Source organism: Pleurodeles waltl, chromosome 12, assembly GCF_031143425.1.
Source record: "Pleurodeles waltl isolate 20211129_DDA chromosome 12, aPleWal1.hap1.20221129, whole genome shotgun sequence".
In the NCBI taxonomy this organism is placed as follows: domain Eukaryota; kingdom Metazoa; phylum Chordata; class Amphibia; order Caudata; family Salamandridae; genus Pleurodeles; species Pleurodeles waltl.
The window spans coordinates 104,534,595-104,822,952 of record NC_090451.1 but is presented as its reverse complement, the minus strand read 5'-3'; the positions used below and the strand labels follow the sequence as shown (position 1 = coordinate 104,822,952).

The window sequence follows — 288,358 nt, the reverse complement described above, 5'->3', positions numbered from 1 at the left end:
GAATCAGCCCCTTTCCCCCATTCTCGATCTCCAGAAGGTGCAAGGGCATCAGTGTGCCAAATGGTCTTGTTCCCGATATTCAGAGCATGGTCCTCATATGCTCTGTCTTCTTGGGTCCGTTGGCGATGCTGCAGCAAATTGAGGCATTTAATGAGGCTTTGCTACATATTTTTGTCATGCTTCCTGCTCCCTTTGGCACACCTTTGGGACCCAAGGATCAACAAGGGGCTTCAGTCGGGTGCCGCTGGAGGGTTTGCCCTTGGCACCATGTGTGCCCTTTCAGCCTGCTTCAGGTTTGGCACCACCTTTGGTACTGACTTTGGTTCTGGGGCCACTATCTGCACTGGTCCTTTTGACTTTGCCAATTCCAAAGGAGGATCCACTACCTATAGTGCTTTCTGATTCCAAACTCATCTCAACCTCGGCTGAGGTTGCACCCTAATTCAGCTCTGAGACTGCCAATTGCAAACTTTCTGACTCAAACATACAGCTTTTACCGCTTAGTCATGAACAGATACTTCATTAGATTTTCAGTTCAGATTGTTCTAGCTACCAGTCAATAGCTAGGGGACATAGACCAGCTCCAGGCAACTATGACTTACTTCTGTAGCATCCAGCTCCGGAGAACTTGGTGGTGCAGGCATCCGCCAGAAAAGTCAACCTTAATACTTTTTCTACAATCTCTCTTGACCCCAAATCCAAGAGTATGGAGGGGTTCGGCAAATACACGTTTTTACTTTGTGGATCTTGCCCTCCACTCACAAAATGTCAGTTGCCTCCTTGGCCACTATAGCCATACACGATGGGACATTGTTAGGACATGGTCAATCAGGTCTTAGTAGTCCTAAGGGACTTACGGGTTTCTTTACCCTAAACCTTTCAGGACGGCTGGGATGCCGCTAAATTAGTTATCTGGTCTGGCCTGGATATGACTGGTTGCATGGGTCGGGGAGTTGGCATGAGCGTGGTGATCCATCCAGTTATTCTTGATGGATGTGCCATATAGAGATGCTCCACAGTTGGTTCTTTGGGTCTCTCAGCATCTGCCAGGCAGCTTCCCCAACAATTTTGTCCCACTTATGGTTATGCCATGGGTTTGGCCTATTGACAGATTCAGACCTCACAGCCAGTACAACAAGCCCCTCGGTGTTTTCAGGGCCAAGCAGCAGCTCCTAGACACAATGTCAGGAACATCAGGGATAATGCTGATCTCTACCCCCGTCCCCTCCCCTCCAGCAACCACAACTAAAAACCCACTTCAGTGTGTCCTTTCCATCACACAGCCACCCGGTAGTAGGCAGGATCAGCCGTTTCCTCCAGAGTTAGCAAGATATTATTTCTGACAAATGGATCCTCTAAATTGTACAACAGGTGTAAGGAAATGCCTCCTTGGCATGGTTACCCCCTGACTTTTTGCCTTTGCTGATGCTATGTTTTGAATTGAAAGTGTGCTGAGGCCTGCTAACCAGGCCCCAGCACCAGTGTTCTTTCCCTAACCTGTACTTTTGATTCCACAATTGGCACACCCTGGCATCCAGATAAGTCCCTTGTAAGTGGTACCCCTGGTACCAAGGGCCCTGATGCCAAGGAAGGTCTCTAAGGGCTGCAGCATGTCTTATGCCACCCTGGAGACCCCTCACTCAGCACAGACACACTGCTTGCCAGCTTGTGTGTGCTGGTGAGAACAAAATGAGTAAGTCGACATGGCACTCCCCTCAGGGTGCCATGCCAGCCTCTCACTGCCTATCAGGTATAGATAAGTCACCCCTCTAGTAGGCCTTACAGCCCTAAGGCAGGGTGCATTATACCCTAGGTGAGGGCACCAGTGCATGAGCACGGTGCCCCTACAGTGTCTAAGCAATACCTTAGACATTGTAAGTGCAGGGTAGCCATAAGAGTATATGGTCTGGGAGTCTGTTTTACACGAACTCCACAGCACCATAATGGCTACACTGAAAACTGGGAAGTTTGGTATCAAACTTCTCAGCACAATAAATGCACACTGATGCCAGTGTACATTTTATTGTAAAATACACCCCAGAGGGCACCTTAGAGGTGCCCCCTGAAACCTTAACCGACTATCTGTGTAGGCTGACTAGTTCCAGCAGCCTGCCACAACCGAGACATGTTGCTGGACCCATGGGGAGAGTGCCTTTGTCACTCTGAGGCCAGTAACAAAGCCTGCACTGGGTGGAGATGCTAACACCTCCCCCAGGCAGGAGCTGTCACCCCTTTGTGCCAGCACCGCACGACACTCCAGCTAGTGGAGTTGCCCGCCCCCTCCGGCCACGGCCCCCACTTTTGGCGGCAAGGCCGGAGAAAATAATGAGAAAAACAAGGAGGAGTCACTGGCCAGTCAGGACAGCCCCTAAGGTGTCCTGAGCTGAAGTGACTCTAACTTTTAGAAATCCTCCATCTTGCAGATGGAGGATTCCCCAATAGGATTAGGGATGTGACCCCCTTCCCTTGGGGGGAGGCACAAAGAGGGTGTACCCACCCTCAGGGCTAGTAGCCATTGGCTACTAACCCCCCAGACCTAAACACGCCCTTAAATTTAGTATTTAAGGGCTCCCCTGAACCTAAGAATTTAGATTCCTGCAACTTACCGAAGAAGAAGACTGCTGAGCTGAAAACCCCTGCAGAAGAAGAAAGAAGACACCAACTGCTTTGGCCCCAGTCCTACCGGCCTGTCTCCTGCCTTCTAAAGAACCCTGCTCCAGCAACGCTTTCTCCAGGACCAGCGACCTCTGAATCCCCAGAGGACTGCCCTACTTCCAAGAGACCAAGAAACTCCCGAGGACAGCGGCACTTCTCCAAAAGAACTGCAACTTTGTTTCAAGGAGCAGCTCTAAAGACCCCTGCAACTCCCCGCAAGAAGCGTGAGACTTGCAACACTGCACCCGGCGACCCCGACTCGACTGGTGGAGAAACAACGCTTCAGGGAGGACCCTCCGGCGACTCTACGACTGTGAGTAACCAAAGTTGTCCCCCCTGAGCCCCCACAGCGACGCCTGCAGAGGGAATCCCGAGGCTCCCCCTGACCGCGACTGCCTGAACTCCCTTTCCCGACGGCTGGAAAAGACTCTGCACCCGCAGCCCCCAGCACCTAAAGAAACGGAACTCCTGTGCAGGAGTGACCCCCAGGAGGCCCTCTCCCTTGCCCAGGTGGTGGCTAACCCGAAGAGCCCCCCCCTTGCCTGCCTCCAACGCTGAAGAGATCCCTTGATCTCTCATTGAAAACCATTACAAACCCGACGCGTGTTTGCACACTGCACCCGGCCGCCCCTGCGCTGCTGAGGGTGTACTTTTTGTGCTGACCTGTGTCCCCCCCGGTGCCCTACAAAACCCCCCTGGTCTGCCCTCCGAAGACGCGGGTACTTACCTGCTGGCAGACTGGAACCGGGGCACCCCCTTCTCTCCATTGAAGCCTATGTGTTTTGGGCACCTCTTTGACCTCTGCACCTGACCGGTGAGCTGCTGGTGTGGTGACTTTGGGGTTGCTCTGAACCCCCAACGGTGGGCTACCTTGGACCAAAAACTGAAACCTGTAAGTGACTTACTTACCTGTAAAAACTAACATTACTTTACCTCCCCCAGGAACTGTGAAAATTGCACTGTGTCCACTTTTAAAACAGCTTATTGTGTTTTATGTGAAAAGTTTACATGCTAATGAAATGATTCAAAGTTCCTAAAATACTTACCTGCAATACCTTTCAAATGAGATATTACATGTAAAATTTGAACCTGTGGTTCTTAAAATAAACTAAGAAAAGATATTTTTCTATAACAAAACCTATTGGCTGGATTTTTCTCTGAGTGTGTGTTCTTCATTTATTGCCTGTGTGTATGTACAACAAATGCTTAACACTACTCCTTTGATAAGCCTACTGCTCGACCACACTACCACAAAATAGAGCATTAGTATTATCTCTTTTTGCCACTATCTTACCTCTAAGGGGAACCCTTGGACTCTGTGCATACTATTCCTTACTTTGAAATAGTGCATACAGAGCCAACTTCCTACATTGGTGGATCAGCGGTGGGGTACAAGACTTTGCATTTGCTGGACTACTCAGCCAATACCTGATCACACGACAAATTCCAAAACTTGTCATTAGAAATTGTTTTTGCAATTTGAACTATTTTTTCTAAATTCTTAAAAGACCTGCTAGGGCCTTGTGTTAGATCCTGTTTAGCATTTCTTTTAGAGTTTAAAAGTTTGGTAAAAGTTTGAATTAGAACCTAGAACTAGTTTTAGTTTCTTAAAAAGTATTCCAACTTTTAGAAGCATAATGTCTAGTGCAGAGATGAATGTGGTGGAACTCGACACCACACCTTACCTCCATCTTAAGATGAGAGAGCTAAGGTCACTCTGTAAAATAAAGAAAATAGTAATGGGCCCCAGACCTTCCAAACTACAGCTCCAGGAGCTGTTGGCAGAGTTTGAAAAGGCCAACCCCTCTGAGGATGGCAACTCAGAGGATGATGATAGTGACTTGGAGGGTGATTCCCCCCTACCAGTCCTATCTAGGGAAGACAGGGCCTCTCAAGCCCTGACTCCACAAATCATAGTCAGAGATGCTGGCTCCCTCACAGGAGGGACCAACCTCTCTGAAATCACTGAGGATAACTCCAGTGAAGAGGACATCCAGTTAGCCAGGATGGCCAAAAGATTGGCTTTGGAAAGACAGATCCTAGCCATAGAAAGGGAAAGACAAGAGATGGGCCTAGGACCCATCAATGGTGGCAGCAACATAAATAGGGTCAGAGATTCTCCTGACATGTTGAAAATCCCTAAAGGGATTGTAACTAAATATGAAGATGGTGATGACATCACCAAGTGGTTCACAGCTTTTGAGAGGGCTTGTGTAATCAGAAAAGTGAACAAATCTCACTGGGGTGCTCTCCTTTGGGAAATGTTCACAGGAAAGTGTAGGGATAGACTCCTCACACTCTCTGGAAAAGATGCAGAATCTTATGACCTCATGAAGGGTACCCTGATTGAGGGCTTTGGATTCTCCACTGAGGAGTATAGGATTAGATTCAGGGGGGCTCAAAAATCCTTGAGCCAGACCTGGGTTGACTTTGTAGACTACTCAGTAAAAACACTAGATGGTTGGATTCAAGGCAGTGGTGTAAGTAATTATGATGGGCTGTACAATTTATTTGTGAAAGAACACCTGTTAAGTAATTGTTTCAATGATAAACTGCATCAGCATCTGGTAGACCTAGGACCAATTTCTCCCCAAGAATTGGGAAAGAAGGCGGACCATTGGGTCAAGACTAGGGTGTCCAATACTTCCACAGGGGGTGACCAAAAGAAAGGGGTCACAAAACCTCCCCAGGGGAAGGGTGGTGAGACAGCCAAAAACAAAGATAGTAAAGAGTCTTCTACTGGCCCCCAAAAACCTGCACAGGAGGGTGGGCCCAGAGCCTCTTCACAAAACAATTCTGGGTACAAGGGTAAAAACTTTGATCCCAAAAAGGCCTGGTGTCGTAACTGTAGTCAGTCTGGACACCAAACTGGAGACAAGGCCTGTCCCAAGAAAGATACCGCTTCTAACTCCACTCCAGCTAAAACTGGAATGGCCAGTCTCCAAGTGGGATCAATAGTGTGCCCAGAGCAAATCAGGTGTCACACTGAAGCTACATTAGTCTCTGAGGGTGGGGTGGATTTAGCCACACTGGCTGCCTGGCCCCCTAACATGCAAAAATACAGGCAGCAGCTCTTAATTAATGGGACAAGTGTAGAGGGCCTGAGGGATACAGGTGCCAGTGTCACTATGGTGACAGAGAAACTGGTTTCCCCTGGCCAATACCTGGCTGGACAAACTTATCCAGTCACCAACGCTGACAATCAGACTAAAGTACATCCCATGGCTATGGTAACTTTAGAGTGGGGAGGGGTCAATGGCCTGAAACAGGTGGTGGTCTCCTCAAATATCCCAGTAGACTGTTTGCTTGGGAATGACCTGGAGTCCTCAGCATGGGCTGAGGTAGAACTGAAAACCCATGCAGCCATGCTGGGTATCCCTGAACTGGTGTGTGTCAAGACAAGGGCACAGTGCAAGGCTCAGGGTGAAAAAGTAGAGCTGGAGTCTGGAAGAAAGGCCCAGCCTACCAAGAGGAAAGGAAAGTCAGCTGGGAAACCAGCTGCAACACAGCAAGAAAAAGAGAACCTCTCTTCTCAGGAAGAAGTTCTGCCCTCTGAGGGAACTGAGCCTATGGAGCTGGAACCTTATCAGGTTGAGCTCTTAGGCCCAGGGGGACCCTCAAGGGAAGAGCTGTGTAAGGGATAAGAAACCTGTCCCTCTCTTGAAGGCCTTAGGCAGCAAGCTGCTGAAGAGTCCAATGGCAAGAAAAATGGAACACATAGCGTCTACTGGGAAGATGGACTCCTGTACACTGAGGCAAGAGATCCCAAACCTGGTGCCACTAGGAGAGTGGTAGTGCCTCAGGGTTTCAGAGAGTTTATTCTGACCTTAGCCCATGATATTCCCCTTGCTGGGCATTTGGGACAAACCAAGACGTGGGAGAGATTAGTCAACCACTTCTACTGGCCCAACATGTCCCAGAAGGTTAAGGAGTTTTGCCTCTCCTGCCCCACCTGTCAAGCCAGTGGTAAGACAGGTGGGCATCCAAAGACCCCCCTCATTCCACTTCCAGTGGTGGGGTTCCCCTTTGAAAGAGTGGGTGTGGACATAGTTGGTCCACTAGAACCTCCCACAGCCTCAGGAAATATGTACATCCTAGTAGTAGTGGATCATGCTACTAGGTATCCTGAAGCTATTCCCCTTAGGTCGACTACTGCCCCTGCAGTAGCCAAGGCCCTCATTGGTATCTTTACCAGAGTGGGTTTCCCTAAGGAGGTGGTGTCCGACAGAGGTACCAACTTCATGTCAGCATACCTAAAACACATGTGGAATGAGTGTGGGGTGACTTATAAATTCACTACACCATATCATCCACAAACTAATGGCCTTGTTGAGAGATTCAACAAGACATTAAAGGGCATGATCATGGGGCTCCCAGAAAAACTCAAAAGGAGATGGGATGTCCTCCTGCCATGTCTGCTTTTCGCTTACAGAGAGGTGCCTCAGAAGGGAGTAGGATTCTCACCCTTTGAACTTCTGTTTGGCCACCCTGTAAGGGGACCACTTGCTCTTGTTAAAGAAGGCTGGAAGAGACCTCTTCATGAGCCTAAACAAGACATAGTGGACTATGTACTTGGCCTTCGCTCAAGGAAGGCAGAGTACATGGAAAAGGCAAGTAAAAACCTTGAGGCCAGCCAACAACTCCAGAAGATGTGGTATGACCAAAAGGCTGCACTGGTTGAATTCCAACCAGGGCAGAAAGTCTGGGTTCTGGAGCCTGTGGCTCCCAGGGCACTCCAGGACAAATGGAGTGGCCCTTACCCAGTACTAGAAAGGAAGAGTCAGGTCACCTACCTGGTGGACCTGGGCACAGGCAGGAGCCCCAAGAGGGTGATCCATGTGAACCGCCTTAAGCTCTTCCATGACAGGGCTGATGTAAATCTGTTGATGGTAACAGATGAGGACCAGGAAGCTGAGAGTGAACCTCTCCCTGATCTCCTCTCATCAGACCCTAAAGATGGCTCAGTGGATGGAGTGATCTACTCAGACACCCTCTCTAGCCAACAGCAGTCTGACTGTAGGAAGGTCCTGCAGCAGTGTGCTGAACTCTTTTCCCTAACCCCTGGTCAGACACACCTGTGTACCCATGATGTGGACACAGGAGACAGCATGCCTGTCAAAAACAAAATATTTAGACAGTCTGACCAAGTTAAGGAAAGCATCAAGGTGGAAGTCCACAAGATGCTGGAATTGGGAGTAATTGAGTACTCTGACAGCCCCTGGGCTAGCCCAGTGGTCTTAGTCCCCAAACCTCACACCAAAGAAGGAAAGAGAGAGATGAGGTTTTGTGTGGACTACAGAGGTCTCAACTCTGTCACCAAGACAGATGCTCATCCCATTCCTAGAGCTGATGAGCTAATAGACAAATTAGGGGCTGCCAAATTCTTAAGTACCTTTGACTTAACAGCAGGGTACTGGCAAATCAGAATGGCCCCTGGAGCAAAAGAAAAGACAGCATTCTCCACACCTGATGGGCATTATCAGTTCACTGTTATGCCCTTTGGTTTAAAGAATGCCCCTGCCACCTTCCAAAGGTTGGTGAATCAAGTCCTTGCTGGGTTGGAATCCTTTAGTGCAGCTTATCTTGACGATATTGCTGTCTTCAGCTCCACCTGGCAGGATCACCTGGTCCACCTGAAGAAGGTTTTGAAGGCCCTGCAATCTGCAGGCCTCTCTATCAAGGCATCCAAATGCCAGATAGGGCAGGGAACTGTGGTTTACTTGGGACACCTTGTAGGTGGAGGCCAAGTTCAGCCACTCCAGCCTAAGATCCAGACTATTCTGGACTGGGCAGCTCCAAAAACCCAGACTCAAGTCAGGGCATTCCTTGGCTTGACTGGGTACTATAGGAGGTTTGTGAAGGGATATGGATCCATTGTGACAGCCCTCACAGAACTCACCTCCAAGAAAATGCCCAAGAAAGTAAACTGGACTGTAGAATGCCAACAGGCCTTTGACACCCTGAAGCAAGCTATGTGCACAGCACCAGTTCTAAAAGCTCCAGATTACTCCAAGCAATTCATTGTGCAAACAGATTCCTCTGAACATGGGATAGGGGCAGTTGTGTCCCAAACAAATGATGATGGCCTTGACCAGCCTGTTGCTTTCATTAGCAGGAGGTTACTCCCCAGGGAGCAGCGTTGGAGTGCCATTGAGAGGGAGGCCTTTGCTGTGGTTTGGTCCCTGAAGAAGTTGAGACCATACCTCTTTGGTACTCACTTCCTAGTTCAAACTGACCACAGACCTCTCAGATGGCTGATGCAAATGAAAGGTGAAAATCCAAAACTGTTGAGGTGGTCCATCTCCCTACAGGGAATGGACTTTATAGTGGAACACAGACCTGGGACTGCCCATGCCAATGCAGATGGCCTTTCCAGGTTCTTCCACTTAGAAAATGAAGACTCTCTTGGGAAAGGTTAGTCTCATCCTCTTTCGTTTGGGGGGGGGGGTTGTGTAAGGAAATGCCTCCTTGGCATGGTTACCCCCTGACTTTTTGCCTTTGCTGATGCTATGTTTTGAATTGAAAGTGTGCTGAGGCCTGCTAACCAGGCCCCAGCACCAGTGTTCTTTCCCTAACCTGTACTTTTGATTCCACAATTGGCACACCCTGGCATCCAGATAAGTCCCTTGTAAGTGGTACCCCTGGTACCAAGGGCCCTGATGCCAAGGAAGGTCTCTAAGGGCTGCAGCATGTCTTATGCCACCCTGGAGACCCCTCACTCAGCACAGACACACTGCTTGCCAGCTTGTGTGTGCTGGTGAGAACAAAACGAGTAAGTCGACATGGCACTCCCCTCAGGGTGCCATGCCAGCCTCTCACTGCCTATGCAGGTATAGATAAGTCACCCCTCTAGTAGGCCTTACAGCCCTAAGGCAGGGTGCACTATACCCTAGGTGAGGGCACCAGTGCATGAGCACGGTGCCCCTACAGTGTCTAAGCAATACCTTAGACATTGTAAGTGCAGGGTAGCCATAAGAGTATATGGTCTGGGAGTCTGTTTTACACGAACTCCACAGCACCATAATGGCTACACTGAAAACTGGGAAGTTTGGTATCAAACTTCTCAGCACAATAAATGCACACTGATGCCAGTGTACATTTTATTGTAAAATACACCCCAGAGGGCACCTTAGAGGTGCCCCCTGAAACCTTAACCGACTATCTGTGTAGGCTGACTAGTTCCAGCAGCCTGCCACAACCGAGACATGTTGCTGGCCCCATGGGGAGAGTGCCTTTGTCACTCTGAGGCCAGTAACAAAGCCTGCACTGGGTGGAGATGCTAACACCTCCCCCAGGCAGGAGCTGTCACACCTGGCGGTGAGCCTCAAAGGCTCACCCCTTTGTGCCAGCACCGCAGGACACTCCAGCTAGTGGAGTTACCCGCCCCCTCCGGCCACGGCCCCCACTTTTGGCGGCAAGGCCGGAGAAAATAATGAGAAAAACAAGGAGGAGTCACTGGCCAGTCAGGACAGCCCCTAAGGTGTCCTGAGCTGAAGTGACTCTAACTTTTAGAAATCAGATTCCCCAATAGGATTAGGGATGTGACCCCCTCCCCTTGGGGGGAGGCACAAAGAGGGTGTACCCACCCTCAGGGCTAGTAGCCATTGGCTACTAACCCCCCAGACCTAAACACGCCCTTAAATTTAGTATTTAAGGGCTCCCCTGAACCTAAGAATTTAGATTCCTGCAACTTACCGAAGAAGAAGACTGCTGAGCTGAAAACCCCTGCAGAAGAAGAAAGAAGACACCAACTGCTTTGGCCCCAGTCCTACCGGCCTGTCTCCTGCCTTCTAAAGAACCCTGCTCCAGCAACGCTTTCTCCAGGACCAGCGACCTCTGAATCCCCAGAGGACTGCCCTACTTCCAAGAGACCAAGAAACTCCAGAGGACAGCGGCACTGCTCCAAAAGAACTGCAACTTTGTTTCAAGGAGCAGCTCTAAAGACCCCTGCAACTCCCCGCAAGAAGCGTGAGACTTGCAACACTGCACCCGGCGACCCCGACTTGACTGGTGGAGAAACAACGCTTCAGGGAGGACCCTCCGGCGACTCTACGACTGTGAGTAACCAAAGTTGTCCCCCCTGAGCCCCCACAGCGACGTCTGCAGAGGGAATCCCGAGGCTCCCCCTGACCGCGACTGCTTTAACTCCCTTTCCCGACGGCTGGAAAAGACTCTGCACCCGCAGCCCCCAGCACCTAAAGAAACGGAACTCCTGTGCAGGAGTGACCCCCAGGAGGCCCTCTCCCTTGCCCAGGTGGTGGCTACCCCGAGGAGCCCCCCCCTTGCCTGCCTGCAACGCTGAAGAGATCCCTTGATCTCTCATTGAAAACCATTACAAACCCGACGCGTGTTTGCACACTGCACCCGGCCGCCCCCGCGCTGCTGAGGGTGTACTTTTTGTGCTGACCTGTGTCCCCCCCGGTGCCCTACAAAACCCCCCTGGTCTGCCCTCCGAAGACGCGGGTACTTACCTGCTGGCAGACTGGAACCGGGGCACCCCCTTCTCTCCATTGAAGCCTATGTGTTTTGGGCACCTCTTTGACCTCTGCACCTGACCGGCCCTGAGCTGCTGGTGTGGTGACTTTGGGGTTGCTCTGAACCCCCAACGGTGGGCTACCTTGGACCAAAAACTGAAACCTGTAAGTGACTTACTTACCTGTGAAAACTAACATTACTTTACCTCCCCCAGGAACTGTGAAAATTGCACTGTGTCCACTTTTAAAAAGCTTATTGTGTTTTATGTGAAAAGTATACATGCTAATGAAATGATTCAAACTTTCTAAAATACTTACCTGCAATAACTTTCAAATGAGATATTACATGTAAAATTTGAACCTGTGGTTCTTAAAATAAACTAAGAAAATATATTTTTCTATAACAAAACCTATTGGCTGGATTTGTCTCTGAGTGTGTGTTCCTCATTTATTGCCTGTGTGTATGTACAACAAATGCTTAACACTACTCCTTTGATAAGCCTACTGCTCGACCACACTACCACAAAATAGAGCATTAGTATTATCTCTTTTTGCCACTATCTTACCTCTAAGGGGAACCCTTGGACTCTGTGCATACTATTCCTTACTTTGAAATAGTGCATACAGAGACAACTTCCTACAACAGGGCTATGCCTTCCCATTTCTGTATAACCCACCACACCTTCCACCTCCATCAGGGCAGCTGACTGAGTACCACATGTCCACTTTGCAGCAGGAAGTGCACGCCTTTGTGACTAAGAGGGCCATAGAGAGAGTTCTCGCCTAAGAAGCAGGAGAAGGGTATTACTTCCACTACTTCCTTGTGCTGAAGAATCTTCATCCTATTTTAGATCTTTGCCCTCTCAACTCCTTCCTGCAAAAGGATAGATTCAAGATGCTCACAGTAGCCCGGGTTCTGTCTGTCCTAGAACCTTGAGACTGGATGGTAGCATTGTACCTGTGGAATGCTTATTTCCATATGGTCGTCCTGTGGGCTCACAGGTGACTTACAGTAAGCTAGGAGAATGTTTAGGTTGCAGTTCTCTTTTTTGTCCTCAGCAGTGTCCTTCAGGCGTTCACAAAGATGATAGCAGAGATCGCAGCACACCTTTGCAGGTTGATGCTCCATTCTTCCTCTGTGCCAAAATTGCACCCCACTCCTTCGTAGAAGTTCCAGTTGATTGGAACTATCCTGGATACAGTTATGCCCTTTTTCTAGAGCTATGTTCCCAATATTTCAGCCTCTGTCCTGGATTTCAGTGAGGATGACTTTGAGACTACTGGGACTGTTGACCTCCTGACAGTCATGCCAGATGGTACATGCGGCTCTGCAGTGGGATCTGAAGTCCCAGTGGTTGCATCACCAGAATAATCTATGGGAATCCATCCACGTTTCAAAGAAGTTTGTAAAAGATATGCAGTGATGGCTGCTTGACCACGACTGGGCCAGCACCAGTCCTCTCACTTTACCCCATCTAGAGCTGACAATGGTGACGGATGTATCACTGCTGGGTTGGGAGGCCATCTGGGAGAGGTGGTGCTCAAAGGACTCTGGTCTCTAGCGGAAGCCTGACTCCACATTAATATATTGGAGCTGAGGGCAATTCCCTTGGGGTTGAATGCCTTTCTTTCAACCATCAAAGGAAGGCTGGTGCAGGTGCTCACAGACAACACCACTGCCATGTGGTACCGAAATAAGAATGCAAGGTGATTGTAAGCCATGTGGTTGGATTTTTAAATGCCAGGGCCAGGGCAGACAAACCCAGCTGCTGATGGTTAGCAGATCACACATGGCAGTTACAGTTGGAGGTGGTTCAAGGTTCCTTCCAACAGTGGAGAGAACCTTGGCTTAATCTCTTTACCACCGAAGCAAACACACAATGTCAACACTTTGTCTGTTAGAGTTCCCAAGGAGGCTGGCTCTCGGGGACACATTCCACCAATGGTAGAGCTCTGGGATCCTGTATGCCTTCCTCCCCTGCCTCTCCTGGTTCAAGTTCTGGAGACGATCAGAATTGACAAGGCCCAAGTCATTTTAGTGGCTCCAGATTGGGCCAGGAGAGTGTGGTATCCTGAGCTCTTGAGCATAAGCATCTGTCCTCTGATCAAGCTCCACTCCGGAAGGATCTTCTTTTGCTGCAGCAGCAGGACAGAGTTTTGCACCTGAGCTTGCTCAAAATGTACCTCAACGTAGGGGTTGAATGGCAGCAGTCGATTCCATTCGATCTTTCTCCTGAAGTAACCTGGCAGCTAGACACCCTTCCTCAAAGTCAGTGTATACCGTGCTTTGGGGTGAGTTTGTGGATTGGTACAGTGGCTATTAAATGGAGCCATTACAGGCCAAGATGTGAGATATTTTATTATTTGTTTTATATTAGACCCAGAGAAGAATTACACTGGGCACTGTTAAAGGCTACTTGTCAATACTTTTGGCTTTTTGTGGCTGCCAGATCAGTCTTCTTTATTCAAATCACCTGCTGTGGTGAGATTTCTTAAAAGGCCAAAGCCCTTTGTGATGCCACAGTGCAATTTGAATTTGTTTTTCACTTTTCTAACATGCACCACTTTTGAGCCAATGCACAGTTGTCCACTATGCCTTTCGACCCTGAAAATGGTCTTTCTAGTTGTGATTGCATAATCTCGTCACATGAGTGAGCTGTAGACACTCTGTCCAGCTGCCTTACACACCATGTTTTACAGACAAACTAGTACTGAGACCTCAACCTTCATTTCTGCCAAAAGTAGTAACACCTTTCCATGTTGACAGGCTGTCACACTTTGGTATTCTTTGCCCAACTCACTCCTCAAAAGAGGAGGAGAGACTGCATTGAATACATCTCAAAAGAGCCCTCAGTTTTTACAGTGATTGTACCAGAGCCCAGCAGATCGACAATCAGCTCTTTGTAGATTTCTCAGGCTGCCAGTACTGCATTAGCAGGCAGAGTGCTGGTCCTGGATATCTGTCAGGCTGCTATGTTAGCATCAGCACACATGTTCACAAAGCACTACTGTCTGGACAGTCAGATCTGTAAGTATGGGCATTTTGCTTATTTGGTTCTGCAGGACTTTTTGGTCTGAGCTATTCCATAGACACACCCTTGGGAGTTACTGCTTTGGTATACATTCACAACATAAGGAATCTACAGTTAGAAGCATCCATCAGAAGACTGAACTTACTTTTTGTAATGCTCTTTTTGGAGGTTATTCCATCTAATCACACATTCCTTACATTCCTCCCCCCTCCTCGTTCTGTGGAAAGGACTCTTTTCTGTTTAAAAGGTCCCAACCTAGGATTCTACACACTAGTCGTAGTAATTTGCTGATGAGATCTGCAGCTGAGGGCACAAACAATCCTGTGAAAGAAACCAACATCAGTATGCATGGGTGCTGCTTACATGCAGTTCAGTTAGTCATTTCTGGAACGGAACAAAGTCAGTACTGAGCCACGTGCCACCATGTACTGGCGGATAGGCTTGTCTGCCCCTATATTCTGTCCAGGAGTATAAACCTAAGCAAACTTTGCTGAGAAATGGTCCTCAACAGCCGAATTTTCAACAGCATGTCTTGGCATGGGTGGTTGTGTGGCAGTACTGCAAAGTTAGTAATATACTGAACCATAATTTGCAGAATCAAAAAGAGAGGAGATCAGACACAAAAGCATCCCCAATTTCACCAATAAGTCCTTCATTGATAGGTATTAGTTGCTTTGCCAGCTCACGAGAAAGCAAAGTATAGTGTTAACATCCCATAATTTTGAGTATCTGGGTTCCCAGGGAGGCTAGTCAGCCTGATCCCTTTCACCAATTTGTAGACCTAGGGATGTTCTTCCACTGGGACTTCCTTCAGAGGATGGTGGCCTGCCAGAATAGCTGATAGGAACAAATTCACTGTTTGATAAAATAGGCATCAATAGAATCCACATGTCTCTCCATACACCAACGATTACATCTGTTCCATGCTGAACAATACCTTTTAATAGTTCCTGAGGCTCACGCTTGCCAGATGAAAATTGCAGCGTCCTCTGAAAGTCGGTTGTTTTGCCAATGTCACCTGAAACCCTCCATGCATGAGTCTGAGTTAGCCCTGCAAGGGATAAGGGCAACCCATGTGTCCCTGCAGCATAGAAAGGTAGGATGGTAGTGCTATAGGTTGGTCACACACTAGTTCCATCAGCGTCGGAAACCAGGCCTGTGATCTCCAAATCGGGGTCACCAACACTAATGATGCCTTCTTATGTCTGACTTGCACTGCCACTCTGGGAATCATTAGAAAGGGGGGAAAGGTGTACATTTGCCCCAGACAACAGTCTTGCAGAAACCCATCCATAGCGGTCGCCCCCGGGTCCAGTACCCAACTGACATACTTGGGAAGTTGATGGTTCGGTCTGAATGCGAATAGATCCATCTGACAGGGGCCCCATCTGTCCATGAGTGCTACAAAATTCTTGTAGTCCGATTTCCAAATGCTGCTGTCTGCTCTACACCTGGAGTACCAATCCACCACTTTGCTCTGGGCTCCTGGAAAGGTATTCTGCTGTACGGACATCTTCTGCTCCAGGGAGTAATACCTGTTCACCAGATCTGACAGAGCTTTTATCTTGTGCCTCCCAGGCAATTAATCAACTGAACTGCTGACACGTTGTTCATTCTCAAGAGAAAGCAGTAGGAGACTCTGGCCCTCATTCTGACCCTGGCGGATACAATCCGCCAGGGCCAAGGGGCGTGGGAGCACCGCCGACAGGCCGGCGGTGCCCCTAAGGGCATTCTGACCGCGGCGCTAACGCCGCGGTCAGACAGGGAAAACTGGCGGTCTCCCGCCAGTTTCCCGCTGCCCTGGGGAATCCTCCATGGCGGCGCAGCATGCTGCGCCGCCATGGGGATTCCGACCCCCTTCCCGCCGGCCTGGCTCTGGCGGTTCTTACCGCCAGAACCTGGCCGGCGGGAACGGGCGTCTTGGGGCCCCTGGGGGCCCCTGCAGTGCCCATGCCCATGGCATGGGCACTGCAGGGGCCCCCTAACAGGGCCCAACTAGGCTTTTCAGTGTCTGCGATGCAGACACTGAAAAGCGCGACGGGTGCTGCTGCACCCGTCGCACGCCTTCCACACCGCCGGCTCGATTCCGAGCCGGCTTCCTTGTGGAAGGCGCTTTCCCGCTGGGCCGGCGGGCGATCTGATTCAGATCGCCCGCCGGCCCAGCGGGAAAGTCAGAATACCCCTCGCGGTCTATTGACCGCGGGGCGGTATTCAGGCGGCTTCCGACGGGCGGGCGGCAACCGCCGCCCGCCTAGGTCGGAATGACCACCTCTGTCTTTAGTCAAGGACTTTATGGCAAAGGACCCCACCAGAAGTTCCAAACAATTAATATGCAGTGGCTAGTTCCTCTTCTGTCCATCTACCCCCCACTCCATTGACATGTCTCCGCATCTGGCTTCCCAACCCCAACTTTTGGCATCTAATTCTATAAATAGGTCTGGGGTTGATCCAAACATCACACAACCATTCCAGGACTCCATGTGATCTATCCACCACTGTAGCTCCATCTTGGCCTCTAGGATGAGGGAAACCAGCTCCAAGTATGTTAGGCTTTTCCTGAGGTGAGCTGTTTCGAGTCATTGCAGAACTCTGCAGTGCAACGGGCCTGGGAAGATTGCCTGATTTGAAGAAGACAGAAGTCCCACAATCCTGGCCAGCTGTCGCAGCCAAACCCTGTCTCTCACTAAGACCTTCTGCAGTTCTTTCTTTATTTTGGAAACTTTTGCCTCCGGAAGACTGTGGGTGGCGAGGTTCAAATCTATCATGAGTCCTAGGAACAACATAGTTTGAGACTGGGATAGATCCAAATTCTTGTTATTGATTGCAAACTCCAGATCCTGGAGGAGCATAATAGTCATGTTCACATTGCAGACCAATTGTGACTGAGACTGATCCATCACTAGTATATCGTTCAAATAGATGATCATTCTCACTCCTCCCCTCCCCAGGGTTTCCATCACAAGGCAGAGAAGCTTTGTAAAGCACCACAGTGCTGAGAAGAGGCCAAAGGCAAAGGCTTGAAATTCATATACTTGTCCCTTCCAATAGAACGGAAGGAATCTCCTATGAGGCAGGAATATCGGAACTATAAGATATGCATCCTTTAAGTCTAACCTTACCTTCCAGTCCCCTTGCAAGAGGCTATCTCTCAGAAGTTGAATGCCTTCCGTTTGAAGTGGCTGTTGACTAACCACTTGTTGAACTCCCTCAGGTTTATGACAGGTCAGAATCCTTTTTCCTTTTTCTCTACTAGGAAAGTTTTTCTTAGGAACCCTTTCAGATGTAATACTGACTTACAAATAGCGCCCTTGGCCAGAAGGTTGTTGACCTCGCTATCTGTAATACTCACCTGCTGCTCTGAAGAAACCAAAGGCCTTGGCCAAACTCCCTTTAGAGGGGAGACCAAAAATTATATGTGAAAACCTTGTACCATTTTCAGAACCCATGGGTCTGAGGTTATTTCCCTCCATTTGGGTACAAACCACCGGAGCCTCCCTCTTAGGTTTTGAGGCTAATCCTTACTGTTGAAACCACTTGGGCATTTGCTGAACCTCTACTCACACTGCCACCTCTGCCGAAGCCTCTATTGGGGAAGAAGTTCCCTGACTGTCTCTCATCATGCTATCCATTGTTACATTTAGTGTGCCCTCTGAAGGAGAGTTGCTGAAGGGAACGGCCGGAGGAGTGGCCCCTGCTTCATCCGTGCCTGGCAAAAACCTTTCCTGGGAATACTTTCTTGATGGAAGATTGCACCTTGTCCAGTGCAGAAAAAGTCGCTATGAACTTCCCTAGCTCCTTACCAAATGGTTCTCCGAATAGGTTCTCTTGTGCAACAGCACATGCCTCTGAGTTTGGCATCAATCTTGATTAAAAGAGATCTGTGCTGTTCTGCTGACTGGGTGCAATTATTATTCCCCTAAAGGCACATGGCCCTCTGAATCCAGATGGGCACTATCACTGTAGGCATTGCAGACCCTGAGGTCGTGAACTTCTCCACCAACTCGATAATCTTGGTGAGAGGGCCCATACAACCAGCAGTTTATCCTGGCAGGCGCACCATGAACGATCTATGCCCTTCCTAGGATCTTTCATGTACTTCCAAAAGAATGTACACAGTTTGCTATTGATCTCTGGAGTCAGGGCCACTTATCTACTGAGTGTAAATCTGGGACACTCTGCCCGAAGACTGGGCTGAATCTCTTTCTCCTAAGGTTGCCTAATCTTATTAGCAACGTAGACTGCCACCTTTTGTTCAGGGAACCATTCTGAGGGTCGGGGTGGTAGATGCCTTCGGGCTCAAACATATCTGATTGTGCAGGGTCCCTGTCCTGAGAGTCTGATGCATTAGAAGCGGGCTGCCAAGGCCTACTGCAGCTAGGCTCTTCCTCCGACGAGATATTATCCTCTGTATCACCCTCCCCTTTTTCAGGGAACCCATGTTCAGGGTCATAATTGGGAGCAAAGGAGACGCTGTTATCTGTGGGTCAGTGTCATAACAAAACTGGAAGGGACCTCCCTGCACAGAACATGGAGGGGCCCCCCTTCTGGAGTCACTCAGGCCAGGTGCTATGCTGAAGAGGCCCCCTGGAGCTTGGTGGCATCCCTGCACAGCGGGGGCCTTTGTTACGCCCCTGCCCTGGGTAGTACATCCTTCTGGTAGGGTGTGTTTCTAAGCGTGCATGCAAACATATGGAAGACTTTGCAAAACCAATGGCCTGTATCACAGATCCTCTCTATTAACTAGGAAAAGACTACAAAAGATTCAGAACTCTGCTGCCACACTATGCCTACATGGAAAGCCCCAAGCCCACTTCTCCCCTGCGTTAAGAGCCCTACATTGGTTACCGGTTGTAAGAAGATCCACCTTCAAGCTGCTTTGTATCACCCACAAAACAATACATGGAACAGGACAGCTTTTCATCAGGAATAAAATCACCAAATACATTAAGAAAAGTAACCTCTGCTGAAGATTGGCACCTAACCTCGAGACCCCACTATACAAGAAAAAGACCAAAGGTGGTACATCTTTCCCTGTTCAAGCAGCCGAAATATGGAATTTACTACCCTCAAATATAAGATTCACGGATAACATCTTATCTTCAGAAAACTTTTCAAGTTTCATGTATCTATATATTTATTACTTCACTCCTACTGTAGAAAAAAGAGAAGAGAAAAAAAATAACTTTTACTCTCTCCAATGCACTTCTTTGTCTCATTATATACCTCTCTCAATATATCCTCTACCTCCACTCTCTGACTCATCCCAAACCTCATTCTACCACTATGATCGCCAAAATAACCCTTTCTACACGCTTCACTTATGGCTTAACCCCAAACCTCAGTTTTCTACTATAATTTCCCAAACGGCCCTCTCTAAATTCTTCACTCATGTATCCCTCCTTTGACTCATCCCAAACCACAATGTACTACTATGATCTCCCTAATACCTTTCTACAGACTCTTCCTCCATCTATTTTTTTTACTCATCCCAAACCTTATTTTACTACTATGATCTCCCAATTAATACATTCTAAACTCTTACCACTTCTGTCCCTCCATGATCTTATTCAATTCAACTAAGACTCACATGTCTACCGCTCAAATTACCTCATATTTCCCTAGACTAATTCACCACTAATCCTTTTGGGTTCTGGAGTAATGTGCTACTCGCCGAAAAGCACTTCAATGCCTCACCAGGGGTCAAAAGAGCTATATAAATACAATTACAAATACAAAACCACAAAATTAGCACATCAACCAGGGGTGGTTTCTCCCTTAGGGCTAAGGGGCTGTGCCGCTCTGAACTTCCTACACATTTATAGCAAAAAATAATAAATAGATCGATTTGTTCAGAGATGCGACTGTAACTCTAAACAGATCAATGCATTTAAGTTTGGGCTGCCTGTACATGGCTGTCTGGCCCACCTTGCCTTGAAGCAGGAGATGGAAGCCAGGCAGTAAATCAACTTTCTACACTGTTACGCATGACGCAGGGCTGATTGGTCTAAAGCCCTTCATTTCCATTGTGGTCTATGGCAGTATCCACTGTAGGCCAGTGACACTTTAGCATCATAGTTGTGGACATCAGAGTCGAAGTCTTCATCCCTGCATGAGGGCAGCCGTTTTCATTCACAGGCATAGGTCCTACCCTTTCCTCATTTATCACGCAGTAGGAGTGGATGCAAGCACGTGTGACTTAGTGCTTGGCTTTGGTAATTGTTATAATGCTAATCTTGAGTTATTTTTATTGTACTGAGACCCCTTGTCACGCTAACTTCCCCCACTACGACACCCCGGGCCCTGGCTGCAGATCGCTGGCTCCTTTAGAAGTGGAGCTGCTGTATTTGTTCCCTCACAAAATTGATCCAAAAGACAAGAGGGGTTCTTGTTCCCTCGCAAATTTATCCCAATATCAGACTCAAGCACAAAGGGAGAAATACGTGCTTACAGTAAAGGCAGTTATCTGCTGTATTGCTTTAAAACTGGCCTGATCATCATACCCTTAGCATTAATGCCAAAACATGGATTGATATGCAAATAATGAATGTCAAAAAGTGATTTAGTTCCTCTCTTATTTCACATGTTTTACTTAATGTTGCTTTTGCCAAGAGAGTTAGCTGTTTCATCATGCTGTGATTCTGTGCATTGTTTTGCTCTTGCACAGTGTATACTTTGACTCGTGCCTGGTGTTTATGAGGGGCTTTGATTGAAAGTGCTGAGGCTGAAGCCAAACCAAAGCGCCTGTCAGTGTGTTGGCTTCTCTGCAGAGCACACAGAACAATGGTCATGTATTCCAGTTACAACTAAAATTCAGTGAAAGTGTGTGAATGGGAGCACAGAGGTCAAAATATTTAGAGGACAAAAGGAAATAAAGTGCTTAAATGTGAATGAGTGCAGTGTATGTTTGTGGTGGTAAAATGAGGGGCATGCGAGGAAGTGCATTCGGGCGTGAGTGAAGAGAGGGTGCTGAAGAGGAGAAAAGAGGTTTAAAATGTGCAGATGAATGAGATGTGAAGAGAAAAAAGGCAAACATATCTAACATAAAACACACATAAATGAAGGCCCTACTCCTTTCATAGGTCTCAATAATATTTCATTCACAGTCTCACAGTTTCAGAATTGAAACATTTCCAATGTTAAATATTTATAACTAATCATTGTTGTTACTCATTTATCTTAAACAGCTAACAGCCATTGACAAAGCCAACAGTACTAACAGGTTTTTAGGTGTATGTCAGTTGTGTTATATTTCTGGATTCAATAACGTCTCAGAGAGAAACCAAAATACAGGTCGGGTGGCACACTATGGGAATCACAGAAATTTATTTTGCATGTTCCCTTTTAAAGAGCCCCCACTTTTTTCATCCAACTTAAAGACCTGTCTGCACATATTTCTGTATCATTGATTGCAGCGAGCAGCTGTGGGTGCTTCCTGATGCCTGGTTAGAGCATAGAGCATTTTTTTCCAAAGTTGATGCATTGCAAAACACTGGGTAAGCACACACTTTAAAGGGCCTGAAGTTTTTGCAGTGTACAATTCACACATTAAAGTCAAGAGTGAACATATTAATGCAGTAAGGTATGGGACAGATTTTAATGTATTTAATATTTCAAGACTATTGCTTTCTCACTAAATGTATTTCCTTTCAAATGCACCATTTGTCAATCTTTTTTCATTTTTGTCTTGGGAGGAGGACACACGCTAGACCCTACGTTTGCCCATTGAGCTTGCTGACATCACTCACTAGATAAAAGTCATATCCAGACTTTTACGCCCCACCACTTTCAAATGCCACCAGCTGTCACTGACAACAAGAACAACCAAGGTACATAAATGAGGTAAAATGTGACAGAGAGAAAAGTGAGTGACTTAAGTGACGTAGCAGAGAAGAATGAGTAGTCGGTAGGGATGTCATGGATATATATGGGCATGCATATGTGATATGATTGGTGGTCTATTTTTATGGATATTTTCTCCCCATTGCTTGATAGGAGCTATATTTCTGGGCAAATGTTATTTTTTTATTAAAGTGTTCTGTCAAAGTGACTGCTATAACGATTAAAGTGAAGAAAGAAATGCATAATCCTCACCTGCAGTCCTGACATAGAATTTAAAAATTAGTCCTGTGCAAGGACTATCTATTGCCCACCATGGCTATTTCATGCTGGGTTGGTGTGACCTGCGGAGGTGGGGTGTCAATGGCCAATCAGGTGATTGTCATGCACTGACGATTATGTAACAGCGTGAAGTCCAGTGCACATGTCGGGTTGGAAAGGTATTTCTCTGTGGCCTACCCGACATGTGCATATCAGGCTCTTGGAACCAACACTGTGTTAGAAATCAGAAGAAACACAGAGCAGTCTCGCCTGGTCTCCTTGGGAGCCCTGGGTTTACTGGTGTGAACCAATCCAAGCTTTGTTGTCATGCACCTTTAAGTTTCAAGGCAGCGCAGGGGTGGGGTGATTAAAGAAGTAGCCTCTCACTCTGTGGCTTTATTTAAAGCCATAGAGTGATAGGTTACTTCTCTAATGGTGACACAAAGGTGCTGCATTTCACATTATGCTCAATGCTAGTGACTGCATTGTGCACGAGGGAAGCAGTGGAGCTAGCAGTTGCCTTCTCACACCTTATGCCCACACACACAGACTCTCAGAGGACTTGCAGCTAAACAGCAGTGGCTCCTCTGTTAGGGTGGAGGAGCGTCGCCCGCCCCCGGCAGCAGCAGAAGCTGTAAACCTTTTACAACGAAAGGATAATAAACTGTGTCTGCCTGCAGTGATGATGGAAAGAGGAGCGGCGCGGCGCGGCGGCGGGACAAATACGTTTTTATTTTTTATTTTAATTAAATGTGCTCCCCCTCCCGCCCCACACCTACGCTGCCCCCTCCCCGCCCCTTGTGAGCGCAGCAAGCCGCGACTGCAGCTAAAGCCTGCTGCACTTTAGATGCCATCGCCAGTTCATGGTAATCAATGCCCATCCAGACTAGCGGCATTCAACCAGGTAAAGTGTTGATAAATAAATGCAAAATGCACGTCCTTTAACAAATGCATTTCACAAGCTAAGGCTACTAGAACACTTGATTTTGAGAAAGTTAGAACTCGTCAGCTCACTTGTGCATTTCTATGTTTTTTCCCTAATTGACATTGCAGAGACTAGAATAACAACTTAGACTAGGGGTCAAGCAAGGCCTCTAAGATCAGGACGGGATCAGTGAGGGTAAGAAATGTGTGTCAAGTGTCCCAAAGTTCTCATTAATCCCTAGCAATAAATATTCTGCAGCTCATCTTTGCAGTTTTGCCTGGAAACATTAGCAGTCTGTTAATAACCCTGTGGCTCCTCTGTGAATGTGTCTTCATTTCTTCCACACTTGTGTTGCTTGTCCTCATTTCCAGAGGTTTCAAAGCCCCTCATAGGGTGGTGGGTCGCGGTTTGCCACAGCGTAGGCTCTATGCACTGGTTCATTTGTGGATTCTCAACCAAATAAGTGCACACCTAAGATGTAAAGACACAGTTTGTAAAACAACAGAAAATAAGGTTTGTCTCTCGACACTTCGCTGTGGATGTGCTGCGCATATACGTACCTGTGCATTACAGAAGCGCCGAGCCGGTGGGTGTGCGCTACTCATCAGTACACATTTACAGACGACCTGGGCCAGCAGGTGTGCTGCACACATACGTACAGATAACAATACAGAAGCGCCGAGCTGGTGGGTGTGCGCTACTCATCAGTACACATTTATAGACCAGCTGTGCCAGCAGGTGTGCTGCGCACATGCGTACAGATAACATTATAGAAGCACCGAGCTGGTGGGGGTGCGCTACTCATCAGTACACATTTACAGACGACCTGGGCCAGCAGGTGTGCTGCGCAGATACGTACAGGTGCATTACAGAAGCGCCGAGCCGGTGGGTGTGCGCTGCTCATCAGTACACATTTATAGACCAGCCGGACCAGCATGTGTGCTGCGCAGATACATACAGGTGCATTACAGAAGCGCCGAGCCGGTGGGTGTGCGCTGCTCATCAGTACACATTTATAGACCAGCTGGGGCAGCATGTGTGCTGCACACATGCGTACAGATAACATTATAGAAGCACCGAGCTGGTGGGGGTGCGCTACTCATCAGTACACATTTACAGACCAACTGGGGCAGCAGGTGTGCTGCGCAGATACGTACAGGTGCATTACAGAAGCGCCGAGCCGGTGGGTGTGCGCTGCTCATCAGTACACATTTACAGACCAGCCGGACCAGCATGTGTGCTGCGCACATACGTACAGGTGCATTACAGAAGCGCCGAGCCGGTGGGTGTGCGCTGCTCATCAGTACACATTTACAGACCAGCCGGACCAGCATGTGTGCTGCGCACATACGTACAGGTGCATTACAGAAGCGCCGAGACGGTGGGTGTGCGCTACTCATCAGTACACATTTATAGACCAGCTGGGGCAGCATGTGTGCTGCACACATGCGTACAGATAACATTATAGAAGCGCCGAGCTGGTGGGTGTGCACTACTCATCAGTACACATTTATAGACCAGCTGGGGCAGCAGGTGTGCTGCGCAGATACGTACAGGTGCATTACAGAAGCGCCGAGCCGGTGGGTGTGCGCTGCTCATCAGTACACATTTACAGGCCAGCTGGGCCAGCAGGTGTGCTGCGCAGATACATACAGGTGCATTACAGAAGCGCCGAGCCGGTGGGTGTGCGCTGCTCATCAGTACACATTTATAGACCAGCTGGGGCAGCATGTGTGCTGCACACATGCGTACAGATAACATTATAGAAGCACCGAGCTGGTGGGGGTGCGCTACTCATCAGTACACATTTACAGACCAACTGGGGCAGCAGGTGTGCTGCGCAGATACGTACAGGTGCATTACAGAAGCGCTGAGCCGGTGGGTGTGCGCTGCTCATCAGTACACATTTACAGACCAGCCGGACCAGCATGTGTGCTGCGCACATACGTACAGGTGCATTACAGAAGCGCCGAGACGGTGGGTGTGCGCTACTCATCAGTACACATTTATAGACCAGCTGGGGCAGCATGTGTGCTGCACACATGCGTACAGATAACATTATAGAAGCGCCGAGCTGGTGGGTGTGCACTACTCATCAGTACACATTTATAGACCAGCTGGGGCAGCAGGTGTGCTGCGCAGATACGTACAGGTGCATTACAGAAGCGCCGAGCCGGTGGGTGTGCGCTACTAATCAGTACACATTTACAGGCCAGCTGGGCCAGCAGGTGTGCTGCGCAGATACATACAGGTGCATTACAGAAGCGCCGAGCCGGTGGGTGTGCGCTACACATCAGTACACATTTACAGGCTAGCTGGGCCAGCAGGTGTGCCGCGCAAAGACGTACAGGTGCATTACAGAAGCGCCGAGCCAATGGGTGTGCGCCGCTCATCGGTACACATTTACAGACCTGCTAGACCAGCAGGTGTGCTGCGCACATATGTACAGGTGCATTACAGAAGCGCCGAACCGGTGGGTGTGCGCTGCTCATCAGTACACATTTACAGACCAGCCGGACCAGCATGTGTGCTGCGCACATACGTACTGGTGCATTACAGAAGCGCCGAGACGGTGGGTGTGCGCTACACATCAGTACAGATTTACAGACCAGCTGGGCTAGCAGATGTGCTGCGCACATACGTACAGATAACATTATAGAAGCGCTGAGCAGGTGGGTGTGTGCTATTCATCAGTATACATTTACAGACCTGCTGGGCCAGCTGATGTGCTGCGCAGATACGTACAGGTGCATTACAGAAGCCAGTGGGTGTGCGCTACTCATCTGGTCCAGCAGGTGTGCTGCGCACATACGTACAGTGCATTTCAGAAGCACCGAGCCGGTGGGTGTGCGCTACTCATCAGTACACATTTACAGACCAGCTGGGGCAGCAGGTGTGCTGCGCACATACGTACAGGTGCATTACAGAAGTGCCGAGCCGGTGGGTGTGCGCTGCTCATCAGTACACATTTACAGACCAGCCGGACCAGCATGTGTGCTGCGCACATACGTACAGGTGCATTACAGAAGCGCCGAGCCGGTGGGTGTGCGCTGCTCATCAGTACACATTTACAGACCAGCCGGACCAGCATGTGTGCTGCGCACATACGTACAGGTGCATTACAGAAGCGCCGAGACGGTGGGTGTGCGCTACTCATCAGTACACATTTATAGACCAGCTGGGGCAGCATGTGTGCTGCACACATGCGTACAGATAACATTATAGAAGCGCCGAGCTGGTGGGTGTGCACTACTCATCAGTACACATTTATAGACCAGCTGGGGCAGCAGGTGTGCTGCGCAGATACGTACAGGTGCATTACAGAAGCGCCGAGCCGGTGGGTGTGCGCTGCTCATCAGTACACATTTACAGGCCAGCTGGGCCAGCAGGTGTGCTGCGCAGATACATACAGGTGCATTACAGAAGCGCCGAGCCGGTGGGTGAGCGCTGCTCATCAGTACACATTTATAGACCAGCTGGGGCAGCATGTGTGCTGCACACATGCGTACAGATAACATTATAGAAGCACCGAGCTGGTGGGGGTGCGCTACTCATCAGTACACATTTACAGACCAACTGGGGCAGCAGGTGTGCTGCGCAGATACGTACAGGTGCATTACAGAAGCGCCGAGCCGGTGGGTGTGCGCTGCTCATCAGTACACATTTACAGACCAGCCGGACCAGCATGTGTGCTGCGCACATACGTACAGGTGCATTACAGAAGCGCCGAGACGGTGGGTGTGCGCTACTCATCAGTACACATTTATAGACCAGCTGGGGCAGCATGTGTGCTGCACACATGCGTACAGATAACATTATAGAAGCGCCGAGCTGGTGGGTGTGCACTACTCATCAGTACACATTTATAGACCAGCTGGGGCAGCAGGTGTGCTGCGCAGATACGTACAGGTGCATTACAGAAGCGCCGAGCCGGTGGGTGTGCGCTACTAATCAGTACACATTTACAGGCCAGCTGGGCCAGCAGGTGTGCTGCGCAGATACATACAGGTGCATTACAGAAGCGCCGAGCCGGTGGGTGTGCGCTACACATCAGTACACATTTACAGGCTAGCTGGGCCAGCAGGTGTGCCGCGCAAAGACGTACAGGTGCATTACAGAAGCGCCGAGCCAATGGGTGTGCGCCGCTCATCGGTACACATTTACAGACCTGCTAGACCAGCAGGTGTGCTGCGCACATATGTACAGGTGCATTACAGAAGCGCCGAACCGGTGGGTGTGCGCTGCTCATCAGTACACATTTACAGACCAGCCGGACCAGCATGTGTGCTGCGCACATACGTACTGGTGCATTACAGAAGCGCCGAGACGGTGGGTGTGCGCTACACATCAGTACAGATTTACAGACCAGCTGGGCTAGCAGATGTGCTGCGCACATACGTACAGATAACATTATAGAAGCGCTGAGCAGGTGGGTGTGTGCTATTCATCAGTATACATTTACAGACCTGCTGGGCCAGCTGATGTGCTGCGCAGATACGTACAGGTGCATTACAGAAGCCAGTGGGTGTGCGCTACTCATCTGGTCCAGCAGGTGTGCTGCGCACATACGTACAGTGCATTTCAGAAGCACCGAGCCGGTGGGTGTGCGCTACTCATCAGTACACATTTACAGACCAGCTGGGGCAGCAGGTGTGCTGCGCACATACGTACAGGTGCATTACAGAAGTGCCGAGCCGGTGGGTGTGCGCTGCTCATCAGTACACATTTACAGACCAGCCGGACCAGCATGTGTGCTGCGCACATACGTACTGGTGCATTACAGAAGCGCCGAGACGGTGGGTGTGCGCTACACATCAGTACAGATTTACAGACCAGCTGGGCTAGCAGGTGTGCTGCGCACATACGTACAGATAACATTATAGAAGCGCTGAGCAGGTGGGTGTGTGCTATTCATCAGTATACATTTACAGACCTGCTGGGCCAGCTGATGTGCTGCGCAGATACGTACAGGTGCATTACAGAAGCCAGTGGGTGTGCGCTACTCATCTGGTCCAGCAGGTGTGCTGCGCACATACTTACAGTGCATTTCAGAAGCACCGAGCCGGTGGGTGTGCGCTACTCATCAGTACACATTTACAGACCAGCTGGGGCAGCAGGTGTGCTGCGCACATACGTACAGGTGCATTACAGAAGTGCCGAGCCGGTGGGTGTGCGCTGCTCATCAGTACACATTTACAGACCAGCCGGACCAGCATGTGTGCTGCGCACATACGTACAGGTGCATTACAGAAGCGCCGAGCCGGTGGGTGTGCGCTACACATCAGTACAGATTTACAGGCTAGCTGGGCCAGCAGGTGTGCTGCGCAGATACGTACAGGTGCATTACAGAAAGCCGGTGGGTGTGCGCTGCTCATCAGTACACATTTACAGGCCGGCCGGGCCAGCAGGTGTGCCGCGCACAGATGTACAGGTGCATTATAGAAGCGCCGAGCCGGTGGGTGTGCGCTGCTCATCAGTACACATTTACAGCCTAGCTGGGCCAGCAGGTGTGCTGCGCACATACGTACAGTTGCATTACAGAAGCGCCGAACCTGCGTGCGTGCTGCTGACATCATGGGGTTAGCACTGGAAGCTCGCAGTGCCAGACCACTTCACTAGGAAAGGCACAGGCAGGGCCCAATAGGCGCTCCCTCAGGGTAGCTGGGAGACGCCGTGGGTGGATTTGATAATCCATGACAGGTCGCTGCTGAGTATCGACTCCTGCTCCTGTATGTTGGATCGTGAACTTGGGTTGAGAGTGCGTGCGTCTCAGTGAGTTTGTTTGTGTGTCAGAGAGTGCCGGTATTTGTCACGTTGTGTGTAAGTGTGTGTGTGTTTTATGTACGTGAGGGAGCATGTCCCTGTCTTTGCACAGCTATGAACATGCGGGAATGTGTGTTGTTGTATGTAAACATCTATTTGCCTGCTGTGGTTCCTATGTATGTGTGCCCTTGAATGGCTGAGGGTGGCTCTATGCATGCACCCTTGTGTATGTCCCTGTATGTGTGTGTGCATGTTGTGGTTCTGTACGCAGGCCTGTGTGTCTATCGGTAAGACTGTAAGATGGATACTATATGCTCAACCCGTACACCTGTCTAGTCTAGGGTTTTTATATTTTTTTGAGTGATGGTGATGGGTAGAGAGGTGCAGTTTTACTGGCTCAGCTTAGCTGAACTCCTGTGGGTGTCAGTTCCTTGTCAAGGAATTGCAGACTCCAAAGTGCGCACCTTGAGTGTGCCAGTCAGTGTTACAGTAAAGCCTAGTAAAATCTGCCTCGAACAGAATTGAAGGGCCCAGAGGGCCAGTTTCTCCTCCAACATTGCATCAATCTAAATCATTTTTGTTTCCTCGGAACTTTAGTTCAAGTCCAACCTCTGTGCTGGCCCAGCTTCGGCTTTGGTAGACTTCACAGCGGGGGATTTAGATGCTGCTGTGATTTATGGATGGGAGGAGAAGCTTTACTTGGTGGTAGTGTGATGTCTGTCCTGGAGGTATGGACTATTCATTTAGTAACTACTGGAAAAGAAAAAGGATTCAGAGTAATGAGATTTTTAGCAAGTGAATGGATCGTGTTTGGATGCTTGATTTGTTTAGCATTAGAGAGGATGTTCTCAGTGGGTGCAGATGTAGGAGGGCTGGAGATCAGAGTGAAGGCGCATCCCACAGTGTAGGAGAGAGGAGGAGCGCTGCGCGCAACACAAGGTTTGAGCTGGCGAGCCACTCTTGAGGGTTGAAAGAGAGGGTGAAGGACTGAGGATGCACTAGGGGTGAAGCAGAGCTTTGAGTAGGATGAACAAAGTTGGGGTATCTAAGAGGTGCATTGCCTATGTAATTAAGGGCATGGCTTAAACTGATGAACTACATTTCTGGGATTCCCGTAGTTTGCCACCCGACATGTATTTTTGTCCCTCGTGAGCTTGTCGTATTCAGTAATATAACAACTTCTGACAAACGCCTAAAACACACCAATGCTGGTGTCTTTGTCACTGTTTGTTAGGTGTTTAAGATAAACAAGTTGCAACATTGATTGTGTTGTAAATAATTAACACTGAAAATACTGAATTGTGAAGCTGTGAATTAAATATTAATTTGGCATGTGGAACAGGCAGCGGTTTTCAGAATGTTCCAATCATTACCTTTATTTTAACATTTTTCATGTATTTAAAGATAGCCTCATGAACCTTACTTTTTCATTAAACTCCTTATTCAAATTTGCTTTAAAATGCAAAATTTTCATCATTTTTTTCAAACGTTTCTCAGGAGTAGATGTCCTTGAACACCCCCATTTCTTAGAGGGGATCGCTCGCTGCGCTCACTCATTACATAAAACTCACCACCAACTTTTACGCCCCACCACTTTGAATTGTCACCAGCCGCCACTGCAAACGTATTTACTATTATCACGTTTATAGTTAAATAGTTCTCTCTGTTAGAGACCTCTAGAAGATTATTTAGTAAATATTGTAGAGCAGTGGAATGTATCAGCTCTAAATCATTGATACACTTTCTCCCAACTTTGAAAGAAAGCAACTTGTTGCCTGTAAATAGCTTATCTAGTCAGAAGTGTAAAGGTTAAATAAACCTGGTGACGGATACACCCCTGTCTAAGCCCATTATCCAGTCAAGATCTTTTGCAAAATAATTCGGATTTAATAGAGCTGTATCTGTCCCAAGTATTATGGAACACGTCCAATAGCAAAGGCAGCCTAGAGTCTGTACCACACCACATTCAGGCAACTTTTTCCACATTGTATTGTGATTGATTCTATCAAATGCCTAGTTGTGGTCTATAAAATAGCTAATGAATGAGAACCATAAATGCATTTGGTTTTGATACTGCTCTTGTAGCTAACACGGGTAGCACAGCTACGTTGTCCATTGTGCCAGGCCTTGTGCTGAATCCAGTTTGTGTCCAATGCAGAATATTGTTCTCTGTGATTAATTATGTGTGCCCAGTCGATCTTTTGCACACTGTTTTCCTTCAGTGTCAAGGAGGGCGATTAACCTGTAGCTTTTACAGCGTCTTTATGTGTTGACAATAAAGTACTCATAGACCATGAGTTTGGAATCCTGCCTATATGCATTATTACATTGAAAATGGGTTATTATGCCTTCATCCAAAATTATGGATCACTTTTTAAAACACGGATGGAAACTTCACTTAGTGCATGTATTCTGGTAGGCTTTTCTCTTTTGATACGTTTCAAATTATCAAATAACTGACTAACTGACTCTTCTATTCTTCTTTGTCACTTGAGCAAATTCATTCTCATTATCATAAACAAATAATTATTGATATGTAACATCCAGTTCAGTAACGACTGACCAGCCAAAAGCCCTGAACTAGGCCACCAAACATATGTGATATTGGGTTAGTGGACTGTTTGAGGAACATAGCCCAGGAGGCGTATACTGGAGCTTAACCGTGGGATGGAGTGGAACAACACGATGTGGGTGAAGGCATTAGAAACAGCCAGATCCATCTTTGGGGTCTTGATATTAGTTATGTTCATAGGATTGAGCTTTGACATGTTCTTGTTAGGCCCTAGGATGGGGACAGTATTGTGAGTCTATTAAATGGGTCTGGGTTTTGTTCCCTTGTCTGCTCACAGGTTGATTGTACTGTGCTACACACCAGATTTACTCTAGATGTGTAACTAGGACCACCCCCAACACCCACGCATGCAATCTCGGCATCATATTGGACTCATCTCTCTCCATGACTCAGCAAATCAACGCTATATCATCCTCCTGCTTCAACACCCTCCACATGCTACGCCCTCATAAGCAGCAGACTGGACTACAGCAACACCCTCTATGGAGGGACCACAGCCAAGCTTCAGAGAAAACTCCAGCGCATCCAGAACACATCCGCACGTCTCATCCTCAACCTCCCTCGCCACAAACACATCTCTGCCCACCTCAGATCCCTACACTGGCTGCCCATCATAAAAAAATCCTTGTCCACGCACACAAAGCCCTCCACGACACTGGACCGGCCTACCTCAACGAACAAATCAACTTCCACAACCCAACTCGACAGCTCCGCTCCGCCGACCTCGCCCTTGCAACAGTCCCCTGCATCCAACGCACCCCTCCGGCGGCAGATCCTTCTCCCACCTTGCCACCAAAACCTGGAACTCTCTCCCCACCAACCTACGCAGGACCTCCTAACTTTCAGAAAGCACCTCAAATCATGGCTTTTTGAGCAGTAATCCCCCCAACCCCCAGCGCCTTGAGACTCTACCGGGTGAGTAGTGCGCTTAAGAAATGTGGTTGATTGATTGATGTGTGGGATGGTCGAATTTCTTTATCTTATACACTTGGGTTCCTTCTCTTCTGGATTAGCTGGTTGATGTGGTTATAATATTAACTGTCATAGTTCTGGCGTGGGTCACATGGACTATGAGAGGATCTGGTTATAGGAGAAAGAGATACATGATGAACTTGGTGGCCAGGAAGCAGTGTGCTGCATAAAGCCTCGATGGCCCACCTCCCACAGTGTTGACCAGCTCAGGGATAGCTTGCCTGTAATCCTGTGCATTTTTCATGTTAGTGGTGATCTACATTAATGCCTGACCTGGCCAAAGGTCTGGGGCAGCTTCTCAGCTAGAACCATAGCCTGAAGAACAAAGCGAGAGAGCCAGAAGGTGACCTCAGAGTCCTGCGGTGGATAGGAGTGAGCTCTCAGCGTGCTGATAGCCTGATAACCAGTGCTGCGAGACACTGCAGAAAGATGTGGGTTTGCACGATGGTGTGCAGTCGCCTCACCCTGCTTAAGGAGGAGATGAGACGCTGCGACCAGGTGGCTGGCTGTAGGCTGTGGAGATTGCAGAAAGAGGACAAGGGACGCTTCAGTCAAAGCCAAAGCTGAGACTGAGCACCAGTCACAGCATGAAGAACCTGTAACAGAACTCCATTTGTGCTAATTAAACCCCCTTTAAGCGTGTTTGTGCCGACAGTGCGTCTCGCTCAAGCCCATGCAGATCTTCCCAGCAGGAGAGGACCAGTAGACCAGATCACACTAAGCAAGGTTTTTCACCCGATTACCTTTGGGTTAAAGATACTTTGTTTCAAAGGTATTTGCTCAGCTGGTGCTGCAGCGGTCCGAGGATTGACTACTTTGTAACACAACACAGTTCAGGTTCAGGCTTAAATGGAAACAACCTAAGAACAAATTGTGAAAATGGCTGTGCTGACTGTTTTGTTCCACCTCGACTGGTAACTGTTTCAGAAAGAGATAAGAGAAGTTAGAGGAGCTCAAGGGCATCCCAGGCTGATGAAGAATTCACTGGAAGGACTTGAAAAAGGGAGAGAGTAGCTAGCGGATGAGCTGGAAAGATGCAGTACCGCCGGAGAGTGTGCCATATCCATACACTTTTGAGGTGCTCAGATACGATGGCTGATTCTAAAAACGAGATAGCTGGCGAGGGACTGCTTCAAAGGATTAACAGGCTGAGCTTATCTTTGAAAGGAACAAAGGTGGAAGGAGTAAGAGGTAGAGGCCAACTGAAGGCTCCAGTATTCTGCCAGAGAGCATCGCTAAAAGCACTTTAGTAGTTAACTGGGATAATCTAGAGTTAAAACTCCTGAACTATGGGGAACTCTCTAGAACTCAGGAAGAAGTTTCAGTAAGAGTATTCAGATAGCAAAGGCTTCTCCCTGGAATAACATACCATATATTGTTTATGACATGTCCACTTCTAGAACACACCCTTACTGAGATGCAGTATTATACATGGATCCACTACCTACAGGATTACTAGTAAGTTATGACTCTGTACTGATTATGATTGGGTTCAAGAAGGAAACTAGAAATATATTTGTTTTTCTAGACATACTGATTACCCAGCAATGGAGAAGCACCACCTACCCAGGCATCACTTTGTGGCTTCAGTAGGTAAGATATATTTATAACTTCGAAAAACAAATGAATTTGGATAGACTGTGAAAACGATATAAATTGCTATGCGGTTATGTGTACATAAACTGTATGGGATTGAGTTCAATCCGCAAGTCATTAGTGTCATCTTTTCTGTGTTGTTTTTTTGTTGTACAATAGGTTTTGGACTCTGTAGCACACTGTTCTTTGTATGTTACTAATACTCTGGTTGAAAAGGGATACCATCTGAATACTTTCTTTAGAAGAAAGAAAGTTTGCGTTGTGATGTCACAGGAAACACACTTGATTAGTATAAAGTGTGCAGAACTGGAGCGGGGTGGCAGGGAGTTCAGGTGCACTACAAGTCTTATTCAGTTTACTGTAGGGTTGTATTAATATGAATTAAGCATAGTGTCCCTTTTAAGGTACTGAAGAACATTTATATGTAGAGGGATATTTGTACCAATTGAGAGCTTGATGGATGGAGACTAAAAATACTGGGTCTGCATGTACTTAATACACATCATGCTTGATTCTTTTAATTTCTTCTTCAACTGCTGTCAACCTCAGCACATGTTCTGATGCAGATGTGGGGTGAATTTAATTGTGTGATGGATGTGCATTTAGATTGATCACGTTTGCCTTTAATGGAGACATCAGCCCCCAAACTGGTTGGAACATTGAGGAATCTGGTCGCAGGCTGGATGCATGAGCAGTGACACGTAACAAGAGTCCACGTTCTTCTCTCCCATGCAAAATCTCCATACGAGAGGCATTTACTTCTATTCCTCACATATATGAGATCTCACACTGTACACAGAACATCTGACTAAAACAATGGCAGGTCATAATCCCGTAATGCAGTCTGTTAGGGGGCAAACCACACTCTGGCATTCCTAGCTGGTGACTACAACCTGATGCTCTCACGGATGTGGTCTTTCGGAGCATGGTCAAGAATGCTATCCAAGATTATTTTCAGATTAATGAGGGATCAACTGGAGACCTGCTATCAGAATGTGAGGCATGTGCATTAAAACATTATTGGGGACTCATTAAATGACTCGCCTGAAATTGGATATGCTTGCAGGAGATTTGCCTCTTCTCAAGAAGACATGTGTTCATTCATTTAGTGAAGGAATGGATGATGCTATAAAAAGATCACTCTTCATCTCTGTTAAACAGATTGCACTTGCTTGATTATAGGGCTTTCGTTGCCAGACAGTGCTCAGAAAGTAGGTTGTTTACTAGCTCTGCCCACCCATTCTAACATACCCCACAGGTTTATAATCACACCATGAAATATTGGTGGCGCGTTGGTCTATAGACCGGCAGAAATTCTACTCTGCTTTTCAGGATCACTTGGTGAACTGGTTTCACAATAGGTGCTTGGCGGCTGGCGAGACAGGAAGTCATAATTTGAGTACCAGATGTTAACTCGGGAGTCAGGTCAATGTTCATACACTTAAGCCCTTCTGGCAATGGGTCAGGATCTTAATGAACAATTACTTTTGTATAGTCCCCCTCCAAAATGGGAGCTTCCTACTATGTGTTACCTGGGCATACATAAAGGGTAGCATCAGCAGAACCATTGTGGCAGTCTAAACCTCAGAAAATGTCTGGAAATGCCTCCTCTATCTGGTATTGGCAGAACAGCTTGGTCCAATGTGGTGTCGTTGCTGTGGCTGCTGTGCCTCTTTTTTTAATGTTGCATTGTTTTTAGACAACAGTATTTACGGTACTTAGGAGACTGTTGATGGAACTGTGCTGAGGTTCTGGCAGGCATCAGGTTTCTTCTACAAAATAGTTTTGTACCTATGGGTAGCTGAAGGGTCTTGGTGCACCAAATTCTCAATCTTATCCTTTAGCAGTGCGTAACCAATGAACAATAGGTAGGCCGCTTCTTATGGCACCCCCTGAACTTGACTATACAAGATTTGCAATGGGAAGCAGAAATTTTATTTGCGAGTGCCAACATTTAATTTTCTTGTACACTTACAGATTGTTGTCTATTGCTGGAAGAAATATCTTTTTAAAGCTCAGCTCATGATGAAATATGCACTTGATCTGCCATAGTGGTCTTGCTTAGATTGTGCATGTTGGTGGGATCAGTGACCATAAAACCCTGGACTTTCTCAGGTCGTGAATTTTTATATTTTGTAACTCAGGGCATCTGCAAACCTCCTCAGCATTAGGACAGACAGTGATATTCCTGTAGGGCAATGTGTGTCTCATGATTCACTGGTTACAGCCTCTGAACTGAAGTGGGAGAGCCAGGTTTCTGAAACATGGTCCATGTAGTGCTCAATGCTTTGCTCATTCTTGGGCGAACAGGGGGATTGGTTACAGTACCATACTGTACTATCGGTTGGTCCATTCTGACAGACATGTAAGTTGACAACTAAATGGGAGAATACCCTGGGGCACTCAAAGATCAGAAATGTAAAGTAGTACTTGGATGTTGCCCAGTCGTCTCAAGTGATAAGTGATTCAAAGTTCTACAGCCATTTCTACACATCTGATCTATTTGACCCAAATGATTACATACCATACTCCTAGGGGTCCCAACCCCTGCATGTATTGTGCATTACTTGAAGCCGATTGCTTTTATATGTTTGATTTTACTAATGGTTGCATTTGTTTTGGCCGGAGGTGGCCTCTCTTTCATCACTTCCCAAATATGAATAGGGACTTTTTAATCCTGGGATTGATGTCACCTCTTGGGCTAGGAGATCTGTTTTCAGGGTGTGTGGACTTAAGGTTTTTCATAGCTAAGAGGCTTTTAAGGCTGTCCCTTGGTGCCAGTTTGGAGAACAGAGATGATGAAACAGGCAGCAGCCGAGACTGTTGCATGCACATGAAACCTGGGGAAGAACAAGGGCGGGATGTATGGTCATGACTCATTACTCCCGGATCTAGCCCAAAATAAGATGAGAGGCCACCATGATTGATGACGACTGATGCCACATGGGTTATTTGTGAACATGCTTAGTGGCCGGTCAAGTACAGTGCCATTGAATGGATCCAGGTTGTTCCTAACTGCTACCTCTATGTTTCTGTGGTACAATGTAGGTGATGCTCTTGATGTGTTTTCTGAACATTTGTTCTTATGGCTCATGAGGTGTAATGTTTCAGTTAGATTTTGTTATTTCATATGAAAGGCTTTTCATTCCAACAAATTCCTTCAATGATATGATTGATATGTATGCTCTTGCAGTTATTCTGTTGTACCATATTGGATAAAAACAACAAAAAAAGACAATTATACAAAAAAATGTTATCAAGGTGCCCTACTTGATGTTCATTTATAAGGAAAAGAGGTATTTGTGCATTCAATTTAATTATGAATGGAATAATTAATATGCTGTTGAAAACAGCAACATTCATTTTGATAATATGAATAATCACATAGAAAGCTCGAATAGATAGGCCTGCAGAGACCAGTGTATTTGTGCTCTTAGAAAAGCACTCAGTGCTTGGCGATTACACAGTGGCGGAGAGTTACAGACGTGCCAGGTGTGTAAGGAACACAAGGCAGTGGGACAATGGTGCTTGAAGTGAGAATCACATTTGTTGGGTCGTAGAAATTCTGACTCCATATCAGTTCATTAGTATTCAGCTCCTATTGTGGAAGACATTGATACAGTTTCGAACCATGGTGATTTCAGAGGCGTCAACAGTACAAAGCAAATTCACACAAAGCGAAAGTCGATTTCTGTAAATGAAAAAGGATTTTCTGATTTGAACTTAAAAGACCATATAATTGGGTAACACTGAGACTTACGTCTATTGGTATTAATTAAAAGAAGGCGGCAAGTTCAAGTCTCTAAAGAGAAAATGAGAAAAACATATAGTCGAAATGGAGACAATTAAACTCTAACTATTCAGGTGAGTGAAGTGTGTGCCAAAAACGGTTAATCCCATCACCAAATACAATTAAAAAAAATAATCTACATATTCAGGAAAAAGTGTCAAGTTGATTGCCTGTTAGAACAATGCCCATATAATTCACACATGAAACAAAAGGCCGAATTGTTCATGTGTCAAAAAGAACAGGATACCCACATGGCTTGTGAATTCAATAAGCCATAGAAAACTCTGTGTCCCAAACAATGAACAATCAGCAAGATGGCTTCCGTGTCAAGAGGTAGGATGCATGGGAATGTGGTGTACTAGATATCCAAAATGGCTGTCCGTGTGCGGTACCATTGAATTTTGAGAAAGTTTGAAAGGAATGATGGTCAGCGTCTACAAATCGAGCCAAAAAGCTTTGTCAAAAGTTGACTAAAATAATTGCTGATAATGAAAAAAAAAGTTTTAAAAATTGTTGGAAAAAAGTTGAAAAGAATTGCACGTAAGACTCAATCTGGGACAAATAACATGATGACTAACCAGGCGGTTACTGGCAAAACGGGTTCCTGATTCAATGTCATAAGAGGCTAGAAGCTCTAAGTTATTGGGTGTATGCTTTAATGTTATTGCATGTAATGTTCCGTAACGCATTTGTAAGTGCAATGAAAACCTACATATACTAACATTAGTACCAGTCTATAGCCATATTCAGAGATAATATTGTCTCTTTTTAGAACAGAGATGATTTCTGCTACTCACTTCACCAAACAATCACAAATATCACAGATATTCACAGTTTGTTGCACATTATTTTATAAACAATTATGTTTGCTGAAAAAACATGTTTATTTGATGGTGTCAGTAAACAATGTCATAACATTTGACATTGTTTGCAAGTGTCCCATTGGTACTATATAGATTAATTTATATAAAGTGCCTATCAAATCAATACAGTTTACAGAGCAATAAATTCAAATATAGTAAGGTCTGTTCGAATTGAATGTGAAGAAAAACACAGAAAGGGAGGGAGTAAGGGGCACAGTAATGATGTAATGGTATTTGTTGCAAATGGTTCTGTCCATTTAGTGTGTCTAAATATTTTTCTTTTGATCACATGGATTTTGGACCTGTACTGTGGGTGAGTCTCACTACCTGAGTCTCACTCATGGTAATTTCATGGTAATCGGGCTGCCTGCGTTTTTATAAGTCTACTGCGATGCAGCTAATGTAAGGGACACTGGGTTGGTTACATGTGAACAGATGCGCAATAGTCATTCAAAAGCCAATTTAACTGTGAAATTGAAATTTGTCTACCTTTTGAGCAAAAGGCACTTTAAAAATGTTAATATTTTTCTTTAAGCATTCAGCTGTCACACTATAGCTGGATGACTTCCCTGTGGAAAGATCTGGATTGCTCCCAGAAAGTGGACAAAAGACTTGGGTGAGAGAAGGTGCTTTTCTGCTTTGATCAGGATGGCCTAAGGGATATGCCCAGCCCGTTCCTGAGCCTCAAAGGAGGCCACTGGTACTGGCTCTTGCATATGTAGCTCACACCTAAGCCCAAGGCTGCCTTGCTTTTATCTTCCTAACTAATTTGGGACCAAAACCAGTGGGAAGGGGAGCTGCCCCAGAACTGGTTTGGAGTGACTAAAAGTGTTAGTTTACTTCCGTGAACGAGGCCCTATATTTGTAAAGGAAAGTATTTAGTACTGTGTGTAATAAATGTACTTTTCATATTTCAAAGAAAAAGCACCTACCGGGCAATCATCTATTGAGTGTTGTTAGTGTGTGCTAGCAAAAGGACATTAATAGCCCACACCATCTCCCCTGAGTAGGCCTTGGGCTGATTTGCTTCACTACTCTGAGAGAGTCGAGTGCTTGGCTCCCAGTAAGGAGACGGTTGTGGACCTAACAACTCGACAGGACGCGCATCCTGCACAACTGGCAACCCAATATCAGATAGTATTGCATTCTTCAATGGTGTTAAGTTTGTCAATAATGTAGTTGCATTTAAACATTCAACGGCATTAAGTCTTATTGAGTCATGTTTGAAGGTCTGCCTCTAGAGAGTGGTTTGTTAACAAGTTCCAGTGATCTTTCTCAAGGACTGAGCCACAAGGGGAGCGGACATGACCGTGCAGCGCATCCTGCTACGGCTTTGAGAAACACCTCCACTTGTGGCTTACAAGCTAAAAGTCTGTGAACCTCCAACCTGAGTGTGAGGGAGCAACACAGCAGATCAACCAAACCGGAGCTAGAGGCAGGGTGAGGACAGCTGGTGGGCGCAGCCCGCAGATGTTGGCGCCAAGCAGTGCCAGACTACCAGTGGTGCCAGATTTCCATCTGAGCATCTGCTCATAGTATCTGGTCAGTGCAGCTTTCTTTGTGTACCAACTTTCGCAATGTTTTGGTGTCTATTCATTTTACATTTATTTTTATCATTTTGCCATTTTACGAGTGTGCCTTCTTGTGAAGTCATCAGTGTCAAGGTGTGTGTGAAATTAATTCAGGTGATGCCATCTATATGCAAATTAGGTCCCTAAGAACCTGTAAGATTTGAGAACTCTATGAGTGTGATGACGAAGAGGATGGCTCCAGTGTAATGAAGGTTATTGGTAAGTGATCCAGCCATAAACAAAGGCACACACAGCATTGTCCTCTCTGCTCTCAGAAGTCAACTTAAAAAACAGTGCAAACTGTAATGGGGCAACAATCAGTCGAAATCCCAATTTTTTTTACTGATTCTAGAGAGATTTCTGCAGATCTATGTAAAAAATGTTGCATTGATTTTCCTTAAATTCTGAAACAATAACCAAATAGTTTAGGAACCCTGCTAAAAGAACAAATGCATGAAAGCAGAGGAGGTATCACCCAGCATAATGTTGTTATACTGGCGATGTGTGTTGCAATTAAGACAAAATGCACTTTGCAAACTTGATGTTGCAAGACTTGCAGTGTGTTCAACGCACGTGACGAGCAAAGTCCACACCAGGCTCTAGGTCATAGGTTTCTTGTTATGCTGACATGAGTATAAAGCTGGGACCTTACAGCCTAAACCTTTGCTTCTTTCACTGAACACAGTTCCTTTAGCAGAAGGAACTGATTTCTTACCACCTGCAGACAATGCACACCTAGGCCTACAAGGACATGTGCAGGTACTTCCCAGCGCATCCTTTCTCAGTGGATTATTGATATGCTCTGTTTTAGGCATCACCTTTATTTTAACCAGGGTGCGGTCATCATTTCAAATTATATTTTATATATTTATTGTGTGAAAACCGATTTGCTCCTTTCAATAGGAGGACCTACTGCCACCACAAACACAGAACAGCACTTAGAACTGGACATATCTTTAGCAAACTGTCCACTATTAAACTTCTTACAGGCAAAATGTACAGGTAAATCACAGAGCCACACAGAAAAAGCTCAAAAACAGTATTGTTTATGTCCTCTTTATTAAGTCAAATGGACCACAACCAGTGTTGTAAAATATGAACTTTGCCACTGACTTAAATTAAAATATCCTCAGTCGTGACACATTTTAAGGTAGGATCATTTGTAAGGCACAATCTCTTGTGTAAGAGAAACAGGTGAAGGGTTTGCTCACACTCGTCACTGTTCACATATTCACAATAATCAAAAATAGCAACACATTGTTTAAAATGTTCATTATTTCCACACTGAAAAAGTACTGGGCAAGGACACCCAAAAAAGATAACTCCATACTAACTTGTTATAAAAGCCAGCCTGTGACTCTGTTGAAAACACAGTATTTATAACCTGTGCTTAAAAAGTGTAAAATTTTTATTGTTATATACCCGGCATGAACAACTGAATTAGACACATGAGGAACACACTTAGAATAGAAGGTTCAAGAAAAAGGACACATTGACCAGTCTGCTGATCTGAGAGTGTCCTCTAGGCTTGCTTCGACCCAAAAAGCCTTGGAAGTTAAAAGCTCCATAGCAAATGTGCTTTGAAGGAACTGGTGTCAATGCCGGTGTATTTCATAACGCATCTGACGCCGTGAGGGAAAAGGACTGCATCATGGGCTCTGCTAGTGGAAATTAAGAACTGAGCAGGAGAGGGTGCTTTCTGGTTTTAAGATCTTTCAAAATACACTTTCAGGCAATTATTTATGCATAGCTTGAGTTGCAGGGGAAAATAAAGTTAGTGGATGGTCATTAAAATAGTCTTAGTTCTCCTGCAAATATAAAAATAGGTGCCTTAAGGTGTACATTCAGTCGAGGAACTATCCAAGGCTATAACGTCTGAAGGACGCTTCAGAGAAATCAAACACAAAAGCACTGTAAGTTTACCAGACGAGGACTTCAGACATAATGAGGTGTTGTCAGTCCAGGAAATGCACAGATTTAAAACTAAATGAACACCCTCATGTTTGTTTAGGGGCTGGAGGGTGTACTGCCATTTGTTAAATTTTGTTTTGACCAATGACTTTGTGTTTCACCACTGCGCATATTAGTTGCTCAATGTTCACCAGTAGCACATGGTCAGTTTAGCCGCCTATGGGCTTTGACATTGCATTAGTCATTACATTCTGTATTCTGCCTATTGGCTTTGACATGGCATTAGCCATTACTTTCTGTATTCAGTTGAGCCGCCTATGGGCTTTGACATTGCATTAGTCATTACATTCTGTATTCTGCCTATTGGCTTTGACATGCTGTATCCAGTCTAGCCGCCTATTGGCTTTGACATTGCATTCCTATTGGCTTTGACATGATGTATTCAATTTAGCTGCCTATTGACTTTGACATGCTATTAGATATTCTGCCTATGGGCTTTGACATGATATTATATATTGCATTTTGTATTCAGCTTAACTGCCTATTGGCTTTGACATGATATTATACATTACATTTTGTATTCAGCTCCGCTGCCTATTGGCTTTGACATGATATTATACATTGCATTTTATATTCAGCTCAGCTGCCTATGGGCTTTGACATGATATTATACATTGCATTTTGTATTCAGCTCAGCTGCCTATTGGCTTTGACATGACACTAGACATTGCATTGGATATTTAGGTTAGCTGCCTATTGCCTTTAACATGACATTGCATTTGATATCTAGGTTAGCTGCCCATTGCCTTTAACGTGGAGTTAGACATTGCAGTTGAGAATCCAAGCTGTATTTTTCCAAGCTGTGTTTTTGCACCAGAGAACCAAGATGTTTTTCTCACAGTAGACTAGAGATGATAAGAGAGAGTACATGGGTGTTGTTTTCTTCGCTTGAGCTTGGGAACAGGAGTAGTCTTGGAGACCTGGCCAGTCTCCAAAAGGCTTGCTCAGTTTCCCGGGTCTGAGAGGAGGGGGCACACCTTTGTAACAAATGTAACAGGCTGCAGAGAGTCAGATTCGAATCTGCCGGACCTTGTGCTGGAGCTTGGCGCCAGCTGCCAGCAATCCCGTGTGGGTAGATGAATCTCTTTCTCGCGGCTGACAGGGGTCATCAGCTTGCAGACCTTAGAAAGATGAAGCTGTAGATAGTTTCCCACACGGTGAAGTATTTGTTTTGCTTTGCATTCAATATCTTATAAATATAACCTGCTGTGTATATTGCAAACTGATATATTTTGTTTGATTAACGCGGACTTGAAAGCTACTAATTCGTCATACATAAAAATGGAGTTGGGGAAGAATTAACAACAATAAAAGTCTTCTTTGACCTCACAAGTGCATTTCTAGTGTGTTATGTTAGTGCTTAGAAACTAGATAAGAGGAAAGCACTACAATTGGTACCAGAAGTGGGGTCGGTCATTAAGAGGTGATTAAGAAGGGGTTTGACGAGTTAGTAGATTTCTAAGTGCACACTTTAAAAGTGTAATTGTTTTTTTTGTTGTTTGGAGAATTACAGAAATTGTTTTTTTTGGAGAATCACAGTAGCACGGCAGACCATGTCTGGGAATGCATGTGTTGATAAACTGCCTGATGGTGCTAAGAAAAACTGTGAGTTGTTTTTTGTTTGGAGAATCACAGTAGCACGGCAGACCATGTCTGAGAATGCATGTGTTGATAAACTGCCTGATGGTGCTAAGAAAAACTGTGAATTGTTTTCTGTTTGGGGAATTACAGAAGAAAATGCATGTGTAGCTAAAATGCCTGATAATGCTTTGAGAAATAATTTCTGTTGTACATATGTAGAAAAAGTGTCTTTTGGAAGTAATGATGACAGAAAGGTCTGGATACCTTTATCTGCTTACAGAGAAATGCAGGAGAAATGTAGGAAGTTGGAACATGAAAATAGGAATTTACGTGAGCAAATTAGCCAGGATACAATAATTCAAAATAATGCTGAAAGTTATAAAAGTGTTGGTTTAGAAGAATCTTTCTTTTCCCATTCCAGTAATGAGGGGGTTAAGACAGCTCCGAGCTGCACTGAGTTTCCGTGTGAGCCAGGGTTTTTGGCAGCCAAAATGCATTCCTTAACTGATAACACGGACGAGAGAGACCAGAATGTGATTTACGAGTTACCGTTGCAAAATGCACAAGTAAAACGAAAGATTTTAGAGAAAGAGACACCGAGTTTCATTAGCTTGATTGATTTTTGGAAAAAGAATATCCCTCATTTGAGAGAAATCCTAACACTTTTGTATATGGTCACTGTGAAAAATTATATGCAGTTGCGCGCTTGTGAGTTGGCAAATGAAATAATGCAGACTTTTGGTTTTTGCGCAGTGCAAGAGGAAAATACTTATGTACATGTAAATCAAGAACAAGGAAAGAAAATAGTGCCCCTAGCTAGAATCATACAATGGATCTGGTACTTGCAAGACAGGGCTAGAGTACCACAGGTAAAAGAGTTACCAATGAAATTGAGTGCACCATTTGAATTCGTGTCCACTGAAGATAAAAAGCATGTTTGTTTTACTAATGATTCATTGACTGAAATGTTGTTTTCTGACACAGTAGAAGGAACAGAGTTGTATAATGTGTGTCAGATTTTAAAGCAAGAGCTACGTTAGATGTGTCATTTTTACGCTGATTTTTGGTTCATTGCTAATGTTTTAGCACCTAACTGGTTCAATTACCTTGCAGATGTTAATGAGAAAAATTCAGAGAGAGAAGTGTACACCCAGAATTCTGCCTTAGTGGGGATGGCTAAGTGGGTGCCCCAGAAATGTGAACAGCTGAGAGAAAAAGCCACTTACAGGTGGGCAGAGATGAGAGAGATGCACATTCCCCTAGATTTGATAAAAACTGTGCAGCACGCACAAAAGCAATTTGTCATGCAAGCAGTCACAGAGCAGTTGGGGAGAGGAAAGTTACCAGGACAGAAATGGCAAATTGATCAGGTTTTAGGGAGAGTGATTGCTGCAAATTACCAAGGAAAAATCGAAATTATGCTGATACCTAGAAAAGAATCTGATTCATTCATAGAAATTGGAGACAGAATGGCCCAAATTGGCAAAAATGCAGTGAATGGAGGTTTGGTAAAGAAGGAGTCTGCCCCAGCCCTTCTGACAGTGCAAGAAAAGGGAAGCTGTGGCGCAGCAGATAAAAACCTCAGTGCTGATGTGTGGGCTGAAGCCCTAAGTGATCCTCCAGAACCTGCAGAAAATATAACAAAGGGCCTCAAAAACGTCCTGCTGATTATAAAACAGGGAAAGAAAGAGGAAGGGTGCAGTTTAAATGAAAAATGTTATTTGCAAGAAAAGTCATACTTGTTTCTTTTGCAGATCCTACCACGTTTCGCCACTGTCCCTGAGTGTGCTGTGTGGTCCCCCTTCCGGTGTGTGCGTGTGGGGTCGGGGAAGGGACCGAATCCCCAACCTGAACCTGGCTGAGTAAAGTGCCAGCACCATGGATCCATTTTGCGCAAACTGCGCCTTCAGTTCAAGTTCAACTTGTTTGATTGCATTCTTCCACTGGAACTAAGCTGTGTTTATTTTTTTACCCCTCTCGTATGGAACTCTGACTTTTGCTTACCTTCCAGCAAACCTTTCAGGTGGACCGTGCACCTTTACATGAGTAGAACTCATGCCACATCAAATTGCTAACACTGTTGAATTAGAGACTCATTCAGAGTATAAAAATTGCCCAGTCTTTTCTATATAGATGTATCTGATGTGAAAGGTTATGAAATCAATGTGTTAATTCACTTCTATTGCTTTACAGGGATTGTTTTGATCATTCAAATGTGACTTGCTGATAATGTTTTTTTTTCTGTGCTGATGTTTTTTGTTTTTGTTTGAAACAGGAGATATGTGAAACAAAAATTCATTGGTCAAAGGGCGGAATGTACTGCCATTTGTTAAATTTTGTTTTGACCAATGACTTTGTGTTTCACCACTGCGCATATTAGTTGCTCAATGTTCACCAGTAGCACATGGTCAGTTTAGCCGCCTATGGGCTTTGACATTGCATTAGTCATTACATTCTGTATTCTGCCTATTGGCTTTGACATGGCATTAGCCATTACTTTCTGTATTCAGTTGAGCCGCCTATGGGCTTTGACATTGCATTAGTCATTACATTCTGTATTCTGCCTATTGGCTTTGACATGCTGTATCCAGTCTAGCCGCCTATTGGCTTTGACATTGCATTCCTATTGGCTTTGACATGATGTATTCAATTTAGCTGCCTATTGACTTTGACATGCTATTAGATATTCTGCCTATGGGCTTTGACATGATATTATATATTGCATTTTGTATTCAGCTTAACTGCCTATTGGCTTTGACATGATATTATACATTACATTTTGTATTCAGCTCCGCTGCCTATTGGCTTTGACATGATATTATACATTGCATTTTATATTCAGCTCAGCTGCCTATGGGCTTTGACATGATATTATACATTGCATTTTGTATTCAGCTCAGCTGCCTATTGGCTTTGACATGACACTAGACATTGCATTTGATATTTAGGTTAGCTGCCTATTGCCTTTAACATGACATTGCATTTGATATCTAGGTTAGCTGCCCATTGCCTTTAACGTGGAGTTAGACATTGCAGTTGAGAATCCAAGCTGTATTTTTCCAAGCTGTGTTTTTGCACCAGAGAACCAAGATGTTTTTCTCACAGTAGACTAGACATGATAAGAGAGAGTACATGGGTGTTGTTTTCTTCGCTTGAGCTTGGGAACAGGAGTAGTCTTGGAGACCTGGCCAGTCTCCAAAAGGCTTGCTCAGTTTCCCGGGTCTGAGAGGAGGGGGCACACCTTTGTAACGAATGTAACAGGCTGCAGAGAGTCAGATTCGAATCTGCCGGACCTCGTGCTGGAGCTTGGCGCCAGCTGCCAGCAATCCCGTGTGGGTAGATGAATCTCTTTCTCGCGGCTGACAGGGGTCATCAGCTTGCAGACCTTAGAAAGATGAAGCTGTAGATAGTTTCCCACACGGTGAAGTATTTGTTTTGCTTTGCATTCAATATCTTATAAATATAACCTGCTGTGTATATTGCAAACTGATATATTTTGTTTGATTAACGCGGACTTGAAAGCTACTAATTCGTCATACATAAAAATTGGGGTTGGGGAAGAATTAACAACAATAAAAGTCTTCTTTGACCTCACAAGTGCATTTCTAGTGTGTTATGTTAGTGCTTAGAAACTAGATAAGAGGAAAGCACTACAGAGGGTTAGCAAAATGCAATCCCTTTAAAAGTTGAAAGACAAGGAGATGTTCTTCAATAGGTCTTCTGTGCACTGTGTTCTGATAAGATGACTGATTTGCAGGTGTTGATTGTTCTATAAGCCTTCCCCTGAGAAGCCATGTAAGCTATAAATTGACATCTAGCCTATAGAAGCCAAAAAAGAGGGATTTGCACCGTTTCCAAAACACCAGTTATTCCAAACGGAACAAAGACTAAGCCTTGGTGGTGCCTGGAACCACAGGTTGGTGAATGAATTGAGCAGCTTTGGCCAAAATGCCTGAATTTCTCCAGGTTGACCCACAGTTTTCCAAGCAATGAGAAACAGGGATTGGTCGATGACCAGATCATAGAATTGACCCTGGGAATTGATCAGAAGATTGAGTAATTGGACATTCTGAAGACACTACCAACATCTTGGGCTTGCCAGAAAGGAGTCACTAAGAATAGAGTTGCTTTTTGGCAATTCACGTGGGGTAGGAATCTGGAGAGCATAATAAAAGTAGAAAAAAAGTACAGTCCTATAAAAAGACATGCATAGAAAGAGTCTGGAGATTAGTATTCAAATGGCTTGCTAAGAGATCTCCTAAAAAAGGCCCTCAATTGCAAAAAAGCTGTTTTTGAGTATACAAGGGTGCAGTCACCCTTGTCTCTGTAATCTTGGAGATGTCTTGAGCACCAATCAATGGCTGTGTTTCGATTCCCCAGAAAAAGTTCTGGTTGGACGGAGTTTACCTTGATGGCAAAACTCCCAGAAATATTAGGCCAGTTTCATCAAGGGGTTTGGATTTTGACTCCTTAAACATTAGTATATTTGATTGCTTTCAATAGGAATGGACCAGCTACCTGTTTTTGGCAAAGCTTCAGATTGCATGAGTCTGAAAGCATCCTTAAACAGCTTATATGCACAGATGACTCCTGTTTTTACCATGAGCTGCTAGTTGAGAAATACAGTAATCCATACATCGCGTAAACAAGGTAACCCTCAAAATCTGGGCGTACGTTATATATTTTGTATGATGATTCTGTGGGGGAATAATTCAATACAATTAATTATTACTGGAAAATGGGCTAAAAATTGCCCTCTTAGTGCCTAATTAATGAGAAAAATAAAAGAAAAACAGACAATTTTTGAGTGGGAAACAATCTATTTTCATAAACAGAACATATTATATGAGGGTGGAGTTAAGGATGAGTTGGGGCGTTGCAGTGCTCGTGAAAGTGACATGGTATGACAGAGACAAAGATTACATAGCAGGAAAACCACAAAAGCTTGTTGATAAATAATGCATACCAAATACCCATAGACAAACAATTAACTCAATGTTGTGCCCATTTGTAATTGCAATAAATCAAGCGTTTGATCATGTAGGCGTCATTGTTTTGACCCGGTTGGATAGGATTTTGTGTCGGGTCTTCATCTAGACAAACCAAGAGGATACAGCCTCACAGGTATAGAGGTAAGTATCGGTGACCTGTGCGTGTTATGTCAGCAGGTAAAGAGGATCAGGTAAGTACCCTCTATTTGGTCAGGGTCCAGCGGAATGAGGTCCAACTGCTACAACCCGTAGTCTGTCGTGAACTGTGAATTACAAAGGGAAAATAATAAGACAAACAGGAAATAACACTATACTCTCCCCCCCATTTCCACCCCTTGTCTAACACCTCCTAAATATAATGCATTTCTCTTGTTTCCTTAACCCTTGGAACAGGGAACAATATGTAATAGTTGAACATACTGAGGACATGTTAGCTAATTTAATCTGATTGATAGGAGTCCTGTAAATGGTACCAATATCTCTTGGAAGATGTCTGCTGTATATTCCAAGGTGAGTGTTAGTTTCTCCAGTCATAGTAAGTGAAAGATCCGATGCAGACAAACAGCGTTATCTAGGATTCGATTTGTACTCCATAGGAGAGAATTGCCCGGTGAGCTGCACATAAAGCCAGAGCAATCTGCCAACCCCACATTGAATTCAGTGGCTATGTCAGCCTGTTGGGCAATCCTAGTATTATATAGGCTGGAAAGCAGGGAATTTGTTTTCCAAGATAGCTTGGGACAATTTCACAAAAGGTGAAGAAGTGTCCCTGTTTCGCCACAGCCCCCCACCAGCATTCCCTGTTGCACTTTGAGCCCCACTTCTGGGCCTGAGTTGGGGTGTAGTGCCAATATGTTGCTATCTTTGTCATAATTTCTCTGTTAGAAACGTTTCTTGCTGTGTGTTGGGTATGATAAAAAATATCTTCCCATTCTTTATGTGTAAGATTATGCCCCAGTCCAGCTTCCCATCACTTTTGACATGGGGACTTCTATGTTTGTGGCAGCTGAGCTATTATGCAGTATATTTCAAGGACTAAGGCCCTGATTTATGCCAAAGTGGCACTGCGCGGTGCTGCGCCAAAAATAGCAGTGCCGAACTGCACAACCTTTGAAACTTAGGGATGCGCTGTATTTACAGGAATACAGCACACCCCTGCGTTTCTGCCAATGGCGATTTGGCACTTTCATGGGTGCTTTGGAATGATTGTTTATGTACAGGAAGGGACCCCTTTCTGCACATAAACAATCATCCATGGCATTTTGCTTCTAGGTATGCTGCAGAATGCAGCACTCATAGAAAAAGCAAAAAACGAGGAGGAATAAAAGCATTCCTCCTTGTTTTGCCTTGTTACTTTTCGTACCACCCTGGTGGCACTAACCACTGCTCCATATTTACAAGGAGGTGTAACGCCACTTTTTGTGGTGTTACGCCTCCTTGTAAATATGGGTCCCTCTGATACAGTTTTCTGTGTCAGAGGGGCGTACAATTGGTGATACAGTGGACGTTCCACCGCAACACCTATTGCTTTTGCCGCTGGACCAGATTTAGTAGAAATCATAAATCTGTGGCAGCGCCAAAAACTAATGCCACCCAAGGGGTGGCATTAGCATGGCAAAACAAGGAGGAATGCTTTTATTCCTCCTCGTTTTTTGCTTTTTCTATGAGTACTGCATTCTGCAGCATACCTAGAAATCGCTATTTCAAAGCTTTGTACATGTAAGCCTAGATCTAGACAGAGTAGAATATGCTTTGCTCGGCCTTCAACAAAAACTTTATGTAGGTGATGGCAAATGTGGGAAGCTCCTAGCGCATAAATTACACTTTGTCTAGATCTAGGCTTACATGTACAAAGCTTTGAAATAGCGATTTCCTACGAATCGCAATTAGGAAATTACTATTTCAAATGTATGATACTCTCTTTTGTTTCATTTGTGATTCCTAGTGGGTTGCAAATAGACCTACTGCTTGAATATTAATGAGGTAGGTGGCAGTTTGCAACCCAACCCATTAGAAATGTCATGCCATCAAACAGATTGTGGCCTGCTGGGGTCAGCAGACCACCATGCCTGTGATTGCTTTTAAATAAATAAATATTTTTTTAAAAATGCAGCCCATTTTACTTACAGGAAAACGGGCTGCGTTTAAAGAGAAAAAAATGAAACTGTGAAGCTTCACTTTTTATGAGTAGGCAGTGGTCTGAGTGAAAAATATTTTTTTCCCATTCTCAAAGGGGAAAGGGCCCCTTGAGAACTCCTTCCCATTTGCAAATAGCTTACCACCTCCTTCAAGAAGTCCATAAATTATGAACAATTTGCAACAATAATTCAGTAGCAAAACATTCAAACATCCCTTTCAGATTTGGTACTTGGAAGGGGTGCCCTGAATACGCCCCTTCCAAAGACCAAATCCCGAACACAAATTGTGATTCGGTAACTTGTCAATGAATCACAATTTGTACTTTGTACACATTTAGAAGCATTTTTGTGGTCAAAAATGACTGCTAAATTGCTTTGCATATACGGTCCCTAGTCTTTTAAGTTGTATGCCGGTTGCATTTAACTTACGTCATACTCTTGTTGCCCCTGTTCTTTTGTTCTTTTATGAATAGCTTCCATTTCCTTCACCAGCATTATCAGGTCTTCCCTTTTCTCCATACTAATTTTATTTTCCCTAGATGATATAGCTATCAGCTATCAGCTCTCCTCTAACCACTGACTTAAATTCATTCCAATAGGTGCCCAAAGCGACCTACCTCATGTCATTTTCTAGCATACAGTGTTCATTGGTCATGTTTACTACTTTTATAATTGCCTCCTATTGTATGAGGCTCTCCCTGAGCCTCCAGGGACCTTGTCTCCCCTTATTTCTCCTCAACTGGAGAACAACAAGACCTTGGGGCATGATCAGATAGATAGCTTCACTTTCTGTATATTGGCTTGGCGTGTTGGTGTACCCAAAAAGTAATCTGTGCACGCGTATGGTTAATGGGATTCCTAGGAGTATGTGTAATGGCTCTGATTGGAGTGGGTTTGTCTCCAGAGATCTCCTAGACCACATTCTTGTAACCAGTTTAACCCCTGCTTAGTGAGGCCTCTGGTTTGACGAAATCGCTGACCTGACCTGTCTACCTCATTATTCATCACCAGATTTAGGATCCCTTCAGGAACCGCTCTTGGTGCTTGTTTGGAGCATAGACATTCGCTAAGGTAAAATGTAGAGCCCCCACTTTTTGATAGTAGGTCAACATCCTTTCTCTCATTTCACCTCTCTTAACTACCACCTCCACCTGAAAACTTTGGTTGAAACGTATGGTGACACCTTCTTTCCTTGCCTGTTCTAAAGACAAGTATTCTTGGTGGAAGCAGTGAGATTTCAGTCATTGCCAGTCTCTGGAGAAGAGGTGTGTCTCCTGCAGCAAATAAAAATTCCAGCCTTCTCACCAAGGAATAGATAATATTCAAAGGCATTTAGTTGGGCTGATTCAGCCGAGGACACTGAGGTTAATTATTTTAATTTTGAAGGTGCCAGTAGCCTATCAGCTATGATAATGCCTTGTCATCTGAACGGGGGACTTGTGACATATCTTGAGCATGGGCAATATATCGATGGGCTAATATTGCTGTAATTTTTGCCAGGCAGGGGCGTATGGTTGACCTCTATCCGTATCCCTGAGCAATTTTCACCAAAAGAACCCAAACATGAACAGGATAATAGTCTAGATGGGAACCCATTACTCAATTTCAATGGGCAGAGCCCGGGCCAGGATTAAGGGGCCAATCATCTAGGAACAACAGTTATTGGCAGATCACCCCCCCCCACATCACATAAACCTCATTTGTCAGGCCAGAAGCCTACAGCTACGCAAGACAGACATTCACATCAAGGCACTTCAACTGTTACCAGAGCTATCATGAATCTAGGCGGCCAGTCTGCTCTGACAGCCAGTCGAGCACTGTTCTACTTGCGTCATCATAACCAGGTCAGGGCACAACATCCTCTTGGATCTGGTCAATCGTAGCCATGCATTTGGACGTCTTTCTGAAGACTCCTCAGTTCCTGAAGCCGTACTCTGTGTCCCTTCCTCAGAGGTCCAGATTCGCAGTGCCTCAGTAAGTGAGCAGACCTAATGCAACTTGCCCTACCATCAGAATATTAGGTGAAATGGGTTGCCCCAGTTGTATGCAAAGTCTTTGCTTCCAAGGTAGTCAGTGATCGGTTTAAAGTCTCTGCCTTCTGAAGAGAAATTGTAGAGAGGTCCTGGAACAGTGCCAGTTTATGTCCTTGAAATGTCAGAGGGTTTGCCTCTCTCGCTTTTTGGAGGATCTCTTCCTTGAGTTTAAAATTGTGGGCACAAGCCAGGCTATCTGGTGATCTGGTGATCGATGTTATTCCCTCCTAAGCGGCCAACCCTTTGTGCCCTATTTATTTGGTTGAGTGTCTCACCATCGCTGGCCAGTAGCTGTTGAAACAGAGCAAGAACGTAAACTTGAATCTCCAACCCTTCAGCAGCGGGAGATGCCCTCCTGATTTATTCCTGCATGAGCAGTTTTCTAAGTCTTCTGTATCTGCTTAAAGGGCTAGTTGTTGTTCCAGCAAACATAGCACTTCTTGTGCAGGGTTTCAGTTTCTTCACAGTGGGCTGTCTCGGTATCCTCCAACATGGACACTCTTTCCCCTACAGCTCCAAGATGCTTTTCCTCCTCATGCAGCTCCTGTGATAAATCCTGCTTCACCATGTGGAGGTCAACCATCAAGGATTCAAACAGGGACTCCATGAATGCTTTTGTGAGGTGCGCGGTCTCCTCTGATGTAGCATCAAGGGCCAAGCCTGAGTAAGACTGTGAAGATGAGCTCTCTCTGGGTAGATTATTGGCTGGGAGGTGTGTCCTATGTCTACCCTTCACTTTGCCATTTATTTGGAGCTGTATTCATGTCATATAATGACTAATCAGGGAATGATTCCAGTTACACTAAATGGAATTATCAAATCATTGCAAAGACGGATGATGTCGCTATATATTCAGATGATGCAATACATGCACATTGAGAATGAGGCAACTAGGTTTGTCAAGATATTAGGGTACACGCTTAATGTGCACAAAACACAGATTATTCTTAATTATGTTTCTGTGAAAAAGAACAGGTACGTTACTGAAAATGCTTTGTGCGTTGGTATTAAGATTACTAGCCAGGTTAATGATGGTGTACGCCTTAATTACAGTGAATTACTGGGACAATATAGCTAAAATGCACGTTTGGCACCGACTCCCTATCAGCATCATTGGACAATGCAATATTGTCAAACTGAATATTCATTCTAAGTTTCTGTACTTATTTAGAGCTATCCCATTGTGAGGACCAAACCCCTTTTTTTAAATGCTTAGATTCTGCGTTTGGCAGCTTCATATGGGGCTGTCAGCAGGCAGGCCGATCTCTTAGAAATATTAAGCTTTCTCCACATAAGGGTGTTTTTAAAACATACTTTTGGGCAGTAAGTTTGTTAGATAGCTGGGACATGAAAAAGAAAAACAACTTACATATAAGATAGCTATTTGCAATGATGTGAACCATTTTCTCTGTGGTCATATAGATCCTAACTACCACAAATGTGTACACTTCAAGGTTATTACTGATATCAGGAAAATATTGGACGAATTCTGTAAATTATACTATATTCCTCCTCTTCATTCATGTACACCTTTGAAGAGGAATACCTCCCTACCATCTGTTTTTCATGATGCTGTTGTTGATACATGGCATCATCAGGGACTGAGATGGTTTTTTCAACTATGTGATGGAGGGACTATTTGAACGTACACAGATTTACAATGGTAATTTAATCTACCATACACAAAATGTTTTGATTATTTGCATATACAAGAATATGGAAGTCAGTATTTAACCAACAATGTCAATTTTGAGGATCCAGCCATATTAAAAGTGTTATACTCTGGTAAGAATATGATATCAATTACAGAATTATGTATGGTTATGAATAGGTACGTGAAAGATGATCTGGTGATTTTAGCTGATCAATGGTCTACTAAAATTGGAATACCGCTGCGACCAGATATTATAGAAAGTGTCCTTAGCAAAAATGATTCCTCAGTCATAACCGTTACACTAAATCTTAAACAATTTAAAACAATATGTAGGCTGTATTATACATCTGAAAAAAATTGTGAACTTCTCATAATGGTGCTAATGCACAGTGTTCAAGATGAGAAATATGGGAAGTTAATAATGTGCATATGTTTGCCAGCTGTCCAAAATTGAGAAAAGTTTGGACATGTATTATTCTATACATAACAGAGTATCCTCATACTAAAATAGAGCTATCCATAACTAATAATAATAATATATTGGCCCCTGAACTATCCTCCTTTAAACATTTGGCCCGATTATCACGATTCCTATCATTGCCATTCAATTATGCATCATACAATGGATTAATAAATTAGAGACTTTTATTAGCAAGTAGTGGTCTCAGATTTTTAAAAAGGAATATGCTATTTTAAAAAGCAGGGGAAGGAGTGGGATTCTGTGAATAAATGAAACTTGTTGGTTACTATATTGAAAATAATATTTGCATATCTCAATTAGGGAATATTTTTATTTTCTGATGATATGTGGTATTTGATATTTCCAGCATAATTCTCTATTGCTTCTGCTACTATGTTAATGGAATGTATGTAACTATCTCAATTGCTCGGATCTTCCAAAAAAAGAGGTTTTGCAAGGTTTTCTCAACCCATGACAGAGTTTACTGTGACTGCTTTATTGCTTTGTGGTTTGCTTGGTTGTAGTGGTGAGTGTGAAAAATTGTTTTTGGGTAACTAGTGTTTGATAACTATTCAAATGATATACAAATATTGTTAGTTTTGTTTAGACTTATTTTTATCTACCTGTAGTTTGCTCCTGCTTTCCTTTGTTTTCATGTGTATGAAAGGATGGTGTGTGGTGTCCTCTGTGTCGCCTTCCTTTTCAGAGTGTTCCAGTGCATGGAATGTTGCAGGCTGAGACCAGCTTTGCTGATTGGCAGATTAGCGACTGAAAACTGCTTTTCTTCGTTGCTGAAGGATGAGCTGTGGAAAGCTGTCCTGCTCTCATCATCCACGGCTTTTCATTTATCTCAGTCCAGTGGCCAAAACAGTGCTAGGGCAGAGAACTTGCACTATGCTGTGATCAGTTAAGGTGTGATGAGCTATTACCATGACACTCATTTCTAAAGTGATGCACACCAAAGGGTCTTACTTGGAAGACAGCTTGTGCATACTACCTTACATAGCTGGAAATATAGTGAGGCAAAGGAGGTATGGAGTGAGAGGGATTCATTTGCTAATATCAAGTAAGAACGCGGATGAGGCAACTTCAGTCACCTGCATACCTCAAGCTGGCAGCAGGGAAACAAAGGACAGGAGACAATAGGATAAATAAAAACGCCCATGTTAGCGCTTTAGAAGCAGCTCTCACGTTTTCCAAACTAGGTCCCCCAGAAACCAACCATGTTTAGATTAATCAACCAAATTCATCTTGGGGGGAGGGCGGGGGTGTCTTGTCATACAATGTCCAAGCTATACAAAGCTCTGAACACATGTAAGAGTAATTCCACCCCACCCCCCCATTCAGAGTACATGATCTAAATATTTCAAAGAAATAGGTAGTAAACCTTCTCCTGAAGAGGCCTGTCCCAAAACCTGCTTTCATTTGCTTAAGAACAAATCTGTCCCTTTGTTGGCCCAAACCAAATTCTTTGCATCCCATTTTCTTTACTGGACTCAAGCAAAACTATTCTATTTAGATTAAAACTGATAGACTCTGATATCTGCTGGTCATGTAAGGAGGCCCGAAGTGGCACAGAACAGATCATTTTCACCTGTAAATGGCTGACCCTGTACTGGGACAAAATCACTATTCACCCTCATGAAATATTCAACACAAAGATTGTCTTAGATTTTACTTCAATAACGCTAGGACCATATGCAGCCCAAATCCACTCGAGCTTTTAGATACAGATGTGGCTCTTCTGGATCTTTTAATAACTTTTGCACTCAAAATCATACTGCTGGTATGTTATCTCGGCCAATAATAAATTATTCCATATGTGGTGGCATGGGTTACATTTCTTAAAAGCACATACAGCAATCTATCGAATATGCCTATACTCACTGTTAGAAATTGGGTCTCCGGTTGGCAGAGGTATGCACCCTGTCCAAGTAGGGACCACAATCCTAGTCAGGCTGAGTCAGATACACACTTAAATTAACTTGTGCTCACCCTTGGCACAGAGCAGTCAGGCTTAACATAAGAGGCAATGGGTAAAGTATTTGTGGAATAGACACACACAGTGATATAATGAACACACCATAAAAAGACTCCATACAAGTTTATGAAAACAGGACAATATATTATAAACAGAATATAACCAAAATTACAAAGTTCCAATAAGTACTTGTCAAGTTATGTCTTTGCAAGTAAAACAGTATTCAGAATGTTACTTGTATTCCAATGTTTATAGGCAGTCATGTTAGACTGAGGAGAAGATACAAAATTCCACCTGGGGTCCTCTATGAAGAGTGCTGCCCTGTGTTAAGAACAAATACTGCCCCCAACTCACTAGTGAGTCAGACAGGGGCCTGGGGGCCACTCAAGCCTCAATTCCTGTGCAGTAGAGTTGCCAGCCAGGGAGCACAGGTGGGCCACAGACACCCTCTAGACACCACAGGAACGCAATACCTTGCGGGGAAGTGTTGCTTATGCTGGAAAACCCACAGCATTAGTGTCAATGCAAGAGCCAGGCTGCGGGGGTGTTGGCGGTCCTCATAAGAGGGGCCCACATCGTCTGGCTTGTTTCTTCCTGAAAGCAGCTGCTGACGAGTACGCCGTGCTGCTCCTGTGGGTGTAGATGGCTGGCGAGCCTTGCATCTCGGGAACGCCCTTGGTCACTCAGGCAACACGACGTAGGAAGGTGCTGCTGCTGCGTTGGGAAAGGCGGTGATCGGAAAACACTGTCTCAGAGGGGTGCAGTGTAAGTTAAAGGTGAAGTGCTGAGCCTGAGCACAACAATGCACTCACTTTCTCCCAGCAAGTTGCAGCTCGAGGTTGAAAGTGAAGCACTGATCCTTGGCACAACAAACCGATCGATCTGGATCAGGATGAGGTGCTCTTTCTTTCCACAAAATGAGCTGGCAATCAGGCACGCTCTGATCCTTGTCAGTAGCCAGCTGCAGGCCTCACGGGTTGCAGAGTCCCACGGCAGTGGCAACAAGGCAAACTCTTTGATGGCTCTGAGACTTCATGAACATGGGGCACACCAGCAAGCCCTTGGATTTACGTAAGCTTCCTCTAGAGGCTGTAGAGATGAGGTTCAGTTCTTCCCACTGCCCAGGCAAGAGGCAGTAAGCAGCAGGCCAACACAGCAAAGCAAGTAGCAAAGTGGCAGTTTCTCCTACTGCACAGCGATCAGCAGGCAGCAGGTCGACACAGCAAAGTAGTTAGATGAGTGCAGCAGCTCCTCTTCCTGACAGAGTCTCCTCAGGTCCCAAAAGTGAACTGATTTGAGGGTGTCAGGAGTCCAGTACTTATACCCAAGTGTGCCTTTGAAGTGGGGGTCCATCAAAGAGGCCTTTGAAGATCACAAAGTCCCTGCCTTTCCTGCTTTTACTTCAGACACTACAGTGGAGTGGGCAGATCTTTGTGTGGGGACAGGCACAGCCCTTTTCAGGTGCAAGTGTCAGCTCCTCCCTCCCAATCTATCTCAGGAAGGCCCATCAGCTTTGTGATGGGCCATCTGTATGCAAATTTACACCCCAGCTCCCTTTGTGTGACTGTCTAAAGGGAATACACAAAGCCCAGGTGTCACCCAACTCAGAAGTACATTCAAAGACAGGCAGAGGCAAAGAATGGTAAAAGTAAGAAAATTCCAGCTTTCTAAAAGTGGAATTTTCAGACTTACAATTTAAAATTCAACTTCACCATAAGTTGTGATTTTAAATTGTGAGTCTAGAGACACCAAACTCCATATTTGTACCTGCTCCCAATTGGGCATTACTATTAAAAGGTGTTTAAGGCAAACCCAATTTTAATCTATGGGAGAGAAAGGCCTTGCAGTAGTGAAAAACAAATTTAAGAGTATTATACTACCAGGACATGTAAAACTTAAAAGTATGTCCTACTTTTTTAATACACTACACCCTGCCCATGGGCCTGCATACGGGCCTACCTTAGGGGTGCCATATATGTAATAAAAAGGAAGGTTTGGGCCTGGCAAGTAGGTTAACTTGTCAGGTCGAAACTGCAGTTTTAAAACTGCACAAACAGGGTCTGCATTGGCAGGCCTGAGCCATCTTTAAAGGGCTCCTAAGTGGGTGGCACAATCAGTGCTGCAGACCCACTAGTAGCGTTTAGTTTACTGGCCCTTGGCACATATAGTGCACTTTACTAGGGCCTTCTAAGTAAATTAAATATGCCAACTGTGGATAAGCCATCATTACCCTGTTTAGAGTACAGAGTACCTGCACTTTAGCACTGGTCAGCAGTGGTAAAGTACCCAGAATTCTAAAGCCAACAAAAGCGAACTCAGCAAAAAATTGAGGTAAAAGGCAAAAAGTCTCGGGAAGATCCTGCTGAAAGGGCCAGGTTCAACACTCGCAAAACATAGGGAGAACCCTGGATAGTTTCACTATATGGAAAGAAACAATACATTATAAGATTGTTTATTTCCATATGTCCCCCAACTCTAGTGTTGTTCGAATGCTGAGCTACCCTGCTTATAGAGCACATGGCTCTTCCCTCCCCTGCATGTGAAAGCCCATTAGCCTCTGTGTTGTCTACCTCTGGCATATGCATCAGACTCAACACTAGCTGATATTTTGCAGACCTGTAATTGATTACCTGTACTACAGCCATATTGTACGACCATAGGGTTAATTTAATGTTGCTCAGGTGGCAGAACCAAATGTGCCTTGCCACCACAACAGGGAACAGTTCTAGAAATGTGATGTTCCTATTACCCATCACTTTGCACACTAGGTGTCCTCAAGTATTTCTCCAACTACCTGCTGCATCTGTAAAACGTTAAATTTGCCTTGATGTTACACAGTTTTCCCTCAAAATCTGCGTTACATTAAAATGTGCGAGCAGAGGGTGCCACATCATTAAATCATGCCGCACCCCATCTGCCATTGTCATGTGGTCATGTTTTATCTGTACCTTATGTGAGCTGTGATAATTTCCTTAAGAAAACTCCAAATGCTGTTATCACCCTTGTTGAAAGGTTTACATTGCCTATTAGAGCTTGGACTTCCTCTGTAGCTACCTTCTCTCCACCCACCATTTTGTTTATGTTGATGAGACGACTTAGGAGCACAGTAAGTACAATATTTAAGTCCAAATGATGATAACAAAACAAGTACATACATTTGGTGCAATTGTCCCTTTTTACTCATTTACAATGCAAACCAGTTGGAACTAACTGCTAGTATATATCATATAGATGTCATCCCATAGCGATGGTCATTAATATGGCTCAACATGAGTAGGACAGTTCGATGTTTGAACAGTTGGAGAAGGATGAGCACAGCTGACACGTGTTTTGTCAAAGTGTCTTTTTCAAGGCTATGACATATGGATAATAAGGTAAAACGGGATAAAAGAAACAGAGTGTGGTACCCTGGACCATGTGAGCAATACAATATATAATAGCAGTTGGTTCTAACTAGCATGCACTATAAATTTATTTATTGTGTATATTGTTTCAACAATTCTTGAATACTGGGTTTATTTTTAAGTCTAATCTTGAATTAAAAGTGACAATTACACCATACATATGTACATGTTCTGTTATTATCATTTGGACTTTAATGTTGTACTTGGTGTGCTCCTGGCTTTCTCATCATTAAGGGCCTGATTTAGATATTGACGGACAAATTGCTCCATCACAGCGGTGAAGGATATCCTGTCCACCGAAATCTAAATCCCATAGGAAATAATGGGATTTAGGTTTTGGTGGATGGGATATCCATCACAGTTGTGACTGAGTAACCCGTCCACCAATATCGAAATCAGGCCCTAAGTTGAGTATGAAATCTGTTCACACTCAGGTTGCACCCCATTGGTAGCAAGGGTGTGGTACGATGTAGCACCCCTATAGATACAATTCTCCTATAACTATACTATTGTTTTTTCTTTCTGTACTGTTGTATACGTGATTGGATGTGTTTTGTCAGAATCCACCACTACCTTGTCTTGTGGAATCATGGACATGCTGCTGACCAAGTCCAGGTCTATGCCTAGGAATCCCAATCTAGATGTCGCACCCATTGTCTTATCTTGTGCCAACAGGATCCCCAGTGAAGCTGTGAACTTGTTAAATGTGTTCCATAGGCTGGAGCATTTTCCAGATGCAGAGTCCCCCCATGAACACAAAATTATCCAGGTAGTGCAGATTACCTTGGCACTGTTTGTGGAAGGCCCCTTCCAGGAATGTGCTAAAGCGCTTGAAGTATGAGCATGATATTGCACAGCCCATCTGCATGTATTTGCCAGAGTAGTATCGGTCCTTGAATTGGTAGCCTAACAAATGGAAGCTGTTGTGTGAATGGGCAGTAATCTGCTTTCTTTTAGCCTGACTAGCAATATGGCATAGTTAATGGACCCTTATGAAACTGTGCATAGTTCCTGATTGAGTCTGTTGTTTACAGAGGCCCTTAGGAAAGACTAGTTGATGTATCAATATGTATTGGTCTGGGCCTTTCTTGGGTACTTCTTCTGGATCTCTTGACGCACAATTTTTGAGCTCTCTGATGCTGATCTTAGGTTCTTGGTGGTTCTTGTGCTCATTTCTCACTCAAATGAGATTCTAAAGCATTCCTCAAATCCTTCCCTTAGCTGCAGAACATCCAGCTTGTTGTGACAAGTGTTGAGAAATTCCCTGAATCTTACTTTGTTTATTGATGTGTCAACTGTGTGAAATTCATGCACAACTGCTGTCTGCTTAGTGTGGCCATCTGTACTTCTATCTCTACTTGTGTGTCTCCTTTCTTCTTCCTGCTTGCCGCAGCAGGGTATCCTCCCCCAGACGTGGTACATATGTATCTAAATTTGCATGTTGGCCGCCAGGAGCATTTGTTCTGCTCAAACTTCCAACATATGGCTGGAGTGGCCCTTCCTGCCATCTACCTGTTCCACCCAGTGTATGGCCATGCCCTGTTGTAGAATTTAGGGCCTGATTTTTTTATTTTTTATTTTTATTTATTTATTTATTTAGTCATTTATGTTAACAACATACAACAAACAAACAAGGGTGCCCCTTCAACCCACACAGCATTTGAACAACGCATTTACAACTTAATTCAACCACGAAGTCTCGCCAGGCACTAACAGTACCATACGTCTCTAGGAGTCCATTGAGTTCTAGCAGACAGAGTCCAGCAGTGATATCAAATGTCCATGTGTATACAGCCTGCAGCCAGACCATCCTCAGCAAACCGCCGAGCCCAAGGGGCGAACCCAAAAAAACAGTCAACAGAAAAAGAACAAAAGAGGAGGCCGGGAGGAAGCAGTCAGCACCATCAGCAATCATCTCAATCAACAGCAATGCACAGGAGCGAGGACACAAACAATGTATAGGAATGCCCAGTCAGCAGAGAAGCTCCTTAATCAGACACAGACGCAAGACAGGATCGGAGGGGCGCCCAAATATCACTTGGTCTAGAGCCCTCCGGCGCCAGATCCTAATAAATTGTTAATTGTTCCTGGCAAAACGCAGCATCCTGCAGCCAATCTGAAATTCGAGGAGGTCGACCCCAACCCCAGCAAATTGCCACCCTGCGCTTAGCCAACAGTAGCAGCATACCGACTAATCACCTCACCGTCAACGGCACCCCGTTTACCTTTCCCAACAACGCCATTACAGGAGACGGAGTCAGCTCCAGTCCGGTCATCCCGGCAAGCACACGAAAAACCTCCCTCCAGAAGTCATATACTTCCCCACAGTGCCACGCCAAATGGAGGAAATCAGCATCCGTAGCACGGCACCTTGCACAAGTGTCCTCCGCTCGCAGAGCCATAGCGCACAGGCTTCGAGGAGTATAATACAAACAGTGCAGAAACTTAAAGTGAATAAGGCGCAGCCTATAGTTGGGTGATAGCTCCTTCATATGCGCACAGCACGCCCTCCAGGCGTCATCCGAAATGTCCTCCCCCACATCAGCTGCCCACTTCGCCCTAGTAGCCAGCCCCATCCCTCCCCCTGCTCCTGTACACAGCCATACAATTTAGTAATAAGCTTCTTCGTCGACTGCACACTCCACAACACCTCCAACGCGCGGCAGGTCGGCGGAATCTCAGGAAGACTAGGATACCACGCACGCAGCATAGCGCATATCCGCAACACAAACAAGTGATATAGCGCATTAGCAGGCCCATCCCCCAGTATCTCCCCCGGGGACATCAACCTCCCATCGACAAACCAGTCCTCCAAGGATACCAAGTCGGAAGTACAGAGAAAATTCTGCAGCTGAGAATCATGGAACATCGCCTCATCCGCCACAGCCGCCACGGACATAGATGGAGCAAAAGGCACACGTACACCAGATCACTTCAGCAGGACCGTCCAGGCCCTAATGGTACAAGCCACCGTTTCCACGCCCCGGGAGCGAGCCCTCGATAGGCTTCCCAGCACTCGTTCAAGCCCGTCCGGCCACACCGCATCACTCTCCGGGGCAAGATGCAGCAAATAACGAACCAGCCGAATCCAGTAATACGCAAAGTGAGCCTGCGCACAATAATAATAGAGCTCCAGATCGGGCCGCAAGTCGATCCAACTCAAACGGTAGCACCAATTTTTCCCATGCAATGCGAGACTGACCCCCAGCCCACACCAGGCAAATCATCGCAGAGCGAAGCCGCTGCAAAAAAACAGCCGTAAGCACCAGAGGAAGATTAATGAACAAGTACAAAAACGTTGCCAATACCAGCATCTTTGCCACCGCAATCCGTCCGGTTAAAGACAAGGGCAAAGAGCGCCACGTCACAATTCTGTCCTCCATCCAAGACATGGCTTTACCATAATTGGCTAGCCAGAGCGTCTCAGCATCGCAACTCAACCAAAGTCCCAAATACCTAACCGGGCTATCGGCCCAGATAAAAGGATAGCGGGACCGACAAACCACCGTTCCGGACGAAAGAGGCAACACCACAGACTTAGACCAGTTTACTGCTATTCCAGAGATTCCCCCGAACCGGACAATCTCATCTAACAACGCGTCTAAGTAGCGAGCGGGCTCCCGCACATACAGCGCAACGTCATCCGCATACATAGATATCAGGATTGATCTCTGACGAAACGGCAATCCTCTAACACCATGGTGCTGTCGCAAGAAGGCAGCCAGAGGCTCCATCGCTATCGCAAAAAGCAACGGAGACAGAGGACACCCATGTCTGGTTCCACGCGCCACCACGAAGGGCTCTGACACACATCCATTAATCCGCAGACGAGCCACCAGCTGCAAGTATAGCAAACATATCCAATTCACAAAGCACACACTCATCCCCACTTTCTCAAGGAGCGCGAACAGATATTGCCATACCAATTAATCAAATGCCTTTGTTGCATCTAGAAACACCACCACAGCCTCGTCATCAACGGCGACTGAGCAAGCAACAGCAAAGAATGTGCACAAATTGTGTGCTGTGGACCGTCCCGGAACAAATCCCGACTGATCCGGCAACACCAGCTTCGTCATCAGCGGCTGCAACCGTGCCGCTATCATTTTTGCCAATATTTTGTTATCTATGTTAATCATAGAGAGCAGGCGATATGAATCGCAGCTGTATGCATCCTTCCCAGGCTTAAGAATCGTAATGGTAAGCGCCTCGTGCAGAGAAGCCGGAAGGACTCCATTTTGCAGGGCCTCGGCATACATCTCCAACAAATGGGGCGCCAGGATATCAGCATATTCTTTGTATAACGCTGGGGTAAACCCATCTAAACCAGGGGCCTTATCGCCAGGTAAACTGCGAATCGCAGTTTAACCTCTTCCTCAGTAAAAGGAGCATCAAAATATTCCCTGTAGGCTCTATCAAATCAAAGTTCCAGATCCTGAAAAAATGTGGTAAATACCGTTAGGACTTCATCCGTACCCACCACCCGCTCCCCTCCTGAGTTATTCATTTCAGTCACATAGCTGCTGGCCTGCGGAACAAATTCGCCAGTGTGTGCCCAGCTCTGTCAACCTCTCCGTAGCGCCGTGCCAGCGCAAACTTCCCTAAAAAATGTATCTCCCTCAGAGACGCCTCTTCGTACGAGGATACCGCACCCCGCAGAGCCACCAGTGTATCACCAGATGATACTCCAGTTCTGCTATCCGAGCCTGTAGCTCAGCCAACTCACGTCGCAGCGCACGCAACACACCGTGCTGCTTCGAGATACATAACCCGCGAACGACCACCTTGAAAGCCTCCCACAACGTGCCTGCCGACCACACCATACCCACATTATGTTCAAAATATAAAACAATATTGCAGCGTATCTCCTCACGAAACAGCTCATCCCGGAGCGCCCCCTGAGGCAACCGCCACATAAAAGCCCGCGCAGGCCCGCCAGATACCTCAAGCTCCAATCGAACCGGTGAATGATCTGACAGCGTGCGAGCCAAATGATCGATCGACCGACCGGGTCCACAGAGCCACATCCCGCGAACCCAGCCATTGATCAAGACGCGACCAGCTACTATGCACATATTTAACGATGGTGCCCTCTCTCTCGACAGCGTGCTTCATCCTCCACAAGTCCACCAACGTCACATCTTCCATAATCGCAGATAAAACACGGGTGGCCGACGGATGCTGCACCCGAGCCACGCTCTCCCTATCAAGAATGGGGTCAAGAGTCACATTAAAATCCCTCCCCCAAAACACATCCCCTCCCCCCAACGACTCTGTCATTCGCCAGACCTCACTAAAAAACTCCGGATCATCTGAATTAGGTCCATACACTGACACGAGATGCCACGGCCTGTCCAGCAGCGTTCCGCTGAGTAAAACATAACACCCCTGAGGGTCAACAATGATCCTATGAGTGTGCCACTACAACCCCTTATGTATCAGAATCGCTACCCCTCTAGCATAGCGCGAATAGACAGAGCCATGGCATTCCCCAATCCACCCGCCTTTAAATAATGCAGAGTAGCCGCCACTAGGTGCATCTCTTGTAACATGCATATATCTATATTCTGCCGCTTAACATATGCCGACATAAGTCGCACCTTTCGTCTGTCATTCAGGCCTCGCACATTCCAAGTGAGGCAGCGGATCAAAGTCGCACCCACCTGTGCCATCCTCGCATCCCACCAAACACATCTCAGCCTGGTCAGCCTCGCTCAACCACAAAAAACAGTAAAGAGAAATCAGAGAAACATAGGACAACAGATCTAAGAGCCCCCCCAACCATCACCCACGCAGACCCCCCCAACCGGGTCAAGTCAGAAGCCCTCCCCCCATGAAGCACATATACCCAACCAAGCATAAAAACAAGACTCATCCAAAGGGCGGGAAGCTAGTCACCCAACCCGTCCTCCTAACCAGGACAGGGAAGGGCGGGCATGGGGCCCAAATATAAGGAGCATCATCAGGACGGAAAAAACAAAAAAATTCCACAACCGGATACAAGCGCACCCTCAGATGTCCCGACAGACAGGTGATGTCCATGCCAGTCAATCGTTATCACTTAAGGACTCACGCTCCACAGCACGGTCATCCGGGGGCACCGCCGCAGATTTCCGAGGAAGAGTCTTGGCCAGCTTCGGATCCGTAAAAATTGAAGGGTCCCACTATGTTGCACTTTCAATTTTGCCGGGTAAATGAGGGAGAACCTAGCATCCGTTTGGGCCAGAGAGCGCTTCACCGACAAGAACGCCCTGCGCGCAGCCTGCACGCCAGGGGTATAGTCCAGAAAGAAACTCAATTCAGTGTTCTTATAGATTACCAACCGGCGCTCCCTAGCCAGTCGCAGAATCGCATCCAGATCACGGTAATTCAGAAGCCGAATAATGATGGGGCGCGGAGGAGTCCCAGGAGGAGGGGCCTGGGCCCCATCGACCAATGCGCTCTCTCCACCACCAACAGGCGAGACAGGTGGCCGGGGAAAAGGTCAGAAAGCATTCCCTCCACAAAATCCTCCATTCTGCCCATATCTGTGGACTCCGGAAGACCAACCAGTCGGAGATTATTACGGCGCATTTGAGTCTCCAAATCTTCGTTTTTAGCCCGGATGACCTCCAACACCCTCTCCATGCGCAGCAAATGGTCACGCTCATCCTGCCGTGTATCCTCCAGCCCAGAAGCACGCGTCTCCAACTGGTCAATGAGGGAATCGTGATCATCCACCCGGGCTCTGATACGATCAAGCAGCTCCGTTAAGTGGTCAAGCTTCCCATCTATTCCAGCCAGGCTAGTCTTCAGGTCCAAAAACATAGCCTTGACGACACATCCGAAGACTCCTCTCCCATCACCAGCTCCTCAGACTGAGCAGTAGATGCTCCCCATCTCCTCCGGCCCCCCTCAAAGGAGAGCTTCGCCTGTTTCTGCTCTGCCTTCCCCATCATACAATCGGCAGTCCGTCACCAGCCTCTCACCACCAATATCAGTAAGCAACTTGACAACATAGGCCAGCCACACCGTCCGCGTCCACAGGCTCCACCAGGCGCCCGCACCAACCAGCCTCCTCCGACAACAACAACGCCGTCCAACCTCCAATATGGACCCAGCTCCGGACCAAGCCACCTCACCAAGGGCAGGAAGCCAGAGCCCCACAACACCACCCGCTTGTCACAGCTTCATGGCGTATGCAGCCAGTCCACCTCTCCCGCAGCAGGCAGCCTGTCCCACTTCAGCTTCGGCGGTACAGGCGCTCGTCGCAATCCACCACCTCCTGTCGCTCACCAGGCCGTCAGCTGCCACGTCCAGACCACACAATGGGCCTCACTATGCGAGAAGCCCGGTGGCAGCCACAGCAGGGGGTCGCCGCACCTCCAGTGGCGCCAAGCCTCCAGGCCCAGGAGTCCCCAGGGGCCTAGCTCCACCGATCTGCAGCCCCTCTCCTTTCACCGCGTCCGGCACTCCCTGCCACCGGCCAACAGCACGGCAACCACCTGGCCGCCCAGCCAGGGAAGCCGGGGGCTGCGGTACGACTCGACCGCCGATCGCCCCCCAAGCACGTCTGACAGGTGTCCACAACAGCCGCGACCGCAGACACAGCCAGCCCCCAGCCTCAAAAAGGCCCACAGGGCAGCGGCACACAGGGCGGCCCACGCGGCCACTCCTCCAGCCAGGCCGTGCGGCGCCCAGCCCCCACAGAGAGCCCCGGCGAAGGCCGCGGGAGTAACAGGGAAACTGCGGGGGACTGCCGTCCGAAATGACCGCTGATCGGGCCCCCCGCTTAACCCCCCAGGCAAATGGCAGCACCGCAGGCGACGACGCCCCCTCCAGAGCGGCACAAGCTGAATGCCAGCGGCGCTCGCCTGCGACTATCCGACCCGCTGGGCCACGAGGCCAACCGCCTCCACCGCCTTTCTCCAAAGTGCCGCTGCTGCAACCGATTCACCTCAACCACAGTCGGGCGGCACCAGTGCAAGGCGCCCACCGCTGCACCGTCACCAAAGCAGCTCCGTCCTGACCGGAGAAATGGTCTAAAAGGGCCCCAGCCTCAGCAGAGCCTCACAGTGTGCCGGCCATCTTGCTGGCTGGCTAGCTCCGCCCCCCCATTTAGGGCCTGATTTAGAGTTTGGCGGATGAGGTTACTCTGTCACAAACTTAACAGATATCCCATCCGTTATATTACGATTTCATGATATCCTAGGGACATTGTAATACTGTGGATGGGATATTCAATACGTTTGTGACGGAGTAACCCGTCTGTCAAACTCTAAATGAGGCCCTTAGTCTTGTCCTGCCCTGGCTTGGAGACTAACTGTTGAAAGGCATATTCTGGTTTACATCTGTTGGCTCTGGATACTATCATTTTGTGAATGTAACCTGACACGTCCTTGTTGTCCTAGTCCATGTTTGGCTATGTCTGCATCTTCAACCTAAAATCATCATCATAATGAAACCAAGGCTCGCCGAGGAATAATTTCTGTGCCTCGTGTTTCCTAGCCCTGTAGAGCCATAAGTCCGCTGTGCATTGCAGAACCTTCTCTACAATAACAGATGCCGTAATCCTAAATGCATTCAACTAGTCGTTGATGTTCCCCTCCCTCTTCACTCTCTTCTTCTCCCTTCGTTATTCTTCCTTCCTATCACAGGTCACGAGGTCTAAACTCTCTACTTGTATTCCTAACAGTGAAAATAAAAGATAACTCTACATTAGAGGTTGGAAACTCCATCCCTGAGTGGAGGGAAGCTGGTAAGAGAAGAGTATAGCCACTGCAAATGATTGTATTAATAACACAGTGATTGCAACAACAAAAAACAGTAAAGCCAGATGATACTTCAACTTGTCACATCTCATCTGATTAAAAATGGTTAAAGTTAGTGTGTTCCTTAGGAAACACCAGATATAGAGGGGGCAGGTACACATTATGGGCTGTTGTTATACAATAATATAAGGCCTCCATACATCATCAATTGAGATTTGATCAGTCAATTTGTAGATCACACATTCATGCTGCATCATTTGTGTCATGGCTTTTGACCATTTTTAAAAGGTTGGGGTAGCTGTGGATTTATAATCTCTGAGAATGCATAATTTGGCTACCATCAAGGCAGAGTCCCAAATACACTCTTATATTGTTAAAGGGGTGAATCTAGCTTAGCTTCTCGATTTTGCTACTATTTGATGCTATCTTGGGGAAGCCCTCAGAGAGCTAGCCTATGGGCTACATAGTGACGGATTGTCCTCATCCCGCTTTGGTTTAAGATGACTGCCCACATTCCTAATAGATCACTTGCATTACTCTGCATCATTGTGCTGTGGGCAACTGTGCATGGATACCCATAAGTGCGGAGCACTGTCTTTGTACACTCTCTCTCCCTGTGCTTAGTAAATGGGACTTTCCCCATCCAGGAGTCCCAATTTGGGTGAATGCTTGACCTATCATGGGCTTTCAGGTTGGTCTTTGTAGTGTTGGGTTTTGTGCCTGTGCTGCAACCACAGCTAACACCTCGCTGTGTAGCTGTACAATGCCCCCTTGCCCTGCAAACATAGATGTAATCAATTTGAGGCATTCTTGCACACACGCTTATTTGCTCATCATTTGTAGTCTTGCCTCTGCCCTTTCAGGTGGATCCCTCCGTCACCATGCTGGGAACAGACGTTGGATCCTTTACTTCCTGGCACTTCTTATCCCCATTTCACTGGGCTCCTTTGTTGCTGGCTTTCCTCTTTTCTGGTGCTCATTGCCTTCCGTCAGCTGCATACCCTCTGTTGTTTTTTTCTCTGTGTCCTCAATGTCTCCACTTGTCACTGCCGTGGGCCCTGCTCTGACCTGAGGGCTTAGGGTCTTCCTCCATGCCTTTAAGCAGGTGACTTAGCACCCGTTCTCTTCTGTGCTTTGTTATCCTTGCGGCATGCATGAAGTTGGTGAAGTCACTTAGTCTCTGGCTACTCCACTGCCACAACTGCTCTGGCAAGAGTGTGCACGTACCTTTTACGTGTGCCTTCCTGTTTGACTGCAGTGGCACATTTCAACTTGGACACATTTAGATTGCTTGCCTCCCCCTGTGCATTAATGCTATCAGATTTACGCTGCTCTCTTCTAATGCCTCATTCTATGCAAAGTCTTGCTCATTTGAGTCACAGCTATCAAAGTTAGCTCATAAGTTTTTTTGGGGGAGGGGGCAAAGTCTCAACTCACTCACTTCTAGGATTGTTGACTGTTCTGTAGTAGGTGTAAATGCTCCAAAGTGGATTCAAGGTGTACCAGCGGCCTACCTCCAGGAAGCGACGAGGTCACTAGTTCCAACCCCTTATGTAGGTGGCTCCTATGTAGGTGGCTCCCTTGTGCCTAGCGCTGAAGAACTAGTCGGGGCTTGTAGGAAATGCCTCCTTGGCATGGTTACCCCCTAACCTTTTGTCTTTTGTTGATGCTAGTTATGATTGAAAGTGTGCTGGGACCCTGCTAACCAGGCCCCAGCACCAGTGTTTTTCCCTAAACTGCACCTTTGTTTCCACAATTGGCACAGCCCTGGCACACAGTTAAGTCCCTTGTAAGTGGTACCCCTGGTAACAAGGGCCCAGTGGCCAGGGAAGGTCTCTAAGGGCTGCAGCATGCATTATGCCACCCTAGGGTTCCCTCACTCAGCATATGCACACTGCTTCACAGCTTGTGTGTGCTGGTTGGGAGAAAATGACTGAGTCGACATGGCATTCCCCTCAGAGTGCCATACCCACAACCCACTGCCTGTGGCATAGGTAAGTCACCCCTCTACCAGGCCTTACAGCTCTAAGGCAGGGTGCACTATACCAGGTGAGGGCATAGTTGCATGAGCACTATGCCCCTACAGTGTCTAAGCCAAATCTTAGACATTGTAAGTGTCAAGCTCCCATGGGAACCTACCCTGTGGACAGTGAGCAGAGTCAGGGGGACCATGGTCACTGTTCGGCGAGGAGATAAATCCCTAACTATGAATGTTTCATTCTTTAAACTGTACCGACTCATGGGGTCAGTTCCTGACAGTGTGGTAAGTGAATGCCCGGACCTGCCTTTGATCACTAGAGAGGCCTGGACCTCCTGTCCCTCTGTGGGAAGCAACGATGATCATCAGTGATACCAGGCTTGCAGGGGTTTCAGGCCCTGTGATCGACGACCCACCACAGTCCATGGTTTAGGAAGGAGAAGACACCTCTCTAATGGACCAGCTGACATCTGCAGAGGATGTCCCAACCCAGAGGCAAGGTACCGGGAGATACCATCTGCAGCCCAGCCCAAAATCTCCACCAAGCTGAGAGATTTTTTTCTGACTTAAGGGGCCTGTTTCACAGTCCTCAAGACTCCTTAACAGCTGTTGGTGACGCTACGGGGGTCTGCGGTTCCAAACAGTTTTGTGTTCTTATGGAATTTGCAATGTTGGGGTACACCACACAGGGGTTTCTGTTTTTCTTTTCCTTTTATGCGTATAGGAGGAATGTTATGCTTGGGCTATACCACCATGCGGGGTCCAACCCTCGTGGATGGCCCGCTGTTCCCCAGATCCTGGCTGAGGAATGGTTTGCTACTGACGAAAGGGACTGAGTTAATAAAGAGGTCAGCGGCTTCGCGCCACGGGCAGCTCACCCAAAGTATGTGTGTGTGTGTAGTCATTTATTGAGCGGTGGCAAACAACTATAGCACTGTCCTAGCGTCACAATACATGTTACTCACTGTTGCACATATTGTGTGCTTCTATAACAGCACTCCATGTTTCTATTGACCCAGTTCTCTATGATCCTGCCCCCTTACCCGCACACTCTTTTTTGCTTCTAGCCCACTCTTCTCAGTTGCTTCCTCCAACTCACTTTTTAAAAAAATAAGCACTTTGTCACTTTCTTGGTTTTGTATTTACCAGTCCAACTTGTATCTGTAACTGAAAAGAAAGAAAGCCCCTTGCACTTTCATGCGTGATGCACGTGCCTACAAAATTACTCGACCGCTGCAGTTGCGTCACAGTCCCCTTTTTTCGTTTTTTCGACTTAGACCAGCTGCACAGCAACACAAAAACCCATTGGAAAAGCCTATTTCGCAAAGGATACCTATTGGCTTTGCCAATGCTTGTTAGGTACGTTTCTGCACCTACCCCACTAACTCCATCCGACTCCACGGCGGATCACGGTTTTATGCACTTCAGCTGCCGACGAAAATGACGGCATATTGTTTATGCAGGGGTTATGGAAGCGTGAATGAGAAGCGCCAATATTTGCACAGTAAAGCATGCCAGCAAGTTCCACAAAGCCAGCAAACGTGCACAATTGTATGACAAGACCCCTGTGTAATTCACAATTTCCGGATATCTGGGGTTAAGTATTTGGGCTTCTGTATATCACTGTTTGCAGCTTCTATACGCCACCGAAATATATCTCAAAACATTGGAAACATGTTCAAAAACACCGAGAAGACTCACGTTGAAACGCTGGTAGAAAATAATCATTCGGAGACCAAACAACAAACTGTGTCAACAAATGATTCGACTGTCTTGGACGCATCAGCATCACGGTGATAACCTGTTCATATTTTTTTCTGAAATCTCTATTTGGACTGTCCACGCTGCGTGACAAACAGGGCACTTTTAACCTGACTTTTAACCTGATCTTCGAGATGGCCACTTTGTATCTGTTTACTAACTCAAGATGGCCACGTGCTCTGCGATGCAGAGAGCAGAATGTCAGCCCAGCTCTTCTGCGTTTGAGTTCTGATCCAGGCCACGCCCACGCGTCTACACTCAGCCCCTGGAGAGGGCAGAGTCCTGCCCTGCTGTCAGCTTATACAGTGAGCGTGGGTGTCCACAGCTGGACTGTGGGGATGGGGGAGCGGAGGAACGAATAGAGCGCACTTTCCCAGGCTTCCCGGCAACAGGTGAGTGTTTTGAAAATGTGCACGAAGTAGGTCCAAAACAATGGCAGAACTTGATATAAATAACTGGTTATTTAGAAAACCACGTTAAATCGTGTTTGTAAGCATACTGGACTTCTAGACGTCCTTCTTTCATTGCTACCAATATGTTTCCAACTGTTCGCCCTTCAGACGAAGAGCTCCTGAAAACTGTCCCATGTCTTGGCGTAATGTGATGCTCCATTCCTAAAAAAAAAAAAAGTGTGAGCGACTATTCAGGTTAGGCAGTATTCAAGTGACATCATGGCGAGTGACATCACAGGAAGTGGTTTCACAACCCATGATCTCACAGGAGTTAAATCACAAGAAGTGACTTCAGTTCTTAAGACCACACACATGTTTAGCACGTCAACTATGAGTACATTTGAGCACATTACAAGATGTTGCAAATGAGAATTTACGTCGTGGTTGTGCCAAAAAAGTGACACAACCCCTATTGCAAAATCTGAGCTTCAATTTATACGTTTATATTTTAAAACCCTGCCACAAAAAATTGGTAACAAAGCATGGCAGTAAATCTGTTCTGCTTAATTATATACAAAGTCTGTGTTTTAAAAATATAACATTTTAAAATATCTTATGGTGTTAATCCACCTGCTACAGAGATCTTTGTGTGCCTTTTAAGTTTCAGGGAATAATAATAATGGTAAGATGACTCCCTCCTTCATTGCCCCTCTCACTCTGCCTTCATCATCCCCGCTCCCCCACCCCCTTTCATTCACTGTACCCCTTCATCCCCTTTCCCTCCATCACCGCCTCTCCCTCCTTCATCCCCGCTCTCTGCTCCCTCCTTCATCCCTTCTCCCCTCCTTCATTCTCTCTTCCCTCCCTCATTCAGCCCCTCTCCCTTCTTCATTCCCTCTCCTCCTCTTCCTCCGTCACCGCCTCTCCCTCCTTCATTCCTACTCTCTTCTCTCTCCTGTGTCCCCTCACCCTCTTTCATCATGGCTCCTCTCTCCCTCTTTCATCCCAGCTGCCCTCTATCTCCTTTCATCCCAGCTTCCACCTTCTTCTTTCATCCCGGCTCCCATCTTCCTCCTTTGTCGATGCTCCTGTCTGTAGGAAACTGCCTCTTTATATGGTGCACCAAATGAGGTACACCTTGCAAAGAGGCCAGGGGTTCCTTCATGAGTGGATAGGGCCTTGCTCTAAATCCCAAGGTGCTCCTCTAGGGGGTAGTGTGGTCAAGCAGCCTTAGGCTTATCAGAGAGGAGTGTAAGATATTTGCAGGAGGCATACAGTCAATAAATGGCACACATGACTCAATAAGTGCAGCCACAACAGGTATCTTTATATATATTTAGGCACCATAATCAATCCGATCAAGTAAGTATGTTTTGCAAGAGAAATCTTTACAATTTTGAAAAGTCGCCACTTAGCGTAATTTTCTGAAGCTGCAGCGTTAACCTATGGAAGAAAAACATGTTCAGCAGACAGGTACTCAACAGCGACTTACAGGTCCAGTCTTCCAGACTTAAGGTGAGTACATTGCAGGGTCCTAGGCCACACCAACAGGTCACCTCGGCCGGCACTGGGGGCTGGATGCATTGATGTAGTTCAACGTTGGGTGCTCCGTTGAAGTCAATGGGGATCAGTCTGGTCAAAAAGAAGCTGCAGGTAGGGACTGGAAGGGGCAGTCCGGGTGAACCAACAAGGGGGTTCCGGTCTTACAATGCTCGGGGATGTAGGGACACCTTTGGTCCTCTTCTTCTCTGTCCTGGGGTGACTGGGTGCAGAGGTGTACTGGACCATCAGGTTTCAGTCACCGGAGGCGGTAGAGGGGGGCCTGCACAAGGAGACTGCAAGCTGGGACTTGGGGACCAGTCTGTCTGAACCAACAAGATGGTTCAGGTCTTGCAATGTTCAGGGATGTAGGGACAACTTTCATCCTTTTCTCCTCGTCCCGGGGCGGCCGGGTGCAGAGTTGTGCTGGACCGTTGGGTTTCCATCACCAGAGGTGGTCGCAATTTGAGTGGGTCTACACACAAATGCTGCAAGCGTCTGTGGGAAGTCCACAGTGGGCAAACACAAGGTGGGCTTCATCTCAGGAGGGCCTAGGGACCACAGTGACACAGTTCAGCTTGGGCTAGGAGGCACGTGTGCAGTGGTGCTATCCGGTCAGGTTTTGGCGGTCCCGAGTCCTCTCAGGTCTTTTTGGAGTGCTTGCAAGATACAGGGGAGTAGCTTCACTACTCCACGGATATTCCTGGTTCTTTGGTGAAGACTGGCTTTTGGAGGCACAAGCCACTGCAAGACGACACTTCTATTGCAATTGTATAAGTCAGCTGGCAGGGTTGGCGCTGAGTCAGTCACTGGTCTTCAGTTCTTGCCTTTTGCATCTCTGAAGTGTCCTTCATCTTTCAGGTCAGCAGGATCTGGTTTTCTGGTGACAGCGGCTCCCCTAAGTACTGAACTTAGGGGCATTGGGGAGTGTAGGTTAGTAGCTAATGGACTACTATTTGACCACTTCTTGTGGGAAGTGGGCATAACTCTGTCCCAGAGTTTGTAACTCGGCCGTCAGGCAGCTCACCTTAGGGGTTGACGTGACCTGAAGGTTGACACGCCTCTTTGACTACCAATTTTCCCACCTATGAAGGTACCAAATGAGCTGTGGGTCAGGGAGGGGTGGACATCCCCTCACATCTGAAGGAAGCCAGATCTGCATACCAAGGGCTGTGGGCTCTTTGAAGCCCCCATGCCCTGGAATGCAAATTCGCAGGTCATCCTGTTGGGAGGGGTGTGCAACACCTCTCCCAGAGCAGACTTTGTTCCTGACCACCAGAGAGCAGCGGCTTTCACCCTTGGGGGTCGGAAACATGTCTGTTGGTGGCAGGCTGGTTAAGACCAGTCGGCTAGCACACTAGTGTTGGTAGGATTTGCAGGGACACCTCTAAGTTATTAATAAATCCATCACTGGAATCCATCCCTGACCTGGCACAGCTGTGGTTTACAACTTCTACTTGATGACGTCTGAGCTTACAGCTATGCAGATTAAAATCACTGGACTCTAGGTTCCTTCAATCAGTGCAGGAATTCACTATTTAGAGTATGTGTTTGCTCTTGAGCTGTGCTGGTTGGGAGGAAGGGAAGGGAATGATGCAGTAATCTGGCAGCTGCCCACATTACGTCAGCACATACAGTGGCAAATGCACTTTCCCCCACCACTGAACTGAAGTGAATTTCTAGAGCCCCAGTATTTGTGGTGGAGTTATTGAGATTCTAGTTTTTTGTGGTCAGTGACAATTTTTCTCTTTGTCCGGCGCAACACTGCCTTCATTACACCAATATGAAGTGGCCATTTTTGGATTTAAGGGCACATTGATGGCTTTAATTGCCTCATCAGAACCTGAATTTCTGCTCACATTCATGCTTTTGGAAGCAATGTGGCTGATTCCCCCTGGCCTCGATTCCTTCGGTAAACAGTTCACAGCCATCCCTGCTGAAGAGTCTCTGCTGGGGTTTATGTGGCTATGTTTTGCATGTGTATCACCCTCTCTGGCATGGGAGAAGCGCAGATGACCCTGAGCAGGAAGTTGGGGTCAGGGGGTAGCTGCTACAGCGTCCCCCTCTGGTGCTTCTCAGAACAGCAGCACCTCCAGTCTCGGGGCAGAGAGGTATTGGACAAGGAGGCTTGGAGGAGCCAGTGTGCAGTCAGAAGAAGGTGGTTGAGTGACAGCTAGTCCTGGTGCAGGTCTTGACTGGCACAAGAATTTGGTGACATCACACAGTAAGCCTGGTGTGAGTCCCCGGTGAGTAACCCCCTTGGGGCAGAAGGGCTTGGAGAGCCGAGCAAGATGGATGCACCAGTGAGAGGGTCCTGATGGAATTCCAGGTCATTATGTTTACTTTCCCTGGTGGACGAGAGAGGTGTGGGCACTGCTGGTACTGACCACCGAGGACTGAGAATCATTATGGCCAGCGGTCGGGACAAGTGGCGAGCTTAGGACTTTGCAGCTCCACTTACAATACAATACAATACAAGGAATTTTTATAGAGCACAGCTGCCTCCGAGGAGATGTCCCAGTGCTAGTGGAAAGGTCACAAACAAGGAAAACCTGAAAACAGAGAGGCTAGATGATGTCTAGGCAGGAATCAAAAAGCAAGGTTTTGAGGCTGTATTTGAAAACAGTGTCAAAGGGACTGCTTCACAGTCAAAGACGAAGAGCATTCCACATCTTGGCGGCCAGGAAAACGAATAATCTGCCTCCTCTTCTGGTCTTATCAGTGCAGGGGAGTTGGAACAGTTTGAGGTTGTTAGATCTCAGTGATCTCGCCTGGCATTAGGGCTTAAATCAGCTCCTTAGCTAGAAAGAACCTTTGTGGGTATGGGCCCTAAAAGCCAATATGTGTGCCTTAAATTGGATCCTCTTACTGACCGGGATCCAATGCAGGTGTCATAGGTGACCGAAACGTAAGTCGGAATCTTGAGAATTAATCAAGCAACAGCATTCTGAATAGTTTGAAGACCCTGGGTTAGAAATGCAGGCAACCCCAGATACAAGCTGTTGGCATTATCCAGCCGTGAAGTAACCAAGGCATGGACTATCGTTCTGCAAAAGTCCTCTGTTATGAGATGAAGCATCCTTCTTAGAGACCTGAGAGTGGCAAAACAGGTGGCGGGTCTTGCCTTGATTTGGGGCTCTAATGTAAAGTTTGGATCAAATTTCACACCAACATTTCTTACCATAGGTGCAGGGAGTTGGGGGGCAGTTCAGATGGCTACCAGATACTGGATTCAGGAGAAAGCTTGGCACAGAAGAAAAGAATCTCAGTTTTATCTGAGTTAAGCTTTAAGCAGCTTGCATTCATTCAGCCAACTACGGCCGTAAGGCAAAGCTTAAAGGAACACAAGGTTATTGGCTTGTTTTCATGAAAAGCCAAAAGTAGTTGGGTGTCGTCTGCGTAGAATATCACCCGCACACCACATGATTCAACTAATTTTGCCAGTGGCTCCAGATGGGCATTAAAAGGACGGGGCTAAGCACAGAGTCCTGAAGCACCCCACTCTCCAGTGGTTTGGAAGAAGAGGTACAAGATGGAGGGAAGACAGTATGGGAGAGATCTATGATGAGATTTTAACCATAGCAGCACCTGGTCTCTGAGTCCAGTCCTTTCAAGTCTGTCAAGTGAAATGGTATGGTAGACTGTATTGAATTCTGAGGACAGATCAAGTAACATTACCTTAACAGGTGAACTCCGATCCAGATGTTCTTTTATAAATTCTGAAACTTGGAGCAGGGCCGACTCAGTACTGTATCCCGCACAAAATTCCAATTGGGATTCATGCAGCAGATGATTGCAATGAAGGAGGTGAGATATCTGCCTATTAACATTTTACTCAATTTAGCAATCATAGAAAGGAGTGAGATGGTCTTAAATTGCTTATAACCTTCGCATCAGCCCACAGTTTCTTCATCAGGGGAAGCAACAATGCTTGCTTCCAATTTGAAAGCGAGAAGAACAGATGATGGATGGAATGCTGAACAATGCAAACATTCACCCCAGTACAGATCTGGGTTTAATCCATCATTTTTCTGATCAGCACGCCACCCTAGTTTGGACCCAGTCATATGCAAATCAGTCTTGACTCTGCTCCATATGGGAACAGTCCAGCCCAAACAATGGATTTAGACCCAGATCTCTGTACTGGTGGTGAATGTTTGACATTGTTCAGCATTGCGTTCATCACTTGTTCTTTGTGCAATTGTTGAGGTAAGTGGGACAGATATGCCCAGACGTGGGTCCCATGCTCCCCATGCCACTAGAGTCAAGCTAGCCTGTCTGAAGAGGGTTGATGCCCGAAACCGGTCCCAGGATCTTTGTTTACGGTCTAAGGAAGGCCTAGCCTGGCAGTTCAGGGCAGACTGTTCTGATGGGGAGCGGGGTCAAGACTGATTTGCATATGGCTGGGTCCAAACTGGAATGGAATGGGAAGCAAAAAAGCAATGGATTTAGGCCCAGATCTCTGTTCTGGGGGTGAACGTTTGACATTGTTCAGCATTCCGTCCATCACTTGTTATTTTTGCAATTGCTTTAGACTTGAAGTCATTCAGCAGTCTATTTATAATGAGATTCACCACAGAAGATGTAAATCTTAAAATGTCAGGAAGGCAAGGGCCTGGGGGGAACCTGATTTGCATCTTGCAAGTTCTGCTCCAGACTCCTCTATGGTTATAGAGTCAAATCTAGTGTAATCTAGTGAGTAGCAGACCAGGGTGAGAGTTAGCTATCACCCCTAGATTGGTAGGTCTCTGTATCGGAATTAGTTCATATATAATTTGAACTTTCCAAAAAAAATATCAGAGAAGTCACACATAACTCCATGAAAGGGTAAAAAGTTTTTTTGTTTGTTTGTTTGTTTTCTTTTGCAAATTCACAATTTGTAAACAGCTCTCTGGGTTTATTAGTTGCCCCTGAGATAAAAGATGCAATAAAGGATTTTTTAACCATCTGAATATTAGTGTGATATCTTTTCAAAGCAGCCAGATAGATTGCTTTTGGTCTTTTATCATAATTAGACTTCCATTTCCACTCTAACGTTTTGCTTAGCGATTTCTGTAGCTTGAGAGCATCTGAAGACCAAGGAGTGGATGGGTTTGATCTTTTTGAGGTATGAGATTTTTAAGGAGCAGTGTTATCTAGGGCATGGACCAGCTCTTAATGCTGTACACATAATGCTCCAAGTTCCCTGTCTTCTGGAGAATCATTAGCAAGTGGGAGCTGCAGGGGCCAGAGACGTAGCTAGGGGCCAAGCATCCATAGGGGATTGAGAGGTTGCCCAGAGACCTTTCTACGGCAAGGAGGTTTTCGGTATGAGGTAGGGGCCTTGTTGCAGGCTAACTTCCCAGTAGTAGTGTTCTTGAAGAATAATATGGCATTCGAGCAGGGTCTGAGCCAGCTGGAAGAGGTAAATAGGCCTATAAGCGGTGCAAGCGGCTCTGGAGAACGGTGGGGGAACGGCAGTGGGATAGTCTTTACAAGTGGTGCAGTCAAGGCAAGAGCCATGTGCAGGAATGACGTGGACCAGATCGGCATTGGGAAGGTGACAAAAGGCCAAGGAGAGATAAGAAAGCTTGCGACCCTGCAGAGCAGAGAGGGACCAGAAAGTGAGTATAATGATGATTGGGCAGACACCTGGGAAGGGGGGGATATTGGCCAATAGAAGGAAGGGAATAGTGCTATCAAGGGTTCCTGGTGTCGTGGGGTCTCAAAAGGTTGCAGAAAGTATGGAGGGAATTGTGGGAGCGTTTGTTTGGTGGCGAATCGGAAAGCAGAAGCAGGAAACCAAGGTGCAGGTGCGGAGACCATCAGTGATGTGGTGCATGGGCAAGACTTAACAGCAGGGTTTAGTGTAGCACAGACTGTAGCGGTTGGTTTATCAGCAGGGGGGGAAGGCTTTGACGTGCCACAGGTGAACCAGAAGGGTAATAGCATGACGGAGGCTGTCCCAATGGGGGACTCCACTGTGGCGGCTACCAAAGCGAAGGGGAATGATGTGGTATTGTTGTATATGGGACCACTTGGAGGGGGGTCATTTGATGCAGACAACCAAGAATAGTATTTGGCCAAATAAGTATATTGATTTGTGTAAATTGCTCCATTGTGATATAATGAACAAAGAGGGCTTAAAAGCGGAGGAAAGGGAGCTAGCTAAGATGCCAAAGGTGTGCACTGACATTGATACCTGGACGGCGGCATTCCCTATTTTCACCAGTATCTTGTGTGAAAAGGACCTGGGGCATTGTGGCCTCATGGAAGTACATGTATGTTATTAGGACAGCTAGCATCAGTTTTGTGGGCTTAGTGTATTTCAGATATGATGTGCAGTTCAGGGCACGAAAGAGTGCCACGCTGACAAAATTTGGGGGGTTATTGGCTATGGTACAGGAGAATTATTAGTCCTGCGCAAGCGGCATAAAGTGCAAGTTGGCTGCCTATTCTTTATCAGACCATTCTGAGTCTTCTCCACCCAGAGCAAGGTGTGGGGGGGGAAGGGGGGGAGGTAAGCAGGCCCACCTGGGACCTGCTGGAATTTCGACAAGGGAGCCTGTCATAGTTATCCCTGCAAGTTGTGCTATGACTGCTCCAGGTGTGGCGGCCGGCACTCCATGGTGCCGTGCACATCAGGGGCAACCCACCCCCAGCAGGATGGGGCAGGGAGGATGGCAAAGGAGTGGTAGCAAAGGGTGGATACTACAGTTAACCTGGAAGCAATACTACTGTGGTTGAAAAGATATCCTGACAGCATAGCAGCAGCTTTTTTGTGAGTGTGTTTTCGTTTTTGTTTTTGCATGCCTTCCACAGGTTCCTGAGTGGGTCGACAAGCATTCAATCTGAAGTCTTTCAAAGTGATGGAGAAGCTGTGGATAGAAGTGGGTCTTGGTAGGATGGCAGGGCCATTTATGATTCCTCCATTGAAGAATTTGTTGGGATCCCTGCTAGCGGTGGTGCCAGAGAAAGCTCTGGGAGAGTACAGGCTGAAACACCATCTATCATGGCCTGGAGGGAGATCTGTGACTGATTTCATCTACCAGGCATAGTGGTCAGTGTCATATGCCAGTGTAGACACAGCCATTCAGTTGGTGCGGGGCCGGTGCAGAACTGGGCAAAGCGGATATTAAATCGGCTTTTTGCCTTCTGTGAGTGCATCAGAATGATCTCCAATTGTGTCAGTGTTTCAGGGTGATTACTTTGTTGACAAGTGCAAGCCTATGGAATGTTCAATAGCATGCACAGTGTTTGAAAAATTTAGCACTTACTTGGAAAGGGAGATTCTCACAGTATAAACATCTGATCAAATTCTTCATTACTTTGATGATTTCTTGCTAGCGGGAAGAGCAGGGGTACAGGGAGAATCTGTTAGACTGATGAAGACATTGGCAGTGGTTGTGGACCGTTTTGGTGTGCCACTGGCAGCTAAAAAGACAGAGGGACCAGCAGTTGTTCTGATATTTTAGGGGATTGAGTTAGACTCTGTGGCAATGGTGTTATTTGTTTTAATTTAAAATTTGGAGGTGTTGATTGATAGGGTACTGCAGAGGGAAGTGTGAGCTGCGACTGGCGCAAACGTTGTTGGTTTATTTGAATTTTGCATGTAGAATGATGGCGCAGGGTGTGCTTTTTGTTTAAGCATTGCCTTTGCAAGGCAGTGGATTGTAAAGCCACATCACAGGATTCGTTGACAAATGAAAAATGCCCTGTTAGTTTGGAAGTGTTTTTTGGTGGATTTTAATGGAGTGATGTATAAGGTGAACATTTTTTCAGATGCCTCGAGAACAAGGAGATTTGGGATGTTACAGGAGGGATGTTGGTGTACGGAAAGCTTGCCTCAATTAAGAGCCACATTATTGCTTTTCTGGATTTCTTTCCATTGCTGTTGGCAGTGCATCTGTGGGTGATGATGTGAGGAACAGGAGGGTGACATTTGTGTCTGACAGTGCAGCAGTGGTGCAGGTGGCGAACAGAATGACTGCTTCTGATGCTTGGGTGTTGAAGATTCTGAGAGAAATTATCTTGCTGTGCTTGGAGAAGACCATCTTGTTTGAGCTAAGCACATTGCTGGTCTGGATAACGGAGTGATTGACATGCTTTCTTGTTCACAGTGGAAGAGGTTCCATGGATTGACCCCTGTGTGCGGCAAAGGAAGGTCTTAGTGAAAGCATATATACTAGTGGAGTATTAATTGGCAGATTCCACAAGGAAGATGTATCAACAGGTTGGAGGGAGTTCTTAGCACTGGGTGCCTAACCGTGTTGCTGCGATGGGGTCGGGTTAAGGTTGAGATGCGAGGATATGCTGGAGTTCATTTTGGGTCCGATAGAGAAGGGTTTATCTGAGATGACCATAGCGGGCAAGCTGGCAGGTATTGCATTTTATGGGAAGATGATAATGGGGTATGACCCACGTGTAAAAGACCTGAGTAGGAGGGTGTTAGATGGCTTGTTAAGGTGTCCTATTTGGATTATTGTCCTAAGAGCTAGAACAGAGGAGTCACTGCGCTTCCCCCTGGGTTGTGCAGCTCTTAAGAGTGCTATTCAGTGCCTTTAGAGTTCCAGAGTTGGTAGGTGGGAAAGAAAGTTTGTGGTTTGTGTTGGCTGACATGGAGTGGCATACCATGGGTTTCAAAGCGCATTTGAAGAGGACTAATACTGACCAGATGGGTAAGGTGGCAGTGGTGTGCTTACGCCGTTTGGGTGAAGCAGGGGTTTGCCCTTGGTTGCAGTTGCAATCCTTTTTTGGGATTAAGTGGTTCGGGTGAGGTCCTCCTTTTCTTACACAAGAAGGCTTCTGTAATAAGCTCGAGGCGAGTGCTCGGAGTGTTGAAAAGATGCTTAGGGCTCCAGGCGTGCATACCCTGGACTTTGGCACATGCTCATTTCAGATAGGGGCAGCAACGAAGGCTTTCTGGCTAAGATGGGGGGAGACAGACTGAAGCGCAGGGCAGGTGGAGGAGCAGTTGCATGTGGGGGTGTATTTGGCAGGAATGGGTTGTTTGCTTTATTGGCAGGTGCTCCTTGTGTGGAATCTCACCCTTGGGATATATGGATCTGTGGGCACTCCTTCTTGAGGTAGGCTGGAGTGCAGGCAGAGCGGAAATTTGGAGGCAATCAGCTGGGTTTGGAAAAAGATGGTGCATTGGTTTGGCCTTGGTGGAATGCATTGCGGGCATCTGGTGCCGGCCTTGTGGGAGTACATGGCAAAGTGGGACAAGCCCAATGTTTTAGTCATTCATCTAGGTGAGAATGATATGGTGCAATCCACTGGGTTGGATTTGCTGAAGTCCATGAAGTGGGACTTTGAAAAGCTGAAGGTCAGCTGGTATTCCACAGATGTTTTCTGGACTAGGCTTTTGCCTAGGAGGGTGTGAGGTGGGGTGCAGAGGCCAACTGCGATAAATAGATCCAGGAAGGGGTTGAATAAGGAGAAGACTGGTTCTGCAATGTGAGGGGGGTGTGGGCAGTAGTGCATCAGAGCATTCTTGTTGAGTCCCAGCGTTTGTTCAGGCACAATGGGGTGCACTTGTCTAAGCAAGACACAAACCTATATTTAGATGGTCACTGTAAACCAGGGCACACCAGTGTAGTCCAGAAGTGATCATCCAAGTGGAGAAGAAAATTCAAAGTCCAAAAACTGTTAATGTAGTTGATCGAAGTTTATTCCTGTTAGGCAATGATACATCCATCTCCCTGCCCCAATTAACTACTGGGAGGTGTGAAAATGAGGCATGAGGGTCAGCCCTGGGCTTTCAGAACCAGCCTCCAAGGGCTCCAGTTCACAGTGGAAATGACCGGATGAATGAAAGGACTTTCCTGTCCTGCCCAGGAGTAACTTATTCCATTGTAGAACTATCGATCTTACATATAAACTAAGATTGAGAGAGTAAACTATCAATTTATCTTTTTGCCAATTTGTGGGGTGAAAGGCACCCTGAGTGGCTGCCGAATCTAGCACCAAGTCTGAGTGTTCATCTTTCCTCATTTGACATTAGGCACCTGCTTCCTGCTAGGCCATTTGAATACATTAAATGATTGATTCTCTTTGAATTAACGAGTTTAGAGCTAGCCACTATAGGAGGGAAAGAGAACTTTGCCTTTCCCAGACAAGCAACTTATCTGCATAGCACCCACTTCATGTGCTAAGGTGCAGTTGCTTGGGTCTGGCATCAACACTGCAGTGGGACACAGAAAGATTTATTTAAAGTGGCCTTGATCTGGGTTCAGCATAAAAATTGCTTGAACCAAAATCCAGATTGTTTTTCCATTAAGATGTACTTTTCAGTCAGAAATGGGAAAAGTTGAAGAAAAAACAGGGCCCGTTTCACATCAGTGTATGGGACTCCATGTTCATACCTCAGACAACATACCTGTTGTTGACCCGCTGAAAAGAAACATAGGATAAACCCTAAATTACAAGCACAGGGTGATCTCCTGGGGGGGGTTTAGAAAAGCATAATCTGAAAGGCGCCAAAAGTTATGTGCATTTGTATAGCGCACAACTCACTCAGGAGGCTATTCTGGTGCTGCACAGGGTTGGACTGGCTACTGAGCATTTCAGTGGGCTGACAGGTTGGGGGCCCATTTTGCTGCTTGTGGGGCCAGTTTTGTTGTGGTTGGCCTGCCGGCCACATTCCCACTTCCAGTGTTGCTAAATAAACAATGCAAAAACAAATGTTTTTTTTTAGACCTGTGAGCCTTAGGTTAGTTGTTAGAAACTGTGTTTCTGGTTGGCAGAGGTAGGCACCATGTCCAAACAGGAACCATAGTCCTAGTCAGGGTAAGTCACCAACGCACCCTAAAGTAACCTGTGCTCACCCTCTGATATCTCGGCACAGAGTAGTCGGGCTTAACAATGTAAACCTAAACAGAAGAATGTGAGAAGCCCGGATTTGTGATGATTGGATTTCCTGTCTGCATTGTGTTCAGACCTTCGATACGGATCTTTTGTCTATATTTACCCCATGGTTTGCTTGGAAGGATAAGGACATAACTTTGCCCTCCTTTTTTTCAGGTTTACTTATTTGAGCTTGGGTCGATGGGCAGTTAGACCTTTGGGAATGGGCATAAAGATCAATGATACTTGGGGTTATTGTCCTGTCCAATGTTTAAATACCACAACTGCCTGATGGTTTCAGAGGCAGTGTGTTAAGTATTTGTGCAACACTTCAAACAGGGAAAACACCACACAAAAAGATACCACACCTGGCTAGGGAAATAGAGCTTAATTTATTTAATAAATAAAACAAGACCAAAACAACACAAATCCAATCAGTAGCACTTGAGCTATGAAATAATAAAGAGTGAAATAGTGCCTGAAAGTATAAAGTGCGAACCGGGTGTTAGACCTGGCATCCTTGGCGTGGTTTTCCCTATCTTTTTGCTTCCTTTATTTTTGACTGTGTGCTGGACTTCGTTTTTGCTGGTTTTTGGTACTCTGGGCATTTTACCACCGCTGACCAGTGCTAAAGTGCAAGTGCTCCCTGTATAAATTGTGATCATGTTTGGTTATCTCTGATTGGCATATTGCCCAGGGCCTTTAAAACAAATGCTACTAGTGGGTCTACAGCACTGATTGTTCCACCCATATGAGTCAATCAATCAATCAAGGATTTGTAGAGCGGGGCTAATCACCCATAGGGTCGCAAAGTGGTGTATTTGGGCGTGTTGCTCAGTCGAAAAGCCAGGTCTTGATGCCGTCCTTCTGAGCTTGAGAAGTAGTGCGTTCCATGTCCAAGTTGCTAGGTAGGAGAAGGATCTTCCTCCTGCTGTGCTTTTCCAGATCTTGGGGACGGCTGCAAGAGTGGGCTGGGAGGACCCGAGACGTCTGTTGGGATCGTAGAAAGTGAGGCGGTGGTTGAGGTATGCTGGTCTTATGTTGTGCATTGCATTGTAAGTGTGGATCAGGAGTTTGTATGTGATGCACTTGTTGACTGGGAGCCAGTGTAGGTCTCTGAGGTGAGAGGAGATGCAGCTGTGTCGGGGATGTCCAGGATGTCCAGTCTGGCTGCTGCATTCTGGACTCTTTGTAGTCTTGATTGAAGTTTCTTGGTGATGCCAGCATAAAGTGTGTTGCCGTAGTCCAGTTTGCTAGTGATGAGTGCGTCGGTGACTGTCTTCCTCGTGTCGGGAGGAATCCATTTGAAAATCTTCTGTAGGAGTCGGAGGGTGTGGAAGCCTGACGAAGAGACGGCATTGACTTGGCCGGTACTCAGTAGAGGGAGTCCAGGATGATGCCCATGTTGAGTGCATGGTCAGGTGGGGTGGAGGCGTTACCCAGAGCGTTGGGCCACCAGGAGTCGTTCCAGGCAGAAGGAGTGGAGCCGATCACAAGGATTTCTGTCTTGTCCGGGTTGGGCTTGAATCAGCTCGCCTCCATCCAGGAAATTCCTCTTGGTTTGAGTAGAGTCCTTGTACAGGGAGAGGATCAGTTGGGTGTCATCGGTGTAGGAGACTGTTTAGCTCGTGTTGTTTGGTGATCTTGGCAAGCGGGGCCATGTAGATGTTGAAAAGCATCAGGCTGAGAGAAGATCCTTGGGGCACTCCACAACATGTGTCTTTAGGTTCTGACGTTAATGGCTGCAATCTGACCCTCTGTGTTCTTCCGGTGAGAAAGGACCTGATCCAATCCAGGCCTTTGTCTCAGATGCCGACGTTGTGAAGTGTGTCGCAGAGGGTTTGGTGGGAGATGGTGTCAAATGCGGCGGAGAGGTCTAGGAGGATGAGTGCGGCCGTGCCGCTGCGGTCCGATATGATGCGTATGTCGTCGGTGGCTGCTAAGAGTGAGGTTTTAGTGCTGTGGCTGCTTCTGAATCTGGTCTGGGATGGGTCTCAGATACAGTGTGTCTCGAAAAATTTGGTTAGTTGCTGGTTGACGGATTTCTCTGTTACCTTGGCTGGGAAAGGGAGCAGAGAAATGGGTCTGTAGTTATTCAGCTCCCTTGGGTCGGCAGTGGGTTTCTTGAGTAGCGGGCTGATTTTGGCGTGCTTCCAGTCTGAGGGTAATGTGGAAGTCTCGAAGGATCGGTTGATGGTTCGGCAGAGCTCTGATACAATGGTGGCGCTTGCCAGGTTGAAGATGTGGTGAGGGCATGGATCTGAGGGTGCTACTGAGTGGATGGAGTTCATCAGACTTTGGGTGTACTCTATGGTGATGGGGAGTCCAGGAGTTCAGTATCTAGTGAGGTGCTAGGTCCGTGGTGGTGAGCAGTACTGCCGGGATTTGGTTCCTGAAGCCTTTGTAGATGTCCTGGATCATACGGTGAAAGAAGGTGACGAGGTTGTTGCAGAGGTCTGGGAGGGAGGGATGGAAGAGGTGTCTAGTCCCAAGGTTTGTGAACTCTTTAATGATGATGAAGAGCTCTTTGCTGTTGTGAGCTGCTGGTGTTGAAGCATGCTTGAAACGCGGCTTGTTTTGGCAGCTCTGATGTTCTGGTGGTGCGTGGTGACTGCATTTTTTTAGGCTGTGCAGTCTAAGGTTGATTTGCGGATCCTCCATTTAAATTCCAGTCATCTGCAGGAGCGCTTGGATTCCTGCAGGTCTATTGTAAACCACTTGGGTGTTTTGCTCTGTCGATTCCCTGCTGTTTTGCTTAGGGGCGGGCTACGTTGTGGGTGCAATTTAAGAGCCAGCAGGGTAGGTTGTTTGCAGCTTAATTTGCATCTGGTGGGAGGGAGTAGTTGATAGTGTTGCTGAGTTGTGCTTCTTTGACTTTTCCCCAGCGTCTGCTGGAGGGATGGGGTTTAGTGGTGTGCGGTGTTCTTTATGTAGGTAAAGTGGATGCCCTTGTGGTCGGTCCAATGGTGTTCAGAGGTGTAGAAGATGGTGATGTAGTCCCCTGCTGAGAAAATGGTGTTGAGAATGCTTGCTGTTCTTCAGGTGAGGATGTTAACGAGTTGTTTGAGGTCGAGAGTTGTGAGGTTGTTCAGGAGGTTTGAGGGGTTGGGGTCATCGTGGGTGTCAAGGTGGAAGTTGAGGTCGCTGAGTAGGATGTAGTCGGAGGAGGCGCGCTCTTGGGTGGCGAGGAGGTCGGCACTGTCTTTGCAGAACTGGGGTCTGGGTGGCCTGTAGATGAGGGTACCACGTAGGGAGGTGCTTGAGTTGGTCTGGATCTGGAAGTGTAGTTGCTCGTGAGTTGATTGAGACTGCAGGTTGATGGTGATAGTCAGGCGGAGGTTCTTGTAGATTGTGGCAATGCCTCCTCCAGGCTGGTTGGGTCTGTCCTTGTGGATGATTTTGTAGTTGTCGGGGATGGTCATGGCAATGTCTGGGGCAGCGGTGGGGGTGATCCAAGTCTCCATGAGGAAGGCGACGTCTGGGGCTGTTGAGTTGAGGAGGTCCCAGACTTCTCAACACACACTCCCTCGTCAAGCACGCGGTAGGAGTATGCACTTGAGATGGCTGTCCATGCTTGGTGCGGGATCATGGGGTGTTCCTTGCAGGGTGCTGGAGCAGGCATGGCAAGAAAAAGGTCCATGGGTGTTCCTGGGGTCAACTTGGTGGCAGGCTGATCTTCCCGGGTTGAGGGCGCATAGAGTGCTGGCGTCAAACTGGCGGATGGGGCGAAAACCCGGGCTAATGACGTTGGGCGCGGTACAAGCGCAGATGGGTGCAGACAGGCTTGCCTTTGGCACACCAGCGGCATGGCTGCGGCCACAATTAAGAAGGGAGGCAGGGGGTCCGGTCAGCTGGGAGGCAGGAGGGTCAAAAAAGCGCTTTTCTGGGGGAGACTGGGTGGGGCTGCGGGGGCAGCAGCAGCACGGGAACAAAAACAGGAGGGCGACGAGATAAGAGGGAGAAAAAAGAAGAGACAGAAAAAGAAACAGAAGTAAAAAACTGAAGTAAAGACTGAAGTAAAAGGCAGGAGTAAAGAGAAAGTGGGCATTTTCTTGCTTAACCATTCTGTGCCTCTGCCTGCCTGTGGAATCCACATCTGGGTCAGACTGACAGTTGGGATGTTTGTGAATTCCCTCTAGACAGTGACACAAAGGGAGCTGAGGTGTGTCCTGCATATCTTGATGAATCTTCATGGGCTAGAGTGGGTAGGGAGGAGCTGACACCTGAAATGGTTGTGCATGTCCTGACACAATTCAGTCTCCACCCCATAGGGTGTCTCTGGGGCCAGGCCTGGGCAGGATCTCGTGAACAACAGAAACTTTCCTTTGAGGTTTGCCTACTTCAAAGGCAGAAATGAGTATGCGTAGTGGACCCAAAACCCCAGATGTTTAGAACACTTCTGGATCAAGAGGAACCTCTGCAAAGGAGAAGAGCTGAGGAGCTGGAGAAGTACTGCCCCTTTGCTGTGTGTGCTTTGCTGGGCTGGCCAGCAGTTGCTGCTTCTGCCTTAAGGGGGATAAAGACTGGAATTTGCTGTGAGTCCTGCTTGTGAAGATTCTCCATTGGCTTGGAGTGAGCTTGCCTCCTGTAAAGAAGTTTCAGGGACATCAAAGACTTCATCTGCAACTGCCTGGGCTCTTCTGCTGAGAGTCCTGACTTGCTACGTGGTGCCTAATCCAGTCCCTGGGCCCTTAGAAGTTGAAGCTGGTGCCCTGAAGAAGCATCAGAAAAATCGATGCACCTCCTGTCCCGTGGCTGAAAATTCGACGCAGCACCTGTCTTGCGGCTGGAGAATTGATGCAGCGCCTGTTCTCAATGCAGACCCTTTGAACAGCATGTTGGAATTTTACTCACAATAACCCTGGGCATCAGAATCTACACCGCACAGACCTGAGGCTGCTTGTCTTGAAATCGATGCATCGCTTCCCTGCGTGGAAAGAATCGACGCATTGGTTACCAGGCAGAAAAAGAGTTGACGCACAGCCTCACTTGCAAGTAAGGAATCAATGCATCGGTTGCTTTTCTGACGCACACTCACTCTTGCGGCTTTATTTTTGACACATACCAGGTACTTTGTACTAAACCAACGCATCCATTGATTTCTATGGTTTAAGACTCTTTTTACTTTAAGAATTCATATCTTGGCTTGTGTATGTTTTGAAACTGGTGTTGAGTCCTTTTGTGGTGTTTTCACTGTGTTACTTTATGTGTTGGTACAAATACTTTACACATTGCCTCTGAGATAAGCCTGACTGCTTGTGCCAAGCTACCAACGGGGTGAGCAGGGGTTATCTGAGCTGTGTATCTCCCTTACCGTGACTAGAGTTAGGGTCGCTACTTGGACGGGGTGTAAACTGACTTCCAACAAGAGACCCCATTTCTAACGCTGGGGATATCTGGTCGTGCCAGAACGGGACAAAGTCACAAGTTAAGGTCGACCACAATGAAGTGCAGGCCAGCTACAGGCACCCAGTTAGGCTTGCTGAACAAAGTACCTGTAATCCTGGTTGCGGAGTATTGCGTGGTTCTGAGTCAAAGATGCATTGGTTCCGAGATACGGCGAAGCTGAGGTGCGAAGTCCTGCTGCATTGTCATCGAGGATCCCGTCATTGGGGCTTGTGATGCGCACGGTAGTGTCGGGAATGTGTGTCGCAGCTGAGGCAATGCGTCAGTTCCGATGAGCGGTGAAGCTGCGATGCGGAACTTTGGCATTGTTGTGGAGGCTGCCATCAACAAGGAATGTGAGGAACTGCTCCATGGAAGAGTCCCGAAGTAGTGGTTCTGAATGCTATGCGTCAAACCTGAGATGCGACGATGCAAGTCTCCTGGGCTGGGTCCAGTCCACCCAGCAGTGGCGATGCATCAGTTCTGCTCGAGGATTGCGCCGCTCAGCCAAGGAGATGCATTGGTTCTGCCCTGGGATGTGCCGCTCAGCACTTTGGCCCACTTCCAAGGGTCCAGGACTGGGGTGGTGCCATTTGGCAGGGTAGACTCACAGATGGCAGAGTCCAGGTACAGAAGCATGGTGGTTAGAAGTCTTTTATGTCCCTGAGACATCTGATTAGGAGGCCAGCAAACTAGCCCTTGGTGTCACTCTGGGTTCTGGGTTGGAGAAATGGAGGTCTACTCCTTCTCACTCCCAGGCAAGAGAGCAGCAGGTCAGCATAGAAAAGCAGGAGTCCAGCAGAATGGCAGTCCTTCAACAGCTCAGCAGTCCTTCTTCTTGGCAGAGTATCCACAGGTCCAAAAGTGTACTGAAGTGGTGGTGTATGAGGTCCAGTATTTATACCTTGATGCCCTGCCTCTGGAAGGTGGGAGGAATGGCTCTGAAGTGCATGTTTTGCGCTGCCTTCCCTGGCTGCAAGCTGGCTGAAGTTAAAATGCAGGGTTGTTAAGCCTTGTGTATGGACAGGACTTTCTATTCAGGTGTAAGGCTGCATCCAGCTCCTCTCTCCCTTCCTGCCCAAGGTACCCATTAAGTCACACCTGAGCTCCCACTGTGTATGTCTAGGAGGAATAGACAAAGCCCAACTGCCAAATACACCCAGTCATGTGACCAGAGACAAGTGGCAGGCACCAAGTGACTAAGGCAACAAAATGGCTACTTTCTATAGGTGGCATTTTCAGAATTGCAGTTCACTTCAGAGTAAGTTAGGATTTAAAATTGTGATTCCAGAGACCCCAAACTTGAAGGGGTTATCTCTTTCCATTTGGAAATTATACTTATAAAGTGTAATAAGGCAGCTCCAATATTAACCAATGGGAGAGATGGGCCTTGCAGTAATGAAAAACGATTTTAAGAGTTTTTCACTATCAGGACATGTAAAAGGTAAAAATACATGTCCACATTTTTAAATACACTACACACTGCCCTGTGGCTGTCTAGAACCCACCTTTGGGTGACACTTTTTTTAAAAAAATGGGAGGTTTGGGCCTAGCAAAAGGTTTACTTTGCCAGGTTGAATTGTCCGTTTTAAACTGTACACCCAGGCTCTGTAATGGCAGGCCTTAGGGATGTTTAAAGGGCTACTTATGTGGAAGGCACAATCAGTGCTGAAGGCGCACTAATAGCATTTAATTTACAGGCCCTGGGCACATGTAGTGCACGTTACTAGGGACTTACAAGTAAACTAGATATACCAATTGGGTATATACCAGTCCTAAGGCCAACACAAACAAGTTCAGCACAAAAAAGAGAAGGAGGAATGCAAAAGGTCTGGGGATGAACCTTCTGGAAAGGGCAATTTCCAACACTGTTGCACAGACGCATTGCTCCTTCCCCTCACTTTGGGTGGTGAGAAGAAGGCACTGTGTCTCTTCCAAAGCAAGGAAGCAGTCGTGGGATTTTTTGTTAGCTGTGTGTCTGGGCCCCAGCAATGAGCCAGATGTTGTTTGGATATTTGTGTTTTGATGTAAGAAAAATCCAAACAGTCTGACTCCTAGCTGGGACACAGACTAGTGTGTCTTTGTCCCAGAAAAGAGCTGGCTGCTATTTGGACTTTTTCCAAGCACCATCCTGCTACCTTCTGGAGCACAGATGTCTGTGGCCCAGAAAGGGACATGCTGCATACTGGATCCAAATAGGGTCTAACTCCTTGCTGGTGCACAAAAGAGTGTGTGTGTGTGTGTGCGCACGCACGCTAGGCCTGCTTCTTGCTGTGGAACATAATTGTGTCCTAAAACGGAATCAAATGCTGTGTGTATTTATTAAAAAATCCATACTGCATTTGGGTCTTTTTGTGGCAAAGACTCACCACTTCTTCTCACAGTGCTTCTTGTGCAGATATGAGCATTATCCGACTGGTCCGACAGCCAGATTATGACTGGAGCAAAAGCGCCACGTTCCGCCCGCTGGCACTGCCACATTTCCACCAGCCTGGTGGTGCCGACAGTCTTAATCCTCCAGGGCAGCGTTGCAAGGAGAGCTGCCCTGGGGATTATGACTCCTGTGTCCGTCAGCTTTTGCATGACGGTTCCACTGCCATGCGAAGGCTGGCGGAGAAGGGATGCTGTTCATAGGGGCCCCTCCACTGCCCATGCACTTGACATGGACAGTGCAGGGGCCCCAATGGACAACCCCATCCTACTTTTCACTGCCTGAATTACAGGCAGTGAAAAGCACGACGGGTGGTGTCGCACCAGACGCACCGCAACATTGCAGCCGGCTCGATTACGAGCCAGCGTCCTTGTTGTGGGAAGCTTCGCACTGGGCCAGCTGGTGGAAACGCTGTTTCCGCCTGCTGGCCCAGTGAGAAACTCATAATAGGGCCAACAGCAGAAGACTGGAGTGGCAGTCTTCCGACCTAATGAGTTTGGCGGACGGCCACTTCCGTCTGCCAAACTCATAATGAGGCCCTAAGTGTGTGCTACTCAGCAAAGAGCCAGATGCCAATTAATTTTTTTCTGGAGATACAAAAATTCAAAACAGCATCTAACTCCTAGCTTGAGAATATATTGAGTGACTTTCATATTTTAATAGGGTATAATGTTTAATACTTATTTAGAAAGGTGATCTTGTTTTATTAGGATATATCCCTAATTAATATATGTAACATTTCTCAGATCCTCATCTCTGTCTCCCGACCCTCCATGTTTATGGCCTGCACATCACGGGCTTCCAGATGTTGAAATGCTCATCCCTTACCACAAAGATATTAAAGATATTAAAACCTGTTTTTTCTCTAGCTTGTTCACACTGTATCTTCTTTTTTCATCCAACCATAGATTCAAAACACCAGGATATACTTCTAGAAGATTGTTGGCACTCCCTAAATATTCAGAATAAATGAAATAATAATATTGGCTATGCAGACAGTGCACAAGCCAAAATTACTCATTTGTTGATTCTCTCGTAGCAGCATCATTGGTGCATTAAAGGAGGGAAGGATTTAGGAATTCTTCTAATTTCATACTTAGAATCTGTTACTTTTAATTCATGTCACTCCATGCAGTAATGTAACCTAATGTACTAAATTGAAACAAGTTCAAAAGTAATTTAATAAACCTTTTTATACTGTTACATTTATTGTGTAGTATATATGCCCACATCTTTGACTATTCGGTTCATGTTTTTGCTCGTAGTGCCAAATCAGGCTTTCAGCAGGTCTCTGTCTTGGCTCTCCCTATGAATTTACTGTTTTGCCCACCTCTGCTTGTATGCATGTATATAGTAAGCAGTACGTCACTGTACAGGATCAAAGGCAAAAGTAGTCAGCAAGTGATGCAAAAGTAGACAGCAAGTGATAGGAGGGATTAGGAGTGTTCTGAGAGCATCAGTGAAGTGTTACTCTCTTGTGCTATGATGTACTTTGAAGAATTGTGTCTTTAGTTCTTTTCCTTAAAGACTTGTTGCTCTGACCCAAGTGAAGAAAGAACAATGCTGTAGAGGCACCCAGACATCTGCTGGGCACAGAATGACAGATGCTGGTGGTGTTGTGACACCATGTGAAAAGTCAACCTATGCGTTAGGTTCAGTGCACTGAAAGACCAGTTTGTTTTGTGACTTTTTATTTGGATGATTGTATTTTTCGCTTTGGGGATCCCATCTACCTTGTGAATTTCTCTTTTCACTCTTTTCTCTTTTAGACACCCCTGACCATGGGAACTCGGAAAGTGCAGGTGGCGGTGATTGGTGCAGGAGCAGCTGGACTATGTGCTGCACGACATATTCTGGCACAGCCAGATGTCTTTGCTGCCCCAATGGTTTTTGAGTCATCGGACCGGGTCGGTGGCACTTGGGTTTACAGTGAGAAGACTGGGACCAGTGATGGTGGCTTGCCGATCCACTCTAGTATGTACAGACATTTGAAGTAAGTGGCTCTATACCACCTTATTTCAGAACAGCGAATAAAGTAGCGATACTGTCAACACTACGTATGTAGTTTCATCTCCTGGTGTTTATTCCGAAGGTGAATTATACCTCCAAGATCAACCACTTAATTGTTAACAGTAGGTGGAAGAGAGGAGGGTGAACTGACAAGTTTCTTAGTAGAGCCAGACTGGGTACCTAAGCCAGCCCTGAGAAATGTTCCAACCAGACCATGTAGTGCAGAACCGGTGAACGAGTCAAGACCTTTCTAGTGCATTTCAGCAAGTTCTGCCAACCCCAAATATTATTATAAGGGAAAAATGAGTCCAAACTGTGTCTATTACAGCACAATCTTTTTAATCTAATAGCTAATCGCATTTCTGTCGGGATCCTGACAGTCCATCTAGCCATGAGCTTCAGGAGGTGGGGTGGAGTTGAGGTGCAGCACCCCCAAATAAATGCATACTTGGCATGGTAGTTGAGTCTGGGGGAGTCAGGTCTACTATGGCAATATTGTTTGTTCTTGTTGTTCTCATTTCGCTGTATGGTTTTAACTTGTTAATTTTTTGGGATCAGGAACACACACGCACACGCTGGTTTGCCAAAAAAAGTAGCACATCTGCACCCACAGAAGTATTTCTTGAATAAGTGCAAATTTACTACTTTTTCCACAAACATTGGAAATAGTGGGCTTGGAAAGCTGTGCCATTCTCAAGTTTCCAGGCATACTACTGGCGGTCAGACACTCAAAAGATGATGGCGCAAATTGTCTAACCACTGCCAGTCGCTTGGGGTAGCAATCCAACTAGGCCTTGCAAATTCTAATTACACCGGAATAATTTGTGTAATTTCACATTTTGCTTGTTATGCAAAACTTTCTAAATTATGCTGATAGGCCACTTTGTGTAATTAGGCGCAATTTGTGTGGAAAATTCACCATGAATGGCCCCATATGCTGTAAAAATTACCATTGAACACACGGGAACAAAAAAAAGCAAGTAGCTTTTGTTAGTGGTGCACTTGCTTAAATGCATCCTCACACCAAAAATTTATGCCAGGATGCATTTTATGCTAAAATATGGTGTGAAATGACGGCTTCACATTTCACATAATTATATGCAATTTTAATGTAAATTTGCCTAATTATGTTAAGCAATTTGCATACATTTCACACATCCCTAATTTCAACCAGTTTTTTTGTCCACCGTGCCACTCTAGACAGAGGCCCACCTAAGGCAAATCAGTATTGACCATGTTTCCCATGGGAACAGTCATCTCACTGCTACACCCCGTGGGCCATCACATTTTTTAGGTGGGAAATTTGAGCCACTCACCCACGAAACTCACTGTCTAAACAGTGCCCTGCATCTAGTCATAAAAGAGACATACACAAAGGTACACACCAGTGTACCAGGAAGGCCAACCCCATACTTTCTCCCATCTCTTTTATACCTAACCAACTTACTAGATCACTGCATCAAGCTATACATGGTAACCTCTGAAAACTAAAGAAGTATGAAAGTGGGAAAGGCAGAAAAAAAAAAACTTAAAAGAAATGGGAACTTTTTGAAGGAAGGTGGGACTGTATGTGCAAGAGGAAGTCAACAGGTGAGAAGAGTAAAACTGTTGCAGAGGAGAAATCAAGAAGTGAAATTCTGAATGTGGAGCTCTTTGTTGCGTTTGCACCCTATACCCTCTATGCTGCAGAGATGTTCGGTGTATTGTCTGCATAGCAAAGGTATGGAGGGGGAACCCTCCCAGTGACACTAGAGAACCTTCCAATATAAAGAAACACAGTTGTGCCTCAGTTTTTGATGCCATTCTATATCATAGGTTTAGTTTCCATGAACACCATTCCATAATGGGGTTTTGTACAGGAGTGTAAATCTCTTTTCAAAGCAATCAGTTATCAACATACAAAGGTTTTTGTACAACATCAGGAAGCATACAAGTTCAGCATATCCTCTCTAGTTAAATGTGTTACCTCCAAACTTTCTAAACAAGCATACCCATCCAAGGTCTAGTTGATATCATTGCGTGTGTATACATAACCTTTCTTCTTTTTTTGTTTTGTTTTTGGCACCATGAGCAGAGGCACATGGGGTCACCAGGGGTTGTGATACAGGGGAGATGATAATATGACGGCCAGCGTAAAGCAAAAAATATTGCTTCAGCCATCAAGGTAGGCAGCAAAAATCAGTGTTTTGATTCCATAAGGGTTGGAGTAAAAAGATGATGTGACTGGGTAAGATCAGACTAGAGGTGCAGTGTCACTTGTAAGGAAGGGCCCTTGCATTGCCTCAAAAGTGTGTATTTGCTACACAATAGAATTCAAGCATGACAGCAGGGCGGGTTTTCTACCAATGGCAAAGTATACACAATTTATCTGTGGCTCATGCAGTAGGCAACCATTGATGTTAATTTGACACTATGGCCCTCATTTCAACCTTGGCGGGCGGCAAGTTGAAACCGCCGGGCGGCCGCCAATGCAGCCAAGCTCCTGCGGGGCCTATTTGGAGATCCCAGCTGGGCCGGCGGGCAGAAACCTGGTTTCCGCCCGCCGACCCAGCGGGGATCTCAGCCGCAACACGGGAGCCGGATCCAAATGGAGCCGGCGGTGTTGCATCTGTGCGACGGGTGCAGTTGCACCCGTTGTGCTGTTCACTGTCTGCTATGCAGACAGTGAAAAGCTGCATGGGGCAGTGAAGGGGCCCCCAGGAGCCCCGCAACTCCCCTTTCCGCCAGCCTTTTCATGGCGGTTCAAACCGACATGAAAAGGCTGGCGGGAAGGGGACTCGTAATCCCCTGATGGCGGGAAACCTCCGGTCCCGGCGGTGCGACCGCGGCGCTTCCGCTGCAGTCGTAATTCCCCAGGAAGCACTGCTAGCCTGTTGGCGGTGCTTCCGTCAAAACAGCCCTGGCGGTCAAAGACCGCCAGGGTTGTTATGACCCCCTATGTCTGCAAGATTTGAAATAGCATGGAAATGACGATCTGGCGAGAGAGTGATCATTGCCGAAGTCAACTCTTCACATGTTCCCAATTCGCTGAAAGAGCTGAAAGCACCATAGGATGTAGATTAGGTCACAGTAAACAGAGGTTGTAGGGCAAGACTTTTACCTGTTTGAGTTTCCAAAGGGACCAGTAGCAATCATTGAGGATCTTCAGTGTAAGAATTTACAAGTAGCTGGGGTGTAGGCCTTCCCTAGGAGTAGCTGCCTGGAGTCTGGTAACTGTTAGGACCTTCGGTCATTTACTGTCCTGCTACTGCTAATGGCCATTCTTGATTAAGTTTCAGTGACAATGCTAGGATAGGTGGGCCTCCTGGGGTAACGTTATGTCTGAATGTTTCATGTATAAGTAATGTAAAATATCCTTGCCGTTAATATAGTGGGCTAAACCATTAACATCCATCCGCATTATTGTTAGTGTCTTAGACATTGCCAAGGGCAGTACTGGTTGAGTCTGTCTCCCAAGAGAACAGTGAAGGGTCAACATCTGCTACAGGAGGTGGTGATAGAGGAAAGGGGAGAGAGTGGAGGAAGTGAAGTACATGAATGCAGTTCGGTATAGAAGGGGAAAAACTAACCTTTGAAATGTGAGTCTCAAGCTCGGCCTGTGCTGGGCGGGACCGTGCCAGCCCCCTCCCATCTGTCATGCACAAGAAGCAGCGAGATGCAGCTGGGGCTAAAGATAGGCACTTGCAAGCAGGGATACCTGCTGGGCCCTAGGACAGTCGAATCAGCCCTTGAAGCATGTAGGGAAGCTAGTGTAAGGGCAGGGGTAGAATAGTTTTGGCCCAGGTCATTGCCTCGCATTACCGGCTATCGTGAGGGAGGTGTTGAAGGCGGGCCAATCATTGGGTGATGCTGGGGAAAGAGGATGTAAGTATGACTAAACCTGCAGGGCAGTAGTGCCATCATGAAAAACAGAAATGTGGCAACCCAGGTTTCTGCATAATGCAAGAATAAGGTGAGCTGAGGCAATTTACCCCAATTAACAAGTATAGTATACCATGATTCAGAGCAAATTGAAAGGATATAGTCAACCCTCTGCAGCATGTCCAATTCTCTTGTACAGCTGCTTCAATGGGGATTGTGACATGTTTCTGTCCCTTTCTTTGTGCAATGCCTTTACCACCTGATGCACAATGGCATGTTCTCATGGGGACACCACCCATTTTCTCATGTCGGGGCTGGTACCTGGAGGTCTTCTACAGGGGAAAAGAGTCTACCTGTTGGGTAGATTCAGCAATGTCCATGAGCACCATTCCAGCAGGAGCTCCTCCAGAGTATCAAAGAACAGTTCCAGTTTCCCTGGATATGAGAACTCCTTGGTATGTCCGCCCATGTTGACCATCATTCTTGCTGGTTCATGGAGTCCGTATTTGATGCCTCTATGTTCCATCTGAGAGTGGAGTGCTAGGAGCCTCCTTTGTCCAGGAGAACCTGATGCCATTGTTAATGAGAATTTCAGTTACTCTCTTAGCTGCCAGTATGATGGCCTTGGTGTGTTGATGTTGTAGCATGCAGGAATTATTGGATGCTGAGTGTTAGCGGTAGAAGCCAGGAATGACCAGACTGGGTGTGCTTTCTGAAATTCCAACATTTTCAGGATATGGAGATGGAGGAGTTCAGGGAGCATCCTCATCAGGTAGGCTATAATGTCAGACTTCTGTACACCCTCTGGGAACCCATAAAGATGAAAATTGTTCCTTCTTGCTCTGTCTTCGAGTTTGATGACTTTTTGTGCTGGAGTTCGATGTCGCACCCCCAATCCGGCATAAGTTCACGTTTAAATTCAACTGCATCTAGATGTTGATCAGCCTTGTTCAGTCGGGTGTGTATTGTTGACATATCCGGTTGGATGGATTTCACCTCGAAGATAAGGCTTGTAATTTTCTCAACCATGGTGCTTAGGGGCCTCAGGAGCTGCAGTGGGTCACCAGGATTGGTGGCTGGGCGCAGCCCTTAGAGGAACAGTGTGACACTCCTTGCAGTTAGGTCATATAGCTGTGCAGGTCCTGTTCGGTTTAACGATGGGGTGTAGGTTCCAAATGCAGGAGGATGAAGTCCCGGACATGGCAGTTGCACCTGTGAGGTGGGGGTGTCCAACTTCGAGAGGCTGCTCACATGGAAGACCACATCCCCTCACCCTCCAGCACGAAGCCAAGTTCGAGTTAGGCTGCTGTCACCTGTAGTGTTGGAGCTTGCTAATATAACTGTCCAGGGAGGGTCCTGGCATCGTATGGGATCTGCAGAAGAGATCCTAGTCCTGGGTATAGCACAGAACTACCAGGTAGAAGTCTGTACCCAGTGCATTGAGGGGGCAGTTTTGATCCTTCGAAGGCCCCAGTAGAGAAATGGTCTGTGGTGCCCCAAAAGTAGTCAGTGCCAGATAAGAAGTACAGTGTATGAAGTGCTTCCCCAAGACCAGGTTACAATGTTTGGGTCATCATAGGCTGAGGAGGAGTCTGCGGAGGGGACCATGTGCCAGCATGTCTCTTTACCCCAAGGGAGAGCCCAGATGCTGACCTTATTCACTCTCAGCTGCGGGAAGGACTAGGCCATAAACCCTTGGGCGTGGCCGATCAGAGGGAGCCACTGAGGAGCCAGGGGGTGGTGGTGCCCACATACTACCATCCAACTTCAGGACACCAGCTGACAACAAAAGGGCCTCCTGGGGCTGTAGCGTGAGTGCTTGATCCCTCACAGTGAGAGCAAGTCCAATAGGGAAATGGGGTGAGAAGGTCCCCTGGGGGGGTGGAGAGGCCTCAAGTATACATTCCAGCAAAGTCTCAGACGTAGGCCATTTCCTCATGTGCCGTAGGTCCGGATGAGGGAGAGGGCACTGAAGTAAGAGTGGCGGCCTAGCGCTGTACCTGAGACAGCAGAAGGTCTGGGCCGTGGTGGAGCTGTACGTCGCTGTCTATGCTGTGGTAGCTGAGCCAGCAGGCCTCACAGGGTATTGAGGCAGCAGAGCACTGGCGTCCAAGGAGGTGGATGAGGCCGCTGATGAATCTCTCTGTTGTCACTCAATAGACGGTGGGTGGCTTGACGAAGTGGTGCTGTGTGGCAGTGGGCATCAGTGTAGGACCTAAGCAGAAGATTCAGCCTCTTCTCCTGTTCCGATTTATGGGCCGACTCTCAGGCGGCGTCTCCCCTGGACAGGCGGTGGTCAGCTAGAGGCACCATGAAGCTCAATAGGGCTGTGGGCTCTTGTGCTAGCCAGACAGGAACGGAAAGCTGGCACAGCGGAGAAGCAAGATCAGGGTGCGGCCACCTTGACTTTGACCCTACATAATCTTTCTCTATGCAGATCTGGAATTACTTAGTTATTTTAAATAGAAAAAAGATATGGTATTTCATACATTCTTTTCAGCTATATTGAGTAATATTAACTACAACATAGAACAGGGGAAGTTCATCATCAATCTGCCTAAAATGCAGAGTGCAGTTTAAAAAAAATGGCACACAAAACCATGCTACCAGTGGAACAGTACCTAGGAAAACTAAGACTGATCATTAATTCCCCCTAGTAAGAGAGTGCATGCTGATAGTTGACAGGTTTTAGACTCTGCTAATAAGAAAATGCATTGGCAAAGCTAATACATCTTGTCTATGCAAGAGTGGTTTGGTTGGTCGGTGTATTTTAGCCATATTGTACAGCAGCGTGGCTGTTTGGCTACACGGTTGAATATTAGAAACATATTTGAAAAATAAGTGCACTGATGCTATCAGCACTGGCTGCCTCATAGCATTTTTTTTCTTGCGACAGGGCAAAGCAATGACAACAGGAGTGGGGAGGCCGAGATACTGCAAAAGGTAGGACACGGCCAGCTCTGACAATGTCATAGTGCTTTTTTTATGTTGTGAGGGTGAAGGGAGCAGGGAACAATGATGGGGGTGGGGTAAGGGAAGGGAGATGCGTAACAACAACAGAAGTGGATGTAAGTAACAACGATTGGATGGAGTGAAAACAACGACTGGAGGGCAAACAACAATTACGGGGGCTGTTCCAAACAGTGGGCAAGAAACAACAACTAAGGAAGAAAAAAGGAACAAAATAAAAGTACCTGAATCAGAGCACAAGCAGCGGAAGGACACTCATAAAAGCAGTTAATCTGTACCTGGTCTATGCTCTATCGAAGGGACAAACACGCAAAGAGAATGTGAAACCAACAAGTGCTCACTAATCAGAAGCAAGGAAAGAGTGATGATGAAGCCAACCAATGATAAGTAATGGAAGGCTCTAAGCCCTACTTTAAGTTAACAAAAGATCTTGCAAGCAACAACGCATGTGCTGTCTCAGGCGATATCCTAATAACCTCTCTCATAAACTTTGAAGAGCATTTTTAAATAGACAGCTTGAGAGTGATGGATGACTATTTTTGCAGTCGTTATTAACTACTGAAAATTCCTCAAGGTAGCATTTCACTTCATTAATATAGGAGACAGAGGCTTTTGTGAAGGATCCAAGTTGTATTTGCCTATGGCCCACTTCCTTTCGTATAGTCATAGAAGGTGTAAATAGATAACATAGAATGCACGCAAGTGGAATTTCCAGAGGTTAAGATTGATTTGGACTTTTATCTTCTTTCTTACTTCTACAATGTCAGCATCTCTCACTAGTACCCTGCTGCCTGAATGGACAGAGGAGAATGGCAAAAGCTTTCTAGTGTGAATGAAGGCTTCCGCCACCCATGCTCATCATTGTACTTTACCAAATTTCAGCAAGGTGAAGATACTGCTGTAGCACACAGCATGTGTGGAAAGATGTCACCAAGCAGTCGTTGTTTAGCCCTAAGGTTGGCCTAAGGTGATTGCAAGAGTAACAGAATTACTTAGCTGCTGCAGTTGTTATCCATTAAAACCCCTGTTGATGGTTCTCCATGAGCAAGCGAAGTACAAAGGATGAAACGTGGGCATTGTACTGGACATGTGATTATTGAAATGAATGGATGTTCCTTCTAACATTGAAGGTTAAACTTTCATGACCTGACTCATGATTAAGGACTTAACATGAGCAAAATTATATCCTAGAGACCACAACCACTACAGGAGCAGTGATTTTAAATACCAGTAAATTTGGATAACTATGCTTCCAAGCAGTTAGTGGTTTGTCTGGCTAACTTGCAAATACCTGCAGCTTCAGTTCGTCATAAGGACGCAGAATTATTTTCTGAAATTCTTCCAGAGTCACCCTCTGTGTTTGGAGCTGTAGAAACCCCACGGGCATTTAAAAAATATTTCGTAGCATTATGATGTTCAGGAAATGTAAAGAAATTGGCCTTTACAGCCCCAGCGTTCTATTTTTGTATTAAAGGCTCCACATTTTAAATGATCTCTGATTATCATTGTAAAACCCCCACATAGACTTGCAATGCAAGTGTATGAGAAAACATTTAAAAAATGACATAAAAGTAGACTCGCACATTCCCTTAAGCAGGATGATTCTTAGGGTACAATGTCAAATCCAGTTTCCTTTTTTTTTTTTTAAATCCGATATCTGGAAAGAAAACATTGCAGGTGTTATAGAAGTGGATAGCTTGTCAGGCCCTACAGTCTGCAGTGTTCTGGAGCTCATAACATCTGAATGGTGTCTCTTGGCTACTTTATCCCTTTAGCTGAGTGGAAGTGACGTTCTTTATTTCATCCTAGATTACCAAAAAGACTACTCATGATTTTAGTGTTTGTAGAAAGATCTCTGTCAATTGACTTAACATTTGTAATTCGCCTGGATTTTATATTTTTGGTCGAGTTTAATTCAAGGTTAAACTATCCCAGTTTGGCTCACTGAAACATATATTGATCTGCTTTGTGATGAAAAAAGAGACACTTGATATTCACCTTGCTGTTTCACATTAGTCGTAGGAGGTCATTTTGTCTGGTATACATGCTCTTGTTGATTTGTTTTAGTAGAAATAAGTGTGTGAATTGACTTTCTTTCATGTCAATATCTTGAGGCTAAAAGGTATGTTATCATCTGAGTTAATTAGATTCAATGCTTGCATTTCATCCACTGATGTTTGAAAACCTACCTTCCTACAGTTTATAAATGTGTGTTTAACCCAAAAAAATGAGGATCCTCACTCATCTTGTGACTCGATGAAGTGTTCTTTGTTATTCCTGATAAACATTGGACTTCGAAAGAAAAATTGTTAGTTTGTTGGCAGTAAAATCATTCCTTTCAGTTATCACCGTTTTTATAACTACATATACAGAATTACTGGTAAAATATGTATTGTTAACAGAGTGAACATTACAATGGTTAACTGGGTATCAATTCAAGATACATTGGTTTTCACTTAACCTTTTTAGATTTTTTTTTTAAAACCTCAGCAAGAATAACTTTGTTTCAATCATTTATATCCGAGACATTCTAAGGCATGGGCAAAGTGGGCCATTGGCCAGGCCCCCCACCTTCCAAGGGCCCCATGAAAGGTGAATGTTTTCTTTAGCTTACCTCTGTCCATTTCCATATTTCAAGCCTTGCTCCTCTCTGCCTACCTCTACCCCTAAATCTCTCTCTCTTTGCCCAGGGGCATTCTAAGGATTCTTGTGGGCCATGGAAAGACATATTTCAACTGCTTTGTTTAAATCCCATTTCTAAAAGTTTTTTATCATCATGTGGACTGTGAAACGGGCAGTGAAGTTACATACAGGGGGCCTCAAAATATGTTTGGCCCAAGGGCCTAAAAATCCTTAAAACTACACTGATTTATATTGAAATGTATAATGGCAAGGTGAACATATCCATCTGAAGAACCCCCAACCAACCTGTAAGGGCCAGTAACTTCCCTCCGCCTCACTCCAGATAACCTGCTTCATTCCCATGTTAGAGGTACGCTCAGGTTCTGTAGAACCCAATCTTTCATGCATGAGGCTCAGTTTTTGATTCCTGAGTTCCACATCTTCTCTGGAAATATACATTCTCAACTAGGAAACTCTGTGCTCTCAACATATTGGGCATATGAGGCCTTTGTATTCTAGGTTAGGGTGGCCAAGCACTGATTTCTACAACTTGTTAAACATCCACTCTAGACTCAAAACGTTGCATGCTAGTTCCTCATTGCCCTGTAGCTTCCAAAGTCTCTATAGCCTCCAAAGTCTCTGCAGTCACACCTCATTCATCTTATATACAAAAAGAAGGGGCTTGCCCATTAACCCAAGACCCAAGGGCAATATATGATAAATAGAACAGTGGCTCCCTTTGGAATTAACAATGTTTGCAATGTGAGACCCCAGTGGAGATATAGGCCCTCATTACAACCCTAGCGGGTGGTGTTAAAGCGGCAGTAAAACCGCCAACAGGCCAGCGGTAAATAAAATGGAACACGACTGTGGCGGAAACCGCCAACATAGACAGCCACTTTAACATTCCGACCGCCACAGCGGTACAAACAAACACCGCGGCGGTAACCGCCAACAGACAGGTGGAAGACAAGGCTCCGCCCACTGTATTACAACAGTCCAATCCGCCACCTTTTCCGGGGCGGTTTCACCGCGAACAAAAACACAGCGGAAACAGGACTTGGAAGGGAAAATGCTCACCTCTACACACCCCACGAGGAACTAGGACGCCATGGAACCCGAGCTCCAGATACTCCCAGCCTTTGTCTTCCTGCTCCTCTACCAGGAACATCAAAGACGGCGGCGAAGACCACAGTGAGTACTGCACCTATGACACAGGGGAGGGAGGAGCGAAAAAAGAGTGACACACACACACAACACGCAACACTCCCACCTCCACCCTCACCCACTACAACACACACACAAGTACATGTTGATACATTACATTTACGACCCCCCCGGAAGAATGCAAGGACAAAAGGAAATGAGTTGAGCATTTGTAATCTATTAAAATACAGTAATCAAAAATATATATACACACTATAAACACACTATAAACAAATATATACACCAAGAATACAAGTCCAAGGTATTCCACCATTAAAGTCCGTGGACCACTGGGCCCAAAATGCATGGGCGAGGCACACACTCGATACGCGAACACTGCTGGGGCATCAGATAGAAATACAACAGGCACCTCAGGGGGAAGGGAAGAGGGGGCACCTCAGCCGGATGAGTGCACAACGCCAGATCTACGAGGGGGCTCCATGCCCACTGCTGTATCCTGGGTAGTGCAAAGCCACAGTCTCTCAAGTCTCTCCAGTGGGTGGTTTGCCCACTGCTGTATCCTGGGGAGTGCTAAGCCACAGTCTCTCAAGTGGATAACAGTCTCCACTGGTTCTGGAGGGGGCTTTGTGCCCAGAGTGCTTCATCCTGCCAAGGACTAAGGCAGTGGATGCCTTTCTCCACTGGTTCTGGAGGGGGCTTGGTTCCCAGAGTGCTTCATCCTGCCAAGGACTGAGGTAGTGGATGCCTTTCTCCACTGGTTCTGGAGGGGGCTTGGTGCCCAGAGTGCTTCATCCTGCTCGTAGCGGCCTCAGTAGGGTCGGAGCTTTAGGCGCTCATTGGCCTGCGGTGCTGGTGGCGGCGGTGTCCTGTTCAGCGGTGCTGGTGGCGGCGGTGTCCTGTTCAGCGGTGCTGGTGGCGGCGGTGTCCTGTTCAGCTGTGCTGGTGTCAGGGTGTCCTTGGCAGCAGTGCTTGTGGCGGCAGTGTCCTGTTCAGCGGTGCTGGTGGCGGCGGTGTCCTGTTCAGCGGTGCTGGTGGCGGCGGTGTCCTGTTCAGCGGTGCTGGTGGCGGCGGTGTCCTGTTCAGCGGTGCTTGTGGCGGCGGTGTCCTGTTCAGCGGTGCTGTTGGCGGTGGTGTCCTTGGCAGCGGTGCTTGTGGCGGCAGTGTCCTTGGCAGCGGTGCTTGTGGCGGCAGTGTCCTGTTCAGCGGTGCTGGTGGCAGCGGTGTCCTGTTCAGCGGTGCTGGTGGCGGTCTTGTCTGCTGTGCAGGTTTTCGGCGACTTGCCTGTTTTTCTGTGCCCCTTCCCCACCTTGGATGGTGGCACAGCTGTCTTCCCACTCCCAACTGTACTCCAGGGAGAGGCTTTGGTGGTAGATGTTTTGCCTCTCTCCCGCCGGGCAGTGGCCAACGTTTTGTGCTTTTGAGGTGGGGGACTGTCTGTGGTCTGGCTCATTGGCACACTGGCTGCCCTGCTGCTTAGCGCACTCCAGAAGCCGGTTACTACTGGCACCACTGTTCCCGCAGATGTTGTGGCTGAGGCGCTTGGTTGGGACCTGGAAAGGCAGGCCCTAGCGGACTCAAGGGGTGGGGGAGGTGAAGGTTGGACATGAAAAGTTTTTTGTACACACTGGGACGGGTAGATGGAGGGGGTTTGGGAGTGGAGGAAGAGGTAGTGGTTGTAGGAGGTGTCCGTTTGCTGACTTTGGGTGAAGGTGCATGGGCTGGAGGGTGTCGTGAGGTGGATGGCTGTTGGATGGGTGTGTAGCTGCGTTTGGCCACCTTGTGTGGGCTCACAGACACACTGGGAGAGGACACAGGGGATGTGTGAATGGTGAGTGCAAGTGAGCAGGTTGTGGTGGTGGGTGTGCTGGTGATGGAGGGAGTGGCTGAAGATGTAGTGCATGCAGGTGTGAGTGGAGACGAGAATGGGAGGGGAGGAGGGAGACGAGGAGGAGGGGGACAAAGTGGAGGCAGTGGATGTTGGTATGTCTGCATGTGTATGATGCTTGCGTGAGTGCCTGTGGGATGTGTGGTGCTTATGTTTGCCTGAGCTTCCCTTGTGTGTTGAGGTGTGTGCATGCTGGTCTGATGGTGTGCTTGGGATAGGCTGAGGTACAGGTATTTGGGTCTGGGTGGAGGAAGTTGGAGGGGGGAGGCTGGACATCGGGACAATGGCTGCCATCAGTGCTGAGGCCAGAGTCTGAAAAGCTCGCTGTTGGGCTGCCTGACCAAAATGAATGCCCTCCAGGTATGCGTTTGTCTGTTGCAACTGCCTCTCTACACCCTGGATGGCATTCAAAATGGTAGACTGCCCAACAGTGAGGGACCTGAGGAGGTCAATGGCCTCCTCACTGAGGGCAGCAGGGCTGGCAGGGGCTGAGGGGCCTGGGATGAAGGAGATGCCCACCCTCCAGGGTGAGCGTGCACGGGGCACACACTTTGGGGCTGCTGGGAGGGCGGTGCTGGTAGGTGGGGTGGTGGCTGTACCTGTAGATGCGGGGGGCACAGAGGGGCCCGCCACCGCAAGGGAGCTCCCATCAGAGGAGGAATCCGTGTCGCTGGTTTCAGCTCCTGTCCCCACGTTGGAGCTCCCCTCGCCCTCCATCCCACTGGTCGCTTCTGACTCTGTAGTCTCGCCCTCCAGGGCCATGTGGGATGCAGCTCCCTCCTGCTTCGGTGCCACTGTTCCTCCGCCTGATGATGCCAATTCACACAAGAACAGGGAGACCACAAAAAGGGGGGGGGGAGACAGAAGAAAGACATGTTGAGTGCGTGCAATACCGCTACCGTTGGTGGACACTACAGATACAGAAGCCCCCTGCACTACGCCGTGCACTTTGAGTTCCCAAATTAATCACAGGAACATGGGGTACAAGGCCTATGCCCGATTGCTGCATACATGGAAGTCACAGGAGCCTGACTAGGTGTAGTTGGCTCTGAACACAGGTGGGGTGGGGTGCCACATGGCCTGCCTTAAGAAGGGACCTTGCCTACTAAACTCCCCCTGGCCTAGTGGAACCCACAGCCCACCTCCCCCACCCAGACACCTACAATGCGCACTGAATCAGCAGAATGAGAGTGTACTCACCCCGTGTGGCTGCTGTGATGCCCTCAAGTGCCCATCCAACTCCGGTTACGCCAGGATCCGGAACATCAGGGGGGTCATGGTGCAACGGGCACCCCTCCCACGTTGGGAGGCCATCCCCAGTTGGGCCTCCACCATCTTCTTGCTCCAGCGGCGAATGTCCTCCCATCTTTTCCGGCAGTGGGTGCTCAGTCTGTGGTGGACACCCAGGGTCTGGACTTCCTTGGCGTTGGCACGCCAAATATCCTTCTTCTGGTGGGCGCTGACCTACACGAATAGTACAGAGGAAAAGGAGAAGATATAACCGTCCGCACCGTCACAGTCATTGGCCCGCATCCCTACCCTTGCCATGACGCACATGCACTCACCGTCGTTTCATGCACTCCTCATTCTCCCCCCCCCCCCATCTTTCATCCACACCACTCCACACAGGCATATCCTATGGGTGGCAAGTAAGGCCTACCTCTAGGGAGTAATGATAAGGGACTCTGCAAAAAAAGAACATGTCACAAAAACAGTCCTTGGAAACCGATTGTGAGATATTACCAATATTTACCCCTCACTGATAAACCTATACTTCACAATAAAAGTATATGAACTTAACACCAGGTTAACGAAGAATGCAGAAAAAGACCTTAATTGCCTGAAGGGGCGCCACTGTGGCCATGGTCAAGAAGCTGTCAGGCTCCTGGCTTTCTAACTAAAACATAGAGCAGCAAGCTTCACTTTCGTGGCCCTCTTCAACAAAGATCACAAAATACCTATCTACCCTAGGTACAATGAGGCAGAATTCTCAGCCTACTATACTGTTCTATACAGCTTGGAGGCAGACGACAATGCAGACGCAGAAAACCAATTTTTTGAGGGTCTCCTAATCCACCATGAGATAACGGATGAGGAGGTGGCAGAAGACAAAAACAATGTTGACAGGTAAGGTGCCAGTAGTATGCTTGCTGATAAACCTCGCTTGTGTACCAGAGATGGCATCACCTCCTCTAGCTTGTTTGCCAAAGTGTTGGTGAAAGTTTTGCATGAATTTTCAGTAGTGATATCAGTGATATGAGCTGCAGAGAAAAGGCCCCTTGCCCGGTTTCAGGATTAGCGAAATTGCTGCTTTCGATGTGAATTAAATCACTCCTCCTTTTACATTGAAATGTTGGTCAGGAATTGGACTAGCTAGGTAGCAAAAGTCTTATGGAAAGTAGCCAAGAAGCATCCAGGAAATTACCCAATTTTAGGCTCCTCATCACCTTCAGTACCTCTACTTTGAAGAGCGAGGCTTCTCACTGTGCTTCCTACGTTTTGATTTTGGGACCCCGGGTATGCATCCCTGAGATGGGGATCAGAGGTGGCTGAAGTGTACAGTGTTTGATCAGTGGCTTCGAAAGCTCTGTTTCCCTTCCTCTGACTCCCTACGCCCACTCTTGTCTTTAATTTCTGTGACAAAGCAACTCATCTGTTGTCCTCCTGGCTTGCTTGTTTCATTGCCTCACTTTATGGAATTTAGCACTAAACTTTGCCAAGCTGTAGTGGGATTTGTTATGTTCAATAAAGCTAATATGTCCTCTTAGGCCTTTATGCCACCACTAAACCTTCGTGGATGGGTTAGTAGTGTCTCTCTAGTGCCAGCTGAAGGGTTGCAAGAAATGCCCCTCTTATTGCCCTGAGGCAGGCAGTTTCCTGAATCATGGTGCTCAAATCACAGCATTATGCGTCCCAGATTACTTTTTTGTTTACCACCCCTGGGTTGTTTAGGATAATATATAACGCTATTTATTCCTTCATTTTCTCTATCCTTCATTCTCTCTATCACCAATGGGTGCAAAAGTAAGCTGTTAACCTCAAGAACTGATGTTCCCTTGGTTGGCCAGTTCACAGACCTTATCATTGGTCCGTGATCTGATGGCATTCAAGGACCTTGGTCAACATACTCAAGGATGTTCAGTAGCTGTTGTGCCCTAGCTGTCTGTCCTAGCGCAGGTGTTGAGGTCTACCGAACCATGTGTAATCTACAATTAAGGGGTGTGTGTTGTCACTCATCATCCAGGACCAAGTACTTTAGCTCTGTCTTCTCAGCAGCTGAAAGTTGTGGTATTTACTCCTGCCTCAGCTGGGAGCGATCCTGATACATACACCTAACATAAGTTGAGGTCACCCACTATTATCAAGGGGCCAGTAGTGGAGTTTATGATGCCTTGAATAATCCGCCTCTGAAATGTATTTGGTCTCTGGTTAGCAACATAGACTGAGTTAAATGAGATTGGATGTTTAATCTGTATACAGTTCACTACCATCTACCAATACTCCCTCTCCCTTCTGGCTTACATTTTTGCAAATGCGTTGTGTGCTTCTACTAGTTTTTACACCTCACTGGTTTCTTTGAGGCAGAGTCCTAGTATTGTGGGGAGAAAAAAACTGGATCTCATCCTATCCTGATTTTTGCATTGTAGAGGTTTCTGCAGTAGGAATCATATATTTGCTCCCAGACCTGTCATTCTCTGTCTCCACTGTCCCTACGGAGATTTGGCCTCACTTTTTCTTTGCTCCCGTTGATCTGCATTGTTGTGCATTAGTTCCAACTTAGTCACCCGAAGACTTTGTGCCACTTCTCTCAGATAGATGGGCCAGCTGCCCATCAAGGGCAGTGAGCTGCTGTTCTCTCCATGTTTAGGCGTGCCTGGTCCTCCCCGAAAGTGACACGTGTGTTGTCGGCCCCGTCACTGAAACAATTGTTGGAATGAATTATCCTAATGGTATCTGATGCCCTTTGGCTTGTAGGAGATCCATGATTTAGTTTTAGTACCTTACATTTAGATCCGTGATTAGTTTTAGTGCTTTACATTTAGATCTGTGATTAGTTTTAGTGACTTACATTCAGATCGGTGATTGGTTTTAGTGCCTTACAGTTTGCTACAGTCACTGAGGACAATTCGTGGAAAAGATGTATTTGTGTGCCTTGTAAGAGATCAGGCTTCCTTTTCTTGCCTTGGGCATGATCAATTCTTTGTCAGAAAAGAAGTGTACCTGTAACAATACGTCAGGCAGGATGTTTGTTCCTGACGGCATTGGTGCCACCATGTGTACTCTGTCTATTTCAATAGTGGTCTGGCACCCATTGTTCAGGTTGGAGTCAAATAGATCTGTCACATATGGGCAAACACCTTCGAACATTGCGGGACACTTAGGATGCTACTATTATTATGCCTAGAGTGATTCTCCAGGGCTTCACATTTGTTCTGGGGAATAATATGCTCCTGTTCAAGTTGTAACATGCCGGCCTGTAGGTGCTTATGGTCGTTGACATGCTTATCCATGTTTTCCTCTTGTGAGTGAACCCTATCTCCCAGGATGGATGCATCTTTCAGATTGCCTAGGAACCCCTTCTCGGCTGCCATTAACTCTTCCTTTAACCCTGATAGGCATGCAGAGAGAAGGATCTGGGTACTACCTGTACTAGGTTGTCCTCACGTTTGCTTGCACCAACTGTACTGTCTCTATCCCATATATCTTACCCTTAGTTTTGTGACAGCCTCTTAGTTGGAGCATATGTTTGATGTTAACGTCCTTCTTAATCCATCCCCAAGTCAAGTGTTGAACCCAGTGTTCATGCTACATTAAAGGGTATCAGGAGAAAAGCTGAATTGTGCCCCAGCTGCTTATCTCAATGAATTAGTGCAAGAATTGATCTGCCACTTCTGGTTCTTCCACCTAACCCCTCTGGGGATACCTCCCGATGACGTCCTCAAAATCTGTCACATGCAGCACAATTTATAAAATCCAAGAGGGTTATCCGGGAACATGCCAGTGTTCTCCTCTCATATGTATGGAGGGCTGCAGAAGGTGATTACTCCCACCAAGTAGTCATTCAAATAGGTGCAATCTCTATATCGTAGAGGTCATCAGAGGCATATTGGTGGGCAATGTTTGTTTAGCTGCTATCAGCTTAAATTGTGTTCGACTCCCCCCTCACTAAGCTTCACAATGAGGGTCATCCAGTCTGTGCATGCCCCATGATAGGCTGCTTCAAGGCCTCCTATAGGGCTGTCGGCCTTTGCTATCTATCTCACGCTGTTGTTTTCCTGGAGTGAGCCACACGTGGGGATCAGACCTACCATCCTCTATGCCCACAACAGGTCTGCTCCATTTTGGAATGCAGACCAGTGGCCCCCCTGTCTTTATTCGTGTGTCAGCTTTTTATATTAGCCCTGGGTCTGTCTATATGAGGATTAAAGCCTACCAAGCCACCCTCCAGCTGCTCTGTACCAGATCCGAGTGCTTACTAACCTTTCTGCATGGCTCTGCACTCCAGCCACAGCAGCTTGAATAAGCTCGACACCACAGAAGCACGCTCCACTATCTTAAATGCTGGGCACGCTGCCTTGTCACCTCTGGTGCTAAAGCCTTTTCCGTGTGGCTTCAACACCAATGAGCTTCACATGCACAGTGGACAGAGGCAGCTCAGCATAGCTCAAGTGGGACTCAGAAATTGGGCATCTTTGCAAGCATGGCACACCCACTCAAACAAGAATATCTTTAATTTTAGTACTTTTAATACCTACCAATATATGCACTGACACTGCTTCTTCACTTGTTTTCTATCTCTTTTCGAGAAATACAGGCTTCAACATTTGCTTTTGCACTTCTGCATATTTGTGACATTTAAGTGGTACATAGCTGATGTTTTCATTATCTCCATGAATAATTCCAATTTAAACCAACATTTATTTTCAATAATTTGCTGCCTCTTTAGTTTATTATAGCTTTGATTACAAGTCATTATACAAATGCCCTCTTAATAAGCACATTTAATTAAAACATTTGGTTTAATCAAATGACCAAGATAAATATATCCCCTTTAAATGCATTATTCCTCCTGGTCTCTGAACGTATGTGGTTCTTAAATGTTATGTTGTTTTACCTGGGCAGTGGCATAAACATCCCAAGGTTAATTTCATACAAGAAAATGAAGAGTTAATGGTTGTTTGTTAGACATGTCAGCTGTAGGGCAGTCTTCCCCAAAACTTTTGCCTTCACCTCGCTTGTTTTGCTGAATTCATTTTTGTTGGCCTTGGGACTCCGTGTACTTTACCACTGCTAACCAGTGCTAAAGTTCTTGCTCCCTAAAGCATAGTAAAATTAGTTTACACCTAATTTGGCATATTCTGTTTACTTATAAATCCTTAGCAAAGTGGTATCCATATACCCAGACTGGTAAGTTATATGCTACCAGTGGCCCTGCAGCACTTATTGTGCCACCTACTTAAGTAGCCACTCAAAACACGTCCCAAGTCTTCCATTGCAGCCTGTGAACACTTTTAAACTGATAATTCGACCTAGCAAAATAAACCCCTTTCCAGGCCTAAAACTGCCTTTTTAAGAAATAAGTCACCCCCAAGTTAGGCCCTAAATATCCCATAGGGCAGGGTGCATTGTATTTAAAATGTTGGACATGTCCTTTTAAGTTTTACATGTTCTGGTGGTGAAAAACTCACACATCAGTTTTTCAATACTGTGAGGCCTGCCTTCTCTTTATAACATTGCTTTACCTTATTACATTTCATATGTGACAACTTGTGTTTCGGAGCAGGTAGGAATATCATGTTTAGTCACAATTCTGAAAATGCCGCTTTTAGAAAGTTTCTATTTTCTTTCCCTAACCATTTTTTGTCCTAACCATTTGATTGCTTCAGCCTGTTTCCTGTGTCACATGACTAGGTGTAATTGGCAATTGGCCTTTGTGTAGTCCTACCAGACAACCACACAGTAGAGGAACTGGCTGTGGCAGGATGGGCCATCCAAGCAGGATGGAAGGATGGAGCTGTGCACAGCCCCACTTGCACTTCAAAGACACCCCACCCAAGCTCACACAGAACTTCACACTTGCCCATTGTGCCTGCAGACAGTCTAGGACCATTGCAGGAAGGCAGGAAATTACAGGCACTTCTTTGGGGAGGAGAACTCCAGAAGCTCTTCCACTTAAAAGCTAGCAACAGGTATAAAAATGTGACCCTCAGACCCACTCTTCAGTTCACTTTTAAACCTGTGGAAGGGCTCTAAAAGAACTTCCTTGCTGCCTGTCGCCTGGCCTGCACCTTCAAAGGGCGGACCTGCTGCTGGAAATCTGCTTTCCTGTGTCAACCCAAGACTTCCAGAGGGAGTTCAAGGGCTCAGAGACAGAAAATGATCCAACCATCTTAAACATACACCTGGACCCTGCCTGAATGAGTCCTAACCCTCCAAGTGGTGACCCACTCCTGGACTCTTGGAAGTGATGGTAAAGGTGCCCAGACAGCCTATATCTGAAAATTGGGACTTAAAAAGAATTCTGCCAAAAAGTGCTCTGAGAACCTACAAGAGACTGACCTACCTGCATGTTGATCCGCCCAAGGTTCATCACCGATCGTCATGACTTTGTGGTAGTTACTGCCACGTTCTCCTCCACAGCAGCAAATCCAGTTCACCAGTTCCTTGCAGAAGTAGTACCTGGCCTCGTGGAACCCTTGTTGGTTACATCCTGCAGCTTCGTACTGCTGGAGATCTTTGACTTCCACAAAAGAGAATAAGAGCCTGATTTAGAGTTTGGTGGACGCATTATCCCGTGTGCCATATTACGGTTTCCATAGAATATTATGCAATCGTAATACCGCAGAAGGAATATCCGTCACTGTTGTGATGGAGTAATCCCATCCGCCAAACTCTAATTCTTGCTCTAAGTCTTAAGGAAGAAACCTTCACCTCAGACTCGTCTAGTGGCTCCCCGATGACGATTCCTTCTCCTCAGACACCTGCCTTGTCCCACTGAACATTATTTTCTCAGACATCTTTTTCCAATTTTCTTCTAATTCTGAAGGTAAGTAGAGACGGTGCCCAATCCACTTTGTGTATCTGAACCTCACTCCGTCTTGGTCGGCTATAACTTTTGACTTTGTCCCAGTCTCGCACGACTAGATATCAGCAATTAGCACTTTGATCACTTAGGCTCTATTTTTCACTTAAAAATAAAATAAAAATTACTCCGATTCTACTGATTAGATAATTGTCATTTTTGTATCAAGTAATGTATTACAGTTTACTCTGTTTTTCTAAATTGGTGTGGAATTTTTCTTGTGTTGTGTCTTCACTTTATTACTGCATAAATAGTTTACACATTGCCTTTAAGTTAAGCCTGACTGCTTTTGTGCCAAGCTACAAGGGGATATTAAGCACATGTTCGTTTAGTGAATTTTTGTAATTTACCCTTTCAAGGATTTTGACCGTTGCTTGAGCAGTTTCACCCCCCTAAACCAATAACTGAATGCCTCACCCCAGTTACTTGCCGGTAATCTTCTTTGTTCTGAGTCAACAACCTCCTTGACAGTTATTACTCCTTCAGCAAATGCTCCTCTAGCCAGAAAAATCATCAAGTAGGTTAAAAACACATATTTCCCATCTTTCCAGTGGCTTAATATCATAGATCCTGTCACATGACCTAAATAGTGAAAACACAAATTTTACATCCTCTATTCCCCAAGCCTAATTAACAATGATGCATAAAACAAGGAGGGAGAGATCAGAAACTGGTTATGACTGGGAGATTGCTGACTCGGAGTAAGGAAGATTACCGGTAAGTAACTGGCCAGTATCTCCTCTTCTGACCTCCCTGTCGCAGTGTTCACCCCTTGAGCTAGTACACAAGCATATTAGCGGCTTTACTGAAGAAACTTACTTCGAATGATGCTTCAAGACAGCTCATTTAATACCATCATAAGAATCCTGTTTCATTCATCAACATTACTTCACTGTTTTCAGAACTCAAACTTCATAAGTTGTAGCATCCTTTCCCCCACCCACAACATATAATGTGTGATACGGTTATAGGGGGAAGCCCAAGATACAGCAATACATATGTCTGATGTTGAGGACTGTTTAAATACTGCTCAGGAAGCTGTCAACCCCTAGTTGACCTTCCCTGTTTCACATGATGGGTATGTTTTCACCTCTTGCCTCATAAACTAAGCTGAAATAATAGTTTGATCTACAATACCAAAGGTTACAAGTAATGCATCCATGTTCCTCCAATCTGCTGGTATAGCCACATAAATTGACAGAGATCTCTCCACATCCAAAATGTGAAGTAATTTCCTTCCTCAGTCTCTGTGAATTTACCAAAAACCAGAGGAAAACTTCTTCAGAGCGATAAAACAAAGAAGGTACTTTAGGAATAAACTGTGGACTTGGTCTAAGGACCACCTTGACTGGGGAAAAATCACCAAAGCAGTTCTGAACACAGAAAAGCACTCAACTTTCCTGCCCTTTATGTAGATGTGACTGCCACCAGAAAGAGCACCTTTAATGTAATAATCTTTAATTGAACCTATTCTAAATGTTCAAAAGTGGGAAACTGCAAAGTGTCTAACACTAACGACAATTCCCAGGGAAGAACCGGGGACCTGTACATTGATCTTTTGAGAAAGAAACTTTCTAATAATCTTGCAAGCAAATGAAATAGGGACTCACATCCCAGATTTCTAAATGCTCTAATTGATGCCCATTGGTTCTACAAAGTGGAAATGCCGGCCTAAGAGCAAAACCATCTTTCAGAAAATCCAGAATTCTGATTCTAACCTTAAGTAAACCAGTTAAACCTATTGAAAAACACCACTCTCAAGCAACTGACATTGCAGTGAATATGCTTTTAATGTTGCTGGACACCTAGATTACTGAATAAACAAGGCTATTTCAGGTGAACAACCCTTCCATTCATCTGCTAACCCCTCAATAGCTAACCCCAACCCCTCCCACTCTCCCTCACTGAAGTCGCCTTAGCCCTGGAAGAGACAAATGTGGGTAAGCCAGACGATGTGGATCCAGAGGAATTTTCCAAAATGGAATTGTGGCCACTGCACAAGCAAGGGACACCACGGGAATCACTAACAGCAGCCTTGCCTGATCCTGTTTTAACTGCACATTCGTAATCTGATAAATTGGTGAAAATGCATAAGTCAGATCCTGTGGCCACCTGAATGACATTGCATTCCACATTCCTAGCTTTGGATGAGGGCATAATTGTGCAAGAAAGTGGAAATGCAGCATTCTCCTCGGATGCAAAGAGTTCCTATTCAATTACATTAACAGCAGTACCATAACAACTCTCCTTGATTGATCCACTTTGATATTTTGAGTTCCTGGGAGATGAATCTCCTTCAGTGACAATAAATTAAACTCTGCCCACTAGTAAATCTGCTGCGCTAGCCCATTCAAAGAAGGAACCCTACACTGCCCTGACGATTCAGTTTACAGACTAATACCCTGTTGGCAGCTCTGACCTGAACCTTTTGTTGGAAAACCTGGGCTTCAGAATGAATTAAGGCCAGCTGGATAACTTTCATCTCTCTCCAGTTGCTTGACCATGGACCCTGACCCATCTGCTGACTCCGGACAGTCCTCATCCCAGCTCGCTGGCATCTGTTGTCAGTACCCCCACAGACAGGAATAAAATGGAGACCCATTGTTCAAGTTCCCTTTTTCCAGCTAAAATTGCATACGCTGAGAGATTTGTGGATTCACTTGAATGGACTGATTGTAGTCTTCAGAGCTGTGATTATTTAAATTAATGGCTGCTCGTAAAAAATGTTTTTATAGACATTCATAAATGGGAAGGCACCCCTTGGGGGCACCTTTCCGTTTTCAAATGTTTACCACCAATTTTGATTTGGTGATTAAAAAAAAACAATTGTTTTGCGACCAGATTTTGGTTACAAAACATAAACACATAGGCTAAAGAATCTCTATTTGTAACTGCTGCCCTTTATGCCCCTTCCAAATACGGATTCTGTATTTATTATAAAACTCATATTGCAGTTCAGTTAACGTATTACTGTATCAGAAAATGGGTATGGTACATTTTATGTTACTGAAGCCATTTTGTGGTTGCTTAGGGCTCAAACGCGACCTTAAAAATCACGTCATACAGCAGGCTCCAATTGATTTGCCCAGAAACGCATGATGTTGAGTTAAGCACTAAGGCCGGGCTTCAAACCTGGGTCCCCATGTCCCAAGGGTGGCAACTCAAGCCACTCGGCCACATCTCCTCCCCTCAATCTATAATCACGAAATAGATATTCACCTGGGTAATTCTAAATGGTTTATAAACAATAAAATCCCTCTGGAAGTAAACAGTACACCTAAAAGCAAAGAGTTCCTTTTTTCTAGAAATGCCCAGGTTTAAGAACTTCTCACTCTCTGGAAATGCCTTTAGAGTCTAGAACTCTCTGCCAATGAATATCCAACATGCTACCAGGTTAGGAAATTCAAAAACACCTTTAACTCCTTAAGATTCTACAGTGCTGATCATCTGGGCAACAGAGTTTTAGAGATGTTTCAATTTAGGCAACAAAGCAACCCAGAAGACATGTTTACTAAATCTGGTCACATAGGTCTTGTACATTTCTTCCTGATCTCCCTCTGTCCTCATTGTTACCCCTATTATGTTCTGTTTGGTTTGCCCTGCGTTCAATGTTTCACCATTTGCTATTAGTCTTCTTATCTGTTGTGCTGCTTTTGTCAGATGATGCTCTGCTACATGGTTTATCCGCTCTGTGTATATTGTTCTACCCTAATGGATGGCATCTAAATGTACTGTGTAAAAAGTATAAATTGTACTGGACTTGTGAAGTTAATGGAGACCTATTATTTTCCCGGATGAGAACTCCTCTATACTACTTTTTTTCACCTAAGTCCAAATCTTATATGAGGACTTAAAAAGATTCCATGTGAGCTTCCTTTGATAGTCAAACGAAATATTGTCAAAACCAGTGTCATATAGTTTTGGTAGGCATGTCTCTCGGTGAGAGAATTATTTTTAGTAAAGCACACACGGAGAAATGAATAGCTTATAGGTGCCTTTGTAAATTTGTAGGATGAAAATAGCTCAAGGAACAGCACATGATACTCTACAATGTTGTAAACCTCATAACATTGACATCTAGTAATAATTGGAATTAATGTTCATTGTCTCAGGTACTGTTGACCTTATTAATATTGTGCCACCACATTAACTTCTTCGAGAACAAGAACAACCGCCCAGAATTGCTTCTTGGTGCAACACTCAGATCACTTAAATCTCATTATTGTCAGAATTTCAAAGGCTGTTTTAACAGGTTATACCACTGTAAATTTCAGTATAGCTAAAATACTACTGGCGAATCTGTACATTACAACCTTCTTGGCCATGTTGTCTCAGAGAAAGCAAATATACCTCATTACACTATACACAAATGGGGGGAGGGTTTAGTGGCAGAATAGAATCATGTTGCCTTGCCCAGTGACTCCTCCACAGAATTTTAAGTATTTCTTTTCAGCTTGGGGCAGGTGAGTCATGGGTCTTCTCTCCTGCTACTTCCCACATGCTTGCTGGAAGCACTATGTTTGCTTCCATCCCCCTTACACAAAGTCCCTCTTTGAGATCTGCGGATCCTGCCTTTTTACTAGGGTTCAGTGGCTCAGGTCTGGGAAAAATAAGCACCTTGGAACCATCAAACATCGCATCCCTTTTCTCTGCTTCCACTTTAGTCAGTCTGACTCTAGTGTGCATATTTCGGCTCTGCTAGAATTGTGCATTTTCCAACTCCCCTCTTTAGGCAAGCCACTCTGATCACTTTCACTGTGTTTGCTTTCAGCCCATCCAGAACCACAGTATTCAAGAAACTGTATTAGATATGTTCACTTCTCCTGGTCTGTTACAGCTGGAAAGCCTAAGAGTGTGATCTCTGCTGCTTGTTTCTTATTCTCTAGTCTCAAATTTGACTCTTAAGAAGGAGATGGTGGTCACTAGGTAGTTTTCAAAGTGTGGATTTAGCTGGGATTGCTTCTCACCTTCCTGTAGCTTGGTCTCCACGGCACTGACTCGTCAATCCAAGCTTTCCATCTCTTGTTATGTCTTGGAGATACAACTTGGAAGGGAGTCCAGCGTCCCCTTCATGGAGACCATCTTGGCATCTATGTGCTGCGTAGCACCTTGTATCTCTTTCAGTGGTTATATAAAAGTACCTCATTGTGGGTCGTAGGGATTTCTCCTTCACTTGGCACTACTCATTAATCCTAGATGTAACTTATGGGGGTGGCAATTTTTGGGTGAAGAAACCTTTGGAAGTTTCCTACCCACTTAAGTCTCTGATCTTTTGGTGGCATGGTGTCTATATTCATAGCATCTCAGGCAGGCCTCAGTGGCCAGTATGGCTCCTGATCATCATTGTATAGGGAGCATAGAGGCAGGGCCCACTCAATATGCTCTGCTGCATCTCCTCTGTGGCACCAACTCCCTCCATCTCTCTTACCGCAGCTGGCTCCAGTCCAGAAGAGGACACTCACAGGGGCCAGCTTCACCCAGAGCACTTGTTTGGCCCTGGGTCTTTCCTGCTCGGTCCGGTTATCCATCACTTATGGCCCAGCACAGCCTGCCGCGACCATCACTACACAGTCCGGGGTGGGGGCAGGAAGACGTAAGGCCATTGCCTCATTTGGTAGGGAGATGTAACATGTACTCGAATGCCACTGAATCTGTTCTGGGTGGAGGGGCAATCTTAGTCACTCCCCTGGTCTGGATATAGCCAGAGAGTAGAGCTGCTCCGGAACCCAGAAGTCTCCTGGGCAACTTGGTTTGCCTTTGGCTCCTCCTCCACTTCACCTCTCCTTTCATACAATATTTAACTAATGCCCCATATTCATATTGTTTTTTTCGGATATACTGTAAAACGATGTACCTTAATGGAATGTTACATTTGAAAAATCTGAACATTGGGTCTTGTAGAAATGTCTTTGAGTACAGTGTGGTCATTCATGAATTATGTCTGATTGGACAACCGTGGCAGATCATTTCACCATGTGGATGTCAGTGTTTTACCAGGGCAATGTGAGGAACGTTCTGTGACATGTTGTGCTATTAGGTTATTCTGCAATCCAGTATGTGTGTGCTGGGGTATGTATAGGCATAGGTTGTTGCAAGGTTTAAGCAAATGGTCAGATGGATGCTTGTTTTCTGCTATCAGTGAACTGTGAAACTTTATACTAAAAAATATTTTTACTTTAAAGGACCAACCTCCCCAAAGAAATTATGGCCTATCCTGATCACCCATTTCCCCCAAACCTGCCCTCCTTCCTTCACCACACTCAAGTTTTGGCATACCTGGAAGGCTACGCAGACCACTTCAAGGTCAAGGAACACATTCAGGTAAATATGGCGTGCGTAATATTCCAGAATGCTTGAAGCATACATTATGGTGTTGTGAGTACATGTTGCCAATCCCCTGTCCTGCTTATGTGTGATATGCAGAATTTCAGACAAATCTCTCAGGTTTACAAGTGCCCTGGGTTTAGGCACAGCGATACAGTGTGGCTTTAAATAATGCCAGCGTACCCTCACTTAAATATGGCTGTTATGAGTTTTGTCCTTGCAAATGGTGAATAACAAACAGACTTGCAATTACTGGGTCCAAATCTGCATTCAGAGTTCCCATTGTGAGGACAACCAAGTTCCATTTATCACTTGCTGTGAGCAGAATAGGGTAGCAGAAAAAGCTGGTTAGTGAGCGGAGGTCTGTCAGACAGGAGAAAGCAACATAAGAAAGAGAAGACATAAGTTGGAGCAATAATGACAAGAAGGTGACAGAGGGACTGTGCTTAAGGGACTCCTATCCAAGGACTAAGTACTCAATACATTCAAAGGGGAGGATAATGTGAGTTGCCAGGATCAGGGAGGAGAAAGTAGTCTACAGATGAGGGTGAGAGCTGTGCTAGAGTAGACCAGGTTTCTCCTAGTGTGTGTTTTCATGCTCTACCATCAGAGCAGAAAAAGAAAAGTTTTCTTTGTGAACAAGAGAGCATTATGCTAAATATACAAGAATAAAACATTTCTAGATATCTGGTTAGAAAATGTAGATTCTGTTAAGAACATAACTTTTGTTTATTCTCCAACAGCAGCTAACACAGGTGAACAAACACTACATTTCCCATGAAACTCTAAGAAACAGTAACCAATTTCAGTCCATCTCCATTTACTTAACTTTCTGTAGTGTGTCCCTCTCCTTTTTTATTTATGCAACAGATTGCAACATCAGCCTCTTCACCTGCATCGAGATCCCTCATCTGCATCGGTGCCCCTCACTTCTGCTTCAGTTCCACACCAACATCACAGAAAAACTCCATCAAAGTGTATTTTTCCTTGTTTCTTTACTATTATTCTTTTTTACATAAATCACATTACCAGACAGCAACCATAGTAATCTGATATGTATAATATCCCTATTAAAATCCTTATGGGATTTACTTACACCTTAAAAATTAGACCAATGGGACCTTCAGCGCAAAGAACGCGCTAACAGTTTCTGCCAGTCGGGATCATGCTCCTCTCCTTTCCAAAAATAATATTGAAACTCTACCACAATAGCTAAGAACGTGTTTTTTAATTCTATGTCAGGGCCAGAGGTGAATATTATATTAGTTACAATATGCTTATCCCTAACAAAGACACATCCACTACTGGTTTAAAGCAAAAGTGCTGGAAGGTAGAGTTGTATAACCAGTCTGCTGCATCCATAGGGATTTCCAGGTGGGCACCCAGAGTGAATGAATGACTTAGATGCCATTGGCCTGTTGACCAAGCAACCTGCAAACATAAGTGCAGCACTGTCTGCCTCTTGCTTAGCACATCTCACCCAGTCTCGCTATTGTGGGTATAAGACTTTTGAAGGTCTTTCTAAAGGATATCCAAAGCTGTGGACCCACGGAGGTCGAACGTCTGCTGTCATAGACTCTTCGTCTTAACCAACTCATAATTTTGGAGAATGCTTAAATTCTGGATAAGAAATTGCTCTGGTATTACACTTAGTGCATCTTGACATTGTGGCCATACCAAGAGGGGTGAACCTTCTTCCCATTACGTGTAAAGCTCGGGCATCTGCGACTCTTCTTCATGACTCCAGGCAGAGGAGAATAGCCATTTCCCTGAAAACGTTTTCCTAGTCAGAAATGAATTTCAGTACCACATGAGGAACGCATTTAAAACTGTTTACATCTCAGACACTAGAATATCTAATCTCTAGAAGTACTGAGAACCTGACTCCTCTCAATAATTTACGTAGCGTTGTTTTTTTTTCCCACCCCACCCTCTTTGTAACCATCTACCAAGGAATGACCTGCTGATATGGTTGATCTGAAACGGTTTTGCAACCTGTTTGTTGGACCTTCACAGCAACCTCTAATAGGAAGTTCAGAATATAGACAAAGTTGGACCCCACGGGATCCAGACCCCTTTTCTCAACACCAACCAGTTAATCTTCACCAAGCCAACATGTACCCTCCTTTAACCGTGCTACCAACCAAAGCTCTCCTGATGAGATCTTCAGCTTGTGCTGAAAGACCTGGGACCATCTAGCATTTCCTGTAATCCTCCATGCAATGAGATAGAGAGATACCTCCTCATCCAATCAATGGGAAAATTCCATCAGAATCTCCTGACAGTGTGACATACGGATTGGCAACTCCCAGGAAAGTGCCATCAGAACTATGAACAATCTCCAAATATGGGTGATGAGAACCATTTTCTATTGTAAGCTCTGTACCTGCTGGACCACACTCACACTCATGGTGAAAGAAGGGAAGATGAAAGTCTGATCTGATTTCCAGTATTGGAGAAAGTTATTGCTGGCTGCTTCCTTGGATCCAGGCTACAGCTAAAGAAACTGAGAAGTTGATGGTCCCAACAGGAAGCAAATAGTGTGATTGCGCAATGGGATCGTCTTTCTGTGAGAGCCTGAAATATGTTCGGATGAAGATTCCACTTGTTGGAATCTTGGAAATGTCTGGGCTGCTGACTTGCTTTGGCAACTGACCAGGTAGATACTCCTCTGTTACTACCACCTGAATTTTCCAGACAGAAGTGCCAGACATGGTTGACCAGTTTGTCAAGCACCTTACATCACGTTCCATTAAGGTAGTTTATGACTGTACTGCTTAGATGTTGTCCTTCTTTATCAGTGCACAACATTTTACTGTTTTCTAATGAGCTGAAAGATTCCAAGCAATTGATCTGCAAGGAAAACCCGTCTTTTGGCCACCTTCCCCCAATAGCCAGCTGTCCACATCTGGTAGCCCAGCATAGACCTCTGGCATCAAACTCACAAGGCTTGGGGTTGGTCCAAAGACCCCTTTCTTGTTCGCCTTTGCATCTCCTTCCTGGCATTGGCTGTCAGGGTCAACTGCGCCGAATAGGTCAATCTTTTCTGCGAAAATGGCCTAGATGGAGGATGCGAGTAGCCCACTAGCCAGGCCAGTGGTCTTAAAGAGACAGCAGACTGAATGGCAGAGCTCTGAATTCATACATGTGGTGTCTCAAACCAAATTAAAGAAACCTGCAATGTGGAGGGAAATTGGGGATTGTAAGACAGGCATTCTACAGAGCCATACACACCATCAAGTCCCCTGATTGAAGAGTCAATGGATTCCTTCAGACTCAAATGGCGGAAAACTAGTCACTTGTTGAAGTCCCTGAGATTTATATGTGGGCAGCAGCCCTTATCTTTTTTCTCCCTCCACCACAAAATTGTTGCTTTTAAAACCCCTGAAGTGGGCCACCAAGTGAACAATCACCCGTTTCAAAGCCACAGACATTACCTCCTGATGCATTATCTTCCATTACTTGTCTGAGAAGGTGATTGTCTCTGTCTCCCACTGATTTGGTAAGCCATAGAACTCTATGTGGAATATCTTGATTATTTGGAGATTTGAGGGACTGCAAGTCAATTCCTGGCATTTGTGTACAAACTGGGATAGTGTCCCCAGCTACTCTTATTTATGAAGAGGGGATGAGACATAAATATTTGCTGGAGGAGTTGCTGACTCCAGTGAGGGGGGCCTCTGGGTTCATGACATCAGCCTGATTCACGGGAGGGGAAGAAAACAGCTAAAACAACTCTGGTCTTGCCTTTGTTCTGTTTGAAGTCTGTCTCCATTGAGGGCCTTGGTTTAGAGCACTTAAGTCAAACACCCCCTACTTCTCTTTGTCCTACTGAAAACCTGACCGAAAATCTTCCTAATAAAAGCTTGAGTTTTATCTTGCAAGGTGGCTGTGGAAACGTACTTCCCATCTCCTTAAGAAAAGTTCCTTGTGCTACTTGATCAATTTCTGAAGTGCCCAGGTTGTCCACTTTTATCAGGAATGATCTGAGTCTCTCTGTGCAATTTGCATAGTTAGTGTTACTGCATAAGATGACCAGCGTTTCTACCAAACCTTAAAGTGTGTCTCATGATATAAGTGTGCCTAACTCCCTGGCCTGAAATATTCATCAGCTTGTCGTGGCAAGTGTACCAACACCTGTCAGTTCCCTTCTTTGTGTCTGTGACAAACTTTGCGGGGGAGATGGTCATCTGACATCTATTTCTGGCATTGCTGCCACCTTGTCTTCCTGTGTCTAAAGCAGGGGCAATTATAGGCAGGTACCGGTCAGAATTAAGCCAGTTCTGGCTTACAAAATTGGGAGTATCCCACCTGAATTGGGACTATATGCATGCATTCTGAATGTAAATTACTAATTACAGTCCTCTGTTAAGGGGTGTCATGCTCCATGTCTGGATGGGAAACAGTCAACTGTCAGGCAAAAAGCTTTTGCACAACTTAGAACTGGTCCGATAAAGCAGCTCACCCAAGGCTTTAATTCTAAAATGCCAAAAGAAAGTTCTGAAAGTTGTAAATCTATCTATCAACCAAACCAGAGTGAGCAGTGAGTTGATAGATGAAGGATGAGTGAACACCAGGTGCTGAAACAGGAGGTTGCAAGGGAAACTGCAGAAGTGAGAAAAAGAAACACAAAGCTGTTAGAGTGTTTCAACCATTGGCAAAATGGGCATAAAAAATGAAAGGGTTTATTGCCAAGCTTAATTCTACAGAAAAACGGATATAGCTTAAAAAACTGGCAGCCAATGGCAAACACAGTATGGCATACAAAGGTCTGTCAGGTAAAGGTAAGTCAGATGTGGTGAACAATAAATGAATGGGAACCATAAACAACAAAATAAGATGAGTAGCACATAACTAGCTCTTCTGGTTGAGATGTTGCTGAGGTGAGGTAGTCTAGTCTTCTCTCCTGTGCCAGTATATCATGACTTCACTAAAATACAATGGTACTTCACATAGGGGTGGGTTGCAAGCCATTCTGGCCTGTGAGATTTTTTTTCTCCAGTACTTAACAGTTATAGGGTATGCTGTATGCATATCATCCACTGCACCAGCGCCATACTTCCAAGAAGCTCCTTCTTTAGCTGTATGGTGCTGGATTGTATCCCACTGTTTTGCTTTTCACTAAGAACCTAGCTGAAATACTCATGCACTGACAAAAAATCCCTGGAATGCACTTCTTAGTCCAAAGAATACATTTCTTATTTCACTGCGCAGTGTTTCTAAAAGGACATTAGCATGTTGAAAGCACACGTTTAAAGGTAGTCCCAACAATGAAATGAAAACATACATGACTGATTCTCCACTGCAATATACACAGCAAATATATGTATCCATATTATAATGTAAAGCAAATAATTAATAAAAATGCATCACCGTAGTGTCTATCAGTTGCTTCATCTTTCTCCTGCCAGAAAGCCGATGACCCCATTCGACTGTGAGAGAGAAAGAGAGATCTCTACCCTCAAGGGAAATCTATATCAGGTATCCGATGTCTGATTCCTGATTGAGGTCTCTGAATCTCCTACTGTCAATCTGGGTCTGTTTTATATCTTTAAAAAAACAAAGAAGGAGCTTTCTGGAAAAACCCCACAAGAAGTATTCAAACATGCTGGCTAGTTTAGGTATGCTTTGAAAATAACACTATGGGATTTGCCACAAACCCAAGATGTCAAGTCAAAGCAAGGCCGTTCCCTGTCGTCTGAGTACATTCTTATCAACCAAAGCCCTAGGTGAGAAAAAAGAACCAAAACAGACAGACAACGTGGAAAATCACTGCAGCCTTTAACATGGCAGTGTCTAATGCTACAATAAAGTCAATAGGCAGAATGAAGCTAAGGCTAAACTGAATACAAAATGAAGTCTGTAACTGGTGAACACTGGACAGCTAAGCCAGGTGTAAAGTGGTGCAACACAATGTCAGTGGTCAAAACACACATTTCACTACACTCGCTATCTTCTCTTAACTCCCACCACCACATTTCACTGTTTGGATTCCATTAAGTTGGTCATAAGTACGGGTTTACTAGACTCCTGATCAACCAACCAGACAATCCCTTTGCCTTGCACGATCCCTATAATGAACTCCTAACCAGTGTTACTTCTGTGATTTGTCTTCAAGGACTCGTGCCATTTTTATAGTTTTTCAACTTTTCTGTTTACCATTCTCAGCTTTGTTCTCTTGACCTTGATTACCATGACAGCCATTCTTCAATTTTCGGGTTAGTTAACTTAATTCTCTTTCCACTCTGATACTTTCTGTTAATATTATAGTCCATCCAGACCTAAGAACGTTGGGTGTTAGCTGCTTGTCTTACCAGAGATGACTGCGTTTGCGTGATCCAGTGGTGCAATTAGTGGGATGCTTCCTGGACCATGAACCCGGGATCCGAAGGGATATGTCCCTCTTTCTTTGACTCATGATTGAGGTCTTGTTGATCCTTCCATCATGCATATTTGGAGGGTCCACGGTGACAAAATGGAAGATTTACAACAAGACGTAGATTGAGTGTTTCCTGTCTCTTTATGTAATGCCATCAAGGTAGCTTTCCTATGTGTGCAGAGCAGGGCATGACTAGTTGACATAGGACTTGTTTGACTGTATCACAAAGTTTATTAAAAGTTCTCATGTGTTTGGCATCAGTGAGTTGTAACACAACAGTCTCTCCCACGTATGAATGGTTCATGAGTAAGTGTAAAACTGTCCCTGAATTTTATCTTACCTTCTAGTTCCGAACACTGGTTGAGCATGTGATACCAGCACCCAGACCCGAAGGAGAAACAGATGGCGTAATGGCATGGGAGGTTACTGTGCGATCCCTGGGAGCTCGAGGAGGCAGGGTGACACACCAGTTTGATGCTATCATGGTGTGCAGTGGGTACGTATGTGTGCATATCTGCTTCTGCTTCTTGCCCACTTCAGCCAGGATTGAAATCAGTATGCAAAGGGTATAATTGAATGAAATGAAAGTTCCTTAAATTGCTTTACTGAAAGAAAGGTCCTGACAGCCTGTAACCATTGAACCTTAGGGAAATTGCTACAACAGGGCAGGGTATGATTAATCAAAGTAAGGGAACCAAATCTCCACCATGTTTAACTGGTTGGTAAGGCTATCCACTGTTTTCCAATCAAAGCTTCTTTAAATGTTTAAAGATAAACTATTGATCATTCCTTTAGAGAGTTGCTCTTTGACATCATAGCATATGCATTGAAACAAGTGGATCTTCTCTATTGCACCTGGCTCTTACCGGTCCCCTGTTCCTCTACACCTCCCTGATCAAATGCTCCCTGATCAAAGCCTGTGGCACTCCTCCTCTGTGCACAGCATTGAACCTGCGGACACCATCAACCTCATCTTCCTCTTCCTGACAGAAAAGTGAATGACCTCCATCTTCAAACCACATTTATGCCACCCTAATGTCTGATAATGTAAGCACCGCTCACTGGGTCAGGCATTTGAAATGAGGAGGCACTTTAAGCTTCAATGTTTCATCTCTAAAATGCGCCTGAATAGTAGCTCATCCCCCTTACAAGTTCCTTTGAATCTCGCTTCATCCCACTCACTTCCTTCATATTAATTTCTCAGTATCCATTAGGTGCCCACTGTTTCACTGTTACGATTGCTCTCACTTTTCCAGTTATGTCTAAAAGGACGACTCTAATGTTACTTTCGAATCATGCAAAAAATAGCGTGAGCTTCACACTAGAGTAGCTTCATTTCTCTGGAGCATTCACATTGTTCCTTCTCAATCCAGAACAAGCATGATCCAGACTCCGTTCTCAAAAGCTCTTTGTCCTTCCTTCATCTAATCACATTATAGCGTGCTGGCCACAGAACCCTCTTTATTTCTCTGAGACTAGTAATCTCTGGACCCTATTTTTTAAATATTTATTTTGTCAAGTGAAGGCAACCAAACATTACATCTGTAGTATGAGGCATTTTCCATTTCAGACTTCTGAGCTCATTTAGTTGTCAGGTAGTGGGTGACTAGTAACCATAAAGACATTGCGCTCTTTCTCCCTTTAATTCTTCATGTTTTTTGTGTCACTTTCTTACAAGCTGAGTCTATCATCCCTTCTGTCCTGCAGTGTGTCACCTCCTGCAGTATCTCTTCCTCCATATTTTCCTGAAGTTCAGTGAACATCACCTATTTTGATAAATAACCATCTCTCTGCCTCCTTGGATTGTTCCTTTCCCATGCACCAATTTCGTTTTTATGGCATTGGCCTCCCCCAGTCTCTAGTACTGTCACTCTTTGCTACCATGACTCCCAAACCTGTTATTGAACAAAACAGTTTACCTGCTGGGTACAGCCTACCTCCTCCCCCCTAAAAAATAAATCAGGAACTAGTGAAGCCAAATAATTTAAGCTCCAGGACATTTTCATCTGGTCTGCAGACCAGATGAAAACAGTGGAGGTTCATCAATGCCTAAAAAGTTCTAATAGCTCTAAAGCACAAAGAAGTGTGTAACTGTGTTATGAAGTTGTTGGCAATCTGAAAGGGCACCAAAGAAAAGGCTCAGAGGCAGACGTTTTCTTTTCAAGTCCTTAAAATCTGGAACAAGCTCCTGCTGCTTGTAAGATTGGGTCTACATTCCACTTTCATTTCAGAAAAGATCCAAATCATTCCTCTCCCGCAACATTTGAAGTCCCTTTCCCACCAAGCACAGTATCAGTTGTTAAGTATTGGTAAATTCCCTTCAAATGTACTTTGTCTAAAAATATATTTCTCCATCCCAGTCTCTGTTATGCGCAATGTTCTGTTGTCCTCTGTTGCAGGACCATGCTATACAAACACCATAAGTAACAAATACAAAAAAAATCACTAAATCTCACACAAGCCATGAATTCTGACTTTGAAAAAATCCTACTTTAAGAATAGTATTAGGCAAGGTTTTCAGCCCTCAAGAAGACATTTATCAGTTCTTAAGCAAAATGGGAACCTGTCCTGCCATCCCCAAAATGCCTCTGATTTTAGTTGGCATTCACAAATGGCCTTGCCTCTTCCACCAATCACCCCCTCTACTTTGGCTTCAGACAATGAAACATGTTTTCCAGGCAAGAGATGCTTTGGGTTTTGGCTGATGCTTGCTGTAATAAGGTAGGTGCAGTTCTGGTACAGATGTGTTGCAGACACAGGATACAAACCTAGGATGTTTACTGAGATAAGCAATACTTTGAAATCATCTCAGCTGTCCTCTCCAACTCCCTGTCCAGTTATATCTGACTCCCAACATTTCTCCCAGAACCTTCACATCTGTGAGTTCCAGGGGAATGCTAATACCTCACATTCCACAGGAAGCACCAATTACCACACTTGCCCATGCTTGATGATGACAGCTACTGCTTAGTAGTAAATCTTCACTGCTCCTTGTACTTTTATCATGGTTGAGCATGAGACACTTCTGACTTTTGTATCAATGAGTAACAAGGAGAAGCCGTGAGGGGGAAAGTTTGGACTGGTACTCCGTATTCCTTCCTGGAAGACTCCGGGATGTTTAAAGTGATTCCTTGGCATCCACCATGTTTTTCTTCTCCTGTGGTGTGACTCAAAGCTAAGTTTCTGAAAGAACTTGGGTGTCAAAACGTCTTGGGAGTCCTAAATGGCATCAGCTGTCAATTCTCAATTAGGTAGGTTATGTGAATTATAGCTTTATTCCTTTACCTCTCATGCATTGTCAAGACCCACCAAAAACATGGACCCATAACATATTAGAATCCCAAAGTCAAGGAATCAAAAACTTTAGGATACTTTTTATGCAAGCAGCCTGGAAAACTTGCAGTTAAGTTGATATTTGCCTAGATCTGTGTCTCATCTCCTTTAGAAAGTATCTGACAGTTCTCCTTTTCAAGACGTTTTTCAACTTGTGATTGTACTGTTATAATATAATCATTACAGGAGTACAAACAGCATAGGTTATAAATGTTCCAGTAGATATAGGTATAGATATATATATATTTTATTGATTTATTTAGTAAGAGTTAAGAAAATAGAGGTATAGGTAGTATGTTCCTTTTTCCCCCTGGAAATCCTTTAGAATGGAATGTTCTGACAGTTAGAGTTGGAGTTGACATTGGAAAATAAAGGCAGATACTGAAGGAATACGGAGTGAATTCATTATAACACTGGCGACGAGCAGTGCGTGAGGGGACACTTTCATCTCCACCCCTTATTAATGCTCCTCATCTACTGTGACTATTCTCACTTGAAGGTACTGTTGTGATGCTCTTTTATCTATTCAGGCTTGCCAGATTACCAAGGTTGCCAACATAAACCATACAGAAATAAGAGCTTTCATCATTCGAGTTAGCCTGCACGTCTATATTAAATACTCAAATTATAAAAAATGTCTGTGTAGCAATCAAGTAAACATTCACGCGCAAGCAGAGTGTATTGTGGTTTGCTTTACTCTCATCAGAAGTTTACAACAAATCTTTTCCACTTTTATTATCAGCGCGCCTGTAATGTAACGTTGACTGAAAGGACTTTTGTATGATGTCCACAGAATAGAAAAATATAATTCAGTCACGCGTAGGAGCAGTATCCTTTCGCTAATCTACAGACGCGATTCTTTAAGGCACAACAATATGAGCTACACCTGAAGGCAAATGTTGTCAACTGGAACATAATTATGTGCGCTGCTTGCTATAAAAGGCGTTGAGCAGATCCTGTCAAAACATCAATCTGCACATATACGCGTACCTCATAACGTAAGATATAACCAATGCGTAAGGAAGATTTTTACGAGGAACATCGCAAAATGAAAACGCATCGTACAGCTTCTGTCAATTCCTTTTAAGCGGACCACACAGAACATTGATTTTCACGTACAACGCCTCATAACGCCTCTTAACGCTTCACGTTGCCTCATAAGCAAGCAGTAATCAATGCGTGTCTTGACAATTCAGGCGCTGAGTAATTTCACAAGGCACATCGAAGAGCGCCTCCTCAGTGAAATAATAAAGGAGTTTTTTTTCAGCAAGTTCAGCACGTGATCAACCGATTCCTGCCTTTCAGAGATCGTACCTCTTAGCGCCAGCCTGTACAAACAATTCAAGCGTTTAAAATAAATGCGTCTGGTCCTCGTACATTGATTTAAGCAACTACCTTGCAATAGTACTTACCAGTTGGTGTGAATCTTCTCAGAAACGGACTCGTCTTCAGACGCTTAATCTGTCTGGTACTGCTTCTTCCGGGTTGGATGAGCCTGATGGGAAATATGAGTAGCGCCTCAAGTTCTTTTCTTTTAAAATAAAAGGAACACTTGACCGTTTTTCTCCAATTTCAATCTATCGCTATATATATATGTATATTACATTCTGATGCTAATTATCTCTCTCTCTATATATATATATATATATATATATATACATATATATATATATAGATAGATAGATACATATATACATGTATATGCATAGTACATTCTGATTGCCATTGTTACTCATATTATAAGTAATTATTATCATAATCTTGCAGGTACAATATTGTCACATTGTAAAATGGAGGCAGCAGGAATGTCACAACCTATTCCATTTTCAAATGAAACAGGAGAACCTAATGTTCCTTTGAAAGAGTGGTTTAAGATATTTGAGTCTTACTTAATTGCCATTGGTGGGGACAAATTTAACCCTATCAGGAAACAATATATACTTCTGCATAATTTGGGCACGCATGGCAGAAATATTTATGATTCCTTACCTGAACCTGATATCCCAGAAGGTCAAGTGCAAGATGATTACGTGAAAACTTACACTAAATTAGAAAAACAATTTGGGGATAGGGTTAATGTTGTATTAGAACGTCATAAATATTTCCGCCGTGCTCAAGGTAAACAAGAAAGTGTGATTAATTATGTGGCTGCTTTGAGGGGTTTGAACAAGTTATGTAGTTTTGGGGATCCTAACGATTCTCTTATTCGTGACCAATTAGTGCGATGAAAATTCAGGAAACGTTACTACAAAAGCAGCCAGATCTACAAGAAGCAATTGAAATTGCCAAATCTATTGAGCACACAGTTCTTTGCCTGCAAGAAATCAGATCTCCTCCTTCTTCTGATCAAATTGCTGAAATTAAAGAAGCCATAGAGGAAGAGAAAGTGCTTAAGGTCAAAAATGGGGGTGAACAACTCCCAAAAATCCACACCTCAAGTGAAGGTCTCAAATGCTACCGTTGTGGTAGCAGCAATCATCTGGCGAATTCTACTTCCTGTCAAGCGAGGTCAGCTATATATAGGAAATGTAACAAAAAGGGCCATTTTGCTAGAGTGTGTAGGGATGTTTCAAAAGTTGAGAGACCAATGGAGTTTAAAAAATCAGATGAACACCATGAGGTTAAAAAGATCATACTTCAGGTTAAAAATGAAGAAGTTAAAGGTTCTCAGTATCCTGAATGTGTAATTTCCATTGATGGCAATCCTGTAAAAGTTTTGCTGATTCTTGCTCACCATTCACAGTCATAAATGCTTCAAGTTTTAGGAAAATTAGTGAAGAAAATACAGTTGCATTAATTAATCCAGACATTAATCCTAAGGGATACAACAAAGATCCCATTCCCCTCAAAGGTATGTTCAAAGCCCTTATTTCATTCAAAGGTCGTAACACGGTGGGAAACGTTTACGTAGTTGAGGAGGGATCTAGCTTATTAGGTTGGCAACATCAGAAAGAGTTGGGAATCAAATTAGATCCAAACAATCCGGAACAAGTCTTACTCGTTGATCAACCCAACTCTACTGATGTGATTGCACAGGAATTCCCAGAAGTCTTCAGTGAAAAGTTAGGTTTATTGGTGGATTTCCAACATAAAATTAAATTAAAACCCAGAGCTAAACCAGTGGTACATAAAACCAGACAAATACCCCAATAACTTAAAGATCCCTTGAAGAGAGAACTTGGGAGGTTAGAGTCCCTTGGAATCATTACCCCTATTGAAAGTTCAGAATGGTTATCCCCCATTGTGATTGCAAAAAAAATAATGGTAATGACATTAGGGTGTGCATAGACATAAGAGACTTAAACAGGAACATTTGGGTGGAAAGACACCCACTCCCTATAATTCATGAGAAACTGAGTACAATGGGTGAGGCAGCATGCTTTTCTGTGTTAGACCTTTCTAGTGCTTACCATCAAGTTGAACTACACCCTGATTCTAAATGGCTCACAGCCTTCACCACACCTTTAGGATCCTATATGTTCAATAGGATGCCATTCAGGCTTGCATCAGCTGCTGCTGTATTCCAAAAAATCATGCAACGGATTTTAGAGGATGCTCCTAAGAAACTGTGCTTCCAAGATGATATATTAATATACAGAGCCACAGTAGAGGAGCATAAGACAAACTTGAGGATTGTACTCAAGAAATTAAGAGGCTGGTCTAACTTTGGAGAAGGAAAAATGTCAAATTGGAGTAGACTCTGTAGATTATTTAGGGCATACCATCTCAAAAGATGGATTCAAACCTAAAATCTCCCTAGTGGAAGCTGTGAGAAAGCAGAGGCACCAAAAAATAAGGAAGAACTTAAGTCCTTCCTGGGTCCAGCTGAATATATGACGAAGTACGTTAAGAACTTTTCAGAGTTATCATATGGTTTTAGAGAATTACTTAAAAATCACGTCCCTTACAAGTGGACGGAGTGCCATGAATCTGCCTTCCGTAAAGTTAAACAAGCCATATTAGCAGCACCCTATCTATGTAACTTTAATCACAATGGAAAAACTATCCTCACTACAGATGCCTGCAAATTGGGATTAGGAGCAATCCTTTCACAGATTATTGATGGAAAAGAAAGAATTGTGGCCTTCGCTTCAAGAGCGTTAAGTAAAGCAGAGTCCAATTATTCGGTCATTGAAAGAGAAGCCCTAGCGTGCTTCTGGGCTAAATGTCATTTAAAGTTTTTTCTTTGGGGTACACAATTCACTATACGCACAGACCATAAACCATTAGTATATGTATTCTCCACAAAAGGTTTTTACAACTGTACCCCAAGGATTGCAAGGTGGGTTTTAGGTTTTACTTTTGTTTCAAAAGTTGAATACCTCCCAGGAATAAAAAATACGGCTGCAGACTTCCTTTCGAGAGTCCCCTTAGACATAAAGGAAGAATATCAGACCTCTGAGTATCCTGTAATGATAGTTTGTACTCCCTCGATCAGTAAGGAAGAATGGGAATTAGCTTATCAAACGGATGAATCCCTGAACTTATTAAAAATGTTAGCCAGGGAGGGATGGCCTGAGTCTAGAAAGGATCTGGGTGAAACCCTAAAAAACTATTGGAAAGTGAGACACGAAATAAGTGAAAGTAGAGACTGTGTACTCCGTGATGATAAAATAATACCCCCTGCAAATTTAATAAATAAAATCATTACTCTGGCTCATGAGGGCCATTTGGGCAGGAGTCTAACTAAATCCAGTTTTAGGGAAAGATATTGGTTCCCTAACATGGACTCGATGATTGAAGCTGAAGTTAAGGACTGCATAAAATGTGCACTTAGTGACAAGTCAAGATTGATTAGCAGTTTGCCAATATCTCCAGTGGTTGTACCAGACAAACCTTGGACTAAATTGGCGTTAGATATCATAGGGCCAATCAACATGAAGGGGGTAGTCAAGCGTTTTGCTGTAGTGTTAATTGATTACCACTCATGATGGATAAATGTAAAAATGGTCAACCAAATTACCACTGAATCAGTCATTAATTTCCTAAAGGACATGTTTGCAGTTGAGGGCATACCAGACACCTTGATCACTGATAATGGAGTTCAATTAACTTCATTAACAATGAAGGACTTCCTTGCATCTCTTAGTATAAACCATCTCACTACAGCACTGTATTGCCCCAGGGCGAATGGTCTTATTGAAAGAACCAATCGCATGGTTAAAGAATGTATCCAATTAGCTAGTGTAAACCACTTAAATATTGAAAATGCCATTTGCGACATGTTATTGGCATACCACACAACGCCTAACTCAGTTAAAAAAGTGTCTTGGTTTTCAGTTCTTAAAGGCCCGAAACCATGTACTAAATTATTCCCTTCACGGTTAGGAGGAGGAGAGAGAGGCGATTTTATAACGCCTCAATTCAAGATTAGTGTGGCCTTGCACCAAGATAATTACAAGAAAAGGTATGATATTAAACATGGTGCGAAGCAGCAACGCAGGAAGGTAGGAGAAAAGGTGTATGTTAAAAATCCTGTGAAGGGGTTTGGTTCCCATATGAGAGACACAAAATTTATGGGTCCTTTTAATATTGTTAAGGTAAAAAAATAATGTAATTGTGTTGGAAAATGGTCAGTGTTGGAGTATGGATAGAGTTGTCAAAATACCTCCAGCTCTGGAGAAGATTGAAGAAAGTTCAGAGGGAGATAATGGAAGTAAGAAAGACCAGCAGAATCTTGATGTTGGTATGGAGAAAGAAGATTGCAAAAGGACTCACAAAAGGAGAATCACACCTCCAGTTTGGCACAAAGACTATGAAATTGAGAATATGGAGTAGGAGAAAGGAGAAAAAAAACACTCCTGGAAAGATATGTATATATATACACTTTGGCCCTCTATGTGCCAGGTTGTGGATGGGAAGTAGTGTTGTAATATAATTCCAGAAGTACAAACAGCATAAGTTATAAATGTATGAGTATATATATATATGTTCGATGGCATGTGTAGCTGCAGATACACATGCTGTGCACATCCCGCCATCTGGTGTTGGGCTCGGAGTGTTACAAGTTGTTTTTCTTCGAAGAAGTCTTTTCGAGTCACGAGACCGAGGGACTCCTCCCATTTCGACTCCATTGCGCATGGGCGTCGACTCCATCTTAGATTGTTTTTTTTCCGCCATCGGGTTCGGACGTGTTCCTTTTCGCTCCGTGTTTCGGGTCAGAAAGTTAGTTAGAATCTCGGAAAAATCGTCGGTATTGTTTGCGTTCGGTATCGGGTTAGTTACAACAGATCGACACCGAATTGAGAAGAGCTCCGGTGGCCCGTCGGGGTTTTTCGATTCCTGTCGGGGCCTGGTCGGCCCGGCCACGTGTCTCTTCAAGGCTGATGGAACGGACCCCATTCCGCTTCTGTCCAAAATGCCATAACAAGTATCCATATACAGATCAACACCTGGTCTGTAACTTGTGTTTGTCACCAGAACACAAGGAGGATACTTGTGAGGCCTGTCGAGCGTTTCGGTCGAGGAAGACACTCAGGGACCAAAGAGCAAGAAGACTGCAAAGGGTGTCGGCGCCGACAGGACAAGGGTGTTTCGAGGAGGAGGAAGAAACATTCTCCATCCAGGATTCGGACTCGGAGGAGGTTGATCCCGAAGAAAGGCCGAAAACCGTGAGTAAGACGTCGAAACAAAAAACTCACGAAAAGACTGCCAAAGCCCAGGGGACGCCTCCGCCAACAGGCCATGGCTTAACCCGAAAAGTAGGTGACCGTCCATCAGCACCGAAAAAGGGCGAGCTGGTGTCGAAGTCATCCGACTCCGGTCGAGATACAGGCATGCAGCAATCTCGGGCCCGAGAGAGTGGCTCCGAAAAGATTCGGCACCGAGATAGCGGCACCGAAATTGGTCGGCACCGAGAGGGCACTACGCCGAAAAGCAAAAAGATTTTGTCGGAGCCGAAAAAAGCAGCAGAAAAGGTTTCGGTGCCGAAACATCCGGCCTCCGAACCGAAAATTAGTTCCTATTCAGAGGAACAAGGACTGTCCTCTCAAATGAAGACACACAGATTTGAAGAAGAATTACAGACAATAGAGCCAGATCACACGCAAAGGCGGCTCTTTATTCAGAAAGATACAGGGAAGATCAGCACTCTTCCCCCAATCAGAATTAAATGAAAACTTGCCTTCCAAGACAAGGACAAACAGCCATAAGCAAAAGTGGCTAAACAAATAACACCACCACCATCCCCACATCACTCTCCACAACTATCACCGGTAGCCACTCCACCAATGATGCAATCCCCAACACATACGGGGATGAGTCAAGATGACCCTGACGCATGGGACCTTTACGACGCACCAGTGTCAGACAATAGTCCTCAATGCTATCCAGCAAGACCCTCGCCACCTGAGGATAGTACAGGCTACATTCAAGTGGTATCAAGGGCAGCAGCATTTCACAATGTCAGCCTTCACTCAGAACCCATTGAAGATGACTTCCTTTTTAATACACTGTCGTCTACGCACAGTCAATATCAAAGTCTGCCAATGTTGCCCGGAATGCTAAAACACTCCAAACAAGTGTTTGAAGAGCCTGTCAAAGGGAGAGCCATTACTCCAAGAGTAGATAAAAAATATAAACCGCCACCAACAGACCCAGTGTACATCACACAACAGCTATCACCAGACTCTGTTGTAGTTGGAGCAGCGCGCAAAAGAGCCAACTCTCATACTTCAGGTGACGCGCCACCTCCAGATAAAGAGAGTAGAAAAGTCGACGCGGCAGGCAAAAGGGTGGCGGCACAGGCAGCAAACCAGTGGCGTATTGCAAATTCGCAAGGTTTGCTAGCCAGATATAATAGGGCCCATTGGGACGAGATGCAACACCTTATTGAACACTTGCCAAAGGAGTTTCAAAAAAGAGCGCAGCAAGTGGTCGAAGAGGGACAAAATATCTCCAATAATCAAATTCGATCAGCAATGGATGCTGCAGACACAGCTGCTAGAACGGTCAACACAGCAGTAACAATAAGGAGGCATGCATGGCTGCGTACATCAGGATTTAAACCAGAGATACAGCAAGCTGTGCTGAATATGCCATTCAACGATCAGCAGTTGTTTGGGCTGGAGGTGGACACTGCAATTGAAAAACTTAAAAAAGACACTGACACAGCCAAAGCCATGGGCGCGCTCTACTCCCCGCAGAGCAGAGGCACATTTCGAAAAACACAATTTCGAGGGGGGTTTCGAGGGCAAACCACAGAAGCCACAACCTCACAAACAAAGCCCACTTACCAGAGCCAGTATCAGCGGGGAGGTTTTCGGGGACAATATAGAGGAGGACAGTTTCAAAGAAACAGAGGAAAGTTCCAAAGTCCCAAAACTCCTCAAACCAAACAGTGACTTCAAGGTCACAAATCCCCAACACATAACACCTGTGGGGGGGAGACTAACCAAGTTTTACACACATTGGGAGAAAATAACAACAGACACTTGGGTCTTAGCAATTATCCAGCATGGTTATTGCATAGAATTTCTCAAATTCCCTCCAAACGTCCCACCGAAAACACACAATATGTCAAAACAATGTAATACAAACCTTGTATCCAAAACAAAAAGTACAAGTCAAAATAATACTGAAACTACTAGGCATGATGTCCTCATGCATAGCCATTGTCCCAAATGCAAGGTTACACATGCGGCCCTTACAACAGTGCCTAGCATCACAATGGTCCCAAGCACAGGGTCAGCTTCTAGATCTGGTGTTGATAGACCGCCAAACATACATCTCGCTTCAATGGTGGAACAGTATAAATTTAAACCATGGGCGGCCTTTCCAAGACCCAGTGCCACAATACGTGATAACAACAGATGCTTCCATAACAGGGTGGGGAGCACACCTCAATAAACACAGCATCCAAGGACAATGGAACATACAGCAAAAACAGTTACACATAAATCACCTAGAACTGTTAGCGGTATTTCTAGCGCTGAAAGCATTTCAACCCATGATAACCCACAAATACATTCTTGTCAAAACAGACAACATGACAACAATGTACTACCTAAACAAACAAGGAGGGACACACTCAACACAGTTGTGTCTCCTAACACAGAAAATATGGCATTGGGCGATTCACAACCACATTCGCCTAATAGCACAATTTATTCCAGGAATTCAAAATCAGTTAGCAGACAATCTCTCACGGGATCACCAACAGATCCACGAATGGGAGATTCACCCACAAATACTGAACACTTACTTCCAAATTTGGGGAACACCACAAATAGATCTATTTGCAACGAAGGAAAACTCAAAATGCCAAAACTTCGCATCCAGGTACCCACAAGATCAGTCTCAGGGCAATGTGCTATGGATGAACTGGTCAGGGATATTTGCTTACGCTTTTCCCCCTCTCCCACTCCTTCCATATCTAGTAAACAAGTTGAGTCAAAACAAACTCAAACTCATACTAATAGCACCAACATGGGCAAGGCAACCCTGGTACACAACACTACTAGACCTGTCAGTAGTACCTCATGTCAAACTACCAAACAGACCAGATCTGTTAACACAACACAAACAATAGATCAGGCATCCAAATCCAGCATCGCTGAATCTATCAATTTGGCTCCTGAAATCCTAGAATTCGGACACTTAGACCTCACACAAGAATGTATGGAGGTCCTAAAACAGGCTAGAAAGCCTACCACTAGACACTGCTATGCAAATAAATGGAAAAGATTTGTCTATTACTGCCATAATAAACAAATTCAACCCAAACACGCATCTACAAAAGATATAGTGGGATACTTACTACATTTGCTAAAAGCAGAACTAGCTTTCTCTTCCATAAAAATACATCTTGCTGCAATTTCAGCTTACCTGCAAATTACGCATTCAACTTCATTATTTAGGATACCAGTCATAAAAGCGTTTATGGAAGGCCTAAAGAGAATTATACCACCAAGAACGCCACCAGTTCCTTCATGGAACCTCAACATTGTCTTAACACGACTCATGGACCCACCTTTTGAGCCCATGCACTCTTGTGAAATGCAATACTTAACGTGGAAAGTTGCATTTTTAATTGCCATCACATCTCTAAGAAGAGTGAGTGAAATTCAAGCGTTTACCATTCAAGAACCATTTATTCAAATACACAAAAATAAAGTTGTTCTACGAACAAATCCCAAATTTTTACCAAAAGTAATCTCACCGTTCCACTTGAATCAAACGGTAGAATTACCAGTGTTCTTCCCACAGCCAGGTTCTGTAGCTGAAAGAGCACTACATACATTAGACATCAAAAGAGCACTAATGTACTACATTGACAGAACAAAACTAATTCGAAAGACAAAACAACTATTTATCACCTTTCAAAAACCTCATACAGGAAATCCAATTTCAAAACAAGGCATTGCTAGATGGATAGTTAGGTGCATTCAAACCTGCTATCTTAACGCTAAAAGAGAACTGCCTATTACACCAAAGGCACACTCAACCAGAAAGAAAGGTGCTACCATGGCCTTTCTAGGAAATATTCCAATGAATGAAATATGTAAGGCAGCGACATGGTCTACGCCTCATACATTTACCAAGCACTACTGTGTAGATGTGCTAACTGCACAACAAGCAACAGTAGGTCAAGCTGTACTAAGAACATTATTCCAAACTACTTCAACTCCTACAGGCTGAACCACCGCTTTTGGGGAGATAACTGCTTAATAGTCTATGCACAGCATGTGTATCTGCAGCTACACATGCCATCGAACGGAAAATGTCACTTACCCAGTGTACATCTGTTCGTGGCATTAGTCGCTGCAGATTCACATGCGCCCACCCGCCTCCCCGGGAGCCTGTAGCCGTTTAGAAGTAGATCTTAAACATTTGTACATTTGTAAATAGATTACTTGAAACTTTATTATGTACATACGCATTCACTCCATTGCATGGGCACTATTACTAGCATACACAACTCCTACCTCACCCTCTGCGGGGAAAACAATCTAAGATGGAGTCGACGCCCATGCGCAATGGAGTCGAAATGGGAGGAGTCCCTCGGTCTCGTGACTCGAAAAGACTTCTTCGAAGAAAAACAACTTGTAACACTCCGAGCCCAACACCAGATGGCGGGATGTGCACAGCATGTGAATCTGCAGCGACTAATGCCACGAACAGATGTACACTGGGTAAGTGACATTTTCCATATATATATATATATATATATATATATATATATTGACTTATCTAGTAAGAGTTAAGAAAATTGAGGTATAGGTAGTATGTTCCTTTCCCCCCCTGGAAATCCCTTAGAATGGAATGTTCTGACAGTTAGAGTTGAAGTTGACATTGGAATGTAATGTGGAGAGCTGAGGGGAGCTGTGGAGAAGATGGTGTGAGAAGAGCTGATGAGGAAAAGTGGAGTTGGAAAATAAAGGCAGATACTGAAGGAATACAGAGTGAATTCATTATAACATGTACCAACCACTGGACTTACAGTTTCCTCCATACTATTCTCGTGGAGTTTTTTTTCATATTTATTAATTTTTTCTTATTGTCTTATTTATTCAGTTACGTTTTGCAAAACACTCAAATATCTCCTAGACCACTATGTAGTGCTGAGATGTGTATTGTGGTGTACATTTGTCAGCCATGTGTCACTCTGTGTGCATTCACTTATAGACAAAAAAATCTTACTGTCCGGTGACGTGTTCCTCCAAGACATAGTGGTGAGAATGCTCACGATCGCCAGCTATGCACAAGATCTAGTAATGTCTTAACCGCCTGATGGCACTCTTTAGCACTGACACCATCAAACAGTGGCCTGAAAATTCTAGGTTTGGAGTTAGATTTGTAAATTCACCTGTACTGACAGAAAAGGGACAGATACAGCACAGTATTGCCAAGTGGAGGTTAGGTTATGTTTAGCTTTTTTTAGTGGAAAGCTTTCGTAAGAGAGACTATGAATTGAAACAAGTACACACAGTGGTTCATATCATCTGAGCCTGACCTGACAATTATTTCAGTAAGCAAATATGCACAAAGGCCATAAGGAACCCTTGAATGTGCTGCATAAATAGATACTCCAAAGATTTCCCTTGCATAGTTGTTTCTCATTGGTTAGTTCCTTCAGTAAATTGGTCAGTCTACAACATCAATTCTATTCAGCTTGTATATACGCCCCACTGTTTATGCAATAACTCTTTTACTTAATACAGGATGTGTTCTTTCTTCCTATAGTTATACATCTTAGATAGAAATTTGTCTTCAAAATTTCCATTAGAAAGTACACCACAACTCACAAGAAGTACCAAGAAGTACAATGCCTCTGGCCACAAACATCAATGCCCTCTGTTATAAGAAATACTCCTCTCTGATCTAAAAATCCACTGTCCTACTCCCTGCCATCAGTTATAATAAGCAAGAATCTGTGAATCTGTTCCTAGCCATCGCTGGCCCTACCTGAACATAAGATGAGTTTTGCAGCTAAAAACTGCTTTCCCTGCTCTGCCAAATCTTTACAGATTGTCTTTACCATGAATACTTTTCTGATGTTGTGATGGTTCTCTGAGGGTCGATACTGTTCAATGTCCTTGATTTAATGCCATGTTCTGACTCTTCCTAATATTCCAAATAACCTCATGACAGATTGAGAGAGAGGTTAATAAATGAATGGGTGCTTGTGCAGGCCTTTTGTCTGTTATTGGTTCTTTGTGCATTTTATTGGCTGCAGATGTTCTTCAACGGATTATAGCTAGGTAGTACGTTGTTATACTCTCTCTATAGTGCCAATGACTTGCTAGGCATTATTTGTTGTATGTTTTCATCTTATGTCTTGTCTCCATTTCTAGACATTTTTTTGACCCCTTCATCCCTGCACTTCCAGGAGTTGAGAACTTTCAAGGTGAGTCATTAAACCTCTGAGTCTGTAAGAGTCATTGAAAACGTAGCTAGGTAGGAAGGCAGAGGCATTTATGGAGACCAGGGCAGCTTAAGTGATAAGTCACAGGTTTAACATGCTGTTAGTTGTAGTAGAGTCTGTGTGCATAACAACGAATGTTAGTTAATTTTACTTCACTTATTTGTGGCATACTGATCATATTACATATGACACCAGTGCCATATGTTTTTGTTACATTCTTTGAATTTGTATAGTTTTCAATTATTGCACTCATGCCATGAACATCTAAATTCTGTAACAGTACAGGGAACAATGGTTTGATATCTGTTTGTGCATGTGTGTATGGACTGCTCTGTGTACACGTGCATCAGCCGCTGCCTCTTAGCACGAAGAGTTGCAGTATTTATATTAGTAGCAAACTGAAGATCTCTTCACAAGATATGTTTGACTCTTCTCTGTTACAGCTGACAAACACAGCAGACAGTGTTTTGTCTAATTAATAAGTCAAATCTTTATTTTTCAGGTTCTAATTGACAAAATGTTGTTAAGCTACCCACCTACCAGAGTTTGGGGTACAGTAGGGCTCCTGCACTATAGCTTGACTGATAGCAAAAGAGGGCTTCTACTTCCTCAAACAAATCCCACAAATTAATGACTTATGACTGTTCTGGTGTATATGATAGAAAGACAGTGGTTGTTAATTACACCGTATTCAGGTGCAGCTCTTCCTCAAGGGCTCCAGGGCTGCACACTCCTTGTTTTCAAGCCCATTGTGTTGTTATTATACCAAGAGTGAACAATAATCTATTATTCACTCTTGTTATAATAAAATAATGTTATCCAGCAACTGCTTGAGGCAGCTTGTTGTGGCACTGTCTGGTGGCTGTAGCCATCAGAGGTGACTTTCCAGAGCTGATGAAACCTTCATCCCTGGCATGCCTCAGTGCATCCCCCATCTGTGATGTCTAAAGCATCACAGCTAAAGGTAGCCACGGGTGCTGCAGGCTTAAGCCCTGCAGTGCCTGTGGCTACATGCCAATCAGTCAGTCACCCCACCTTTTTCCAACTCGTCACAGAGTTGGGAAAAGGTGGGGTGAATGAGCAGACAGATTAAAACCTCAAATCTGTTACTGTGCTGGTTTGAGGTTTCAATTTCATCATGCGCCAGCACAGGACTCAGAAAGGAGCAGGGGCCCAAACTGGAACTCAGTAGGCAGCAGGGTAAGTAAAAAGCTTTTAAGCGCTGTGTGTATGTATATATAAGAGTGTGCATCTGTGAGGAAGCGTGTGTATGTGTGAGCATGTCTGTGTGTGAGTGAAAGTGAGAGAGTATCAGTGAAGGAATGAGTCAGAGTGATTGATAATGTGTGAGTCCAGGTGAGACTGAGTGAGGGAGAATGACTGTAACAGTATTGCTGTGTGTGTGATTCACAGTCTGATTGAGTCTTAGTGAGTCAGAGAATTAGTGAGACAGAGTGAGAGGGAGTCAGACTGAGTGTGAATGAGTGAGACTAGGTGAGTCAGAGCTAGACTGAGTGAGATTGAGTGAATAAGAGTAAGAATGAATGCGACTGAGAGAATCTGAGTGAGTCAGAGTGAGTGAATCAGAATGAGTGGGACTGAATGAATGAGTGAGGATGACTGAGACTGTGAATGAGTGGGACTGAGTGAGCATGAGTGAGTCAGATGAAGGGACTGATTGAATCAGGGAGAGCAAGTGAGACAGAGAGGGCCTGATTGGCAATGAGTGAGGCAGAGTGAGCCTGAGTAAAACTGAATGAGACTAAGTAAGAATGAGTGAGTCATTGTCCAAATGGGTGAGACTAATCAGTGGGATTAAGTGAATCAGAATGAAAAGAACTGAGCTGAGAGTAAGATAGAATGAATGAGACTAAGTGGATCAAAGTGAGTGTGAGTGAGTGAGACTGCGCAAGTCAGTGAGACTAAGTGAGTCAGAGTGAGTAAAAGTGAGTGCAAGTGCAAATGAGACAGATTGAGGTTGAGAGAGTAAGACTGAGTGCAAGCCAGCGTGAGCAAACCTTGCGAGTAGACATCTTGGTCACTCACTGGAATTCGAGCCAAGGATTATTGCCTATCACTTTTAAAGGTCCCCAGCTGTCACCTGTCCTAATACAGTGAAGCATCTGGAGTGAAATCCTTGTTGTGCTTGTAGATGCCTTATTATTATTTACTCTCCCGACTGCCTGCCCCAAAGAACTACAATTTCATCCCATTCTTAAATTTCCCTTCGGTGGGGAAGACATATGGATTCACCCTACTCATCAGACAATCAGGATCTAGACTGCCCGGCCACAAGTTAACTGACCTGAGGAGCCAAGCATGGTTTTGGCAAAGTAGCCATTTGGGTGCATAGGCAGGGAAAGTAAGAGTAAAGTAAAAGTAAAGTAAAGAGCCTCCTCGTTATCCTCATGGTCATGGGGAGTTATTTGTAGGCCTCTAAAACCTTTTGTCATGCCATTGTAGGTCCTCAGTTTGCTTCTTACATTCCTCATGTGGCACCACATGAGACAATGCATAGTTGCTCAGTACAGCTCCTAACCATCATAATAGTCTTTCTCATCACAATCACTTCTGTGAACATGTGAGTAAACTGCGGGCATTGTCGCTGCAACTTCCCTACATCACTTTTTTTTCAGACTAGTCAGTGCTGAGGACTCTGCCCATCTTCCTGCCAAAAGTGATGTCGCCAGTTGATTGTCCTATCTGCCTTCCTTACTGTGCCACTCTACTTACAGGAGCAGCAGAGGCTTCATCAGCTTGACCCTAAATGAATCCAGAGATTAGCATTCACCGTACAAGGGACCACTGTATGAATAACCAGCTCTTTGTAGGTTTCACTGGGACCAAAAAAGGCAGAGCAATGCAGCAGAGAATTGTGTCAAGATGGATAGTCCTTGATATACAGATATGTTACACGTTGACCAGAAATCAGCAGCCTGAAGGACTGGGGGTTCACTCCACCAGGGCCAAAGTTGCAACAACTGAGCAGGCAAGAGGAACCCCTAGTCTGGACTGCTGCCAGGCTGCACAGTGGATATCTGTGCATATGTTTACAAAGCACTCCTGCCTTGACAGCAAAGTCTGCAGATAGGGCCGTTTACCTGTAAGACTTCTGCAAGTTTGAATCCACTCCTCGGACTCACCACCTTTGGAAGGTACTGCTATGGAATCTATACCAAAGGTAGGGAATCTGTAGTTCGAAGTATCCATCAGAAGCACAAGTTACTTACCTTCGGTAATGCTCTTTCTGGTGGACACTAGCCACGAATACTTCACTACCCTCTGCCTACATGTTGTGTGGAGTAGGCATCTGCATAGTGTAATAACATTCAAAGTTAGATTTTGGCACACTGTCACCTACATTTTGTTTTCAATTATCTGTGTCTGAGGGCACAGAAATTTACTTACTTTTGAAGCAGCAGAAGGAAAGATAACAATGATTGGGCCAGGAGAAGGCTCCTGGTTCCAGCTCATTTTCTTTGAAACACAAAAGTCTCTAAATTGGCACTATTGTGAGCAGAAAGCTGTCCTTCATCCAGACAAAAGCATACTGTAGGCAAGATGTAATGTCCGTAGCGTTATCTTGGCTGTTTACCATGCAGAATTTGATTTTTAGTCAGCATACATTTGGAAATCCATCAGGTAATATTGGAGGAACTATGCTGGAGGTGTACTTAGATAATGAAATGGAAATGGAAAAATAAATCCTAGAGCAATGCCACAGGATACTGGACATGCTAATAATTGAATGGTTTTTTTTTGACTGACAGTTGTACGGAATGATTGAATTGATTGCAGCAGTAGACTGGATATGCCAGCTTAGTTTTTAAGCCTATTCAACAGGATTGTATGGTTGACATTCTCAGATAGGGGACACACTGGTGAGTATAAGCTCAGTCTTGTCCTGTTACAAGAATAGAATGAGTGTTTCCCTAATGTTGACAAAATACTTTCAGACACATTAGTTTATATGGACCAGGTTAAGGACCTCAGCTGTCCAGGAGTTTGAAGGTGGCGAAGACAGATTGCAGCAGAGGTGGTGAGATATGTGATAAAGACAGTGTTGGTGAAAGATTCACTGATTTTGGCAATTTTGGTCTCAAAGACCTAGAGAAGGTCTTTTCAGTGTGTACAGTTTATGCTGGAACTTAGTTTTTAGGCCTTCAAAGTTGATCAGTTCTGGTAGATACTGTATATTTCCTAGATCTGATTTGGTGACCCAAGTATGCATTTGGCAAAGTGAGCATTTTTGGACCCCTAAATGAAATAGTGGTAGCCTTTTATTTGCCTATATTAGCATATTTTCTCCTCTAGAATGTGACCTGCTATTTCAATTCCAATTCAATTCCAATTTTGGTTGCAGTGTTTAATTTTGGCAAGTTCCCTATTGAACTGCTTGTTGGAAAGTTTGAGGCCCACATTGAGGTTTCTAATTTTGGTAGAAGCCAAAAGTCAAGGGTTGATGATATGTTGAGACAGAGGTTGTCAAGCAATGTATAAGGGTGAGTTGATGCAGTATAGTTGGCTTTGAAAGCCTTTGTGATTATATTTCTACAATGCCTGACGTGAATGGGGTTGTTATTTCTAGAGCAGGTAGTGTTTGTAGGCTAGGTTTGTGAGATTGATGGAGATGAAGGAGTGGTATGACGATAGCTGGGCTTGTTCTCCTAGATCTAAGGTTTCTAGCTTGCATGTGAACCTAAGTATCTAGTGGTGAGTTGGGTTTGTCCAGACTTATTTGATGCGGAAGCTGCGAGTTGGGTTTATCAAGACTTATTTGATGCAGATGCACCTGGATTTTTGTGGTGAAAGCCAGAAGTGGTCTTGGTTTCTGGACTACGTACCTACACACTAAAGTCCACCACGATCAACATTTTATGGCTTTAATTGGGAAATTTAATTCAAGGAATACATCCAAAGAGAGATCATATCGGCAGAGGAAGGGGGGAAATGTGCAACCCAAATCTTTGATTTTTTTTGAGGGAGCCCATTAGACGTTATAACAACAATGTTAGCGGGCCACAAAACATTGAACTAATTTTCTTTGATTTGTGGCCCCTAAGTACTTCTAAGACAACCATTTGAAGACCTAGTTGTACAATCAGATTTGATGTAATCTACTTATAAATTTTATATACCATTTTTGGGGAGTACATATTCACATTGGAAGAATCTAATAATGCCAATTGAATTGCAAGACAGAGACCTCGCTTTTAATAATGTTGAGGGTATTGGATTTGATAGACTATCCCTGGGATCCTGGTTCAAAATTCTTTGAGATGCAGCCTTCTGCAGTTGGCCTATTTAGAGCTTGCTACAAAAAAACAGAATAAACTACATGTGAGGCCCCTGCGCATAAATTATTTTTCAGTTGACAACAACCCTAGTTGCTAAGGATATCTTTCTATTTTTACAGCTGGTTATGTGAGCAGGACATCCCTAGTAATGCAACCTGTTGATAAAATGGGTGAATTATGTGCCTACAAACTAGTATGAGAGATGGCTGTTCTTGGTATACCAAATGATGCATGAAGTGGAAATATAGTATCAACTCAATGTTTCAGTATGTACCTCTTCACCTTATATACGTGTGTATGTCTGCCCGTGTGTGTGTGTGTGTGTGTGTGTGTATATATATATATATATATATATATATATATATATATATATATACATACATAATCACTGAAAAAACAAAAGTTAAAGAGATGGTCTAGTTAGGAACTGTAATTATATTGTACTTTACATTTTAAAAAAACTTAGAAATTGAAAAAACAAACAAACAAAGGTTAAAGTAAATGTTATAGTTGGGTGAATACGTCAGTAGCAATGTAATATTCACAAGTTTTTCTTATCTCAAGTAAGTATAAATTGTGGCCTAAAGTAACTACAACTTGCGTCCGCCATGCACAGTCTTTTAATCAATAATGTAATTTCATATGTTGCAGCATGTTACTAATGTTGTCATTGATCATGTCATGAGTGATTTAATAGATGGGGTAACTAGCAGTGCATGGGCAAGGGCGCAAATTATAATTAGTTTGGGGCATGATTAATTGAAATAACTGTAATTGGAGAATTGCATTGGCTTATAGAGTTTAAAACGTTATTTTGGGTACTGACATTTTCACCTAGCTATAATGTTTCCTAAACCTCCAACCCCTGCAGAAAATCAACCCCATGCTGCACACGACCAAAGCCGTGCAAAGCAAGCGGTTGGCCTCGCAGATCCTGGCTGCGCTCAGGCAGACTTACTGACTTTGTCAAAGATTCACAACACCAAAATATAAAAAGTTGCTGAATGGCTTTATCATGGGGTGAGCAGATCAATATATATAAAGCATATCCACTATCTTTTTCCAGAAATCACCCATATTTTATATTTCAGTAATTCACACACTGCAATGTTTAATAATAGTTATTATTTTAAAAGTGTTAACTAAAGTGTTAATAAAAAAGATCAACATGTCTGTGAATCTTTCTTTTAACATAGTTTCAATCATTTCATATTGTGGAACGAAAAATGTCAAAAGAATAGGTCACAGACATATTCTTTTTTTTTTTATTTTTTTTTTTAGTAAAACCAACAGTATCTGTAAGTCTTTCTTTTAACATTTTTCAGCCCACCAAATGCAATCATAAAAACAACCTCAACAGGGCTTTGCACTCCAGCTAAGAGTGCTGTAAAAATATATATAGTAAGTTCTTCTGGGAGTTAATGATTCAGGGGACTTAATGTTTTTTAAAATGGTACTGGGGGACTGCCCAGTACCATTGCAGCCCCCCAATACTTACTCAACCCTTCTGGCGATGAACGGGTGTTCTGTTCCCTTGAAAAGTGGAATGGAAATAAAAGATGCCTTTAAAGCTTGTTCTTATGTCACATTTGCTCAGTGTTCACAGACCGAGGTCAAAAGTCAGTTTTTCCTACAATAAATTTTCCTTCTGACTGTAGAGATCCCGGACTTTGTAAGGTGAATTATTGGACCTGCTGGTTAGAATATAAAATAAAAGGATATAGGGTGTCCGGTTTTTCCTACCACACAACATTTAAATGACTAATTCAACTGTGCAAACATTTCAAAATATATTTCATTAATTGTGAAAGCCCTTTTTTTATATTTCTGTGTGATGAAAAAAATATTTTAATAGGATGAAAACAAATCGGAATACTTTGTGTTGATGTGCAAAGGAAATGTTTTCTGAAACCCAATTTTCAAAGATTAATACACTATATAGTTTTTTCAGTAAAGATGCAAGTTAGTGGAGAGGTTTTTAGACATTTCTTGGAAAGTTACTGTGTGTAGATGACAATATGTTACCACATCATAGTTTAGTAATATATTTATTAAAATTGAGTGTTTAAACAAACTGAGGAACTAGTAAACTAAAATAAGTCCTAGGTTATGTGGGCTAGATGTCATGGGTATGTGGGCTAGATTCTTGTGATGCATGCAGCAAACATTAGTCTACTTAATCAAACAAAAGAGTTTTTTTTTGTACTGCAAAAAATGCTGAGCTCACATATTTGAAGGTGCAATCATATGTCAGAATGAAGAAAAAGATGACTCTGTAAACGTTTTGCCTAGGATCACACACCTGAGACCTGATTGTCGGTCAAGTATATTACAGTTAGGTCGAGTAGATTATTTAAGTTACTCAACCTGCAGGTCTAGTAACATTTTAATGATTTTTCGAGCCCTGAGAAATTTTTGGTGGTGCCCCTGACCCTTCTAGGGACTTCACCAAGCTCAAATTAATTAATATAAATAGGCCTTGCAGGGCAATATGAGGTGCTCCTTCAAGGAGCAGTGAATAATAAATGAGCGGCTCCTGGTGCTCATTTAATATTCACTTTAAAACAAAAAACAAATATTTTGTGGGTGTCCTGGGGCCAACAGTTTGATAAGATCTGATTGACTATAACAGGAGAATTAAAATTTACAACAATACAGTCCCCTTCACAGAACTTCTTCCACAAACCCACCCAAGCTTCCCTCCTCACCATTAATATTGAAGATCCAATTGAAAATGGGAAGTTAGCATTAACATGGAACCATTGGATGACCAGTATTGTATACGTTTCTGGGGTGTTTGTCTGTTATTTGGATGCGGTCTTGATGTCGGTGCCGATACACTAACACTAAACCGGTACCGAGTGATAACAATACCGTAGAATTTTCGATACTTAAGCTAACTTGCCTGATTCGAAATACGGAGCGAACAGGAACACGTACGAACCCGATGGCGGAAAGAAAACAATCTAAGATGGAGTCGACGCCCATGCGCAATGGAGCCGAAAGGGAGCAATAACTCGGTCCCGTGACTCGAAAATACTTCTTCGAAGAAAAACAACTTGTAACACTCCGAGCCCAACACTAGATGGCAGGATAATGCACAGCATGTGAATCTGCAGCGTCTCATGCCACAAACAGATGTACACTGGGTAAGTGACATTTTCCAAATATATATATATATATATATATATATTTATTTTTTTTCCCCAAAAAAGTGCAGCACTCCAAGAGACTTTGTATAATTCTTTAATGTATTCCAAAACAACCCATTATCCCCACCAATGCGTTTCGACTATCACAGTTTTGATCATGGTACTAGAGTCTTGGAGTGCTGCGCTTTGTTTTTGGAAGAAAATGAAATGCAAGGAAATGGTCCATCCCTGACGCAAGCACCAGCTGTGGAACTCGCTGTGATAGGACTGTTTTATTTGGAGATTTATAATTTTCTGGATACCAGCCAGAGCCATATAACATATCAAAACTCTGAGAGTTATTTGTCCTTATAAACAGTCCATGAGCGTTTCACGATGGCTTATTCCAGTGATACATCACACATTCGTTGTGGGCTTCAACACAAGTTATCTTCCTTATTTTTTATAAATTCAAAACTTTCACAACCAACAGGTGTTTCATGACTTCTGCCGCTTCCTCTGGGCTTCCTGACCATTTACATTCATCAAAATAGTGTGGTTTTAACTTCTGAATCTTATCTCCCTCTTTTGTTTTGATTGTCTCACTGAGTATTTCTGCGTGTAAATCCTAATACGACCACTTCACCATTCAAATCCTCTGATAGATGTCCAAGTTGTCAGTTCTGCTTTTTTCTGCTTTACCTCTAACCCCCATGCTTCCAACACTTATCTCTCATCAGTCCCTCAAACCCCATGATACGTGCATTACAAGATCCTACTGTTTCTCTTACTTTCCCATCTTGATATCCCCTGTCAAAAAACATATATGTATATTAATATATATATATATATATTCTCTGCAAAACCCAAAGGTTGCAGGAACGTTACAGGGACGTTATAGCTAGGTTCTGAATTTACTCGTACACAAACCACAGAAATTCAGCAGTTAGAATTAGAGTTCTTACACGCACAAAACTTTAGAAATTCAATAGCTGTAATTATCTCAAGAAACTATAATTCATGCCCTAAGATAACTGTAACTCTCGCCCCGCCATGCATAGTTGTCACATCAATATTTCACTGCAAATGTTGCAGTTATAGTATGAATGATGTCATGTTGTAGAGAGAAGGGCGTAGAGTGGAGGAGCATAGAGTTGAGTATAGTGTTGTAGAGTGCATTGGCATAGAGTGTCATAGAATGGGTAACGTAATGGTGTAAGGTGGAGTAGTGTGTCAAACAGTAGCTTAGAGTGGAGTAAAGTGGTATGGAGTAGCGTCAAGGGAGTTGTGTAGAGTGGAGCAGAGTTTCATAGAGAGCGTAGATTGGAGTGGCACAAAGTGGAGCAGAGGGCTGTAGAGTGGAAGGGCATAAATCGGTGTAGAGTGAAGTGGCAAAGAGTGATATAAGTGGGGTGGTATACAGTGGAATAGTGAGTTGTGGAGTAGAGTTGAGGAAGGTGGTGAAGAGGGATTTGTGCAGATTGTCGTAGAGTGGAGTGGCATAGTGTGAAGTAGAATGGAAGGGCACAGAGTGGAGTAAAGTGTGGTTGAGTAGGGTGGACGAGAGTGTCATGGAGTGTCATAGGGTGCAAGAGCATAGAGTGGAGTGGTGTAGCATGGAGTGGCGTAGAGTGGTGTGGAATAGAGTGAAGTAAAGTGTGGTAGAGTGGAATGCAGTATTTTAGAGTGGAGTGTCTTAGAGTTGGGCATAGAGTAGAGTGGAGTAAAGTGTTATAGAGTGGAGTAGAGTGGTGTGGATTAGAGTGTCATTGAGTGGATTGGCATAGAGTGGAGTAGCATGTCAGACATTGAAGTGCTCTAGAGTGTTGTAGAGTAGTGTGTCATAAATTGGAGCAGGAGAGAATGTCAGAGTGGACTACGTATGATGTGACAGAACAGACAACATCAGTTCAAATAAAATTACTGTTGCATTTGCACAGACATACAGTTGCACTGATAAAACTATACAACGCACACACAATAATGTGTGAAACTGGCATCATCTAGTTTATTGATTTGTTTTAGTTGTACTAAAATATTTGTTTCAAGAACACTTAAAAATTACAAAAAGGTGCTTTATTTGTGCATTCTTAATTCTGATATATTCTGAAATGTTTGCACAGTTAATTTACAGACATTTAAATGGTGTGTGCTAGAAAAAAGCATTTCCTCTCCCACACCCAGATTGTCAGATAAATCCTCTTACTTTGAAGTCAGAGAAAGAAAAGTAAACACCAAGCCCCCTCGGAAGGCTCACATCTGATCTCTGTCTTTGAATGCACAGCAAATGAGACTAGATAAGAACAAAATTTAAAGGCCTGTTATGGAAAGCGAGCACTCGTGGAAGAATTCAGTAAACAGGCTATGCTCCGTGGGAGAGACAAAGACATGCTGGGAAGCCGGAAACAAATAGTCAGCAAATAGAAAGCAAGCAAGTGTGAGTTGCAATCCCTAAAACCAGTGGTAAGCCATGGGCAGAATGCATTCATAGGTCAGCTTTCAGAATATCCTGAAGATGTCTTTAGCGACCAGACAGCTGCACTTCAAGATAGGCCTCGACCTAAAAATGTATTCATACCTATAAATACACTGACTAAATTACACAGATCAAGCCACGTAAACAAGTACACTCCCTTCTCATCAAGGGGTATCTAGTATGGAGAGACGTTCTACGCCAGAGAAATGCTTGGAAAATTAACAGGCTGCCAAATGAGTCATTTTACCTGCAGTTCCAGAAAGAAATTGGTTAAAAAGCTATTGTTTTTTACAGACACTTCAATATACAGTATGACTTAGAGGCTAACCTCCTTATTCATGCCTTCAGTTGATTTTGCTTCACTACCCTGTCATAGCTGTTATACAGCATGACTGAACACCTAGTTTGAACTCCAAATTGTTATTTTCCAAAAACAGATCCAGTGTCCAACATATACATGCATTTCATTTGTGTTTAATAATCAACTTGTCATTTTCTGGAAACAGTAAGTTGTCTCCCATTAGATTTTTAATTTTTAGTTATTGTACGAATGTTGTTCATTGCTACCATGTTCTGGTATACCCATCATATTCAGCCATTGCCATCAGGGTACCCAGGCATCTTCCATTTTGTCAACTAGTGCCAATACGTGCCTTATGCATCAACTTCATGATTGTCAATGCCAGGAAGTTGACCATGCATGTTCACAAATTCTAGTAGTGATACGAAGTGTTCCAGACGCCGTTTGCCACTCAGTGCACGGATTCCTCCCTGGAATTCTTCATGTGATGTACCTAAGGTGCCATCCATATGAATTAAGGACATCCTTTCATATGCTAATCAGTTCTTAATGGGCCCTTATTTTCCTGTCAATACTATGATGAACATTAGGTCTCATCCTCCTAGGTGTCCACCGTGTACCAATTTCTGTTACGATGTATCACAGTTCATTTCCCTAAAGTCCCAAACCTACACCACCACATGCCATATAATATCTCATGAAGGATTATCTCTTCTTTTGCTCTTCTCTCGTTCCTCTCTCGCTCTCCCCTCTCTCATTTCTCTCTGTCCTCTCTCTCACAATAAATACCACATTATAAATGTGACCTGCCCAGTGCTTACAGCGTGATGAAACACTTTTGTATCCCTACTTCTCATGCCCCTTTTAAGTCTGGATTAAATGTACCACTTTGTCTATGGTCACCCCCCCACATTTTGCCCCCAATGCTGATGTGTATGACTCTCTTGATGCATTGGAAGTCTGATAAACAGGCCCCAGTGCCCTCTTGTTCTGTCGATTTGGCAATTTCCTGATTGACAAGACTTCAGCCCCGTAAGGCCTTAGTAGATGGTACCCAGGGCATAGGTGGCAAAGGGCTCTCCAGGGCTGCAGTACAAGTTTGTTCCACCCTGGGTAACCCTCCCAAAGTACTGATGGCAGGCCTGCCATTGCAGACTGCCAGTGCGGTGCAAACTGCTCGAGTTCCACTGTGCCCTCACAAAATAGTGGCACAGTCCCAGACACCCCTAAGGTAGGCCTCTGCAACCCAGGAGGCAGGGTGCATTATATTTAAGGTGCGGACATGTAATCATGAATTACCATGTCTCTATAGCATCCTTCCCATTAAGGCACAGTATAAGTGCAGACGTGTCCATAGGATAACATGGGACCTGAGCCCCGGTTTACCAGGGCTGCTAGTTCCGTGATAGTACTGCCTAGATATGTCGAGTTTGATGTCAAACCACATGCCTTCTATTCTCCAACACAATTCTTATGTTGAGGGACAGCTGGCATGCACCCAGGTGACACACTTGTGCTGGGACATCTTTTTGCCACCCTTCTTTGTGCTCTGGCTAAGCAGCCCGCGCTTCTTCCCATGCTTGCTTCTGCCAGGACAGGTTTCTGACCTCCTGCCAGCCAGCCTGGGCGCTCCCAGGAGTCAGAACAAAAGACTAAGGCATGAAGGAGGTCATACCTCCCTCCCCTCAGCCGGATAGTGAATAGAGCCACCAGTGAGGTGAGCTTTAAAGGCTTCACCACTCCTGGTATCCATCTGTGCCGTCCTCCAGCGTGGAAACAGCCCTCCCCCTTGTCACCAGGCACATTTGCTCATGGTCAGGTGGAAAATTAGGTATACCAGACTGTGCACACCCCCGCACACCTCTAGGGTGAGCAGCCCGGTCTGTGCACTAAATTTTGAATTCTGAGCTCTTAGGGGTGGCAGAATAGAGGTTTCTGGGTCTCTAAGGGGGACCTGTCTCACTGGATGTGGTCACCTCAGGGGCAGATTAGCTGTGGGAGCTAGCTGCCTATTGGTTACTAGTCTCCACATCTTTAATTCCCCTAAATGTAGGATTTAAGGGACACCCGAACCTCAGATTTGATCGACCAACTTCGAAGAAGGACCTAAAGAAGCTCTGCATCATCGACAACTAGACTCTGCCCCCTGCTACAAAGCAAGAGAGGGAAACTCTGTCCCTGAGGCAACAGATTTGGACCTGTGTCATCAACCTTCTTCCTTGGCCAAAAGTTGTCACTCCCGACCAGAGGGGCACCCGTGGAATCAAAAGCACCTACAGTCTCCCTTGGGCTGGTGGCACCAGTTCCCTACAAAGTACAGGTAAAAACAGCAGCAGGATGTAAAGTTTCACTGGCCATCGGGCCTGCCGGAAACCAGGTGGTCCAGTGTTTTCTGATAGTTGTAGTCCAGCCTGCCTCTAAGTTTCAGGCTGCTACCTCACTCCCGCGGACCCCGGTAACATCCCAAAGGATTTCTGTCCCCTTACTGCTGCCAAGGCTTGTTGGTTGCCAGTCCAGTAACAAATACCTTTTCTTAATGCTGCAAGTGCACGGCACAGTGTGCATCCTGCATCCAACATCTGCAGCCCCGGCTGAGATTCTGCATCTATTGGCATTGTTGTACCAGTGGTAAAAACAGCACCAGCTCACACCCTGTTGAGAACCAGAGACAGCCAGGACAGCTCTGTACCCACACACCACAGACCTGGTAGGAGCAAACTAAATGTTGTGGCCTGATCCCAGGGACCGCACCATCTTACCCCTCTAAGGATTCCCCGCAGCTCGACCTCCAAGTGGTCGAATTTCACCAGTGGCATCCCTGGCATTGACTTCAGTGTAAGTCCCATTCAGCACCACAGACAGCAAGGACAACTCTGTGCCTGGACTCCACGGGCCAGGTAAAACTGCTCTGACTGTCATGATCTGGTCCCAGGGACTTCACTAACTTAACCCCGAACGGCTTCTACGTAACTCACTTTCTAAGTGCATTTTTCAAACATATGACATTTTCCTATTGACTTCAATGCAACGTTTAAATGTCATTTCTGCAGTGATTTTCTATTACTTCTAAAATCGGTATCTTTGGCTCTCCCGAATGTATACTGTTTGTTTTGGTTTCTTAATTTAAAAAAAAATAGTTTTGGTGTCTAAAATTATTTAAAAATATGCTCTATTTTTATAAGTTGGTGTTGGAGTGTCAATTACTTACCGTCCATGTTTGTGCTGTGAAATGCTTAACACATGTTCCTCTAAGTAAAGCTTGACTGCTTGTGCCGCACTACCAGGATTAAGCTGAGGTTTTACTAGTGTGAATCCAAGGACAATCTGTGAGGTATTGTGATAGTATTACATGGTGAAGGCTAACCCCTACACCACATAATACTCCACTTTCCTAAACAGTGCTTTGCAGGCAGAAGCAAGACTTAGTACACACATGCAAAGTGTGTTGTCTTGGTAACCTTAGACCCTCTTTTAACAATGTTTTCTGTATAATTTTGACTGGGTGGTATCCTATCTTGAATAAACGGCCTTTCACATACCTATAGTCGATCCCCTAGACATTAACTTAAAGAAAGATGTTGCATTTCGAGCTCATGGTTTTAATTAAAGTATTTTTGTTTATACCCTATCTATCATTTATTGTTCCTTCTTCCTGGTGTTCTCATCTTCACGAAGTGTGTGATAGTTGTTTAGGGGCAACCCTTGAGCTACTTCTGTCAATCCGGCTATGAGGTTTTAATTGCCTTTTTGAGACTTTACCCATTGGAAGGTTCTGAACCACCAGCATACAATGTTTTCATTTCTTTAAGACAGTGTTCCTTGGAGGGATTCTAGCCTATGAGATAGATTGTCACTAAAATAGATCTACATAAATCACATCAGTTCCAGTCACTACCTCGACAGAATACCTTTTTATTTTCTCTCTTCCTTTTCTGAAGCTAACTAATCTAGCACCCTTTTTAGCAATCTGCATTAACATTTTTGTTTTATATGTGTACTATCTTTTATGTGAAATGATCAGCTCACTTCAGTCAGTCTAACTTATGAGTTCAAATAAATTGCTTGCAATCCAACTTCATTGAGTTTGTATTCAGTACAAGAGAGATGTAATTCAATTTAATTCAGTATATCCTACCAACTAAAGAGCATTTCACCAATGTACAAGATCCCAGTCTGCTCAACATAAACTTTCATTGGCAAACATAGCCCTTAAAATGAACTGTTTGTCCAGCAATGTGTAAGGCAAGATATCAATTGATAATTAAATGCACTAGTGCTAGTGTGAAGCTTCCTATATATAATGTAGTGCTGGCTTCAGGGGAGTGTGACAGGTGCCTTTACACCGAGTGCCAAGGTCAAGGGCTGCCCTCTGCATGACAGCTTGAAGTGAGATAACTGATATAAGAACAGCCTGCAGAGATCGTTGTGTGCACAGCATTTTTCAGGGGATATTACAATAGCATGATAACTCTTGTGGTTAATGCACTTGAGGAAAAGATCTGCCGTTTGTCACAGTTGAATAGATGGTAAATGTTCCTGCTGCAAAGCACAACATGTGACATGGAGGTCATTATGCTGATAGCTTAGTGGGTCATTGCTTTTGTCATAGAGATCCTTTTGCTACTTGGCTTCATAATTAACAATCCTTCTAATACAGGACATTGAGTGATGAACTGGCATTGAAGTGCTGCATGCAAATTAGAAGGCATAGGTTTAAAATCTTACTGTTTTTCCCCCTCAATCTTTTGTTATTTTAACATTGCTAAAAATTGCTTCTTTAGGTAACAATACAATTTTATTAGTATCACACCCCAATCGTTGTGATATGTTCATGGGACGGACTCTGCACTTGGCTTGCATCTCTAAGTTAATGCAAACCTGGTGCAGAGTGTTTTGGGTTCTTACTTGAAGCATAAATCCTGAATTACGTTGTACAGTAGCCCTAATGTAAAAATTAACACTATGGGCTACTATGTGTCAAGGAGACATACATGGTCCACCGTGCTGCTACCCCACCCTGCCAAAGTACTAGAGAAAGCAATCAATGCACAACTACGGAATTTAACGAGGCCAACAACTCCCTGTATAGCTCCCAGTCCGGCTTCCGCAGCAATCATGGCACAGACAACACTCCTGGCAACCACGACGACATCTGATTACTCCTAGACCGTGGCCACACCGCAGCACTCGTACTCCTTGACCTCCCAGCAGTTTATGGTCTCCCACAGCACTCTACGCACTAGGCTCCACGACATAGGAATCTGCGAAGGAGCCCTGGAAAGGATCCACTTCTTCCTCTCCGGGAGGACGCAGAGGGTCAGACTCCCGCCCTTCACCTCCACACCCACAGGAGTCAACTGCGGAGTCCCCCAAGGATCCTCACTGAGTCCCACACTGTTCAACGTATACATGGCCCCTCTTGCTGCCATCGTCAGAAGCCACAGTATGAACACCGTGCCATATGCCGATGACACACAACTCATCATTTCCCTCAACAAAGACCCAGACTTGGCCAAAAGGAATTTTCACACAGGAATGGAAGCTGTCGCCACCTGGATGAAAGAAAGCTGCCTCAAGCTCAACTCCGACAAGACGGAGCTCACCACCTTTGGAAATGCCACCTCAGCTTGGGACGACTACTGGTGGCCCACATCCCACAGCACCCCCCTTGCACCGACCGAGCACGCCCACAACTTAGGAATCATCCTCAACTCCTCCCTATCCATGACCCGCCAGGTAAACTCTGTCGCCTCTTCCTGCTGGCACACATGCCGCAAACTCCGGAAGATCTTCAGATGGATCCCAGCAGACGGTCGCAGGACAGTCACCCGCGCTTTAGTCATGAGCAAGCTTGACTACAGCAACACCCTCTACGCCAGCACCTCAACTAGGAACATCAAAATACTTCAGCTCATCCAGAACGCCGCCGCCAGACTCATTCTGGACCTCCCTCGCCGAGAACACATCTCCCAACACCTGAGGACCCTCCACTGGCTACCAGTTGAGAAGCGAATCACCTTCAAGCTTCTCACCCACACGTACAAGGCCTTACACAATGCAGGACCAGCCTACCTGAACCACTGTGTCTCCTTCCACACCCCCACCAGATCCCTCCGCACTGCCCAGATGGCCCTGGTCACCATCCCTCACATCCGCAAACTACCGTCAGAGAACGATCTTCACCTACATTGCAGCAAAGAGCTGGATCAACCTCCCCCTGCACCTCAGACAAAGCTCGTCGCTCACCATCTTCAGGAAGAACCTCAAGACATGGCTCTTTGGATGAGGCCCCTCCCCCCCAGCGCCTTTACAAATACTGATTGATTGATTGATTGGGTGGTACATTGACATTTCCATGCACTCACCCATTTATGTTGGTGCTAATCCCTATCTACTAACTTTGGTGGAAATGGATTGGCATGAAAAAAGTACACCTCCTCGAGGCAGGCTTAAAGTTTGAGAAAAGATTTATTTTCATCAGACCTTTCCAATCTTGCATGTGTGCTGCACCGTAAACCACACATACAGTGTGGTAAATTGCTAAACCCTGTCAAAGCATAGAATTGTGAGCTGAAAGGGTAAATTTCCAGTATAAAACCTAAGCGTGACATCACACAATTACTCTTGCACTATGGTGCAAAGGTGTGTGCATTAACGCAAGGCAGCCTAAGGTACACCAGCACTAGAGGCGAGAGCAACAGCACCTTATCATATGAAATATGCTGCTGTTGTCTCTCTCATTTTCACCTGCCGCCCAGGATAGGGCAGCAATTTTCCGTACTGCGCATCGTTAATCTTTCCCTTCATTTCTCCACACCTAGCACTCTTAACATAATGCATACTAGAATGGATGACCTTTGTAGTCTTCTTTTTCTTAAGTCCTGTATGTTGATTTATACACTTGTATAACCCATTATCGCTGTATAATATGTTTGTGATGTGAAGCTCTTTGACAGCCTACACTTGAATGAGTGGTGCTATAAAATAATTGTAAGAGAGGGGCTAAAGATAGATTAGGGGCACCATTGGAGGTGGTGATGAGGGGATATGTGAAGGAGGAGGGCCTGAGGTGTGGCAATAAAGATTGTTGCGCCGGGTGCCACCAACGCTAAAGCTGGCCCTGATATAATGTGTGTTTGATCACTCTGTGCGACTCTTGTTAGCACTGTCTACCCAGTCCTTGATTAGGAGCACACCAGATGGTTATTTCTATCAAGTTCAAGTGTCCTGTGGTTCAGAATGTAATGGGTATAATAAATACATGTGTCACGACTTACGTGCTGCTTCACCCTGGAGGCCGCAGAGCGAGTGGCGTGGATCCGGTTCTGGAATGTTCGGCCTTGGCCCAAGTAGGGGCGACTCTTTCTGGTAGCCACGGTGCTGCAGGCAATGGGTACGCCAAGAGCTGGCCGTGTCCCTCAGTTAAGTAGTGCCAGAGGGAAAGAAAAACCTGAAAGGGGGAAAAAACCTCCAAAAAGATAGAATCCTGCAACAGGAACAAAAAGAATAGGTAACAGCAGGAACAAAATACAGGAAAATACACTGGAACCGACTAGAACCGGCACAGAAATACAAGGAAGCAGGAGCGAAGACACCATCCAAACAGAAAGTGTTGCAGCGCAAGGAGAGAAAGAAACACAGCCCTTAAATACCAACAAACAGGAATCGACCAACAGGAAGTAAAAGGACACCATCTTAGATAGGGAAAAGCACATAGAACAGAATGGACTAGGGACCAAAGAGAGTAGGGAACAAGGAATGCTGGGAAGAGAAGGGTACTATGGGAAAGGGGGAAAAACATAAAAGAAGACACAATCAGATGTCCAGAAAAAAGAAGAAAAGAAAAGAACAGGTGAGTGGGGGGTCAGACCTGCCTAGACACGCAGTGCGCTAAAAAAGAACGAGGCCCCATGCCCAATTTGGGGCCTCGTAAGGTACAGAGCAGACTGGGGGCGCGGCGCGTCTTATGACCGCGTACTGCGGCCCGAGCCGAATGTTCGGCTCGTGCCACGTGCAGCTGCGCAACAACATGTTACAAGTTGTCCTTTTTTTAATGGGGAATACCATGATGATTGTGGTGCTTTCTTCATCAAAATCCGCTTTCCCAGTATTTACCAGGCTATTTCCCCCGGAAAGTATGGCAGGTGTGTCCTGTGAAAATGTATCCAAGGGATGTGGACTTTCTCACACCTAGAACCTACTAGGTGTTGGAAACGGTCAGCATGTAGACTCATTCCCATATTTACTCATAGGGCTTAGCAACACCGGGACCGTGAGCGGTGTAGTCCTGAGATGGACTTTGGTGCTGCCCGACTGGAGCTGTCACTGATAAAAATACTCAGTAGCAGGTGACAAACATTCTTGTGATTAAAAATGATAAACCTGTTTGAAAGCCTTATATATAAAGAATCAATAGGTAGTTCACATTGAACATGGCATAGGAAATCTTTAATAGCAAAGCATACAAATCATAGTACAAAGAACCCCAGTACAGTTCTAATTGAAATCCAGTATAGATTTGCCTTCTAAAGACTGGGAAAAGGTGTCTCTCTCACATAGAAATCTACACATCCTTTTATAGGACTTTAGACAAAGACATTCATACGTTCTACACAAGTGCATGGTTCTCAGGAAATGCTCCAATAAGGAACGAGCGATAAGAAATGGTCTTTCCTTTTCCTCTTTTGTCATCTATCCTTATCTTCTCATTCAGTTCATCTGTGAATACTCTCTGATTGTGGGTAATCTTGCAAATTGCATATTTCATGCTCTGGTTTGTAGAGGTCACATTAGTCAATAATTTACTACAAAATACATTTGAAGATTCTCCCATTGTGGTACTACATTGAATTTGCAGACATTCTCACAATTAGTTTGGCAATTCAACTGATACGTTACAACAGCCTGGAACAGTAGAAACGTCTTTGGTTAGGTACAGATTATTACCCAGGGTTTTTCAGTTGTTTTTGGAACACGAAGAACCACTATAGTTACCACATGAAACTGATGACGTTAGTACAAGATGGAGGACATTGTAAAAGCAACTAAGCCTCAGTTGGTTATGTGCTTCAACATGTAAGGGAATCGCCTCTCACAACCACCCCCCCCTTAATGGTTCCAAATCATCAGTTCAATTCTGTATTACAGAACATCATTCATTAATTTTGAGTTCTTGTTGCACTTGCCCAGGTCCTTCATGGTGTCATGAAGGTCATTTCTCATTTCTTCAACCTTCATGTCAAGTCTCTTCCTTTTTCTTCCTCTCACTGCTGACAGCATCTTATACAACAATCCATACCTTTTTGCGATGAAATTGTTTTGCATATTCTCCAGGAAACAAGCATGTATGAAAGGCCAAACAATATAAGCAAAAGAGGAGTTAGAAGCAATTTCAGAATTCATCCACCTACTCTGCCAACCCATTCTTCTATCTTAGTGAATCCCTTTCCATTTGCTTCAAATATATATTCTAATCATCCTGGGCACCTGATTCCTCCAGCTTATTTAGTTAATGCGTCATGTTTGTGATGTTGGTAATGTAGCTGTCAAGCTGCATAGTAACGTGTGGATTATGTGTGCAGCATTCCAGAGCATGAATGACTTTGCAAACTCTTCCCTCCTTTGCGAGGAACAAATATAGTGTAAGGCAATTTTGCATAATCATATCTCTAATTACAAACATCTCCCTATGTAGTCCCACCAAGGTGCCTGCTGTATTAGTGGCAAGCGGGTCAACTAAAGTAGATCATTTTCAAATCTTTACATCATTTAACGCCATTCCTATAGATGGGATGAGCACTCCAGAGATGTCACTGATGATCTGTTTAATGCCACTTTTACCTCTCATATATTGTTCAAGAGGAAAGTCTAATTCGTTAGGTAAAACTAAGGCTGCATAACAACTACCTGTCCAGTTATGTAGTAGCTGAAAATAAGCTGACTTACCACATACATAATAGACCCCTTTTATACTTGCATCTAAATTTGAGAAGGTCTTTTTTTCACCAGATAGTTATGTTTGCATTTGCTCTATCCTGGTTTTTCAACAGTTTAATTTCCCTTTGGATGTCATATGATGCATAGAAATTCCTACTTAGTAACCTCAACAATCACTCAAGGAAGTGGTTCTTTTAGTGTCCTTTTGCCTTTCCTTATAACATGTTCAACGTGGTCTTTCCTTTTCCTCTTTCTTTGCCTGTCCTTATCCTTTCATTCAGTTAATCTGTGAATACCATCTAACCTTGGTTAATCTTGCAAGTTACATCATGCATGCTCTGATTAGTAGAGGTCTTATTAGTCAATGGGGAAAATAATTTAATCATAAACTCATGCTGATCCCTTGACTTAATCATTTGATGAGTGAGAAATATGTTTAGTAGCCCTCAAACTCAAATTTTCACCAAGGACAGTTGGTACCTCTTCTAATGGATCATCAAAATCAGAATAAAACAGTTTATTAGAATCCTAACGATAGAAAAGATTTAAGAATACCGAACAAGAGAAAAAATAGGACTGAGGTAAATGGAAGTATGCTCTTCCCTAGGCTGCAGAGGCTGAAAGATAAAAACAGACATAACTATCCTCCACCTCCATGACCTATCGCGCTCACATTTGATAATATACATTTTAACTATACACACTCTCATGTTGGATAAGGATTAGACACTTTACTTTGAGGGGAAGGTCTAACTATAGGTTAAAAGGTAGAGTTTATTGGCATGTAAGGGATATGCCCTCCCAACATATAGACATCCAACGGCCATCAAAGCATGAAAAGAGAAGCGTTATTGCTAAACTTACAAGTACAAATTTGCAGCGTTGCAGCACCATGTCAATCTAAATCAGAACAGGGAAATGCTAAGTGAAGCGGTATGTTCTCTAGGTATTATCCCATCGTCTCACCCTACCTCATGAGCTACTGGGATTTTTACTCTGCATCAGCCGGAGACCTAAAGGAGCTACCATCCTCGGACCGTTACTCTAACTTTCTAGTCATCTTTTCATCTCTTGTCAATAGTAAGCATGAATAGGCTCTAGTCATGGTGTCTTTTTCGCCTCAGGGAGGTTTGTCAGTGCCAGACAGCAAGGCAGTCATCAGAATCAAACTTGATTTTGGCAAGGTACGGCCAGTCTGGAAGCGATTACTTCCAATTGATTTTTCTTCCTCATTTAGGTTGGTTGATGAGTCCAGCCTTTTGTTTACAGTGTCAATCTGGTCAGGCTGTTTTTCCTCATTAACTCACTGTCCTCCCTAATCGACTCTGGTGTCTTCTTAGGTGTCAAAAGTCTCTTTCTGGTAGCAACAGTTTTTTGCCAGCTGGGCCTCAACCCTTGGAGGTGCATGAGATCTCTGGCTCCGATGAGGCAGAATCAGTCTCCGAGGTGGAGCATCCTTGTCCCAATCCAGCCTCTAATCCTTGTGAGATTTGCTGTAACAGGTTAGTTTCAGCCTTCCACAAACTTCCACTGTCCCGATGGATGAGAAATCTCAGTTCAGTGGTTGGTATCACATTGGTCACAGCACTCTCATCAACCTCTTACTCTGTGTGAGGTTCGTCTGCTGGAAACCGTGGACCCTCAGCCTGTTCTTCTTCTTCTTCTTCTTCTTCTGACATCTCAGGCACCTCAAACTTGAAGTGACTCAAGGAATCAGTTGATGTTGGCTCCGCTTCATGCCTAGTCCTCTTCGTGTGGGAGACGGTAGCCAGGGTCAGCTGGTAGGGTCATCTCCTGCACTCCTCCAAACTCGATCTTTGGGCATGCTTCTTCACATGGATCCAGTTGCCAGGGTTCTGGTCATGCCCTTGGGACCCTTGAACAGCTGGAGTAGCAGCATCGACCTGTTGAGAGATAGAACGCCCCATGTCAGACAATCCCTTGCAGTACTGGAGGACCAGGTAATATGTGATATTCACAATGGCAGCTGCCGAAGCAGAGGGTATTCCCATAGCTCTCCTCATCACCACCTCATGGGGTGACAATAAAGTTATTTTGCAACGGGTACTGTGGATGCTCATGAGCACCACAGGAAGAGCCACAGGCCATTTCAGTGATGTGGAGGCACAAGCTTTAGCCAGTTTAGCTTTGATCATTCCATTTCACCTTTCAAACAATGCCTGACACCTCAGGTCTGTCACTACAGTGAAATCTCTGGTCAGTCCCTAAGGCTGTACACAATAACTGTATTATCTCACTCTTAAAGTGTGTTCCGATTCAAGATGAACTGTTATAGCAAATTGCGGTATTAATTCCTGCAGCAATAGCTTGGTGACTGTTAGACTGTCACATCTCCAAGTGGGTTGGACCACAACCCATTGTGAGAACAGACATATGTTGACGAGGATTTACCTCAAATAATTACAGCGGGGCATCTCCACAAAGCTGATGTGGAGATGTTTGAAGGGGCCATTAGACTTTCCAATATGACTTGTTGTCACAGCAACTCTGTTGCCCACATTTTGTTTCTGGCATATGATATAATGCTGGCAAAACCCCCCTGCCATTGATCTGAAATGGGGATTGTACCAATATGATCCCAAGGTGGGCACCATCCCATCTCTTTCCACGTGTTCTGCTTTCCCTCTTATCTCATAACCGAGCTTACAGAACCTCTCTGGAATGCACTTCTGAGTTTAAAGAAGACATTTATTGTTATTAATTCTCCCCCACCACGAGGTTCCTGAGAGATGAAATTAGTAGATTGGAAGCACACGTTCAAAAGTAGTTGTAGCAATGAAAGCAAAATATATCAAAGTACTTCTCAGTTGCAATATACACAGCAAATAGAGGTGATTATATTATAGCATAACTTCAAAGCAAAGCATAAAAGTCAAAATTCATCACCGTATGGGCAAGGCAGTAGGGCCTATATTCAGCTTCATCTTTCTGGGGTCTGCAAGTTGATGACTCCGGTCAACTGCGAGAAAGAGATTCTCTACCCAAACGGGTGACAGGCAACTGACGTCTAGCTCCTGTCTGAAGTCAAAGCAGATTCAATCTACCTCTCTGTAGCCCAGAGTCATCCTTAAAAGCAAACTCAGTGTGAGAGCTGAAGAACCTTGGAGAGAGGCCAATTCTCCTGAGCTCACTCGCTCTCAGACTGGATTGCGAGGTAAACACAAAATCTACGTGCTCTTATCAGCTAAGGTCTGGTGTGAAGAAAACAGCTTGGTCTATCTTGTGGAAAAACACAGCTTGGGAAAACACAGCTCATCTGCAATGTCTCAACTGCAATGTCTAACCCCACGTTAAAGCCAATAGGCAGCTAACCTAAATATTAAATGTCATGTCAAAGCCAATAGGCAGCTAAACTGAATACAGAATGTAATGTCTAATGCCATGTCAAAGCCAATAGGCAGCTGAACTGAATTCAAAATGTAATGGCTAATGCCATGTCAAAGCTAATAGGCAGCTGAACTGAATACAAAATGTAATTTGCTACTGGTGAACATTGAGCAACTAATATGCGCATTGGTGAAACACAGTCATTGGTCAAACACAATTAATAGCATCACATTCCACCCTATGACCAATTGATTTTTGTTTCACATACCTCTTATTTCAAACAAAAACAAAAAACAACTAATATCAACAAAAAACATTATAAGCAAATCAGATTTGAATGATAAAAGCAATCACTGTAAAGCAATGGAAGTGGATTAACATATTGATCTCATAACCTTTCACATCAGATACATCTACACAGAAAAGACTGAAACTTATATACTCTGAAGGAGATAATAACTGATTGAACAGTGTCTCTAAAACAGCAATTTGATGTAGCATGAGTTCTACTCATTTAAAGGTACACGGTCCACCTGAAAGGTTTGCTGGCGAACGTCAGAGTTCCACACGAAAAAACACACACAGTTAACTGTTAAGGTTGCTTAGTTCCAGTGGAAGAATGTAATCAAACAAGTTGAACTTGAACTGAAGGTGCCATTTGCGTAAAACAGATCCATGTGGTTTGTACTTTACTCAATCAGGTTCAGGTTGGGGGTTCGGTCCCTCCCCCGACCCCACACGCACACACCCGAAGCGAGACTACACAGCACACTCATGGTCAGTGGCGAAACGTGGTAGGATCTGCAAAAGAAAAAAGTATGACTTTTCTTGCAAATAACATTTGTCATCTGAAATGTGCCCTTCCTCTTCCTTTCCCTGTTTTATAATCAGCAGGACGTTTTTAGGGCCCTTTGTTATGATTTCTGCAGGTTCTGGAGGGGGTCATCTGGGGCTTCAACCCACACCTCAGCACTGAGGTTTTTATCTGCTGCACCACAGCTTCCCTTTCCTTGCACTGTCAGAAGGGCTGGGGCAGACTCCTTCTTTACCAAACCTCCATTCACCTAATTTTTGACAAGTTGGGCCATTCTGTCTCCAATTTGTATGAATGAATCAGATTATTTTCCAGTTATCAGCATAATTTTGATTTCTCTTTGGTAATCTGCAGCAATCATTCCCCCTAAAACCTGATCAATTTGCCATATTGGTCCTGGTAACTTTCCTCCCTCCAACTGATCTTTGACTGTTTGTGGGACAGATTGCTCTTGTGCGTGCTGCACTGTTTTTATCAAATCTAGGGGAATGTGCATCTCTCTCATCTCTGCCCACCTGTAAGTGGCTTTTTCTCCCAGCTGTCCATATTTCTGGTGAACCCACTTAGCCATCCCCACTAAGTCAGAATTCTGGGTGGACACTTCTCTCTCTGAATTTTTCTATTTAATATCTGCAAGGAAATCGAACCAGTTATGTACAAGCCATGTGGAAAACCAAACAGCTAAACCATTGGCAGTGAACCAAGAATCAGTGTAAAAATGGCACATCTCAAGCAGCTCTTGCTTTAAAGTCTGACACACATCGTACAACGCTGTTCCTTCTCCTGTGCTAGAAAACAACTTTTCAGTCAATTAATCATTAGTCAAACAAACATGCTTTTTATCCTCAGGGGACACAAATTCAAATGGTTCACTCAATTTCACTGGTGACTCTTTTACCTGTGGTACTCCCTGCACCCTCTCCACATCCTGAAAAGGGGCTTGTGACACCTGTTCATGTAGGGCTGCAGTGACTCTAGCCCTGTCTTGCATGTATCAGATCCAGTGTATGATACTAGCTTCCTGTACCTGTCCTAAACTGTGAGATTTAGGTGAACTCATCACCCACTGCATGCTTGATATTTCAGGTTTCATACTCCAAAGTTCCAGGGGCACTCTTGTCCTCCCCTGTTCCTGATTTACATGTAAATCAGTGTTTCCCTCTTGCACTGCACAGAAACCTAAAGTCTGAATTATTTCATTTGTCAAATTAAAAGCGCGCAGCTGCTTATATTTTTTCCTAGATACTTTATACCAAAGTGTCAAGATTTCACTCAGATGAGGGCTATACTGTTTCCAAAAATCAAACAAGCTAATGAAACTCGGTGTAGTGCAAACAGTAAGAAACTCTAAAATCTTTGGTTTTACTTGTGCCAGTAACTGCACATTTTGCGACGGTACCTCTGCCATGTAATTAATTTTTCTTTGCAGAAGAGGTCTGTAAATAACATTCTGAGCTCTGTTCTCAGTGTTATCAGTTAAGGAATGCGGGGTGTTTTGTTCTATGCTCTGCTCACACGGAGGCTCAGACTGGCTCACAGCTGTCTTAACCCCCTCATTACTGGAATGGGAAAAGCCAGATTCTTCTAAAACATCAGTTTTATAGATTTCAGCATTATCTTGCATTAATGTGTTCTGGCTAATTTGCTCACGTAAATTCTTATTTTCATGTTCTAACTGCCTTCATCTCTCCTGCATTTTTCTGTAAGCAGGTAAAAGTATCCAAACCCTTCTGTCAAAAACAAAAGGAACATCATTTCTTTCAAAAGGCACATTTTCTAAATATGCTTTATCACAGCAAGAAAACATGTTTCTCACAGCACCATCAGGCAGTTTAACTTCACATGCATTTTCAAACATGGTCTGCCGTGCTTCTGTAATTCTCTAAACAACAAAAAACAATTACACTTTTAAATTGTGCACTTAGAAATCTCCAATTTCCGACTCTGAAAACTGACAACTAAGCCAAAATGTTCTGCTTTCCCTCTTATCTCATAACCGGGCTTACAGAACCTCTCTGGAATGCACTTCTGAGTTTAAAGAAGACATTTATTGTTATTAATTCTCTCCCACCACGAGGTTCCTGAGAGACGAAATTAGTAGATTGGAAGCACACGTTCAAAAGTAGTCGCAGCAGTGAAAGCAAAATATATCAAAGTACTTCTCAGTTGCAATGTACACAGCAAATAGATGTGATTATATTATAGCATAACTTCAAAGCAAAGCATAAAAGTCAAAATTCATCACTGTATGGGCAAGGCGGTAGGGCCTATATTCAGCTTCATCTTTCTGGGGTCTGCAAGTTGATGACTCCAGTCAACTGCGAGAAAGAGATTTTCTACCCAAACGGGAGTCAGGCAACTGACGTCTAGTTCCTGTCTGAAGTCAAAGCAGATTCAACTACCTCTCTGTAGCCCAGAGTCATCCTTAAAATCAAACTCAGTGTGAGAGCCGAAGAACCGTGGAGAGAGGCCAATTCTCCTGAGCTCACTCACTCTCAGACTGGATTGCAAGGTAAACACAAAATCTACGTGCTCTTATCAGCTAAGGTCTGGTGTGAAGAAAACAGCTTGGTCCATCTTGTGGACAAACACAGCTCATCTGCAATGTCTTAACTGCAATGTCTAACCCCACGTTAAAGCCAATAGGCAGCTAACCTAAATATCAAATGTCATGTCAAAGCCAATAGGCAGCTAAACTGAATACAGAACGTAGTGTCTAATGCCATGTCAAAGCCAATAGGCAGCTGAACTGAATACAAAATGTAATGGCTAATGCCATGTCAAAGCCAATAGGCAGCTGAACTGAATACAAAATGTAATGTGCTACTGGTGAACATTGAGCAACTAATATGCGCAGTGGTGAAACACAAAGTCATTGGTCAAACACAATTAATAGCATCACACCACGTGAGTTGGACTATGCATGTGTTGTACCATCCCAGGCAGGAGGGAATTGGGGAGAACAGGTTTTACCTCCCCAGATACTCAGATGTCATTGAAATCCCTCACACAGTATGTTGAAGCTCCCGCAGCTCATTTAAGGTATGTGCAGTATTCAGCAATATGTTGGATATAGTCTTTCCTTCCGCATTACATGGTTTGTCCAAATGGAAGGTGCTTGCTTGACTCAAGAGCGCAGTATCGGGCAATCTCATCTGCATAATGGTTGCCTCGGGTGACAAAATCATTAGCACTCTTATGTGCAGCACACTTCACCACAGCAATTTCCGTTGACATTTGCAGAGCATCTAACAAGTTTGAAACATACAGACCCTTCCTAATGGGGGTACCAGCTGACATCAGAAAACCTTGCTGTGACCACAACTGACCAAAGTCATACACAACTCAGAACTCATACTGGCTGTCTGTGTAAATAGTGACTCATAAGCCCTATGAGGTACAGCAGGTTCAGAAAAGCGCAATTAGTTAAATTACTTGTTCGGACATTTCATGGCAAAACTAGGATGCCTCTATGACGCCGCTCAGGGTAAATACACCATAAGTGGCTCTTAAAATGCTGTGCCAATCCCTCAGGCAAGATCCATCTTACTCAGTGTGCGAAACTGGCTCATTGTTGCAGTACTCCCCCACTTTTTGCCTGGTTTCTGAATGCAACTTGGAATGGAGTGTACTGGGATCCTGCTAACCATGTTTCCAATGCCAGTGTTCTTTCCCTAAAACATTGTAAAAGTAATTGGGTACACCTTTAGCTACCACTATAAGTCCCTAGTAAGAGGTACTTAGGTTACCTGGGTATGGGGTACTATGTGTAGGCCCCTGAGGGAATCAGCACTGATTGTGCCACCCTCTCGGACTATGCATCCAGATGCACCCAGCACCGCCATTGCAGGCTGAGTGTCCTCATGCAAACCTAACACTCAAACTCGACTTGGCACACTATCTGTGTGCCCTGTCCACCATACCCTGCATTTACTATGGGTAAGACACCCCTTTAGCAGGCCTTACAGCCTTAAGGCAGGGTGCTCCATTTTATATGTAAGAGCATAGCTGTTTGAGCAATATGCCCCCTCTGTGTCCCTGCCAAACCTGGGACATAGTGAACAGAGCAGCCATTTTAATATATGTGCTGGACACTTGTCAACACCGAACAATTCAGAATGATAAATTCAAACTGGTAGCAGTACTGGATTTATTTTAAAATGTACCCATGGGTCACCTTAGAGATGCCGCCTGCAAAAGCGACCTCTCCTGGCATGATTGCTGACTGGTTCTAGCCAGCCCGCCACATCCTGACAGCTAATATACAAACCTGGGGGAGAGCCCTGGCTCTCTGGTTTGTAAATCAATGCCTTTCCTGGGTGGAGGAGCTAACACCTCCTCCCTCAGGAATGTGCACTCCCCTGGCTGTGAGCTTCAAAGGGCTACTGTCCTTGAAACTCAATCCCCAGGCCTGCTTCTAGCAGAAGATGGCCTCCTCCTTTGCACACCCCCACTTTCGGAGGGAGCAAAGGCGGGAAACCACACAAAGGGTAGGAGGAGTGGCCTCATCTAGCCTGCACCACCCCTAAGGTTTTGCCTGCGAAGTGGACTCTCCCATTAAGTTTCCTCCATCTTGGAATGGAGGAAAATAGTCAATCAGGTTTAGGGAAGTGACCCTTCCCACAGGAAGTGGTCACTGTAGTGGGTGTAGCCACCCAAGGGTAAGTGACCCATTGGACACTACCAGGTTCCCGCTAAAACACCCACTAAATTCAGTATTTAGTGGGCTCCCCGAGACAAAGAAATCAGATTGGAAAAGACAAAGAAGACCAGCACCAAAGAAGTTCCAAAGCAAGAGAACTGTGGGCCTGCTGCACAAGAAAAGGCGCCACTCTCTGTCTGCTTCACCCAGTACCCGAAAATCGCTGCTGCAGAGGAGCTGGACACTCGACTGACCCCAAGAAACCCAGAGGACCTCCAGGCTTCAAGAATCACCCCAGATCTCCCTTGTGGGTGGAGGCACCACTCAAAAACCAAGCAAGAACCAACAATCCAGTGAGGTTCACTTCACTGACTGGCCAATAACTCCGCAAACGGAAGTCACAGCCAGACCTGACGACACACCACCGACTGCCCGGACGTGACCTACAAGTGTGCCAAGTTTGGTGGCACTGTGCCCTCCAGTGGCCGAGTTACGCCAAAATACTGGATACATCGGACAACCAGAAAACCAGCTCCCCCAGAGCTAAAAAAGGATCAGGAGGAAGCCCCAGTCAAGGGGCTTCAGGAACACACCAGACCTCCGGCCAGAGAGCCCCCGTTGTCCTGTAAGCAGCCTTCAGAGAGACTCACCTCGAGCTCCAGAGGACTCCGTTGCTCACAGCTCCTGGATCTCCAACTCGCCCTGCATCTGGACGCCCTGCAGTGAGGAACCATCTATAGTCCATGGGTCCCCAACCCCTTGCGACCTCGACAGCCCAAGGGAACCCCAAAGCACCAACTTTAAATCTGCAGAACAGCTCCTTTTCCAGGTGACCCCCTCCAAGTGGCCCTGTGCCTGTGCCAGGAGGCTTTCCCACTCTGCTCCCGCTGGAACCAGGAGCCGCCCAAGGCTCCCCAGCTGGCACAGTGTGCCCCTCAACTTCTTCAACCATCCTGCAAGAGAAGAGACTGGTAACTCAACTGTACGATTTTTTAATGCAGTTTTAAATGTGACTGTGCATCGATTCCAATGGTGCGTAATTACAGTTACGCACAGAAAGACTAACTTTATTAAAACTTGAAAACTTATTTTAAAGATCTTGGTCTTAAAATTATATAAAAGTCTGAAGTATTTTTATAAATTCTAGTCTTGAATTATTCATTGAGTGGGTGCGATGCATGATTGGATTTGAGAGTACAGCAACTGCTTAGCACATCTCCTGGATTAGCCTAACTGCTCGACCAGCTACCTTAAAAATTGGAGCATTAGATGGTCTAATTTTTACCTCTGGAAACCAATGTGTGGTTGTCTGGACCTCCTGCACAGTATGCCTAGTTTTGCACACTACATAGAGGGCCACCCCCCTACACTCAGGAAGGGGAACATCCAGTGTGTCAGGTCTTGGTTTTGTGCTCAACCCGGTAGCACTGACAGTCATGGTTGATTCACCCTCATCATCTCCCTCTAGAGTGGGCAACAGAGAAGCAGGGTTGTGTGTGTTAAACCGCTGGATGGAAGCATTTTCCGATGCTAGAATGGCTCTCTCATAGTGGGTTAGACATCTGTTTGTCAAATGCTTGGTTCTGGTGCAAGCCCTGAGGATCGCTCGGAATGGGGTTCCATTACAATTAAGAGGTAACCCATCACTATCCCTTCAGTTTGCTGAATGCTAAGGCTCACTAATGCAACCACTTTGAGACATCCAGGCAATGCTGTGGCCTCTGGGTCAAGTGTAGCTGAGGAATAGCGGATGGACTGGTTAATCTCACCATGGGCTTATGTTAGTACAGACAATGTACAGACAACTCTTTTGTGTCAGAGGAGCGTGAATTATGTAGCACAGTTTGGCATTCCAAGAACAGGTGTGCTACAAAGCAGATTTTTGAGCTCCTGAAATGCTTCCATGCTTTCGTCATCCTTTGGTACTGGGTCATTGACACCAGTGTGTGTCCGCCTTATCAAAGGCTTCGCCACGAAGGAAGTGATCAGGAGCCATTTCTGGCAGTAGCCAACCATGCCCAGAAACATGCTCACCTCCCTCTGGGCGGTTGGGAGCTTCATCTTAAGGGCTGTCTTTCAGTGCTCATGGGACACACTCCTCACTTCCTTCTCTATTTGATGTCCCAAGTACATGACTTCTCTCTGACAGGATTGTAAATTATCAGGTGAGACATTATGCCAATTTTAAGCCAAATGAATTGCAGAGCAATCCTGTCTTGTTTGCACGCTTCCTTGGTCTTCGAAGTGATCAGGAGATCATCAATGTATTGAATTAATGTTGAACTACATGGTACCTGCAGAGTCCCTGAGTCCTTCTTAAGTATCTGATTGAAATAGGATGGACTCAGTATACCCTTGTGGGGCACAACACCACACAAGGGTCTTCTTTTGGAACCAGAACACGAAATGCATTTGCATCCGGTTAATAGAATTTAGCAAAACTCCAGATGTTGGAACTTTTGGGGGCATTCATAGGGGTTCTGGGTATAGAGGGAAGCTCTCCCTGCTCTGCCAAACTCTTTCCCTGGAAATCCGTCACCATTTGGTCTGGATTGTAACAGTATTCCCACTTCCAATGCTCTACCCTATTGCAAATGTGACACTGCGTAACCTTCTTTAGGGCATTTATACTTGTCATATTCCCCAACCTTCCCCCCTTCCTGGGACATTCCCACTGTAGTTGAAGTAGACTCCCTGCACTGCTGCTCCAAAACTGGAACTTAGCTCGGGTCCCTGGAACATAACCTTAAGTCCCTTAACCCCTCCATTCTGAGCTAATTGAGTTTCTATTTAAGGCCTTTTCATTTTGTTTCCAACATGTCACTGCTAATTTTTGCATATTGTAAGATCCCATCAACAGGCTTGCTTTGCCAACAAAGGACACCCTGAGTGATTTGGTTGCTAATCTCTGGCCTTAGTCCCTGTACAAAGGATGACAGAAACTCTCCCATATAGTCTCCCAGAGGGTGATTTTATCCCACTGTGCTTCCTATACAGCGCCATCAGCTTCTTGAAATAACAATATACAGATTATTTTGGCTCTTGGGTGGTTGGAAAGTCTTAGGCCAGTTTATCTCCTTTTGGGGAACCTTTGTCTTCAGATGCTTTATGACCTCATCATACTTGGTGTTAACAATGGACAAAGGGGCATGTGTCCCTGCCACCCAAGGCCGTTCTTATGTAGGGCAGTTGAATGCCCTTTTAATCTCGCCCACAGGCCTTTTGCGACTATCACCTCAAATAACACATCCAAGTCCTCCCACAAAACATTGGAAGTAGTCACAGTCTGTTCTATCTGAGTGTACCATTTATCAAAATTCTCTGTAAGCTTTGAAAGAGTGTTCGTAACATGGAAAAGGTCTGATCGTGACCATGGGACATGTATATAGGCTCCTCCCTTTACTTCAGTCAAGGGAAATGACTTTGCCATTTTCCCTGCATTCCCTTCCTCCTCCTCTTTTGACCCTTCTCCCTATTTGTTTTACCTTAGCCTTCTCTTTCTTCAAGAACAGCTCTCTAAATCTCTCAATATTGCTCCATTCTCAGATGTTTTCTGTCAGTTCCGTCACATGTCCTCCACCCTCCCAACTTCAGCAGCCATTGCTCCCTCACAGTCATTGCCATTCTAGCATTCTTCTGTAGCTTCTTTCGGTGCAATGTTTCAATTCCACATTCATCCCCTACCTTCCCCATCCTTGCATGTGCCTCTTTTGCAGCATCCTTGCTCAAATAAAGCAGCTTATTTTCCCCATAATATGCTGAAAAATCCATTCCCACAATTCCTTTTACAATTTCTTCAAATTCCTTTTTCAGCTCTGCAAGATTTTGTCACGGTGCAGTCTGCTCTGCACTTGATGCATTACCTATTAGTTTTGCCCCTATCCCGCTACCAACTGAGTTCCTTCTGTGTAAGGAACCTAATGCCACAGCTCCGGGCCTTGCCACTGAATCCTGAAGTACACTTGGGATAGGTTGGCTTGGGATGGTACTAACCGATACAGGCGCTGGGGTAATGATCAGGGCACTTGACTGTAGAAAAGTACCAATTTCAATGGGCACTGGTGTTTGAGGAAAGGATGGAATAGTTGTTCCTGCATATATTGGGGTGCATGGTTCTTTATAGCGGGTTCTGCAACTGCTCCTGTTTGTCGATACCGGGGCAGTGGCACTTGTTGCAGCAGCTGCTGCAATAAACAGCGGCGGTATAATTCTAAGGAGCTCATCTGTCAAGGCATCTTACTCCTTGCTCTCTGTTTTTATCTCCCTCTTTGCCTTCACTTCCTAGCAGGGGATAGATCCCAACGGTCTCTAACTTTTTTTCTCCATTTTCTCTGCTTTTCATCATCCTGCATGCTTCTCTAGGAATGAGCCCTACTGCCTTTTTTTAGTTAGAACATCTTCGTTTTCTTTTCACGTGTCATCGGTTCCCAGAGGCTTCGGGCTTCAGATTGCATGGGCCTGGGAACTGGTTTTAAATGATACATTTTTCTCCTCAAATTCTCTATCTGGGGGATTAAGAAGGTACCACGCAATAGGAATCTGAGTTCCCCATCTGTCAATGTTTATTTGTGCCATTGGTTAAGCCACATGCACTTATGCAACTCTTTCGTGCCACCATTTCCCTAACTGGAGTGCCTTTGGGAGGGAACCTTTTCCTCCTTATTTATTGTTTTTTGCCTTCTTTGACAAAGGATTCACTGTTCTAGCAATATTCAGCTCACTCCTCACTTCAATCTTTAACTCTGTCCACACTAATGAGATCGCAATCCGTCCATCAATACCAGTGCATCGGTCAGAGGTCACCTTATTGCAGCTCACCACATGCCAGCCAATCCCTACGCATCACCTTAGTAATGCAGTCCTCCAGTGCCACCAGATTGCTTCTTAACCACTTTTACAACTTTGACTACATTTCTTTAGTAATAAGAAGGCTACCTACTCCCATACAATTGTAAAACTTCGCAAAACTGTAAACTTTGCACAGCACACTACTCACCCTTTAGAGTCTCAAGGCACTGTACGCATACCGCTGTGGAACCCCTCCTGGCTTTTCCCTGTGAGGCGCCCACTCCTGGACAGCCCCAGGGTGAAGCCAGGCATCCAAGCGCTGTGAGGGCCGTTGTGGAGATTAAGCAAGCTATTGCCCAGAGTTACAGAGTGAGACCCATTAATTAGATTAGGCACTGAGGTGAGAATTATCTGGTCCAAGGGAATTGAGCCAAAGACCCGCTGAGGTGGGAATTGAACCCTGGTCCCGGGCCAAATCTCTGCATCAGGGTCTGCCGCTCTAACCATTGTGCCACACTTCTCCACTTGTGAGCCTTCGACCTGCGAAAATCACTATAGTCAGTGTGTCCACTCCCTGGGCACTAAGGAGTGAACTACCATTGAGCTTGGTTAATGCACCCGTGCAAGTAAAGATTACGTCTCTAATTTGGTGTATCTGGTAGCGCCTCACAGTACACCTCAACTAACAGGCAAGGGCAACAAAACTCCAATAATATAGTCAAAAATGTGATAATTATTGTTCCCACTACATTGCCTGACCAGGACACTGCTGTTTATATTCCTCATCCCTCGAAGGAGAACAAAGAACTCTTGTGCTGCCTTTTTTAGTCAACGGCAGTCTGATGAGAGTTGTTTGCATCCGCTTACTGCAAATCAACATACAATCCACCAGCTGTTAGTTCTTACTAGCCAAGACACATGGAAAGGTGGTCTCACTAAGCCTCCTTCACTTTCAGGGTCTACTTAATCGAGCAGTCAAGGCCTAGCTTAAAGGAAGTGTTGTAGGGTGAGTTTAGCTGCAGTACAACAATGTTATTACAGCTGCAATAAAGACATGAATGTCCAGCCAGAGCTGTGAGTGTGCAACACTTTAATAATGCCTTGAAATGTATAAATATTTTGGCAGAGCAAATAGGATTCAGAGAGGCAAGAATTATACAACTACAATAAATTGTTGAAAGCAGCCGATCATAGAAGCAAAATATGGGCCCTTGTCTATGGGCTCTATGCACAGTGTGTGATCATCTGTTGGTCGTGGTGATCGTCACAATCCTGAAAATGAAAACTGTACTACAACAGTGTACTTACAATGATGCCTTTACAAGGAAGCTGAAAGAGTAAAGTAATGTTTGCAAACATATACTGACATACTGATTGTGACCGCAATGCTGTAATGATGTGGATTGCAATCCTTGCACAACAGTTTAGAACCTTTTGAATTAGTCCATAACCTTTAATGTTTCTTGGCCCTAATATGTGTGTAACCATGCATAACAAGTCAAAAGTAAAGCAAAGACAATCGATAATTCAGTATGCCATGTTCCCTGCAAAGGATTGGGACAGTGCCTCAAACTATGCGTTTGTGGCATGTGTAGCTGTAGGTACAGATGCTGTGCATACTCCTGTCATCTAGTGTTGTGCTTGGATGTGTACAAGCTATTTTTCTTTGAAGAAGTCTTTTGGAGTCATGAGGTACTGACTTCACCTATTGCTGGTAATGTGCATGGGCAGCGGCTCCATTGTTAGATTGTTTTTTCTCTGCCATCGGGTTCAGACGTGTCCCTTGAAGCTGGAAACGACTCCGCTCCACTTTTGCCCCAAGTATCATGCCAAGTACCCGAGGACAGGCCTCTATCTAGTCTGTAACCTCTGTTTGTCTCCCAACTATCGAGAGGACTCCTGCGCAGCCTGTCTCGCGTTCCATAATAAGAAGGCCCTTCAGAACTGTCGAGCCCATCATATCGTCTCGGCATCTATGGTGCACCAGCAGGGGGACACCCTCCAACCTCTTCAGGGACCGTGAAACTGAGGGTGAACAACAGCATGAGACCACCGGAGGCAAAGTAGAGGACTTTTGTTGGCCAAGACTTCCAGTTCTAACATGGGTGATGATGAGCCCCTCACCGGCGCATGTGGTCGCAGTGAGTATTGCCACCCAATAGATGGAGCTTCGTCATCATTTACCTCCTTGAGAGGTGTTAGAAATGGGGTGTCTAGTTGGCAGTGGTTTGCACCCTGTCCAAGTCTGGATCCTCAGTCTAATCAGGTTAAGTGAGTCACACAGCTAAGCTAACCCATGCTCACCCCCTTGGTAGCTTGGCACAGGCAGTCAGGCTTTTCTCAGAGGCAATGTGTAAAGTGTACCCTCACACACAGTAACACAGTGAAACCACTACAAATGGATACCAAACCAGTTTAGAAAAATAGCCAATATTTATCTGAATAAAACAAGACCAAAGCGACAAAATTCAACATACACAAGAAACAATATAAATTTCTAAAGTTGAGTCTTAATCCATAGGAATCAATGGATGCCTTGTTTTAGCGCAACGTACCTTGTATGCATCAAAAATAAAGCTGCAGGAGAGGTAATGCGTCAGAAGAGCAAGCGCTGTGTCGATTCCTTTCTCGCATGTGAGGCTCTGTGTCGATTCTTTCCCCACTGGGTAGGCAATGCATAGATTCTTTCCCCCACAGGAGAACTATACAACGATTTCCAGACATGCAGCCTCAGGTCCTTGCTGCGATGGTGAAGGTTTTACACCCAGGGTCGATGCGTGGAAAATTCGGATGCGCTGTGCGAAGGGTCCGCGTTGAGAACAGGTGGTGCATCTATTTTCCAGCCCCAAGGCAGGCGCTGTGTCAAATTTTCAGCCGTGAGACAGGTGCTGCATAAATTCTTCTCACATGCACACAGCGGGGTGTGGATTATTCCCTGCAAGTTACCAGCTTCCAATTCTAAGTGGATTTGGCACCACTTAGCAAGTCAGGACTTTTAACAGAAGAGCCCAGCCATTGACAGATGAAGTCTTTGATGTCTCTGAGACTTCACAACCGGAGCAAGCTCAATTCAAGCCCTTGGAGAACCTCGGAAAGCAGAATGTTGTAGGCAAAGTCCAGTCCTTTCACTCCCAGGGTAGAAATAGCAGCAGCAAGACAGCAAAGCAAAGCAACAGGCAGAGTTACAGGCCCTCCACAAGCATCCAGCTCTTCTCCCTGGCAGAATGTCCTCAGTACAGAAGTGCTCTGAAGTTGCGGAGTCAGCAGTCCAATACTTATACTCATTTCTGCCTTTGAAGTAGGCAGACTTCAAAGGAAAGCCTTTGTAGTTCACAAGACCCTGCCTCTCCCTGTCCTGGCCCCAGACACACTCCAGGACATTGGAGACTGCTATGTGTAAGGACAGGCGCAGTCCTATTAAGGTGCAAGTATCAGCTTCTCCCACCACTCTAGCCCAGGAAGACCCATCAGGACACACCTCAGCTTCCTTTGTATGACTGTCTAGAGCAGATGTCTTCAAACTTTTTTTAGCCAAACACCCAGCAACATTTTTTTAGGGGTTATGCACCCCCAATCCTTACCTGGAAAAAACTTCTGGACTCTGGTACTCTGCATCATCGACAGCCAGCCCCATCTGCATGTCCCAAGTCATATCTAGTTGCATTTGGCAAATAATATTAAACATAATAAGAGTGTTTAGCAAGCTGAATATTTGTGAGTGCCTGTGGTTATATGACATGAGTTTGTATCCCTGAAGTTATGGAATGAACTGTAAGTGAATACTTTGGATTCTGGCAACTGAAAGCACCAAAGTGATTTCAGACAGGATTCTTAAGTTCTTGCTGTCTAGAAGACCGAAACAGACAGATGGCTGACACACACCTCGCTGGTGGATCTGAAGAGTTTCAAAAACGTATCTGTACTACATTGCTAAAGTTTAATTTACACCACAAGAAGGTGTTTTCCCTGCTGAATACCAAGTGGGCTGTGGTGGGTGCAATGGCGGCCCTAGACGTTCGGTCAAAGAGGGCTCAGGCAGGAATAGCACAATGGGCAGTGTTTTACTGCCCTTCACAACCTCCACATCTCACGTGAGGCGCAATAAAAAGCCCGAGGCATGGCCAGTATTTTGGTGCCTCTGTGAGCTTTGTTGTACGGCATCATGATATAGCAAGCAAAAATAAAAAAATAAAGAAAGCAGACGTGCACCTAAAATAAGACAAAACCTAGTAATAACAGTATCTATCTAATTATTTATACCAAATCTGCACTGAATAATTAGAATCTAAAATTATACAATTCTGAAAATATGCAAATGAATGAAACATTACTAAGGTCTAGTCACCTTCTGAGTGTCTCAGTCACTCCTGTTCTTCCCTTCACCCCACTTTCCTCAGTTGTGTCGCACCCTTTTAGACATTTTTGCCCCTTCCATACCCACACCTTTCTAACATCCTCCATCTGCATACTTCAACCCTCATCCTTTTTCCACTTCAGCACCCTCTCTTTGATCTCTCCTGCATGCACTTCCATGCTGCTCCTTGACTTCACGCACTCTGCTATAAGCACTGAGTTTTCTTAAACTTTCACCTTGTTATTTTTGTCAATATTTCAACAGCTGTGTATTGTCTTAAATGACTTGGACATGGAATAACAATTATATTTGGCACACACGATTAATGCACTTCAGTGAGGCCAAGAATTGGATGTATTCAGAATACTTTAATGACACTGACAGGTACTATGATAAACTTGCACTTCCCAGAGTGTCAACTCCAGAGCTCTCATCTTGGGTCCATTATAAACACCACCCACAACCACAACTCATAAGACACCAAGAAACTTCCTATAAAAATCAAGCATTCATCCTGAGGAATTGTGGCCTGCAAGGTCAAGAAAGGTCAAGAAATTACAATGCAGCACAGATACTCAATCATCAACCACATCAGAAATGCTTTGATGGGAAACCTTTAGTGAAAAGTGCCACAAGGCCAGTGCTTGTATCCACATGGCTAAAATTTCGTGAGGTAGCGGACATTGGTGTGAGGTGGAGAGTCCTACGGCTGAGGGTTGTGGAGTAGAGTGGAGTGACATAGAATATCAAAGTAGAGCCATGTATAGTAGAGTGGCATAGTGGTATGTTAGAGACATGCAGCAACATGTATCATGCATTTTACTGGTCGCAAATGGCCTGATTCTGCATGACCGATAAAATGCGTTTTGGTATGAATGAATTCCAATTTCCGATTCGGTAACATGTTACTTTGAATTTGGAATTGTGAAAACATACTGAGTTGATATTAGGAAGGGGCATGTTCAGGACATCTCTTCCTAATACCTAATCGCAGCGGTATGCATGAATGTTTTGACCGAAATGCGGTTGCAAAACAGTTGCATTTTACCATCTAGTTCAAGTAGGTAGTAACCCATTCACAAATGAGAAGGGAACCTCTTTAAAATATCGAAAGAAACGTTAATTTTTTTTTTTTTTTAAATGCATCACGTTTTACTTTAAAGAAAACGGGCTGCATTAAAAAAAAAATATGTATAGCTTCATTTAAAACCAGTGACGGACATGGTGGTCTGCTGTGATTTTTGCATTTCCTAATGGGTCGCAAATTGCAACCTGCCTCATGAATATTAATGAGGTAGGGCGATTTGCGACCCCTTAGGAAATGCTAAATGAAACTCATGGAGTTTTATACATTAGAATAGCGATAACCTAATTGTGATTCACAGAGAATTGCAATTAGGTAATCGTTATTTGGAATAATGATACATCTGCACCGTGTTGTCAACTTGTCTAAATGCATGAGGATTTAACATGGGGGAGAGAGATTCAGCTTTTCATCAACTGACTGGAGCACATCACATCACACACACATATAGAAACAATGAACCACACATGTGTAAATCAGTATATAGAAAGTGTTGACAAAAGGGACTTCGAGGTGTAAGATTCACATGTCATCTATGCTGGTAGGCATTTTTTAACAGTGATTGGTCGGGGGTATCAGAAACTCAGGATTCAGAATGTAACACAGTGGTTATGGTTGATTTTACTATCAATAATGTATTTTAACCCAAACAAATAATTTTTTCCAAAAATAGAATAATCAAAGAGAGGGAAAAAACATAACTTTCTAACCTGTACCATGCAGTTTGCATGCAGCTGTTTGATGCCAGTTCATAGCTCACTGTGTTATGAATAAACTGCACAGTAACAAAAGGAGCTCTGTGACAAGAGCAGTACCCCACTGAGCACTACATATAAAATACTGCTCTGTGATTTGCATATACACGTTCTTTGCAGCATGAATCAAAACTGCCACTAGAAAAAAAAAACATCTCTTTCCAGCAGGTACCTTAGTCACCACGTATTGGTACTTTTATTGTTGCCTGAAAGTGACTGGATATATGAGGAACTCTGCAGTGCTTTCAAAACTGCTGCACTGCTACAAAATTGCCCCATAACAAAAGCACCCACTCACCCTTTCAGGGGAGTGCTTAATGCCCAGTATGGCCTTGGATGATCCCCTTGCAATTTAAAATGGCATTGATAAGCACTAAAATATTGTGCAGCAAAGCCAGTGAAATACTATGGATGATGCAGATTTGCAACCCCAGCCCAGTCAACCTACCCCTCTTTAGCTGACATTAAATCCCTCTCAAGCGAATAGTCGGAGCAAGTGTGACCTTTAAAAAAGCTGTTGAGGCTTACCGGCAATACATTTCTGTCTTTCGTCCTGGGAAACAGCAAGGCAGTGAAGGAAAGAAGCAATGTCGTTGGCAGGGGCCAGGGGGCGAAGGGCAGGACCCAGGAGGCAAAGGGCAGGACCCACAAGGTGAAAGACAGCAAGCAGGATCCAAACAGCAGCAAACTGGAGGTGAAAGGTAGAAGTCAAGAAGTGCCACTAATTCCAAAGTAGTGGATATTCTGGAGCTTTATGAAGCCAACATTTGTGACGTTTCTGTCTCCTTCAGTGCTGCTGTCTTGTGATTTGTGAAATGTCATAGCTCATGGTACAGGCTCATGATTGGCTGCTATGCTGGTATCCTCCAATCAGAGAGCTCCATTACAAATGTCTGTGCAAAGGAAAGGAAACAAACGTACTTTCAATGTCGGATAGTACACAACGGATGGTGAAGCATTCAGGTGAAGTGCGCGCCCCCCCAGGAATAATGCCGCACCCCCCCTGGGGTGCGCACGCCACAGTTTGAAGACCTGTGGTATAGAGTGAATTCACAAATAGCCCAACTGTCAGCATGGCCCAGATGTGTATTCAGCAGTCAGGCAGAGGCACAGAATGGTTATGCAAGAAAATGCCCACTTTATAAAAGTGGGATTTTCAAAGGTCAAATCTAAAAAACTATTTTAAATAGTGAGTTCAGAGACCCCAAAGTCCACATCTCTATCCGCTCCCAATGGGAAACTGCACTTAAAAGATATTTCAAGGCAATCCCCATGTTATCCTATGGGGAGATAGGCCTTGCAACAGTGAAAAACAAATTTAGCAGTATTTCACTATCAGGACATGTAAAACACACCAGTACATGTCCTATCTTTTAAATACACTGCACTATGCCCATGGGGCTGCCTTGGGCATACCTTAGGGGTGATTTACATATAGTAAAAGGGGATGTTTGGGCCTGGTAAGTGGGAACACTTGCCAAGTCAAACTGGCAGCTCAAAACTTCACACACAGACAGACACTGCAGTGGCAGGTCTGAGACTTGTTTACAGGGCTACTCACGTGGGTGGCACAATCAGTGCTGCAGACCCACTAGAAGCACCTCTAGTGACCTTTTACTAGTAAATCAAATATGCCAGTCATGGAGAAAACCAATCACCAATCCATTTTGGGCACAGAGCAAATGCACTTTAACAATGGTTAGCAGTTGTAAAGTGCCCAGAATCCTAATGCCAAGAAAACTGGTCAGAAAAAATAGGAGGAAGGAGGCAAAATGTTTGGGGATGACCCTCCAAAAAGGGCCAGGTTGAACAAGTGGCTAGAGCCTCGAGCTCCTAAAGCACTTACGAGGTCTGTGGGTCACCACTGGTGCATGCCTTGGTCAGCACTGATTGGAGGCTTCAGGCTCGTCATTCACACATACTTTGTTGCCTAAGTCCACCTCCAAGCCTCGTCCCTCTTCTGCTGCAGCTGCTTCACCACCATTCCCTAGAACTGCCTCCAGACCTGTTTTGGAGCTGAGGACTTCAGACTCAATAGGACGTTTGGCATTGCATGGGCCCCAAAAATCATCGGCTATGAAGAGGGCACCATCCACGCCTTCCTTTTCTGCTGCCTCCGAGGACTTTGACCAGCCACTCCTTCAGTTCTTCCATGAGGAGCTCAACGCCAGCCAACACTGCATCCACATTCAATCTGGGACTGGTCAGATCCGGGCCAACTAGACAAGCCTAAAGATCCTGTTCATTCCTAAAGGCAATTCATTTTTGAAGAGGCACTAAGCCCACTTTTGGAGCTAACTCAGGGTACTGGTGATGCTTGCCCTCCTCTAGATAGCAAAAAGACTGACACTGCTGGCAAGCGTTTCACCGCCCAGTCTGTCACACTTTGGTGGATCGGCAATTCAGTGGGTCTGCTCTCTTGGTACGACCATGCCCACAGGGATGAAATGCAAGATGTAAACCAGCCCCTTCGAGAGCAATATAAGAAATGTAGCCAAGAGTTGGTGGCAGAAGGGAAAATGATTTCAAACACCAGCATCTTGTGTGCACTAGATGCACATTCGATCAACATGAGTTTCTTCCTCCGTAGACACATGTGGCTGGCTTTAATCCAGAGCTCAATCAACATCTCCTCATCTTACCTTTCGATGGGGAGCACCTTTATGAAAGACAAGTTGATGAGATGTTGGAGAAATTTGAAAAAGACACATATAACCAAGGCCATGCATGCCCTGCAGAAACCAACTGGCCACGGCTCCTTTTGCGGCACACCACATCGTGGGGGTACCAAATCCACTGCCCGAGGTCTCAACATCCTTCCCCAGAGAGCAACAACAGCAACTACCCACCTGGGGTTACTATAAAGGAGGATATAGAGGCAGCTATAACTGAGGGATGGGAAGTGGTGCATCCCCAGGGGTACTACACCTACCAAGCAGTGACTCCCTTATCCTACCCCGACCATCCTACACCTGTCCAGGGGGGGAAGATTACAGGGGATTCTTCCCCACTGGGTAGAGTTCACCTTGGAGCGATGGCATCTGGATATTATAGTGGAGGAGTACTGCCTAGAACTCACACAAACATCACCACTTTGACCCTCCCCCTACACACTCACACACACACACAAGCTCTCCCCGGAACATCAGCACCTGCTCCAAGAGGAGAGGCACACACCCACATGCCATGTTACACATGCATCCGTGCAGGAGTGCCTAGCAGCATAATGGTCACAAGCAGAGGGCCAGTGAGAGGATCTAGTGCTGATTTGGGGACACACTCATCACTCTCTGCAGTGGTGGAATGCCAGCAATCTGTTGCATGGCCGGCCTTTCCTGGACCCAATTCCTCAGATAACCATCACCACAGACACATCCCTGACCAGTTGGGGGGCACGCTTACAAGACCTAACCGTACAAGTTGTGTGGACACCTGATCAATGGGATCTCCACATCAGTCGTCTGGAGTTGTTGGCAATACATTTAACCCTCAGGGCCTTTCTTCCCCTCATTCAACATAAAGTAGTTATTGTCCTGATGGACAACACAAATGCCATGTCTTACCCCCAGAAGCAGGGCAGAACACAATTCCTCAGTTATCGTCCCTAGCTCAGGGCATTTGACGGTGGGCAATTCATCATAAGGTCCATCTCCTTATACAATATGTACCAGGGTGGACAGGGACTTTGCAGACCTGCTCAGCAGGATGTATCAACAAGCCCATTGGTTGCAACTCCACCCACAAGTCCTACTCCTGTACTTCTACTGATGGAGGCTCCACCTCTTAAACCTGTTTGCCACTGCAGAAAAAGCAAAATGCCCACATATTTTTGCCTCCAGGTTTCCATGCCCACAGCCAATGGGCAATGCACTATGGATAAACTGGTCCGAGATGTTTGCACACTTTTCTACCTGTCCCACTTCTTTCGTTGTTCGAAGCCTCTGGCAAACATCCCTCAACCTCATTCTAGTAGCCCTGACATGGACTAGATAGCCTTTCTTCACCACTCTTCTCGACCTCTCTCTAGTCTCCTACAAGAAGCTGCCCAACAGGCCAGATCTTCTCACCTAAAATTAAAGCACTCAGACATTCCAGAACCAAACAACTCAATCTTGTGATTTGGCTCCTGAAGACCTAGAATTTGGGTAGCTTAATCTGCCTGCCGAAGGCATGACCATTCTTAAGGAGGCCCGCAGGCCTACCACGAGAGCCTGCTATGCGACCAAGTGGAAAACATTTGTATACTACTGTCTCCATAAAAACATTGATTCTCTGAAGCCAACAATCTTAGACATTGTTTGTTATTTGCTGTATTTGCAAAAGTCACGCCTCTCTTATACTTCGATTAAGCTTCATTTAGCTGCTATTGCTCCTTGTCTCTAAAACACACAGCACACTTTGGTTTTCTAATTGCCTGTTATCAAAGCCTTTATAATAGCTTCCACCTTAGTCAGACCATGAGCTCCCAGTGATCTTCCTTCATCCAGAATCAGTAGCAGAAAGAGCTCTCCACATGTTAGATATCAGAAGAGCACTTGTGCATTACATTGACAGAATGGAGTACTTCCGCAATTCACAGCAACTTTCTATCTTCTTCTTCAGGCCTCACAAGGAGCGTGCACTGTCTAAAGCAGGTATTGCTCGCTGGCTGGTCAAATATATACAGACCTGTTATTCTAAAGCCAAATGCGTTTTCCGGGTACCTCGCAAAACAAGGAACTTCTGTGGATTTCTTGGGTAATAATCCTATACTGGATTGACATTTGCAAAGCAGTTACCTGGTATACCTCCCACATAGTCACAAAACATTACTGTGTGGATATTTTAGCACAGCAGCAAGCCAACGTTGGTCAGGCTGACCTACGCAAAATTTCCACTTTTCTGCCACATCCTCAGGGTAGCTGCTGATTCTGGGAGGACTGCTTTACAGTCGCTGCACCATATGTGTATCTATAGCTAAACATGCCACCAACAGTAAAATATTACTTACCCTGTAAGCATCCGGTCGTGGCATGTTGTGCTGTAGATTCACGTGTCCACCCTCTTCTCTGGGCTCCTACACATGGTCATCTTTCGGTATATCACTGCTCCATCTACTTCCTCAACCTAAGTGCTGAAAAAACAATCTAAGAATGGAGCCGATGCCTATGTGCATTACCAGCAATAGATGAAGTCACAGAGCCTTGTGACTCGAGATGCCTTCTTCGAAGAAAGACTCCTTGCACATGATCAAACCCAACACTAGATGGCAGACGTATGCACAGCATGTGAATCTACAGCACCACATGCCACAAACAGATGCTTATAGGGTAACATTTTCCTTAGCTCCTGTGTTTAGGTTTAGTGGTGGTGTTCACTGAAGTAGGGATATCTCACCACCTGAGGTCCCAAGAGACTACAGTCAGCAGCTCCTCACATTGCATGGGCTATCCTCGATGATGAAGGGTGCAGATTTTAATCTGGTGTCTGAAAATAGGTGGAAGTGCACTGACACATAGGGTGTGTTTAAAACCGCACAGGTTGATGTAATTGATTCAGCTAACCTATAAGTCTAGTTTGCCTGCCAACAGTTTGAATCTGCATGTTTGAAATTGGGTTTCTGTTTATCAGAGGTATGCACCCTGTGTAAAATAGAGAAAATAAACCACAATTCTAGTCAGGGTAAGTCACAATCATACCCTAGGTTAACCTGTGCTCACACTCTGGTAACTTTGGTAAGAGCAGTCAGGCTTAACTTAAGAGGCAATGTGTGAAGTATTTGTGTAACACTTAAAACAGTGAAAACACAGCACAAATAGATATCACATCTGGGTAGAAAAATCCGTTTTAATTTAATAAATATAACAGGCCCAAACAAAAGTTGAGATATTAATTTTTAAAGAATATTTATAAAATAGCGATTAGAAGCAATAAGCGATTAAATGGGATATGTGGTCACACTGGACCATGGCAAAGCCAAAAGTTCAGGCCAACCGTGATGGAGAAGGGGCTGTATACAGGGACCCACTTGGGCCCGCTGAACAAAAGTACCTTGATCCGAGATGCATCGACGGAGATGTGTGGTGCAGCCGAAGCGATGCATCAGTGTCAAGCCACGCGGTGGACGAGATGCGTTGATTTTCTACACGCAGCTGTGACAATGCATCGGTTCCGAATACGACACAAAGGTTCCGAATGTGATGCATGGTTACTGCTGCTGCAGTAGGGGATATGTCAGTTTTGAAGGCAGTGCACTGGTTCCGAAGGCAATGCCCCAGGTCTGCTCCACATGACAAGAAGGATGTACTGGTTCCAACTCATGCAAAGGCAAAGATGTGCTGGTTCCAATGAGGATGTGTGGGCTCTGGTTGAAGCAGAACTTCCAGGAGCCCAGGACTGGGTTGGCACCACTTGGCAGGACACAACATGCAGCAAGGAAAGTCCATGTGCTGTAGCAGGGTGAGTTGAAGTCCTTTGTGTCCCACAAACTTCAGAAACCAGGGGACCAGTCTGCTGGCCCTTGGGGTCACTCTGGGTTCTGGGATGTAGAGATGCAGGTTCAGTCCTTTTCACTCCCAAGACAAGAGGGCATTAGGTCAGCACAGCAAAGCAGGAGTCCAGCAGAGTAGCAGCTCAGCAGAGTGGCAATCCTAGTAGCAGCACCACAGTCCTTCTTCCTGGCAGAGTATCCACAGGTCCAGAGGTTTACTGAGTTGATTGTTTCAGAGGTCCAGTACTTATACCCAGTTGTGCTTTTGAAGTGGGGAGACAGTGGGGAGACAGTGGGGAGACATCAAAGAAAGGTCTTTGAAGTTTACAGAGTCCTCCCTTCTTCTTCTGGCTCCAGACTCAGTACAGAGGAGTATGCAGCCCTTTGTGTAAAAACAGGACCCTGCTTATCCAGATGCAATTGTCAGCCACTCCCTTCCATTCTGCCCCAGATAGCCCATCAGGCCATGAATGGTCCATCAGTCACACCTAAGCTCCCTTTGTGTGCGGACGTCTGGAGAGAATGCACAAGCCCAGCTGTCACCCCAACCCAGACGTGTTTTGGAGACTGGCAGCAGATATCATGTGGCCAATTAAGAAAATGCCAACTTTCTAAAAGTCACATTTTCAGAACTGCAATTTAAAATCCGACTTCACCATAAGCTGTGATTTTCAATTGTGAGTCCAGACACACCAAACTTGAAAAACGTATCTCTTCCAGACTGTGAATTACAAAAGGTAATAAGGTAATCCCAATGTTATACAATGGGAAAAATAGGCCTTGCTGTACTGAAAAACAACCTTGTGAGATTTTCACTATCAGGACATGTAAAACTTAAAAGTATATGTCCTGCCTTTTAAATACATTGCACCCTGCCTTCTGGATTGTCCAGGACCTACCTTAGGGGTGGCTTATATGTATGAAAGGGAAGATTTGGGCCTGGCAGTGTAAAACTGAACACACAGGCTCTGCGATGTCAGGCATGAGACATGGTTAGAGCACTACTTAAGAACTGCAGGCTTACAAATAGCATTTAATTTACAGTCCCTGGGAACATGTAGTCCACGTTACTAGGTACTTATAAATAAATTAAATATGCCAATCAGGGTTAAGACAATGTTACCATGATTTAGGGCAGAGAGCACAAATCCTTTAGCACTTGTTAGCAGTGCTGAAGCACAGAAAGTCCTAAAGCCAGCAAACACAAGGTAAAAAAAAGTGGAGGAGGTAGGCAAAATGTTGAAGGGAATGCCTCCCTGAGGCTGTCAGGTCTAACATTGCACATTTTAGTGAAATTCTGCTTTCCAGTTGCCCTTTTGTAAAGTTCCAACTATGCCAAATTGTACAATTCACATTTAAATGTTACTCTGCATGACTCTTTTGCCCTGCATTGGGCTATACAAAAACTTGAGCCCTTTTGTGGTGCCAAAGTCATTTTGTTAAATGTAAATTAAATCAAATTTCTCAATATTATATATTGCATTTATTAGGTGGTTTTACATATATCTGTCACTTATGATTCACTTTGCTATTGATATGGGCCTAGAGATCTGCACTGTAGCCAAGCAAGTAATCCTGAGTCACCGCAATACACTCCTGAAGTGTCCTCTGCCCAACACCCTTCTTCAAGCGCCTACTGTCCAGGGCTTTTCCCCAAATCGTGTCACTTCCAAGATGGTTCCCGACAGCAAACTGACGTGTTCATCTTCTGCACGGGGTATAATTCCTCAAGCAGCTAACAGGACTGCAGGCTGGTGGTGTATCACTTCCCCGACTCTACAAACACCTTATCCACCCTGATTTACCCAACCTCTTCTTCATCGCCCCCTGCACTACTGTATGTCTATTTATTCTCTTTGATTGCCAGGTGAGATACTGCCTGGCAGCGCTGGCGGGGTCTTGCTGCCTTCCATCGCAGGAGGTCATGGCAACCGACGTGACAAGGAATACAAGCGCTACCTGGCCACCAGCAAACCACCTAAGAACTTTGTGAAATTGGACTCCCTGAAAGAGGGCTACTTGAGATTCCTAGATGAGGAGACACAGTTCAGGCCTGTCCCTAGGGTGATCGTTCAGGTTTTTTAGGCCATCGGAAAATCTCCTGCTGTAGACCTGGTTAATTATAAGACTATGAATCTCTGCCTCCTTAGTGGTGAGGTCTGGGAGCTGGTGTAAGGGTGAGGAGCCCAAGGAGAGGTAATATTTCTGAGAACGAAGTGGAGTCTGGACGTTAAGTACCATGGAAATGGGTCTTTGGGTGCTCTACTGGGTAGAGATGGAGCTACAGTATGACATCTCTGCACACGTGTTTGGGTCTTATTAGCTTTTAGCCAGTATGAGAGGGCATATCTTGCACCGTCAGAATCCTTGTTTGTAAAGTCTTTTGCTTGGAACCTATGTGATATGACTTTCACACCACATTATAAATCACCTGCCTTTCCCGTTAATTATGATGCTGCTATTTTTTCAGATAATCTAAAGATAAAACATCTACGCAGAATTGTGGCAGTGTTGTACTCAATAGATTGATTGCCAACAAATCAAAAAACATAGTCAATGAGATAAGCCTTCTCAAAACAGATAGGTTAGAAATCATGAAGGCTTATTAAAATATTTTAATTCTTTGAAGAAGGCAAAATAAGGTTTGTCTCAAAATCTGGCAAAAATCATATTATTCCCAGTCACTTATGCAGTAGAGTAAAATAAGCAGTTTTGCCAAACATAATAAATGTATTTGAATATTGGTTCTTCACCACTCAGAAAACAAATCACAACTCCGATCATTCTGAGATTTCTCATGCATGATACACATCACTCCTGTCTTCTCTTCCTCAATTTTCAGCCTTGGATGTGTTTTTGAATTCTTGAATCTCTCTTCAGCGTCTTCTTGCAATTCAGTCGGTCTTGTTTCTTCCCAATTTCTACTAATTTGCACTCTTCTTTCATTATATTATCTAATAAACTCACTCTTCTCATTATTCAGTTTACACACAAATGCATTCTTTCACATGTTATGTCCTAGATTAGTTTTCATTTTCAGTCTCAAATGGTTAGAAATAGGATCTAAATAGACTTTAAATTTTTAACTTCACCTAAAGAAATATTGTAGTCAATAAGGTAAGATTCCAGGAAGTCTTGACCACGAAGAACACTAACACTAACAAAAAAATTGCATGATAAAGAAGAGTTTAAAGGAAGCTGAAAATATGTGTCTCACTCTGAAAAATAAGCAAGAAAGAGTGTACATACATAACAATTTTGAATTTTCATAATCTCAGGATATTCTGCTGCTAATAAATTAGGATATACATTCTCCTCAAAATCAACTATCAATGTGTCTACTTGTTAAATTTATGTCTACTATGCCACTATGTGTAGTGGTTATCTCAACATTTTTAATTCAAGTTGCGACATATCCAACTGACGAAATCAAGTTTATCAGCAAGCCAACTAATTTTTTTTATACCATAATCAAAAAATATATTTTTAAAACTGAGCAGCACTCTTGCTTTCTAAGTTTCATACCTCTTCTACGAAAGATTCGAAAAGCAAAACAAAAATCTAGCTACTAAATTTTAGGGTGCAAATTCAAACTCAATTTATTTTGAATGTTCAGTTGATAGGCTCAGTTCAACTATATTCAGTGTGATTTCAAGAGATCCTATATCTTCAACTGGATACCTAAGGTACAAAATAAATAGACTCCAAGTAATAATACTGTGCAGGCCTAAAAGAAAAAATCTAACTCTCAAAATTAATTCTCCAAAATTCAACTAAGCATTTCATAACAATGTTTTTCGGCTTTGACTGTCTCTAGCTTTGTTCATTGTAAATCAGATTCATGGGTGTCATTCTAAAATGAATTGTTAATCTGTTAATTCAATGGCTTCTGGATCTGGCATGTTGTTGGCTAAATAAGGCAATTTAGGAGCTGCATTCTTTTTATTTGGGACTATTGCTGTCGTTGATATTTTGGCTACTGACTAGTCACTTTCACTGTCATTAAAATCATGTTCCACTTGCTCTGGTTCTTCTCTTGATAGTTTCTGAACTTTCTTGAAGACTCTGCTTTAAGCGGCACAGGAGGTGGGGAGCCAGCTGGGACTGTGGGGGACTTTAGGCTGGGTCCTCGGGGATGGGGCCCCCAGGGCTAAGATCAGCTTGGGGAGGGGGGCTGAGCGCCTCCCTCTCCTCCAAAAAATTTATAATTAGGCCACACTCCAGGGAATGGGGTTCCTGGGGCCAAGATTGGCCTAGGGAGGGGGGCGTGCTTCCCCCCCCAATGCATCCTCTCCCCCCCCCCCAAAATAAAATGTTTAGGCTGGGCCCAAGGGGATGGGGTCCCCGGGGCCTTAGATCAGCCTGGGAAGGGGGGACCATGCGGTCCCCTTTCCAAAAAAATATATTTAGGGCCCCAGTGGATGGGCTCCCTGGGGCTGGGATTGCCTAGGGAGGGGGCTGCTCAGCCCTCTCCTCCCCAAAAAAATTAAATATTTAGGCTGCACCCCCAGGGATGGGATCCTGGGGGCCGAGATTGGGCAGGGGCAGCGTGGCCCCTCCTCTCCCCCAGAAAAATTTATATTTAGGCTTGGCCTGGGGGGAAGGGGTCCCTGGGTCTGAGATCGGCTTGTGGAGGAGGGGCCATGAGGGTTTGTGTTGTTTTAGGGATTGGCTGCAGGCCAGGCCATGTGTCCAACCCCCTCTGGTCACTGCCACCTCACCTCCGTCCTGGACAAATTCGAGATGATCTGTCCAGCAGTGCCTGAGAAGTGACAGAGGGATCCCAAATCTAATTTTCCCCATGCAATTTTGAGAGTGGAGTTTTAATAAGTCTTTGAAATAAAATGGCTGAACAGAATTAGAATTCCCCCAGATTTGGTAGAGAGTCACATCTTTACTCCGGAGGCATGCTGTTTGTGAGTTGGTGTAAATCTGTTCAGCTGTGTTTGAGAAATTAAGGTTAAGAAGAAAATGATATCTGTACAGTTGTCCCGTGGGAGTACGGGAGTACCGCAGTACTCACCTGATATCACACACAAAAAAAAAGAAGGTTCTAAATGCCTGAGAGTGTTTTTATTCCCGTCCTCCATATTGGTACTGAGCATACTGATTAGCTGGCCGCAACATCATCTGACATGTTGTAGCTGCTATTTCAGGAGATGGGGACTCAGAAACAAAAGAAGTATACGAGGGGTAGGGGTACCTTGAACATTACCCCTTGTTTTTTGTGTGCAATGTGTCCGGTGGACCTAGCCAAACCTCTAGTGTGGTCCTACAGGAATACTGTGTTGGGGGTGGGGGCGTGGCGGAATATATATATATATGTTTAATGGGTAGGTGTCTATGGAGAGTTGCGCTCCAAACTGGAGGGGTTGTACCTATAGCCAACCCCACACCGTCCACTGAAGAAGGTTGTACGTGGCAGGCGAGTTGATCTCCCATCCCCACACTGTGCACGGTGGGGAGCCTCCTGCCCACAGGGGCTGGATGTAGGTCCCGGGCACAGGCCGGGCTCTGCAGCCAAGCTGGTGGAGCACATGGCCTTTCGCTGTGTGCGCACAGAGGCTGTGGGTGCAGGGCCTAGTTCCAGGCATGGCGCTGCAGCCAACCTCACACCATTCACAGCTTTGGCCATGCTTGGCAGGGTGGTGGCCGCCTGCGAAGGCCTCAGAGCTATGCTCAGTGATAGAGTTGAGTGAATATAAATTCTTTTTTTTTTAAACTGAAATTCACTGAAAAAAACAAAGGTTACAGTGATGTTACAGTCGGGTATGGTAACAATACCTAACTTTACGTTAAAGAGAAAAACTCTAGAAATACACCTACAAAACACAGGTTAAAATGAAGATATAGTTAGGTTTGCCAATAATTTCTAACTTTACGTTTAAAAATACCCCTAGAAATTCACTGCAAAAAACAAAGGAAAAAGTAACGAAATAAATAAAAGAAAAAACCCACTGAAATTCACAAGTTATAGTTTACTGAGCTAACTGTAACTTGTGCACTTGTCATGCACTCTTATGTCCTCCCGTTACATCACTCATTTTTGCAAGGGCTACTTTTGGTCCCCATTCTGGCCTAGACTCCCATTCAGAGGAACTTTTTTTGGCTGGGCTGGCGATTAACTGTCAGTCATAAGTGAATAATCCTTGCAATGATTCATCCAGCAGACTTGGCAGTTTAGGCTTTGCTTGAGTGTGATGTCTGCACACTGATGTCACAGATCAGATTTACAAGATTTGAGACTATTTGCCCACACACCCAGGTGACTACAGAGACACTGACTTGACTTGATACGCGACCCCAGTGTTAGACCAGGCATCATTGGCGTAGTCTCCTCTCACTTTTTGCCTTCTCACCTCCTGCACAGCCTGTCGTGTGTTCCTTAATGAGGACACCCTTCGGAACCGTTGAGCCCATGGTATCACCTTGGGCTCGATGGCGCACTGACAGTAGGAAGACACCCTGGAAATCTTCGGGAAATGAAACACCAAGGCTGAACAACAGCAGGAGACCACAGGAGGCAAGGTGGAGGAGCTTTCGTTGGCCAGGAGTTCTGGTTCCAACATGGACGATGATGAGCCTCCGCCGGCGCAATGACAACCCAAAGTGGTCGCAGTGAGTATTAGCACCCAACAGATGGTTCTGTGCCATCATTTACATCCCCAGGAGGCTAGAGCCTTGAGCTCCCTAAGTGCTCATGAGGTGTCTGGGTCAACACTGCTGCAAGGCCATGGACGGCACCAAGTGGAGGGTTCACATTCGCTGCAGGCACATAATTCAGCACCAAAGTCGACCTCCAAGCCGCTCCCATCTCCCTCAGCAGCTAGTTTTGCTCCAGCCCCGAGATCTGCCTCCAGACCTGTTATGATGCCGAGGACTTCGTAATCGAAAGCAAGTTCAGCACTGCAAGGGCCTCAAAAACCTTTGGCTCCGAAGAGGGTGCCATCCACGTCTGCCTCTTCCACTAACTCCTAGGACTTTGAACAGTCAATCCTTCAGCACCTCCACAAGCAGCTAGATGCCAGACAGTGTCGCATGCACATTCAGCCCAGCACTGGTAGGATCCTAGCAAAGCCTCTGGACAAGTCTAATGATGCTGTCCCTCCCAAAAGGAAATTAACTTTGGAAAAGGCACAAAACCCACCTTTGGAGCTGATGCACTGGAAGCATCTCTGGCACTACAGGGGCACCAGTCCTCCCCCACTGCCTCCCCTACCTACTCCTCCTCAGACTACTGCTCCTCAACCCCGCTCTTTTTCTGCCACCTACACCACTCCCCTCTAGGCCCACCTCTCCATTATCACAGTGGACCCTATGACACACTAAACCCGGGTATCTCTTCCATCAGGGTGGCGGCAGAGTCCAAGATCTCCTTATGACCCATACAACCTGCCTTATTATACACACCCAAATTAATTCCCATGTGATGACTACGATGTAGAACCCCCAGCTGATATGGATCTGGACCTTTATCGGCTAAGCCGTCACCCTTGGATGACACCACTTCATAACACAAAGTTCTCCAGCATGCAGCCACCTTTCACAAAGTGGAAATTAAATGAACAAGCAACCTGAAGAGGAGGATTTCCTTATTGAGACCCTCTCCTCCACACATAGGTCAATGCAGGCTTACCTATGTTGATGGGTATGGTTTGACCTGACCATGACACCTTTAAAGAGCTTGTAAAGTCGCGTGTTGTCACCCGCAGGGTGGATAAAAAAATATCATCTCCCCCTGCCGACATCCCTTGCATGAGCTTCAATGCTCCGCTCCCACCTAACTTATTTGTGGTACACACAGCACACAAGCATGCTAATTTTCAGGGTACAGATTATGCGCCCCCTCCACACTGAGAAAACAAAAAGATTGACGCGGCTGGCAAGCGTGTCGCGGCCAAGTCTGCCACACATGGAGAAATTGCCAGTTCAGTGGGCCTGCTCTCTCAGTACAACTGTGCCCACAGGGATGAAATAGAAGATCTAATTCAACATCCTCAAGAGCAATATAAGAAACATGGGCAAGAGTTGGTGGTGGAAGGGAACACCAACATCAGGTGTGCACTAGATGCAGCAGACACCTCTGCACATGTAAACACCAGTGTCCTTATCCGCCGACATGCGTGGCTGCACATTTTTGGCTTTAAACCGGAAGTCCAACAGCATCTTCTCCACTTGTCCTTTGATGGGGAGAACCTTTTTGGAAGCAAAGTTGATGCGATGCTGGAGAAAATTAAAAATGACGCAGAGACGGCAAAGGCCATGGATTCCTTCTACACACCAGCTTCCCCGCTGCCCCTTTCACTGCTCAACATTTAGTGGGGGGACCTAATCCCCAGCTCGTAGGCCTGAACATCCTTTACCTAATAGCAACAACAGCAGTGGAGTGCTAAGGTAAGTGCTTAGTGGGGACACCAGAGAAATAAAATTAAAAAAACATTGTATAAGGTGTGAATATCCCAGCCTAGAGGGCGTTGGCCGTTACGAAGGAATAGTGACTGTACAGTTCAAGCGAATTGTTGGGTTTTTGTGGAAGAATGGCACCTGCAAAAGGTAAACTCTGAGAAGGTTTGGCTAACTGAACACAGGAGGTTATACCCAATTTAGAAGTGAATGGGTCCCTGCAAGAGAACTTGGTAGTGTCTAAGGGAAGGTGAAGGAACACGACTGCCAGCAAAGCCCTTCACAGAATGAAACAGGGGGGCATCTAGCTCTGAGTCTATAAAGCATTTTGTGGGCCGGCATTATAAAAGGAAGTTACCTCTCCCTGAAACAAGTCATGAAATCCAGATCCCCTGTGATGAGACTCTCAGTTGCATGGATCAAGTTAGGGGGCGGGCTCCATGTGGAAGCTCACCCTCTATGTTTTTCTGGTTTGTTGAGCAGTAACAAGCTCTCTCAGATCCCGGGTTATCCTCGTCGCTTCAGCTTTTTTTCACTATTGGATAAGAGGGAAATGCAAGAAGGGGGTGTAAACGATGAATTGGGTAAACTGCAAAGTAACTGGGTGGCAACAGGGAACAACGAGGAGCATGAGAACAATCAGCACCAATCAATACCAATATCAAAGGGAGTCAGCCATAGGAGAATCAGTACAAAATTCACGTTTAAACCTAGGGATATCAGCGGCGTTATTGCCATCAATGCTAGATATCATTTTGATCTTACAGAAAAGATTGCAAGGTATACTTGAGGTGACAGTAATGAATAACGATTGTGTAAAACCCCAAAAATGCACTTGTAAATCATAGCTGGAGAACTTAAACAAATAAAGGACCATATGCCAACATGAGTTAGACCTGTGGAGGAGGGGAGGCCGCAAACGGGGAATGGGGCACAGATGGAGGCGAGCGACGTGCCACCCGGCAGCTGGACATCAGAATGTTCATGTGTCTGAATATTTATGTTGATAAAAAAGAAAGGAGAAGCAACCAGGTATAGGCAGCACATCCTGTGTGCAAAAAGGGTAAGAAAAGATGCCGGGAGGGGAAAAAAGGAACGGCAAAAGGGAAGGAGGCCCCTACCCTCTCGAGAAGGTTGATAGAAGTAGATTTAAAAAAAACTAAAAAAGAAGACCCAGGGGGCCAAATCAAAAGGAGTCAAAAACGAGAATCGTAGAGAAGGAATCGATAGGGAAGCTATAGTTAGCGCAGCACCCGGTAAGCAGACAGGAGTGTGGCCTAGGTGAATTTAGGGGCAATTAAGGGGGGAAGGCAGGGAAGGTAACATTCAAGTCACGAAGCGGCCCCTGAGCATGGGAGGGAGAGAATGAGAGCAATGGGTAATGGAGGGAGGAGATGAAAGCCAGGTATGGATCTACCTTGAGCCAGGTAGACCCAAGGACAGGAAAGAAAGTGAACTCCTCTAAATCGAGCACAGCTACTCTTCTCTTTTTTCAAATACTCCAGTTTGAAAGAAATAGGGATATCGGACCTAAGGCAAGTAGGGCAGTGGTTCCCAACCTTTTGACCTGTGTGGACCCCCACTTTATCATTACTGGAACCCAGGGACCCCCATTGAATCATTATTGGAATCCAGAGACCCCTCACTAAGGGCCACATGTACAAAGCTTTTTTCTCATTGCAAACAGCTCGATTATGCGAATCGGGCCGTTTACGATGAGAAAAAAGCATTTTGTGATGCAGAAACCCAAATTGTGCAATTCGGTAATCTATTTACCGAATCGCAAAAAGGGTTTGCGGGTCACAATTAGGAAGAGACGTACCCTTCCTAATTGTGAGTCACAGTGCTATGTATGATTTTTTTTGTGACCGTGAATACGGTCACAAAACAATTGCAGTTAGCTCCAATTTCAAATTGGTTCTAACTCATTTTCAAACGGTGAATGCATGCGAAAAAATGAAAGTAAAACTTTTTAGGGTCGAGCCTGCGTTGCATGCGCCCGCGCATGCGTATAGCAGCGAGACTCTTTTGTATTTAGAAAAGGGCTCGGAGCCCTGTCAACATCACGTCAGTGTTCTTTATTGGTTCGTCGGCTTCCCTAATAAAATCCGCTTGCTTTCATTAACGGAAGGCACGCACACGTCATGCCTTTTCCGGTGGCTAACCCTCCTCGAGCACAGCGACCAAGTACAGAAAACATGCGAGGCTTGCTGTTTTCTGTTCGGCTCGTGGACTCCTTTTTCTCTATTTTCCTAGCGCAATTTCGCTTGGCAGAAGTCGAGCGCTTTACATAGTTGATTTCTTTTTTTTTGTTGCTTTTTTTGCTTGCCGTGGCTCGTGTATCAGCACGGCGCCCACTTCAGGGACGCCGTGCTTCATGTCTGAGATGGCGAAATATTCATATATATAAAATAACACTTAAAATTTGCATACAGGATTCGTGTGAGACGGGCACTGTTTAAAGGCTTACAACTGACCGAAATTGATTGCTTGGAGGACTTGCTGAGCATCAGGTATAATTACAGCTCTGCCATCCTTTGAGATGTTTGAATCTCGGAAATGTTCTTGGTAGAACAGCAGCCCTAACAAAACCTCGAGATTAGCCGAAGGAATACCAATTTAGCCATTGTACGAAGTAGACCTCCTTAAATTTCTGCTGCTGAGAGGGAGTGTTGTGTCAGAGGCAAGTTAGGTCAAGATGTAATCGGACTGAGATTTCTGTGAACCTCCAAAATATATTAAGTAATCAGTGGTATTGCATCAAACGTTAATTCTTTTGGTATTTCTTCTGAACTCTTCATAACTAAACCCTTACACCCTACCTTCTCCTCCCACGCCTGACCCCAACCGTTAGTACGAATGGCCAGTTGTTAAAAGGGGCATGCTGGCCCTTCTCTGGGTTTCTAACAATGCCCCTTTAAATGTGCCTCATAGAAGCTGCCTAACATGAGCAAACGCGAGACCCGTTGCATTGTGCCTCTCTTTCTTGCTTATGACGGCAATAGCACTTTGAATTGAATCAAATATTTTACTTTTCATTTTCTGGTTGAGAAAGCCGTGCGAGCATGGTAAGTGGTGGAAAGCACACTTGCCATATTTTCTACTGATTCTTGCTCCTAAAAAAAAAGCCCACACTGCTATGTTTAAGTGTTTTTATTTTTTGTTGGGAGGGGGGGGGCTTTAACCGTTTTGAACTTCCTCCGAAAGGTTTCTTTACAAGAGGGTTGGGGATAGGCATTTTGGCCGCTTATTGGGCATGTTTAAGTAGGCTGTTGTCTCTCAAGCATTGTTTGTCTTCTGCGACCAGATAATTGCATCTGCACACGCTGGCAGGATCAAAGCGTAGAAAAAGATAAAGTAAAGCAGAGCTTAATCACGAAGAAATACCTGTTACGTCCTTGACCTACTGTTATTGGTTCTTTTTAATTCCGGGCAATATGGTTATTTTGCGTTGATTACAGCCGTAAGTGGGAAGGCAGACGGTTTTCTTGCGCTTGTCACAGAAACGTTCATTGCCTTGTATGAGATTGTCTATTATCTTATTACCCAAAGCCATCTTGGCTCTGCCCCACAGCTATTACAGTAATACTGGTATTTTGTTAAGAGGAAAAACACTTGAGAATGCCACGTTCGCAGCTCTGACCGCTAGGTGGCACCAGAGGTTTAACTTGTAAAGCGGAGATGATCTCATCGTTGTATGGCCAAACCTATACACACCGATAGCACACGTTCTCCAGCTCGAAAATACACCGTACTCTGGATTATGGTTCATTAAGGATGTTGCTTTTACGTCACAGTGACAAATTACTTCATTTATTTTTTCAACATACATAAAGTGCTTGTATGAACCTTTGGTATTGCCCGGGAAAATATAAGCATGTATCACCGCCTGCACTTAAATGTGCATACAATGCCAATTGCCTTCATGTTCGTGTTTTTTACGCTTGATTTTTGTACCATTATTCTCATCTATGTACAAGGCGAACATGCTCACGTGTAAATGTTGTACAAGGGGTCAAACTGATGTTTTAGGCTCGGGCAGATCAAGTGACTCGCTCAGAATCACAGGATTTTGATCCGGCGCAGCGGCTTGAACATGGTTCCACAGCTCCAAAGTGGACAGCTCCACCCGTATCAACACACAACAATGCAGAGGATGGTACTACAGTTTGCATACTAAATTACTGATAAGGGACGACGTTTGCCCTTTTTCTTCAGTTTCACTGTGAATGCTTGAAAGATGGCTATTTTACTTACACATACAGTCCAATTCGTCAAATGTCAGCAACTGCCTTCACGCTCCTGTCCTTTGTATTGCACTTTTTGGTTTGGGCCCCTTTAGGTACACACCATTTCTCTTCCTATTAATACACAAAGCTTTATTTTTCAGAAATAAAAAACCTTGACACTTTGTTGTATGTGTTTTTTGTTGAAGTACTCTATAGGATGACGTGTTTCCAGGTCCTTCCCTTGATGTGCTTCTCTCCCTGGCCTCCATTTCGCTCTTTCGTACCTGTTGGCTTTTGTCCCCCTCCCTGTTGTTGCTTGCCTGCCCTCCCCTGGCTGTCAGTATTGCTGCTTGTGCCCACCCTCCGTCCATGTTGTTGCCTGCCCCACACGTTGTCGGTGTTGTTGCTTGTTTTCTGTTGTTATACTGCCCCTTGTTAATCCATGGTGTTAATCCATGGTGGTTATACAACCAGCTTTATGGCAACCGGTTAGAAACCAGGTAAGATTAGCACCATCATGCTTCTCACTGCTATGAAATACCCACGAGCAGTGTGGCTAGGTGACTAGACTCCTTTTCTCTTAGCTGCAACATGTCCATATCTGGCACTTTGCGATAGAGGAAGAAGGTAAATGGAAGTGCTTTAGTTATATTCAGGGCCACTGGAATTATGTTGCTGGAGAAGACCAAATTATGCGGCTGGGTTGATCAATTTATGTGGTAAGAAAAGTTATGAATTTACAACGCCAATAGCTCTAGCTCAAGCAAATGCGAGACCCATTGCATTGCAAATGCTTGTTTTAAATGCATCCCGTTTTCCTTTAGGGAATCGGGATGCATTAAAAAAAAAAACCACTGCTTTATTTAAAAGGAGTCCCAGACATGGTGGTCTGTTGTCCCCAGCAGGCTACCATCCCTGCGAGTGTGACCACTGCCTACTCCTAAAAAAAGGAGAAAAAAAACTTTTCAGTTTTCTTTTTGAAAGGCATCCCGTTTTCCTTTTAGGAAAATGCACGGTATATCAAAAAGAAAAAATTGCGTTGTTTCAAAAGCAATCACAGACATGGTGGTCTGCTGACCCCAGCAGCCCACCATCCCCGTGATTTTGGCCATTCCCAGTGGATCGCAAATTATGACATGCCTCATGAATATTGATGAGGCAGGTCCATTTGCGATCCACTGGGAATCGCTAACAGTGTCAAACACACTTTTGTACATCACAGTTTGAGATTTCCTAATAGTGATTTGCTAAGATTCGCTATTAGGACATCGCAAACCACGATTTCGTACATCTGGCCCAGATAACTAAGGTCTTCTTGTACTCTGGCCTGGTTAAATCAGAACTTGGAAGAGCACAAGAAGAAGGCCCGATAGGATGAGTTCAGATTTGTTCCAGAAACGGAAATCTGCAAAGCAGATAATTTGATCAAACCCTTCCTGGCAAAACACCACAGGGTTAGTATATAGGCAAGTTATGATTATTGAACAAGGAGTGAGAGAAAAAAATAAAATGTAAAAATAACAGTTCCGCACAATAGTGAAACAGGAGTTGAGTCAGCCCATAGTGAATATGGATGGTTGAGCGATATCGACTAGGAAAATGAACAGTTGCACAGCCTGGGGATCCTGTCATGGAAAATAAGCGGGTATGCAAAAATGTCACTTTTAGATAAGTTCAAAGAGATGTTGTAGCAATATGAGATTGAATATGTGCAGGAAACATGGCTGTGTGACGAAACTCCCATAAGCGAACAGCTTATACAGATAAAAAGCATAGCGAAGAAGGTCAGCAATGTCACCCCTCTGGAGAGTTACTAATTTTGGTGTCTACTAAGGTTGCAAAGAGGGTCTTACAGCTTGAGGTAAAGTGCAACAGGTTGGTAGTCTGCAAAGTGTTACTGTACAACCCTGATAGGAGTTGGGAAGGTATGTTAATAATAAATGTGTATATTCAGGCAGGGAGAGCTGGAGATTATAGAGCAGAACATAGGAGCTTTACTCCCTATGCACTAAATACAAAAAAGATTTGATCATTCTGCTGGGAGATTTTAATCACAAATTTGACCCCAAGAAATCTGATCCCTTCTTCAAGGAGCTGTTACCTGCCTATAGTATAAATGTTGCCAGTGTTTCTGCTGCCACACAACCTTTCCTTGATATTAATCTTGCAAAATTCCTGGGCTCTAAAAGTTTATTCTGTGTAAACGGGCGGTGGGATCAAGATAGACTGGACCTTCAGACTTTTAAGAATCATTCACAACATTGCCCAATCAATTACATTTTTTTGCATGCCTGGTTTTTCAATAAAATCAGGAAATTCCAGGTAATGCATGAAGAGGGTAGTGATTGTTATCCTTTAAAGCCAGAAATAGGGGTCGGCGAAAGTAGACCCAGGGAAACAGTCATACCTTTACAGATTGATTACCCAAACCGTCTCACTAGAAGAATTCCTGTGGAAGATCTAGAAAAATTAGCTGAGTACCAGCAGGATCAGGTGTGGGATTATGACCAAGTAAATTATATTAAATGGTATGAAAATGCAATCAGCAAAGTAGTACGTTGCCTAAGGATAAATATTAGTATTAACAGGAAGCTGGGGAAGAACCAACAGGGGAATTCAAGGAAACATAATGATTGGTACCATAATAACTATGGGAAGTTAAAGGCTCAGATTAGAAAAGGGACCAAGTACCTCAAGAAGGCTGAGTTTGAATAAGGGATGTATGACAGTCTCCAAAATATGAAGCAAAAGTATAAGAAATTAATTAGAGATCGTAAGTGAATGCACAAGGAGAGATGCTGGGAAAGCTTGTTAGAAGCAATAGAAACCAAAAATGTAAGTAAATTCTGAACAGCGGGGCAAGGAGAAAGAGACTGGGGCAATGAATTGTGTGGTGACAAAAGATGCTTGGGCTGAATATCTAAATGAGATTTATGGAGGCAGGTCTGAGCCCAAAAGTATGAGCATATCTCAATAGTGGAGGGTTGAGGCCAATCTTAGAATGTTGTTCTCGGAGGCTAACATCAAAAATATTAAATTGTCACTGGTTTTGTCAGGGGCAGCTGGCTGGGACAACCTCCCGGCCATTATAGTTAAAATCAGCCCCGAATGGTGGGCTGAATTTTTTCACAAGGTGTTTCAAATAATTCTTGCTACGGGTCAATTCCCAGACAGTTGGGAAGGGGCTATAATTTGACCTGTATATAAGAGAGGGGACATAAAAGTCCCTAAAATTACAAGGTAATCAACCTATTGGATGTGGGTGAAAATCTTTTTGCCAAAATTATATTGTGTAGTCTCATGGAATGGGCAGAGCTAAACTCTAGTGTACCCCCGGAACAAGGGGGATTTAGAGAAGGCCATTTCACAATCGACCACTGTTTCAGCCTGTGGTCCTTAGAGTGGAAGTCAGTGGAGCAAAGGGGTAGTTTATTCTGGTGCTTCATTGACTTCCATGCAGCTTGAGATTTGGTGGATCAGAACTGTTTGTGGGAAACCTTGAAGAAACACGGTATTCCCAAGGGGCTTCTGGCTCTGACACAAGAATTACATTAACATAATTTGGCTCATGTAATCACAAAGTGCGGTGTTATTGACCCGGAAAATCCCAATTAGAAATGGGCTGTGCTATAGCGGATATGCTGGCAGTCCTTGCCGCAGCCAAAGGGGTCAGCTCCAAAATTATCGGAAATCATATGGCATGTCTCCTGTGTGCAGACGACCTTGTGATTAAGGACTTAATAGAGATTGGCTGACAAAGGAAGTTGGATGTGTTCATGGAATACTGTGCTGGCAAAAGGCTGGTGGTAAATATGGAAAAAGGCTAAAGTCCTGACCTTTGGTAAAAAAATTGGTAACGTTTAGATGGCGCTTAGGCCTTAACAAACTGGAGTTGGTAAACAAATATAAGTATCTGCGAGTTTGGTTTGAGAGGAGTCTAAAGTGTGTACATATTGAGGCCCTGATTACGAGGCTGGCGGTCATGAGACCGCCAGCCTCGCCGTAAGGACCGCCACATTAAGAGTTGTGGGGCTTGGCAGACTCCAAGCATCCACAACCCTGCCTGGCCCGCCGGTGCGGTCACAAACCTCCAACCTGGCAGCAGGCCTCAGCCTGCTGGCCAGATTACTAAGTTGCAAACCGCCCACGAAAACCCTAGCAGTCACGCACCCGGCGACAGAAATCTTCACGTCGCCAGCACACACATGCACACGTGTCCACACACTTGCAAACACCCCCCACCCCTTCATGCATGCATGTATTCACATGAACACCCTTTCAGCATACGCATACCTGCACTCAGACACCCCCACTCACTTGGATTCATCCACACAGACAGCCCCTACTCACATTCATCAACACAGACACCCCCATACATGTGCACATACACACACATTCACATTCACTCACAAATACGCACGCATTCACCACCCCCCTCCGCAGTCACGCACCCACAAACACAGGCACCCAACCCCCCCTTTTGGACACCCACTTACCTTCTCCGTCAAGGAGGACATCCGGGAGGGGATGGGTCCTGGCGGTCTTGCATTGCCAGCACCACCACACTAGCAGGACTCTGCCAAACCATATTATGGCTCGTAATACGGCGGGTGGAGTCCTGCTGCTGTGGTGGTGTAAGCCCGCCTCTGCACCACAGACTGCCAGCATGACTGCTGGCGACTCTCCACTACAAAGATGGCGGACGGCTGCCAGCACTCATAGTTTGGCGGTCTGCAGACCACCAGCACTGGCTGTCTGGTGGCGGGTTTGTCTTTGGCAGTCAGGGAAATTGACTGCCAAAGTCAAAATGAGGGCCTGAGTCTCTGAAAGCAAAAGCTCTCTCCTCAATAAGTGGCTTGAGAAAATGTAACTGGGATTTTGGAGGGCTTTCACATAGACCAGTGATATGATCCTATGCCACAATGATCCGCCGCCAGTATGGTGCGGAGCTGCTAAATTTAAGTGGCACCGCCTGTCGGGTAGTTGAGGAAGCGATATGCCTGGAAAGATTACTGTCTTTGCCAGGGTCCGTGATGATTGAGGCAGTAAGACTAGAAACAGGTTTGACATCATGAAGCTACCTGGCTTGGGCGGCCATAGTAAGGTTCTAGCAATGCTTAAATGCTGGAGAAGGGCAAAAGGTATAATTATGGTGCTAAAATGAGATCTTGTATAGCAAATTTAAATGGGCCGGGGCAGTTAAGAAAAACCTGGTGACAATTTGAAAGGAACTGAATGTGAGCTGTGTGCCTAGAACTGGGATATTGAAGTCTCAGAGTAAACTTCGAATATTAATAAAGGAGATTTCTAGGAAAGATGACATACAGTACCTTTAAAGGAAGTCCTCAGTTCAGTGTATGTCACATTCATGGAAAACGAAGAGTGGTTTTCATAAATGGACATGTTACCTAACCGCCGATTTATATGCAAATTGTTGTGGCTGCGGACAGGTATTAATCCATGCTTCAGTAGTGAGAAGATAAAAATGGCAATGATGGATGTGGCGGGTAAGTGCACATGTGGCTTGAGCGCTAAATTTACCTCTGCAGAAAACCACTTTAAGACCTTTGTTTATAAAATATGGTACTTTTAGCCATGTGTTAACAGACATGCGTTACCTTGTTGTTGCTTGTGCAACAGGAAGATTTATGATCGCTGTGAGAGAATTTTTAATGGGACTATGAGAGGGATCCTTGTTTTATATTGACATTTTGCCTGTGTGGCGGTGACACTGGTTGCAAAAAGTTAGATGTTTTCAGAAAGACACATTGTATTGGCTGATTTTATGAATTTTTAACCAGACTGTATGGATCCTAAAGATTTTAGAAGGGTTTTGCTGTGTGTGTGTTTTAGGATGTTTAGATGTATGATTTAATTGTTTTAAAGACTGTCTAAATAAACATTTACTGACTGACTGACTACATAGGCAACAATAACCAAGGGATTGCACCTACTAAGCAGTGATGCCCTTGCCCTTCCCACCGACCATCTTACACCTGTTGGGGGACGATTACTGGGTTTTTCACCCTGCTGGGCAGAGATCACCTCAGATCAGTGGGTTCTAGATATTATACTGGAGGGGTACTGGCTGGAACTCACACAGACGTCACCAAACATTCCCTACCCACACATACAAGCAGTCCTTGGAACATCTGCATCTGCTCCAAGAGGAGTTGTATACATTACTCAGCAAAGGGGTTATAGAACCTGTGCCTTGACTGTGCACATGTCCCTGAATGTCTGCTTTCCTGTTGTCCCTTTGTAAAGTTGCAAACATGCCAAATTTTACAATTTACATTCAGATGTTACCATACATGAATCTTTTGCCCTGCAGTGAGTTGTACAAAAACTTCACCTTTTTGTGGTGCTAATGTTACATAGGTGAATATAAAGTAAATATTCCCTATCTGCATTATATGATGCATTTATATTACAAAGAATACAGGTCTGTACACATACATGTGGCAATCTAAGAGGTCAGTTATGCTACAAGCTTACTGTACAAGTTAACAAAACCCTTGGTAATCTTATGGAAGATAAAGTTTGATGATTCGCTTGGTTATAGTTTTTTATTATCTCTTGCATGTAGCAGGGAAATATCTTGTTTGCAATTCTCATACTATCTGTCTGCCTGTGTGAGTGAACAAAAATAAGGTTTCCTTCTTTAGATTGCCTGCAACTCTCCTCCGCATCCTGATTTACCCTGTGTGACTCTCCTCTCAGGTCTCATCCTTCACAGCCATGCCTACCGCTGCCCTGAACCTTTCACTGATAAGACTGTTGTTGTCCTGGGTCCCGGCCCCTCTGGTGTTGATATTGCTCTTGAGATCTGCACTGTGGCAAAGCAAGTGATCCTTAATCACCGCAATACACTCCTGAAGTGCCCTCTGCCCACCAACCTTCAGCAAGCACCTGCTGTCCAGAACTTTTCCCCAAATTATGTCCGCTTCCAAGATGGCTCTCTGCAGCAAGCCGACACGTTCATCTCCTGCACCGGTTATAATTACCGCTTCCCATTCCTCATGCAGCAAACAGGACTCCAAGCTGGTGGTGTATCACTTTCCCCACTCTACAAACACCTCCTCCACCCTGATTTACCCAACCTCTTCTTCATCGGCCTCTGCACTACTGTTTGTCCATTTATTCTCTTTGATTGTCAGGTGCAATTCTGCCTGTCAGTGCTGGCAGGGTCTTGCGGCCTTCCATTGTAGGAGATCATGGTGGCTGAAGTGGACCAGAAGTACCAGCATTACCTGGCCACTGGCAAGCCACCTAAGTACTTTGTGAAACTGGACTCCCTGCAAGAGGGCTACTTTAATCTCCTAGCGGAGGACGCAACGTTTAAGCCTGTAACCCCAGTGATCTTTCAGGTCTTTGAAGCCAACAATAAATTCAGTGCTGCAGACCTGGTTAATTATAAGACTGTGAATCTCTGCCTCCTGGGTGATGAGGACTGGAAGCTGGTGTAAGGGTGAGAGGCCCAAGGAGAGGGCATATTTCCGAGAGTGAAGGCTGGGCATTATGTGAGGAAGGACTCTATACAATACAGCTGAAGGCCCATGGAAATGTGTCTTCGGGTGCTCTGCTGAGTAGAGAGGGAGCTGCAGTATGAAACATCTGCACACACTTATGTGTTTGGGTCTTATATGCTTTGGGCCAGTATGAGCGGGCACATCGTGCACCATCAGAAACCTTGTTTGCAAAGCCTTCAACTTAAAACCTATGTGGTATGACTTTCATACCACAATATGCATCGACTGCTTTTAATATTATGATGACACTATCCTTTCAGATAATCTAAAGATAAAACACCTATGCAGGATCAGGGCGGTGTTGTCCTCAAGAATTTATGAGGAAATGTGCCCCTTTAATAGATTACCATTGCCAACAAATCAGATAGCATAATCGATAAGTTAAGCCTTCTCGAAACAGATTATAAACTTGAAATCATGAAGGTTTACCTAAGGATTTAAGTTTGTTGAAAAAGGAAAAGTATGGTTTGTTCCAAAATCAGGCAAAATTCATATTAAATTATATTCAGTGAATTAGCATAAGGCTCAGAAACCGCTTGCATTAAATGCTGAATGAGACTTAAGGTCCTCCTCAAGGTAGAATTTGTAAATTAATCTCAGCCCAGAGTGTACAACAAATCAGTGAGTCTGCTTTTTAAGAATCAGAGAGACCCACACAGACTTAGCTCCAAAATGAGCCTCTTTTGTTGCAAAATATACCGTAGAATCAAACAGCCAGCATGAGGTGAGCAAAATAATAGATATGCTCAGCAATCACAATACAGGCTGAAATGCAATAATACCTAATACCAATGTTTCAGTGTACATTTTGCTGCATGTGGAGACTGTAAGAAATCAAAGCGTTTGCATTTTGAATTAAAGATGTCTGGGCCTGGGTGGCCAGTTTAAGGAAAACACAGTCCTATTAGTGACAGCAAATTTGTTTCAAATACAAATCATTCACGCTCTATCGCAAGAAGAGTGTCCAGTGCGATTTTGCATCACCATTGCACACAAAGCCAATAGCTCTTCATTAATAACAGTTAATGCACCTGCAGTGTTAGTAGCCAAATGATCCACCAAAGTAGACAACTTTCTTATTTTCACATTATTCAAAGCCACACCAAGAGGAGCTATCAAAGCAGCAAGCATATCTATCAATATTTAAAAACCTTGTTGCACTCTTCCAAGATTAATCTCTGCCCATACACTCATTTAATTTGCATGATAAACATGAGGGAAGACTAAAGCGGGATAACAACTTCCCACCCAATTACATAGGAGACTATAACGAGTAGTTTTGACAGACATAAACAATTTCTCTAAATATTGGTTCTTCACCAGTCAGAAAACACATCATCAGCCACAACTCTGATCACACTAACTCTTTCCAACCATTCTGAGATTTCTCTTGCACCATACACATCACTCCTTTCCTCTGTTGCTCAGTTTTCAGCCTAGGACGTGTCTTTGACCTCCTGAATCTCTCTTGGGCCTCTTTTTGCAATTCAATCTCTATTGTTTATTCCCAATTTTTACCAATTTGCACTCTTCTTTTATTAATTTCTCTAATAAACTTGCTTTCCCCATCATTCAATTTACAGAAAAAAATATTTTTTGTCATGTTAAGTCCCAGATTCATATTAGTTTGCATTACCAGTTTCAATTGGTTAGAAATACAATCTAAATAGACTTTACATTTTTAATGTCACCAAAAGAAATGTTGTGGTCAGTAAGATAAGATTCTAGGAAGTATTGATGACTAAGGACACTATCAAAATTGTTGCATGATAAGGAAAAGTTTAAAGGAAGCTTCAAATATGTGACTCCCTCTGAAACGTAAGGAGAAAGGAAAGTTCCTATATAACAATTATGAATTTTCATAATTTCAGGATATTCTGCAAATAAATTAGACTATACATTCTCCTTAAAATCACCTATCTACTTGTCCCTATGTGTTAACTTTGTCTACTATGCTATTATGTGTTGTGGTTAACTCAACATTTTCAATACAAGGTGAGACACATCCAACTGGTGAAATCAAGTTTATCAACAAGCCACCTAAAATTATTATTAACATAATCAATAAAGGTATTTTTAAAATTGAACAGCACTCTTCCTTTCTAACTGCAGTATGTCTTGTAAGAAAAATTCTAGAACAAGACAAAAATCTCAGCACTAAATGTTTGGGTGCAAAATAAAATTCAAACTCCAGTTATGTTGAACGTTCAGTTTATAGGCTCAGTTCATATATTCAATGACAGTTCAAGAAATCTTATTGTCTTTGACTGGACACCTAAGGTACAAAATATATAGCAAAGAATACTGTGCAGACCTAAATGGAAAAAATCTAAATCTCAAAATTCAATTTAAAAAATTGAGTTCAGTAATTTATCAGAATATTATTCAGCTTTGGTCTGCTCCAGTTTAATTCATTATAAGTCAAATTCATGGGGTTCTTCTAAAATTCGATGACTTCTGGATCTGGCTTGATGTTGGATAAGTAAGGCCATTTAGGAGTTGCATTCTTTTTATTCGGGACTCTTACTCTTGTTGATCTTTTGGCTGCTGGCTGGTCACCTTCACTGTCAGTAAAATCTTGTTGCACTTACTGCGTTTTTTTCTGATTGTTTCTGGTCTTTGAACTTTCTTAAATACTCTGGGGCATATTTGAGTGGCTGCCGTCATGCTTGCACCCCGCATCACGGTACTTGCGTAGCGCAAACCACTAAGGGGGGTATTACAACTTTGGAGGAGGTGTTAATCCGTCCCAAAAGTGACGGTATATATACCACCAGCCGTATTACGAGTCCATTATATCCTATGGAACTCGTAATACGGCTGGTGGTATATCCGTCACTTTACCTTCACTTTTGGGGCGGATTAACACCTCCTCCAAAGTTGTAATAACCCCCTAAGTCCTATATCTGAAGCCATGCAAAGCCACTCTGCATGGCTTTGAATGGTTCTAGAAATATGGAGCAAGGCAGTGCAAATCACTGTGTTGCCTTACTCTGCACAAGGAGGCGTTCCATGGGCGTTTTGCGTGGGTGTTCCCACGCAGCTTCCAGGGCTTTTGATACATTTCAGATTTACCAACCCTGGTTAACCTGGGAATGCTCCTCGTTTCTTCCCTCTTAGTGTTTGTCCCCTTCACAAAAACAATCTCGCTTGCAATGCCTACATCCTTGCATTGGTGCTAGCTGCCAAAAGAGAGCCAGCAGAGGGGGAAAGGACATGAATGCACAGTACTGGATAAATATGATGCATTCCTGCCCTTTCCCTGTGACACAGGGAAGCACCTCAAGGTGACTTACTGTGCTGCCGTTGCGCCACAAAGCCCATAAATATGGGCAGCAGTTGCTTCCTTTCACTGTCTCAGGCCATTTAGCTTATGGATGCACATTCTCTTCTTCAGGTCCTCTTAGGACTCTTGCTGCATCCTTATCGTCACTTGGTTCATATTTCTGTCTGGAACAGCTTGATTCTCTCGATCAGCTGCAAGCTGTTTTCTTTGTGAGATTTCGAAATTCATATTTTCAGTTTCACTCTTTGATTTTCTTTTTGCTCTTGTTATTCTTAATCTTAAACCTCATTTAGGTGTTGATCTTTACCCCATCTGGATTCACGCAGTGAACCAGAGTTTGACACTCAGTTAGTAGTTGTCGTCACCACTTCTTCAAAGTAGGGTGACCACCTGACATGAGGTGAATTCTGGGCAGTGAGTGTAAAGATTCAAGCCAAAAGGGTCAGAAATTTAGGACAAAAATTCAGGGCAAAAGTTTAATTTTATGGACACATCTGAGTATGTCAAGCAGTATTATAAACCAAAGTAAATAGGCAACCGGCCTAAGTAGAAGAACATGTAGGTATATAGTCTTTGGTATGTGTAATACAAAGCACTATTGAGCAAATATTCATATGTAACTGGACTTGTTTCAAGATTGGAAAAAATAGCAAATGTGTGCACACCGAGCAAAAGATTACAGCCAATATGAATTACATTTGTCACCAACGCTTTGAAGCTGCTTCTGGTGTTTCTGACAGACCTTCCTGTTAGCTATATGGGTAGCAGGAGTTTCTTTACAGCAAAGTGCAAACCAGAACCCATTTACCTTAAGCTAATACAATACTGCTAAAGTAACGCAGAGGCTCGGCAGAAAGGTTAATAAAATATAGTTAAAAAGGAGGGCAGTATGCATTAAAAGTGTCAGGGTGGGAGTCATACTGCTCAAATGCCAAAACTCCTTCCAAATCCTACAAAAACAATGGAAACTTATAGGCAGATTTGTTGCCATGTCTGACATCTTGCATGCAAAGCGGTGATCTATATTGAATGTACAACCCCACCCCCTCATCCCCAACCACCACCACCACCAGCCCCTAGCATAAGCCTTCCTGGAGGGAACAGGGAAGGTCCCAAGCAGGAGACTTCAAAGGTTTTATAGGTCACTCATTTGCCAGTTCGCACACCCATACATGCATTGATAGAGGTACATCTCCTTTTGCTGTCTTTCCAAGATGCATGGGCTTAAGTGACCATTTGCATCTTTAACACTCTGATTAACATTATTTTATGTTTTACTCTGGGGCTTACACAACCCTTTTTGGATGCAATATCTTCTAATGCAACTCCCCAACCTTGGCATCTTCATGAATACACAAATTCTTGCCAGATGTAGATGGGATCATTCTTCCATGGCACTTTTCCTTGGCCTTGGTGGGCAGAGGGAACAGACCGGATGGAGACTTAGTGGATGGTGGCTGGCTGACGCTCAATGTTTGACTCAGCTTGAAAAAGACATTGACACTCGGCCACAAAGCCTTTGGTTGAATGGTTCCTCCACCTTGCTCAATTTTGGCCTTTAACTGGACTAGAGATGAGGGCAGTGCTTCCCTCTAAGCAAGCAATCTCCTTTTTTCAGGCTTCATTATTAATATGACCAAATCAGTGGTCTACCCAGTCAAAGGATTTACTGGACCTCCGGCCATAAGGTTGCAACCAATGGTTTTACATGCATTGGCATATTTGTATCATGTGATGAGAAGACTAAGTGGGAGATAAATGTGCCTGTACTGCAGGACAGTCTCCTGCAAGACCCCCTGAACTGGTCCCACTCTGGCTATCCTTGAGGGGGTGAGCCCCCATAATCTAAATGGTGTCACTCCCTCAAACACTGTAGCAGACACAAAATTATCACTGCTGCTTCACCGTAACTTCTTTACATGACTAAATGACATGTAGGGGATATAAACACATGATGGGCATGATCCCAGGTTGTCCATTGTGAAATGAATGAAGTTTCAATATGATTTAGACTTAGGTATGGCTGACATGCATGGTACCACTCATCCCAAATAGTGATTGTCAATAAATGGATAAGCATCCCCATCTTAGACCCCAGTGGTGGTCCATGGGTGATTCACATTCTCTGCACCTTTTATACAGGGGCAATTCTCCAGTCTCTTCCCACTTACCTCCAAGTACATTTGGGTGTCGAATAATAGACTTCAGGCCATTATGCGCGATAGATGCCTCACAGGTGAAACTGTGCTCTGGCTGGACACAATGTTAAAAGTTTTTCTGTCGCTATCGGGTTTCAGGGCCTGAGACATCAGCGGCATCTCCCAATCAGGGGACATTGTGGTGCCCACAACTATCTGCTCATTTTCACTCCTGCAATCAGAATTCTGAATCAGTAAACATAAATCTTTTAAGTACTTGCAGCTTTGCCATGCCATCTCCACATACCTGAAATCGATAAGCACCCTCCCAGAGTTTATCCCACTAGAAGCCAAACTACTGTTCGGTGAAATGGAGATGCCTAGAATATATCAGCTATACCAATCATTCCTTATTCTTTTTTGATACTACAAGAAACTTGGCAGGCGGGTCTCGCCCCGCTTAATGTATAGGAGTGTCAAAACACCTTAGGGGCTCTCCAGGAGGCAGCAATCTCAGCCCAATTCATATTGATCCAGTTTAAGTACATACACTGCACCTATGTGAGACACAAGAAGCTCTAGACCTCCCAGTGTGTCTCCTGCACTCTGTGCGTGAGATGTAATGATGTAGATGGGAACTTGCTGCGTGTGACTTGGTTATGCTTCACTATTCACACCTTTTGGCTTAGTACGCACACACCGTCACAGACCTTAGGGAGATTTCCCAAGCTCACACCTAGAGCTGTCCCACTCAGTATTTGACTGCACATCAAAGCAGATAGCCATACCAGAACATTTCTACACATCAGTATCATAGTCCTAAGAGAGACATTGCACGCAGATGGCATGATGCGACTCCCCTAGACGTGTAAACTTGGGCAGGTGGCTCAGTCCATTGCATGGCACTTGAGATGTCGAGATACAGTCCCCGGGCTGCCCTCAGAAACACCAGAAAATGTGATTACTGCAGCTTCTACAAAGGCATTATAATGACTGATGTGGAAGGCATTTATAAGGGATATGAGCTTGCTGGGAGGATGACCAATGGAAGTGGAAATGTGACCTGCCTATTCTTAGGGTGCCAGTGTCGGAACTGATTTGTCTCCTATTGAGATGATATACTTTGTGACCATGCAAGAAATGGTGTGTGTGAAACTTAATGTGATTTCACGTAGATTAACATTTTCTGAAAAATGACTTTGAAATCCCAATTTAGAATTTAATGCTATATTTTAGCACAAAATGCGCTCGTGCATCCTTTTTGGCCACAAGCATGCATTTCATGATAAAAATATCACCAAAATCACATCCCCTGCACATAACAGTAGTTCTTGTTCTGTTTCTCTGCTTTGTTCCGTTGCTATACATTTGTTGAGAATGCATCATAATTACATGCCATGATGTAATAGTAATTGTGTAATTTCGGGAATTTCATGTACCAGTAGTAACACAAAATTCCCTAAATTATACCGGTGTAATTAAAATTTTGTCAAAGGCTAGTAAGGATGTGTTGCATCTTATGTATGTTCTAGTGAGAAGTCTAATAAAATGTATAGTAAATAAAAACGTTTGTTCATATCTATCCACTCATCCATCCCTGTATTCACCCATGTACCTACCTTGATCATTCATTCATTCACCAACCTAATTTTCTTATCCATCTGTCCAAGCTCCTGTCTATCTATACATGCACCCACCCACACAATATATCTTTAAAGAACTACTCATCTATCCATCTTCCATGCCAGTGCAACCGTTTATTCATCCATTCACCCATCTACATACAATATATTCATCCCCCACGCTCTGCCTCTGTGTACTCACCCACTCATCCGACAGTCCATCCACCCATAGGTCTATCACTGCACCTCAAACAATAATAACAAAACTTTAAAATTATTTACCAACATGCACAGCATCAATGAAAACTTGGTATGTGCTTACACCTCTGTGCAAATTATGTGGGAGCAAAACGGTAATGAATAGAAACAAATGTAAAAGCCTTAATAAAAAAACACTTCCATGATGTCATCTGTTCTGTTAACAAAATATATCTGTTCCATTCAGTGTTGTTTAACCTGTTAACCTTTCATAGTGCACTGGTTGTGTGTGCAAATGCAAAGCAGGTTAAGAAGACACCACAGCAGCTGTTCGCTACACAGTATGAATGAACCTGCAATTCTGAAATCAGATTAAAATGCTGTCCAGGAAGAGCTTATTAACAATGGACATTAAGCTGCATTTATGTACTGTCTGTGAAATTAAGGGACACGTGGTCACCGTACTTCATCTGCATGCTTCACTCTTTGTGTAAGCTACGTAGATCCACTGTGGCAAGTCTGTGCATTTCACAGCAGTACTAGTCATAAGGATCATTTAATGGGGACCTTTCCACCTTGGCTCCAGGCTGGGTTTGGGAATGTACTTCTTCATCATAGCCCAGTCATCAGGCTGGAGACTATGACTCATTTCTTCTTTTGCTGGTGGTGTTGCCAAGTTCACCTGATGTGAGAGAGAGAGAGAGACTCCTAAAAACCTGGCTTTTCGAGCAGCAGTAACCCCCCCCTTTCCCCTAGCGCCTTGAGACCCGCACGGGTGAGTAGCGCGCTTTATAAATGTTAATGATTGATTGATTGACAGAGAGTGAGTACCACATCAGGTAGGCCTTTACTGTAGTTCAACACAATGTCATAACTTGTAGTTAGAAGTGCAGCAGAAGGACTATAAGGAATCCCATTGCTTTCCCCATCAACACCTCATGGGTAGAAAGACCTGTGTTCCCAAGACTCATTAACACAACTGGAAGAGCATCTAACCACTTCAGTGACGTTGAGGCACACTTTTGCTAGCTTGGTCTTCAGTGTGCTGTTAGCTTTCTCCACTGCTCCGATGCTTCTTGTCCATAACTACAATAGAACCTCTGCTCAGTGTGTAAGGCTGTGCACAGTAACTTCATGATCTCTCTTCTAAAGCGAGTTCCCTTACCTGATTCCGAAGAAGGCTGCATACCGCATCTAGGGATTAACCCCCTCAATGGTAGTTTACCTACTGTCATGCTGGGTAATCCTTGACTCACCTTGAAAAAACATACAATCACTAAAATGTATCTCAGATTATTGTAAACGGGCATTTCCCCAAAATCAAAGTCAATAAACCCCCCTTATGATGGCCCCCTCTTGAAGGCATGGCTGGGGTTGAATAGAAGCAAATCCATTAATAAACACAGAGTCACAAGACCTAGGCCCACATTACGAGACCGCCAGCCAGCCTCGCTGTGGCAGTTTTACCACCGCGGACCAGGCAGTAAAGACCGCCGCATTACAAGTTGTGGGGTTTGGCAAAAGCCTGGCCTGCCAGTGCGCTCACACCGACGCGGCTGTCGGTGAGCTCCTCCAGCCCAGCGGCAGGCCTCTGCCTGCCGGCCAGATTACAAGCCTGCAGACCGCCAGGCTTTCCATGGCGGTCACCCCGCCACGAAAACGCTGACAGTAACGCACCCGGCGACAGGAATCCCCATTCCTGTTGCCGGCACATTCACCCTCACACGTCCACACACATGCAGACACCCCCCCACCACACCTATTAGCATCCCCCCCACCCGCCACACACTTCCAAACACCCTACCAACCGTACACATACATTCTAACACCCCCACCCGCTCTCACACTGATATACACACCCCGCCACCCCCCTCTGCATACATTCACAAACACACCTCTCTGCATACGTTCACACACGCACCTCCCCTGCCAGATTACTGTAGACCCAGCAATACAATTAACTAAAATCACTGCACAGTCATGTGATATCTCTAGGGAGATACATGAACAATTACCACCAATTTCAAATTGGTGGTAAACCATTCGCAAAGGGGTATGGGTCTCTAACATTTTGTCCCAGTAGCTAATTTACAAACGTAATATACCAGTACATCTGTCAGATCCTTCTGCCCCCAGACATATATAGTGTTTGTTGATTGTCAAAGACATGTGACTCTCTGAGTCCACAACTGAGTTCAGCTTGTAATATTTTATTGTGTACCAACCAAGCATCAATTCATATGGTAAAATCGAATGAAACTCGGTGTGAAGGAAACCTATGATTTTGTTTTTAAATGTGCTGCAATTACTGATTTTAGGAATAGTGGTGGTAATCAAAAGCAGGATTCTAAATAAATGTGTTTGTGAGTCTGATTGAAATGAAAGCAGGAGCTCTAAGAAAGGCTATTTGCAGTATTGCTGATAGCCATTATTTCCCTGGCATCATACATAGGATAAGTGCTACTTCTGCTGTGGCTCAGAGGTTTACAGAGAAAAGATGTTGTCTGCCATACAAATAATTTCCTGCCACATAGGTAGGGTTTCCGCCGAAAGCAAAACATTCCAGGTATTAATATGAAGGTTTTCTGATAGGTGAAAGAAAAAAACACAATCAGCTACAGCACACAAGCACACACTTTTGCTTTAAGGTATTTTACTCATTCCCATGACTCAATCATTTAGTAATTTCAATTGAATCATACACATTTTTATAAACCCTAGTGCGCTGATGCAACTGGCGAGCACCCCCACTCTGAACATTGTTCCAGGACCACTGAATGCCCGTTGGCACTTGGAGTCAGGTTATCCTCCAGATTCAATGTTTCCAACCAGTTGGGCTAAGGCAATGTTTTCCTCTTCAGAGAGTAGTCTGGTAAGTTTGTATCCCCAAAATGCATTGCATTATTGAACTCTTACATGCGGGTGACCTGGTTTGAACCCTTGTGTATTCCCCTCAAGCAGCCCTGGAAACAAAGAACCAGTGCAGTCTAAAGAAATGGGGGGTGAAGTTGACCTCTGTGGACATCCTCCATCCTACACCATTCATTGTTCCAAAAATGTTTTTGAACAACTATGCGTAACCCAAACAAAAGGTGCCTCAATAGTGTTCGCAAAGCATTGACTGTGCGCACAAGTTTGATGATCACGATATGTATTTCAAAATCGATGTCCATATAGTTCATGAACATTCCAAAACTCAAAAAAGAAGAGGCCCCCCATATTCGCTAACCCTTTATTTGTGGGTTAAAATATGCTGGGAAGCCAGTTGGTAGTCCCCCTGGGTGCTGTCACAGCACCTCAAATACTTTAATCATTGTGCACCAGCCACATCTTGTACATGAGGAGGTCAAATAAGGCATCGGAGACCACCAGAGGGTGAGATGCTGGTGTGAGGAGGCACATTTGAAATAAACATCACACCATAGGGTAGCTGACAACTCCTGTGTCAGTGCACCCACTATTTATTTACAGGGTACGTGACATCATTCTCCTTCACTGACCATGCCTTCTCTTACATTGTGCTTGGTGGTACATAACATCTCCAGTGCTGCTAAGTTTGCGACTTGTAGTCTTGTTTATTCCATTATATAAGAGAACTACAAGTCTCAGAATTCAAATAAAAAACCTGGATTGGAGCAGCACATCATTCATGGACCTGGGAACTTGGCATCTATGCATCTCAGCTTTCCAGTAAGCAAGATAAAACCTTAGCATTTCAACATAGAACAAAATCTGCCAGTCTTCTCGTGGTGGGGGCGTGCTCGAAGTGTATACCATATCCTCTGGCTCCTTGGGAGGAGTTGTGTGCTAGGCTTACCATCGCCAGAACCAAGTGGTGTCCTTGTTACTTTTCCGTTTTCTCCCAGTATTGCCCCAGCTCTTCTATCTTTGAATTCTGTTACATGTCCCACAGTACACCCTCTCTTTTTCGTTCTTCAGCGGTGAATTTTATCACCGCCTTTGGTGGAATCTTCTTAAATTTGGTGACATTTGTTGTGGTGGTCCCCACTCCTCTCTTGGCTAAGATCATGGTTCCCTTTGTCTGTGTGACAGTTCAGGATGAATGTTCATACAGAAGCTGACATTTGCTGCCGTGGTGTCGGTCCTTGCCCAGCACCAAACTACCAATTTGAATGTTAAGGTAATTAGTTCATCTTCTATTCGTGCCCTTTCATTATTGGATATTTTTCTCGCTTGTCTGTTCTCATAGTCCTCCTCACCTGATTGTTATACTGGCACATTCTTAATAGTGTCTTTATTAGCCTTACCAAATAGCGGGGCTGTTGGGAGCATCTTGATGTACAGTGCTGGGTGTTTCAGTATGCTCGCTGGAAGTGGTGAAGTGCCCCTTGTTGTCACAGCGATCCACCAGACTGCATGTAGTTTTGTTGAAGGTGCACATCAAGCATTCAACTTAACCTTTTGTTGGAGGGTGTTATCTTGTGATGTTGGATGTTGGGCCCTTTGAAGTAATCTTGAAATTCATGGCCACTGAACAGAGGGCCATTGTCTATCTTTAACCTCAGAGGAAGACCATATGTCATGAATATTTTCTCAAGCCATGGTTTAAGCTGTTCAGATGCAGCAGTGGTGTTCTGCCTTCCTACTTATCTCGTATCAGAGCTTGCAGAACCTCTCTGGAATGCACTTCTGAGTTCAAAGAAGACCTTTATTGTTGTTAATTCTTCCCCACCCACAAGTTCTTAAGAGACAAATTAATAGCTTTCAAGCACAAAAGTAGTCGCAGCAAGAAAACAAAATATATCACAGTACTTCTCATTTGCAATGTACACAGCAGATTATATATTCAATGCAAAGCAAAACAAATTAAATTCTTCACCGTTTGAGCAAGGCGGCAGGGCCTACATACTCAGCTTCATCTTTCTGGGGTCTGCAAGTTGATGACTCCGGTCAACTGTGAGAAAGAGATTATCTACCCAAACGGGAGACTGGCAACTGGTGCCTAGTTCCAGCCTGAAGTCAAGCAGATTAGAATCTAAATCTCTGAAGCCCCGAGCCATCCTTACAAAAGCGTGCCCCCTCCTCTCAGACTCGAGAAAACTACGCAAGCCTTTGGAGACTGGCCAGATCTCCTAGACTTCTCCTCTTCCCAAGCCTGAGCAGAAAGGAAAACACCAAATGTACTCTCTCTTATCAGGTCTAGTCTGGTGTGAAGAAAACAGCTTGGTTCATCTTGTGGAAAAACATAGCTTGGAAAAATACAGCTTGGATTCTCAACTGCAATGTCTAACTCCATGTTAAAGGCAATAGGCAGCTAACCTAAATATCAAATGTAATGTCTAATGTCATGTCAAAGCCAATAGGCAGCTGAGCTGAATACAAAATGTGATGTGCTACTGGTGAACATTGAGCAACTAATATGCGCAGTGGTGAAACACAAAGTCATTGGTCAAACACAATTAATAGCATCACATTCCACCCTATGACCAATGAATTTTTGTTTCACATATCTCTTGTTTCAAACAAAAAACAAAAAAAAACATCAGCACAAAAAAAAACATTATCAGCAAGTCAGATTTGAATGATAAAATCAATCACTGTAAAGCAATGGAAGTGGATTAACATATAGATCTCATAACCTTTCACATCAGCTACATCTACACAGAAAAGGCTGAAACTTTTATACTCTGAATGAATAGTGTCTCTAAAATAGCAATTTGATGTAGCATGAGTTCTACTCATGTAAAGGTGCACGGTCCACCTGAAAGGTTTGCTGGAATGTAAGTGAAAGTCAGAGTTCCACACGAAAAAACACAGACAGTTAACTGTTAAGGTTGCTTAGTTCCAGTAGAAGAATGTAATCAAACAAGTTGAGCTTGAACTGAAGGCGCCATTTGCGCAAAATGGATCCATGGTGCTTGCACTTTACTCAGTCAGGTTCAGGTTGGGGGTTCGGTCCCTTCCCCGACCCCACACGCACACAACCGAAGGGGGACCACACAGCACACTCAAGGACAGTGGCGAAACGTGGTAGGATCTGCAAAAGAAAAAAGTATGACTTTTCTTGCAAATAACATTTGTCATTTGAAATGTACCATTCCTCTCCCTGTTTTATAATCAGCAGGACATTTTTGGGGCCCTTTATTATTATTTCTGCAGGTTCTGGAGGGTCACTTGGGGCTTCAACCCACACCTCAGCACTGAGGTTTTTATCTGCTGCACCACAGCTTCCCTTTTCTTGCACTGTCAGAAGGGCTGGGGCAGACTCCTTCTTTACCAAACCTCCATTCACTGCATTTTTGACAAGTTGGGCCATTCTGTCTCCAATTTGTATGAATGAATCAGATTATTTTCTAGTTATCAGCATAATTTTAATTTCTCCTTGGTAATCTGCAGCAATCACTCGCCCTAAAACCTGATCAATTTGCCATTTCTGTCCTGGTAACTTTCCTCTCCCCAACTGCTCTGTGACTGCTTGTGGGACAGATTGCTCTTGTGCGTGCTGCACAGTTTTGATCAAATCTAGGGGAATGTGCATCCCTCTCATCTCTGCCCACCTGTAAGTGGCTTTTTCTCCCAGCTGTTCACATTTCTGGTGCACCCACTTAGCCATCCCCACTAAGTCAGAATTCTGGGTGAACACTTCTCTCTCTGAATTTTTCTCTTCAACATCTGCAAGGGAATTGAACCAGTTAGGTGCAAGCCATGTGGAAAACCAAACGGCTAAACCATTGGCAATGAACCAAGAATCAGCGTAAATATGACACATCTCACGTAGCTCTTGCTTTAAAATCTGACACACATTGTACAACGCTGTTCCTTCTACTTGTCCAGAAAACAACATTTCAGTCAATGCATCATTAGTCAAACAAACATGCTTTTTATCTTCAGTGGATACGAATTCAAATGGTGCACTCAATTTCACTGGTGACTCTTTTACCTGTGGTACTCTAGCCCTGTCTTGCAAGGTACCAGATCCAGTGTATGATTCTAGCTAGGGGCACTCTTTTCTTCCCCTGTTCCTGATTTACATGTAAATCAGTGTTTCCCTCTTGCACTGCACAGAAATCTAAAGTCTGAATTATTTCATTTGCCAAATCACAAGCGCGCAGCTGTATATAATTTTTCCCAGTGACCATATATCAAAGTGTTAGGATTTCACTCAGATGAGGGCTATTCAGTTTCCAAAAATCAAACAATCTAATGAAACTCGGTGTCTCTTGCTTAGTGAAAACAGTAAGAAACTCTAAAATCTTTTGTTTTACTTCATTTTGCAACAGTAACTCGTAAATCACATTCTGAGCTGTGTTCTCCCTGTTATCAGTTAAGGAATGCACTTCGACTGCCAAAAAACCTGGCTCACAAGGAGGCTCAGACTGTCTCACAGCTGTCTTAACCCCCTCATTACTGGAATGGGAAAAGACAGATTCTTCTAAAACAGCATTTTTATAACTTTCAGCATTATCTTGCATTAATGTGTTCTGGCTAATTTGCTCACGTAAATTCTTATTTTCATGTTCTAACTGCCTACATTTCTCCTGCATTTTTCTGTAAGCAGATAAAAGTATCCAAACCCTTCTGTCAAAAACAAAAGGATCATCATTTCTTTCAAAAGGCACATTTTTTAAATATGCTTTATCACAGAAAGAAAACATGTTTCTCACAGCACCATCAGGCAGTTTAACTACACATGCATTTTCAAACATGGTCTGCCGTGCTTCTGTAATTCTCTACACAACAAAAAACAATTACACTTTTAAATTGTGCATGTAGAAATCTATAATTCGACCCCACTTCTGGTACCAAAATGTTCTGCCTTCCTACTTATCTCGTATCAGAGCTTACAGAACCTCTCTGGAATGCACTTCTGAGTTCAAAGAAGACCTTTATTGTTGTTAATTCTTCCCCACCCACAAGTTCTTAAGAGACGAATTAATAGCTTTCAAGCACAAAAGTAGTCGCAGCAAGAAAACAAAATATATCACAGTACTTCTCAGTTGTAATGTACACAGCAGATTATATATTCAATGCAAAGCAAAACAAATTAAATTCTTCACCGTTTGAGCAAGGCGGCAGGGCCTACATTCTCAGCTTCATCTTTCTGGGGTCTCCAAGTTGATGACTCCGGTCAACTGCGAGAAAGAGATTATTTACCCAAACGGGAGACTGGCAACTGGCGCCTAGTTCCAGCCTGAAGTCAAGCAGATTCGAATCAAAATCTCTGAAGCCCCGAGTCATCCTTACAAAAGCGTGCCCCCTCCTCTCAGACTCGGGAAAACTACGCAAGCCTTTGGAGACTGGCCAGATCTCCTAGACTTCTCCTCTTCCCAAGCCTGAGCAGAAAGGAAAACACCAAATGTACTCTCTCTTATCAGGTCTAGTCTGGTGTGAAGAAAACAGCTTGGTTCATCTTGTGGAAAAACATAGCTTGGAAAAATACAGCTTGGATTCTCAACTGCAATGTCTAACTCCACGTTAAAGGCAATAGGCAGCTAACCTAAATATCAAATGTAATGTCTAATGTCATGTCAAAGCCAATAGGCAGCTGAGCTGAATACAAAATGTGATGTGCTACTGGTGAACATTGAGCAACTAATATGCGCACTGGTGAAACACAAAGTCATTGGTCAAACACAATTAATAGCATCACAGGTGGCAACGATTTTCACCACCTCATACTAAGAACATGCTATGTGAAAATAAGTTCTTGTTGTCGTCCATCCGGTCAGCTGTTCAAATCTGCAATACTTTGACCTACGCTTCTGTGCAAGCACCTTCCGTGACGATCAAAGCGGAAGGGACCATGGTGTCAGTAGCCTGGCTGAATGTGCAGGTTTTTTATTAGTGCTTCAATGCTCTAGTCCACTTGGCAAAAAACATACCTTTTCTGTCACCCTGGCTTTTGTTTTAACTAAACTTTGATGTCCCTGGTGGACAAGAATAACCATTTGTTACTGCAGGCTGTTGGCTATCACAATGTTATCTCCCCTCAGAATGGCTGCTTCTTCTGTGATGCTCAGTTCATGTCTGATTTTCCATATGTCATATTGGGCCTGATTTAGATCTCGGTGGAGGGGTTACTCCGTTCCAGCGGTGACGGATATCCCATCCGCTGAAATCTAAATACCATGAAAACAATGGTATTTAGATTTCAACAGACGGGATATCCGTTACCATTGCAACAGAGTAATCCCTCTGCCGAGATCTAAATCGGGCCCAGTGTCCTTATGATGTCTTCGTCTCTTCCCATCTGGTCAGCCCGGAGTGTCTTCCATAGTTGTCTTCTCTGAAGGTTCTTTGCCAGCTGTAAACATGGGTCTTTTGTGCCTTAATCAATCTCAGCTAGCGGGAGCACCCTTGGACAGGTCTCCTGGGAGATGAGGTGAACAAAATCTTCTGCCAACTTCACAAACCCCAGGTCCCCAGAAGTGGACTTCACTGAATGGCGAGAGAGATAATCTATCGGATCAGCACCTGGCCTGTACCCAACTACTGAATTTTGCTGTTGCTGTTTTAACACCCATTTTCTATTCTTGATGGGGAAAACAGTGATGTGACTTTAGAAAGTGGCACTAATTGTGTGTGATCAGTTACCAGGGTAAAGTCTTTGTCTTACAGGCAATCTGTGGTTATCTCCTCTCCGTGTCTGTCAGGGCTATGGTGAAGGCAATTGGATGACATCAATATCTCTGTTGTTGAAATTAAACTGCAGCCAAACCAACAGGGTTGGCAACCACAATGAGATCTGTCTTGGCTGGATGTAATGGGCATAATGCATGGTAGTGTTGTAGGGAGCTGGGTTCTGGTTGCTGTACCTTCCCACTTTTTGCCTGGGTTTGGATGCAACGTCGACTGAGGAGCACTGGGATCCTGCTAGCCAGGTCCCCAGAGCCAGTGTTCCTTCCTAAATCAAAGACACCTGGTCACTTGATCCACAAGTGATTAGGCCCTTCAGCCCCCTACAAGCCCCTGGTAAATGGTACTCCTGGTGCCTTGGGCATGGGTACTGGAGAGGGTCCCGCAGAGCTGCAGCACAACTTGTGCCACTCTGAGGGATCCAGCACCAACCTTATGCAGACTGCCATTGCAGTCTGCATGACAAGGTGCTCCCAACATTGAAAACACGACATGGCACACAGCCTCTGTGCCATGTCCCCTAAACACTGCATGCAATGACTTGGGGAGCCAGACTATTGGTGTCCCTATGGCCCCTGGCATCTTAACTTACCTGGGCAGCTGTGGGTTGACCTCTGCCGGCCCTCTGGCCAGAGCCTGCAGCCCATTTCTGAAAGTGATCTCCTGAATTGACTAACATTTGGAGCCTGAGGCTGGGTAGGCACACTGTACCTGTCTGTCCCTGTGCCACCGAGGGTGTAAGTTTGATGCTGCTTTGTGGCCCCCCGGTGCTTGCCTCAACCCACCCTCTGACACCACCTGTACTTACCTGGGAGCAGCACTTCTTCAGTCCCCCCCACAGCCTACATTGACCAACATTGGGCATTGACTCCGACTTCGACCTTGGCACCCAGCAGCCCTTATGCTGCTGTGGTGGCACACTTGGTACCAACCTGAACCTTGCCCGGTGCTAGCCTGAAACCCTGAATGCTGGGGTTGTAAGTTGTGTACTTACCTGAGAAACTGCATTCTTGTTTTCTTTCCATAGACTAACATTGATGACTCTGAAAATTCCACTGTGCCGATTTCTGAAACAACAAAGTATTTTTAACTTAAAAACTGCTTACCTTGTAACAAAGTTCTTGGGTTCAAAGCATCTATAAAAGCAACTGTCATTTTTCTAAATTGGTCTTGGATTCATTCTTTGAGTGTGTTTTTCATTTATTGCCTCTGTGTGTACAACAAATGCTTAACATGACTCCTTGATAAGCCTAGCTGCTCACCCACACTACCACAAATAGAGCTCTGGAGCTCTCTATTTCTGCCTCTGCACATCTTTGGGGATCCACTGGACTCTCTGCACAGTGAACTTAATTTTAGTGCACTATGTAGAGAGCCAGCTTCCTACAAGGCGTCACCACATTGATGTCCTCAAATACTTTATCATGTTCTAGGTTCCATTTCCATCAGGTCATGGATTTTGTGAGATTTCACAGGGGCTGGGGCATGGCCTCAACCTTCTGTGGGTCAGTGCTGAGGCCTTTATCTGAAAATATAACAATGATAATATAGAGATTTTCTTAGTCTTATACCTAATCATTGTAGAAAAGGACGGAGACCCCAACCCATTTGTGAAATAACCATAACAGGCATGCCAGTTAAAGCATTAATCAACACAGGGGCATCTGTAAATCTGATGGACATCAAACAGTATCAAAGTCTGCAGCCTCGGCCCTACTTAGCGCCAGTGAGTACCAAAATCTATGCATGGGGTACATTAGCCCCTTATGCTAGCGGGCATCATCTGCGTAATTGTCTGTAACAGAGTTGTCGAGACACAGGCCCATTTGCTTGTCACCGCAGAGGCAGAAAGAGAAATATTGGACTGCCACACAGCTGAAGACTTCGGTCTGGTGTTCTTTGCTCACAAAGTGCATGACCAATATGTGGACGACATCCTTAGAGACTTTATACACCTATTGCAAGGGCTAGAATGTCTGAAGGGGACCTCGATCAGAATGTACATAGGTAAAACCATACAGCAGACAGCCCTTAGGCACTGTTGAGTACTTTAACAGTATACCTTTTTGGTTATCCATAAGCTGGGTGAAGTCAACCCGGTGGACTATTTGTCGAGGCACCCCAATGCATTATGATGGCACCAAGTGACGACATGGAGGAATACATCCACTTGGTCGTTTAGAGTGCCTGCCGTAAAGCTGGAGGAGATTTCTACTGTACCGAGGATGACAGCATACAGAAAGCTGTAGAAATGATGCAGCAAAATATGGGGAAAACCTTCTTACAAGACACCTATTGATGGGGACATGCCAACAAGCTGATGCTTTCTCAGTTAGGAAGAGTGAGGGAGGAGTTGAGAAGCATCAGAGAAGAACTCCTCTTGAGAGGGAACAGAATTGTGATACCTAATACATTCCAAAAGAAGGCGATGGAGCTGGCGCACCAAGGGCATCAAAGTGATGCCAAGACAAAATCACAATGTCGTCGGGTCATTTTAGCGGATTGCTTGGGCACAGTTCTTATAGCTTTGGAGCTGCTGCCTGTGCCCTTTTACCTAGTTCATTTCATTTATTCCTTTTTATTATTTTAGCATGGCTTCATTTTAGGGGTGATGTATTTTTTTTTATTTTCCAGCTGTCTTCCCACTCACAAATTGTTATTAGTTCTTTTTGCACCACATTTCATTGTGTGCTCTGCTCAAGGCTGTATATGATAATCTACCAAGTATTGCCTGTCCAAGACTACGAAGTCCACCTTGTATAGAAAAGACTCATTATCATGTCTGGCCAGTTCTCAGATCACAACACGTTTTGTTATAAAAAAAACACCACACTGGCAAAATATTGTTAGAGGGGACATTCCAGCCATCAATCTCATGCTGTACCATATTGTTGCAGCTCTGCTGAGCTTGGCCTTGTCACTCCAGTCACTTGGAAGGACTTTCCGGCTGATGACAGGCAAACCACTGCTTACTATTCAGATATGGGGCAGGGGCTTCCTTTCAGAGATTAGTACGGGCAGAGAAGGGCTATCAGTGTTATGCTGTCATGTAGATGCTAGAAGTGTGGGTAGGGATTTAGATTCCCTAGTGTGACAGGATGCTGGGACTTTTTATCTGTTTTATGCTCGTGGTCACAATAATAATCGTACTATGTTTAATTGTCCTAATAATCGCAGCTCATACTTTTGTTTTTACATAGAATGCAGTTGCTTCAATAAAATATATTGAACCACATCCTGTATCTATTTGCCTTTGTATGTATGAGACTTATGCAATTGAGAGAAAGTGGTACGATCTGTTCTATCACGAATTGGTGAGTCAGAGTTGCATCAGGCTGCCGCTTTTCACCTTTACTTTTTAAGTTTGTGTGAGATGCTGCTAGCTAGTCGAGAAGGTTAGGCAGACATTGTCCAGATGGTGTAGGATAGACTCAGTATCCCCCACACGTAGTGGTGCTGCCACCCAAAACCAGCAGTCTTACCTCCATGGTAAGAGTCCTATGACAACGACTTAATAGGAAGTTATGGTTTCCCAGACAGGATGAAGCAGTGGAAGAAATAGTAAAGATATGCCCAGCATGCCTGCTGACAAAAATGGCAGGACCGTCAATGACTGTTGGGACGGCGAAGCCCTGTGGAACATAGTCGACAAGTCAGCATGGGTTTTGGCAGGATTCCAGGTGGCTGGCTGATGCTAATAATAATTGACAGCCACTCCAAATAATCATTGGCTATGACAATTTTGACAGCATTTCACAAAATCCATCCATTATTTGGCCTGCCAACAGCGAATAGAACCATCAACAGACCCCAGTTTCAAAGTTCCAAATTCACAGAGTATTTTGAGCATGTAGACAATATATACCAAAATATAATGCTTCAATGACCACAAACCAATGGTGAAGATGAACGCTTTGTGAGTACTTTGAACAAGGACCTCCGTATTGAGGTAAACCAAGTGGAAGACTTAGAGTGAAGTCTACACCACTTCTTAACAAATAAATAGCAGTACACCACATAGTGCCACCAATTTTTCTCCCGTGGCACTCATGTTTGGAAGACAGGTGCGTGGCAGCATACCAGCAGGACCAGATTGCCCGCCAGCCTCCTTGAACATCTCAGACATCTAAAGAAGGCAAAAAAGAGCCAGCGATTAGGTGGGATGGGCAAGGAGAGCACAGGATACACCGACTGGACCCAGTGACCAGATGCTCATCCGTAATGACACCAATGCTGGAAAATCCAGAATCTGTTTGAAAATGGGCCATGGAGAGCCGGACGGATAAAAGGCACCATGGTGTTACTGTATTGAGTAAGTGAGAAGGTGACTCAAATGTCTCATGGGTTCAATGGAGTACCACTAGGGGTAGACAGGGAGAACTTGGAGGGAGAAGGGGCATCAGGGATACCAGGGATCCTGTGACAGAAAAAAGTGCCCCAGGTGTGGTGCATTCTCATGAAAAGGCTCTCTGAATGCCTGTGATTGTCACTAAGAGCCAGATGTTTCCCGAGCGGGACACAGGCCTGACAGCAAGCAAGGTTAGACAAGAAGGACTATGGGGCAGGTGTACGTAGCCAAACGTTTGTGATTACCAAATAGGGAATTTTTGTGATTCACTATTTAATAATCTCTAACGCCAGTGTACGAAAGTGTGCTTTACACTTTCATGATTCCTAGTGGGTCGCAAAGAGACTTACCTCATTAATATTCATGAGGTAGGTCTCGGTTTGCAACCCATTGGGAATCGTAAAGATCACAGGGATGGTGGCCTGCTGTGTTCAGCAGATCACCATGTCTGTGATTGCTTTTCAATAAAGCATTTTTTTTTTTAAATAAATCCCATTTTCCTTAAAGGAACCCCTGTCTGCTCTTAAAAAATGTTTTTACAAACATTCTCACAGAGGAAGCGGTCCCTTGGGGACGCCTTCCCATTTGCGAATGGTTACCACCTACTTGAAGTAGGTGGTAAAATGCTAATGTTTTGCAACCACATTTCATTCACCAAACATTCACACATACCACTGCGATTCGGTATTAGAAAGGGACGCCCTAAACACGCCCCTTCCTAATACCGACTCTGAAACCCAATTTGCTATTCGGTAATAGGTTATCGAATCACAAATAGGGCTTTGTACATTAAAAAATGTTTTTTTGTGGCAGCAAACGGTTTGCAACCTCAAAGCTTGTACATCTGGCCCCAGGTATGTTCCATCCAGTGGAGGAGCTATAAGTTGAGGAGGATATAGCAGGTAACCAAAGTGGGGAGGGATGTAGGGAGCGCTCAGGCTCCTATGTGAGGTGGCATGGATGTTGTATGCACCCTGGTGGCTGGGCACGACTGAATTGTGTATATAAAGAGGAGTGTGGCTGCTTGATGCTCAAACCCAGGCTGCTGATCCTGTGTCTGGTGTTATGTTGACATGCTGGCAATGTAGGTCTGTACTGGACCCTGACAGGACATTGGCAAGCGGGCATTTATTGGGATATATTTTCCTACTGGCTTGCCTCGCTGTCCTTAAATTCTGGTAGCAGCGTCGTTGCCATGCTTAGCAGTTACCAAAATCCTGCAGTCACACTGCACTGGGCCTTAACAGGCTTTCTGTGATATAGTGAGCACTCACGGAGGTCATGGCGGGGCTGTTATACAATGTCGTCTTCAATGTGGTGCTGGTGCAAGGCTTCGCATTTGAAATAATATCACACTACATATTGATAACTGACGCCTCAGCGCCCCCACAATTTATTTACAGAGTAAGTGACATCATCCTTAGTAACTGAACGTGGCTTCTCTTACGTTGTGCCAGGTGGCACATTACTTAGGTGCTTTCAGCTACCAAGGAAAAATGGTAGGCATGGCACATCTGCACAAGTTGTAGGAGACATATTTCTTCACAGGAAAATGACATTCTAGTGTCACACAGTGCATTCATGGACTTCAGCAATTGAAACTGCGACACCTTTCATAGAAGTTTACCACTTTTTTTTTTTTTTATTTTGTTCCTAATTTTGTGAACGTGTGAACTAGCAATTTCACTTTGACCAATGTAACTAGTAGGCGATTCTGCATGAGTTCAATTGGTACCTATGTGTTATAATCTTTTGTAACATTCTGCACTCTCTAAATACTCTGCATATAATTTTTGTTATCACTATCTCATTAGGTTCCTACAAACCATATTTACTTAGTACATTCCTTGCATCCCCCCTCCTTTTCCATTCCATGGTTCGTGCTATTTCGAAAGTTAAGAATGTTGGTTCTCTCAGAGAACTGGTCAGTGTGAGGAGAGCCTTGAAGAAGGAAGTAAATCTTCTTACCTGCCTTTCTACTAAGTGTTGCCTTAATTCACCATGTATCAACGCTTAAGGAAAGTCTAGATCTGAATAACTTGGCAATCATTTTACCTCCACTCTCATCCAGAATACTTTCATGTCATGATAAGGATTATGGATCAAATAATGTGCAGCAATCTGTATACAGTGATTCTGTTTACACTGGGGTGCAAAGACACATATCTTATGGGCGTGCCTATATCATTCATTAGGGTATTTAATCAGACATGATACATACGAGTCCATAGTACAAACAAGACAGTTCTACAGCTCTGTATTTTTAGGCCATTCATCACAAATAACAGTCTTGTGAAAGGCCTAAGTGAGGCCCATGGCAAACACTATGAGGGACTTCTCTGGTTTCTACTTCCACCTCATAATTTGGGTAAAATATTCACTAAAGATGGAAATCATAGCATTTAGCGCCATCTAGTGATGTAGCAATGTTAGTTATAATGAAACGCACAGGTTAGCCCTGTATCTTTAGGTCAGGCTTTTGAGACCTTTTGTGTATATTTTAGTATATACTTCTATTTGGGCTTAAAGCCTGTCCACTGCTTTTCATTTGTTTACTTCAGTGTCCTTTAAAAATCCTTTCTTGCTAGTGATCAATCCTTCCTCTTTGTCCCTCCTTTTTGTCTTTCGTTTCGTCCCAAGGACAACTCCCCAAGTACTGTATCGATACGTTATGGCTGTTTATCTGTTGTTTTGTGGGACTATATTTTTACTTCAATTGCTGCTGGTGTTACCTTTTGCCTGTCTGCCAGCAGCATTCATCCCTCCAACCTCCTCTCATGTCTCTGCATGCCCACCTAGGGCTCTGAGAGTTTGAGACCGTGTGGGAGCAAGCGGCTGCTGCTGAACAGCCTGGGGGACACAAGTGCGTATGAGTGATGCAGCTCTGCATCCCAGTGAGACTTATCTACTGTCGCAGACCATCGCTGCAGTTGGAATTGTCCCAGGTCAATGGCTGGTCTGCAAGGCCACACTGCTAATTACACCGCAAGCGGCCCAAGTCACTGTGTGGTCAGAGTTTGGTTTCGTAGGACTGTGTCCATCTTTCAGTTAGCTGAGCACCATGTCGAACGTGAACCTTTCTGTTCTGTGACCCTTGCTGCCCCAACTCTGATTTCCCCCTTCTGGACCTTCACGTGTTGTTCTAAGACTGGGCATAAACAAGGCTTGGTGGTTGTAGCGCCCTGGAGTTTTACTCACTGGACATGAAGCTCGCACATTTTGCGTTACTGACCCTAAAAAGTTGGGAATCATGTAAGCTGGCATAAACTTTGCATTGCCAATGCTTGTCACTGATAAGGAGTTTACGATCTGGTCTCCCCTCACGACCCCCCAGATGTTGGGATTAACAGCCTCCTGTGTCCCTTCTGTGCCTATTGAGGTCAGTTTTTTTTTCTTTGAACACAGAATTCACAGTTAAAAGTAATGTATCACTCCCCAAAGTATGTCCCCTGTGATGGGAATCCACAAGTCATTTTTTACTTTTTAAAGCAAGGCCCAGTCATGCTTTCAGGCCACCCCCTAAAACAGAGCGTGCAGCAAACACACTCCGTGTAGCCTCAGTGGGATGGAAGGTTTAATAAAAGATGTTTGCCAACTACTTATTTTCACCTGAATCAACAGTTGTTAAAAACAAGTTGTAAATCTCTTTTGAGTACCTGGGGGCTGTGTCTATAGTAAGACATGTAGGGCCTTATTATGATTTTGGTGGATGGAAAGGCCCGCCTGTCGAAATTCTGACAGGGAGGTTGCCGCCATTGTGGCTGCCTCCCTGCTGGGCCCATTACAAGTTTCCTGCTGGGTCAGCGGGTGGAAACACCGGTGTCTGCCCGCTGTCCTAGCGGGAAATGGCCTACAGCATTGTCTCTGGCTCGCAAAGCAGACAGTGAACATTGCGACTGCGCTGGCCAGGGGGGGCCCTGTAATGCCCATTCCAACTGCATGGGCAGTGCAGGGGCCCCCCTGGGGCCCCCTCCACCTGTTCTCCACCAGCCTTTTCATGGCGGTGCTACCGCCATGAAATCGCTGGCGGCGAACACAATCATAATCCCCAGGGCAGCGCTGCTTGTGGCGCTGCCCTGGTGGATTGGGACCGCCACGACCACCAGACCGCCGGGATGACTAATCCTGGCGGTGCTGGTGGTCCGACCGCTGCACTACCACCACGGTCGTAATATGGCGCTCAGACTGCTGCATTGGTAGCGGTCCGATCGCCACAGCGAAACTGACATGAGACCGCCAGGTTCGTAATGAGGGCCGTAGTGTTTATTTCTCTGGTAACTCACGCATCCCTCTGTTTTAACATTAAACATTTGCAGAAAAAAAATGAGATTCTGCTCCGGACAGCAGTTGTACAAGAGTTTTTGAAACCTTAGTATTTGTAGAGAAAGCTGACTTTGTATCCCCACGTACTATAAATACAATTTTGACTTTTCATACTGCAATTAAATATTATATTGTGAGCATTCCAAGCTTCTTCAGTTCCACAATATTATTTGTTTGGTGTCACATTAATGTAAGTGTCTCATATTTTGAAACAGAATTTTGAATTTACCCTTCACAATCTGGAAATAATTGCTAGGCACATTGGTTAAAATGTCAGGCATCCCAAACCCCATTAAGAACAGATTTAAATATCCATTATCTTGGTGCTGGATCCATAAACAACAAGTATTATAACATTGAGAAACATAATGAATGCAAGCTAAGCTTTGACTCTCTCCAACTTCTTGCCCTCGAACCGATGAAGTTTCTTAAAAAAAAAACAGCAAACCCAATATTATTGCCAGTTATAATCTGCTGAAAGGAAAGTCAAGCAGCGTCCGCAGGATAGAAGGGCCTATTGTAGACTTGAAACTCCACAATGTACTGAATATATAGGAACCTGAAATTAAGGGAGACTTTTCCTTTTGGCCACACGCGCATGCGGGAGGCATCCAGGGCGCGCCTATTGTAGCTAAATATGAGAAGATGTTTAGTTTGTGTGCACTGGACTAGCAACAATCCGTGTTTTGTACCTGGCAGATGTGTTGTCTTCTTAAAAGGGATGTTGCTGTCATGATAAGAGGCAACTGTTGTATTGCATACGAAGGAGAGACTCCGAAAAAAATGTAAAAGTACACAATATAAAATGTCCAAAAATATAAACATAGGAAATCGATTAAAAAAGATGCGGAACCTCTCCTGAGTTGGTGAAGTGACGCAAAGGGTCCTTGCGGTGTCAATTCACACAATGCAGTTGGACTGTTCCTATTGTAACAGAATCAACTCTGATTTCATGATGGTGGTTTGAGTCTGTAGTGGAACATTGGGCAGAAAAACAACGGACTGGAATGCAGCCACGAGTAATTACTAGTGGCTGAGAATAATTCAAGCATCCCATGCACCCTCTTGTTGGTTTTTTGCTTTATTCGGGCCAGTGTGTCCTGAAACACATACAACATCAATATAACATGATTAATATATAACTTAACATATAAAATTGGTCTAGTCACTGGTAGTGACCAACCTTCCCACAAACTAACCAACACCAACAGCAGTTCTACCCCTGCAGCTGGTCACTAACACGTGTTAATTTGACCACAGCACCCTTCGGTTCACTTTACTTAAACATAACATGCCCGAAATCTGAGGCCTTCCAGCCCACTTCACCCACGTGCCCCGAGGCTGCTCACAGTGCCTGGAAGGGCTGGCGCCAACTCTCAAGCACTTACTGAGAGACCACCTCCTAACCACACACCTTGGATGACAAAATACCCTGGTCTCCTGCTTCCTACCTGCAGCTACTCCCCCAGTCTGATCTCAGTGTGTCATTACTGGTTGGAATATAGAACTTCACTGTTACTTCCTTGCTTTTGATGGTTTTGTGTTTTTAGAAACATTGTATGTACTTATCTATCATTACTTTTGTGGAAAAGATGTGCTTTGAGGAATTGTGTGTACCTACCCCAGTCCACCCCACTCCGAATTACCCGACTGCACTCCAATCTACCCTACCATAATCTACCCATTCTGTCCTCCTCCAGTCTACTCACTCTACCCTAATCTACCCCATTCTACCCCAGTGCTCTCTACCCCAAACTACCGCACTCCACTCCAATCTACCAAAAATCCACTGCACTCCACTCTTCCCCAGTCTACCCAACTCCACTCCAGTTTACCCCAATAGATCACACTCCACTCTACCCAATTTACCCAACTCCGATGTCCCTCGCTCCACTCTAGTCCACTCGACTACACCTTAATCTACCCCAATCTAATCTACCTGCTCCCACACTCCAATCTACCCCAAACTGCTCTACGCCAATCCACCCAACTCCTCAATGAACCCCATTCCACTCTACAACACTCTTCTGTGCCAAAATCCACCCCCCTCCACTTCACTCCAGTCTACACCACTCCAGTCTAACACACTCCACTCCAATTTACCCCACTCCACTCTACCCCAGTCTACCACACTCCATTCTACTCAATCACCCCACTCCACTTCACTCCATACTACCACATATCCCTCAAATCTATCCACTCCACCCCAAACTACCCTACTCCAATCTACCCCATCTAATCTGCCCCACTCAAATCTACCCCATCCAATCTGCCCCACTCCAATCTACCCCACTCAAATCTACCCTAACCCAATCTACCCCACTCCAGTCTATCCCAACCATGTCTACCCCACACCACCCTACTAAACTTCACTCCAACCTACTCCAGTCTACCCCACTCCAATCAAATCTACCCCAAGCCACTGTAGTCCACTCTTTCCCAGTCTACCTCACTCCAATCCGGTCTATCACAATGTATTCCACTCCACTCAAATCTGCCTCAATCCACTCCATTCTACCTAACTCCACCCCATTCTACCCCATTCAATCTACCCCACTCTCCCACTCCAATCTACCCCAATCTACACTACTGCAATCTACCCCACTCTACCCCTCCAATCTACCCTACCCTAGCCTACCCAAATCTACTCCACTCCAGTCTATCCCATTCCACCCTAATCTACACCAATTCAACCTACCCCACTCTAGTCTACCATTCCAATCTACCCAACTCCCCCACTCCAATCTGCCATCTACCCCACTCCACTCTACTTCAATCTACCCCGTTCCACTCTACCTCAATCTACCCAGCTGCAGTCTGTCCCACCCCACTCGACTCCTTTAATTTTTAGCCATGATGAACAGCAGCCGCACAGGTGAACAACATGGCTAACACACATTGCCAGGCCAATAGCTCTCACATAAGCGAGACCTATTGGCTTTGCCAATGCTTGTTTTGTTTATTGTTTCATTACATTTCAGAACAGGAGTGTGGGGCACAGAGAAGTGTGAGGGAAAGGCCTAAGTCTACCATTGACCTTCAGTTGCTACTACTAAACATGGTTCTTTTCCATGCAGTGGAAACTAAAATGCCATCCTTTGTGCCATATACATGATATGGTTTGTACAGATTACCTGTGCTGCACCCCTGTATGATAAAGCCTTTTATTATTCATCTTTTTTGCTGCATGTTTATTACAAAGAATACTTGATTTGCATGCATTTTTCACAATCATTTTCACAGGGCAGTCGTGGGGCATGCTTTTCATCCTATTTGCCTCTTGACAACTTATGAAACATCAAATTCTGTGATTCTGTGTGCCTTGTAATGTCACCTTTAGAGCATTTCTATAATTCTCACACTGTCTGCCTGTCATCATAAGTGATTAGAAACAATGTGTTCGTTGCTATGGTGTCTTCCCTGGCTCCTACACTTCCTTATCCTCTTTTACTCTCCTCTCTCCCGATACGTATCTTCTTTTGCTCTTCTATCCCAAAGCGTGTCCTCTTTTACTGTCCTTTCCCAAGACTTACCTTTTTTTTCACTCTGCTCTCTCAAGCCTTATTTTCTAATTAACCTCTTTTACTCTCCTCTTCTAGGACTTAACCTCTATGGCTCTCCTCTCCCAAGAATTAACTTCTTTTACGCTCCTCTCCCAAGAATTGTTTTATTTTAATCTCTTCTCCCACGACTTAACCTATTTTGCGCTCCTCTCCTAAGGCTTATCTTCCTTTTACTCTCCTCCCAGGTCTCATCCTTCACAGCCATGCCTACCGCTGCCCTGAACCTTTCACTGATAAGACGGTTGTCGTCCTGGGTGCCGGCCCCTCCGGTGTTGATATTGCCCTGGAGATCTGCACTGTGGCCAAGCAAGTGATCCTAAGTCACCGCAATACACTCCTGAAGTGCCCTCTGCCCACCAACCTTCAGCAAGCACCTGCTGTCCAGGACTTTTCCCCAAATTGTGTCTGCTTCCAAGATGGCTCCCTGCAGCAAGCCGACGCGTTCATCTTCTGCACAGGGTACAATTACCGCTTCCCATTCCTCATGCAGCAAACAGGACTGCAGGCTGGTGGTGTATCACTTCCCCCACTCTACAAGCATCTCATCCACCCTGATTTACCCAACCTCTTCTTCATCGGCCTCTGCACTACTGTTTGTCCATTTATCCTCTTTGATTGCCAGGTGCGATACTGCCTGGCAGTGCTGGCGGGGTCTTGCCGCCTTCCATCGCAGGAGGTCATGGCGGCTGAAGTGGACCATGAGTACCAGCATTACCTGGCTGCTGGCAAGCCACCTAAGTACTTTTTGAAGCTGGACTCCCTACAGGAGGGCTACTTCCGTCTCCTGGCTGAGGAGGGAGGCTTCCATCCTATACCCCCAGTGATCCTGAAAGTCTATAGAGCCTTGAAAACATTCCGCACTGCAGACCTGCTTCACTATAGGAGCATTAACCTGCGGCTCCTGAGTGATGAGGAATGGGAGCGGGTTTAACTTTGAGAGGTCTGATGAGTATAAATTCTTAGGTGGAAGGCTGGACTGAAAGTAAGAAAGGTCCCTTTACTGCATAGGCCACCTCTCACCCAAGGACCTTTGGTAGGTTACAGGGTAGAGAGGAAGCAACAACTTTACTGTGGTATAGACATGTATTTGAATCTTATTAGCTTCAAGACAGTCTTAGAGGACATCAGAGACATCTCAAAGCCTGTAAATTAGGACCAGTGTGCCATGACCTGTATCGTGCCGTCAGAACAAGCTCATGCCTTTATGTGTGGCCTGTGACACCAATTTAGCTGTCTGCCCAGACTATCGTTTTTAAAAAAAAAAATCATATACAAATCACATGCATAAGCTTTTCGTTAGTGGGCTTCATCCACTGGTCAATTAAATTGTCATTCACATTTTACCTCTGCCCACCACAGCGTTTAGCATTAGCTTCCTTCACTTCAAGAGACAGCACAAAGCTTGTGCAGTGTTCACGTCCACCTAAAAGTGGTTCCTTTCTCTTTAGCCACAAACATAGTTTAAAGTGTTTTATTTAATTTATGTATACTAACTTAAAAACAGACATTTATTTTGTGGAAACAGATGGGAGCACCTTGCCTCACACTCCAGCATGCAGTCAGCCCCATTGCATTATGGTAAATGCAGTACAAATTGGTTTTTACTCCATAAAGTAGTTTTTCACCTTAGTGGGTGCAGCTAGTGCTGTATATCTCTGGACACGTGTTTCTGGGTTTAGCCCTTCATCAGCAGAGAGCAGCTAGGTCTGTGGGGTTGCTGGAAATGCTGCCAAAAGTCCTCTCAGGTTTCTGTACCACTCACTGGCACGCAGGTGCTTCAACCAGAGCTTGTCAACTCACTGGCTCAAGGGAGCCTCCTTAAACAGGAAACAGATGGGAGCACCCTGCCTCACACTCAAGCATGCAGTCAGCCTCAATGCATCATGGAAAATGCAGTACCAGTGAGTGGTACACAAACGTGAGAGGACTTTTAGCAGCACTTCCAGCAACCCCTCAGACAAAGCTGCTCTCTGCTGATGAAGGGATTACCCACAAACACGTGTCCAGAGATTTACAGCACTTGCTGCACATACTAAGGTGAAAAACTACAGTTTACTCTATGGATTAACTTGTACTGCATTTACTATGATGCACTGGGGCTGAGTGTGAGCAGGGTGCTCCTTTTCTGGTTTTTCAGCTATTTATTTTGTGTGCACCTTGGATTCCTAGTTAAATGGTCGGTTATTTTTTATCTTCTTTTTAAAGTTGCAGTTATCGTGTTTATGTGACACTGTAACATTGTAGCTCCTGCTAAATTAGTGTTTGGTTAGGTGGTAATATATTCTTATCACATGGGTGTTTGCGATTACCAACTAGCGAATCGCAAAATGTCACTATTTGGTAATAGCAAACCAGTCCTTATGTACATTTGGCCCTAGGTCTCAAATATCCCATGCTTTCTTTGCAGTTCAAATGTTACTTGTAGATGAAGACATCCTGAAAATGTGTCAAATAACCAAAGTCGAGAATATCAGAACTCCAGAGGCAGCTGCATTAGCTCCATCAGACAAGAGCATTTGACTTTGAAATGTTTGATCTGTATTGCTAAGGTGAGGACTTTGATCTCCTGAAAGCGTGCTTTATGCTTTCTGCGATTCTCAGGGGGTCACATATAGACCTGCTTCATTAATATTCATGAGGTAGGCTTCGCTTTGCGACCCATTGGGAATCACAAAACTCAAAGGGATGTTGGCCTGCTGGGGTCAGCAGACCACCATGTCTGTGATTGCATTGCAATAAAGCAATTATATTTTTAAAATGCAGCCCCTCTTCTTTAAAGAAAAACGGGATGTGTTTCAAAAAGAAAAATGAAAAGTTTTATTTTCATTCTTTTAAGAGCAGGCAGTGGTCTCTGGGACCACTGCCTGCTCTCAAAAAATTGTTTTTGCAATCATTCTCATAGGGGAAGGGGCACCTAAGGGACCCCTTCCCATTGTGAATGGGTTACCACCTAGTTAAAGTAGGTGTTAAAATGCGAATGTTTTGCGACTGCATTTCGGTTGCAAGGATTTCACACATATCTCTGCAATTAAATATTAGGAAGGGACACTCTAAACCCGCCCCTTCCTAATACCGACTCTCAAATGTAATTTCCAATTCGGTAATAGGTCACCAAATCGCAAATAGGGCTTTGTACATTAAACAATGCTTTTTTGCAGTCGCAAACAACCCAATTCTGTGAATAGGGCAATTTGCAACCTCTAAAATGCTTTGTAAATCTGGCCCTTGGTACTCTGGGGGCTAGGTGTGAGTGAATGTGGTGGCATTTTGTAACTATTTCATTGTTTTTTCACTTTAAGGTAAACGCATATAAAATAAGGCTCACACCATAAATGAAAACTAAATGCAAATTATACTAATCTGTGGGAAATGTACTATTTTACGTCATGAAGTCTCAGCTGGGGTAATGTGATCGCTGCAGATGTCTGAATGCTGGTAAGTTCAGTGAAGAACAGTGACTTTATAGAGCTACAAGATCCCAGCCTGTTACACAAAGCACTGTGAATATGTAAACCATTATTTTAAAACTGTATCTGATATGCTGCAGCAATTTGATTGTTTAAGATAAATCAAAGTTTTTAAAGTATATATTTTAATAATGTGTAATCATTTTCTGCTGAGTGCCAAAATTTAGGGGGTCATTCTGACCCTGGCGGCCAGTGACCGCCAGGGTCACCGACCACGAGAGCTCCCGAGGGCATTCTGACCGCGGCGGTTCAGCCGCGGTCAGAAAGGGTAAACCGGCGGTCTCCCGCCGGTTTACCGCTGCCCCAATGAATCCTCCATGGCGGCGGAGCACGCTCCGCCGCCATGGGGATTCAGACACCCCCTACCGCCATCCTGTTCATGGCGGGAAACCCGCCATGAACAGGATGGCGGTAGGGGGTGCCGCGGGGCCCCTGGGGGCCCCTGCAGTGCCCATGCCAATGGCATGGGCACTGCAGGGGCCCCCGTAAGAGGGCCCCGCAAAGTATTTCAGTGTCTGCTTTGCAGACACTGAAATACGCGACGGGTGCAACTGCACCCGTCGCACCCCTGCAACTACGCCTGCTCAATTCTGAGCCGGCGTCCTCGTTGCAGGGGCATTTCTGCTGGGCCGGCGGGCGCTCTTTTGGAGAGCGCCCGCCGGCCCAGCGGAAATGTCTGAATGACCGCACCGCGGTCTTTTGACCGCGGTGCGGTCATTCGGCGGCGGAACCTTGGCGGATGGCCTCCGCCGTCCGCCAAGGTCTGAATCAGGCCCATAGTGTCTATTAAAAGGGTGAGTTGCAGAACTCAGGTGGTAAAACCTTTACGTTACCTCTCAAAAATAATAACTTTGTCACCATAAAGCTCAGAGTGACTTTCTCAGTTAAAACATACACTGGCTGCTAAACATCCTTTACATTTGATTATTATCCAATTAAACACATTTACATTTCTCTCAGGTAGCAGGCATCCTAAAAAAAGGAGCGTGTCTTTTTGAGATCTCTATCCCCCTTGCCTGTACTGCACAGGGGAACTTACCCCTTCATCCCCTTCACTTCAAGGTCTGCATTGTAATAAAGAATATTGGAAAATAAGCGTGGTCATGTCAGTCCCATACTTTAATCTCCGTTCACATGGATATTTTCCCTGCTAGCATTAGGGCCCAGGTGACCCTTGCTGTGCAGGGAACAAGGCTCAAACAATAAGGAGGGGGGGGGGGGGGGCGCAACTTGTTTTTTTCTCTTTTCTTTATTTTATGTTGTTCACTGCTTTACGCGTCAGGCTTAGGTGTGGGGGCCCAGAGGAGTGGGCAGAGCGAGCAGCCTGCTTCTCAGAGCTATAGGTCTTCTCATTGGTGCTTCAGGTGCAGTGGCACTGGGGCGCATCGGTATGAGGGGCCAACTAAACCCCAGTTGTGACTCTTTCCCACCTTTCCTTGTTTGCATTAGGGCCTATTGCACCCTTGGTGTGCCAGAGCTGCTTTAGGCACAATAGAGGAGAAAATTGAAGCAGAGAAGACACCTTTGTATGGGCCACAGAGAGCTGATGGTGATGGGGGAATGTGATAAAATGGGGGTGCCATGTTTTAACAAAAGGCAGAGGAGACAGTCTGCTTGCAATGCAATAGCTATCATTAGAGAAGCAGGTGCAATGATACTGTGGCCTGTGGTGCGAGGGGCCCACTGCATCACCATTATGGCTGTTCTACTTTATAAGAGGGCTATGGAGACTCATTTTATTTGCATGTGTTAGGTCTGAGGGCTCTCTTGCTGCAGAGGGAGGCGCAACACTGGAAGACTGGCATGTTTACCTGGCATGCTGGAGAAGGGGCGAGACAGGCAAAGGAGACCGCCTATTTTGAGTTGCATTGGGGCCCAGGAGTGTGAGGGCCTCACCACATCCCAGCTATGGGGAGCAGTATTTTCGGTCAGTTTCTGTTTTTGTTTGATGCCTTTATGTCTCACATTTATTGTGATTATAAACTGTAGAAAAATTACCCCTGAAGTGATAGCACAAGCCACGCGCTCAGCCCTGACTCTCCTAGTCTCCCAATCCTTGTTCTAAAGTTTTGAAGAGGATCTGACTTCAAAATATTTCGCTTGGGGGAGGAGCGGGGTCTCAGCAGAAAAATGTTTTAAGATCTCTGCCCTACAGCAGCTTGAGGCACAATCCTGCCTAGGAGCAGCAGTGCCACCCAGTGGCTGGTCGATGTATTGCATTGGCTGAGTCCTGGAAAAGTGGCAATCAGCGAGGTTTTCTCTTGCCGCATGTATTCGCATGCGCCATTGTATGAAATACACCCATCACTGGAGGATGTGGTCATATGAAACTGACTCGTAGGAGGCTGGGTTATGAAAAATACACCATTTAACGTCTTCCCCTGTTGTTGTGCAGTGTAGGCACAGATTCATTGGGTTTGCAATTTGTGCCTTCCCTGAGACCATTAGAAAACCAATTGCTGAGCGTGTAATGATCATCCTTCTACTCTAAGCCTAGAGGGGGTTCACTACATTGCAAAACATTGAAGTAGCCTAAGGGCTCGAGAAGAGTTTTCGTCAGGCAGAAATGGGAGAAGACTGTATCCCTTCCCGGGATTATCGGCCTGGAAGAAGCGGTCACTCACTTAGAACGTGAGGAGCCTGACCCTTGACCCATTCAACCAAAGAAAGCCTCACTTTAACCCAGGACTCGTGAGACAGAGAGACTCCAGGTCGACACTTTTTGTATGCAAAGAGAGGCTGATGAAGAGAGACACAAGGGAGAAGCCTGACTTCGAAAAGAGACTTTTAGAAGCTTTCTAAGCAGCAGTGACTCCAAGGCACCAAGGGACCCATACCGGTTAGCGGAATCTGAGTGGGGGGTGGTGGGGAAGGGTTCATTTGTGCAATAATAAGTGTCATGGCGCTACGTTTTGTTCAAAAGTTCGTGGCTGGTGCTACAAGTCTAGGGGTGCAGAATAGCAAGGCGCATAGTCTTGATGCCACTAGAAAACTCTTTAATCCACCACCAGACACTCCCGGCCTCTTTATCTCACTCTTTCAGGTTCCATTTCATCCTTGCATTCCCCCCTTTATCATTGTTTCTCTTCCTCCTTCTTTCTTTTTGTGTGTTTTTCTCTCTCTTGCTCTGGGTTAAAGTCTGATGAGATAAAATAAGTGCCTGTGGCACCCAGCGGCAATCACCTGCTCAAATTAAACACCTGAAGTGAGAACTCAAAACGCTCGTCTCTAGACTTGAAGAGGATCAACCTCAAACAGTCCTCAATGCTCCAGAAACAGTCTTAGAAAGAAGCCATTTTGTTTGAGGCAGACCGGAAAAGCCTTGAAAGCAAGACCAGCCCAGATAGGAGCTGCAGACCTTTCTCTTGCTTAGTTAACAGGGAACAGATTTCTCAACATTCAAATGCTTCTCGGAATCGAGAAGAAGAAAAATAATCTACAGGGCTCGAGTAATTGCCAGAGTCAAGACGAAGGACAGTGTTTATTGATCCTGATACAAGACACTTTGCAGCCATGACTCCAGAGAGCAAGAGGGAGAAGGTGACACATCACCACCTGGAAAGTGCACTTGAGTGAAGATCATACACAATATCCAAGTTGTCTAATCCTAAATCAAAGGAAAAACAAATTCTTGAGGATACTATGGCTTATTTGAAACTCCGCAGTAGAAGGGCATGCATATGAAGAGGTGCACACTCAACACTGGACGATGGATGTGACACATGCATGATGGACTCCTGTAGTGAAGAGCAGTTAGACGACTATCCAGTTAAACATCTGGGCCTAACAAAACCGCTGCATGCCACTCTGTCATACAAAGAGCGCGATGAAATATAGAGAACCAGTAGCTATAGAAGGGGAAGATTTCCCCATAGTGACCTTGTCAAGTATCCAGTCTAAAAACAGTTCTTAAAAAGTACAGCTCAGAAGGTAAAAAGAAAAACAGTGAAGACCCAGTTAATAGCACCAAGGTTTGAGAGAAACCACAAACCGCAAGAACTCCATCTGCATCCAGGACCATTGTTGCCAAATTCCAGGGTTGTGTACAAACGATAAAGTAAAGGGTGATGCAGTAGGCAAGAGAGTAGCTTTGGGCACAGATCTGAGTTGTAGGATTTTTTATTTCCAACACATCTCAGTAAATATGACAGGCACACTGTCATGAATGTAGATAATCATTGTGCCTTGGATGCGGCATAAACTGCTTGCAGGCAGAATAGTACCAGCGTAATGCTATACAGGTATCCTTGGCTCAGAATCTCTGGTTTCAGACAGGAAGTCTAATAACACCCTGTTAAATATGCCATATGATGGGAAGCAATTAGTTGGTCAATAACAAGATTATCTGCAGGAAAAGATGAAAAGGACATTAAAACTGCAAAGTGAAAGCGGGCAGTGCAGCATTAAAGATCTTTTTATAAACAGCAATGTTGATGTCTTTCAGCAGAGGCATCACACACCGAGCCACCTTCAAGTCAGCCCCCAACAACTACTTCCAATGACTCAAAGACACGAAAAAAGATGCCCTAGCAAACTGCATCAAAGCAAGCGCCAATCACACCAAGAAACTTTTCAGCTTCGTCAGAGAGTTCTTCTGTCCAACGGCCATCAAGAACACAATCCCTCCATCACAGGAACTCTGCGATCCTATAGCAAACCATTACCACAACAAGATATCCACCACCTACAGGAACTTCGAGCCCCAACCCACCAACCCCCACAGCCTCATTACTTCTACAGATTACTCCTTCAACTAGCAACTACTATATGGGAACAGCTCACCACACAGATTACCACAGCTGTGATGAACTCCATCCACTCAGGAGCACCCATGGACTCGCGTACCCCTGCACCCATCTGCCTCTTCAACCTAGGAAGCAAGGATATCAGCCGCCAACTCACCACCATCCTTAAGGCATCCATCACCACAGCCACCTTTCCCGACACATGAAAACACACAGAAGTCAGACCTCTCCTCAAGAAACCCTCCACCCACCTCAGCGAGCTCCAGAACTACCATCCCATCTTGCTCCTCTTGTTTTCCGCCAAAGTCCTCGAGAAGGCCATCAACCAGCAGCTCAGTTAACACCCGGAGAGAAACAACCTGCTCCATGCTTCCCAATCCAGTTTCCACACCAACGAAAGCACCAAGACGTCCCTGATTGACTCCACTGACGACATCTGCACCCTCCTCGACGGGTGAATCAGCAGCCCTAATCCTTCTCAACCTCACTGCAGCGTTAGACACCCCACCACACACTCATCAAGAGACTGCAGCAATTCTGGATCCAGGGAGACGCCCTCAGATGGATTGCATCATTCCTCAGAGACAAGCTCAGAGAATCTGCCTACCTCCCTTTGCCTCAGAACCCAAGAGCACCATCTGCAGCATCCTCAAAGTTCATCCCTCAGTCACACCTAAATGACACCGCTAGCTGACATCGTAAGAACCCACAATCTCAACATCACCAATGACACCTAGCTTATCCTCTCGCTGTCAGCAGACCCCACCACCACAAAGTCCAACTTCCTTAACTGCATGAAGAATGTCAATGACTGGATGAAGGCCAAATGCCTGAAGCTCAACACTTGCAAGACAAGAAGTGTCTCCTTGGAACAGCACCTGGCGGCCTGCTGAACTAGGACCCACTACCAAACCCGCAACCTGGGCCTCATCCTGGAGAGCAAACTCGCCATGAAACTGACATAATCAATGCAGTTTCCTGTGCCTGCTTCCACACACTTCACATGCTCTGAAGAATCTTCAAATGGCTCCCCATCAGCCCAAGAAAAACCATCACTGAAGCCGTAATCACCAGCCGGCTGAACTACGACAACACACTGTATGCAGAAGCCACCACCAAACTCACAAGAAGACTCCAGATGATAAAGAACTCAGCTGCCTGACTCATCCTTAACCTGCCCAAATGGACCCATCTCACCTCACACCTTAGGAACCTCCACTGAAGGCGTGCTTTTGTGATTTGGTGTAAATCAGTTCAGCAGTTTTTAAGAAGTTATGGTGGACTGTTGGGTTTGCGGGAGTACTGCAGACTGTAACTTTTAAAACTAGAGCATTCAGATTGGACAAGAGGGCCTCTTTTCCTGTTTGCTGTCTTGCTCCTTTGGGAGTGAGAAGCTTCTACAAGTTCCAAAGTAGATCGTGCTCTGGTTGGCTGACTGCAACATAAAGAGGAATGTTGTTGCCGCCAAACGAGGACACAATATCTTGGTCCCAACGTCCTAAAAATGAAAAAATAAATAAAAAATAAGGTGCAACCAGGGCCACTGGAATTATGCCATTGTACGGCCACAGCGATATTCACATAATTATAGTTTTGCAGCGTAATCCACCATCTGTTGCATAATCTAAAGATTTTAACAAAGAAAACATTTAGTTTCTAGCTCAAGAGGTTCAAATTTTACTAAAAATGCAGGGGCACGTGTTGCGCTGAGTAGAATGCCCTTTGCAAAGCTGGACTGGTCACACTCCTATTGCTTATTGCTATATTTAGGTATTAAACTGGTACTAATGAGGTGCTACCATTGCCCAGGCGGTGTTACCAAGTTTAAAAATGACAAACTCATTTGTAATATTATTACAAAATGTACTGCATTATGCTGCATAATTTGCCTTTTCTTGACTCATAATTTATTCAACCCTGATGCATAGTTTGGCCCTCTCCTGCTGCATAATTTCAGTGGCTCTGGGCATAAGGGGGCAAAGTCGGAGTCCCTTGAACCCCTGGACCTTGTGGAAGGGGAGGCCAGAGGGCTCCCTTAGGCCAAATGTGTAAGAAATAAGTGCAGGGTTGCCATGATCCTGGGGGACTCACAGGAGAGCCAGCAGGACTCCCCTGCTCCCAGAAGAGTCCCTTGAATGCAGAGGGACCATGGTGCCTCTGCAAGGGTCATGCAGGAACATAAAGCCATTTTTTCTTAAAAGGGGGAGGGGAATGAGTGTCTGTGGTGGGATGGCTACGTATGGGCAGTTGGCCTTGCGGCTACCCCACGCCATGCACATGAGGGGTGGCCACCCGCAGGGGGTTGGGCATAGGGTCTGACTGTAGCCTAGGCCCTGTGGCAAACCCCACACCGGGCATGGCTGAATGGGCTGTGCAGTGGTGGGTTGGCTGCCTTTGGGGGTTTGGGTGCATGGCTGAAGGCTGTGTGCAGGGATAGGTGGCTTTTTGCAGGGGTCGGGCAAAAACCCAGTGGCCAACTCCATGCCGTACATGGCCAAAGGACATGCACAGGTAGTGCTTGTCATAGTTATGTATGCTAATTAAATATTACTTTGTTAAATGTGTGCCTATGTACCTAGGTAGGTAGGTAGATAGATAGATAGATAGATAGATAGAGATATAGCTATAGATACATAGACAGTCGCCACTGGGTAGTTATATTTAGGACCATGTTTACATAGGAAATGTATTATTTGGTTTGCTAATCACTTTTGTGGCATTTGACAAATCCTTCCTGAAAAGTTGCAGGGTGATCTCTCAGGCAAGGACCGAGGAAAAATGGGGGGCGGGGGGGATCCCAAAACTCATTTTCCTCATACAATTGAACAGCAATTCAGAAAAAACGTCTGAACTGCATTACTTCAAATTTGGCAGAAAGATACATCTTTACCCAGAAAGCATGCTTTTTGTGATTTTGTATAGATCCTTTCAGTAGTTTTGAGAAATGAACGCATGTTTCATGCTGCTGTGCAATCCTCGGAGATCCACGGTTCCTTGAGCTCAAAAAACACAATCTGATTGGCTAGTCACAACATGAAGAAAACATTACTGCCGCCCATGTTAGGACTCAGGGACTAAGGGCCTCATTAAGACCCTGACGGTGTTGAGATCGCCAGGGTCACGGTGGTGGTCGGACCGCCGCTAATGTTGCAGTCCGGCAGCCACATTACGACCGTGGCGGTCGCGCCTCGGTCGGACCGCCAGCACTGCTAGATAACGACTTTTCGTCGGTCTGGCAGACCTAATCCACCAGGACAGCACTGCATGCTGCGCAGCCCTGGGGATTACGAGTCTCTTCGCCGGCGGTTACTTGGCGGTACCACCACCATGTAACTGCTGGCGGAGACGGTGTGCAGGGAGCCCCAGGTTGTGACAGGTGCTGGTGCACCCTACGCACTACAGCATTGATGGCCACCCTATTATGAGCTGGTGTCAGTGTTGTAGGGCGTCTCCCGCTAGGGGCAGCAGGAAGATCTTAATGGGGCCCGCAGGAAGACGGCTTCGCTGGCGGCAGCCTGACTGCGGGAGTTTGGCGGAAAGCCTTTTCCATCCGCTAAGCTCATAATGACCCCCTAATCCTCTGTTTTCTAAAAAAAAAAAAAAGCTTAAAGGGGAAGGGTAGGATTACCATGATGCCATGGGTGCACCGGGGGGCCAAGAGGGACCCCCCCTGGGGTTTGTATAGCGCCTGTGAGTGCCAGTGCTTCCTTTCTCATGGTGTTCAGGAGGTAACTGGAAAGAAATTGGAATCAAGGAGGATGATCTTCGAGTTATGCATGGAGCCTTTTCCATTCTATATTCAAAATATATAGATCTTACCCAGTGCCAGCTGCCACTGTGTAGTTATAGTGAGGACTGTATAGTATCTTGATAACGTTGACGCCAATTGAAGAATCTTCACAAAACTTTCCAAAACAAGTCTCCTCCACCATAGCTCCTTCCTGGAAAGTTTTGGGGTGATCCGTCAACCAAGAACTGAGAAAAAGGGAGTGTCCCAAAATGTGTTTTCTTCATTAATTTTTCCTTAGGAAAATTAGACAGCAATATTTCAAAAACTGTGGAAGGGAATTACACCAAATTTGGCAGGAAACTAGATCTTTGTCCAGAAAGCATGATTTTTGTGGTTTGATGTAAATCCGTGTATAGTTTTGGGAGAAATTAAGGTTTAAAATTTATAGATACTGCACAATGTGGAGGATCTGTGAACCTGATAAATCAAAAGAAATGATCTGATTGGCTGCCACCACATCAACAAAAATGTGGTGGCTGCCATTTTAAGACTCTGGGCCTCTGTTCATTGTCCTTCAAAAAAGTGATAAAAAACATATAGGGGTTGGGGTAGGGATAACTTCCCCACCCCTCCAGAATGGTAAATTCTTTTTTTTATCAGCGCCACGGATCTGCAGCACTGATTACATAAAAAAACAAAAAAAAAAACAGGCTCCTACCCTTTTTAAAAACAAGCCCTTAAGGGTGAGCCAGGGCCAAGGGAGGGGCCAGTGCATTATATTTTGGGGGGAGGATCGCTGTGGCTCCCCTCCTCGAACCATTTTTAAGCCCCGGGGACCCCATCCCCGGGATTAGTTTTTAATGCATTGGTAGGGGATGTGCTCCCTCCCACCCGACCCTTTTTAATGCCGGGGGACCCTATCTCCCAGGGTCCCTTTGTGTTAAATTGGAAGGGGGTGTATGGCATCCTTCCCTGAGCCTTTTTTAGGCCCTTGGGATCACTTCAACTTGGCCAATTGATTTTGTAAGGGAGGGAGGCAAGAGGGCCCCCATTCTGAGCCTCCTATAAGCCCCAGGGACAGGGACTGCATTCCATTTAGCCAATATTTAAATTTGGGAAGAGAGCTTGCAGCCCCCTCCCACAGCCATAGATCGGCCCACGGACCCCATCCCCCGGGGACCAGTACAGCTGCTGTGTCCCTAGGACCACATCTTTCTGGACACTGGTGTTTCCTGCCCAGGAGATTGACACGGGGAATATAAAGTTTATTTCCTGCCCGCACTCTCCCGGTTAGGGAACACAACTTTGGTGCCTTTTGGGCAGGAGCAGAGAAAAAAGCTGCTTTCGCCCTGGTGGGGGCAAATTAAAAGATCCAGCACCCGCTGGTACCACCATGGGTGTGGGATGGGGAGCTGACTTGGGTCGCTGAGGCATTCAGGCTCCCCCTGCAGCTTTCCAATAATTTTGGAAGTCGTGGGTACCCCAGTTGGGCACTGGGGGATCCTGATATGTGTGGTGACTGGCGCGGCGCAGGGGCCTTAGGGCTCCCCCGTGGCACTTATGAAACTTATGAAAATAAAAAGTCTGAGTGGCCCGGCTCAGCACCGTGGCACCCAAAAAATGACAAAAAATTGCCAAACAGAAGAATAATATGTGAACTGCAGGAGCCATTAATTAATTATTCACTTCTCCAGCAAAGAGCGCCTCATAATGCCCTAATGTTTTTTAAAATAATATTTTTTCTTCCTGATTTCTTCCTGATAGTGCCTCTAGAAGAAGCAGGGGCGGCACCACCAATAATATTTTCAGTGTTGTAGGGGCTGCAGGGAGGTAAAAAAACAAAACAAAGTAAATTTCTGGAGTCATTGACTCCATCACCACAGAAGAGTTTACAATATTTTTTAAAGCACTCCGAGCTTGAGCTGTAAGCTCTTCCGCTAGCCCTTATGGTGGGTTCTAGGGTTACCTTTTGTGGCCTGAAAAATGTTAAACTCAAAGGCATGTTGATAGTTTCCTATTTTAGTAAGGCTGTATTGAAAATATTTGATGACAATCACTTTTATTAAACATTTTAATGAGTGAATCTATAACATATGCATTTGATTATTATTTTTGGGGACATTTTGACACAGACAATAGGTCTACTCTATATATGTTGATGTGCTAACCACTTGATAAAGCAAATAGGCCCACTTTTTGATTTTGGTTTTCTGATCCTTTGCCCAAAGTTAGTAGGTCTGCCTTGTTACATCATAAAGGCAGCCGTAGGGCCCGGACCTGTGCCCAACCCCAAAGGCCATGTGCTGCGGGGTAGGGGGGGAGTGCATTCACAGGGTGTGGGCGCGCAGGGCTTGGTTAACGGTTTGTACAAACATAATTTGGTCAGTGTTGGGCAACAAACCCACGCTACGCATGGCGATGGACATCTTACTTTACATTAAAAAACAAAACATAGAAATTCACTGAAAAAATAGATGTTAAAATTACGTTATAGTTAGAAATTGTAATAATAACTTACTTTTTAATAAAAAAAAACATAGAAATTCACAGAAAAATCCAAAGGTTAAAGGGACGTTATAGATAGGTGAAAATGTTAGTTAAAACATACCTTTTTAAACTAACAATACCGATGAAATTCGCCAGTTATAGTTATCTCAAGTAACTATAACTTGTGCCCTATAGTAATTGTAACTCACTCCCTCGCCATTCAGTGCTTATTACCTTATATATTACATCACTCATGACATGTTCTTTGACATCATTAATCACTGCAACATCGGAAATTACATAATTGATAACACTGTGCATTACTCACACCATGTTATGGCACATGGTAGTGATTATATTTGGATTTTTTGCCCATCATTTGTTATGTTACTACCTTATAAGCGTCCCTGACACTGCCTTGATGATGATCTCGGCATTGTTAGCCATTGGGGTTGAAACATTCATGCTAATTTCTAAAATTGGGCTGTCCTTTCGCCCCCTGATCAGACTGTTCTAGAGTTAACAGTGTTTTTTCTACTTCTTAAATCTTTTGAAACACATCTTCAGGATAAGGTGGTATCAATTTCAAGACATTATGACCACAAAACTTTACGTACGTAGGCAAAGAGAATGTACTTGGGGTGGCAACAAGAAAAGTCTCTTTTTGTATCATCACTCCTAAAGTTTTGACCTGCTGGTTTTTGACTGTGAGAGTGCACTGAGTCCTCCTAACCGGACATCAGTGCCAGTCTCCTAACCCCTCACAAAGTGTCTGTTTAATTGGCTACCCACAACTGACATAAGCTGACTTATTGTTAAGTCCCTGGTATATGGTCCCAAGGGTACCCAGGGCATATAAGACTGAATGTCCCCCCCAACCCTTCTTGCCCCCAAGGCTGCAGCACTGGTTGTGCCACCCTGTGTAGGACAAAGTACAAAATGGCAGTTTTAAACTGCTAATTCGACTTTGCCATTTAAACCCATGGCAAAACCCCACCTCCCTAAACAATATAGGTAAGCCTCCCCTAAGGAAGGCCTATGGAGCCCCGAGACAGGGAGCTATATATTATTAAGTAGGGCATATCCTTTTAATCTGTCTTCCAAATTGTCATTTTGTCGTGGAATAATTAGTAACCCCATTGGCTAAAACAGAGTTCCTGGCTGACGCCTCAGCCAGCTAACTTTTGAATGGGGCTACTAAAATAGGTATTTAAATTAATTGTGCTATTAAACCCAACTTGATGCCCAAGTCAAGTTTAATGTTGCTTTTAAGGAAAAGTAACTTTTAGAAAGTTGGTACTCTGTAGCCCAATTTGCCCAGGGCCTCACACGGTTGCTGGCCACCCAATATCTTTTTGCTGTCCTGAAGAGAGTAGTGTGAATGACTCCCAAACTTAGGAACAATGGTAGCCTGCTACAGAAGGAGGTGTTATCACCCCCTTGCAGAAAGCCACTCAGGACGTTGGCTCGAATGGCAAGCTTTGAAGGCGAAGCTGCCTTTGGTGGACAAATGGCAATCACCGATCACACTCCTGAGAGGTTGCCCCTTTGTTCAGGTAGACAGGCTGAAGGTGAGAACAGATTGGAGAGATCACTGCGCAAACCAGTTTTCCTGTGGGCATGCAGCCCACAGGTAGCCACACATCTAGGGTGAGCCACAGAGCTCCTTACATCCAAGGAAGGGTTCATACATCTTGAGAGTGGGCATAATAGTGCACTCTGGAATCACTAGATGCCACACACAGCCAGACATTGTCACAGGGCAAATGGGATCCTGGTAGGCCATTGGCTAGTGACCGCATCATGCCTCCAGGGCACCTTCAGGGTATAAATATGGCACCCCTTACACCTCGGATCACTACAGAACTGGAGAAACAACAGTAGGAGGACTGGCCTCTGGACCTGGCCAAGAGAGGCTGCACCGTCTGCTTAACTCCACCTGCCGAACCATGGGCTATTGAAGAGAGGACTGTGCCTGTGGCTCATGGCACGAGAAAAGGTTGCCCTCAATCCGCAGACTAAAGAAGTGGCTGCAAGGGTCAGTTGGTTGACCTCCTGGCACCATGGCCCTCAAAGCTGAAGTAGCCCAACTTGGCAAGTCAGTAGACACTTCTGAAGAACCTTTGCTGACCTCCGCTAGGTGCCCCAAGAGACCGATTCTTGATGGCCAAAAGCCGCACCTGAGTCTACAGGACCTGGGAGGGCCATCGCTCAAGAGGGGCACTAGCCTACACTAAAAGATACCACTGTGACCAGAGACCGGTAGCCCAGCAGCATCTGGCCTTCCGCTGGCTCAAAGAGGACTTTTAGGGACCCTGACCTCTGTGGCCAACGTTGCCCCACTGACCGAGGAGTGCCCTCAAGGACACCCCCTTCATCGACCACATAGCACCAGATCATCCTTGAGCATCCTCCATCTCATACATCTCCAGCATCAGGTTCATGCCATTAAAGTCTATGGTGGTCGTAATGTAAAGTTCAGAACTGGTTTGGAGAACGATTTGGTGATGAGGTAACAGTCCAACTACTCCTTAGTGGCCCCCTGACCTTCTTGCTGGATTTGGTTGCCTTAAGCAAAAGTTTTTAAACTTTACGGTTACCAAGGCTTGTTTGCGGTTATGACTAATGGAACTGAGATTCATGTTTTCTTTAAAAATCTATACTTACAGAACACTGTGGAGGATTTTGCTCATCTTGGTCTCAGAAATTCATAAAAATCGAATCTATTTTAAGTCGCGCATAGGCAGCGTTCATGTGCTGTCTCTCAACATGTTGTAATCTCACACCCAGCACTTTCATTCGTTCCTTGGCCTGCCTTTTCAAATTCCCTTGATTTTGTAGGTGAATGCTTTACACTTGTCCCACTTTGAGGTTGCTTTGTTACCGCCTTGAAGACTGACCCTGTTACATGGATTATTGCAGAATCAGCCACATACCTTAGTGTGGCGCACTACTTTTTTCTTTTGCCTTTCCGCTTCATGCTCTGTGTCTGTATGTTGTTTCTTCCTCTTCTTTGTTTTTGGGCATACAACAGTTTCTTTGTGGTGTCTGCACCCAAAGGCTGCAATCTGGAGGGGAGTTATTTAGTTATTTATTTTTGAAGTTTCATACAGCATGAACTCGATCGAAAGAGTGCTTCACATGAGTACAACTTACATACAAGTTTAGCAGTTGAAAAATATACAGACTGGTGCATTTTAAACAGAATCCCCCCCCCCACAAATTCTGAACGCTGCTCTCCCGGCACAGCGTTAGAGCCAATACTACACCATTCACTGCACTCAGGAATCTTGCCCCATAATGCTTTGCAGGGCATTTCTTTTACAAAAATGTTTTGTCCATAACTCAGCCTGTGGTGGTCCTACGACAATGGGACCACCATCAAAAGGTTCAGCATGACTCGTTCTTTCTATTTAGGTCATATCTGGGTCCCTATGCTAGGTGGGGTGGGAGGGCAAAATAGTAACCTCTCCCACCATTCAGTGTCTTTTTAAGTTCTCTCATGGCTGAAACTTTTGTTTTACAGCTGGGAGTAGTTGGTGTTTTTAAGGGCCTTGTTTGTAATATTATTCTAGTAGGTCTGCTAGCCCTGAAAACGTATAATGCACTACACTCTCTAGGGGCTAAATATATGGTTAAACTGCATTACCTTCTGCCATTCTGTTTTCATGTGGTTATGCTCTCTAGGGGCTGACTATATGGTTACATGACCATGTTTCTTACAAATGATATTTTTATTGTGGTGCCCTCAAGGGGCTGTTCTAAGCATTACAATCAAGATACTACAACATTCGCTGCACTCTGAAACTCGCCCCATAATGCTTTGTGGGAAATTCCTTTTCCAAAACATTTGTGTCCATAACTCACTGTGTGGTGGTCTTAAGACAAGGCAACCACCATCAAAACAATCAGTACAATGCGCTCTCTCTGTCTAGGCCATCTCTGGGTTCCCACACTAGGACCCCAAAATAATACTATAAATAAATATAATAAATAATGGGAATATTTTCATTTGTTGCTGCAACTAGATGAAGAACATAAATGGAAGTTTTTTAGTTACTGGAATTATGTGTCAGAGAGGACCAAATTATGCAGCAGGGTGACCAATTTATGTAGCAAGAAAAGTCCTGTTATGCATTTACAGTACCAGTAGCTCTAAGTTGAAAGAAAGAAAAACATTTTATTAGTTAATAAAAACCATAAAAACGCATCTAAAAGATACAGTTACAAATATCCATTAACCTAAAATATATGCAAACAATAAAATATGAACAGGAAACTAAAGATAAAATGAGACCCTCATAATTGAGGCAAAGGAAACCGAAATGCAATTCAGGAACTTAAAAATCTATTGTTTTAATAAAGCAGGCAAAATAATAAAAAATCATCACTATAAGGACACATAAAGCCTCTGCATCTTTTCTTTTTTTTTGGGGGGGGGGGGTTGGGGGGGGGCAATGCAGCCTGTTATCTAAAGGATGCATTTGAGGTTTACAAAACCCCTACATGACCAGTGACTAATGACTGTGGGATGAATTCTGATGTTTATAAGACTGGACAATTATCTTCTTTGCCTAAGGGGTGCTAGATGAACTTGCTGGGGGCACCATGGCAGTTAAAAATTTCAGGAACTGAATTAATCTAGTGTTTAACTTTTTATTACTTGGGTCAAGAGCTGTTATGACAGCCGCCCTACAGGACCGAACTCCTAGGGTGTTAAATTCTTTTCTCAATAGTTCCCTTCTCTGGCGTCCCAAAGCTGGGCAAATGCAGACCACATGGTTTTAGGGTCTCCCTACTCTGATGACATAGTCCACAAACCTGTGATTGCCATCCTGCCTCTTTTCCATTTTGGGAGGAAATCCAGAGTTGGTAGATCTCCCAACCTCATCCGTAAGGGGTTTGCTTAGTTTTTCGTGCTAATGTAGCGGATACGATACAGGGTTCCTTATCCCGCGCATATGGATTTAGGGCTAACCATCTATGAGATCGATTCGATAGAGCCTCCATATCTTCTAACCGGCTTAAGATCTTAGCTGATTGGTTTTCTGAACTCTGGTGCCGATAATAAGCTGCCCCACATACCTCTAACTCAAGCAAATGCAAGACCTATTGCATTGCAAATGCTTGTTATAAGCTGGTGTCAGTTTTTTTTGTCTAATGTGACTTTCTTATTTTGTTGTTTAGTGCTTTCAACTGCTTTACACTTGTTCCTTTGTTTAAGCCTTGATGCTCAAAGCCACAGTTGCCCCGGGTTGAGCTAAAGTTTTTGCAAATGAGTCTGACTGGCCCCAAGACCGTTTTTGTTTTTGTGAGTGTATTACATGGTAAGGTCATACAGCCATACCACACAATATACCCAAATCTTTATAGAATGGAAAAGACACATACTAGCAGGACACTTGCCAATGGTCAACAAAGACTTTGCAGAACTCCTAAGCATTGAGAATCAATACATTGTGAGTGGAAAAAAAAGACACAGGTTTTGCCCAAGTATTTTCCTAAGTGGGGCACAACAAACAGAGTTGTTTTCCAAACATGCAAAAAAAATGTAAAACGTCCCAACACTCCACCTTGGTTAGCCATATCTTCAGTTTCTCTGGAATGCACTGTGGATAAATTGGTCTGGAGCATTTGCTTTCTTCTCTCATCATAGCATATAGAGTGCATAAAGTGCAAAAGGCAGTCAGCAAGATGAACACGTTCCTTAACTTCAGTAACACCCTTCCTGGTGGCAACTCTAGCTAAGCACAGATTTCCTTTTGAATATTCCCCAGTTACCAGACTGGACCTGGAAAACTTCACAGCAGTGAATCTCTAATTTGGGACCTTTTTGGATGTTAGAGGCCATTCCACTGAATGGGGAGGAGGGAAGGCTGTGAAGAAAGAATCTGTGGTTGGATAGGGTATCCACCAGAATGAGTGTTAGAAACGGTAAGTAACATTCTTCTAAGGATTACTTCTAACCTCAGATTCTTCATTGTACTGATGCCCACATTCCAGCTTGGCATATGTCAAGAACAGGTACTCCCTGTGCCATTGCTGTTAAAGCTGCCTTGGCTCAGGTGGAATGAGCCATCCTGCCCTCTGGAGTTTGCTTCTTGACATACAGTTCCAGTGTAGTGCCCTCTTGTGCCAGCTGGTGTATGGGATACAGAGGGTGTACGAGACCAGACTAAGAAGCCTCAGAGCCATCCTCACTGAGACTCAGGACTGACCCCACAAATATTGTGATCATGCCCTGAATATCCCAAATTGCTGAAGTGGGGGAAGGCTTTGAAAGCCACTGTTTCCAGTACCGACCCAATGAATGTGATCTTCTGTGAGGGGGTCAGGTGTGAATTTGACTCATTGATGGAAAACCCCAATGATGTCAAGAGGCTAGCTACTGTGTGGAGACGGTCAATGAATTACTGAGGAAAGCTCAGCTGCGGCAGTCAGTCTTTGAGATATGGACGTAAATATACTTCTGACCTTTGAAGAAGCAGGCCAAGGTAAGGCTATAAGGGGCCACAGCTAACTGAAACTGTTCTTTGCCCACCATGGACTGCAGGCCATGCCTGTATTGCTGCCTGGAGGTGTATGAAATTATGTGTCCTGCCAGTTCAAAGGCACAATCCAGTTTTGTGGATCCAAAACAGAGTGAATCTGAGTCAGTGTCGGAGTGAATCTGAGTAAATGTCAGCTTTTCCTTAAAAAGGCATTTAGCGTGCTATGGCTTAGAAAGCACCTAGCTCCCCCCATCATTTTTTGGGATGAGGAAACAGTGAGAATAACATCCCTCACCTTTCTTAAAGCCTGATACCTGCTCAATGATAGCTTTGGAGAGTAAACATAAGTGCCTCCTGCATTAGAATTTGCATGTGTTCTTCCCCGGGCCATCGATTTGTGTTGGGGGTAAATGGTGTGGGGTGAAAATAAAGAGTAGAGCATAGCTATCTATCTAGAAGACTGATTTGTCTGATGTAATAGCTCTCTAGCAAACCCGTGTACTAACCTCCGAGTGTACACAACTGGTAGGGCTATTGTGTCACTGGTGTTAATAGACCTAACGATTGTGTGGTGGCTGCTTTAAAGCTAAGTCAGCTTTTTGCCCAAAATGTCTGGCCCTATCAAAGGGCATGACTATTAAGGATGCCTGTATATTGCCCAAAATCCAGGATACTTTATCCATGTGCTGCATCTCAAGGCCATGCTTGTATCAACAACCTGTCAATGCAATCTGTACTACCCAGGCCTGCACAAGTCACAAACTTTGCTGCATTCTGTCTGTCATGTATTGCTTGTACCAAACAGGCTGTGAGATTCGGAGGGGAGAGCTAGCAAGGTCTTGCTTGCCATGCTCCTGAAGGCATGTCATGTATCTATCCAGCTAGCACACCACGTGTTTAAGGACCTCAAGGCAAACTCACAGATGAAAGGTTTTCTTGCCAAATGCATCAATCCGTTTGTGTTCCCTTCCAGAGGATTGGTCAGAAAAGAGCTAGTGTTAACATTACTAATGGAAGTTTGCACAATGAGACTCTGAGATGTAGAGTGTTTAGTTTTAAAAAGTTTGGATCACCAGGCTTAGGACTATGCTACCGGGCTACTGGTCTGTTACTGGTGGACAAGTACAGAGTTCTGACCATGTAGTCATTAAGGTGTTGGTAGGAGCTTCATTAAATGGCAACAGTGGCTCAGAGGAAGTAGGCTTTGTTGAAGAACCTTTGCAAGCATTTTGTTTCTGTGGAAAGCAACTGAAATTGTACTACCTCTGCTGCCCTCCTGACCACCTGTGTGAACTAAGCACTTTCCTCTATTGGTGGTCAATGTGGTGAGCCAAGCTGTTTCAGGGGATGTGTCCAACCCATGGCATTTTGTAGATTTCGGTCTAATGCATCATCTGTCTTAACGAGGTGGGTGTAGACCATCTCCCTAATATTAATCATCATTATCCTAAGGGACCCTTCCCCAATCCTACACAGGGTTAGAGTGAGAGCCAAAAGCCAAAAAAAGCCTCTATTGCTAGTTGTGTTGTGGTAGAGGCATCAGGTTAAAATCAGGTTCAATGTCAACTGGTTGCACTTTTGTGATCTAGTAGCATGACATTGGTTGGCTTCGGGTGGAAAACTGGCACCTTGTTGCAGTACCCCCACTATTTTTGCCTGGTTTCTGAATGCAACTTGGACTGGAGTGCACTGGGATCCCGCTAACCAGGTTCCCAGTGCCAGTGTTCTTTCCCTAAAATTGCAAAGGTAATTGGAAACACCTTTAGTTGCCACTATAAGTCTCCAGTAAATGGTACTTAAGTACCCAGGGCATGGGTAGGCCCCTGAGGGCAGCAGCACTGATTGTGCCACCCTCTAAGGCCATGCATCCAGATACATCCAGCACTGCCATGGCAGGCTAAGTGTCCTGGTGTAAACCTAAATCACAAACTGGACATGGCACACTACCTGTGTGCCCTGTCCACTATACACTGCATTTACTATGGGTAAGACACTCCTCTCCTCTGGCAGGCCTTACAGCCCTGAGGTAGGGTGTGCCATATTATATGTGAGGGCATAACTGCAACAGCAATATGCCCCCACTGTGTCCTTGCCAAACCTGGGACATAGTGAGTCAACAGAGCAGCCATTGTAATACATGTGCTGGGCAATGGTCAACTCGAGTTTCCCAGCTACATGATGGCCAATCTGAACCCTGGGTTGTTTGGTATCAAACAACTCAGAATTATAAATCCAAACTGGTACCAGTACTGGATTTATTATAAAATATACCCAGGGGTCCACCTTGCAGGTGCCCCCTACAAAAGCTAACTAACCTGGCATGGTTGCTTACTGATTCCAGCCAGCCTGCCACCTCCAGACAGCCAATATACAAATCTTGGGGGAGAGCCCTGTCTCTCTGGTTTGTAAAACAATGCCCATCCTAGGTGGAGGAGCCGACACCCTCTCCCTCAGGAATGTGAACTGCCCTGGCAGTGAGATTCAAAGGGCTACCAACCTTGAAACTCAGCTAGCAGCAGATGCCCCCTCCCTTTGCAAGCCTACATTTTTGGCATGAGCAAAGGTGGGAAACCACAAAGGGTAGGGTGAGTGGCCTCACCTGGCATGTACCATCCCTAAGGTGTTGCCTGCGAGGTTGAGCCTCTATTTTATTTTCCTCCATCTTAAATGGAAGGAAACTAGCCAGTTAGGTTTAGGTCAGTGACCTTTCCCACAGGAAGTGGTCACTAAAGTGGGTGGAGCCACCCAAAGGAAAGTCTCCCATTGGACACTACCAGGTTTCCCCTAAAATGCCCACTAAATTCAGTATTTAGTGGGAATCCCTAGACCAAGTAATCAGAATGGAAATTGTGGCACTGCACCCTTCAGTAGCCGAGTCGTGCCAATACCCCTGGTGCTGGTCAGTGGACGTCAGAAACCAAGTAAAACAGCTCCCCCTGAACTGCAACTGGACCAGAAGGAAACCCTAAACAAAGGACTTCAGGAACACCCTGGACCTCCCGCCAGAGTGCCCCTGTTGTCCTGCAGGCGACCCTGACCGCGACCTGCATCTGGACCAGAGAGGCATATTTGCGCACAGCCCCTGGATCAACAACTCTCCCTGCAACACGCTGTGCCCCAAGGGTCCCTCTCCCCTTGCGACCTCAACACCACAAGGGGACCCCAAGGCATCACCTTTAAACCTGCCCCTGCAAACCTTTTCCAAGTGGTCTCTCGCAGTGGCCCTGCACCAGCTCCAAGAGTCTTTCTACCGCTGCTCCCGCCGGAACCAGGAGCCACCCGAACTTCTCCTGCTGGCACAGCATGCCTACCGGCGACTGCGACCAACCTGCCAAAGCTGAACTTGGTAAAGCAACTGTACGATTGTATTTGCATTTTTAAAAGTGACTGTCTATTGATTCCTATAGTGCGTAATTATGCACAGAAAAACTGCATTTATTAAAACTCAAAAAATTCATAACTTAAAAAGTACTTAACCACATTTGATAATCTTGGTCTTAAAAATGATATAAAAATCTGAAGTATTTTTATGAATTGGTCTTGAGTTATTGCACTTCTCCAAGATTAGCCTAACTGCTCGACCAAGCTACCTCAAAACTTAGAGCATGAGGTGATCTAGTTTTTGCCTCTGGAAACCAATGTGTGGTTGCCTAAACCCCCTACACAGTGTACCTAGTTTTGTGCACTACATAGAGGGCCAGCCTCCTACACTGGGGCTGAAGTCAGTTCAGGATCTGACATGGGTGTTGGCACCGGGTCATCCATCAGTTGCACTAGTGCAGCAGGGACCAGCGTGAAAGATTGTATCAGAACCTATATAGGCCTGGGTCCATATCCCAAGGGGAAGACTGCAGCAAGGGAGGATCCACTGGAGGTAATCCGATTGAAGGCCTCCATGGCCCTTTGGAGCCCAAAGAGCTCAAGATAGAAGCGATAACACTGGAAATTTGCAACATGGCCTCCCTGAAGGCCACAATTTGTTTGAGCTTTAAGGACAGCCTGGGAAATTTGGAGTACACCTGGATCAACTAAGGAATAGATTCCAAAGCCAGGAATGTTCATCTCAATACCCTAGCATCTTCTCTTTAGAACTAGATGGCAGGATGGGTTAAATCTTGCTTCTTGATTTTATGTTTGGATTTGGATTTAGACGTTGACTTATCCAAACACTTTGAGTAGGAAGAGGGAGCGACTTGGTGACCAGGACTGAGACTAGGTCTGAGATCCTGGGTCTGGGATGTAGAGCTTTACCTCCTGCTCCTGGATCACCTTTAGGGGTGCACTTGTTGCATGACTTAGAGTTGTGGTGGGAATCCATTCATCACAGACACACGTCATGCAGGTCTGTGCCACTAATCTTCTTCCTGCACTCATGGCACAGTTTGAAGCTTATAGATTTCAGAATATATATAATTCCCTGGCACACTGTAAAAATGTTCATGGGTCATTAGAAGACCAATCAAAATTGAGAGCAGAGCTCCGGATCTCCATAGAAAGAAAGTAATTGATGAGAGTGCGGAGCACCTATGTGCAGGGGTGTTGGTCTGTGGAGCCAATGTGGACCTGACGGCATACAGGTGCACTGCTGCAAAGTTTTTCAAATCCAGTTTGGTGCCTGGGGCATATTCAAAAGAGGAGGAACCTGCAATAGTATCATACAAAAGTCTCTGTACAGACAACTGTTGGAAATGTCCATTCAACCACAGTACAACGTTTGAAATCAAACAAATGTATTGATCCAGCACAAGGCCTAGTTTGTCATATTATACCACACTTTGTCAATCTACTCCTGAAGTCTTCAAGTTTGGTTATTTGCTGTTACCACAAGAATATATGAATGTACCCAAGGAGGCGAGGCATAGAACAACATGCACTTGTTTTGCTGCAACAGGAAACGTTTTGCAGTCATTGCTCTAGACCACGGCCCAGATTCTCAAAGTTTTAGCATTAAAAAATAATGCTAAACTGACGCTAAACTTTTTTTGAGATTCACAAACCAACGCAGATTGGTATTTGCATTGGTTTGTGTGGCGAAACACTGCATTGCATTACTTTGCAAGAAGGGGGCGTTACATGTGTGTACATGGTCATACACGTGGTACTGCCCATGCTTTATGACGCTAATCCCATTCTCAGATGTCAGTAGGAAGGGTTTAGCGCCAACAATTAATGCTGCTGAAAAGCAAGCGTTAAACAGAGAAATGTTTTCATTTCTCCATGCTTTTCCGAATTTGCATGTGTGATGCACTGTACAGCACACATACAAATTGGGATAATCATTTCCACTTATCTAGGCATAGTATTTTGCACAGGAAGGATACCCGTCCTGTACAAACCTATGCTAGACTCACGCACACACCCTACCACTATGGCACTAAGGTGTGTGCGAGGCGCATGGCAGCTGAAATCCGCATCAGCGCTAGGGAGAGGGGAAGAGAGTGCCATTTCTATGCAAATATGGTGCTCTCCTGCTCTCTGCCTGTCACCCAACGCAGCGCAGCAACTTTGGGATGCTGCGGTGTGTTGCCTGTCACCTACTAGAATCTGGGCCCATGTGGTCCAGAAGTACGATTAACTGGTCGCAATTTGGCACCACCATTTTTGTGACCAGTAAATGTTTTTATGAACAGGCCTGTGTACCATTATGTTGGTTCATTAAAAACTGAATCAGATTGAGGGGGTCATTCCGACCCCGGCAGGCGGCGGAAGCCGCCCACCTGGCGGGAACCGCCAAAAGACCGTACCGCGGTCAAATGACCGTGGCGGTCATTCTGACTTTCCCGCTGGGCCGGCGGGCGACCGCCAGAAGGCCGCCCGCCGGCCCAGCGGGAAAGCCCCTTCAACAATGAAGCCGGCTCCGAATGGAGCCGGCGGAGTTGAAGGGGTGCGACGGGTGCAGTGGCACCCGTCGCGATTTTCAGTGTCTGCACAGCAGACACTGAAAATCTTTATGGGGCCCTGTTAGGGGGCCCCTGCACTGCCCATGCCTGCGGCATGGGCAGTGCAGGGGCCCCCAGTGGCCCCACTACGACACCCGTTCCCGCCATCCTGTTCCTGGCGGTATTTACCGCCAGGACCAGGATGGCGGGAAGGGGGTCGGAATCCCCATGGCGGTGCTGCAAGCAGCGCCGCCATGGCGGATTCCTTGGGCCAGGGGTAAACTGGCGGGAAACCGCTGGTTGCCCTTTTCTGACCGCGGCTTTACCGCCGCGGTCAGAATGGCCCTGGAAGCACCGCCAGCCTGTTGGCGGTGCTTCCGCGGTCCCCGGCCCTGGCGGTCATGCACCGCCAGGGTCGGAATGACCCCCTGAGTCTCAATTCAGCCTATCGCATTATTATTCATAAGGTAAGTCACAAAATGCGTCTCAATCCAATTGGGTTGGCAGCCTGCAAGGATCAGCAGTCCACCATAACTGTGATTGATTTTCAATAAAACAGACTTTTTTAAATGCAGCCAATTCTCCTTAAAAAAACGGGACTGCATTTGAAAACAAAATGTAACTTTTTTTTATAAAGTTTTTTTTTTTTAAGTTGGCAGTGCTCCCATTGATCACTGCTTACTCCCTAACCAAACTTTCTTTTTAACATTCACAAAAGAGAAGATGTTTCAAGGGGACCCCTTCCATTTTGTGAATGGGTTACCAGCCCAATAAGGGGTGCGGTAACATTTCAGTGTATTCATGACCAATATTTTGATCTAATCCATTTTTAAAACCATTTTACTAATCAGAAAAACGTTACAGTCTACTAAAATGGGTTGCTGTCACAAGTAATTGATGTAGCTCTTGGTGAATCGCAGTTTGGAGGTATTGCCCCTTTCATGCCTTCCTGCTATCAGAATGAGCCTCAAAATCAGGGCCAAATTGGGAACCCAAAGGAGTGCTGGTAGGTTTTGTCAATCCTGCCCCCATTGGGGACATAGCGAGTTAGCCTGACCACTGCAATGGGGCTTGCAGGGGTTCTGCCCCCTCCACCAAGAAAATTTGGGGAATAATGGCAGAAACTGTGCATTCTAAAACACTGTTTCCCCTATATATTCAATTGTATTTGTTTATAAAGCATAGTAAATGATGACCTTACAGTCCACCGGGATACTGTAATCTTTATTGGGGTTCTTCATTGATTCCCTCACCATCACCCCATAACAGTGCCTCTCATCTCTCCACAGCCCCCTTCTCACATGTATTTTGTTTGTTTTATAGCTCCTCTCTTATCAGTGTAGGGTGTTGGAGCACTTTGTCACTCACACACATACAGAGACACTGACTCATGTGCAAATCAGTGTATAGAAAACGTTACATAAGACAAAGGGGACTGCAAGGTGTAGGATTCATGTCATCCATACTAGTAGGCATTTTTAAGAATTGTTGGTCTGGAGAAGCATGAACTCAGGATTCAGAACGGAGCACAGTGGTTAGGGCTGACTTCACCAATAATTTAGTTTTACCCAAATAAATCTTTTTTTAGCAAAGTAAGGATAAGGAAAGATTGAGAAAACATTACTTTCTAACCTGTACCATGCAGTTTCCATGCAGCTCTTTGATGGCAGTTCATAGCTCACTGCGCTAGATTATGGCTGTAAATTATGAACTGCACAGAAAGAAAAGGAGCTCTGTGGCAAAGCAGTATCCCACTGAGCTGTGCACATAAAATACTGTTCTGTGATCTGCATAGTACACGTTCTTTGCAGGAAGCATATTAACCCTCTTAGATTAGTCGAATCTGCCACTAGACAAAACTTCAACTCTCTCCCAGAGGTACATTAATCACCAGAGTTATATTGGCACTTTTATTGTTCCCTGAAAACTGTTGGATACACAAGGAACTCTTCAGTGTGTATAAAACTGCGGCCCTGCTACAAAACCTGCTCACCAGGTTGATACAGCCCCAGGCTCCCAGGGAAACGCCCGATGCCCGGCACAGCCAGTCCAGCCCTGACATCTAGCCCCATAACACCTTCTTTCAAATCACAGATTCCTCAAATGATGTGATGTGGTGAAATCATGTGATGTGGTGAAATTACAGTATATTTCTGTGTTTCATTTCCTTGCTCTGCAGAATCTTGGCAGCGCCTAAAGGCAATTCATTTTGTGGTACGTGCAGCGCAAGAAAGTTAATTCGTTCTCGCTCTCTGCTCCGTTGAGGACCGAACAATTTTCATGACGCCATTTGAATCTAGCTATTGCTATGTTTACGTCTTTTTGCGGCATTACTGCTATGTTTCTAATTACTGTATTAGAGCGTAAAGGGCGTTTTTCGTGACAGAACACTCTGCAGGGAGGGACTGGGACTAACATAACATAATCTGTGTGAAGAATTTCATTGCACAAATCTCAGATACAAATTTGGCTGTGGTCTTTACCAGTGCTTAATTTGTAAATAAAAACGTGCCGGTCCTTAAAGCCCTCCTCTTAAACACGCGGCTGCTGCAATTAAATGTGGGAACAGGGAATACTGAGGCGGCGTAATCCTGAAGCCATCTCAGGCCTCCTCAATCCATTTAAAGCCACTCCCTGCCCCTTCAGCTCACGCTTGCAGCTTTCTGCTTTCTATCTTTATGATGCTTTTTCGTTTTTCTCTTCCTCCGTCTTTCCCATATGTGTCTTTTGCTCGCAGCAAATGCTTGAGGCAGAAAAATAAGCGCCGGCCCTCAAAAATAAGTGCCGGTGCTAAGCGCCGGAAACAACAAGCACAAATTAAGCACTGGTCTTTACAAACCTCTAGACAAAAGATGAGAGCACAAACCTTTGTAAAAGAATCGAGCAGGGCTGATTTAGTGAGGTTTTTGTAGTTTATTACAAGACTGTATCGAGCTGTCTCTTCGCAGCAGGCCGGACTGTGACCACAGGAGGCTGACCTCACTTTCTAACCCGTGACAGGACTCCCACAAGCCCCAAAAATCAAACTGTTCTACTACTAATAAAACTAACATAACTAGAAAACCCATCAATGAAATGGAAGAGCAAGGGGTATAATAAAGGAAATCGTACATTCTGGCCTGATTTTGAGTTCGGTGTTAAAATAAAATATTTGCATTGCTGGAGAAAATGGTAGAAATGCTGGGGAGGGCCCCCCAATTAATATTCGTTCACCTTAAGACAAAATGATGGAGGAAATTCCGACCATGGATTCTCCGCCAGTCTTAGCAGTTGGTGCAAAACTGTAGGATTTTCCATTATCTCCCGGTGCAAAATACAAAAGGTCTCTAGGCAGGGGCCGTCAAATCCTTTTCCCTATGGTGAAGCGCGAGGTATACGCTCTGGATGGGTTTCAAACTTTGCATAGAATTCCTCCACACAGAAGGAACGTTCGCATGAAAGGGTCATGACTAAACACTAATAAGGTTCATACAAGGTCCACAAAGTCATCATTGTGAAAAGGGTCTGCCCGGGGGCTTAAAACACGGGAGGAACTGCGTGCACGTGCGTAACTTCCACGAGGAGAACCCAAGCCCATCGCCATTAGAAGACATTTCACCTCCAGCCCTTTCAAAGGTAACAGGTGAAATGACGTGAAGGTGGAGTAAAAATGGAGCGAATAATTGAGGAACTTATTTCCGCTCTAGGCCCCATTGCTATAAAATAATTAGATTCGAATCCATTTTTCAGGAAAGGCCAATTGCAGGGTAGGAAACATGAGAGTGTTGGTTGCGCCAAAGGGGTGTTTGACTGTTGGAAATCAGGACTGGAATTTTCCTGCTCCCTCTTCAAAGACTTGGAAATTTGTGAGATGGGAAATCCATCTGGTCCCCTCAGGGCTCTATCACTTGATCCAGATGTTAAGTGGGCACGTGACTGTGCCAGTGAAGGAGTGGCGTGGATGGCTGGCACAGAAACATGGCGGGACACAGGGAGGTTTTTCCAGTGCCCGATCCATGAGTGACATTGAGGCTTGATCCCCGTCCACAGGTCCATGGGCTGCATATCCCAGGAGTCAGGTTCTTGCTGTATTCTGCTCTCCTCTTTCCTCTGGTGCATGCTGATATCTGTTGGACGTGGTGTCCTAGTTTTAGGGGTAAGGTTGTGTGGATACCCAGGAGAATCTGTTGGGCGTCTCCTCAGGGATTTGGGCAAACTTCTGGCTCTTCGGTTTTGGAACCAAACCTTGAGGGAAAAGAAGCGAGGGTGAGACTTGTATAGCGTCTTCCAGGAACTCAGCACTTTCGAGGCACTGGGTGGTTCACAGTTACTTAACTTTTAACAGAATAAAAAGAAGAACATCGTCGTTTACATCCAGCTGGGAAAAATCATCCTTCTCCAGTGGCTACTACACCACCAACTTTTTCAAACAAGACTCTGACATTCATCACAAGAGCAAATTATTCAAACACCACTTAACGTTGTGTACATGTGAAATAGTAAAGTGTTGTATGTTTGTGTATCCTTTAGTGGGGGACTTGGTTACATGAAGAACCAGGGAGAGTGGGCAGAGTAAGGCAGGTGGTGATATAACCCAACTGGCTAGTACTGGGCGGAATTTCAGTTGCACCAGAGTAATCGGGCTAATTTTGGTAATTCCGTGTTACTCTTTGATGTGGAATTACAGATACTAATATGATTACGCCCGCTTGCATGATTAAGAGTAATTTTTTGGGGGAAAATCCTACCGCACATTTAGTGCGCGCAAGTGCCTTTTTGCACTGCTGTGTATGTTCTGTTGCAATTAGCGCTATTCGCTTAGTGCAAAATGCAGGTTTGCATCCATTTTGGATGCAAGGGTGTTATTTGTGCTAAGAAACTAGCGCTAAGTCTTGGGAGTAAAATGGGGTAAAATCCTGCCACAAGTGCACAGTCATATTGTGTTGCTTTTAGCGCTATTTTTAGGGAATTTTTGTGCTAAGAAAATAGTGCTAAATGAAGAATTTCTCTTCTCACCTAGTTCTGCATACTCTCGTCGAGTTTTTGGGTGCTGCCACGTGATTCCACTACACAGCATTACTTCCACCTCTACAACTGGCCTCTAGGAGGCATTGCACTGTTGTGATATCTTTCAGATGTCTCACATGCCAGAGGCTTCTTGTGTTCTGGAAGCAGTGTATTCTTCAAAGTGTGTTTTGAGTGAGGTCAGAGGTCAGCGTGTACTCTAGAACAGAAGGCTCCGGGTATGTTTGTGATGTCGGCCAGCTCGCTCCTGTTCTGGAACTCTGGGTAGGGGTCCAAAAGGAACATGGCCTTGAGGGAGTCGGTCTGCCCCTTGCTGAAGGCAGTCCTCTCCCTGCGAGTACCCTTGCTTGTCTGAACTCTCGTAAAGTAGTGATGGGGTCTGGCCCTCCAAGTAAGCATTTGGTAAACGTGCCACGGACGCCTCACCTGTGGAAGAATAGGCCACAAAATCACTTGCAGAAATATGGGTGGTAACTGCATGTTCGATGGCATGTGTAGCTGCAGATACACATGCTGTGCACATCCCGCCATCTGGTGTTGGGCTCGGAGTGTTACAAGTTGTTTTTCTTCGAAGAAGTCTTTTCGAGTCACGAGACCGAGGGACTGCTCCCATTTCGGCTCCATTGCGCATGGGCGTCGAATCCATCTTAGATTGTTTTTTTTCCGCCATCGGGTTCGGACGTGTTCCTTTTCGCTCCGTGTTTCGGGTCGGAAAGTACCTCCTCGCGGCCCATCTGGACACGCAGTGCTAACTAGAGACAAGTGTCAACATCCATGTGTGATCCTCTACACAAAACTATCCCGCTGGCTGCAGTGGGGCTTTAGCAGAAGGTAAGTATTCAATGATTAACACGTAAACCCAACATAGATCACCAAACGCAGCACTATTCTATAGTATAATAAAGACCTACATTGTCCTGGAGGGTATATAGCAGTATAAAATATACATCATATACTTTTTGAATACAAGACAACACACCACAAATGCACACAAGGCCATGATGCAGTAACGTAGAAATATACGTCACACCATAACACCTTAAAAAAATACTAATAGAAACAGCATAACAAAGCATTGACACAATACTGTAGTAACATACCTGAACACAGTAGCATAACGTAATACAAACTCATACCAAACTATATAACAATTCAACACCATACAAACACAGTATCATAACACAACACTATAAAACAGCACTGTATCCTAACATAGTACTGTAACACAACACCCTAAAAAAGTACTATAACCGACAACGCAACAATACCCGAGAGGCCACTAATAACCACCATGGGGTAACCCCGTGCGCGTCTGCACCTGCTCAGCCACAGAGGTCTTGAAGGACTTTCCACCAGGCAACGATGCTGGGCCTGAGAGTATCTAAATACAGGGGGACTGTATGAATACAGGCCGGAGGCGCCTACGTGCGCATCAATCTGTAACACGCATACATTAGCGCCCACAACAAACAAAACGAAATGCAACCCATCTGTGTATCTCATCCACAAAACACTGTCCAAGAAAACACCATGCCAGCCATAGCAGAACATCAAATGACACCACCTTTGTGTACTATATTATCATATCACCCCACCAATGCACCCTATTGCACCACATTCCCTCGTGCTAAACTATACCAATAAACACCACTAACATTACACCCCACCAATACACCCTATTGCACCACATTACCTCGTCCTAAACTATACCAATAAACACCACTAACATTACACCCCACCAATGCACCCTATTGCACCACATTACCTCGTGCTAAACTATACCAATAAACACCACTAACATAACACCCCACCAATGCACCATATTGTACCACATTCCATCATGCTGAACTATACCAATAAACACCACTAACATAACACCCCACCAATACACCCTATTGCACGACATTACCTCTTCCTAAACTGTACCAATAAACACCACTAACATAACACCCCACGAATGCACCATATTGCACCACATTACCTCGTTCTAAACTATACCAATAAACACCACTAACATAACACTGCACCAATGCACCATATTGCACCACATTACCTCCATGCTAAACTATACCAATAAAAACCACTAACATAACACCCCACCAATACACCCTATTGTACCACATTACCTCGTCCTAAACTATACCAATAAACACCACTAACATAACACCCCACCAATGCACCATATTGCACCACATTACCTCGTGCTAAACTATACCAATAAACACCACTAACATAACACCCCACCAATATACCCTATTGCACCACATACCATCATGCAAAGCTATGCCAATAAACACCACTAACATAACACCCCACCAATGCACCCTATTGTACCACATTCCATCATGCTTCACTATACCAATAAACACCAGTAACATAACACCCCACCAGTGCACCCTATTGCACCACATTCTATCGTGCTAAACTATGCCAATAAACACCACTAACATAACACACACCAATACACCCTATTGCACCACATTCCATCGTGCTAAACTATACCAATAAACACCACTAACAAAACACCCCCCAATACACCCTATTGCGCCATATTCCATCATGCTAAACTATACCAATAAACACCACTAACACAACACCCCAATACACCCTGTTGCACCACATTCCATCATGCCTAACTACACCAATAAACACCACCACAAACGAAAACATAAACACCCCACCAATACACGTTATAGCACAACATTCCGTCATGCTAAAATATACCAATAAGCACCACTAACATAACACCCCCACCATTACACCCTATTGCACCACATTCCCTCGTGCTAAACTATACCAATAAACACCACTAACATAACACCCCACCAATGCACCCTATTGTACCACATTCCATCATGCTTCACTATACCAATAAACACCAGTAACATAACACCCCACCAGTGCACCCTATTGCACCACATTCCATCATTCTACACTATACCAATAAACACCACTAACATAACACCCCACCAATATACACTGTGTTGCACTGCATTCCATCATGCTAAACTACACCAATAAACACCACCACAAACGAAAACATAAACACCCTACCAATACACGCTATAGCTCAGCATTCCATCGTGCTAAACTACACCAAAAAACACCACTAACGTAACACCCCACCAATACACCCTGTTGCACAACATCCATCATGCTAAACTTCACCAATAAACACCAGCACAAACATTAACATAACACCCCACTGTAGGAGGCTGGCCTGGCTTATAGTGGGTACCTTGTGGTACTTACACCTTGTGCCAGGTCCAGTTATCCCTTATTAGTAGAATAGAGGTGTTTCTAGTAGCTTAGGTTGTTAGAGGTAGCTATGGCAAAGCAGCTTAGGCTGAACTAGGAGACATGCAAAGCTCTTACTATACCACTTATATCATGTAGCACAACATCATAGGAAAACACAATACTCAGAGTTACTAAAAATAAAGGTACTTTATGTTCGGTGGCATGTGTAGCTGCAGATACACATGTTGTGCATAGTCCGCCGTCTGGTGTTGGGTCGGAGTGTTACAAGTTGTTTTTGTTCGAAGAAGTCTTTTCGAGTCCCGAGACCGAGGGACTCCTCCTCCTTTGTTCCATTGCGCATGGGCGTCGACTCCATGTTAGATTGTTTTTTTTCTGCCATCGGGTTCGGACGTGTTCCTTTTCGCTCCGGGTTTCGGGACGGAAAGATAGTCTTAACTTCGGAAAACTACGTCGGTATTGTTTCGCTCGGTATCGGGTAAGAATAGAATCGACACCGAATCGTGAAGAGCTCCGGTAGCCCTTCGGGGTAATTTCGATCCCCCGTCGGGGCCTGGTCGGCCCGACCGCGTGTAACATCGACACTGATGGAACGGACCCCGTTCCGATTCTGTCCTAAATGCCACAATAAATATCCATATACAGACCAACATTTGGTCTGTAACTTGTGCCTGTCGCCCGAGCACAAGGAAGAAACGTGTGAGGCCTGTCGTGCGTTTCGGTCCCGAAAAACGCTCCGTGACCGGCGAGCCAGAAGATTGCAGATGGCGTCCACGCCGACAGGACACCGAGAGTTCGAGGGACAAGGAGAAGAAGAGGAAGCCTTCTCCATCCATGAATCGGACTCGGAGGAATTAGACGTCGAAGAAACCGTGAGTAAGACGTTGAAGCAAGCACCACACAAGAAAACAGACAAGGCCCAGGGGACGCCACTGCCAACAGGCCATGGCTCAACCCATAAAGTAGGTGACCGTCCATCGGCACCGAAAAAGGCCTAACTGGTGCCGAGATCGTCCGACTCGGGTCGAGACACAGGCACGCAGCAATCTCGGGACCAAGAAAGTGCTGCCGAAAAAGATCGACGCCGAGACAGCGGAACCGAAGCTGCTCGACGCAGAGACAGAGGCACCGAGGAAGATCGACGCAGAGAAAGCTCGACGCCGAAAAAGAAAGAATTCTCCTCGGAGCCGAAAACAAGCAGAGACACAGTTTCGGTGCCAAAACGACCAGCAACCGAACCAACTGCCAGCTCATATACAGAGGAACAATCACTGTCCTCTCAAATGCGCAAACACAGATTTGAAGAAGAGTTACAGACCACTGATGTAGACCACACACAAAAGCGGATCTTCATACAAAGTGGGACAGGGAAGATCAGCACTCTTCCCCCAATCAGGAGAAAAAGGAGACTCGAGTTCCAAACACAAGAACAAACACCACAAGAAATGGTGAAGAAGGTAACTCCGCCACCCTCTCCTCCACCTGTAACTCACACATCACCGGCACAGACTCCGTCACATTCACCGGCTCATACCACCATGAGCCAAGACGACCAGGACGCTTGGGACCTATACGACGCCCCAGTATCAGACAATAGTCCTGAGTCGTACCCTACCAAGCCCTCACCACCTGAGGACAGCACAGCGTATGCACAGGTGGTAGCTAGGGCAGCAGAATTCCATAACGTGTCGTTACACGCAGAACCTGTCGAGGATGACTTACTTTTCAACACCCTCTCCTCCACCCATAGCTCCTACCAAAGCCTACCTATGCTTCCAGGAATGCTAAGGCACGCAAAGCAGATCTTCAAAGAACCTGTCAAAAGTAGAGCGATTACTCCAAGGGTGGAGAAAAAATATAAAGCACCGCCCACGGACCCTGCTTTTATCACCTCACAACTGCCACCAGATTCAGTCGTGGTAGGGGCAGCTCGCAAGAGAGCCAACTCGCACACATCAGGCGATGCACCACCTCCAGATAAAGAGAGCCGCAAGTTCGACGCAGCTGGGAAAAGGGTCGCAGTACAAGCTGCAAACCAGTGGCGCATCGCGAACTCTCAGGCGCTCCTAGCGCGATATGATAGAGCCCATTGGGACGAGATGCAGCATCTCATCGAGCATCTACCCAAAGAATTTCAAAAACGGGCAAAACAAGTGGTTGAGGAGGGACAAAACATCTCCAATAACCAAATACGCTCCTCTATGGACGCAGCGGACACAGCGGCAAGAACAATAAATACCGCAGTAACCATAAGAAGGCACGCATGGTTGCGCACATCTGGCTTTAAACCGGAAATACAGCAAGTGGTGCTCAATATGCCGTTCAATAAACAACAATTGTTTGGACCCGAAGTGGACACGGCAATTGAGAAATTGAAAAAGGACACGGACACAGCCAAGGCCATGGGCGCACTCTATTCCCCGCAGGGCAGAGGCACTTTCGGCACCTTCTGCAAAACAACCTTCAGAGGGGGGTTTCGGGGTCAAGCCACACAAGCCAGCACCTCACAATCTACACCGTCTACCTACCAGGGACAGTACCAAAGGGGAGGCTTTCGGGGCCAGTATAGAGGAGGACAATTCCCTAGAAACCGGGGAAAATTTCAAAGTCCAAAAACCCCTCCAACCAAACAGTGACTCACAAGTCACTCAACCCCTTCACACAACACCAGTGGGGGGAAGACTAAGTCAGTTTTACAAATCTTGGGAGGAGATAACAACAGACACTTGGGTCTTAGCAATTATCCAACATGGTTATTGCATAGAATTTCTCCAACTCCCTCCAAATGTCCCACCAAAAACACAGAATATGTCAAAACAACATCTAGACCTTCTAGAACTAGAAGTTCAAGCATTACTGCAAAAGGACGCAATAGAATTGGTACCATGTACACAAAAAAACACGGGAGTTTACTCACTGTACTTTCTAATACCAAAAAAGGACAAAACACTGAGACCAATCCTAGATCTCAGAACACTAAACACCTACATCAAATCAGAACACTTTCACATGGTCACGCTACAAGACGTGTTACCACTGCTAAAGCAACAAGACTACATGACAACCTTAGATCTAAAGGACGCGTATTTCCACATACCGATACATCCCTCGCACAGGAAATACCTAAGGTTCGTATTCAAAGGAATACATTACCAATTCAAAGTGTTGCCGTTCGGTATAACAACCGCACCAAGAGTATTTAAAAAATGCCTGGCAGTAGTAGCTGCACACATCAGAAGGCAGAAAATACACGTATTCCCGTACCTAGACGATTGGCTAATCAAGACCAACTCCCTAACAAAGTGTTCACACCACACGGATTATGTCATACAAACCCTCTACAAACTCGGTTTCTCCATCAACTATACAAAATCTCACATTCTGCCGTGCAAAACACAGCAATACTTAGGAGCAACAATCAACACAACAAAGGGAATAGCCACTCCAAGTCCACAAAGGGTTCAAAATGTTCACAAGGTTATACAAGCCATGTATCCAACACAAAAAATACAGGCATAGATGGTATTAAAACTCCTAGGCATGATGTCCTCATGCATAGCCATTGTCCCAAACGCAAGACTGCACATGAAGCCCTTACAACAGTGCCTAGCATCACAATGGTCACATGCACAGGGTCACCTTCTAGATCTGGTGTTGATAGACCGCCAAACATATATCTCGCTTCTATGGTGGAACAGTATAAATTTAAACAAGGGGCGGCCTTTCCAAGACCCAGTGCCACAATACGTGATAACAACAGATGCTTCCATGACAGGGTGGGGAGCACACCTCAATCAACACAGCATCCAAGGACAATGGGACGTACATCAAACAAAGCTGCATATAAATCACCTCGAATTATTAGCAGTATTCCTAGCGTTGAAAGCATTTCAACCCATCATAACCCACAAATACATTCTTGTCAAAACAGACAACATGACAACAATGTATTATCTAAACAAACAGGGGGGAACACACTCGACACAGCTGTGCCTCCTGGCACAAAAGATATGGCAATGGGCAATTCACAACCACATTCGCCTAATAGCACAATTTATTCCAGGGATCCAAAATCAACTAGCAGACAATCTCTCTCGAGATCACCAACAGGTCCACGAATGGGAGATTCACCCCCAAATTCTAAACACTTACTTCAAGATTTGGGGGACACCTCAAATAGACCTATTTGCAACAAAGGAGAACGCAAAATGCCAAAACTTCGCATCCAGGTACCCACACAGGCAGTCTCAAGGCAATGCTCTATGGATGAACTGGTCAGGGATATTTGCGTACGCTTTTCCCCCTCTCCCTCTCCTTCCATATCTAGTAAACAAATTGAGTCAAAACAAACTCAAACTCATACTAATAGCACCAACATGGGCAAGACAACCTTGGTACACAACACTACTAGACCTGTCAGTAGTACCCCATGTCAGGTTGCCCAACAGACCAGATCTGTTAACACAACACAAACAACAGATCAGGCATCCAAACCCAGCATCGCTGAATCTAGCAATCTGGCTCCTGAGATCCTAGAATTCGGACATTTAAACCTCACCCAAGAATGTATGGAAGTCATAAAACAAGCTAGAAGACCATCCACTAGACACTGCTATGCAAGCAAATGGAAAAGATTTGTTTGCTACTGCCATAATAATCAAGTTAAACCATTACATGCATCTCCAAAGGATATAGTGGGATACTTGCTACATTTACAAAAATCACATCTAGCCTTCTCTTCCATAAAGATACACCTCGCAGCAATATCTGCATACCTGCAAATTACCCATTCAACTTCACTATTTAGGATACCTGTCATTAAAGCATTTATGGAAGGCCTGAAAAGAATTATACCACCAAGAACACCACCTGTTCCTTCATGGAACCTCAACATCGTCTTAACAAGACTCATGGGCCCACCTTTTGAACCCATGCACTCTTGCGAAATGCAATTCTTAACGTGGAAGGTTGCATTTCTCATTGCCATCACATCTCTAAGAAGAGTAAGTGAAATTCAGGCGTTTACTATACAAGAACCTTTTATTCAAATACACAAAAATAAGGTGGTCCTAAGAACCAATCCAAAATTTTTACCAAAAGTTATTTCACCGTTCCACTTAAATCAAACGGTAGAACTACCAGTGTTCTTCCCACAGCCAGACTCAGTAGCTGAAAGGGCACTACATACATTAGACATCAAAAGAGCACTAATGTACTACATTGACAGAACAAAAGAAATTAGGAAAACAAAACAACTGTTTATTGTAGGAGGCTGGACTGGCTTGTAGTGAGTACCAAGGGGTACTTGCACCTTGCACCAGGCCCAGTTATCCCTTATTAGTGTATAGGGTGTCTAGCAGTTTAGGCTGATAGATAATGGTAGCTTAGCAGAGCAGCTTAGGCTGAACTAGGAGACGTGTGAAGCTACTACAGTACCACTTAGTGTCATATGCACAATATCATAAGAAAACACAATACACAGTTATAGTAAAAATAAAGGTACTTTATTTTTATGACAATATGCCAAAGTATCTTAGAGTGTACCCTCAGTGAGAGGATAGGAAATATACACAAGATATATATACACAATAGCAAAAATATGCAGTATAGTCTTAGAAAACAGTGCAAACAATGTATAGTTACAATAGGATGCAATGGGGAAACATAGGGATAGGGGCAACACAAACCATATACTCCAAAAGTGGAATGCGAACCACGAATGGACCCCAAACCTATGTGACCTTGTAGAGGGTCGCTGGGACTATTAGAAAATAGTGAGAGTTAGAAAAATAACCCTCCCCAAGACCCTGAAAAGTGAGTGCAAAGTGCACTAAAGTTCCCCTAAGGACAAAGTAGTCGTGTTAGAGGAATAATGCAGGAAAGACACAAACCAGCAATGCAACAACTGTGGATTTCCAATCTAGGGTACCTGTGGAACAAGGGGACCAAGTCCAAAAGTCACAAGCAAGTCGGAGATGGGCAGATGCCCAGGAAATGCCAGCTGCGGGTGCAAAGAAGCTTCGACTGGACAGAAGAAGCTGAGGTTTCTGCAGGAACGAAAAGGGCTAGAGACTTCCCCTTTGGTGGACGGATCCCTCTCGCCTTGGAGAGTCGTGCAGAAGTGTTTTCCCGCTGAAAGGACGCCAACAAGCCTTGCTACACGCAAATCGTGCGTTTGGCGTTTTTGGACGCTGCTGGGGCCCAGGAGGGACCAGGAGGTCGCAAATTGGACCTGAAGAGAGAGGGGACGTCGAGCAAGACAAAGAGCCCTCACTGAAGCAGGTAGCACCCGGAGAAGTGCCAGAAACAGGCACTACGAGGATGCGTGAAACGGTGCTCGCCGAAGTTGCACAAAGGAGTCCCACGTCGCCGGAGACCAACTTAGAAAGTCGTGCAATGCAGGTTAGAGTGCCGTGGACCCAGGCTTGGCTGTGCACAAAGGATTTCCGCCGGAAGTGCACAGGGGCCGGAGTAGCTGCAAAGTCGCGGTTCCCAGCAATGCAGCACAGCGAGGTGAGGCAAGGACTTACCTCCACCAAACTTGGGCTGAAGAGTCACTGGACTGTGGGGGTCACTTGGACAGAGTCGCTGGATTCGAGGGACCTCGCTCGTCGTGCTGAGAGGAGACCCAAGGGACCGGTAATGCAGCTTTTTGGTGCCTGCGGTTGCAGGGGGGCGATTCCGTCGACCCACGGGAGATTTCTTCGGAGCTTCTGGTGCAGAGAGGAGGCAGGCTACCCCCACAGCATGCACAAGCAGGAAAACAGTCGAGAAGGCGGCAGGATCAGCGTTACAGAGTTGCAGTAGTCGTCTTTGCGACTATGTTGCAGGTTTGCAGGCTTCCAGCGCGGTCAGCAGTCGATTCCTTATCAGAAGGTGAAGAGAGAGATGCAGAGGAACTCGGCTGAGCTCATGCATTCGTTATCTGAAGTTTCCCCAGAGACAGAGACCCTAAATAGCCAGAAAAGAGGGTTTGGCTACCTAGGAGAGAGGATAGGCTACTAACACCTGAAGGAGCCTATCAGCAGGAGTCTCTGACGTCACCTGGTGGCACTGGCCACTCAGAGCAGTCCAGTGTGCCAGCAGCACCTCTGTTTCCAAGATGGCAGAGGTCTGGAGCACACTGGAGGAGCTCTGGACACCTCCCAGGGGAGGTGCAGGTCAGGGGAGTGGTCACTCCCCTTTCCTTTGTCCAGTTTCGCGCCAGAGCAGGGGCTAAGGGGTCCCTGAACCGGTGTAGACTGGCTTATGCAGAATTGGGCACCTCTGTGCCCAACAAAGCATTTCCAGAGGCTGGGGGAGGCTACTCCTCCCCTGCCTTCACACCATTTTCCAAAGGGAGAGGGTGTCACACCCTCTCTCAGAGGAAGTTCTTTGTTCTGCCATCCTGGGCCAGGCCTGGCTGGACCCCAGGAGGGCAGCTGCCTGTCTGAGGGGTTGGCAGCAGCAGCAGCTGCAGTGAAACCCCAGGAAGGGCAGTTTGGCAGTACCAGGGTCTGTGCTACAGACCACTGGGATCATGGGATTGTGCCAACTATGCCAGGATGGCATAGAGGGGGCAATTCCATGATCATAGACATGTTACATGGCCATATTCGGAGTTACCATTGTGAAGCTACATATAGGTAGTGACCTATATGTAGTGCACGCGTGTAATGGTGTCCCCGCACTCACAAAGTTCAGGGAATTGGCTCTGAACAATGTGGGGGCACCTTGGCTAGTGCCAGGGTGCCCTCACACTAAGTAACTTTGCACCTAACCTTTACCAGGTAAAGGTTAGACATATAGGTGACTTATAAGTTACTTAAGTGCAGTGTAAAATGGCTGTGAAATAACGTGGACGTTATTTCACTCAGGCTGCAGTGGCAGGCCTGTGTAAGAATTGTCAGAGCTCCCTATGGGTGGCAAAAGAATTGCTGCAGCCCATAGGGATCTCCTGGAACCCCAATACCCTGGGTACCTCAGTACCATATACTAGGGAATTATAAGGGTGTTCCAGTAAGCCAATGTAAATTGGTAAAAATGGTCACTAGCCTGTCAGTGACAATTTGGAAAGAAATGAGAGAGCATAACCACTGAGGTTCTGATTAGCAGAGCCTCAGGGAGACAGTTAGTCACTACACAGGTAACACATTCAGGCACACTTATGAGCACTGGGGCCCTGGGTTACCAGGGTCCCAGTGACACATAAAACTAAAACAACATATATACAGTGAAAAATGGGGGTAACATGCCAGGCAAGATGGTCCTTTCCTACACATGCATTTCAAAAACCTCATACAGGAAACCCAATATCAAAACAGGGTATAGCCAGATGGATAGTTAAGTGCATCCAAACCTGCTACCTTAAAGCAAAGAGAGAACTGCCCATTACACCAAGGGCACATTCAACCAGAAAGAAAGGCGCTACCATGGCCTTCCTAGGAAACATTCCAATGAACGAGATATTTAAGGCAGCCACATGGTCTACGCCTCACACATTTACTAAGCACTACTGTGTAGACGTGCTATCCGCACAACAAGCCACAGTAGGTCAAGCCGTACTAAGAACTTTATTTCAGACTACTTCCACTCCTACAGGCTGAACCACCGCTTTTGGGGAGATAACTGCTTACTAGTCTATGCACAACATGTGTATCTGCAGCTACACATGCCACCGAACGGAAAATGTCACTTACCCAGTGTACATCTGTTCGTGGCATTAGTCGCTGCAGATTCACATGTGCCCACCCGCCTCCCCGGGAGCCTGTAGCCGTTTGGAAGTTATCTTCAACATTTGTACATTTGTAAATATATTACTTAAACCTTAGTTGGTACATACTTATTCATTCCATTGCATGGGCACTATTACTAACATACACAACTCCTACCTCACCCTCTGCGGGGAAAACAATCTAACATGGAGTCGACGCCCATGCGCAATGGAACAAAGGAGGAGGAGTCCCTCGGTCTCGGGACTCGAAAAGACTTCTTCGAACAAAAACAACTTGTAACACTCCGACCCAACACCAGACGGCGGACTATGCACAACATGTGAATCTGCAGCGACTAATGCCACGAACAGATGTACACTGGGTAAGTGACATTTTCCTTTAGTGACCATATGCCAAAAGTATCTCAGAGGATACCCTCACTTAGGAGGTAAGTAATATACACACATTATATGTACACAAACCCAAAACAGGTAAGTAACAGTAAGAAAAGTAGTGCAAACAATGTAGAATCACAATAGGATGCAATAGGTAGACATAGGTCTAGGGGCAACACAAACCATATACTCCAAAAGTGGAATGAGAATCACGAATGGACCCAAGACCTATGGAAGGTTGTAGAGGGTCGCTGGGACTGTGAGAAAACAGTAAGGGTGTCCAAGATACCCCACCCCAAGACCCTGAAAAATAGGGGTAAAGTTACCCTATTACCCCAGAAGGACAGAATAGTCGTGATAGGGGATTCTGCAAGAACCACAAGCACCAGCAAAACACTGAAGACGGATTCCTGGACCTGAGGACCTGTAAAGGAAGGGGACCAAGTCCAAGAGTCACGCAAGTGTCCAGGTGGGGCAGGAGCCCACAAAATCCTGGATGAAGGTGCAAAAGGGCTGCCTCCGGGTGGAAGAAGCCGAAGATTCTGCAACAACGGAAGGTGCCAGGAACTTCCCCTTTGGTGAGAAGATGTCCCACGGTGTGCTGGACGTTGCAGAAGTGTTTCCACGCTGAAATACCGCAAACAAGCCTTGCTAGCTGCAAGAGTCGCGGTTGAGGATTTTGGGTGCTGCTGGGGACCAAGAAGGACCAGGATGTCTCAGCAACTCAGAGAGCCCCCGCAGAAGCAGGCAGCACCCACAGAAGTACCAGAACAGGCACTTAGAAGATCTGAGGACATCGGTCGACTCAGAGTCACAAAGGAGGGTCCCACGAGGTCAAAGTCCAACTCAGCGAGTTGGGCAATGCAGGATGGAGTGCTGGAGACCCAGGCTAGGCTGTGCACAAAGGAATCCTTGGAAAAGTGCACAGAAGCCGGAGCAGCTGCAGATCACGCAGTACACAGGATTACTGTCTGGTGTGGGGAGGCAAGGACTTACCTCCACCAAATTTGGACAGAAGGGCCACTGGACTGTGGGAGACACTTGGACCCAGCTCCTGTGTTCCAGGGACCACGCTCGTCAGGATGAGAGGGGACCCAGATGACCGGTGATGCAGATGTTTGGTGCCTGCGTTAGCAGGGGGAAGAGTCCATCGACCCACAGGAGATTTCTTCTTGGCTTCCAGTGCAGGGTGAAGGCAGACAGCCCTCAGAGCATGCACCACCAGGAAACAGTCAAGAAACGTCGGCAGGATGAGGCGCTACAATGTTGCTGGTAGTCGTCTTGCTACTTTTTTGCAGTTTTGCAGGCGTCCTGGAGCAGTCAGCGGTCGATCCTTGGCAGAAGTCGAAGAGGGAAGTGCAGAGGAACTCTGGTGAGCTCTTGCATTCATTATCTGAGGAATAGCCCAGAGGAGAGACCCTAAATAGCCAAAAAAGGTGGTTTGGCTACTGAGAAAGGAGGTTTGGCTACTGAAAGAGGTAAGCACCTATCAGGAGGGGTTTCTGACATCACCTGCTGGCACTGGCCACTCAGAGCTGCCAGCTTGTGCCCCAGCACCTCTGAATCCAAGATGGCAGAGGTCTGGGACACACTGGAGGAGCTCTGGGCACCTCCCCTGGGAGGTGCTGGTCAGGGGAGTGGTCACTCCCCTTTCCTTTGTCCAGTTTCATGCCAGAGCAGGGCTGGGGGATCCCTGAACCGGTGTAGACTGGCTTATGCAGAGGCTACTCCTCCCCAGCCCTTCACACCTATTTCCAAAGGGAGAGGGTGCAACACCCTGTCTCAGATTATATCCTTTGTTCTGCCTTCCTGGGACTGGGCTGCCCAGGCCCCAGGGGGGCAGAAACCTGTCTGAGGGGTTGGCAGCAGCAGCTGCAGTGAAGACCCCGGAAAGGCAGTTTGGCAGTACCCGGGTTCTGTGCTAGAGACCAGGGGGTGCAAGGAATTGTCACCCCAATACCAGAATGGTATTGGGGTGACAATTCCATGATCCTAGACATGTTACATGGCCATGTTCGGAGTTACCATTGTGACGCTACATATAGGTAGTGACCTATATGTAGTGCACGCGTGTAATGGTGTCCCCACACTCACAAAGTCTGGAGAATTTGCCCTGAACAATGTAGGGGCACCTTGGCTAGTGCCAGTGTGCCCACACACTAAGTAGCTTGGCACCTAACCTTCACCAAGTGAGGGTTAGACATATAGGTGACTTATAAGTTACTTATGTGCAGTGAAAATGGCTATGAAATAACGTGGATGTTATTTCACTCAGGCTGCAGTGGCAGTCCTCTGTAAGAATTGTCTGCGCTCCCTATGGGTGGCAAAAGAAATGCTGCAGCCCATAGGGATCTCCTGGAACCCCAATACCCTGGGTACCTAGGTACCATATACAAGGGAATTATAAGGGTGTTCCAGTGTGCCTATGAGAAATGGTAAAATTGGTCACTATCCTGCAGTGACAATTTTAAAAAGCAGAGAGAGTATAAA

At 45.0% G+C, this 288,358-nt stretch overlaps 1 protein-coding gene across 1 annotated transcript; it reads left to right on the top strand.

Moving 5' to 3' along the window:
* The first annotated feature begins 73,293 nt into the window (after positions 1-73,293).
* LOC138267959 (uncharacterized) lies at positions 73,294-245,305 on the top strand. Its single transcript, XM_069217249.1, has 6 exons — positions 73,294-73,404; positions 95,356-95,579; positions 122,367-122,505; positions 129,235-129,383; positions 145,015-145,067; positions 241,905-245,305. The coding sequence occupies exons 2-6, from the start codon at positions 95,368-95,370 to the stop codon at positions 242,648-242,650; spliced, it is 1,299 nt and encodes a 432-aa protein (XP_069073350.1). The 5' UTR covers positions 73,294-73,404; positions 95,356-95,367; the 3' UTR covers positions 242,651-245,305.
* The last annotated feature ends 43,053 nt before the right edge of the window (positions 245,306-288,358 follow it).

What these genes read in the sequence shown, in the direction of transcription:
- LOC138267959 (XM_069217249.1), top strand. Translation starts at nt 95,368, where the DNA reads ATGGGAACTCGGAAAGTGCAGGTGGCGGTGATTGGTGCAGGAGCAGCT. An exon ending in GCTATCATGGTGTGCAGTGG is followed by an intron (nt 129,384 to 145,014) that starts GTACGTATGTGT and finishes CTCCATTTCTAG; the next exon opens with ACATTTTTTTGACCCCTTCA. An exon ending in AGGAGTTGAGAACTTTCAAG is followed by an intron (nt 145,068 to 241,904) that starts GTGAGTCATTAA and finishes CTCTCCTCCCAG; the next exon opens with GTCTCATCCTTCACAGCCAT.